Source organism: Heterodontus francisci, chromosome 42 (assembly GCF_036365525.1).
Source record: "Heterodontus francisci isolate sHetFra1 chromosome 42, sHetFra1.hap1, whole genome shotgun sequence".
Lineage (NCBI taxonomy): Eukaryota > Metazoa > Chordata > Chondrichthyes > Heterodontiformes > Heterodontidae > Heterodontus > Heterodontus francisci.
The window spans coordinates 27,111,244-27,343,792 of NC_090412.1; the positions used below are offsets into that span (position 1 = coordinate 27,111,244).

Here is a 232,549-nt window from a genome sequence, read left to right on the forward strand (position 1 = left end):
GGGCTGCCGATCAAACAGACTGCTTTGTTCTGGATTGTGTTGAGCTTTTCGAGTATTGTTGCAGCTGCACTTCATGCAAAACTAAAAGAAGTCATTTTCCCAGAAGTCGGTTCAGAGGCCATTTTGAGGGTGCTACCATTCTTAAAGGAACCTACAGCTGAAATTCCAGGGGTTGAAGTTGGGTCAGGGCAAAACTTCTCCATCTTTCAGTGAGATTCTCCTGCACCCATCCCAGATTGCAGGGCCCCGACCTTGCACCATGGTGGCTACATCAGTTATTTTATTATTTTATTTTATTTAGAAATACAGCACTGAAACAGGCCCTTCGGCCCACCTAGTCTGTGCCGACCAACAACCACCCATTTATACTAACCCTACAGTAATCCCATATTCACTACACTAGGGGAAATTTACAATGGCCAATTTACCTATCACCTGCAAGTCTTTGGCTGTGGGAGGAAACCGGAGCACGGGATAATGTGAGCCTAGTCAAAAAGAAAAAGGAAGCATTTGTCAGGGTTGGAAGGCTAGGAACAGATGAAGCACTTGAGGAATATAAAGACAGTAGGAAGGAACTTAAGCAAGGAGTTAGGAGGGCTAAAATGGTGCAACTGGGACACTGCCTTGAGCATAGTGGGGAGAGGGGAACTGGCTGCAGGGCTGGACATGATGGTCTAGAGCCAGATGTGCCAGCCAAAGACTTTTAAAGCCTGTTTCTAAATTGTCTGGTTTTCTGACTGGAATCGATCTATCTGCAATCAATTGCAGCAAGGATATCCAGGCCTATTAAATTCTAAATCCCTACCACCCTTAGCATCACTGCATATGAGTGACAAACATAGTCCTTGTATCCAGAGATGTTGGAGGGCAAACGCTGTGAATAACGATAGAATCATAGAATGGTTACCACACAGAAGGAGGCTATTCTGCCCGACCTGCAATTTCTTTCTCTTTAGATTACTATCCAATTTCCTTTTGAAAGCCATAATTGAATCTGCCTCCTGCACACTCTCAGGCAGTGCATTCCAGATCCTAACCATTCACTGTGTAAAAAAAGCTTTGTTGCCTCTGGTTCTTTTGCCAAGCGCCTTAAGTCAGTGTCCTCTGGTTCTCGACCCTTCTGCCAATGGGATCAGTTTCTATCTACTCTGTCCAGATCCCTCATGATTTTGAACACCTCTATCAAGTCTCCTTTCAAACTTCTCTTCTCTAAGGAGAGAAACCCTAGCTTCTCCAATCTATCCTCGCAACTGAAGTTGTGGTATAATTTCTGCACTGGTTTGATGTTGTAATCCTGCCACCCACTTGTCACAGCCTCACCTCAAATCACCCAGAAAGTCACTGGCAGCAAAAGCGTAACTAAATCTCACCCCCAATTTCCATCCCAATTTCTCCCCTCCAACCCCCCGCACCCGCCACCACCCCCCGCCCCCCCGCCCCCCCGTCCCATCGTCTACTTAGATTCTGCAGCTTTTATGGCACTAAGGATTGCCGACCCTCTAGGATTGTCCTGGAGGTTCCAGGATTTAAAGCTTAACGATGCTGGGAAGGGCATAGATTTAAGGTAAGGGGCGGAAGTTTTAGAGGGGATTTGAGGAAAATAATTTTCACTCAGGGTGGTTGGAATCTGGAACGCACTGCCTTAAGAGATGGTAGAGGCAGGAACCCTCACAACATTTAAGAAGTATTTAGATGAGCACTTGAAACACCATAGCATACAAAGCTACGGGCCAAGTGCTGGAAAGTGGGATTAGAATAGTTAGCTCCTTGATGGCTGGCACAGACACGATGGGCTGAAGGGTCTGTTTCTCTGCTGTATAACTCTATGACTCTAAACCTGGGAGAAAAATCATGGGGAATTAATATAATTTTTATTTTCTGTGAACATTTTCATTTATCAGTTCTTAAAACATTGGCGATGGGTGGGGCTGTTGGAGGTAGGAGGTCATGTGATAAACTTCCCGGAATGAGTCCGACCAGAGTTAACAACTCTCATGGCAGTGGAGATGTTGAAATTCACCCCCTCCTATTGGTTAAGATGACAAACACTGTAGAGAGGAATCCCACAAACTACAAAGTATTCCATCTTTATCACACCCATTTCTCTCCTGGCTAAAGCCCTTCTTCTCTTCTTTGGCAATATTTGTGGTCTGCATGACCAGCTATAAGAGATTTTATATTATTTTCCATTACAACGTTGGTATGTGCTTGGAAAGAGTCCAATCAACTACAAAGACTCACTCTTTGGGCAAATGGCTGCAGTTCTATCCCGTGGTTTTCTGCTGTATTTCTGCTCTCTGGCAGAACTCCCAAGTGTGTTGGCACTAATCAAACAGAGGCAACTTCGGTGGAAGGGAATTCCAGTGATTATGGCTTATTTGACAGAAGGTATGACCACCAATAGTGGGGCAAAGGGAGTGGGAACATCATTTATTTGTAGGGGTTGTGCTGTATTCAGTGGCTCTTAAATCATTAGTGTGGCGTCTGCCAGATAAATGAGCAGTATACACACAAGTGTGCATTCACATACCCCACTAGCACTGTGCATCTCAATCACCAACCTTGCTAATTCAGATGAAGTAGTCATAGAGTCATTTACGGCACAGAAAGAGGCCATTCAGCCTATCAAGTCCTTGCCAATCAGTCCCACTCCCCGGCTTGATCCCTGTAGGCCTGCAAGTCTATTTCCCTTAAGGGGCCATCTGACTTCCTCTTGAAGTCATTGAGTATTTCTGCTTCCACCACTCTTGTGGGCAGAGAGTTCCAGATCATTACAACTCACTGTGTAAAAAAAGTTCTTCCTCATATTCCCCCTGCATCTCTTGCCCAAAACCTTCAATCTGAGTCCCCCTAGTCCTTGTACCATTAGTTAATGGGAATAGTTTTCCTTGTCTAACTTAGTTAAGCCTGCCATAATCTGGTATACTTCTATTAAATCTCCCCTCAATCTCCTTTGTTCTAAGGAGAACAAACCCAGCTTTTCCAACCAAACCTTTTTATTTAGAGATACAGCACTGAAACAGGCCCTTCGGCCCACCGAGTCTGTGCCGACCAACAACCACCCATTTATACTAACCCTACAGTAATCCCATATTCCCTATCACCTCCCTACACTAGGGGCAATTTACAACGGCCAATTTACCTATCACCTGCAAGTCTTTTGTAACTAAAATGCTCCATCCCTGGAATCATTCTGGTAAATCTCCTCTGAACCCTCTCAAGGACTCTCGCATCCTTCCTAAAGTGTGGTGACCAGAACTGGATGCAATACTCTAATTGGGGCCTAACCTAAGCGTTATTAAGGTTCAGCATAAATTCTCTGCTTTTGTACTCAATGCCTCTATTTATGAAGCCCAAGATCCCATATACTTTACTAAGCACTCTCTCAATATGTCCTGCCACCTTCAAAGATCAATGCATCAGGTCCCTGATGCACACTCTTCAGAACTGTGCCATTTGGTATATATTGCCTCTCCTGTGTCACCTCACACTTGTCAGTATTAAATTCCATCTGCCTCCTGTCCACCCATTTTGCTAGCCTATCTGTGTCCTGTCGCAGGCAGTTCATAGCATCCTCACTGTTTGTCACATCTCCATGTTTGGTGTCATCATCAAATTTTGCTTTACACATTCTTTTGGCAGTTGTGTGTTTGACACGTGCAGAAACGTATCATTGTATTTAAAAGTGCCTGAACCAATCTAAGAAATCTACGCATTTCTGTTTGCCCAATATGCTGTACAGGCTCTCACCCCAAAGAGACACATGCACTCACCCAAGTCCAGAAACTTTAGGTGCAGGTTGGAACAGCCAAGGGTAGGAACCCCAAATATTCACGGGGGGTACAGATAGAGTTTACTCAGCTAAACCCACCAAGCTCACTGCCACAGAGCATAAGTGGCCTTCCAGCTACTCCTTTACCTGGGACCACCTTGCTTGTAAGGTTAGCTCAAGCCAAGTGGAAAAAACTCTATCTCCACATGACCCGGACTAGCTGGTCAAACAGCATCAGTACCTAGTACACTGCAGATCTGCCTGGTTTGAGAATCAGATCCCAAGTCTATCATAGAGGAGTCACTTACTTATAAACCTCCAGCACAAGGCATGCCATCTCAAAGCCACCTCAACCCTAAAGAAACCCCTCTTACTTGTTTTGTTCTTTGTGGAGGAGGGTAATGTTGTAAAGGTGGAAGGAAGTTCTCTGGATGATGGAGAGCATGTTAGATGGAATGGATGATCTTTGTTGCACTACTAGAGAGAATTGACCTGCAGCCACATTGAGTTATGAAGAGGGTCCATTGAGTTAAGCTGTATGATCAATATCTGTGCTATGTCGAACAGTATTATTGAGAAGACTGCCAATGCCTGAAGAAAAACAGATGCTGGAATGTGTTCCCAGCTTGATTAATGTAATCAAGTTGTGCTTGACTAATATTCAAATTGAGAAATTAGCTGCCCCTGTTAACCAATCTTGATGTTAAAACCATGTGGGTCTAAACCAAACACAAAGAGAGCCTTAGAAAGATGAGAAGAACTTGCCTTTACACAATGCTTTTCATGTGCCAGGATGTTCTAATACACTTTACAGCCACTTACATACTTTTGAACCGTATTCACTGTTATGTCGGCAGCAGTGGCCGCCAATTTGCACAAATTCCACAAATAGCAAATTTGATGAATGGCCAGTTAATCTGATCTACTGGGAAGGGGCAGGATTTCCGCGGGCCTGGGGTGGCAGGCTAGTAGGCAGGTGGCCAGGTAAGCAGCAGGAAGCCACGTCAGGATGGCTCCTTGTTGCAGTCCCACCACCTGGGAGATTTCCCAGCTGTGGGACCGGATGCCTAGAGGCTGCCCGACTTGGGGTCAATTCCTCAGGGGCTTCCAGCTGTTTGCTGACGGCAGAGTGGCCCTCCTGTACCATGTGGGGAGGCCGCCAGCTTCATGGAGGCAGCTGCCCTGCTGCAGCCCGGGGGCACAACCAGGCTCCATGGCCCAAAGAGGGGGCTGTAGGCAGGGAAGTCCACCCTGCAAACCCAATGGGCCATCTAGAGGGGCCTCCCCACTTATCCCCTCGGAATTTTAATTTAAAACTGACCTCTCCGACCTCTCGATGTCCGACTCTCAGCTACTGAGGCTCTAGAGCTACTGGCCCTCTGATTGGCAGCATCTACAACCCGCTCGCTGTCCTTAATTGGATGCCGAGCCCGGAGGCGGCCAATTAGGAGGCCTCCTCCGATAACATTGCTGAGCAGGTCCGGCTGCCATCAAATGTGGGCTTGGGACCTCTATTTCATCCTGACATCAGGATCTCGAAACCCATGGTAAAATCCTGCCCAGTAGTTCAGAGAGAGGCACTCACCAGGACACTGGGTAAACTCCCTACTCCTGATTAAAATAGTGCCCTGGGATTTTTTTTTTGTTATATCCACCTCAACAGGCAAATTGTGCCTTGGTTTAACGTCTCATCCAAAAGATGTACCTCTGACAATGCAGCACGCCCCCATTATGGCACTGAAATGTCAGCCTAGATTGTTTATAATTGGATATATGCTCGAAAATGATATATTTGCAAGGCTATAGGGAAAGAGCAGTACAGTTGAGTTAACTAAAAGAGGCCAAATGGCTTAATTTTGTGCTGTGAGATTCTATGACTGTTACTATATGCTTGAGTTTAAGTGGAAAATAGGATTAGAATAGATAGGATCTTAATGGCCGGCACAGACACAATGGGCCGAAGGGCCTGTTTCTGTGCTGTATCACTCTGACTCTATGACTCTAAGAAGGGATTCCTGGTCTATATCAGATACCTAACCTCAGCTAATTTAACATTTTTATTCTTGTTACTGGCAAGTGAATCAGAGAAGGATTGTAACAAGCTTTTTATTATGGGTTCATCTTTATTGCTATTGCTATGCAGAAATATTAGCAGTTTTTCTTGGTTTAAAATATAGTCTCTCAATTTCCTCGATACCTGCAGCATTTATGTCATTAGCACACCGTTCTTGCACTAACAGTTCGAGAAAGGAAACTTGCATGTAGCGCAATACACTGATTATGTACCCTTATTGCGCTATATGTGGGTTTCATCGATTTTTGGGGAACTTTGAAGATATTATTTGCGTCAGAGCAACACTACGCCCAGAATTTATTGCTTCTGCATGCTGGGCAAGTTAGAATAGAATCATAGAAAGTTTAAGGCACAGCAAGAGGCCACTTGGTTCATCGTGTCTGTGCCAGCAAGTTAGACCCATATGGTCCAGGCACAGCTTTTGCACAGTCACATGATTCAGAGTGTTATGAATGCTGAACTTTACAGTATCATTTTTTACACTGTGATTTTTAATGTAACAAGGATTTTTAGTGTAACAAGGATTTGGAGGAGACATGTGACATGGTAGATAGTTCCCCTCTGCCCAGAGAGAAGACAGGGATCTTGGTTACCATGTGAACAAGGAACCCAGATCAAAGACCCTTTTGAAAGCAGAATGCAAAGTTGTAACACCTGAAGGACAATGAGTTTTGCTCTTCCAGACTCTCAGATTGTAAGCAAGGGGCCAAGGGCTCTGAAGATGTAAATAGGGTTGAAATTTGTAACAACTGGAAACAAAGAAAGACCTAGGCGGTTCTGCTGTGGCCAGACTTGTGGACTCTGCACAATGGAAAAGGCAAATGACTATTGACTTTTGATTCTGAATAAATTCCACAGACTTTCCTAAGTCTGAAAGTTGTAAAGAAGAATGGAAGACACACAGGCCAGCTGTGGCAGCCTCAGAGGAGAGAGAGTGAAAAGAACTGCTCTCAGATGACTGATACAGTGAAAGGCTGCAAAAACATGAGCCTGATTTGAAAGTTGAGGTGTGCAGAGGCAAAGAAGGCCAGCAGGGTCACCTTAGATCATCTTATTCATGGAAGTCCAGGTCAAAAGTGCACAGATGAAGTGAGCAAATGAGACATTGGCTTTGCGAAGGACTGGGAGATCCAACCCATTGCAACTGGGAGGAGTTTGGGACTTTTAACTACAAAGATGTCACCTCAGTGAGGACACTGTGTAACGGATAAATGTGGTGTGGGGTTTTCAAGTGTTTTAATAAATTAAGGGGAAATAACTTCTTCTGTAATTTACTGTGTTAGCTGCTTACTGTTAATGCTGATTTTTAGTTTAGTTTTTATAGTAAAAGTCTTAAAATATGAAATCTTGTCATGTAATTCTTTAAATTAGTCTGGGGAGTTCATATCTCTGGTGTTATGAGAGGCTTTTTTTAAAATATACTTTTAAGGACTCATATTTAAATTGTGGAATTGGATTCATTTGGAAGTCTGAAGAAATGCTGAACTTTGTTTTTTTTTTAACTGGGGTCATTGAAAGGACACTTGACTGAATACATTTACTGGAAGAATCATGGAGTGCTAAAACAACCTCTACTGGAGTTAACCTACCTTAAGATAAATAAACAGGAACCTTGGAATAAGGGGAGATGTTTATAGAGAAACCACATGTCAAGGTTTATGGAGGTCAGGAGGTTTACTTTCTGTTTCGAGGTTTGGATTGTTTTCAATTCAGTTGGGGTGCAAACTGTTTTGAAGACAGTAGGGGCTGAATTTTAATGAGCCCCCGATGTCAGAGGTCATGGTGGGGGGGCCTGGAAAATCCTTCGGCGATCTGAGGTATAACACTGGTGGGGAGGGGGGAGAAATGAAATTTCAGGGCTGAGCAGGAGTGGGGAAAACTCCGTCTACTTGCTGAGGGGATGGTGGGAAGGGGTTAAAGGGCAAAGGTAACAAAGTTCGGGGGCAAAGTTGGTGATGGGAAGAAAATGTTTTCTGTGTGGAAAAGACATTAAATGGTCATGGGGTGGGGGGTGGTGGTGGGAGAGGGGCTTTGATCTGTTATTAAAGTCATAACTTTAAATGTTCCCTTCATGTTGGGGAACACAGAAATGGCGGAGACACTAAATCAGTATTTTGCCTCAGTTTTCACAGTGGAGGACACTAGTACCATCCCAATAGTAACATGTAATACAGAGGTTATAGGAAGGGAGGAACTTAGAACAATCATCATCACCAGGGAAATGTACTGAGCAAACTATTGGGATTGAAGGCAGACAAGTCCCCAGGGCCTGATGGCCTACATCCTAGGGTCTTAAAGGAAGTGGCAGTGGAGATAGTGGATCCATTGGTTATAATATTCCAAAATTCCCTGGATGCGGGGAAGGTTCCAGTGGATTGGAAAAATGCTAATATAATGCCCTTATTCAAAAAGGGAGGGAGGCAGGAAGTAGGAAACTACAGACTGGTTAGTTTAACATCTGTCATTGGGAAATTGTTAGAATCCATTATTAAGGAAGTAATAACAGGACATTTAGAAAATCAAAACACAATCCTTCAGAGTCAAGATGGTTTTATGAAGGGTAAATCGTGTTCGACTAATTTTCTAGAGTTCTTCGAAGATGTAACAAGTAAAGTGGATAATGGGGATCCTGTAGATGTAGTATATCTGGACTTCCAGAAGGCATTTGATAAGGTGCCGCACAAAAGCTTAATACACAAGGTAAGATCACATGGGGTTAGGGGCAATTTATTAGCTTGGATAGAGGATTGGCTAACCAACAGAAAACAGAGAGTCGGGATAAATGGGTCCTTTTCTGGTTGGCAAGATGTAACTAGTGGGGTGCAACAGGGTTCGGTCCTCGGGCCCCAACTATTTACAATCCACATTAATGACTTGGATGCAGGGATAGAAGGTACTAAAGCCAAATTTGCAGATGACACTAAAACAGGTGGGATAGTAAGTTGCAATAAAGAAATAAGAAATTTACAAATGGATATGGATAGGTTAGGTGAATGGGACAAAATTTGGCAGATGGAGTTTAACTTGGATAAGTGTGAGGTTATCCATTATGGTCGGAAGAATAGAAAGGCAAATTTATTTATTGATACAGCACTGAAACAGGCCCTTCAGCCCACCAGGTCTGTGCTGACCATCAACCACCCATTTATACTAATCCTACATTAATCTCATATTCCTACCACATCCCCACCTTCCCTCAATTCCCCTACCACTTACCTATACTAGGGGCAATTTATAGTGGCCAATTTACCTATCAACCTGCAAGTCTTTGGCTGTGGGAGGAAACCAGAGCACCCGGTGAAAACCCACACAGTCACAGGGAGAACTTGCAAACTCCGCACAGGTAGTACCGGGTCGCTGGAGCTGTGAGGCTGCTGTGCTAACAACTGCACCACTGTGCCTTTATTATCTAAATGGAGAGAAACTTCAGAATGCTTCAGTGCAGAGGGATCAGGGTGTCCTCGTGCATGAATCACAGAAAACTAGTATGCAGGTGCAGCAGGTAATAAGGAAGGCAAATGGAATTTTGGCATTCATTGCTAAAGGAATAAAGTATAAAAGTAGGGAAGTGTTGCTGTAACTGTACAAGGCATTAGTGAGACCGCACCTGGAGTATTGCGTACAGTTTTGGTCCCCTTACTTGAGGAGGGATGTCGTTGCATTGGAGGCAGTTCAGAGGAGGTTCACTAGATTGATTCCAGAGTTACGGGGTTTGTCTTATGAAGAGAGATTGAGCAGTTTAGGCCTTTACTCTCTAGAATTTAGAAGAATGAGAGGAGAATAAATTGAGGTATATAAGAATATTAAGGGGATTGACAAAGTAGACGTAGAGAGGATGGTTCCTCTGGTGGGGCAATCTAGAACAAGAGGTCATAGTTTTAGGATAAGGGGAGCAGATTTAAAACACAGATGAGGAGAAATTACTTCTCTCAAAGCGTCGTGAGTCTGTGGAATTCACTACCCCAGAGTGCGGTGGATGCCGGGACATTGAGTAAATTTAAGGAGGAGGTAGACAGATTTTTATGAGTAAAGGGTTGAAGGGTTATGGAGGAAGGGCAGGAAAGTGGAGTGGAGGCCGAGATGAGATCAGCCATGATCGTATTGAATGGCGGAGCAGGCTCGAGGGGTTGAATTGCCTACTCCTGCTCCTTGTTCTTATGTTGATTTAAATATTCAAATTTCAGGTAAGGGTTTGAAGGTCTTTAAAAATGATGCCAGTGTCTGCGCAGAGGTGGCGGAGGCCTTTGCCGCAGATGAAGCCGCCACCCCCTCTATGTCATCGGGGGCAGTCATTCCGCCCACTCTATGTAAATGAGCCGCCGCGCAAAATATTGTGGCAGCTCAACAGCATACAGGTCGCAAGTGCACCGCGCCTTTTTTGATGCTCGCCTCTGAGATCAGTGGTGAGTTTTCAAAATCCATCCCATGGTGTTTTGCCTGACAAGGAAAGAGAACCCCAGCTCATTTTGCCTGCATCTCTCTAAACAACCCTGTGAAATCCAGTGTGTCGGCCCCTCTTTCCTCCTGTCTTTGGAAAAACCCTGTGATTCAAGTGTGTGCTAGCTGAAACCCCTGATGCCACATTTCTCCTGGAAAGCATACCAGACAATTCCTCGACATCTCCAGAATGAACTGCTTCTGAAAAGATCCCAGTGACCATATACCCGGGCGCCAGACCAAAAGGGACAACTGACATCTTTCCATATTTTTTTTCTCTTCAAGAATCCCAATGAGCCAACAGCCTTCATGCACGGGACAATCTACCACTCCATGAATGTTCAGCTGTTGAGGGATCACCATCAGCAAATCATATAGGTCTGTGCCCAGTTTCATGAAGGTATAACAGCACATAAATGTTGCACAGGTCCACTATCCTCCCAACTCTTTGATCCAGCTCAGTGCATGAGGGGCGGACGTCTTGGGTATAAGGGCTATTCTCTGTCAAACTGGCTCATGAAACCACTACGGAACGCACGCTCATCCTGTGAACGGAGATAAAACCAGAGCCATCGGATCATGAGATGCATCATAGAGCAAACCGCTGGGCTGTTCAAACAATGCTTTCACTGTCTGGATATGTATAGATGCTCTCTGCAGCACAGGCTATGGCAAGTCTCCCTGATTGTGGATGTCTGCTGCATTCTGTGTAATTTTACTGTGCAATTCAGGTGCTATAGGGAGCCTGAACAGCAGGAAGGCCTTCCACCATCTGATGAGGTCAAACCCCATGATGGTGAGGGTAAGGCAGAAGTGGGATAGTGGCAGTACTAGACTGCAGTCAGAGCCTTTTTGTAGAGCTGGAAGGTGGCCTTTCCCTCCAGCATGCCCCCTCTGCGCTGTCCTTTACACTGCTGCCTGCTCCTGCTCACTTGAGCTGGGTGGTTCTCCCCGATCTATCCCAGCTGGAGTGCTGAATCCCGTGCTGGTGCTTGGGAGCGTTGCAGGATGATGTCGGTGCTTCATCAGGAGAATTGCCCTCCTCCCAGTGATGTTCTACTGGCTCCAGGTTTTCAGATTGGACCTAGAATAGGGGAGAGCAACAGGGGGTGGCATGGAAAGGCTCGGCAGTAGCAGGTGATTGACAATGCTATGCAGCACCAGGATGTCACGCTGTCTCAATGTGTGATGGTTTGAGGAAAGTGATAGGGGCGAGAGATAAGAGGCCATCCTGGTCACCCCGGGTGAGCCATTGAAACACTTTGGGCTCTGAACCCATGTCCTAGGAGTGAGGATTCAGGTGTTGACTTTGTCTCTCCCTGTTCTCCAGGCCAGCTGCATCCTCTGTTCTTGTATTTTCCTGTGGCTCGGTGATGTAATAATCTCATGCTTGAGTCAGACAGTTGTGGGTTCAAATCCCACTCTAGTGACCTGAGCCCAAAATCTAGACCTGAGTGCATTATTGAGGGAGTCTTGCATCGTCAGAGGTGTAGTCTTTCAGATGAGACTTTAAATCTCTCAGGTGGACATAAAGGATCCCATGGCACTCTTTCAAAGAAGAGCAGTGGAGTTATCTTTGTTTCATGGGATGTGGGCATCGCTGGCAAGGTCAGCATTTATTGCCCTTCCCTAATTGCCCTTGAGAAGGTGGTGGTGAGCTTCCTGCTTTGAAGCACTGCCAATGTTTATCAACCAACATCACTAAAGCAGATGAACGGTCATCGACCTGAAACGTTAACTCTGTTTCTCGGTCTACTGATGCTGCCGGACCTGCTGAATATTTCCAGCACTTTCTATCTTTATTATCACTGTAACAGATTATCTGGTCATCATCACATTGCTGTTTGTGGGATCTTGCTGTATGCAAATTGACTGCTGTGTTTCCTACATTAGACAGTGACTGCACTTCAAAAAGTACTTCATTGACTGTAATGCACTTTGGGACAACCTGATGTCGTGAAAGGCGCTATAAAAATGCAAGTCTTTCTCCATGAAATCTGACAGGAATAGATCCTGACTGCAGCTTTCACCTGCTCCAGTAGCACCTCTGCTGCTGTGTCGGAGAAATGAGGTGCTTTAGACTGTCAAATGCTGCTCTCCAGGAGCCTCCCAGTGGCAGCACTGATTGACACTGGGTTGAGTGTCACCTCGCTTTAAGAGGAGCATTCACTCTTTAAATGGGTGTTGGGCCTACCAAAAATCCAATGGATGGACTACTCAGCACCACTGGAAACATGTGGGCAGCCCACCAATGAGATTTAAATGAGGCCCAACACTGTCAAAATGGCACTTGTCTCAGACTGATGACTTCACCCCAACGTATGATGTCATCAATCTGAGACAAGCACCATTTTGAAATCTGGGCCTCATTTACATTTCACTGGCTGGTTAAAACTGTTCGTACTATTTCTTCACACTCCTTTCCCATTATTCCTGCTATGGTGCTGACTTGAACAATGAGCTCGGCTCTTCACTGAGATACGGCTCAATGAAAAACAGGAGCAAAGGAAAAAGTATTAAAGTTTGGACGTTGCATCTCACCAAGGTGGCAATGTGAGGTGGTGATTAGGATGGCTGTCTCCTGGAGTTCTCTCTTTCCAATGTGGGAGATCTCAGTTTATGAACTCAGGGACCATTTCTCACTCTGACCGGAAAGCAGAGCTGCAAGTGTAGCAAATTAATCATTGCCTGCACACCTCCACTCAGCGGGGTAGTCCTTGACTTTATGCGATATTGTAAAATGGGCACCAGCGAGTCCGCACCCCTTTTACATCTCTCCCCATTTTTATTTCCAGTGACTATTGACTCGATATCACTTGTTTTAAAATATTGCACAGCCAAAAATATCCCAGCAAGCTCCTCACCAAACCTGCATCTCTGTCAGTTGTGGGGCTCAGTGTGAACTGGCGGGCAAATAGAGCTGAAAAATCCCAAGCTTTTATCAAGACCTGTACTGGTTGAACAGTGACTTTGACTGAAATCTGAGCGGAATATCATGTTGATAGGCTGGGAGGTCACCAAGTCAGAGCTTAACTGTTGAATTCAGCGTGGTCCTATTCCCCCAGTCTGTGATTGTTTGGAATGTCAGTCAGCTACGAGATTCTGCTGTCCCACCAGCACACAGACCCATGTCTCACAGCCGGTTGTTTGCCTTGCTGTACTGAGCTCAGCATTACTTTCATAAACATCCTCTGTAACTATCAGCTCATCCAATACATCTGCTGCCCGTATCCTAACTCATACCAAGCCCCGTTCGCTCATCACCCCTGTGCTTGCTGACTTACATTGACTCCCGGCCTGGCAACGCCTCGTTTTAAAAATCCTCACCCCTGTTTTCAAATCCCTCCACGCCCTCAACCTCCCTAGCTCTGTGACCTCTTCCAGTCCTACAAACCTCTGAGATCTCTGCACTCCTCCAATTCTGGCCTCTTGTGCATCCCCAATTTTCATCGTTCCACCATTGGCGGCCGTGCCTTCAGCCGACAGGGCCCTAAGCTCTGGAATTGCCTCCCTAAACCTCTGCACATCTCCGTCTCTCCGTCTGTCTCTCCTCCTTTAAGATGCTCCTTAAAACCTACCTCGTTGACCGAGCTTTTGGTCGTCTGGCCTGATGGCCCTTTACATGAATTTTTTTTTGACTCCTGTGATGCACTTGGGACATTTAACAATGTTAAAGGCACTATATAAATGCAAGTTGTTGTTCTTGGACTAATAAACATCTATTTCAAGGATAACAGAACTGATTCTGTCATAATACCCTCATGGCCATTGTATAGATATTCGTGTGTTTTTAAGGTCATTTACTCCATGTGGTTTCGTGCAGTCTTTTGCTGCTTATATTTTTAAACTTCCTCTGAACTCTGCGTGATTTTGCTACACAGTCACATTTAAGCCACTCTAATATTGATCTTCTGAGGCCAGTTCCCATAGCCTGGGTCTCTCGCAGACAGCAGTCAGTCCAAGATTAAACGGTTGGATGTTGTCAGCCTGGTGGCCAGGAAGAGCAGCCTTTCCCCAGGGTCCTAGTGCCTGTCCATCAATCTAACTGAGTTTAGGAAAAGCAATGTGTTAAGTGCCACCACCAGCCGCCACCCACCCCCCGAACTGCTGCTTGGCGGCGGGCCCTGCATTTACATATTTAAATAAATTTAAATATCTGACATGATTGCAAGCCTGCCGTCGCCTCCGGTCCCAGTGTGATCTCCGTACCGCTGACCCGGCACTCCCGCGCCTTCCGATCCCCATCCGGGAAAATGAGGTGCTACACTGATTGGGAGGGGGGGGGCGGGGGATCAGGTAATTTTTCCTGTGTGGGAGGAGGGAGGGGAGAGCAGCAATAAAGGTCTCTCATTAGTGGAGGGGATGGTGGGAAGGGGTAAAGTTGATAGTCTTTGCGCTTTGAGTGGGGGAAAGGTCAGTTGGAAAACAATAGTGTTTTGGGTTGGAGAGGGAACGTATCTAATATTGTGGGTATTGTCGGAGGGAGGGGGGTTATAGGTGGGGGTGGGAATGGGGGGAGGTCCAAAAATACTGGTTTTAATCGTTTATAAAAACGTTCAGTGATTTCTTTAAAAACCCTGGACGTGCGCATCGGCAGCTGACGTCCTTACCAGTGACGGACAGGCCGCCCCCTCCATGTGATCGGTGGGGGGAAGGGTGGGCCACCCCCTCCATTCAACTGCGGCACTGTACTGAAGATTGCGACAGCTGACCGGCATGGGGCTGGCACGGGCTGGGCGCTGCTTCCTTTGCCCACCGCCGAAGTCGGCAGCGGCACGACAGGTTTCCGGGCGTTGCGCGCATCGTGGCGCACGAGTGAATGCTGTCACAGCCAAACGATACCGCGCACATTCCGCACTTGTATCCCTGGAGTTGCCAATGCTCCAGGATCGCCCTGGAGTCTCCAGGAAATGAAGATTAGTTCCTGCTGCGAACAACTCAGGAGAAAAATCACAGAGGCATTAAACAAAAACAGTGTTTTTGCTTTCCATTTTCATTGTTTATTTGTCATTAAAATATTGGCAATGGGGAAAAGAGGCTGTTTGACTGGCACCTCGTCTTTTGACTGGGCACTTTACAGCCTTCTGGACTCAACATTGAGGTCAATAACTTTAGATCAGAATCTCTGCCCCCATATTTTTCTTTTCTCGTCTTTTCTTTCGCTTGTTCATTCCCCCCCTGCACCCCCGCAAACCTCCCCCCCTCCCCCAACCCCGTCTCCACCCAAACTTTGTTTCTTTCTTTACTCTGTGTTTGGACAGCTGCTATTCTACCCTTTACACCTCATCCAGACATACCTTTTGTTTCTTTTCTTGTCCCATCATGACTCTCCTTAATCTGTCCTGCCCATCACGGACATTCCCTTTATGTTCTTCTCCTCCCCTCTCCCCTTTCACTTGCACAAAACCTATTATCTTTCTGACTTCTGCCAATTCTGATGAACGGTCACACAGACCTGGAACGTGACACTCTGTTTCTCTCTCCACAGTTGCTGCCTGACCTGCTGAGTGTTTTCCAGAATTCTTCTGTTTCTGTTTGCCTGGATGCCAAGAATCATCCAATCGGATAATGAAGAGTCAATTCGCCATCCGATTGGCTGTAGGAAGGTGAGGCGTGGCGAAGGTAGATGTGTTGGGTGGCCAATGGCAGGAGCATGGGGGCGGGTTATTGGAGGTCGGAGTTGGCATTCCTATCATTCCTTTCTACTGCCAATACACAGGGACCTCCAGGCGCTTACCCATTGTCTCTCGAGACAAGGAGGCCAAAGAAGAAGAAGAACACAGGGAGAGTAGCAGCATTATTTAAAACGTTGTTTGGGGGAGCAGAACTCTTCAGCCACTTTCCCAAGACTAAATGCAAAAAGGCTTCTAATATTTGTAACAACCTGGCTCCATATGACACCCAAGCCTGGAATTCAGTTCACACAGCCTGAGACGTGGCCACAGGGAACAATCCCTGTATCAGAATGGATAGGCAAGCTGCAAACAGACAATAGGCGCCTCCCCAGGCTTCTCGTCAGAAAAGAGGCCTCAAGGATTAGGCAGCGGCCCTCAGATAAATCCTTGAAGGGGATCAGGAAGGGGGATGAGTGGAGGAGAGTGCAACCGGAAGGGACAATGAGGTCGAGTGAGGACAGGATCAGATGAGGACAAATGCGGTTGAATACTCAGCCAACACTCACTATTGTACTCACACATGAAATCACACTTGCCATTCAGGCAAGTATAGGATGACTGTGGGGCTTCCGCAACCTTAAAGGGGGAAAGAGCTCAATTTGCATGAGAACTCTCAAAGGAGTTTGAACTCAGAATTTTATGAAGTGCAAGTTTGGCGTAAACGAGTTTTGTGCTTCGTAGAGTTGACTAATTGAGCAGCAAATCGTCTGTCAAAAATTAATCCTCATAAATTCCATTACAGCTTTCTGAAAATAATAAAATTCTTCAGGATTATTGCATATGTTGTCATTATAGGGACACTGTTTTCAGAGAGCGGTGAGTGCTTCTGTTTAATATGTTGAGTGAAGATTCATCGCATACTCTTCTCATCTTTTCTCTTAACTACAAAACTGTGGACCACTTTACCTCCCTTTATCTTTCATTCCCTTAAAATGTACAGGCTTTTAAAACCTAAGTTAGCTGTTACCTAATCATCACTTCCTGGTTTTTTTGACTTGTATAATGGGCCTTGATCCATTACTCCAGATATCTGTGTTCCTCTAACTCTGGCCTCTTGTGCCTCCCTGTTTTTAATCACTGCATCATTCATGGCCACGCCTTCAGCTGTTGAGTCTTAAACTCTGGGATTTCCTCCTGAAACCTCTCCCCCTCTCTATCTCACTCCCCTCCTTTAAGATGCTCCTTATAATCAACATCTTTGACCAAACGTTTGGTCACCTTTCCGAATAATTCTTCACGTGGCTCAGTGTCAATTTTGTCTGATAGCGTTCCTGTCAAGGGCCTTGGGACATTTCACGACATTAAAGGCACTATATAAACACAAGTTGTTGTTGTTAGATTAATAAACATCTATTTCAAGGATAAAAGAGCTAATTCTGTTCGAAAACCCTCACGGCCATTGTGTAGATGTTCGTGTGTTTTTAAGGCCAATTATTCCTTGTGGTTTTGTGCAGCCTTTTGCTGCTTATATTTTTAAACTTTCTCTGAACTCTCTGCGTGATTTTGCTATACCAGTCACATTTAAACCACTCTAATATTGATCTTCTGAGGCCAGTTCCCATAGCCTGGGTCTCTCGCAGACAGCAGCCAGTCCAAGATTAAACAGTTGGATTTTGTAAGCCTGGCAGCCAGCAAGACCTGCCTTTCCCCAGGGTCCTAGTGCCTGTCCATCAATCTAACTGCGCTTAGTAAAAGCAACGCTTCAGAGGCAGCAAAATCTATCCTCGATATCACAGTACATCACATCATATCACCATCACACACAAGCCCATATACATTGTGTGCATGATGAGTCCTCGAGGCGGCCAACATCCCCAGCTTGTACACACTACTGAGTCAGCGGCGCTTGAGATGGCTTGGCCATGTGAGCCGCATGGAAGATGGCAGGATCCCCAAAGACACATTGTACAGTGAGCTCGCCACTGGTATCAGACCCACCGGCCGTCCATATCTCCGCTTTAAAGACGTCTGCAAACGCGACATGAAATCCTGTGACATTGATCACAAGTCGTGGGAGTCAGTTGCCAGCGTTCGCCAGAGCTGGCGGGCTGCCATAAAATGTGGCGAGTCAAAGAGACTTAGTAGTTGGCAGGAAAAAAGACAGAGGCGCAAGGGGAGAGCCAACTGTGTAACAGCCCTGACAAACAAATTTTATCTGCAGCACCTGTGGAAGAGCCTGTCACTCTAGAATTGGCCTTTATAGCCACTCCAGGCGCTGCTTCACAAACCACTGACCACCTCCAGGCACGTATCCATTGTTTCTCGAGATAAGGAGGCCCAAAAGAAAGAAGGCGCACTAGTGAATGAAGTCATTGCAAAATAATACTATGCACATTTTGCCCTTGTTTCCCTAGGGTTGCCAATAATAGCAACACCAACAACAACTTGTATTTATATAGCACCTTTAGCATTGTGAAATGTCCCAAGGTGCTTTGCAGGAGTGTTATCAAACAAAATTTGACACCAAGCCACAAAAGGAAGCATTCAGACAGCTAACCAAAAGCTCGGTTAAAGAGGTGGTTTCTAAGGAGCATCTTATAGGAGGAAAGAGAGGCTGAGAGGTTAAGGGAGGAAATTCCAAGAGTTTAGGGTCCAGGCGGCTGAAGGTGCGGCCGCCAATGGTGGAGTGATAAAAATAAGGGATGCTCAAGAGGCCAGAATTAGAGCAGCGCAGATATCTCGGTGAGTTGTAGGGCCGGAGGAGATTACAGAGATAGGAAGGTGTGAGCACATGGAGGGATTTGAAAACAAGGATGAGAATTTTAAAGTTGAGATGTTGCTTAACTGGGGACCAATGTAGGTCAGCGAGCACAGGGATGATGGATGGTTGAAACTTGGTGAGAGTTAGGGCATGTCAGCAGAGTTTTGGATGATCTCAAGTTTACAGAGGGTAGAATGTGGGAGACCAGCCAGGAGTGCGTTGAAACAGTTGAGTCAAGCAATAATGAAGGTATGGAGGAGGGTTTCAGCAGCAGAGGAGCTGAGGTAGGGGCAGAGTTGGGCAATAGGTGGTCTTGGTGATGGAGCGGATGTGTGGTGGAAAGCGCAGCTTGGTGAAATAGGACACCGAGGTTGTGTTTTTTGAACTGTTATTGATGAATGAGCTTGGGAAATAATGGAGTGTTTTGATCGGAGTATCTGCAGGTTTACTGCTGTAACATTGTTCCTGTGACCATCAGCGCAGGCTTGGAGGGCCGAATGGCCTGTTCCTGTGCTGTACTGTTCTTTGTTCTTTGAATTCTCCATAGAACAATCAGAGAATTGACACATATCATTCACCATGTTATTTTAAATCTTCCACATTTCTTTGTTTTGGTTAAATCCCAGAACACAGTTTATCTCTTTTATGTCTTGAACTGCAGCAGCATTAACCAAGCACAGGTGGCACAGACCAAAAGAGAGACAGAAAATCTGGAGCTGGGATTCAATTCAGAGAGAGGTGATCCAGAGCTGGTATAGGGTTGCTGTTACGCCTTGTTTGATGGGCTCACCTTGTCTCTGGGATCTCTGGCAGAATACGTATCACTCTATTATCACACTTCTCTTTGACCCAAAGTATTTTTCGAGAGCACTTACCACCATATCAAACATAGACATATCTTCTGTGAGCTGCTCGAATATACACTGACCTTCTGCTCCGAGACAATGTACAAGTATCGCTTTCTTACAGTTTGCTGCTATATCTGGGCTGTCCATCCCCGGAGTGAGCAAGTAGGTCTTGAACCCCAAATCTCAACGCTCCCAGCAGAGGGGAGGATTTCCTGGCTTTGAAAGAAATGGTTCTGGAGCAGATAAAATTAAATTTTGCTGAACCATCTCATCGCGATTTTTTTGTTATGTTTACACCGGGTTGCTGGATATTTTATATCGATCTGATTTATCTCAGTCTACTTTAGCCAACTCTGTCTTCATACCCTTGTAATTGCCTTTATTTAAGTTTAAGACACTAATTTCAGATCAAAATTTCTCACCTTGAAACTGAATGTAAAATTCTATCATGTTATGATCACCCATTATTCAAGAAGGGTAGCAGGGATAAACCAGGTAATTACGGGCCGGTGAGTCCAACATCAGTGGTTGGGAAACTATTGGAAAAAATTCTGAGGGACAGGATTAATCTTCACTTGGAGAGGCAGGGATTAATCAGGGATAGTCAGCATGGCTTTATCAGGGGGAGATCGTGTCTAACTAACTTGATTGAATTTTTCAAGGTGGTGACTAGATGTGTAGATGAGGGTAAAACAGTTGATGTAGTCTACATGGAATTCAGTAAGGCTTTTGATAAGGTCCCGCATGGGAGATTGGTTAAGAAGGTAAGAACCCATGGGATCTAGGGCAATTTGGCAAATTGGATCCAAAATTGGCTTAGTGGCAAAAGGCAGAGGGTGATGGTCAAGGGTTGTTTTTGCAAGTGGAAACCTGTGACCAATGGTGCACCACAGGGATCAGTGCTGGGACCCTTGCTGTTTGTGGTGTACATTAATGATTTAGACATGAATATAGGAGGTATGATCAGTAAGTTTGCAGATGACACGAAAATTGGTGATGTTGTTAATAGTAAGGAGGAAAGCCTTAGATTACAGGATGATATAGATGGGCTGGTGAGATGAGTGGAGCAGTGGCAAATGGAGATTAATCCTGAGAAGTGTGAGGTGATGAATTTTGGAAGGACTAACAAGGTAAGGGAATATACAATGGATGGTAGGATCATAGGAAGTACAGAGGGTCAGAGGGACCTCGGTGTACTTGTCCATAGATCACTGAAGGCAGCAGCACAGGTAGACAAGGTGATTAGAAAGGCATATGGGATACTTGCCTTTATTAGCTGAGGCATAGAATATAAGAGCAGGGAGGTTATGATGGAGCTGTATAAAACACTAGTTAAGCCACAGCTGGAGGACTGTGTACAGTGCTGGGCACCACACTATAGGAAGGATGTGATTGCACTGGAGAGGGTGCAAAGGAGGTTCACCAGGATGTTGCCTGGGCTGGAGCATTTCAGCTATGAAGAGAGACTGAAAAGGCTCGGATTGTTTTCCTTAGAGCAGAGAAGGCTGAGGGGGAACATGATTGAGGTATACAAAATTATGAGACGCATGGATAGGTTAGATTGGAAGAAACCTTTTCCCTTAGTGGAGGTGTCAATAACCAAGGGGCATAGATTTAAGGTAAGGGGCAGGAGGTTTAGAGGGGATTTGAGGAAAAATGTTTTCACTCAGAGGGTGGTTGGAATCTGGAACGCACTGCCTGAAGGGGTGGTACAGGCAGGAACCCTCACAACACTTAAGAAGTATTTAGATGAGCACTTGAAATGCCATAGCATACAAGGCTACAGTCCAAGTGCTGGAAAATGGGATTAGAATAGTTAGGTGTTTGATGGCCGGCACAGACAGGATGGGCCGAAGGGCCTGTTTCTGTGCTGTATAACTCTAGGACTCTATGACTCTTGCCTAGAGGATCCCTTACTATGAAGTTATTAATTAATCCTGTCACATTACACATTACCAGGTCTAAAGTAGCCTGTTCTCTGGTTGGTTCCACAATGTATTGTTCTAAGAAACTGTCCTGAATACTCTGTATGAACTCATCCTCCAGGTTACCTTTGCCAATTTGATTCGTCCAATCTATATGAAAATTAAAATCACAGTATCTTTCCTACAAGCCCCCATTATTTCTTGATTTATACTCTGTCCTACAGTGTAGCTATTGTTAGGGAGCCTATAAACTTCTCCCATCAGAGACTTCTTTCCCTTGCTATTTCTTATCTCCATCCGAACTGATTTGACATCTTGATCTTCTGAGTCAAGATCATTTTTCACGACTGTATTGATCTCATCCCCACCTCCTTTTCCTTTCTTCCTATCCTTCCAAAATGTCAAATATCTTTGAATATTTAGTTCCCAGCCTTGGTCACCTTGCAACCACACGGCTGGTCCTCTCTTTGTATTTTGTACTCTATTCTCCTGTAAGGGGGCACAACAGACCTGTAAGTGTCCATAAGGCATGTGTGCATTGGAAGGATGCAGTGCATTTGGTGACAGTAACTATCAGGCAGATACATCACAAGTGGCATTGTCAGTATTTGAAGGTGTGTTGACAGTACTATTGAGGAAGTGTGCTGTGAATCAGAGGAGCTGACTGAGGTGGGGTCACATTCCACAAGGATTGGGTCAAGTGGCAATGGGGAAAGGAGAAAGGGAGAAACAAGGAAGTGCATTGAAATGGAATGGTAGGTGCTGCTGAAACTTAATTGGGTGGGAGGAGTGATCTAATGGAGTAGCCTCGACAAGACAAAGTGAGGAGGGTGCACGACAGGATGGAAGCGAATCTGCGACTTTACTCACCTTTCCTGGCCTTTTTAGGTCATTACCTGGATTCCGCAGGGTAAATTACGAGGAGAGATCAAACAAACTAGGGTTGTATCCCCTGGAATTTAGAAGGTTAAAGGGTAATTTGATCAAAGTGTTCAAAATATTAAGGGGAACAGATAGGTAGATTGGGGGAAACTGTTTTCGCTGATTGGAGAATCTATGATTAGGGGACATAGCTTACAAATTAGAGTCAGACGTTTCTGGAATGCAGTTAGGAAATACTTTTACACATTGATATGACCAGGTGAGAAAGGGGTCTAGGGTTCCCTCTCAGCCTTCACCTGGTCTTACGATAAAAGGGTTTTATTTTAAACACATTGTGTTTTTAGCTCCCCCTTAGTGAATCCTTGTTCACTGCTTTCCAATTATAAAGCAAAGAAACCAGCACAAAAAGGTTTTCTTAGGTTTAAAGAAGAAAGGTTGAAATTTATTAAACTTAAACTCTAATTCAGTTAACGCCTACGGATACACGACGCGCCCACACTAGCATGCATACATGATACGTACATGCAGATAGAGACAGAAAAGAGCAGAAGAAAAATAAAGTGGAAAAGTTTGAGGCAATCTCTGAAGAGGGTTTTTGTTACGGTTCTTCGAGCTCACTGTAGAGTCCTTGATTGTAGGTAGATCTTGATTTTTGTTGGGGTCCAATATTCTTTTTAAACCTTGTTCCCTGTTGGAGACTTTTCTCTCTTGGGGTTCATGTGTCTTCAGTGGATTTGGCTTTCTGTGAGAAAGAGATGGAGAGCCAGACAGGAGAGGTCTTTTCAGTCCAGGAGCAAACAGACACTCTCTGTTCAAACTGTTTGTACAATTCAGAAAAATCAGGTTGCCAAGCAGGCTAGTCATGTGACCAGCTGGTCTGACCACGTCTGTTTGTGGATTCTTTGGTCTTAGCCGACCCTGGAATGTCTCTTCTTACACACAATAGCTGGTGCTCAAAATCCATTGTGGGTTAAATTGGATAACGGAAGTAACTCCTTTGTCTCCACAAGCACTGTCTGTTAATATGCATATGTCTTTCCAGCCAAGGAGCTGGCGATTTTTTAAACAAGTCTTTTCTTCATTTCAGCAACAGTTTTCAAATCAATGTTCATATGACAAAATTAATATGCCTCATTCTTGGCAGGTGGAGGTCGAGCATGACAACATAAAGGGTGGTAGAAGTTTCAAACTCTCTTCCACAAATGGCAACAGATGCTACATCAATTGCAAATTTTTAAGCTGAGATTGATAGAATGGAATTAGGTTGCAGATGAGCCTGACCTCATTGAATAACAGAACAGTCTTGAAGGGCTAAATGGCCTTCTCCTGTTCCTATGTCTTACTAAAAGATTTCCTGCACCAGATCCAAATCCTCACTGATCACAACACTTATGCTGCTCACCGCTCAGGCCACTTCCACCTACACCGTCTTTGGTATGGCCGCAGTTTTTATTTCCCTCATTGCTAGGGAACAGGTTGTCCGTCCTCGCTCTTACTGCAATACATCCAGGGACATCTCATTGCATCTTGGCACAGCCTTTACCCTCCTTGATTCCATTTCTCATCTTTTACTTACCTGAATGTAATCCACAGAACTCCAAACCTCCTCCATCATTGCATCTGTGAAATGGGCCGGTATTCCCAGTGAAATTGCCTCCTACGGTTCTGCATCACGCCCACTCACGCTCAGTGGATACGCGAAATCCAGAAGTAAAATGTTCGTGAGACAGTCTGGTCGAAATTGGACATTCTTTGCACATTTTGTTTGATTTATTCATTCTCAGGATGCGAGCATCACTGGCAAGGCTGGCATTTATTGCCCATCCCTAGATGCCCCTGAGATGCAGATGGTGAGCTTCCTGATTCGTTGCAGTCTATGTGGTGAAGGCGCTCCCATAATGCTGGCAGATAGGAAGTTCCAGTTTTTTGACCCAGCAACAATGCAGGACTGCCTAAATTATGATGGTGTGTGATTTGGAGGGGAGCTTGCTGGTGAACTTGTTCCCATGCGCCTGCTGCCCTTGTTTTTCTAGGTGGTAGAGGTGACGGGTTTGAAAGGTGCTGCTGAGAAAGGTTTGTTTAGAGATACAGCACTGAAACAGGCCCTTCGGCCCACCGAGTCTGTGCCGACCATCAACCACCCATTTATACTAATCCTACACTAATCCCATATTCCTACCAAACATCCCCACCTGTCCCTATATTTCCCTACCACCTACCTATACTAGGGGCAATTTATAATGGCCAATTTACCGACCAAACCTGCAAGTCTTTTGGCTTATGGGAGGAAACCGGAGCACCCGGAGGAAACCCACGCAGACACAGGGAGAACTTGCAAACTCCACACAGGCAGTACCCAGAATTGAACCCGGGTCGCTGGAGCTGTGAGGCTGCGGTGCTAACCACTGCGCCACTGTGCCGCACTGTGTTTGGTGATGTGGTGCATCATACAGTCATAGAGTCACAAAATCATAGAGTCACTTATAGCACAGAAGGAGGCCATTCAGCCTATTGAGTCCATGCCAGCTCTCCACGGAGCTATCCTGTCAGTCTCACCCACCACCCTCCCCCCCAACCCCCACTTGATCCCCGTAGCCCTGCTAGTCTATTTCTCTCAAGTGGTCATCCAATTTCCTTTTGAAGTCATTGATTTTCTCCGCTTCCAACACCCTTGTGGGCAGCGAGTTCCAGGTCATTACCACCCGCTGTGTAAAAAGGTTCTTCCTCATATTCCCAGTAGAACAGTTTTTCCTTGTCTAACTTATCTGTCATAATCTTGTACACTTCTATCAAATCTCCTCTCAACCTTCTTTGTTCTAAGGAGAACAAACCTAGTTTTTCCACCCTAACCTTGTAACGGCAATCCCCCATCACTGGAATCATTCTGGTAAATCTCCTTTGCACCCTCTCAAGGACCCTCACAACCTTCCTGATGTGTGGTGACTAGAAATGGGCACAATACTGCAGTTGGGGCCTAACCAGAGCTAACCATCTTCCACCGGGCAGCCAAATGAGCCACTTAAGGTCCCCTTCCTGCCCCTGTGGGCATTTTGCCTGCATTGGGAGGGCTTGCGCCACATGGGAAGATTGCCAGATACAGCTTGGCAGCCTCCATGCAAGTTTCCCAGTATGGAGGTGGGCCTCCTTGATGGGCAGTCCATGGCTAACAGAGGAGTCCCCATGACAATGGCGCCACAGGTGCACCACGATGAACTCCCCCCATCGCACCCCTGCCTGCCAGACACCGGCTTCCCCCCAAAAACCTACCAGTTCTGCCTCGCCATTGAGACATCCTCATCCTGGAGCTGCAGTCTCAGCAGTGGCCACTGCCAGTGGCGGTGCTGCCGAGGCTTCTTGGCTGCTGGCCCTCTTATTGGGCTGGCAGCTCCAGGGGGTGGGCCACCATCCTCAATTGGACAGTGGCCCTGGTGGTGGCCTGTTAATTGGTCAGCACCAGCAACATGCCAGCCCAGGGTCCCATGTGCCTCATGGACCGTGGTCCACCCCTGCTTTCGATCCCAGCGGCTGGACTTGATCAAAAAGATTCAACCCCAAGTGTTGCAGTTCAGCCATACCCCTACCTAACATGTCTCCCATGAATTAATGATAAAGCAATGTTTCCTCTTCAAAATAACAGGGAATAGAAACACACACAATAAAGACACACTGTGCAAAAACATAGGGCAGGCTGCTGATCAAAGAACAAAGAACAGTACAGCACAGGAACAGGCCATTCGGCCCTCCAAGCCTGCGCCGATCTTGATGCCTGTCTAAACTAAAACCTTCTGAACTTCCGGGGTCCGTATCCCTCTATTCCCATCCTATTCATGTATTTGTCAAGATGCCTCTTCGACGTCGCTATCGTATCTGCTTCCACCATCTCCCCTGGCAGCAAGTTCCAGGCACTCACCACCCTCTGTGTAAAGAACTTGCCTCGCACATCCCCTCTAAACTTTGCCCCTCTCACCATAAACCTATGTCCCCTAGTAACTGACTCTTCCACCCTGGGAAAATGCTTCTGACTATCCACTCTGTCCATGCCACTAATAGCTTTGTAAACCTCTATCATGTCACCCCTCCACCTCCGTTGTTCCAGTGAAAACAATCCGAGTTTATCCAACCTCTCCTCATAGCTAATGCCCTCCAGACCAGGCAACATCCTGGTAAACCTCCTCTGTACCCTCTCCAAAGCCTCCACATCCTTCTGGTAGTGTGGCGACCAGAATTGCACGCAATATTCTAAGTGTGGCCTAACTAAGGTTCTGTACAGCTGCAGCATGACCTGCCAATTTTTATACTCTATGCCCCGACCAATGAAGGCAAGCATGCCTTCTTGACTACCTTATCCACCTGCGTTGCCACTTTCAGTGACCTGTGGACCTGTACGCCCAGATCTCTCTGCCTGTCAATACTCCTAAGGGTTCTGCCGTTTACTGTATACTTCCCACCTGTACTTCCCATCAATGGAGTGTTTCTGGATTAAGTGTGGTATTAGCCCTGCAGTGGGTTTGGAGGTGGGGAGAGCATAAAATTGGGTAGTGTTGGGGGGATCCCCCCCACCATCCCACCTCTGTCGAAATTTAGTCTGGAGTGGGAAGGCCTGTGAACAGCCTTCCAGTCCCACTACCAGGTGAGGCCCTTAACGGGGTGATTAACCCCCAATTAAGGGCCTCTTCCCCCCCGCAGCCACAATTACCCGTGTGACAGGAATCCCTGTCGCCACACAGGAAGAACAGCACGAAAACCATGCAGGCTGCTTCCCGGCATCGGGAAGTGGGGGGTGGTGGGGGGGGGGCTCCCATTGAGGACCACCCTCCTGCCGGGGGGGGCTCCCATTGAGGACCACCCTCCTGCCGGTGGGGGGGGGCTCCCATTGAGGACCATCCTCCTGCCCTTGCTGCCATCTCCACTCCCCTGTGACCCCCACCCGACGGGATCCCTCCTGCCCTGGCCTACCTTCAGCCTGGTTCCAGCGCCACTCCTCAATGACAGCACACTGCAGCTACAACAGCAGCCACTGCCTCCTTGATGGCACTGCGGCCTCTGATTGGCCAGCAGCTCTGCAAAGCCAGGAATTCTAGCAAAGGGGACCTAAATCCTTTGGAAGGCCCACCACTACCCAGTTAAGCGCCTGATTGGCATTAAATTCGGCAGGCATTCTGTAGAAGAGGGGGCACGGGGATCACGACATCAGTTTCCCCCAACGTCGAGACCCTCGCCACAAGCACAAAATGCCCTCCCTAAGTGTGTACTCTCCAAGTGGGAGTGTTTTTGTATTATGTGTGCATTTTCCAAGGGGGAGTGTTTCCGGATTAAGTGTGTACTCTCCAGGTCAGAATATTTTGGGATTAAGTGTGTACTCTCCAAGGTGGAGTGCTTTGGGTTTGGGGGGGTGGGGGGACCAGTGAGAGCCCCACATCACCTCTTCTGGGAAAGGCCCGCGTGTCAATTTGGCACTTACGTGGACAGCTGTGGACCTTCCCTGGAATTGAGGACCCCGGTGATGGAAGTTCCACCCGCTGAGAGCTGCCGACCAATCAGAGGCCAGCAGCTGCTTAGCTGGGCAGTGCCTCCATGGAGGCAGTGGCTGCTGCTGGTAGAGCACTCCCGGAGGCGCTGGAACTGGGCCACAGGTAAGTCAGGGCGGGGGGGGGGGCGGGGGGGTGCGGGATTTGCAGGGTGGGGGTCGCGGGGGAGGGGGGTTGGCAATAAGGGCAGCTGGCCTTCCCCTTCCCAATGCCAGGTCTCTTGTTCAGGCACTGTGCCTTTTAACAAGGGACCCACGCTGAAACAACCCGCACGGTTTTGTTTGGTGTATTCCCCGTGCAGCGATAGGCCAGCCCACTGCTTAGCTAATACCAGCAACGGTGCGTTGAGGCCCTTAATTAAGCATTAATTTCCCACCTAAGGGCCTCAATTGGCGGCGGGGCAGAGAGACCATTCACAGGCCTTCCCGCCTTGAACTTAATTAGGGTGGAGATGGGAAGGTGGCATTGCCCCCCAGCCATCAAACCCACCCGACTATATTCTCTCTCCGCCTCCAAAGCGATGTGGGGCGAGCATAAAATTTCCCCCTCAGCTTGTACTCTCCAGGTTACAGTGTTTCAGGATTAAATATTGTCATGCTCAGTAAAGATACATTCCTACTTTTAAGATACAAATATTATTCAATGTGGACCCTTTGAAATTGACCTTTCCTTTTAAAAAGTGGACAATGTGCTGCAAAATGGCCGCCAAAGGTCAGATGACCTGGCCTGTGTATTCAAACTGTATCACTGTCTCGAAAGGACAAAAGGAGACATTCCAGACTAAGAGGTGTTGCCTACACCCATCCTGGAACCATCAAGAGACGTTCTCGAATTGAATGGTTTTCTTCTAAGACATAGAAGGTGTTACTAGTCACATCACAACAGAATAGTACCCATTCAAACATTAATAGGATTCCACATCCTGGTCCATTGTCTGGTTACACCAGGGGAGAAGGCCATGTGTCAACTAACAGGAAAGATAATATGATGAATTGTGGCCTTAAAAGATTACCCTCTATAGAGTGAGGGGGAGATCACAGCAACATCACAGAAAAGGTAGTCTGGCCAGACGCTGTGGAAAGATCCAGCCTAAACAAGAAGAAGAAGCCCTGCTGCAAATTCTACACTTCAACTTGGTGCAACAGAGAACGGAAAGTGACCACCACCTCCAATCTGGATTCCTAACCACTAGAATCTACAAGCACTCAACAAGTTCAAGACTACAAGCAACCCAGGCCTACATCTTTAAAAAGAGACTGTCCTACTTAGAAGATTCAACAGATTTACCATAAACCACAAACACTTACCACGCCTTGAACTCTTACCCTTTACCTTCTATCTACCTTCTCTTGAGAGCGCATGTGAGAGTGGCTGTGTGCATGAGTGGTGTTGCAAACTTTTCGGGGAATGAATACTATTCAAAAAATAGTTAATCTCCTGTTTTAAAGCTACAAGAAAATCTGTCACTGTCTGTTTATTTGGCAAATAAAACACTCAGGGACTAACTCATCATTTTAAACAAAACACAATTGTGGTCATTTGGCAGGTGAGTAGTGGGAACCACCCACACCCCTTATGACCTGTCTGCAACGATATGTACTCTCCAAGGGGGAGTGTTTTGAGAAATTGTGCACTCTCTAGCATTGTAATACCCAGTATACAACATGACTTCTGTTAATGCTTACATTTTCCCTTCCTCATTTTCTTCCTGTCACAAGCTGCTGCCTATCCCACAGCCTTCTCCATTTAGACAGAAAGACAATCTGGTCTGTGAGGAATTGCTGTTAGTGTCTCTACCTTACTGCCAGCTGACAACACTCCAACAGATTGAATCAGAAATGACAATTGCTTTTTCCTTCCCAAAACCAGTTTCCTGTCATTGCCCTGCTGTGAATTAACAAACCCGTCTAACTCGGGTGGGTTTCACTGATTGTTAGCCCTGGTGATTGAACAAATTGCCCTTTAGCCAGCGGCCAAATAGCAGCTATCTAAGTAAACCCGCTATGTGGCTCAGTTGGTAATAGTCTTCAGCAGCTCGTGTGTGTTCGAGTCCCACTCCAGAATTTTCAGGACATAATTTAAACTGGCAGTCTCAGTCAAGCACTGAGGGAGTGCTGCACTGTCGAAGGTGTCGTCTTTTGGATGAGATGTTAAACTGTGCCCTGTCTGTCCTCTCAGATGGACATAAAAGATCCCATGGAAGAAGGGTGTTCTCCCCAGTGGTCAGGTGATTATTTATCCCTCCGTCAACATCACTAAGAAACATTTAACTTGTTGGTGTTTGTTTTAGGATTTTGCTGTGTGAAAACTGTGTTTGCCCACATCACAGCAGTCACTGCCCTTCTAAATTATTTCATTGGCTGTTAATTGCTTTGGAATGTCCTGAGGATCTGAAAGGTGTGAAATAAATTCAAGCTCTTTGCCACTTCTTACCTGCTGTGACACTAAGTCATTTATACCAGAAGATTCCAGATGCATTCCAGTAGAAGTTATACAGTAGGACCTCAAAGGTAGTAATTTCTGGATTACTCCCAGTGCCACGTGCTAGTGAGAGTAGAAATAGGAAGGGTCAATGCGTGGCTTGAATCATGGTACAGGAGGGAGAGCTTCAGATTCTTGGGGCATTGGAACCAGTTCTGGGGAAGGAGACAGCTATTCAAAAGGGATGTGTTGCACCTCAACAGAACTGGGACCAATGTCCTCGTGGGGAGGTTCACTCGTGTGGTTGCGGAGAGTTTAAACTAAATTGGCAGGGGGATGGGCACCGGAATATAGAAGTAGAAAAGACGAATAAGTTACATAAGGTGAGAGTGTTGGACAGTACCACCAAGGTGCACAGAATACTGGGAGAGATAGGTAGCACTACTGGTAAGTTATTAGGTGGGGTCAGAGTAAGGGAGAAAGTAATAAAGTCTAAATCAGGGTTGATGTGCGTGTATGTGAAAGCACAGAGTGTAGTTAATAAGATTGGTGAGCAACAGGCAAAGATTGACATGTGGGAAAATGATGAGGCTATAACAGAGACCTGGCTCAAAGAAGGGCAGGGCTTGGCGTTAAATATCCCTGGACACACGGTGTTCGGGAAAGATAGGAAAAGGAAGAAAAGGGGGAGGAGTGAAGGTATTGATTAAGGAGAGCATTTCTGTGCTGGAGAGAGAGGATGTCTCAGAGGGGTCAAGGAAGGAATTGATTTGGCTAGAGTTAAGAATTACATTGCTCGGTGTCGTCTATAGGTCACCAATTAGTGGAAAAGATGTAGAGGAACAACTTTGCAAGAAAATTACAGAGAGGTGCAAGAATTATAGAGTAATTATAATGGGGGACTTTAATTGTTCGAATATAGACTGGGGTAGTAATTGTGTAAAGGGTAGAGAGGGGCAAGAGTTCCTTGAGTGTGTTTGGGAAAATGTTCTACAGCAGTATGTTTTCAGTCCAACGAGAGGTGAGGCACTGCTGGACCTGGTTCTTCGGAATGAGGTGGACCAAGTGGATCAAATATCAAATATGGAGGAGAATATTTAGGGGACAGTGATTACTGTACCAGAGGGTTTAGGGGTTTAGGCTGACTACGGAAAAGGACAAAGAACAACCTAGAGTAAGAATAATTAACTAGGGGAAAGCTAACTTCAATGGGGTAAGAATGGATCTGGGCTGAATATGGAATCAAAGGTTGGCAAGAGAAACAGTCGCTGAACAATGGGCTACCTACACAGAACAGAGAGTTTGGGCACAGTCAAAGTATATTCCCTCGATGGGGAAAGGCAGGGCAAACAAATCCAGAGCTCCCTGGGTGACAAAAGAGATAGAGATGAAGATGAAGGAGAAAAAGTGTGCCTATGACAGATGTCAGGTGGATAATACATTGGAGAACCAGGCTAAATATAAATGGTTCAGAGGGGAAGTGAAAAAGCAAATAAGAGAAGCAAGGAGAAAGTATGAAAAGAGACTGGCAGCTAGCATAAAAGGGAATCCCAAAGTCTTCTTTAGGCATATAAATAGTAAAAGGGTGGTAAAAGGTGGAGTAGGGCTGATTAGGGACCAAAAGGAGGATTTATGCATGGAGGCAAGGGAATAGCTGAGATATTAAATGATTACTTTGCATCTGTTTTTACCAAGGAAGACGATGCTACCCAGGCCATGGTGAACGAGGAGGTAATTAATACACTAGACAGATTTAAAATTGATAAGGAGGAGATGTTAGATAGGCTGTCTATACGTAAAGTTGATAAAGCACCAGAACCAGATGATATGCATTCAAGGATACTGAGGGAAGTGAGAGTGGAAATTGCAGAAGCACTGGCCATTATTTTCTAGTCTTCCTTAGACTCGGGGGTGGTGCCGAGGACTGGAGAATTAAAAATGTTACACCCTTGTTCAAAAAAGGATGTAAAGATTAACCCAGCAACTACAGGCCAGTCAGTTTAACTTCAGTGGTGGGGAAACCTCTAGAAACAATAATTCAGGCAAAATTGATAGTCACATGGACAAATGCAGGTTAATTAAGCAATGCCAGCATGGATTCGTTAAGGTAAAATCATGTTTAACTAACTTGCTGGAGTTTTTTGAAGGGGTAACAGAGAGGGTTGATGAGGGCAATGCTGTTGATGTGGTGTACATGGACATCCAAAAGGCATTTGATACAGTGCCACACAACAGACTTGTGAGCAAACCTGTAGCTCATGGAATAAAAGGGGCGGTAGTAACATGGATACGAAATTGACAGGAAACAAAGTGTAGTAGTTAATAGATGTTTTTCTGGGTGGAGGAAGATTTATAGTGGAGGGGTAAGTGTTAATTAAAGTATGTATTAATGACTTAGACCTTGGTGTACCAGGCACAATTTCAATATTTGTGGATGATACAAAACTAGGAAGCATTGCAAACTGTAAGGAGGATAGTGTAGAACTTCAAAAGGACATAGACAAGTTGATGGAATGGACAGACAAGTGGTAGATGAAGTTAAATGCAGGGAAATGTGAAGTGATTCATTTTGATAGGAAGAACATGGAGAAACAATCTAAGACAAAGGGTACAATTCTAAAGGGGGTACAGGAGCAGAGGGACCTGGGTGTATATGTGCATAAGTCGTTGAAGGTGATAGGCCAGGTTGAGAGAGCAGTTAATAAAGCATACAGTATCCTGGGCTTTATTAATAGGGGCAAAGAGTACAAGAGCAAGGAGGTTATGTTGAACTTATATAAGACACTAGTTCGACCTCAGGTGGAGCATTGCGTCCAGTTCTGGGTGCTGCATTTAAGGAAAGATGTGAAGGCATTGGATAGAGTGCAGAAAAGATTCAAAAGAATGGTCCCAGGGATGTGGAACTTCAGTTATGAGAAGTTTGGATTGTTTTCCTTGGAGGAGAAGGCAGAGAGGTGATTTGATAGAGGTATTCAAAATCATGAGGGGTCTGGACAGAGTGGATAGAAAGAAACTGTTCCTCTTCCCCCTGCCGCTGGATTTAACCAGCAGTGGGTGTTCCTCTGCCACATGGGAGAGCACCTTGTAATATGAGGTTCCCTCCTTGCGGACTTTGGGGGGTGGTGGGGGAGGGTGAGGGGGAAACTTCATAGTGGCCCAGGGAGGACCCTGGCAGCATAAACCTCCACTTCCGTGGACGCCCTCCTTTGGACTTCACGCTCACCCTCCCACCTCCCTTGCCGGGGCCACCCAGACTGGCTCCGCCGACCCTGTCTCACTTACCTGAGATCCCGGTCGCCTGCGCTGGGCCTGGGTCCAAGGCCTCAGTTCCCGGTGGCACTGCTGATACTGCTGAGCTGCTGGCCCTGTGATTGGCCGACAGCTCTTGGAGGCGAGACCTCCGTCTTCAAAGGGATAGGGATCCCGGCGCTGGGCACCTAAGTGCCTGAACAATGGAAGATCGAGCTGTAAAAGGCCACTGTGGGGTTCACTCTGCCTTTACAGCCCAGCGCCGGAAGCCCTGCCAGAGGCTACAAAATCCAGCCACCAGGCCAGGTCTGATTAGACTCGGCTCTAGCACTCGGATAGTCTATCAGCACTCAGTGTTCACGTTTCCACATGAAGAATGGCCACTAAGGCAAGCTTCCTGAGAGAGCTTGGAACACATTAAAGCAGTCTCAGCACAAGCCAACAACATGAAAGAGAGGGGACAACTGGAGGTGGGGAGATCATGACTGATGAAAGGTCATCAAGCTGAAACGTTAACTCTGTTTCTCTCTCCACAGATGCTGCCAGACCTACTGAGTATTTCCAGCATGTTCTGTTTTTATAACAGCCTGATAAGACACCAGTATGGCACTTGATCAGCAGGGATTCCCTGGGCTCCTCTCAGTCAGTTGCTTTGTTACATCTATTCTCACTAACTTGCATTTAAAAACACCACTCACATTGGGCAAACTTCTCAGAACCTGATAGAAGGTAGATAGCAAGTGGGCAGAAAGGAACAAGTGCATTTAGGACTGAAAGGGTCATCAAAAAAATCAGCCTCTAGTTGGCTTTTGAAGGAGGAATTGAGATATCGGAAAGGAGTGTGACAGAAGGGAGAGTGGTAAGAATGTGGAACTCACTGGCACAGGGGAATCTAGATAGGAGGGTGAAAGGAATAGAAGGATATGTTGATAGGGTGAGATGAAGAGGGTGACAGGAGGCTCATTTGGAGCATAAACAGACCAGTTATTGCAAATAGCAAGTTTCCAGATTATAAATTCTACATAATTTTTGCCGAAGTTTCGGTTTAGTGGCTGTCCCTTTAATCTAATCACAAAACTATTAGCAATTTAAAACTAGCTGCAGTGAGTACTATTGTCCCCTTTCTGATTCAGTACAAATGATGCAAAACTTTGATTAGTTTCCTCCAAGCTGATTTAATGAAGGAATTGAAGTAACAATTATTTAAATCGAGCAATGCCAGGGAACTGTTTAAGGGATATTCAAGTAATTTGAATTGTTAAAATAAATCACAGTTTGGAATCGTCAGAGAGCTAGCTAGGTCCAGATGGAAACTAGAAACATAAATGATTAACTAGGTATTTAAAGGCTGACAACAAAATAATAGCTTAGCAGAGAGATTGCATTTATTTGTTGCTATCTTTTGATGAGCTGGTTCTTCTAATATCTATATTTTGTATAAATAATACAAATATAGAAATACGTACATACATATATGTGTGTATGTATTATATTACTGTTACATGTGGACTTATTCAGCTATTATTCAATACATTTGTTTGATTGTCCGGGCTGGCTGACAGGCAACAGAAGGGGAAGTGGTGGGAGGATGAATGCAGTCATCCTGAGAGAGAAGAGCAGGTTCATGCTCCACGGAGCCACTGGAACTCCCCCAGGGCAGGTCTTCAACAAACCTAGCAATCTGCTGGAGGGAAGATTGTTGGACTGCTGTGGGAGCCTGCAAGCCCTTTGAATACTGGTATTCACAGCCTTAATGGCAGCAGTCTGAGCTTGCCTGCAAAGATTTGGTAAATTCAGAGGAGTGCTACTTTCATCAAGTCTAAGCAATGAGGTAGAACATAAGAACATAAGAACTAGGAGCAGGAGTAGGCAATTCAGCCCCTCGAGCATGCTCCACCATTCAATATGATCATGGCTGATCTCATCTCGGCCTCAACTCCACTTTCCTGCCCATTCTCCATATTCCTTCAATCCATTTCTAATTAAAAATCTGTCTATCTCCTCCTTAAATTTACTCAACGTCCCGGTATCCACCGCACTGTGGGGTAGTGAATTCCACAGACACATGACCTTTTGAGAGAAGTAATTTCTCCTCATCTCAGTTTTAAATCTGCTACCCCTTATCCTAAAACTATGACCTCTCATTCTAGATTGCCCCACAAGAGGAAACATCCTCTCTACGTCTACATTGTCAATCCCCTTAATATTCTTATATACCTCAATTAGATCTCCCATCATTCTTCTAAACTCTAGAGAGTAAAGGCATAAACTGCTCAATCTCTCTTCATAAGATAAACCCCTCATCTCTGGAATCAATCTAGTGAACCTCCTCTGAACTGCCTCCAATACAACTACATCCCTTCTCAAGTAAGGGGACCAAAACTGTACGCAATACTCCAGTAGCGGTCTCACTAATGCCTTGTACAGTTGCAAGAACACTTCCCTACTTTTATACTCTATTCCTTTAGCAATAAATGCCAAAATTCCATTTGCCTTCCTTATTACCTGCTGTACCTGCAGATTAGTTTTCAGCGAATCATGCACGAGGACACCCAGATCCCTTTGCACCAAAGCACTCTGAAGTTTCTCTCCATTTAGATAATAATTTTCCTTTCTATTCTTCTGACCAAAATGGATAACCTCACATTTATCGACGTTAAACTCCATCTGCCAAATTTTGTCCCATCACCTAACCTCGCCATATCTATTTGTAAATTTCTTATTTCTTTGTTGCAACTTACTATCCCACCTATTTTAGTGTCATGTGCAAATTTGGCTATAGTACCTTCTCTCCCTGCATCCAAGTCATTAATATAGATTGTAAATAGTTGGGGTCCGAGGACTGAACCCTGTTGCATCCCACTAGTTACATCTTGCCAACCAGAAAAAGACCAATTTATCCCGACTCTCTGTTTTCTGTTGGTTAGCCAATCCTCTATCCAAGCCAATAAATTGCCCCTAACCCCATGTGATCTTACCTTGTGTATCAACCTATTGTGTGGCACCTTATCAAATGCCTTCTGGAAGTCCAGATATACTACATCTACAGGATCCCCATGATCGACTTTGCTTGATACATCTTTGAAGAACTCAGGCAAATTAGTCAAACACGATTTACCCTTCATAAAACCATGCTGACTCTGATGGATTGCCGTTTGACTTTCTAAATGTCCTGTTATTACTTCCTTAATAATAGATTCCAACAATTTCCCAACAACAGATGTTAAACTAACTGGTCTATAGTTTCCTACTTTCTGCCTCCCTCCTTCCCTTTTTGAATAAGGGCTTGGTTAGCATTTTTCCAATCCACTGGAACTTCCCCGCATCCAGGGAATTTTGGAATATTATAACCAATGGATCCACTATCTCCACTGTCACTTCCTTTAAGATCCTAAGATGTAGGCCATCAGGCCCTGGGGACTTGCCTGCCTTCAATCCCAATAGTTTGCTCAGTACTTTTCCCCGAGTGATGATGATAGTTGAGAGTTAGGGCTCGAATGTGTCGCACCACAGAGTTAAGGGGCTGAAGGCTTGTCTGACTTCTCCGCACAGCTCCAGGTTAACGTCACAATGAGTAGGAGCGGGATACAGCTATCTCCTGGAAGGGGAAGAAAACTCATATCGGGATGCAATTATTCAGCTCCTCCAGTTGAGAAGCTGCCCAAATCAAAGGATGGAGTTTCACAGGCAGATCACTGGCCTCGAGAGGTGTTGACACTGGTTGGATGTAATCTTGGTAATTTCATCACATGACCTGTACTCTCCAGCCACCCCATCTCCTGTCTCCCCTCATTGGTCACCCAATGTGGCCATCAACATTGGGGCTGCAATTATCCTGCAAATAGACTCTTCATTACCTGATTTCATGATTTGTCATTGTCAGTGCAACATCCTTTTCTTATAGAGTCATAGACTCCAACACAGTTATCACTAATTTTTGAAAAAAAAGTGTTGTTAGTTTTTTTTTTAATTACCTCTATGATTTTTCTTTTAAAAATTGCTCCCTGCTGTGTCCTGGAGATGAATCTTCAATTCCTGGTAATTCCAGAACCATCTTGGAGGGTCAGTGACCCTCCTGGCCTGCCCTCTTTGAAGAGAGAGGCGCAGAGCACAGGAGGATGTGCGAATGTTTCAAAGAGGAGGTACATGACCTCACTGCAGGATAAACACTCTCAGCAAAAATACTTTTTTTAAGTGTTGTGATGGAAACCACACCTGACAAAATGAAACATATGAATTTTGTCATTATTTTTGAATTGTTACTGGACAGTGAACAAACTTGTTTAAAAAGCCCACGGAACAGTGGCTGAAAACATGGCTGCACATTTGCATTCTAAAAAACTTTGGCATGGAGAGACAATGGGAGTACTCCCGGATTTAATTAGCTAGATGGGTTTTGTCAATAGTGATGATCAACAGATATTGAGATTCATTGAATGTGTAACAACCAGCATTCCACTCCCCACTGAGAGTGTCTGGTAAGCTTTGAGGAATCCACCAATCTTGCAGGCAAGGCTTTCTCAAGCAAAAAGCTAGTGACATGACTAACCTGTTGGCAAACCTGGAGTTAATTGAATCATGCTCACAGGACAGTTTTGATGTGTAACTGAACTTCAAGAAGAGAGCACTCCCTCTCTCTGTCTCTCTCATGCAAAGATCCAGGGAACCACGGAAGCAAATTAAGCATCAAGACAGAAAACCAGCAAAACAAGTTTGAAAGTGTGCACTGGGCCCCATCGAGAACTGCCTGACTTAACTGCAATCAAAGACTTTACATCCAACCCAAAACCAGTATCTGAACTCAATCTATTACTTCAAATCTTTCCCCTTTAATTCTTTCTCCTCCTCTGTCTCTATATGCGTGCATGTTTATCATGTATGCATGCTAGCATGTATGCATGTATTTTTAAGTCGTTTTAACTGAGAGTTTTAGGATTAATAAACTTACACCGTTCTTGTTTAAATCTGAGAAAACCCAAGGACTCACTGAGGGAAAGTCAAAAACACTGTGTTTTGATAGTTAAACCCTGTTATGGACAAACCAGGAAAAGGCTGAGAGGGGAGCCCTAGACCCCTTTCTCACCTGGTTGTAACAATGTCATTCGTTTGCAGACTGCCGGCAACACTGGGGAAATCCCAGCTCCCAAGTTCTGCAGTTGCATCCTCTCAAACTCTGAACAAACAGTGACATACAAACAAGCACCCACACAAAGGGCCAAATGGCCTCCTTCTGTGCTTTAACCATTCTACAATTTTATGAAAAGGCGTTTGAAATGAGGCAGTGCCGATTCAATTGAGGGAACGTCTCTCCTTGCTCTGTTCTGCCACATTGACCAAGCCATGATGCAAGATTCACACCCTCCATAAATTCAGTCAATGCATTCGGCCAATGCAGCGAGAGGGAGCCTGCCAAATCCCAAAGTAAAGGGAGATGATTGCAACAAAAGGAACTTGCATTTATATTGTGAAGAGAAGCTTCTTATGTAGACTGATGCAACATAAATGAGATGCATGGAGTATAGTTGATTGAAGATCTCAAACAGGTTTATTAACAGCTATTATATACAGCACCGAGCTAACCATTTACAGAAGCTGCCTCTTGGTGTAACAGTTACTGAGTGAGACTGGTTTGTAGTCACATGACTACATCCTGGTACTCAGCTCATTAGCATATTAAGATCTTAAAGGGACCTCACTCTTAAAGGCAATCACACAACATTTCCCTTCTTTCCAAAGGTAAGTCTCATACGTTAAAAGCGAAAACATATAAAATTAGCTAAAATCAAAATTATTTACAGACAGATAGAGATTATTAACTTTACAAATATAGAGGCTCAATAGTCCATATGTCATCTTAATGGTTTGACAACTCATGCTCTGGGAGTTTGCGTCTCAGCTGTTGCTGTTCTTTCTGAAGTTTCTCCCTCTCTGCATTCAGTTTCTGTTGCTCTGCCTTCAGTCCTGCTAACGTACCCTGTTGCTTTTCTCAAGATGACAACTTTTGAGCTTTTGTCATTCTTGGAAAGTTCCAGCACCTCATCTCCAACAGCCAACAGACAATGCTTCAACTCATTCCTCCTCTGCCTCCTCAGGAGATTGCGTCTCCTTCACCTCTCCTCATCCTCTGGTGTCTGAAGGCCTGGGGCTCAATGTTGAGGACTTGTTGGGGGTAGAGTAGTTGGCCTCATGGAGATACCTGTCCATTCTGGCTTGTTGTGGTGATAGTGGTTCTCTCGAGAGCGGCATAGTCGTGCTGTTCCTGGGTTTCCAGACTGCACTGTTCGGTGCTAGAGTCATAGAGTTATACAGCACAGAAACAGGCCCTTCGGCCCCTCGTGTCTGTGCCAGCCATCAAGCACCCAATTATTCTAATCCCACATTCCTGCACTTGGCCCATAGCCTTGTATGCTATGGCGTTTCAAGTGCTCATCTAAATACTTTTTAAATGTTGTGAGGGCTCCTGCCTCCACCACCTCTTCTGGCAGTGTGTTCCAGATTCCAATCACCCTCAGGGCGAACATTTTTTCCTCAAATCCCCCTAAACCTCCTGCCCTTTACCCTAAATCTATGCCCCCTGGATCTTGACCCCTGCATTAAGGGAAAAAGTTTCTTCCTATCTTACCTGTCAATGCCCCTCATAACCTTGTACACCTCAATCATGTCCCCCCTCAGCCTTCTCTGCTCCAAGGAAAACAATCCGAGCCTTTCCAGTCTCTCTTCATAGCTGAAATGCTCCAGCCCAGGCAACATCCTGGTGAATCTCCTCTGCACCCTCTCCAGTGCAATCACATCCTTCCTATAGTGTGGTGACCAGAACTGTACACAGTACTCCAGCTGTGGCCTAACTAGCGTTTTATACAGCTCCATCATAACCTCCCTGCTCTTATATTCTATACCTCAGCTAACAAAGGCAAGTATCCCATATGCCTTCCTCACCACCTTATCTACCTGTGCTGCTGCCCTCAGTGATCTATGGACAAGTACACCAAGGTCCCTCTGACCCTCTGTACTTCCTAGGGTCCTACCATCCATTGTATATTCCCTTGCCTTGTTAGTCCTCCTAAAATGCATTACCTCACACTTCACAGGATTAAATTCCATTTGCCACTGCTCCGCCCATCTTACCAGCCCATCTATATCATCCTGTAATCTAAGGCTTTCCTCCTCACTATTTACGACACCACCAATTTTCATGTCATCTGCGAACCTACTGATCATTCCTCCTATATTCACGTCTAAATCATTAATGTACACTACAAACAGCAAGGGTCCCAGCACCGATCCCTGTGGTACACCACTGGTCACAGGCTTCCAATCGCAAATCAGCCCTTGACCATTACCCCCTGCCTCCTGCCACTAAGCCAATTTTGGATCCAATTTGCCAAATTGCCCTGGATCCCATGGGCTCTTAACTTCTTAACCAATCTCTGCATGCGGGACCTTATCACAAGCCTTACTGAAATCCATGTAGACTACATCTACTGCTTTACCCTCATCGACACATCTAGACACCTCCTCGAAAAATTCAATCAAGTTAGATAGACATGATCTTCCCCTGACAAAGCCATGTGACTATCCCTGATTAATCCCTGCCTCTCCAAATGGAGATTAATCCCTCAGATTTTTTTGCAATATTTTCCCAACCTGGTCAGAGTCGGCGAGTGGGTTCTGGTCTGTGCAGATTTCCTCTTGGCAATGCTTTTGTGGATGGTTATGATGTTGAGGTCCTTATATGCTGGTAGTCCTGCCAATGCTGGTCTGCTCTGGTCTACTAGGTAGAACCTTTGTGGTTTCCATGGTGATTTGCCGTATTTGCATTGCATTGTTAATGTCCCACTGCAAGGGATGGGTGACCCGTTGTATGCAGATAACTTGGCAGTTGTCAGTTGGATCATCGATCGCCAATGACTCTGGTACATATCTTTGAGGATTTGGACTGGTAGGATATTTGCACTAGTGCCGGTATCAATCTTGACCCTGACTGTATATTTGCCAGCTTTCTTTGGGCACATGATATTAGTAGTTTGGAAAGTTTCCAGTTGCTTGACTTCATCAATGTGGTGTGTTAGGTTCACAATGTGGAATGCTTGCTTGTCTTCTGACTGAGCATTACTTCTGTCTGGGTCTTGTCTCAGGTCTGTTTCGCTGCGGACCTCGTGTATCAGCTTGCATTTATCCAGGTCTCTGACACTTACTTTGTTGCTGTTACCCTGTTGTCTGTTTGCTTGTGACCAGCCGTTACTTCTGGCTGCGTCCTTGGAGCCAGAATTCCTGCATGGGCGGGCCCACTGTCCTTTTACAACGCACGTCGTGCACAGGTCTCGCAATGCAAGGCAATTTCACCGTGAGTGGGACAGACTGCACTTACCACACAGCTTGCTTGCTCTTTTTGACCTGGTTATGGTGCTGATACTGTTTGCTGCACCTCGTGCTTGCAAGTGCTGTTGTCCAGTGTAGGGCAAACTGGTGTATGGGGATCATGGGATACTTGGCGGAACTTAGGTCCCTAAAACTTGAGAAAAGCTTGCCTGTTAAACACATGAATCACATGAATAACCGAATCAGAAGGTAATGAGATCAGGAGGGAGACACCTGAATCATATGAATAACCTAATCAGGAGGTTGACAAGGTGAATAATATAATCAAGACAGAATGAGATTAGGAAAGACAGTAGATGGGAGATGATGTAATTAAAGAAACAGCTTGTCAAGTAAACCTCCTGTAAACTGTATAAAATGACTGCTCAAACATTGTACTAGCAGAATCCCTATTATCATTTGTGAGAGTAGGACTGCTCCTAAAGAAAGATCGCTTGTTTGAACAAGAAATCCGACTCTTGAGATGTATTTGGGTACCGGGACAAGGCCTCACTCCTTACATTTGGAGTAGTCGGCAGGATACAACACATCGGGACCGCGACAGTGAGGGGACCGATCTAGGGGGAAGTACCTTTTACTTTACCACCGTAGTTAGGAAAGGTCTACCTCACAGTCGCGGGACTGGTACTTTAAGTGGGTATCAAAGAACCAACGTGTGGAGACTCGAGTGCCGAGCGATCAAAGTGCACACCAGGATAGGATGTCACGAGTTGAGAGAACTGGGCCGAGACCAGCGCTGACAAAGCCGCAACACAGAGCCACATAGTAGGTGAAGCCGCACAGGGGATCTAGAGGTATCACAAAGGCCGTTACCGTGCAGGAGACTGGGCTGAGAGAGAACGCAAAGCAGACCTTCAGAAGAGATCGAGCTGCACAGGGGATTTAAAGGGCATTCTGCAGGTCAATACTGCCCCGGGGATTTAAAGGGCATTCCGCAGGTCAATACTGCCCCGGGGATTTAAAGGGCATTCCGCAGGTCAATACTGCCCCGGGGATTTAAAGGGCATTCCGCAGGTCAATACTGCCCCGGGTATTTAAAGGGCATTCCGCAGGTCAATACTGCCCCGGGGATTTAAAGGGCATTCCGCAGGTCAATACTGCCCCGGGGATTTAAAGGACATTCCGCAGGTCAATACTGCACAGTGGATTTAAAGGGCATTCCGCAGGTCAATACTGCCCCGGGGATTTAAAGGGCATTCCGCAGGTCAATACTGCCCCGGGGATTTAAAGGGCATTCTGCAGGTCAATACTGCACAGTGGATTTAAAGGGCATTCCGCAGGTCAATACTGCCCAGGGGATTTAAAGGGCATTCCGCAGGTCAATACTGCCCCGGGGATTTAAAGGGCATTCCGCAGGTCAATACTGCACAGGGGATTTAAAGGGCATTCCGCAGGTCAATACTGCCCAGGGGATTTAAAGGGCGTTCCGCAGGTCAATACTGCACAGGGGATTTAAAGGACATTCCGCAGGTCAATACTGCACAGTGTATTTAAAGGGCATTCCGCAGGTCAATACTGCACAGGGGATTTAAAGGGCATTCCGCAGGTCAATACTGCCCAGGGGATTTAAAGGGTATTCCGCAGGTCAATACTGCACAGGGGATTTAAAGGGCATTCCGCAGGTCAATACTGCCCAGGGGATTTAAAGGGTATTCCGCAGGTCAAGACTGCACAGGGGATTTAAAGGACATTCCGCAGGTCAATACTGCACAGGGGATTTAAAGGACATTCCGCAGGTCAATACTGCACAGGGGATTTAAAGGACATTCCGCAGGTCAATACTGCCCAGGGGATTTAAAGGACATTCCGCAGGTCAATACTGCCCCGGGGATTTAAAGGACATTCCGCAGGTCAATACTGCCCCGGGGATTTAAAGGGCATTCCGCAGGTCAATACTGCCCCGGGAATTTAAAGGGCATTCCGCAGGTCAATACTGCCCAGGAGATTTAAAGGACATTCCACAGGTCAATACTGCCCCGGGGATTTAAAGGGCATTCTGCAGGTCAATACTGCCCAGGGGATTTAAAGGACATTCCGCAGGTCAATACTGCCCCGGGGATTTAAAGGACATTCTGCAGGTCAATACTGCCCCGGGGATTTAAAGGACATTCCACAGGTCAATACTGCCCCGGGGATTTAAAGGGCATTCTGCAGGTCAATACTGCCCAGGGGATTTAAAGGACATTCCACAGGTCAATACTGCCCCGGGGATTTAAAGGACATTCTGCAGGTCAATACTGCCCCGGGGATTTAAAGGACATTCCACAGGTCAATACTGCCCCGGGGATTTAAAGGGCATTCTGCAGGTCAATACTGCCCAGGGGATTTAAAGGACATTCCACAGGTCAATACTGCCCCGGGGATTTAAAGGACATTCCACAGGTCAATACTGCCCCGGGGATTTAAAGGGCATTCTGCAGGTCAATACTGCACAGTGTATTTAAAGGGCATTCTGCGGGTCAATACTGCCCAAGGGATTTAAAGGACATTCCACAGGTCAATACTGCCCCGGGGATTTAAAGGACATTCCGCAGGTCAATACTGCCCCGGGGATTTAAAGGGCATTCCGCAGGTCAATACTGCCCTGGGGATTTAAAGGGCATTCCGCAGGTCAATACTGCACAGTGTATTTAAAGGACATTCTGCAGGTCAATACTGCCCCAGGGATTTAAAGGGCATTCCGCAGGTCAATACTGCACAGTGTATTTAAAGGACATTCCGCAGGTCAATACTGCACAGTGGATTTAAAGGACATTCCGCAGGTCAATACTGCACAGTGTATTTAAAGGGCATTCCGCAGGTCAATACTGCACAGTGTATTTAAAGGACATTCCGCAGGTCAATACTGCACAGTGTATTTAAAGGACATTCCACAGGTCAATACTGCACAGTGTATTTAAAGGGCATTCCGCAGGTCAATACTGCCCAGGGGATTTAAAGGGCATTCCACAGGTCAATACTGCACAGTGTATTTAAAGGACATTCCGCAGGTCAATACTGCACAGTGTATTTAAAGGACATTCCGCAGGTCAATACTGCACAGTGTATTTAAAGGGCATTCCACAGGTCAATACTGCACAGTGTATTTAAAGGACATTCCGCAGGTCAATACTGCACAGTGTATTTAAAGGACATTCCGCAGGTCAATACTGCACAGTGTATTTAAAGGGCATTCCGCAGGTCAATACTGCCCAGGGGATTTAAAGGGCATTCCACAGGTCAATACTGCACAGTGTATTTAAAGGACATTCCGCAGGTCAATACTGCACAGAGTATTTAAAGGACATTCCGCAGGTCAATACTGCACAGTGTATTTAAAGGGCATTCCGCAGGTCAATACTGCACAGTGTATTTAAAGGGCATTCCGCAGGTCAATACTGCCCAGGGGATTTAAAGGGCATTCCACAGGTCAATACTGCACAGTGTATTTAAAGGACATTCCGCAGGTCAATACTGCACAGTGTATTTAAAGGACATTCCGCAGGTCAATACTGCACAGTGTATTTAAAGGGCATTCCACAGGTCAATACTGCACAGTGTATTTAAAGGACATTCCGCAGGTCAATACTGCACAGTGTATTTAAAGGACATTCCGCAGGTCAATACTGCACAGGGGATTTAAAGGACATTCCGCAGGTCAATACTGCACAAGGGATTTAAAGGACATTCCGCAGGTCAATACTGCCCAGGGGATTTATAGGACATTCCGCAGGTCAATACTGCACAGTGTATTTAAAGGACATTCCGCAGGTCAATACTGCACAGTGTATTTAAAGGACATTCCGCAGGTCAATACTGCACAGTGTATTTAAAGGACATTCCGCAGGTCAATACTGCACAGTGTATTTAAAGGACATTCCGCAGGTCAATACTGCCCAGGAGATTTAAAGGACATTCCGCAGGTCAATACTGCACAGTGTATTTAAAGGACATTCCGCAGGTCAATACTGCCCAGGGGATTTAAAGGACATTCCGCAGGTCAATACTGCCCAGGGGATTTAAAGGGTAACCTGTAGGTCAATACCGTTTGGACAGACCACACTCTGACAGAATGACCAATAGTGCAGAAGGTCTGGATTGGGGACCGGGTGACGGGTCCCTTACCAGGTTTATAGCAGATGAAAAATTTGATCAGTAAAATGAAAAAAGGTGGGTAGAAATCTAATGACCCCGACCCCCCACCAGAAGCACAAAGAGCATGGTGGTAGGTAAATTGGTCATTATAAATTGCCCCTAGTATAGGTCGGTGGCAGGGAAATATAGGGACAGGTGAGGATGTGGTAGGAATATGGGATTAGTGTAGGATTAGTATAAATGGGTGGTTAATGGTGGGCACAGACCCGGTGGGCCGAAGGGCCTGTTTCAGTGCTGTATCTCTAAATCAAAATCAAATCAGGTCCGGTAACCAAAAGATTATTTAAAGTGGCAGAATTTAAGGAGTGACTTATAAGAGGAGAAAAAGGTGGAGAGGATTCGGGAGAGAATTCCAGAGCTTTGAGCCGAGGCAGCTGAAGACACGGCCAGCACTGGACAAGTGACTAAAATTACGGGATGCACAGGAGGATGGAATTGGAGGAATGCAGGGATCTCAGATGGTTGAAAAGCTGGAAGAGGTTACAGACATAGGGAGAGGCAAGACCATGGAAGAATTTGAATACTGGGATGAGAATTTGAAAATCGAGGCTTTGCTGGGCGAGAAGACATCATTGTCACTGAGCACAGGAGTGATTGCTGAACGGGACTAAGATACGGGCGGTAGAGTTTTGCATGGGCTCATGTTTATGTAGGGTGTTTACAAATGTGTGGTCCCAACACTGCACTCTGCCACTGGGAGTACATTGGAAAATGGCACCTGCACCCTCCATGTTTTTATATCCAATCATTTTAATGAATGAAAAACATTGAGTTAGATTTTGTAGTCCCGCCACTGGTTGGCGGAAGATGGCCTTTCCTCCACAGGACTCGTGCCACCGTGCCGCACAGTTACGCAGCGAGTGGCCACTTTATATATTGATGCCGGCCGGCCCCCCCCAATCATGTGGCAGAGGCGACCTCGGCAGCACCATTCTCGGCGTTGGCTGCTGAAGGAGCAGGTGCTGGCACCATTTTTAAAAGGCCGCCAGTCCTACAAACAGTACACAGAGTTCACCCCTTCTCCACCCCCCCCCCCCCGCCCCACCCAATACCCATCAGAGTGCAGAGTTCACCCCTTCCCCATCTCAGTTGCAGAACCTACCCTGGACGGGAAAGTGAAGGCGCGAATGCCACAAGTCGGGCTGAGGATCAGGAACTGAAGATAAGATCGCTGCGGTTTGCATTTTAATTCATGTGATGATGTAATTTACATATGCTAACTCGGGTCCCATCACAGAGAGGTGGAGGGCACCACAGAGCATCCCCGCTGCCAGGAAGATCAGACCCGGCAATCCCGGCGTCAGGTTCTGAGGCGGCCGCAGCTGGTCCGATTTTTCGGCCCATCCCAGCCCCGCTATGGAATCGGATGTCAGGCTGGGGACAAAATCCAGCCCATTGTGTGCGGAAGCAGGGGTGAATTCAATTCAACTGCAAATTAGAGAGCATTCTTTCAGCAAGCAGCATTTTGGGATACCGTATCTAAGTAATCTGAGACATAATGGAGGCGTGTAAGAAGGGCACTTCAATTGTCATTGGTGAGTTTAATCTGCATATTGACCGGACAAATCAGATTGGCAGAGGTAACATGGAAGATGAATTTGTAGAGTGCATCAGGGATTGTTACTTAGAGCAATTCATTGCAGAACCTACTGGGGAACAGGCTATTTTAGATCGAGTAATGTGTAATGAGGTAGGATTAATAAGAGATATCGTAGTTCAGGATCCTCTCGGGGGAAGCAATCACACTATGGTAGAATTTCAAATTCAGTTTGAGGGCGAACAATGCTGGTATCAAATCAGTGTCCTCAACTTAAACAAGGGCAATTACAGAGGTTTGAAGAAAGAGTTGTCTAAAGCAGGCTGGGAAAATAGACGAAGGGGAAGGTCAGTGGATGAGCAGTGGCAGACTTTTAAGCAGATATTTCATAACACTCAGCAAACATTTATTCCAATCAAAAAGAAGGATTCAGTGAGAAGGATGAACCACCCATGGTTAACAAAGGCTGTCAAGGAGAGTATCCAATCAAAAACCAAGGAGTACAAAATGGCAAAAACTAGTGGTAGGCCAGAGGATTGGGAATTTTTTAGGAACCAGCAGCGGATGACTAAAAAGCTAATAAAGAGGGAGAAAATTGATTATGAAAGTAAATTGGCAAGAAATATAGAAACAAACGGGGTGGCACAGAAGCACAGTGGTTAGCACCGCAGCCTCACAGCTCCAGTGACCCGGGTTTGATTCTGGATACTGCCTGTGCGGAGTTTGCAAGTTCTCCCTGTGACGGTGTGCGTTTTCGGCGGGTGCTCCGGTTTCCTCCCACAGCCAAAGACTTGCAGGTTGAGAGGTGAATTGGCCGTTGTAAATTGCCCCTAGGTACACAACTCAAGCAGTCTCTGCCCGTTCTCATTCATCCTTCCAACGCCATAGCGCCCAAGGCAGGAGGGCCATGAGTCACGGTCGGCCCCAACCCTGGCATTAAAGTCGGCATTGAGTTGTGTACCTATCATAACCTCTGCATCACCAACTTGTTCTTTCACACTAAACCCTGTCACCAGGTTTCATGGAGGCACCCAAGATCGCGTCGTTGGCACCAGCTAGACCTCATCGTCACAAGGCGAGCCTCCTTAAACAGTGTTCAAATCACACGCAGCTTCCACAGTGTGGACTGCGACACCGACCACTTGCTGGTGTGCAGCAAGGTTAGTGTCAGACCAAAGAAGTTGCATCATTCCAAGCAGAAGGGCCACCCGCGCATCAACACGAGCAGAATTTCTCATCCACAGCTGTTACAAAAATTTCTAAATTCACTTGTAACAGCCCTTCAAAACACTCCCACAGGGGATGCTGAGATCAAGTGGGCCCACATCAGAGACGCCATCTATGAGTCAGCTTTGACCACCTATGGCAAAAGTGCGAAGAGAAATGCAGACTGATTTCAATCTCATAATGAAGAGCTGGAACCTGTCATAGCCGCTAAGCGCATTGCACTGTTGAACTACAAGAAAGCCCCAGCGAGTTAACATCCGTAGCACTTAAAGCAGCCAGAAGCACTGCACAAAGAACAGCCAGGCGCTGCGCAAACGACGACTGGCAACACCTATGCAGTCATATTCAGCTGGCCTCAGACACCAGAAACATCAGAGGAATGTATGATGGCATTAAGAGAGCTTTTGGGCCAACCATCAAGAAGATCGCCCCCCCTCAAATCTAAATCAGGGGACACCATCACTGACCAACACAAACAGATGGACCGCTGGGTTGAGCACTACCTAGAACTGTACTCCAGGGAGAATGCTGTCACTGAGACTGCCCTCAATGCAGCCCAGCCTCTACCAGTCATGGATGAGCTGGACATACAGCCAACCAAATCGGAACTCAGTGATGCCATTGATTCCCTAGCCAGCGGAAAAGCCCCTGGGAAGGACAGCATTACCCCTGAAATAATCAAGAGTGCCAAGCCTGCTATACTCTCAGCACTACATGAACTGCTATGCCTGTGCTGGGACGAGGGAGCAGTATCCCAGGACATGCGCGATGCCAATATCATCACCGTCTATAAAAACAAAGGTGACCGTGGTGACTGCAACAACTACCGTGGAATCTCCCTGCTCAGCATAGTGGGGAAAGTCTTTGCTCGAGTCGCTCTAAACAGGCTCCAGAAGCTGGCCGAGCGCGTCTACCCTGAGGCACAGTGTGGCTTTTGTGCAGAGAGTTCGACCGTTGACATGCTGTTCTCCCTTCGTCAGATACAGGAGAAATGCCGCGAACAACAGATGCCCCTCTACATTGCTTTCATTGATCTCACCAAAGCCTTTGACCTCGTCAGCAGACGTGGTCTCTTCAGACTACTAGAAAAGATTGGATGCCCACCAAAGCTACTAAGTATCATCACCTCATTCCATGACAATATGAAAGGCACAATTCAACATGGCGGCTCCTCATCAGACCCCTTTCCTATCCTGAGTGGCGTGAAACAGGGCTGTGTTCTCGCACCCACACCTTTTGGGATTTTCTTCTCCCTGCTGCTTTCACATGCGTTCAAGTCTTCTGAAGAACGAATTTTCCTCCACACAAGATCAGGGGGCAGGTTGTTCAACCTTGCCCGTCTAAGAGCGAAGTCCAAAGTACGGAAAGTCCTCATCAGGGAACTCCTCTTTGCTGACGATGCTGCTTTAACATCTCACACTGAAGAGTGCCTGCAGAGTCACATCGACAGGTTTGTGGCTGCCTGCAATGAATTTGGCCTAATCATCAGCCTCAAGAAAATGAACACCATGGGGCAGGATGTCAGAAATGCTCCATCCATCAATATTGGCAACCACGCTCTGGAAGTGGTTCAAGAGTTCACCTACCTAGGCTCAACTATCACCAGTAACCTGTCTCTAGATGCAGAAATCAACAAGCGCATGGGAAAGGCTTCCACTGCTATGTCCAGACTGGCCAAGAGAGTGTGGGAAAGTGGCGCACTGACGGGGAACACAAAAGTCCGAGTGTATCAGGCCTGTGTCCTCAGTACCTTGCTCTATGGCAGCGAGGCCTGGACACACTGCCTGTGTGGAGTTTGCAAGTTCTCCCTGTGTCTGCTTGGGTTTCCTCCGGGTGCTCCAGTTTCCTCCCACAAGCCAAAAGACTTGCAGGTTGGTAGGTAAATTGGTCATTATAAATTGCCCCTAGTATAGGTAGTTGGTAGGGAAATATAGGGGCAGGTGGGGATGTGGTAGGAATATGGGGTTAGTGTAGGATTAGTATAAATGGGTGGTTGTTGGTCGGCACAGACTCGGTGGGCCGAAGGGCCTGTTTCAGTGCTGTATCTCTAAACTAAACTAAACTAAACGTATGTCAGCCAAGAGCGACGTCTCAATTCATTCCATCTTCGCTGCCTTCGGAGAATACTTGGCATCAGGTGGCAGGACCGTATCTCCAACACAGAAGTCCTCGAGGCGGCCAACATCCCCAGCTTATACACACTACTGAGTCAGCGGCGCTTGAGATGGCTTGGCCATGTGAGCCACATGGAAGATGGCAGGATCCCCAAAGACATTGTACAGCGAGCTCACCACTGGTATCAGACCCACCGGCCATCCATGTCTCCGCTTTAAAGGCATCTGCAAACGCAACATGAAGTCCTGTGACATTGATCACAAGTCGTGGGAGTCAGTTGCCAGCGTTCGCCAGAGCTGGCGGGCAAACATAAGGGCGGGGCTAAAGTGTGGCGAGTCGAAGAGACTTAGCAGTTGGCAGGAAAAAAGACAAAAGTGCAAGGGGAGAGCCAACTGTGTAACAGCCCTGACAAACAAATTTTTCTGCAGCACCTGTGGAAGAGCCTGTCACTCTAGAATTGGCCTTTATAGCCACTCCAGGCACTGCTCCACACACCACTGACCATCTCCAGGCGCTTACCCATTGTCTCTCGAGATAAGGAGGCCAAAGAAGAAATTGCCCCTAGTGTAGGTAGGTGGTAGGAGAATTGAGGGAAGGTGGGTATGTGAGAGGATAATGGGATTAATATAGGATTGATGGTCGGCACAGACTTGGTGGACCGAAAGGCCTGTTTCAGTGCTGTATCTCGAAATGAAAAAAAATAAATAAGAACAGCAAGAGCTTCTACGGGTATATAAAAAGAAAGAAAGTAGCTGAAGTGACCCTTGGAGGATGCGACTGGAGAATTGATGATGGGGAACAGCAATATGGCAGATAATTTAAACCATTATTTTGCATCGGTCTTCATGGTGGAGGACACTATAAATATTCGACAGATATCAGATAAGCAAGGAGCTAATGGGAAGAAAGATCTTGTAACAGTCTCTGTTTGACAAACTAATGGGACTAAAGGCAGACAAGTCGCCAGGACCTGATGGCCTACATCCAAGGGTTTTAAAGGCAATGGCTGCAGAGATAGTGGAGGCATTGGTCGAAATATTCCAGAACTCACTGGATTCCGGGAAGGTCCCAGTGGATTGGAAAACCACTAATGTGACGTCACTGTTCAAGAAGGGAGGGAGACAAAAAGCAGGAAACCATTGGCCAGTCAACCTAACATAAGTCTTTGGGGAAATGCTAGAGTCCATCATTAAGGAAGAAATAGCAGGACATTTAGAAAAGCTTAATGCAATCAAACAGAGTCAAGATGGTTTTGTGAAAGGGAAATCATGTTTGACAAATTTGCTATAGAGTCCTTTGAGGATATAACAAGCAGAGTTGATAAAGGGGACCCGGTAGATGTAGTGTATTTAGATTTCCAGAAGGCATTTGATAAGGTGCCACATAAAAGATTATTACACAAGATAGGAGCTCATGGTATTGGGGTAATGTATCAACATGGATTGAGGATTGGTTAACTCACAGAAGACAGAGTCGGGATTAATGGGTCTTTTTCAGGTTGGGAAGAGGTAACTAGTGGAATGCCACAAGGATCAGTCCGAGGGCTTCAATTATTTACTATCTAAATTAATGACTTGGAGGAGGGGGCAGAGTGTAATATATCCAAATTTGCGAATGACACAAAAATAGGTGGGAGGGCATGTTGTGATGAGGACATAAGGAATCTGCAAGGGGATATGGATAGGTTGAGTGAGTGGGCAAAAACTTGGCAGATGGAGTTTAATGTAGGAAAGTGTGAGGTCATGCACTTTGGTAGGAAGAATCAAAAGAGAGACTATTATTTAAATGGAGAGAGACCCCAAAAAAGTGCAGCACAGAGGGATCTGGGAGTTGTTGTGCATGAATCACAAAAAGTTAGCATGCAGGTGCAGCAAATAATTAAGAAAGCAAATGGAATTTTGGCCTTTATCGCTAGGGGGTTGGAGTTTAAAAATAGGGAAGTCTTGTGACAACTGTACAGGGTGTTGGTGAGGCCGCATCTGGAGTACTGTGTACAGTTTTGGTCCCCGTATTTAAGAAAGGATATACTGGCATTGGAGGCAGTTCAAAAGAGATTCACGAGGCTGATTCCTGGGATGAAGGGGTTGACTTATCAAGAACGGCTAAACAGGTTAGGACTTTGTTCATTAGAGTTTAGAAGAATGAGGGTGATTTTATTGAAACGTACAAGATTCTGAGGGGACTTGACAGAGTAGATGTTGAGAAGATGTTTCCACTAATGGGGGAATCTCGAACTAGGGGACATAGTTACAGAATAAGGGGACACTCATTTAAAACTGAGATGCGAAGGAAGTTCTTCTGTCAGAGGGTAGTGAATGTCTGGAATTCTCTACCCCAGAGAGTTGTGGAGGCTAGATCACTGTTAGTATTTAAAGAGGAGGTAGATAGATTTTTGAAATATCGGGGAGTTGAGGGCGATGAGCAGCTGGCGTGAAAGAGGAGTTGAGGTGTGGGATAGATCAGCCATGATCTTATTGAATGGCGGGGCAGTTTTGAGGGGCCGAATGGCCTATTCCTGCTCTTATTTCTTATGTTCTTATGTTTGTTCTTATGACACGTGGTGCATGAAGAATGCTTTGGAATAACAAGTAACTTTGGACCTCTGGTTCACAAAGCTCTCCAGTAATGGGAGATTTTCTGGTGTTATATCTGGGTCTGTTGTAGACTCATTGGGCAGTATTTTATGCATCTCGCGACGTTTCCGACAGTGGAGCCAGAAGTTGGTGTCACTTCCATCCTTTTTGCCATTTCCCACACGGTCCCCACTGTAAAATGCTGTTCTGGCGGCAGGCATGGGAGACACGTGTGATCATGCGGCGGGTACAGATTTTCATTGGTGGAACCCGCCGTCATTTTTCAAAGCACCACATTGCAAGCCTAGATGATCAGTCGCCTGCCCGTTGTTTAATTGGCTGCATAAAATAATGATTAATATTGCTGGGTCTTTTTGCCTATCCTCATCCATTGCAAATCTCTCCCCCAACCCCCACCCCCCAGCACCAACTCCCCCTCAGTTTTGACTTCTGTCACCATTACCACCCACAACAATGGCAGCCAGCAGGCAGCGTCCCGCCCCATGGTTCAGTGATGCCTCTCTGCAGGTTCTCCTCCAGGCCGTCAGGGAAAGGCTGGAGGTCCTCGTCCCAGGCGATGGTCTCAGGAGACCCTCACGCCTGACCAAGGCGGCCTGGATGGAGGTGGAGGAGGAGGTATTGAACTGTCGGGTAATGGGCAGAACCTGGGTACAGTGTCGGAAACAGGTCAATGACTTGCTCAGATCAGTGAGGATGTTGCCGAAGCTGTACAAATGTTTTTTCTCATTGGCTCCGTGAGAGTGTGTTTATGACTATGGACAGTCATGGCATGCATTCGAATGAGTGAATAGCCTTGGTGCCATATATCAATTGATTGCGCAGAATGTGTAAGTCTGGGGTCTGTTTGCGCTTGGACGCAGCGTGTGACTGGCAGGCCAGAATCAGTGATGTCGATGTATGTAGACAATGGGTGTGAGGCATCATTTGACATGTCACTAAATCAGCATTTTCTCCTGGGGGAGAAACAGACGCAGAACCAAAGGGAGCAGACCAGAACAGGTGGAGGAGTGCCTGACATAAGAATCCTGAGCCCAGCAGAGGAGGAGGCAGCAGGGATAGCTGGAGAGAGGAAGGAAGAGCAATTGCAGTTGGCGAGGCAGGATCGTTAAGGCGTGAGGATGAAGTGTCCACTTTCCAGTTGCAGCCGTATGCGAGAACAGGAGGAATGGGCGAAAATGTTTTGACTTCATGACCAAAGTGCCTCCGTTTGTTTTTCCGCTGCAGGTGCCCGCACTCGAGCGACGGAGCCCCGTGAGGCCCAAGACTCCGGTGAAGATACTGCCAACGCTCCAGAGGCTGCACCGTCACCTGCCTCTTCCATTTCCACCAGCACAGGTACATCCACACAGTCCGCAGGGGGTTTGAGATTAGAAGCAGCGTCACAATCTGGTGGTCACGACACATACACGTCCCAGCAGCTGAGGGAGCATGTGCCACCCGGGCCTCCTGACAATTGGAGGACTGCTGGGGACCAGGCCCCTGCTCAGCCCCAATCTGATGATGATCAGATGTCTGTTGAAAGTGCAGCGGAATCATGGGGGAAATATGTCGGCGATGCCCGAGGGCATCGGTGGCTTTGCGCGTGCCATTGGGGAGTCCATGCAAACCATCACATCTGCCAAGACCCAGGCATACGAGCTTCCTCAGTGGAGAGTCTGGTGAGCTCCATGGCGAGTCTGGTTGAGCACTTGACCCATGTGCGTTTTTACCTGCACTCTATCGCTGTAACATGGGCTCTATGCAGCAGTGTCCAAACGAGAAAGGAACAAGGAACCTGAACCTCCCTCCGGGTGCTCCTTCCCCTCATGGAGACAGGCAGGTGCCATCGTGCGCACAGATGGAGGACGAGCATGTGCCAGCTTCCCCAGGGCCTTTCTCTCAGGGCACCCCCAGGGTGAGCAAAGTCTCATCTTCCTCCCGACATTGACCACCTTCCCTCCAGCAGGCATGCCCAAGGGGGGATACTCAAGCACCATTGCTACAGACCCCTGGTAGGATAGAGCCATCAAGGCCCCGTTCCTTCAGAGGACGCCCGCCATGGTCACCCATAGCAACGGGGCAGCGCACTGAGCAGCTCAGCTGCTAATGGCGGGGTAGCACCTAGATGTAGTGGAAGGAAAAGAAAATTAAGGAATTCTAAGCACGAAGGTGGCACAGGTGTTGAAAATCATGTAACTGAGAATGATAATGTTTTTAATACATTTATTTGATTTAATCTTTGATACATTCTTGTAGATCATTTGAAGTTACCAAGCTGAAAAGAATAATGATAACAAAGTGACTCCTGACAATGCAGCTCAGCGCCGATGTCATCAGAGCGCGCCCAGCTTCACACATGCTCAGAACGGACTCTTGCTGTCAGTATGGTGCTGCGCATGTGCAGCCTACGTCAGCACCCGGCTTGCCAGCACCAATTCACGCCTGCGCGCAAAAACGTCATCACGAACTACAACGGTCTGCTCGCCGCTCTCTTCCCCCTCGACGACTTGCTCCCCTCTTCATCCCCCTTTCCCTCCCCCCTCCACCTGTCAGCCACTCGCTCCCTGCCTGGCCTTTTCTTCCCCTGTGCTCTGCCTTTGCTCCCCACTCCCTCCTGCGATCGCCGTTTCTCTTCCCCACAAAGCGGAGCAGAGAGAGAGTGACAAGATAGGCAGGGGAGGGGCGGGAGACTGCGAGCGGGAGGGAGCAGAGAGCAGAGGCAGAGGGGAGGAAGTGGTGAGGCCGGTAGCGAGTGGCCGACAGGTTGGAGGGGTGGGGGTTGAAGCAGGGACCAAGCGGCCAAAGGGAGGAAGCGGCTGACGGGTGGGGGGCTGAAGCAGGGAGCGGGTGACCGAGGGGGGGGCGAAGTGGCAAGGTGGGGAGCAAGTCGTGAGCAGATGGGCGAGGGAGAGCACGGCGAAGAGAAGTGTGATGGCAGGAGGGAGCGGGGTACTGCTGGGGGTGGGATGCAGGCAGTGATCACAGCCACTGTGGGGACTTGGGTTTCATTCATTTTTGTTTTTGTGATAAATTAAGCAGCACCATCTTTACTACTGGCAGCTGCCTGTGACGTCGCAGACAGTGCATTTGAGCATGTGCAAATACTGCACCACCTAGTGGTTGCATTGTCAGCAAACGCAGCCTCATGATAATTGGTGCCTTCCGGCTGGTCCACATTTATGCTTACAGAGGAGTTTCGGAAATGACCATTGTGTTGATATCTTTGACATTTGAACCTTCCGTCTTCAATGACAGCTGCTTGCAGCTTGATGATTTGTCAGAGTATTCCGGAGTGACATGTCTTCCAATGCAAGTTCTGTAGGCCCGCCTTTACATGACTTGTATAGGAGCTGTTGTGTCTCCGTCGCAAGCAGGATCCATTTGGATGTGCTGGTCTAATCAAAGTGCTGTAACGCTGTAGCAGTTTACGTTCGAGGGTTAATACCTGGATGCAAGACACAGGTAGTTGACAAATAAGTTTATAACAGACAGGGCGTTAAGCACATTTCCGCTACAGGTAATTGTTGATGGTAAACGAGGCCTGCTTTTAGAATACAGCAATGATCCGTTCACAGGGGTATGTGAACATTCCACAAAGTTGAATTTTTTTCACACTTGAGCTTTAATTAGTTGGCTGAAACGTCCAAAAATAAGGTTTTCTTTGATGTCTCTTGCATGTGTCTCCATGGCCCTAACATCCATTAAATTCTTATTCACACTATTGGCCTCCTCCTCATGCTCTTCATATTCATCCTCATCTGAGGAGGACTGTTGCTCCTTCCGTTCCTCTGCATGAAAAACATGTCCGTGTAGTATTGCCAGGTTTCGCAGTGAACAGTCTCTGTGACACACCCTCTGTGGCACGTACTGAAGAGCCCCTCCAGACTGGTCAAGGCAGCAGAAGTGCCTTTTAATATGATGCCAGTGGTGTGTTCGATGATGGCTCTGGTGGATGCATGAGCAGCATCGCACTGCTCTTCATCTGCGCTTTGGAGACGATGCACTGGTGTCATTAACCATGTCCGAAGTGGGTAACCCTTGTCGTCCAGGATCCAGCCGTCAACTCGGGCTGGTTCATCAAAAACTCCCAGCACTCGTGAGTTTCGCAAAATGTATGAGTCGTAACAGCTCCATGGGAAAGAAGACCTGCATGAGTTTTCACCTATGGTCAGAAGTTGAACATTCAAGGACTGGAAGCCTTTGTGATTCACAAATGCAGCAGGTTGGTCCCAGGGAACTCCAATGGCCATGTGAGTACAATCAATCACCCCTTGCGCTCTAGGGAAACCAACAATGACTGCCTGGCTGTCTTCTACAGGTGAGTAGATGAAATCATTGGCACGTCAGCAAAGGGCCTCGGTCACCTCTTTGAAGTACCTATGAGTGGCAGCCTGTGAGATGCCACAGATGTCACCCATTGAGCCCTGGAAAGCAGGGCTAGCAAAAAAAAATGGAGTGCAGCAGTAATCTTGAGGGCCACAAGCGTGGGATTCGCACCAAAACCACGTAGTTGCAGGTTATGCTGAATGATCCTGTGACCATGTCACATGACATCCTCAGGTGTCTCTGGCATTCACCGGCTGGCATCTGAAGATACTTTGTCCTTGTCCTGAAGATACACTGACACACCAGCGCCCCTCTTCCATAATGCCTTCCCTGGGTGCCCTCATTCTGAGCAGCCACCCCCTCTTGTGCTGCCTGCTGCTAGCATTACGGCATCAGCCACTGGGGGATGAGAGCCCTGCTCGGTCGCATCCTCTGCTCTTCTTCCTTTGGTAGTAGAGAAATTACATGTATAAGGCCCATGTCTTTGCAGCTTTGCAATATTAAAATAAGACCAGCATTAAAGATCGCCTTTGTTTTGCCACAGAGCTCAAACATTGAATTAATGAGCTTCTATTTGCCTAACATTGCATCCAGCCTGGAATTCGCCCACCCACCTTTGGTCTCCTGCCAATTGATTTGCGCTCTTTGAATGGCTGTGTCGAGCTGAACATGATGTGGTCAGATAGGAGTGGAGTCATCCGTGCACTTGAGCCCTGGGATACTGACGGATATGCACAAGGTGCCCGAGAAATATTTGGACAAGCAGGTAGTGCCTGATTGTGGGGAGCCTGCAGCCAGATAGAGCCAATCTCAGCATCATCCTCCTAACCCTCCTCGGTGCTGGGACTATGTGGAATTTGAAGTGAAAATGTTGTGGGAAGAGTGATGACAGTGCCAATAAAAAAAAACCATCAGCAACCCAAGAATCCTGTTCAATTCACCAACTTTAAAAATGTTTCCAGTCAAAAAGGTATTATGTACAGCTGAAGGAAGAGGGAAGTGTCTTCGGGAGGAATTCCTGATCAGGCTTCTCCTAGTTTTCACCAGGCAGAGTTTGCCTGAACTTGTGAGGTTCAAATGGGACCTGTTTTCACCGATGCTCGGCACTTAAATGAAGCCCTCACTTTCCAACAGTCTGATTTTATTTATCCTCCACCTCCCTCACCCAAAATCGCCAATCGGAAAATCAGGCACATGGAGAATATCTGATCCCAAAAGGGTTAAGTTATGAGACAGGTTGCATAGACTAGAGTTTTATTCCAAGGTGTTTAAGATAATGAAAGAAGTTGATGGGGAATCAGGGGGAAACTATTTTCTCTGGTGGGAGGAGTCCAGAGCAAGGTCACATAAAATTAGCGTTAAGCCCTTCAAGGGTGATGTCAGGAAGCACTTTTTCGCACAAAGGGTAGTGGAAATCGGGAACTCTCTCCCCCAGAAAGCTGTTAAGGCTGAGGCTCAATTGAAAATTTCAAAGCTGAGATTGATAGAACTTTTGTTAAACAAGAGTTACGGAACCAGACGTATAGTTGGTGTTAAGATACAGATCAGCCATGATCTATCTGAATGACGGAACAGGCTCGTGGGGCTGAATGGCCTTCTCCTGTTCCGATGTTGTCGAGGCCCCATGACAGAACTTTGCAAAATGGAGCTATTATTTCAGCGCTTTGTGAATGTTATTAACAAGCTTCAGTTTTATTTATATTTATTTATAAATTCTACCTGTTTCTCAAAGAAAACCTGTAAAAATTGAAGATATCCAGAACATGCTGAGAAACCGACTTCATACATTCTTTCGCGAAAAGATGTTGAGAATATAAAATGATGTGGTTGAGATTTGAATCTTGTTAACAAGCAGGGGAGTGTGGCCCCTCCAGCTCAGGCAGTAGATTCAGTCAGGAGCAGAGTCACACAGAACAGGCAGGGAGGACCCATGTCCGTGCTGAGTTTCTGTCTGTGCGTATGTGTACCTGAGTATATATGTGTGCGTATATATGAGTGTGCGAGTGTGTGTGTATGTACAAGTGTGTATGTGTGTACATGTCTCTGAGTGTGTGTAAGAGTGTATGTGCAAGAGTGTGTGTGTATTGTGTGTATGAGTGTACGTGTGAGTGTGTAAGTTAGTTGACAACTGAATCAAGCCAAATAGCCTATCAAGGATGTGAAGCTGACCAGTGCCTGTCAAAACATAGCTGAGGGAGGGGTGAGCACCTTCTGGAGACGAGGAGGGAGAGATCTGATGAGAGAAGAAGGAAGGAAAATCTGGAGGGGCGGAATATTTGTCATAGAATCACAGACAGGCCATTCGATCCATCAAGTCTGTGTGTTGTTTACTTGCACATGCACCATCTAGTCCAATCTCGCTAGCTTCCCACGTCCTTTAATATCCCACCCAGTCTAATCCCCTCTCCTGCTCAGTCCCTATACCCTTTAATATTCCTCTTTTTCATGTAATGACCTAATTTCTTTTTTAAAAGAATTGATGGACTCTGCATCAAGAACGGTTAGAGGCAGGGATTCCACAATCCAACTGGTGTGTGTGTGCGTGTGCACGTGTGTGTCCCTCATCCCTCGTGCACCTCACCTGTCAGCCACGATTCAGTGACAGCACTCTCCCCTCTGAGTCAGAAGGCTGTGGGTTCAAACTCCAGAGTCTCGAGTACAAAAATCCAGGCAAACATTCCTTGTACGGTACTGAGGGAGTGCTGCACTGCCGGAGATATTAAACTGAGGTCCTGTCTGCCCTCTCAAGTGGATATAAAAGCATGGCCCTATTGAAGAAGAGCAAGCAAGTTCTGCTTGCTCTCCAGGCCAACATTTATCCCTTCGCCAACATCACTGGCAAAGATGACTTGGTCGTCTCACTGTAGGGGATCTTGCTGTGTGGAAATTGGGTGCTGCATTTCCTACAGCTGCGACTACACTTCAAAGAACAAAGAACAAAGATACTTACAGCACAGGAACAGGCCCTTCGGCCCTCCAAGCCTGCGCCGATCCAGATCCTCTCTCTAAACATGTCGCCTATTTTCTAAGCTTCTGTATCTCTTTTCTTCCTGCCCATTCATGTATCTGTCTAGATACATCTTAAAAGACTCCATCGTGCCCGCATCTACCACCTCCGCTGGCAATGCGTTCCAGGTGCCCACCACCCTCTGCGTAAAGAACTTTCCACGCATATCCCCCCTAAACTTTTCCCCTTTCACTTTGAACTCGTGTCCTCTAGTAATTGAAACCCCCACTCTGGGAAAAAGCTTCTTGCTATCCACCCTGTCTATACCTCTCATGATTTTGTACACCTCAATCACGTCCCCCCTCAACCTCCGTCTTTCTAATGAAAATAATCCTAATCTACTCAACCTCTCTTCATAGCTAGCGCCCTCCATACCAGGCAACATCCTGGTGAACCTCCTCTGCACCCTCTCCAAAGCATCCACATCCTTTTGATAATGTGGCGACCAGAACTGTACGCAGTATTCCAAATGTGGCCGAACCAAAGTCCTATACAACTGTAACATGACCTGCCAACTCTTGTACTCAATGCCCCGTCCGATGAAGGAAAGCATGCCGTATGCCTTCTTGACCACTCTATTTACCTGCGTTGCCACCTTCAGGGAACAGTGGACCTGAACACCCAAATCTCTCTGGACATCAATTTTCCCCAGGACTTTTCCATTTACTGTATAGTTCACTCTTGAATTGGATCTTCCAAAATGCATCACCTCGCATTTGCCCTGATTGAACTCCATCTGCCATTTCTCTGCCCAACTCTCCAATCTATCTATATTCTGCTGTATTCTCTGACAGTCCCCTTCACTATCTGCTACGCCACCAATCTTAGTGTCGTCTGCAAACTTGCTAATCAGTCCACCTATACTTTCGTCCAAATCATTAATGTATATCACAAACAACAGTGGTCCCAGCACGGATCCCTGTGGAACACCACTGGTCACACGTCTCCATTTTGAGAAACTCCCATCTACTGCTACTCTCTGTCTCCTGTTGCCCAGCCAGTTCTTTATCCATCTAGCTAGTACACCTTGGACCCCAAGCGCCTTCACTTTCTCCATCAGCCTGCCATGGGGAACCTTATCAAACGCCTTACTGAAGTCCATGTATATGACATCGACAGCCCTTCCCTCATCAATCAACTTTGTCACTTCCTCAAAGAATTCTATTAAGTTGGTAAGACATGACCTTCCCTGCACAAAACCATGTTGCCTATCACTGATGAGCCCATTTTCTTCCAAATGGGAATAGATCCTATCCCTCAGTATCTTCTCCAGCAGCTTCCCTACCACTGACGTCAGGCTCACCGGTCTATAATTACCTGGATTATCCCTGCTACCCTTCTTAAACAAGGGGACAACATTAGCAATTCTCCAGTCCTCCGGGACCTCACTCGTGTTTAAGGATGCTGCAAAGATATCTGTTAAGGCCCCAGCTATTTCCTCTCTCGCTTCCCTCAGTAACCTGGGATAGATCCCATCCGGACCTGGGGACTTGTCCACCTTAATGCCCTTTAGAATACCCAACACTTCCTCCCTCCTTATGCCGACTTGACCTAGAGTAATCAAACATCTGTTCCTAACCTCAACATCTGTCATGTCCCTCTCCTCGGTGAATACCGATGCAAAGTACTCGTTTAGAATATCACCCATTTTCTCTGAGTCCAAGCATAACATTCCTCCTTTGTCCTTTAGTGGGCCAATCCTTTCTCTAGTTACCCTCTTTCTCCTTATATATGAATAAAAGTACTTCATTGGCTGTAAAATACTTTGGGACCTTCTGAGGGTGTAAAGGCCCCATATAAACGCAAATCTTTATTCCTTTGACGCAAGACTTTCATACATATTATTGGGCAAACATTGGGAAAATACTTTGACCAAAAAGTGCCCCTTTTAAACTTTTCTTCCCTTTTAAGTTCTCCCTGTTTTGGTCAATAACTGGTTGTGTGCTGATTTCTGTACTTTTACCAAAAAAGGTTGCAAATTTCTCAGCAAAAACAGATCCAACAAGCTAATGATAGTTGGCAATGGTGCATGTGCGATTTGCATTATATTTTGGAGTTGCCGCTTTTCCTCATCTGCTTGTAAGATGATTTTACCCATCTTATGTCAACAGTAATAACTTACTGAAATCATACACATATTCGCATAACAAGTCAGGGGGAAAAAAGTCATGTACAAACACATTAGCTTGCCAAATGTCAGCTCAGAAATGTTAAAAGTTCTTCAGAACTTATAAACAAAATTTTACAAATGAATTTAGCCTCCTCAAAATATCTCTGCTAACCGACCTCTGGGAACACTGGAATTTAAAGACTTTGAAATGAGAAAAATATCCTTCAGGCTGAGAAGGTGAATTTGGAAGCAGCGTGTTAGTACAGCTGGTGTGAGGGTTCCAAAAGGAACTACTGGGAATGAATGGGACAGACATGGAATGCAAATAGTTTGTTAAAGATAAGAGTAATTGGAGAAGAAAAGCTTTAAGATCTGAATAAAAATTAAAGGATGAAGAATTTTTTTTAAAATCTGGAAATGAATTTGGGAATCAGACACTAATCTCTGAGGAGATTAATGAGGGGGTAGGGAGAAAAGGAAGGATTGTGCAAAAAGGGGAGCGAGAGAGGGAAATGGATAGTGATTTGGGGAAGAGATAAAGAGAAATGGAGGGAAAGGCAACTGCGAGAGAGAAGGGAGAAGAGAAGAGTGAAAAGAAGAATGTAAAAGAGGAAGAGAGAGTGGAAGGAGAGACAGGGAAGAGAGGGAGGGAGAGGGAGCATGGCAGAGGAGAAGGTGAAAGAGAGAAAGAGCAGCTGAGAGAGTGATGTGCTTAAGTAACAGAACAAAAGAGAATGGGAGTCAGTGAGTGGCAGTGGGTAAGTAGTAGCAAGACTTCTTTACTCTTATATTCCAATCCCTTTGTAAAATGTTAGCCTTTAATACAAAGGGACTGGAATATAAGAGTAAAGAAATCTTACTGCAATTGTACAGAGCATTGGTGAGACCATACCTGGAGTAATGTGAACAGTTTTTGTCTCCCTACCTAAGGATTGCAACAAAGGTGCACTAGATTGATTCCTGGGATAAGAGGATTGTCCAATGATTGTCCTATTGAGTGGACCAAGCCTATATTTCCTAGAGTTTAAAAGAATGAGAGGTGATCTAATTGAAATATCTAAAATTCATAAGGAGCTTGATAGGATAGGATATTTCTCCTGGCTCAGGAGTCTAGAACACAGGGTCACAGTTTCAGAATAAGGGGTCGACTGGCAGTGGGTGACGGACAGGGGGTGACGGGCAGGGTGTGACGGGCAGGGGGTGACGGACAGGGGGTGACGGGCAGGGGGTGACTGGCAGGGGTGACTGGCAGGGGGTGACGGGCAGGGGGTGACTGGCAGGGGTGACTGGCAGGGGGTGACAGGCAGGGGGTGACTGGCAGGGGTGACTGGCAGGGGGTGACGGACAGGGGGTGACGGGCAGGGGGTGACGGGCAGGGGGGTGACTGGCAGGGGGTGACGGACAGGGGGTGACTGGCAGGGGGTGACTGGCAGGGGGTGACGGACAGGGGGTGACGGGCAGGGGGTGACAGGCAGGGGGTGACTGGCAGGGGTTGACTGGCAGGGGGTGACGGACAGGGGGTGACGGGCAGGGGGTGACTGGCAGGGGGTGACGGACAGGGGGTGACGGGCAGGGGGTGACGGGCAGGGGGTGACTGGCAGGGGTGACTGGCAGGGGGTGACGGCCAGGGGGTGACGGGCAGGGGGTGACGGGCAGGGGGTGACTGGCAGGGGTTGACTGGCAGGGGTTGACTGGCAGGTGGTGCCATGTTTGCCTACAGAACAACAGTGACAACACTTCAAAAGGGCTGTGATACACTTTGAGAGGAATGATAGGCCCTAAATAAATACAAGTTACTTCATTAACATGGAATATTTTATGACAAGGAACAATTGAGGCAAAAATTATAATATGAGGTAAAACGGAATTGGATACGTATTTGATTAGCAAGATATAGATAAGCAAAGATACAATAAACGGGATTGGAGTGGACAGCTCCAGCTGTAAAAGCTGGAAAAAAAAAGTTTTCAAATCTTTCCTGTTATTCAAGTACTGTCAGGTATTGTTCATGACAGGTCTGAACAGAGTAGATGGGGAGAAACTGTTCCAATTGGCAGAAGGGTCAAGAACGAGAGGACACTGAGTTAAGGTCATGGGTAAAAGGACCAGAGACGACATGAGGAGAAAATGTTTTAAGCAGCGAGTGGTTAGGATCTGGAACGCTCTGCCTGAGAGTGTGGTGGAGGCAGATTCAATCGTGACTTTCAAAAAGGAATTGGATAATTATCTAAAGAGAAAAAATTTGCAGGGCTATGGGGAAAAGACGGGGAGTGGGACTAGCTGAGTTGGTCTAGCAGAGAGCCAGTACAGACACAACAGGCTGAATGGCCGCCTTCGGTGATTCTACTGTAGAAATTTAATAATTTATTTTGTAGCCACTACCTGTATGAATTTAATTTTTATTACTGCTGATATTTTCTGAATTATTTGGCTGTTTTCCTCTTCTCTCCTCTCCTCTCAGAAGGAGTTAAATGGAGGTACAGCCCCTTTAGCTAGACTCAGCATGGATTGAGGATTGGTTAGCTCGCTGGAGACAGAGTCAGGATTAATGGGTCTTTTTCAGGTTGGAAAGATGTAACTATGTAACTAGTGGAGTGCCACAAGGATCAGTCCTAGAGTTAAATTATTTACTATCTATATTAATGACTCGGAGGAGGGGCAGAGTGTAATATACCCAAATTTGCTGACGATATAAAAATAGGTGGGAGGGCATATTGTGACGAGGACATAATGAATCTGCAAGGGGATATAGATAGATTGAGTGAGTGGGCAAAAACAGTCATTCCCCCAGGTGGCAATTGGAGTAACTATAACTAGCCTTGGGGAAGGAGGGAAGGAAGAAATGAGCCAGGGTTTCTATTGCTCAATGCTAGTGTCAGTCATGGCTCAATTGGTAACACGCTTGCCTCTGAGTTACAAGGTTCCTGATTCAAGTTCTACTCCAGGGCCTGAAGCACAAAAATCAAGGTTGTATTCCAGTACAGGACTGAGGGAGCACTGCACTGTCAGAGCAGCTGTTTTTTGGATGAGACGTTAAACTGAGACCCCCTCTGCCTGCTCAGGTTAATGTAAAGGTCCCATGGCAACATTTTGAGGAAGGGCAGTGGAGTAATCCCCAATGTCCTAGCCAATATTTACCCCGCAATCAACCCAATAAAAGCAGTTTATACGGTCATTATCACATTGTTCTGATGAAAGGTCACCAACCTGAAACGTTAACTCTGCTTCTGTCTCCACTGATGCTGCCAGACCTGCTGTGCATTTCCAGCACTTTCTGTTTTTATTTTGGCCAGGTCATCTGTTTGTTTCGGTAGTAATAATCGATGGAGGAATGTTGGCCAGGGAACCAGGGGAGAGACCCCCTTTCATCCTGAATAGTATCAAAGGATCTTTGCCATCCCACTGAACCATTGAAACAGGCAAGTGTAACTTTGGTTTAATGTCCCTCCTAAAGACAACATGGAGAATAGGTGGCAATCCTTACATACTGTCCTGCAAAAATAATGACTATTATTATTTTTAAATTATGTGATCAACCTGCTAGGAGATCTCCACCAGTTATTTTCTTTAATGATTCTTGATGTCAGGAATTCTAGCAGGAAATAATTATTTTGAAAAGTCCATTTTATGTTCGGGACTGAAATGCGTCATTAAAAGACAGCTTTTATAAAATATCTGGAGAATGTCAACAAGGCAACTCAAATCTCCAAGGCCCCTTTGCAAGGCTGCACGACTGTTGTCATAGAAATAGCCTTGTGTAGTTCTAATCTTCTAATAGATACAGCTTTCTTTTTAGAAACTCTATGGTTACGTTTACCCTACATATAGGACAGTTCTCCTTATGAGACCGACATTATGGTATGTTCGGTTAATGTAAGTTGGCATAAACCAGGAGTGAAGGTCATGAAAGTGGTGATTAGAGGATGAAAGAGGATAAAAAGCAACACCATTGGAAGGAAGTTAAGGAAGACCCAATGGTTAGTCACCCTGCGACTGAGCTCAGAAACTGTAACATGACGTCTCCCGCAGTCCACGTATTGTTGTGTGTTGTTTGTCAGTATCATCATAAAATCTGCAAACAAACTGTATTTAGAACTTTCATTCCTGGCACAGAGACAAAGCTTGTCTCACTAGCAGTATTGATCTGCACTTGGAATGAAAAAGTGTTTACTAGTTGCCCTGCCCCAGGCACATGTAGTAATATATACTGGCCACTGAGTATGACGGAAATAATCTTTTTGTAACAATATAACAGAAACGCAAGGAGGAAACCAGGATAATATCTAGTGATTGCAATTACCTAATAGCTCGAGAATGACTAAGTGTGAGTGTAGCTGGCATATTAGTCTATATCCTGCCTCGTTCCATTTGAATTGTGTGTTGTCCCTCCCTTGACAGGACACTGCAACAGTTAAGGGTTATGAAAATGTTGCCAGGGCAGGAGAGAGATGAATAATGATCAGTGAAGATACCAAAATCAGATCTAAACCTCAGGGTGGTCTCAATAGGCTCCAAGAGCATTGCTAATCTGTATGTTTTTTGTGATAATTCGTATATTGCTGGTAATTTCAGATTAGTGGCTTTGAGGTGCTTCACTCACAATCACGATATTGGCCTTCATTTAAGCTCCATCTATTCTCCATTTCGGATGCTTTCCTGTAATTTCACAATCCTTATTTCTCAGGGCCGCATCTCACAATCTCTGTTCTCACTCTTACCCCTAACCTCTTCTTCATGATAACTTGTGAGCTAATTGAAGAGTGAGGAGCACCTATTCTTGCCTGACCATGCCAACATGTTGCCATGGCAGTGAGCCATTGGCGAATGTGCAACACATTTTATTTTCTCGTCCAGAGCTGCCTTCCATTGAAGAATCATAGGCCGAGGTCTGACCGACACGCCGTGGGTTCCGACATCAGCCCCCCCCAATCCAGGTGGGCGGACGGTGGCACCTGGTGGCAATGTTACCGGCGGCAACAAATCAAGAGCCCACAGCCGCAACTGCCATCCATATAAGGACAGCGGACCGCCTCCCCAAGCTGGCAGCCCAATCAGAGGGCCGGCGGCTCTGCAGCCTCGGCAGCGCCAGAGATGGCCAGTGCTGAGGCAGCAGGAAGAAGGACAGAACGCTTCCACGTCGAAGGGCCGCTAAGAGAGATAAGAATGTGCTGGGGCCAGGCAGGCAGGCCCCGTGATTGGAAGTGAAACCTCCAGTGATGGCGTCAGAGCCTCGGGGGTAGCCATTGCCACGGTGGGGGAGGTGGGGGGCTTTTTTGGGCCATGGGGGCTCTGGAAAGGAAGATTTCCCCCCCCCCCCGCCACCCCGGGAAGACGCTGGGAGACTACCTTGATGCAGCTGGTGGACTCACAACGTGGTAGAGGCTCATAAAATCCCAGCAGCCTGGTAAAATGGCCATCAATAGGCAGATTAATTACTGCCCACTTCCAGTCAGAATGCAGCCGAGCTGCTACCATTCCCAGCTTTCAGTAATATCCCGTGGCAGTGGGTAAACATTGGGCTTCCCTACTGCCGCCTTCTGCTGCCATTTTACCACCCCTCCCACTTCCCAGCCCATCTCCAGAGGGCTGGTAAAATTCCTGCCATAAAATCATGGAATCCTACTCCGCACAGCCTGTCACGCCTGTACCAGCTCTTTTAAAGAGCTATATAATTAATCTTACTCCCCAGTTTTTTCCCCATCTGTCTCTTAAAGGAAATGTCCAATTAGCCATTTGAAATTCTGATGGAATCTGATTCCACCACACTTTCAGGGAGTGAATTCCAGATCTTAAGAACCCTTGTGAAGAAATTCCTTCTCATTTCCCCCTTTGTTATTTTGCCCAATTATTTGAAATCAATGCTGTCTGGTTACCGACCCACTTGCCAGAGGAAACAATTTCTTCCTACTTACTCTATCAAAGCCCCTCAGAATTTTGATTACCTCTATTAGGTCTCCCTTTAACCTTCACTGCACTAAGGAAAACAACCCCAACTTCTCCAATCTTGCCAATAACTGAATTCCCTCATCTCCAGTATCCTCCTGTTAAACCTCCTCTGACTCCTCTCCAGGATCTTGGCCTCCTTTGTACGCTGCCCAGAATTGTACACAACATGGGATCTGAGGTCTAACCAGTGAAAGTTTAGCATGACTTCCTAGTAATTGTATTCAATGCTCTTATTTACAAAGCCACATATCCCATAAACTTTCTTAATTACTTATCAATTTATTCTGCCATCCTGTAAGATTAACTAATTAAGATTACAGAGACATGGCTGCAGAGTGAACAAGGATGGGAACTGAACATCCAGGGGTATTCAATATTTAGGAAGGACAGGCAAAAAAGGAAAGGAGATGGAGTAGCATTGTTAGTAAAAGAGGAAATCAATACAATAGTGAGGAAGGATATTAGCTCAGAGAATCCTGATGTGGAATCTGTATGGGTGGAGCTAAGAAACACCAAAAGGCAGAAAACATTGATGGGGGTTGTATATAGACCCCCAAACAGCAGTGGTGATGTAGAGGATAGCATTAAACAAGAAATCAGAGACACATGCAATTAGGGTGCAACTGTAATTATGGGTTACTTTAATCTACATATAGATTGGGCAAACCAAATTAGCAGTAAAGGGTTGACAGTGGATAGGCAATGGCTAGCATTTAAAGAGAGCATGGTTGAGCTACCATTCCTGTCTGGCGCAAAAATAAGACAGGAAAGGTGGCTCAACTGTGGCTTACAAAAGAAATTAGGGATAGTATCAGATCCAAGGAGGAGAAATATAAAATGGCCAGAACAAGCAGCAAACCTGAGGATTGGGAGCAGTTTAGAATTCAGCAAAGGAGGACAAAGGGATTGATTAAGAAGGGGAAAATAGAGTATGAGAGTAAGCTGGCAGAGAACATAAAAACTGACTGTAAAAGCTTCGATAGATATGTGAAGAGAAAAAGATTAGTGAAGATAAATGTGGGTCCCTTACAGTCAGAAATGGGGGAATTGATGATGGGCAACAAAGAAATGGCAGACCAATTAAATACATACTTTGGTTCTGTCTTCACAAAGGAGGACACAAATTACCTCCCAGAAATGTTGGGCAACATAGTGTCTAGTGAGAAGGAGGAACTGTATGAAATCAGTATTAGTAGGGAAATGGTGTTAGGGAAATTGATGGGATTGAAGGCCGATAAATCCCCAGGGCCTGATAATCTACATCTCAGAGTACTTAAGGAAGTGTCCCTAGAAATAGTAGATGCATTGCTGATCATTTTTCAAAATTCTATAGACTCTGGAACAGTTCCAACAGATTGGAGGGTAACTAATGTAACCCCACTATTTAAAAAAGGAGGCAGAGAGAAATCAGGGAAGTATAGACCGGTTCGCCTGACATCAGTATTGGGGAAAATACTAGAGTCCATTATAAAAGAGGTAATAGCAGAGAACTTGGAAAACAACGACATGATCGGACAAAATCAACCTGGATTTACGAAAGGGAAATCATGCTAGACAAATCTACTGGAATTTTTTAAGGATGTAACTAGTAGAATAGATAAGGGAGAAGCAGTGGATGTGGTGTATTTGGACTTTCAGAAGGCTTTCGATAAGGTCCCACATAAGAGATTAGCATGCAAAATTAAAGCACATGGGATTGGGGATAAGGTACTGACATGGATAGAGAACTGGTTGGCAGACAGGAAACAAAAAGTAGGAATAAACGGGTGTTTTTCCGAGTGGCAGGCAGTGAATAGTGGGGTACTGCAGGGATCAGTGCTAGGACCCCAGCTATTCACAATATATATTAATGATATAGATGAGGGAATTAAATGTAATATATCGAAGTTTGCAGATGACACAAAGTTGGGTGGGAGTGTGAGCTGTAAGGAGGATGCAGAGAAGCTCCAGTGTGATTTGGACAGGTTGAGTGAGTGGGCAAATACATGGCAGATGCAGTATAATGTGGATAAATGTGAGGTTATCCACTTTGGTGGCAAAAACAGAAAGGCAGATTATCTGCATGGCGATAGATTGGGAAAGGGGGAGGTGCAGCAAGACCTGGGTGTCCTTGTGCACCAGTCGCTGAAAGTAAGCATGCAGGTGCAGCAGGCAGTTAAGAAGGCAAATGGTATGTTGGCCTCCATAGCGAGAAGCTTCGAGTACAGGAGCAAGAATGTCTTGCTGCAATTATACAAGGCCTTGGTGAGACCACATCTGGAGTATTGTGTGCAGTTTTGGTCTCCTTATCTGAGGGAAGGATGTTCTTGCTACGGAGGGAGTGCAGCGAAGGTTCACCAGACTGATTCCTGGGATGGCAGGACTGACGTATGAAGAGAGATTGGGTCGATTAGGCTTGTATTCGCTGGAGTTAGAAGAATGAGAGGGGATCTCATAGAAACCTATAAAATTCTAACAGGACTGGACAGACTAGATGCAGGAAGGATGTTCCCGATGGCGGGGGAGTCCAGAACCAGGGGTCAAAGTCTAAGGGTAAGGGGTAAGCCATTTAGGACTGAGATGAGGAGGGATTTCTTCACCCAGAGAGTGGTGAACCTGTGGAATTCTCTACCACGGAAAGCAGTTGAGGCCAAATCATTAAATATATTCAAGAAAGAGTTAGATATAGGTCTTAGGGCTAATGGGATCAAGGGACTTGGGGAGAAAGCGGGAACAGAGTACTGAGTTTGGATGATCAGCCATGATCGTATTGAATGGTGGGGCATGTTCGAAGGGCCGAATGGCCTACTCCTGCTCCTATTTTCTATGTTCTTCTATTCTTTCTTGATCTATATTAAGGACCTAGACTTGGGTGTGCAAGGCTTTTCTCAAAATTTCCAGATCGCGCAAAACTTGGAAGTATTGTGAACCTAGAGGAGGTCAGTGACAGACTTCAAGAGGACATAGACAGGCTGGTGAAATCGGGGGTAGGTGGAAATGTGGAGTAATCAGTTCAGCCATGAACTTATGGAATAGTAAAGCAGGCTGGAGGGGCCGAATCATGCCATCTGAACAATGCTGCCCATCCCTCTCAGCCTGCCGCCAGCTGTCTACGGGAAAAGTGATCAAATTGTTTGCCTTGATGAACATCAGTCAGCTGTTTAATATATATCAATGAGTACCAGCTTGGCTGATATTCCCAGTAGTGCCACACTGTCTTTGGGATGCTGGTCTACTGGAGGTCAGTTTTCAGGAGATGGCACAACTCTGTCACAGCCTCTTGAGTGAAGCACAGCTTGTGAGGACAAGTCCCTTTGATGCACCGATGTGTATGCCTCTGTACCTGTGAGATATGGGGATATAGCTGTTCGCTATGGCTCAGTGGGTAGCACCCTTGCCTCTGAGTTAGGAAGTTGAGAATTTGGGTCGCACTTCAGAGACTTGAGCACATGGACTAGGCCGACACTCCAGTGCAGTGCTGAGAGGGATTAGGAGAGTTCCCTCCAGTGTCCTGCCCAATGTTTAGCCCTTAACCAGCATCGCTGAAAATCAGATTATCTCGTCAATTAATTTCATTTCTCTGAGACTTTATTGCGCACAAATTGACTACCACATTTCCTACATTACAACACTTCAAAAATACTTAATTGGCTGTGAAACGCTTTGGGGTGTTTCAAATGAGACTTTTAAATGCTGACTTCCCATCATGATTTAGAAGGGAGAATCGAGCACACAGGTAATTCATGGAAAGAGTTAAATACAGCCTACTGCACACAAACAGGCCATTCAGCCCAACTGGACTATGCTAGCATTTATGCTACAAACAAGACTCCCTTCTCCGGTTTTCATTCTAACCACTCTCTGGGTGAGGAAGTTTCTCCCGAATTCCCCACTGGATTTATAAGTGATTATCGTACATTTATACTTTGGACTCCCCCCACAAGTGGAACATTTTCTTTACGTCTACCCTATCAAATCCCTATGTAATCTTAAAGAATCACAGGAGTCTGCACCTGTGCTAAAATATGACAATAAAGTTCCTGTTTGTTTTCAGTCCCACACCAAAGAACGTGCCAGAGACAAATTATCTGCACAGGATCCTCATTGCTTCAACACCCGGTCTCCATCACTGGTCTAATTGCAGAAACCAGAAAGTGTGCCTGTTAAACAAGGCTGACCTCTAGTGTCCCAACTGCAAATTGCAGTCAATCACTGAAGTGATTGACAGTTGATGGCTGGTACTGAACTCCCAGTATCTTAAGAATAAAAAGTGGGGAAGAATTGACGGTGGTAAAGTTTTAGATTGCTTGTTTTCATTTTGTATAAATTGCTCCTATTAGATGTCAGCTGGAGCTCAATGCATGTCAGTGACCAGTTCTGATGAAAGGTCACTGACCTGAAACATTAACTCTGTTTCTCTCTGCACAGATGCTGCCAGACCTGCTGAGTATTTCCAGCACGGTTTGTTTTTATTTCAGATTTCCAGCATCTGCAGTACTTTGCTTTTACTATATAAATGCAAGTTTGGCATTCTTTAACAGAGTGGTGGTTAATTATCAGGAATAAAAGAGATACTTCAGCATTTTTCAGGGGAATTTGAAGGAATGGTCTGCAGGAATATTCCAGGTGCTGACTGACCTGCGGCTTGTAGTTAATGTAACCCCACTATTTAAAATAGGAGGTAGAGAGAAAACAGGGAATTTTCTTGTCTTACACAATACCCCGGTGATTTGGGTATGCAGGGTGCTCTCCTCAATGAGCTGCAGCCAGGGGGAGAAGCAGCTGGGTGCAGTGCCTTCAGTGAAGAGGTCACCACCTGATGAGGAGGACACGAAAGATGTTTGCCAGCTGAAAGCCTGTCAGATGTATCTCTGTACAGTCTGCTGCAATAGCCAGTCTGCAACACACACACTGGCCCTGATTTTGAACCTAACTCCAGCTGATGGGAAGTGATTACCATAGCAGGACAGGAAGAAGCATTTAAATGGAAACCCAAGATTTCAAATTACCTATTGCACATGTCTAATGCATATAATATAGAATCATAGAAATTTATGGCTCAGGAGGCCATTCAGCCCATTGTGCCTGTGCCAGCTGAAAAAGAGCTGATTTTACAAAGATAGATGGGCAAGAAAGTGGTGAAGAGGACAAAAAAAGGAATGCCAGATAGGTCAAATGAGTGGGCAAAAATTTGCCAGATGGACTATAATGTGGGGAAATGTGAGGATATCCACTGTCAAGAAAACATGCTGTGTCAAATGAGGATTTTTAATTCATTGGTTGGAACCCTATGTTGAACTTTCAAAGTTGGGATCTTACAGTGGATAGGCAATGGCTAGCATTTGAAGAGCACATGGATGAATTACAACAATTGTTCATTCCTGTCTGGCGCAAAAATAAGACAGGAAAGGTGGCTCAACCGTGGCTTACAAAAGAAATTGGGGATAGTATTAGATCCAAGGAGGAGAAATATAAAATGGCCAGAACCAGCAGCAAACATGAGGATTGGGAGCAGTTTAGAATTCAGCAAAGGAGGACAAAGGGATTGATTAAGAAGGGGAAAATAGAGTATGAGAGTAAGCTTGCAGAGAACATAAAAACTGACTGTAAAAGCTTCTAGAGATATGTGAAGAGAAAAAGATTAGTGAAGACAAATGTGGGTCCCTTACAGTCAGAAATGGGGGAATTTATAATGGGGAACAAAGAAATGGCTGACCAATTAAATACATACTTTGGTTCTGTCTTCACAAAGGAGGACACAAATTACCTCCCAGAAATGTTGGGGAACGTAGGGTCTAGTGAGAAGGAGGAACTGTATGAAATCAGTATGAGTAGTTCCAGTGGATTGGAGGGTAGCTAATGTAACCCAAAATATATTCAAGAAAGAGTTAGATATAGTTCTTAGGGCTAAAGAAATCATGGGATCCGGGGAGAAAGGGGAAACAGGTTACTGAGTTTGGATGATCAGCCATGATTGTATTGAATGGCGGAGCAGGCTCGAAGGGTCGAATGGCCTACTCCTGCTCCTATTTTTCTACGTTTCTTTTCTTTCCCCTTTCTATCATCATTGCTAATATCTCATCTGTCACCCACTCCTTGGGCTATGAGTCGGGGGGGGACTGGTAAAATTCTGTGGAGAGAGGCCCGCCTCTACCCGCAACATCAAGGAGGGCCCGCTGCAAATTACCAGCAGCGGGGGGACCTCGGTGCAGCCCCCCACCTCCGCTCCGCAGCGGCACCCCAATTAGAATATGTAAGACAGTACTTACCTCTGCAGATTATGCATCCCGCTGCCTCTCCTGCACACTTCCTCATTTTACATAGAACGGGCGGCCATCATGTGCCATCCCGTTCACCATTCGAAAAGCCGCCGGGTCATCAGAAGCAGAAGGTTTTGCTCCGGAAGGTAAGTTCTGATATTCAGGGGTCTCGCTCTGCATACTGGAAGGGAGGAGGGAGGGGGTCTGGGATTACTGGAGGGAAAGCTCTGCAGACATGAAGGGATGTACTGTGTACCCTCCCTCTGTAAACAGTGTACGCTCTGTGTTTGTTTGTGTTTGTGAAGGAGCAACGGCACTCTGGTCACCCTCTGTGCGGGCAGGGTGCCAGAAAGGGTTGGAGCATTAAGGTTATATGGATGGTGGGGGCAATCGATTCAGTTGGGAGGATCTTGATGTGCTCATGCTGTGCCACTCTGAGTGTTGGCCAAGATGGGCAAGGCCATGCCACGCCACATAGTTGATCCATGAAAACATCTAATGTACCCGTCAACACCAATCCCTGTGTCCTGATAGAAACCTTCAAATAAATGAAGGGTTGAACTTTATTTATCACATGGAACTGGGTCTGGCTCATCCTACATTGTGTGATCCTCTGCTCCTGAGGATCCGTATGTGCCGGAGCCAAAATCAACAGGCAGGTGTGATCCACCTGGAGGCCCCCGGTCGTGAGCAGCAGCCCCCAAGGGGAGCTCCACCATTACGGTCGCTGTGCATCTACAGGCCCCACATGACATGCCATCAGATGTCAGAGCACCAGTGTCAGAGGTGATTGCACATGTACTGAGGGTGGTGACACGTCTCTGTACCCTGCTCAAAGTTAACCTGCAGCTTCAGTGGACATCCTATGCCTGTGGTCCTCATAGTGGTTCTCAAGCTTGACGCCTACACAGTCAGCAGTGCACCACTGCATAAGGGAGGTCTCTCACAGCCAGACCCAGAGGGCTGTTGGTTTTGGCACCATTGCCGGAGAACCGTGGGTTTTAATGTCCATAGACTGCACCCACGTGGCCATCAGGCCTCCCACCAGGCGACCACCTGCAGACATCACCATTAAAGGAATCCTCTCAATTTAGGTGAAGCTGGTATGTGATCACCGGAGATGCTTCATGCAAATCTGTGCCTGCTTCTCAGGCAGTTGCCATGGTACCTGGGTCCTGCGCCAGTCCCAGCTGCCTCTGCTGTTCACTGAACTGGCTCAGATGGAGGGGTGGCTTCTTGGAAATAAGGGCTATCCCTTGCAGACATGGCTCCCAAGACAAGTGAGAGACCCCACCACTGCTGCAGAGGAGAGATACAAGGCCAGCCACTAAGCTACATGAGCCACCATTGAGCAGGGGGGCATGCTGAAAGAGCTCCTCCAGTGCCTGTATGGATAGGGTGATGCCCTGTACTACAGGCCAAAAAGGCCAACTCCTTTCTTTGCTGCTCTGCACAACTACACACCCAATAGGGGCCAGGCCTGGCATGATGAGGAGAGAAGGCAACAGGATTCCTGCTCGGACTATGAGGACGCCAAGGACCTACAACGCATGGGAGGGCAGATGGCACCCAGGCTCTGCACGTAGGGCTATCAGTGAGCTAGGGATGTACGGAAGTGGCGTATCAGACAAAGGCTGTCTGCTCCATAGGAACCGACATGAGCTCTGCAAGTGACACATCACCCTCTCTCACCTGCTGTGCACCAGTCTACATCTACAACATCCCTGTGCAAACCATTAGAGGCAGCAGCTGACTGAGCCAATGTCCATGTCACTGCAACCGTGGAGATGCTCATGAGTAATGGTGGCATGGCAATGTTATTGCATACGTTGGCTCTTCTGATGGGCCGGAATGTGACATTGCGCTACTTGCTGGCACACATCATTCGCACAGAGAAAAGGACACACATGTTGGTGAGGAACATTTAGTGAAAGACGTATTTACATTGCTGTGACACCCGTGCATTCCCATTTGTGTCAGTATATTCTCTGTAAACGTTCATGAGTGCCCCTTCTCGGTGCATCCTCTGCACTGGCAACCTGACTGGCGGAAGGCTGCTGATTTGATTGCCCTTTGGCTGTGGATGACTTTGGTGCTCGTACCCTGTGTGCATGAGGCCTAGAGGGCCCTGGCTGGCTGGGGGAGTGCTCATTCATCCCCTTCCGGCATTGGACCCTTTGACGCCGGATGGCCTCATGGCTACTCACCTCCTCTGCCATCTCCAGCCAAACTGCCTTGTTCAGGCAGGAGGGCCTCTTCTTACTGTCACTGGTGAAAAGGACCTCCCGCCTTGCTCACACAGCCTGGAGGAGAGTGAGCAGGGAGGCCTCGCTGCACTGTGTGGTCACCCTAGATCACCCCTCTGCCATTCTCGGCTTTTGGTGTAATCCTTTAAATGCAAAGGTGACTCCACCGTGTAACTGCTCTAACTTCTGGCTGCAGGATTTGTCTCGCACATGTTTGAAAAGCAATGCAGGGCGAGTGGGGAAATTTGTGCTGTTGTCATGGTTTTTTAACTATTACACATCGACGCATGTTCACAAACACTTTGCTTCTGCAGCAACTGATCATAGTTATTGTTGTAATATTTCTAGTTGGCAATGCAGCTCTCTCTTCTCTCTCTCTCTCTTCTTCTTTGGCCGCCTTGTCTCGAGAGACAATGGGCAAGCTCCTGGAGGTGGTCAGTGGTGTGTGAAGCAGCGCCTGGAGTGGCTATAAAGGCCAATTCTAGAGTGACAGACTCTTCCACAGATGCTGCAGATAAAATTGGTTGTCAGGGCAGTTACACAGTTGGCTCTCTCCTTGCGCTTCTGTCTTTATTCCTGCCAACTGCTAAGTCTCTTCGACTCGCCACACTTTAGCCCCACCTTTACGGCTGTCCGCCAGCTCTGGCGAACGCTGGCAACTGACTCCCACGACTTGTGATCAATGTCACAGGACTTCATGTCGCGTTTGCAGACGTCTTTAAAGCAGAGACATGGATGGCCGGTGGGTCTGACACCACCACGAGCTCGCTGTACAATGTGTCCTTGGGGATCCTTGGGGATCCTGCCATCTTCCATGCGGCTCACATGGCCAAGCCATCCCAAGCGCCGCTGGCTCAATAGGGTGTGTTTATGCTGGGGATGTTGGCCGCCTCGAGGACTTCTGTATTGGAGATATGGTCCTGCCACCTGATGCCAAGGATTCTCCGGAGGCAGTGAAGATGGAATGAATTGAGACGTCGCTCTTGGCTGAATTATGTTGTCCAGGCCTCGCTGCCGTCGAGCAAGGGACTGAGGACACAGGCTTGATACACTCGGATTTTTGTGTTCCGTGTCAGTGCGCCATTTTCCCACACTCTCTTGGCCAGTCTGGACATAGCAGTGGACGCAGCTGGAATACGAACACATTTTCTAGGTTTTTAAAAAGATCGTTTAATTACAGTCACAGGTATTTTCACATAACAGTTGGCAGAGAAATAAATACAGTTTCCAAATGCATATTAGTCTGCGGCTTTTCAGTCAGATGAGTAGAAGCCCATAGTATGTAAATACTCTTTAATTATGGTTTTATTTCTGTTGTGTATTTGCCTTTTATGGTACATTTAAGTCTCACGTCTTGCTCTCTTAGAGACAAAGACTACATCTTCTACTGGCAGGATAGGGATCCTGAAGAACCAAGACAGCATGGAGTGGGCTTCACCATCAGAAACTCTTTGCTCAGCATGATAGAACGACCTTCAAATGGCTCGGAACGCATACTGTCCATCCGACTGTTCACCGCCTCTGGTCCAGTACACCCACTCAGAATCTATGCTCCAACACTCTGCTCCCCACCTGAAGTTAAAGACCAGTTCTACGAGGGACTCCATAATATTATTAGTAGCATCCCCAACACCTGTTCCTGCTGGGGGACTTTAACGCCGGGTTGGGGCCGACCATGACACATGGCCCTCCTGCCTTGGGCGCTTTGGCATTGGTAGGATGAATGAGAATGTACAGAGACTGCTTGAGTTATGTACCTATCACAACCTCTGCATCACCAACTCGTTCTTTCACACTAAACCCTGTCACCAGGTTTCATGGAGACAACCAAGATCACGTCGTTGGCACCAGCTGGACCTCATCGTCACTAGGTGAGCCTTTATAAACAGTGCCCACATCACACGCAGCTTCCACAGTGTGGACTGTGACACCGACCACTCCCTGGTGTGCAGCAAAGTTAGACTCAAACCAAGAAGCTACATCACTCCAAGCAGAAGGGCCGCCCACGCATCAACACTAACAGAATTTCTTATCCACAGCTGTTACATAAGTTTCTAAATTCACTTGAAAAAGCCCTTCAAAACACTCCCACAGGGGATGCAGAGACCAAGTGGGCCCACATCAGAGACGCCATCTGTGGCTCAGCAATGACCACCTATGGAAAACGTGTGAAGCGGAATGCAGACTGGTTTCAATCTCACTTTGAAGAGCTGGAACCTGTCATAGCCGCTAAGTGCATTGCACTGTTGAACTACAAGAAAGCCCCCAGAGAGTTAACATTCGTAGCACTTAAAGTAGCCAGAAGCACTGCACAAAGAACAGCCATGCGCTGTGCAAATGATTACTGGCAACACCATACAGTCATATTCAGCTGGCCTCCGACACCGGAAATATCAGAGGAATGTATGATGGCATTAAGAGAGCTTTTGGGCCAACCATCAAGAAGATCGCCCCCCCTCAAGTCTAAATCAAGGGACACGATCACTGACCTACGCAAGCAAATGGACCGCTGGGTGGAACACTACCTAGAACTGTACTCCAGGGAGAATGTTGTCACTGAGACTGCCCTCAATGCAGCCCAGTCTCTATCAGTCATGGATGAGCTGGACGAACAGCCAACAAAATCGGAACTCAGTGATGCCATTGATTCTCTAGCCAGTGGAAAAGCCCTGAAAAGGACAGTATTACCCCTGAAATAATCAAGAGTTCCAAGCCTGCTATACTCTCAGCACTCCATGAACTGCTTTGCCTGTGCTGGGATGAGGGAGCAGTACCCCAGGACATGCGCAATGCCAATATCATCACCCTCTATAAGAACAAGGGTGACCGCGGTGACCGCAACAACTACCATGGAATCTCCCTGCTCAGCATAGTGGGGAAAGTCTTCACTCGAGTCGCTTTAAACAGACTCCAGAAGCTGGCTGAGCGTGTCTACCCTGAGGCACAGTGTGGCTTTCAAGCAGAGAGATCCACCATTGACATGCTGTTCTCCCTTCGCCAGCTACAGGAGAAATGCCGCGAACAACAGATGCCCCTCTATGTTGCTTTCATTGATCTCACCAAAGCCTTTGACCTCGTCAGCAGACGTGGTCTCTTCAAAAATCGGATGTCCATCAAAGCTACGAAGTATCATCACCTCATTCCATGACAATATGAAAGGCACAATTCAGCATAGCAGCACCTCATCAGACCCCTTTCCTATCCTGAGTGGCGTGAAACAGGGCTGCTTTCTCGCACCTACACTGTTTGGTATCTTCTTCTCCCTGCTGCTCTCACATGCATTCAAGTCTTCAGAGGAAGGAATTTACCTCCACACACGATCAGGTGGCAGGTTGTTCAACCTCGCCTGTCTAAGAGCGAAGACCAAAGTACAGAAGGTCCTCATCAGGGAACTCCTCTTTGCTGACGATGCTGCATTAACATCCCACACAGAAGAGTGTCTGCAGAGACTCATCGACAGGATTGCGGCTGCCTGCGACGAATTTGGCCTAACCATCAACCTCAAGAAAACGAACATCATGGGGCACGACATCAGAAATGCTCCATCCATCAATATCGGCGACCACGCTCTGGAAGTGGTTCAAGAGTTCACCTACCTAGGCTCAACTATCACCAGTAACCTGTCTCGAGATGCAGAAATCAATAAGCGCATGGGAAAGGCTTCCACTGCTATGTCCAGACTGGCCAAGAGAGTGTGGGAAAATGGCGCACTGACACAGAACACAAAAGTCCGAGTGTATCAAGCCTGTGTCCTCAGTACCTTGCTCTAAGGCAGTGAGGCCTGGACAACATACGTCAGCCAAGAGCGACGATTTAACTTATTCCATCTTCGCTGCCTCCGGAGAATCCTTGGCATCAGGCAGTAGGACCATATCTCCAACGCAGAAGTCCTCGAGGCGGTCTCACATCCTGGAATGTGCAAAATCAGGATTATTCACCCAGGTGCGGCACGCCTACAAGAAGGAATGTTACACTGGAGTGGAAGAAGAGGATCACAACTTCACAGGACACTGGGACACAGCAGGGTAAGTTTGTGTTTTTTTATTCATTCATGGGATGTGGGCATTGCTGGCTAGACCAGCATTTTTATTGCCCATCCCTAATTGCCCTTGAGAAGGTGGTGGTGAACTTACTTCTTGAACCGCTGCAGTCCATGTGAGGTAGGTACACCCACAGTGCTGTTAGGAAGGGAGTTCCGGGATTTTGACCCAGCGACAGTGAAGGAACAGCGATATAGTTCTAAGTCAGGATGGTGTGTGGCTTGGAGGGGAACTTGCAGGTGGTGGTGTTCCCATGTATTTGCTGCCCATGTCCTTCTAGTTGGTCGAGGTCGCGAGTTTGGAAGGTGCTGCCTAAGGAGCCTTGGTGCATTGCTGCAGTGCATCTTGTAGATGGTACAGACTGCTGCCACTGTGCATCGGTGGTGGGGGGAGTGAATGTTTGTGGAGGGGGTGCCTTTGTCCTGGATGGTGTCGAGCTTCTTGAGTGTTGTTGGAGCTGCACCAATCTAGGCAAGTGGAGAGTATTCCATCACACTCCTGAGTTGTGCCTTGTAGATGGTGGACAAGCTTTGGGGAGTCAGGAGGTGAGTTACTCGCCGCAGGATTCCCAGCCTCTGACCTGCTCCTGTAGCCAAGGTATTTATATGGCTACTCCAGTTCAGTTTCTGGTCAATGGGAGCCGCGAGGATGTTGATAGTGGGGGATTTAGTGATGGTAATGATATTGAATGTCAAGGGGGGATGGTTAGATTCTCTCTTGTTGGAGATGGTTATTGCCTGGCACTTGTGTGGTGCGAATGTTACTTGCCACTTATCAGCCCAAGCCTGGATATTGTCCAAGTCTTGCTGCATTTCTACACGGACTGCTTCAGTATCTGAGAAGTCGCAAATGGTGCTGAATATTGTGCAATCATCAGCAAACATCCCCACTTAGAGTCATAGAGTCATACAGCATAGAAACAGGCCCTTCGGCCCACCCTGTCCATGCCGACCATAATGCCTATCTATACTAATCCCACCTGCCTGCATTAATTCCATATCCCTCTATGCCTTGCTCATTCAAGTACCTGTCCAGATGCCTCTTAAATGTCGCTACTGTTCCTGCCTCCACCACCTCCTCTGGTAGCTCATTCCAGATACCCACTATTCTTTGTGTAAAAAATGTACCCCTTTGATCCCCTTTAAACCTCCTCCCTCTCACTTTAAATCTATGCCCTCTAGATTTAGTCACCCCTACCATGGGAAACAGACTCTGGCTATCCGCCCTATCTATGCCTCTCATAATTTTATATACCTCTATCATGTCCCCTCTCAGCCTCCTTCGCTCCAGGGAAAACAGACCCAGCCTATCCAATCTCTCTTTATAACTCAAGCCCTCCAAACCAGGCAACTTCCTTGTGAATCTTTTCTGCACCCTCTCTCGCTTACTCACATCTTTCCTGTCGCGCGGCGACCGGAACTGCACACAGTACTCCAAATGCGGCCTAAACAACGTTATGTACAACTGTAACATGATGTCCCAACTCTTGTACTCAATGCCGCAGCCGATGAAGGCAAGCATGCCATATGCCTTCTTCACCACCCTGGCTTTGTGGATTGTAATGTGTTGAGATTCAAACCAAGTGATCTAGAATTGAAAGATAGTCTCAGTAATGGTGCCATGAAACTACAATCGATTGTCATAAAAACCCATCTGGCTTACTAATATCCTTTAGGGAAGGAAATCTGCCATCTTTACCTGGTCTGGCCTACATGTGACTCCAGACCCACTGCAATGTGGTTGACTCTTAACTGCCCTCTGAAATGGCCTCGCAAGTCATTCACTTGTCAAGGGCAATTAGGGATGGGCAACAAATGCTGGCTCTGCCTGCAATTCCCACATCCCATGAAAGAAGTAAAAAAAGTGATTAAATCCATCAGTCGTGTAGCATTCTTGGCAACAAACTGAACCTCCTCATTAAGCGGAGCAACGTTTAGAATGGTTACAAGGTCTGTTAAAACCTGTTTTCGGTGTTAGCGTGAGCTCTTCTGAGACAAAGTCTGGGTAGTATTTCAGGCAAACTGCATGATGCTGTGCTGCCCAAAACCAAAAATTCCAAATTGTAATTACTCACTCTGGGGGAAGGTGATGTTTTGTTCCCCAATTTGAGCCATTTTCAGCTGCATTTGCAATGTGTTGCCTATATTGAAGCTTGCGGCTAGGGCAATGTTTGAAGATCTTTTTAATGTAGCTGATCAGTTTGTCAACTTTACCAAACTCGCTTTTCCACAGCTCACGACAAGAGAAATTATACATGCATTACATGTAATAGGGACGGCATTAGGCATTACACCTTGTAGCAGAGATTTGAAAGATTTTGTCATGTAAGTTGCATTGTCACTAGTGAAAGCAGACACTCTGTTGAAATCTGTACCGTATTTTGAAATGGTTTTGATTATTGCTTAAGAAACTGTGGCGTAATTAACAGCTTCTAAGTAGATGCAGTCTGCGAGCACTGTTATTAGCTTTCCTGACTACATCTTTGGCCTTACCTGGCATAAAATCAAACAGAACATACAACACATAGATGTCTTACTCATCAGGGGAATCATCACAAATAATTGCAAAAGACTCACATGTGTTCATCTGACACTTCGGGCTGAATTTTATGATCCCGCTGCCACGCGCAGAAAGGCGGCAGTGCCGCTTGTGAATTGAGCGGCCGCGGAGCCGCTATTATGCAGCAGGCGACCATTTTGTATAACGCCACAGCCGTCCTCCCTTTCACAACATCACATAAGAACATACGAATTAGGAGCAAGAGTCGGCCACTCGGCCCCTCGTGCCTGTTCCACCATTCAACAAGATCATGGCTAATGTGATTATAACTTGAACTTCAGATTCCCGCCTGCCCCCAATAACCTTTCACCCCCTTGCTTATCAAGAATCTATCAACCTCTTCCTGAAAAATATTCAAAGACTCTGCTTCCTCCACCTTTTGAGGAAGAGAAGACTCAAGACCCTCTGAGAGAATAAATTTCTCCTCATCACTGTCTTAAATGGGCAAGCCCTTATTTTGAAATAGTGATCCCTCGTTCTAGATTCTCCCACAAGAGGAAACATCCTTTCAACATCCACCCTGTCAAGACCCCTCAGGATTTTATATGTTTCAATGCCCTCTATAACTGCAGCATAACCTCGCTACTTTTGTTTTCAATTCCCCTCACAATAAATTCTATTAGCTTTCCTAATTACGTTCTGTACCTGCATACTAACCTTTTGCGATTCATGCACTAGGACACCCAGATCCATCTGCATCTCAGAGCTCTGCAATCTCTCACCATTTGGATAATATGCGTCTTTTTTATTCTTCCTGCCAAAATGGAAAATTTCACATTTTCCCACATTATACTCTATTTGCCAGATCTTTGCCCACTCACTTAACCTAGCTATATGTTCCTATGTCCTCTTCACAACTTCCTTTCCTACCTATCTTTGTGTCATCAGCAAATTTAGCAACCATTCCTTCGGTCCCTTCATCTCAGTCATTTATATAAATGGTATAAAATTGAGGCCCCAGCACTGATCCCTGTGGCACACCACTCATTACATCAAGCCAACCAGAAATTGGCCCACTTATACCTACTCTCTGCTTCCTGTGAGCTAGCCAATCTTCTATCCATGCCAATACGTTACCCACTACACCATAAGCTTTTATTTTCTGAAATAACCTTGATGTGGCACCTTGTCAAATGCCTTCTGGAAATCTAAGTACAGTATATCAACTGGTTCCCCTTTATCAACCACACATGTTACTTCCTCAAATGACTCCAATAAATTGGTTAAACATGATTTCCCTTTCACAAAACCATGTTGATTCTGCCTGATTACTTTGAATTTTTCTAAGTGCCCTGCCATAATGCCTTTGACAATAGCTTCTAATATTTTCCCTATGACAGATGTTAAACTAACTGGCCTGTAGTTTCCTGCTTTCTGTCTCCTTCCCTATTTGAATAAATGAATTACATTGGCTATTTTCCAATCGAATGGAACCTGCCACGAATCTCGGGAATTTTGGAAAATTAAAACCAACGCATCAACTATCTCACTAGTGTAATGTAACCCCCACCTGCCAAGAAAGAAACATATTAATTTCGCCACATGGACATTAAATTTCAAATTGTTGCTGGGAAGGAGAGAAGGCCTGTTGCAAGGACTGCCAGACCCTGGCTGGAAAAAAGACATTTGCATATTAACAGACAGTGTTTGGAAGGACAAAGCAGCCATTCCCTCATATTCAACCCACAACGGACTTTTGATCAACAGACATTGATGGTGGGGGAGCTCACATTCCAGATTGACTGCTAAGATGGCCGAATACACAAATGGTCATGGTCAAACCAGCTAGTCACATGACTAACCTGTTGGGCAACCTGAGTTTTTTGAATTTGTACCAGCAGTTTGGGGAGAAAGCTGTTTGCTCCTGGATTGGGATGATCTCTCTCCTGTCTGCTCCCATCTTGTTCTCACAAGCCTCTGAATCCGTTGAAGATACATGAACCCCAAGAGAGAACAGTCTCCTACAGCGAACAAGATTTATGAAGAATACTGGGCCCCAACGAAAAGCAAGATCTCCCTACAATCAAGGACTCTACAGTGAGCTCGAAGAACCGTAACAACAACTCTTCAGATATTGCCTCAAACTTTTCCACTTTATTTTTCTTCTGCTCTTTTCTGCCTCTATTTGCATTTGTGTTTCGCGTATGCATGCTAGCGTGGGCACGTCATGTATCCGTATGCCTCAACTGAATTAGAGTTTAAGTTTAATACATTTTCACTTTTATTCTTTAAATCTTAATAAGCCTGTTTGTGCTGTTTTCTTTGCCTTATAATTGGAAAATGGTCAACAAGGATTCACCAAGGGGGAGCTAAAAGGTGTCTTTAAAATTAAACCCTGTTATAGTAAGACCAGGTAAAGGCTGAAAGGGAACCTTAGACCTCTTTCTCACCTGGCCACTTCTTTAACACCCTAGGATGAAGTCCATCAGGACCCGGGGACTTGTCAGCCCACAGCTCCAACAATTTGCTCAGTACCACTTCCCTGGTGATTATAATTTTCTTGATTCCTTCCCTCCCGGTATATTACTTGTAGTGAAGACTGATGCAAAATACCTGTTCAGTTCATCTGCCATCTCCTTATTTTCCATTATTAATTCCCCAGACTCACTTTGTTAACTCTGTTCTTTTTAAATATCTATAGAAACTCTTACTATCTGTTTTTATATTTCTAGCTAGCTTTCTCTCATACTCTAGTTTTTCCCTCCTTATTAGTCTTGTAGTCATTCTTTGCTGCTTTTTATATTCTGTCCAATCGTCTGACCTGTCACCCATCTTTGCATCATTATATGCTTTTTCTTTAAGTTTGACACTATCTTTAACTTTTTTGGATAACCATGGATGGTGGGTCCTCCCCTTGGAATTTTTTTTTCTCGTTGGAATGTATCTATTCTCCTGTATTCTGAAATATCCCCTTAAATGTCTGCCACTGCATCTCTATTGACATATCCCTTAACCTACTTTGCCAGTTCACTTTAGCTAGCTCTGCTTTCATGCCCTCATAATTGCCCTTATTTAAGTTTAAAATACTAGTCTTAGACCCACTCCTCTCCCTCAAACTGAATGTAAAATTCAATCATATTATGATCGCTGCTGCCTAGGGGTGCCTTCACTATGAGGTCATTAATTAATCCTATCTCATTGCACAGTACCAGGTCTAGTGTATTCTGCTCTCTGGTTGGCTCCAGAATGAACTTTTCTAAGAAACTATCCCAAAATCATTCTATTAACTCCTCATCTAGACTACCTTTGCTCATCTGATTATGTAAATTAAAATGCCCCATGATTATCGCCATACCTTTCCGACAGGCACCCATTATTTCTTGCTTTATACCCTGTTCTACATCGTGGTTACTGTTAGGGGGCTTATATATCACTCCCACAAGCAACTTCTTGCCTTTATCATTTCTCATCTCGACCCATACCATTTCTACATTACCTGACGTTTTCCCTGCTCACACACAAGCAGAGTTCACCGCCATTCACATACAAGCTCCTTGGACACTCAGCATAGGGCAATGGCCACCGTAAACCCCACTTCCCTCATGCTACTCAAATTAAGTTACCTTCCCTGTCACGGCACTGAGGACTCTGGCCTCGGTGGCGCCAGCTTTTCAAAGTCGTGAAACTGAAGGCAAGTGAGTGCCTCACGCCAAACAGAAAATTGAGAAACCTTCGTTGAATTGCAGTGAATTAGATTCAAATTTATTTAAAGCAGCATTTCCAACATTTAAATAACGTCATGTCGAGGCATGAGTACCGTTGCGTCAGGGTGTCAGTCCGCCACGGTACTTCCCCACCTCCGATAAAATCGACACACTGCGGTACGGTGCTGGGTTTCATGGCAGACGGCACCACGGAGATTCTCCAACATTCCCTCCCACGCCACCAAACCCGCCTCCAACAAGAGAACAAAATTCAGCCCTTCACCTCACAATGTGTCGCAAAAACCTTCGGTAGGTTGTCATTTTGCAGTTTATTTGCACTAGGCAAGCAATGACCATTTTCCACATTACGTTGAATGAATACCTACAGCTTTGTTTTGTTTGTACCTGGGATGTGGGCCTCGCTGGCCAGACTGGCATTTATTGCCCATCCCTAATTGCCCTTGAGAAGGTGGTGGTGCTGAGCTGCCTTCTTGAACCACTGCAGTCCATGTAGGTTAGGTACACCCACAGTACTATTAGGAAGGGAGTTCCAGGATTTTAACCCATCGACAGTGAAGGAACGGCAATATAGTTCCAAGTCAGGATGGTGTGTGGCTTGGAAGGGAACTTGCAGGTGGTGGTGTTGCCATGCATTTGCTGCCCTTGTCCTTCTAGTTGGTAGAGGTCACAGGTTTGGAAGGTGCTCTCTAAGGAGCCTTGGTGAGTTGCTGCGGTGCATCTTGTCAGTGGTGGGGGGAGTGAATGTTTAAGGTGGTGGACGGGGTGCCAATCAAGTGGGTTGCTTTGTCCTGGATGGTGTTGAGCTTCATGAGTGTCGTTGGAGTTGCATCCATCCAGGCAAGTGGAGATTCTTCCATCGCACTCTAGACTTGTGCCTTGTAGATGGTGGACTGGCTTTGGGGAGCCAGGAGGTGAGTTACTCGCCACAGGATTCCTAACCTCTGACCTGCTCTGTAGCCACGGTATTTATGTGGCCTCTCCATGCATGTCAGGTGAATTCTTCAAGCAGGAACCAGGTCAAATATAATAAATTGAGAGGGGAAGTGAAGAGGAAAATAAGTTTGGCAAAGAGAATATGAGAATGGCAGTTAACATAAAAGTTAGATTGTGTTTGACTAATCTAATTGAATTTTTTGATGATGTAACAGAGGCAGTTAATGAAGAGAATGCACTGGATGTTATTAATACGGATTTAAAGAAAGCGTTTGATGAACTACCACATAAAAGGTTGGTTAACAAAATTGAGGCTCATGGAGTAGGAGGGTCAGTGTCAACTTTGATTAAAAAATAACAAAGTGACTCCTGACAACGCCGATGTCATCAGAGCACTCCCAGCTTTGCACATGCGTAGAACAGACTCTTGCTGTCAGTATGGTGCTGCGCATGAGCAGCCTACATCAGCACTCGGCTTGCCAGGACTAATTCATGCATGCGCTCAAAAACGTCATCGCGTACTGCTCACCGCTCACTCCCCCCTCAGCCACTTGCTCCCCGCTTCATCCCCCCCCCCCCCACCTGTCAGCCACTTGCTCCCTGCCTGGCCTCATCTTCCCCACTGCTCTGCTTTGCTTCCCGCTCCCTCCCATGATCGCCGCCTCTCTTCTCCACACGGGGAAAGCGGGGCAGAGAGAGAATGACAAGATAGGCACGGGAGGGAGACTGCGAGCGGGAGGGAGCGGGAGCGGGGAGCAGTAGCAGGAGGGAGCGAGGAGCAAAGCAGAGGGGAGGAAGCGGCAAGACGATGAGCGAGCGACGAGCAGATGGGCGTGGAAGGCAACGGCGAAGAGAAGCACGGGAGCGGGGTACTGTTCAGGGTGGGATGGAGGCGACATTCACAGCCACTGGGGATTTGAGTTTCATTTGTTTTTGTGATAAATTGAGCAGCGCCATCTTTACTACTGGCAGCTGCCAAAAACGTCGCAGTGATGTTTCAGTGCAAGACGCTGCATTTGCACATGTGCAAGTACTGTGCCACCTAGTGGTTGTCTTGTCAGTAAATGCAGCCTAAACAAAATAGGTTTGACAGAAAACAGTGAGTTGTGGTAAATGGTTGTTTTTCAGACTGCAGGATGGAAGATGGATGTTTCCCATTTCTTTTTGATATAAATCTTGGATTTTGGAATACAGAGCAAAATTTCAAATTTACCAATGATACCAAACTGGGAGGTGTGGAAAACAGTGAGGACGATAACAATCGACTACAATAGATAGGCTAGCAGAATGGGCAGACAAGTGGCAGATGGAGTTTAATACAGAGATGTGTGAGCTGATGCATTTTGGCAGAAGGGATAGGGTGAGACAATATAGACTTAATGGCACAGTTCTAAAGAATGTGCAGGGACAGAGGGACCTGGAGGTTCAAGTGCATAGGTCTTTGAAGGTGGCAGGACATTTTGAGAATAGTTCGCAAAGCATATGGGATCTTGGGTTTCATGAATAGAGGTATTAAGTACAAAAACAGGGAAGTTATGCTGAACCATTATAAAGCTACCCCAACTGGAGTATTGCATTCACTTCTGGTAACCACACTTTAGGAAGGATGTGAGGGCCCTTGAAAGGTTGCAGAGGAGATTTACCAGAATGGGTCCAGGAATGGGGGAATTTTAATTACAAGATTAGGTTGGAGAAGCTGGGGTTGTTCTCCTGAGAGGAAGTGAGATTAAGGGGAGATTTGACAGAGGTGTAGAAGATTATGACAGATTTAGATAAGGTAGACAAAGAAAAGCTGTTCCCATTAACTGATGGTACAAGGACTAGGGGGACACAGATTTAAGGTTTTGGGCACGAGATGCAGGGGGGGGGGGACATGAGGAAGAACTTTATAACACAGCGAGTGGTAATGAGCTGGAACTCGCTGCTTATGAGGGTGGTGGAATTGGAGGTGACTGATGATTTCAAAAGGAAATTAGATGTGTACTTGAGGGAAATAAACTTGCAGGGCTACGGGGATTGAGCAAGGGAATGAGACTAATTGGATTGTTCTACAGATAGCCAGCATGGATCGATGGGCCAAATAGCCTCCTTCTGTGCCATTATAACCCAATGACTCTATGAGAAGGCTGTACACAACTCACAGAGTCTATTGGCCAAGAGTCGTTTATTGTATGTTTCTAAGGAACAGTGTAGGAGGAGGCCGACATTCACCAGGCAAGCTGTCACTGAACTATACAGTCTCTTACAGCAGGACCTGCTGCCAGGAGCGTTAAAGTCTTCACCATCCTTTAGCTTTTTACCGTAGCCTTTCTCAAGACTGCTAAGGAGGGCATTAGTCTGCAGTGCAGAGCAGCATCAAGCATGTCATTTATGCCCTACTTACCAGAGGAAACCTGTGCGTTACTGTCATGATAGATCCCGACAGCCAGAATAAGTGAGCTCTGGGATCTGCAGCAGTGGCCAACTTCTCTCATGTCCAGGGCATAGTAGACTGCACTGATGGAAGGCTGTCAGGGAAGATGAGCCTGCTGATGTCAGCAGGAAGGGCTTCCAGTCCATCAATGTTCAACTGGCTTGTGATCACCAGAGAAGGTTAAGACAAACGTCCATCTGTTTCACTGGTTGCTGACATCCTGCAACACTTATCCATTCCCCCCGACTTTTTCACCCACTCAGAAACGTCCAACACTTGGCAGCCATTTCATAGTCAAAGATTCATTACGGCCCACAACGAGGCCATTCGTCCCATTAGGTCCATGCTGGCTGTCTGTAGAGCTATCCAATCAGTTCCATTCCCCTGCTCTATTCCCATAGCCCTGCAAGTTTATTTCCCATCCAATTTCCTTTTGCAATCATTGATCATCTCTGCTGCATCCACACAAGCTGCATTGAGTCCTGCTGCAAGTGCCAGCTGCAGCATCCCGGAAGGTGATTGTATTCTCCATGATAGATTCAGAGTGCCAATTCCACCCTGGAAGTGGACTCCTCTGTGCTTTCAGCCATGGTGGTAAAACTCCCTGGCAGGCCTTCCAATAACTGCTTGTGAGGGACCGACAGTTTTCTTCACATAACTGAATCCCTGAAGTCCTCATCTCTGTAACTCTGTAGCTCCTCAGACGAGCTGAAAGGGGTTTCCGGTTTCTGGTGATCTGTCCCTGGGGTTGTCCCTGCCACCAGTAGCAACTGCTGCCCACCGGTGCTAGGTGCCTTGTCATGTGCAGACCCCTCCTCCTCTGGGGGTGTATTCTTCTGTGGCCTGTGGCTGCTGAGAAGGACCTTGAAGAAAGAGGAAAAGGACAAGAGTTGGCATGGCCCCGAGGGGCTGAATGGTAGCAGGTGGCAGGGATCACGGTGCAGCTTGGTGTAGCCAAGGTGCGTGATTGTGCATTTTTCTGAGATTTATGAAGGGGTGCATGTCCACAGAGGGCCTGGGCCTCGAAATCTTGAATCTGAAAGCTCTAGTTGGCCACTGATATCCAACACTTGCTGCTCCAGCACCCAGAGTTTGGCTGATCTACACCCCCCGACCCGTACCCACCAGCACCTCACCCCCCTGCCGCAACCCGGGTCTTTCTCCTTTCCTTTGTGTTGTGCTCTGCCTTGTCCTACAGAAAGAGAAAGAGAGGGCAAGAGTTAGCGTGTGCCACCTATAAAGAAGGGTGTAGATGTGTGAGGTTTCTGCTTATTCACATGCTGAGAGGTAGAGAAGCAAGATGGAATTAGGATGGGGAGGTGTCGGATGAAAAGATCAGGCCTGATCTAGTGTGGCCGTCAAGGGCAGGACTGCTGGTGGTGGAGGCCAAAGAATCTCAGTGTAGCTGCCCACTCCGAAATCGGCAGTGTGATATCACTTCCCGATTTTTTTCAGTGATGGGAAAGCAGAATGGTGGCACTCTTGCCACAACATTGACAGGAACCTAATTTAAATTGCTGAGATGCTGATTTAAATGCATTTTAAATATCATTAAAGGCGATTTTATTTCCAAAGGCCGATTCTGTGAACAGCGGGCGACAGTGACATGCCTCCAGTTTCACAACCAGTGAAACCTGGCCGCACAAAGGCGAGAGGGCACATTGAAGCGAAGACTCGACAGTCTTGAGCACTGCAGCCTAGAGGAAGAGAGGGGTTGGGCGGCCATTGTGGGAGTGCATTGCTAGAGGGCTCTGCAGAGGAGTCCAGGGTAGAGGGGGCTCTGCGAAGGGGTCCAGAGTAGCAGGGACTTGGCAAAGGGGTGAAATCTGTATTGTGGGGGGGTGGTTGTGGGGCATTACTATGGGGTAGGCAAACAGCTGTGTGGTGGGTCTGTGTAGTCATACTGCTGGAACAGAGGTTGGCTAAGATCTGAATTCCATGAACGACCACACTAACATAATTTGCACATCCTCATGTACCATGGCAGGAGGGGAAATGTGTTGAAGAATGTACGAAGGAGGCAACAGAGAACCTCACAATGACTTGTTTGCAGCCACGCTGGTGCCCATTCACAGAGAGTGAACTAAGCTTTCTCCTTAATGCTTGAGCTCTGCTGTGTCCTTTCCATTTGTGGTCCCTGTCTTGCATGCGGATGGGCAATGTGTACCAGCACCCTTGGGAGAACATTTGTTAATGGAGGGTCTTATCACATTGGCATGGTAATGAGGGCTGTGTTCACATTCCCCTAAGGGGGAAGGGCTTGCAAACAATGAAGCCTAAAGATTTCAACAAAGCAGCTTTTAATTATTTAACAAAAAAGGTTTAATCTACACCTATGGAACCCGAAGTGTTGCTATGTGCTCTTTATAATCCATTTGTGGGTGCTCCTACACATTGTGTTCCCAGCAGCAGCAACTGGGCTGCAGGCAGGCTGCTGTGATGGCTTTGGCCAGCGCCCTCTGGCTGCCTGTGGCCTGGAAGGCCCTGACTGCCTGAGGGTTTCCTGCACTGGTGTAGGACTCTCCTCAGGCATCATGGCTGCTAGAGCAGGGCTCACTGGCGGAGGGGCTGAGGAGCCACTGTCCACACTCGGAGCGTCCTGAGGGGAGCCCCCAGATGTGACTGTCAGCCTCTCCACCTCCCTTTGAAGGCTCTCTTGAGCCTCCTTGCTCACCAGAGATGGACCAGGTGCTGCAGAATAACCTGGATTCCTGTTCCTCCTCTCACCTTTCTGCTGCTGCGTCGACCTCATGACCAAGGCGATAATGTGCAGGTCTGTGTGCATCTGTGGGATCTGGCTCTCCATGAGGGTTGTCAACCTCAAGCCATGCACTCACACACCTGAGGTATGGCAGCTGTCATGGCATGGATGGACTCCTCCATTGTCCAGTCCAGGCTGCGCATGGCCTCTGGCATCTCCGCCAGATTTCGTTCTATCCCTCTTTGCAACTCCAGCATGCCCTGTGCTGTCAACTCCACAGGCTCGTCATCATCCTGAGGCTCAGCACGGGCCTGGACAGCCACAGTCCTCCAACTGTCAGAGGCCTCAGTTGTCACAGCCTCCGCCAGCTGCTAGCACACGTGTGTGGAGCTCTCACCAGCTTGTGACCCTGATTCTAATGCTGAGTGTGTACCCACGGAGGTCAACATCTCTACACTGGTAATAGGTGGAAGAGAGTCATGTGACGGTGCATCCTTTGAGTCTTCTTCATTCTCATAGCTGGGCATGTGCCCCTCAGTGGTTGCATGCCCCTGTGAATGGCTACCTGCATGAGAGAACACAAATATGTGGGTTAGGTTGTGCTGTTTTATGTGGATCTACTAAGTTTTATGTGGGTCTCCAACATTGGTGCACAAGTCAACGGGCGGCAATCCTCACTCTCTTGCGCAGGGACTCTAATCTCCCCTGCCCTGGGTGTCCGCCAGCTCCAACACCTCTTCCTCATCGGAGGTGACTGGACATAGATTCGTCCAACTGTCCGGGCCATCTCCCTGCTATTATGGGCCCTCTTGTACTGCAAGAGGAAGGATCGAGACGATAAGAATGGTTCACAGATCAACATTATAGTTCAGGTCTTTTCAGCCCTTCAACCCTTCTGGGGAATCTGATGTCTCTCATGCCAACACTCGCTGTCAGGGGAGTTCAGGGGAGTTCAGGGGAGTGAGCTGTGAAGGAAGATGGCCTGTGGGCAAGACTCATCCATACATCCGTCAGAAAGTGACAGATCCCTAGGCACTCAGGCACTGCCACATCACTGCTACCATCCCCATGACGCACAACACCAATTTGCTCATGGCTCAGGTAATAATCCAGAGATCATTACCTTTGAGGTTCTGCTTTTTAATTTAGCCCCTAGCTGCTCATACTGTCTTTGCAGAACCCCTTTCCTAGTCCTATCTATGTCATTGCTACTCACGTGGACCATGACAACTGGATCCTCCCCCTCCCACTGCAAGTTCCTCTACAGCGCTGAGCAGATGTCCCGAACCCTGATACCAGGCAGGCAACACAAAGAACAAAGAACAGTACAGCACAGGAACAGCCTTCTGGGCTCTCACTCTTGGCCGCAGGGAACTGTGTCTATCCCCCTGACTATACTGTCCCCAACTCCCACTACATTCCAATTAACTCCCCAGGCTTGAATGGTTTCCTGTACTCGGTGCCATGATCAGTTTGTTCATTCACCCTGCAGCCCTCACTCCCATCCATATAAGCTCACAGAACCTCAAACCTGTTGAACAATTGCAAGGGCTGAGGCTCCTCCACTTCTGCCTTCTCAATCCCTTACCTGCCTCACTCACAGTCACACACTCCTGTCCCTGACCACTGACCAAATCAGACGACCGTATCCTAATGGTTATGACTGCCTTCTGGAACAAAGTGTCCAGGTAACTTTCCCCCTCCCTGATGCATCACAGTGTGTGTAGCTCAGCCTCCCTTATCTGCTCTGAACTGAAGCTCCTTGAACTACAGACATTTACTGCAGATGTGTTTGCCGTGGATCACACTGGTGTCCACTAGCTCCCATGTACTGCAACTGCAACACATCACCTGCCCTGCCATCCTTAATGTGTTTTAATTAACTATTAGATTAATATTTTTTAATTAATACCCCACCTTACTGTACTCATTTAAACCTTGGTAACACAATGAACCTTACCACTTAAATTAAAACACAACAGCAGACTCACCAGTTTTTACGTTTTTCTATATTCCAGCGATTTACACTCCTTTCCTAAAAGTAGTGAATTAATCTAGCTATTCGCACACAGACCCTTACAGTAGATACTCACCGACCAATCAACTTACGACTTTGCTGGGATGTCGCTGTTTGCTTTTTTCACTCTTCCTTCAAACCCAGCGCACGCCAATTCCTAGCAGCTGATTGAAATGTCTCACCAACATCCAGGTAAGTGTAGGCCTTGAGCCTTGGCCTCTATTTATATCCTCCCGCTCCGATCTGCTTACACACAGGTCCACCGCCTCTCTGATTTTCAACTAATACAACCTAGTGTTAGCCTAGTGAACTTTCTCTGAACAGCTTCCAGTGCAAGCTGTGACGAAAACCACACCTGCAAAAATGAGACATATTATTTTTGTCGTATGGAACATTATTTTTGAACTGTTAATGGCAGAAGACTGTAGGGTTAAACAGTGAAGGAGAAGGGACCCTGATGGAAAGCACAGCTGAACAAGCAGTGGCTTTAAACTGCAGCAGTAGTAAGGCCCAGAAAACATCCTGCTGTAGGTGCAGGAAAATTTAATAGGATTCCTGAAGGCTATCAGGATTTTGTGTCTGAAGGGAAAGTAACCCCATACCCCTTGAGTGGGCCAAGCAAGCCCATAGTAATCCTCAGGGACAAGGGGCGAAGAGATTCATTTTACTGGGAAAAGGCCTGACCTTTCCCCCAGAGAGTGCAGGAAATACCAGAATGGTGGTGAATGGTTTTGGAGGGCAGTGTATGCCTTTACCTGTACACAGGGTGCACTTGGAGTGAGACCTGGTTTTGGAACTGGTGACCGTAGGAATTGTCCCTAGTTTGCCTGTGGATGGAGTTGACCTGCTCCTAGGTGATGATCTGGCAGGGATGAAGATGATAGCTTTCACTGTAGTGATAGAGAGATTGCAGGAGGTCAGAGAGACTGGGCAGTGGCAGGAGACGAACCCCTGCAGTTTCCCTGCATGTGTAGTGAATCAGGCCATGATCAAACCAGCTCCCCCAGAGGAGACTGATTGGCGCTGCAGGCAGATGACCATGAGGTCTGTCTGTCTGAGACTTTCTTTGGACAGGTAGAGGAAAAAAAACAGAGGTTTTGAAGCGCATTAAGGTGGATAAATCCCCAGGGCCTGACCAGGTGTATCCTAGGATGCTATGGGAAGCAAGGGAGGAGATTGCTGGGGCCCTGGCAGAGATTTTTATATCATTGTTAACCATGGGTGAGGTACCGGAAGATTGGAGGATAGCTAATGTTGTGCCTTTATTTAAGAAGGGCAGCAGAGATAAGCCAGGGAACTCCAGGCCGGTGAGCCTTACATCAGTGGTGGGAAAGTTATTGGAAGGGATTCTGAGAGACAGGATTTATATGCATTTGGAAAGGCATGGTCTGATTAGGGATAGTCAGCATGGCTTTGTGCGTGGGAAATCATGTCTCACGAATTTGATTGAGTTTTTCGAGGAGGTGACCAAGAGGATTGATGAGGGCAGGGCGATGGACGTGGTCTACATGGACTTTAGCAAGGCCTTTGACAAGGTCCCGCATGGAAGGCTGGTCCGGAAGGTTCGAACACATGGGATCTAGGGTGAGCTAGCCAATTGGATACAAAATTGGCTTGGTGATAGGAGGCAGAGGGTGGCAGTGGAGGGTTGTTTTTCAGATTGGAGGCCGGTGACCAGTGGTGTGCCGCAGGGATCAGTGCTGGGCCCTCTGTTGTTTGTCATATATATTAATGATTTGGATGTGAATGTAGGGGGCATGATTAGTAAGTTTGCAGATGACACCAAAATTGGTGGTATAGTGGACAGTGAAGAAGGTTGTCTAAGGTTACAACAGGATATAGATAAACTGGGAAAGTTGGCAAGGGATTGGCAAATGGAATTTAATGCAGACAAGTGCGAAGTGATGCATTTTGGGAAGTTAAACCAGGGCAGGACATATACAGTGAATAGCAGGGCCCTGGGGAGTGTTGTTGAGCAGAGAGACCTTGGGGTGCAAGTACATAGTTCCCTGAAAGTGGCAACACAGGTAGACAGGGTGGTGAAGAAGGCGTATGGCATGCTTGCCTTCATCGGCCGAGGCACTGAGTACAAGAGTTGGGACATCATGTTACAGTTGTACATAATGTTGGTTAGGCTGCATTTGGAGTACTGTGTGCAGTTCTGGTTGCCGCACTACAGGAAAGATGTGATTAAGCTAGAGAGGGTGCAGAAAAGATTCACAAGGATGTTGCCTGGTTTGGAGGACTTGAGTTATAAAGAGAGATTGGATAGGCTGGGTCTGTTTTCCCTGGAGCGAAGGAGGCTGAGAGGGGACATGATAGAGGTATATAACATTATGAGAGGCATAGATAGGGTAGATAGCCAGAGTCTATTTCCCATGGTAGGGGTGACTAAAACTAGAGGGCATAGATTTAAGGTGAGAAGGAGGAGGTTTAAAGGGGATCAAAGGGGTAAATTTTTCACACAAAAAATAGTGAGCTGCCTGAGGAAGTGGTGGAGGTAGGAACAGTAGCAACATTTAAGAGGCATCTGGACAGGTACATGAATGAGAAAGGCATAGAGGGATATGGAATTAATGCAGGCAGGTGGGATTAGTATAGATAGGCATTATGGTCGGCATGGACGTGGTGGGTGGAAGGGCCTGTTTCTATGCTGTACAACTCTATGACTCAAGGAATGAATTAAATGAACCTTCCCTAGCTGAGGCTCAGCCAGCTGACCCAGTATTGAAAGAGTTAGCACAGGCTGCCCAGTCTGAAACTGAAGCAGAGGAAGTCCCTGATTGCTACTATTTAAAGAATGAGGTATTGGCCGTTATAGCCACTCCAGGCACTGCTTCACAAACCACTGACCACCTCCAGGCACTTACTCATTGTCTCTCGAGACAAGGAGGCCAAAGAAGAAGAAAAGAGTTAGGTACTGATGAGGAAATGGAGCTCTCCTCACAGACCTGAGGACAAAGAGTGGACAGTGGTTCACCAGTTAGTGGTACCGCAGAGGTACCGGAGAGAAATATTAAGAATGGCCTATGAGATTACAGTGACTGTCAGTATATGAAAAACCAAAACCCGCATAAGACAGCAGTTTGACTGACCAAAACTGCACAAAGATGTGGTGGAGTACTGTAGGAATTGCCACATTTGCCAGGGTGAGGGGAAACCCCAACCTACAGTGAAATCTGCACCCCTAAGTTCTGTACCGGCATTTGGAAGACCCTCCAGCTGGTGAGTTGTAAGGGACCGCTGCCGAGAACAAAAGGGGACAGGCAGGCACAGGGCTGGCAAAAAGTTAGAGAGGCAAAGGGAAAAAGGGACAAAGAGGACAGGTTAAAGGAGATCCGAGAGGATTCCCAAATCGAAACCTCTACTGTCTGGTCAGCCAACCCCGAAATGTTTGAAAAAGTAGACACCACATCCTCCTAAGTAAATACAGACACTAGAAGCACCCCACCAGAGTTGCTAACAGCGTTTACAGAAAACTGCGGAGACAAAGCGAGTCCTCAAGAGGGCAGTGAAACTGTGAGGGTGATGCCTCACCTCGTCAAAGTACCACATGGGAATGCAGTAGAATCTGGACAAATACCTGCAAGCAGGAGTGTCCCAGATGTCAAAAGGAAGATTAGCAAAGAATTCGGCCCCACAGTCAGGAGAAAAGGGACCCAACCATACCATAAAGTGAAAAGCCCTTGTATGACTCATTAAAGAACTGAAAGAGAGATCAGAATGGATCCACCCACTGCTGACTCTCATGAGCAGAACTCCAAACCAGGGCTAATTAAATCTAACCCTCCCCCTGCAAACCTCAACAGGAGCAAAGACACCCTAGGCAGTCATGGAAATGTGCAAACTGCAAACTTCCCCAAAGATCACATGTTTATTGGGATGCCCATTCCCAATGTATTGCAGGCTGATAGTGAAGAAACTTTCAACAGTGTTGGACAACACAAAACTATATCAGATCCACCTCAAGGGAAAAGAGGCAGTTTAAAGCAGCACTGCTACAAAGGAAAGCAGGCTGTAGGAATTTTTAGGATTGCTGAATGAATGAGAGAAATGCATGTGCTTTTTCCTGTATTTTCTCTTCTTTCTATTTTTATAATGAAATGCTCTCCTAATATCGCATTTCATTCCACTGGATGTGATACATAATAATTTTGTCATATGGAACATTATTTTTGAACTGTTAATGGACTTGAAATAACTTGTTTAAAAAGACCACAACAGTGGCTGAAAACATGGCTGCACATTTGCATTTTAAAAGACAGTTGCTTGAAGAAGACAGTGGGTGTGCCTCCCCGATTCAATTAGCCAGATGGATTTTGATCAAGAGACATTGAATGTGTAAAAGCCAGCATTCCAACCCCCCACCCCACCCCACCCCACCCCACCCCGACTGCCCCCCCCCCCCACTGAGAGTGTCCAGTAAGCTTGGGAGAAATCCACAAATCCCGCCGGAGAGGTTGTTCCAAATAAGGAGCTGGTCACATGACTAACCTGCTGGCAAACTGGGGGGTTTTCTGAATTGTGCCACACAGAAAGGAACAGTTTGGGAAGAGACTGCAATTTGAAGACAAGAGAGAAGGAAGGTCTCTCCCTCTCTCAAGCAAAGTTCCAGGGACCCATGGAAGTAACTTAAGCCTGAAGACAGAAGACATGCAAAACAAGTCTGAAAGTGTGCACTGGGCCCCAAAGAGAACTGTAAGACTTAACTTCAATCAAAGCCAGTAACTGAACTCCAGCTATTGCTTCAAACCTTTCCCCTCTAATTCTTTCACTCCCTCTGTCTCTATTTGCATGTATGTTTATCACGTATGCATCCTAGTGTAGTTGCGTCACGTATTTTTAGTAGTTTTAACTGAATTTGAGTTTTAAGGTTAATAAACTTACACTTTTCTTGTTTAAATGTGAGAAAACGTGCCTGGTTGATTTCTTTGCCATTACAATTAGAGAGCAGTGAGCAAGGATCCAGTGAGGGGGAAGCTAAAACACAGTGTTTTAAAAGTTAAACCCTGTTACAGCTAAACCAGGAAGAGGCTGAGAGGGGGAGCCCTAGACCACTTTCTCACCTGGTCGTAACAAAGTATATCTCTCCATAAATAAGGAGACCAAAACTGTACACAGTATCTAGGTGTGGTCTCACCAATGCTCTGTTCAGTTGTAGCGAGATTTCCCTACTTTTATATTCCACCCCCCTCCCCGTGCAATAAATGTCAACATTCCATTTGCCTTCTTAAATACTTGCTGAACCTGCATGCTGACTTTTTGTGATTCATGTACAAGAACACCCTGATCTCTCAGGTTTGTAGCATTCTGTGGTGATTCTCCATTTAAATAATATTTTTTTTTTCTATTCTTCCTACCAAAGTGGATAACCTCGCATTTTCCCACATTATGTTCCATCTGCTGAATGTTTGACCACTCACTTAACCTATCTATATCCCTTTGCAGAGATTCGGTATCCTGCTCACAAATTGCTTTCCCATCTATCTTTGTATCATGGGCAAATTTGGCTACAATACACTCTGTCCCTTCATCCAAGTCATTGATATAGATCGTAAATAGCTAAGGCCCCAGCACTGATCCCTGTGCTACCTCAATATTTACAGTTTGCCAACCTGAAAATTTGCCATTTATCCCGACTATCTGTTTCATCTTAGTAGCCAATCCTCTATCCATGCTAATATATTACCCCCAACACCATGAGCTCTTATCTTGTGTAGTAACCTTTCATGTAGCACCTTATAAAATGCCTTTTGGAATTCCAATTTCCAAATCAGGGTGAATTGGGGGAAAACTCTTTCCTGGTTGGAGTCATACCTAATACAAACAAACATCTAAACCCAGGACATCGCTGCAAGAGTTCCTCAGGGTAGTGTCTTAAGCCCAACCATCTTCGGCTGCTTCATCAATGGCCTTTCCTCCATCATAAGGGCAGAAGTGGGGATGTTGGCTAGTGATTGCACAGTGTTCAGTAACATTCGCAAAATCTCAGATACTGAAGCAGTCCATGTCCACATGCAGCATGACCTGGTCAACATTCAGGTTTGGGCTAATAAGTGGCAAGTAACATTCATGCCACACAAGTGCCAGGCAATGACCATCTGAAAGCTGTTATTGGTTGGTAAGTAACAGCTGTTATTGCCTTTAAAAAATTAGAGAAAAAAAGTTCTTTTTTTGAAACCCTCAAATAGCTACCTTGTAAGTGATAAGGTGAGTACTACTAAGTTTTTTTTAAATTAGTGTAATCTATTAATATTTACTAATTAGAATTGTACTATTTGGACAGAGTGAGGCTGTGAGTTGTGTGTGAGGGATTTCACTGACTAGGGGAAAGAGGTGCTCGTCGGTCTCTTTCTTTTCTTTTCTGCCTTTTCAGCCTCCACGGTACAGGTGGAAAAGCTGATTGGCAAGTAATTGGTAAATTATTACACTTATTACACCAGCAATAATTAGTTTGTAAAGATAAGTAATGGCAGGACAGCTCGGCCAAGCAGAATGTGCCTCCTGTGGTATGTGGGAAGTCGTGGACGCACCATGTGTCCTTGACAAACAGATCTGTCGGAAGTGTCACCAGCTGCAGAAGCTAGAGCTCCAGGTTTCGGAACTCAAGCGGCGGCTGGAGTCACTGTGGCACAGCCACGAGGCAGAGAACTACATGGATAGCATGTTTCAGGAGGTAGTCACCCGCAGCTTGAGAGAGCCCACGCAGAGAGGGACTGGGTGGCTGCCAGACAGACAAGAAGGTCAAGGCAGGTAGTGCAGGAGTCCCCAGAGGGCTTCCCACTTTCTAACCAGTTTTCAGTTCTGAGTACCGATGGGAGAGAGGGTTCCTCCGGAGAGTGCAGCGAGAGTCATGACCAGTGCATCATGGGTGGCTCAGCTGTGCAGGGAGGGAGGAGAAAGGACAAGAGAGCAATAGTGGTAGGGGATTCTATAATTAGGGGAACAGATAGGCGTTTCTGTGGTCGCAGATGTGATTCCAGGATGGTATGTTGCCTCCCTGGTGCAAGGGTCATGGATATCACCGAGCAGCTACAGGGCATTCTGGAGGGCGAGTGTGCACAGCCAGAGGTCGTGGTTCACAATGGTACCAATGATATAGGAAGAAAGAGGGATGAGGTCCTGTAGGCTGAGTTTAGGGAGTTAGGAACGAGATTAGCAAGCAGGACCTCAAAGGTAGTGATCTCCAGATTACTTCCAAGGCCACGTGCTAGTGATTACAGAAATAGGAGAATACACCAGATGAATGCATGGCTGGAGAGATGGTGCAGGAGGGAGGGCTTCAGATTTCTGGGGCATTGGGACCGGTTTTGGGGAAGGTGGGACCTATACAAGCCGGATGGTCTACACCTGAACAGGACTGGGATGAATATCCTTGCAGGAAGGTTTGCTGGTGCTGTTGGGGATGGTTTAAATTAGATTGGCAGGGGGATGAGAACCTGAGGGCAGTTTCCAATAGGACAAATTCAGAACAGAGAATGGGAAGCAGAAAATTAGTGAGTGACTGAAAGACAGAAAAAACAAAGGTTAAAAAGTGTGCAACACAGGAATTTTGCACTGTTAAAGGGTATTTATTTAAATGCAAGGAGTATAGTAAATAAAGCCAATGAGCTGAGGGCACAGATAGATACATGGTGACACGATATAATTGCTGTAACAGAAACTTGGCTTAAAGAGAGGCAAGAATGGCAGAATCCCTGGGTAGAGAGTTTTCAGGCGGGATAGAGAGGGGGATAAAAAATGAGGGGGTGTAGCATTATTGGTTAAGGAATCAATAACAGCTTTGAGGAGGGATGATATGCTAAATGAACCATCAAATGAGGCCATAAGGGTGGAGCTCAGAAATAAAAAAGGGGCAGCCACACCACTAGGAATGTACCATAGACCGCCAAATAGTGAGAGGGACATAAAAGAACACATATGTCGGTAAATCTTTGAGTGTAAAAACTATAGGGCAATAATAGTTGGGGATTTCAACTGCCCCAATATCAACTGGGATACAAACAGCGTGGAGGGCACAGAGGGGACAAAATTCTTGAACTGCATTCAAGAGAACTTTTTTTTAGCCAGCACGTAACAAGCCCAATGAGATGGGGCACAATTCTAGATTTAATCTTAGGAAATGAAGCTGGGCAAGTGGTTGAAGTAGCAGTGGGTGACCATTTTGGAGATATTGACCATAATACAGCTAGATTTAGCATAATCATGAAAAAGGACAAAGATAAAACAGGAGTAAAAGTTCTAACTTGGAGGCAGGCAAATTTTACGAAACTGAGAGGTGACCTAGCGAAAGTGGACTGGATGTAGCTACTTGATGGAAAATCAGTGGCAAACCAGTGGGAGGCATTCAAAAGTGAGATACTACAGACACAGTGTAGGCATATCCCCACAAAGATAAATGATGGTACTGCCAAATCTAGGACCCCCTGGTTATCCAGAAGCTTACAGGGTAAGTTAAAGCAGAAAAGAAAGCTTATGACGATCACAAAAATCTTAATACTTTAGAAAGCCTAGAGGAGTATAGAAAGTGCAGGGATGAAGTAAAAAAGGAAATTAGAAAAGCAAAGAGAGGACATGAAAGATTATTGGCAGGTAAAATCAAGGAAAACCCAAAGATATTTTATCAGTACATTAACAGCAAGATAACTAAGAAAAGGGTAGGGCCTATCAGAGATGTACAAGGGAACATATGCATGGATGCAGAAGATGTGGGCAGAATTCTTAATGAGTTTTTTGACTCTGTCTTCACAAAAGAGAGGGTTGATGCAGACATTGTAGTTAAAGAGGAGGAGTGTTAAATATTAGATATGATAAGCATAATGAGAGAGGAAGTACTAGAGGGTCTGACACCCTTGAAAGTGGATAAATCGCCAGGGCCAGATAGATTGCATCCCTGGTTGTAAAAAGAAGCCAGGGAGGAAATAGTGGATGCGCTAAGGATCATCTTCAAATCCTCACTAGATACAAGTGATGTACCAGACGATTGGAGGTCTGCAAACGTTGTACCATTGTTTAAAAAGGGCGTGAGGGATAGACCAATTAATTATAGGCCTGTCAGTCTGACCTCGGTGGTGGGTAAATTGTTAGAATCAATTCTGAGGGACAGGATTAACTGCGTGAGGGAATACACAATAAACGGGAGGATATTGAGAGGGGTAGAAGAAGTGAGAGACCTTGGAGTGCATGTCCACAGGTCCCTGAAGGTGGCAAGACAGGTAGATAGAGTGGTGAAGAAAGCACATGGAATGCTTTCCTTTATTGGCCAAGGTACAGAATACAAAAGTAGAGATGTAATGCTGGAACTGTATAAAATGCTGGTTAGGCCACAGTTGGAGTATTGCGTACAGTTCTGGTCACCACATTACAGAAAGGACATAATTGCTGTGGAGAGAGTACAGGGGAGATTTACAAGAATGATGCCAGGGCTTGAAAGTTGCAACTATGAGGAAAGATTGGATAGGCTAGGGTTGTTTTCCTTTGAACAGAGGGAGCTGAGGGGTGACTGAATTGAGCTGTACAAAATTATGAGCGGCCTAGATAGAGTAGACAGGAAGGACCTATTTCCCCTCGCAGAGAGGTTAATTACCAGGGAGCACAGATTTATGGTGATTGGTAGAAGGATGAGAGGAGACATGAGGAAAAACTTTTTCACCCAGAAGGTGGTGGGTGTCTGGAATTCACTGCCAGGAATGGTGGTGGTGGCAGAAACCCTCAATTCTTTTAAAAGGTACCTGGACATGCACCTAAAGTGCTGTAACCGGCAAGACTACAGACCAGGTGCCGGAAGGTGGGGTTAGATTGGGCGGCTAGTTTTTTCGGCTGGCATGGACACGACGGGCTGAATGGCCTCCTTCTGAGCCGTCATTTCTCAATGGTTCTATGGTTTTATCTCCCCTTGACATTCAATGGCATTACCCCAGTGTCAACATCCTGGGGGTTACCATTGACCAGGAACTGAACTGGACCAGCCACATAAATGTTGTGCCTACAAGTGCAGGTTAGAGGCTGGGCATTCTGCGGCATTTAACTCCTGACTCCCCAAAGCCTGTCCACCATATACAGGGTACAAGTCAGGAGTATGATGGAATACTGTCCACTTGCCTGGACAAGTGCAGCTCAAACAACACTCAAGAACCTCGACACCATCCAGAGCAAAGGAGCCCGCTTGATCGGCACCCATCCACACCTTAAGCATTTACCCCCTGCACCACCAGCGGTGCACAGTGGCAGCAGTGTGTACCATCTACAAGATGCACTGTTGCAATGCACCAAGGCTCCTTCAACAGCACCTTCCAAACCCACGACCTCTACCAACTGGAAGGACTAGGGCAGCAGATGCATGGGAACACCACCACCTGCAAGTTCCCCTCCAAGTCACACACCATCCTGACTTGGAACTATATCACCGTGTCTTCACTGTCTCAGGGTCAAAAACCTGGAACTCCCTTCCTAACAGCACTGTGGGTGTACCTACACCTGATGGACTGCAGTGGTTCAAGAAGGCAGCTCACCACTACCTTTTCAAGGACAATTAGGGATGGGCAACAAATGCTAGCTTTTCCAAGCAATGCTGACATCCATGAAAAAAAATAGACTACATATACTGGTTCCCCTTTATCTATCCTGCACGTTACTTCCTCAAAGAACTCCAATAAATTTGTCAAACACAATTTCCCTTTCATAAAACCATGATGACTCTGTGTGATTGTATTTTGGCTTTCTAAACGCTCTGCTACTACTTCCTTAATAATGGATATGACAGATGTTAGGATAACTGGCCTATAGTTTCCTACTTTCTGTCTCCATCCATTCCTGATTAGGGGCATTACATTTGCAGTTTTCTAATCTGCCAGGACCTTTCCTGAAACTCGGGAATTTTGGAAGATTAGAACCAATGCATCTACTATCTCTGCAGCCACTTCTTTTAGGACCCGAGGATGCAGGTCATTAGGTCCCGGGGACTTGTCAGTTTAGTCCCTTTAATTTTCCTAATACTTTTTCTCTGGTGATAGTAGTTATTTTAAGTCCGTCTCTCCCTTTTGCCCCCTGATTTTCTACTATTATTGGGATGTTTTTAGTGTCTTCTACTGTGAAGACAGATACAAAATATTTGCTCAAAGTCTTTGCCATTTCCTTGTTTCACATTATTAATTCCCCAGTCTCATCCTCTAAGGGACCAACGTACACTTTAGCTACTCTCTTCCTTTTTATATATTTGTAGAAGCTATTACTTGCTATTCTTGCTAGTTTACTCTCATTTTCTAATTTCTCCCTTTTTTTTCGTCATCCTTTGATGTTTTCTAAAATTTTCCCAATCTTCTGGCCTATCACTAATCTTCACAGATTTGTGGCATTTTCTTTCAATTTGTTACATCCTTAACTTCCTTAGTTAGCCACGGATGGTTCATGCATCTCTTAGAGTCTTTCTTTCTCAATGGAATATAGCTTTGTTGAGAGTTACGAAATGTCTCCTTAAATGTCTGCCATTGCTTTTCTACCCTGTTACTTTTTTCCCAGTTCACCTTAGCCAACTCAGTCTTCAGACCTTTGTACTTACCTTTATTTAAGTTTAAGGCACTAGTTTTAGAACTAAGTTTCTCACCGTCAAACCGAATGTGAAATTCCATCATGTTATGATCACTGTTCCCGAGAAGATCCTTTACTATGAGATCATTAATTAATCCTGTCTCATTACACATTACCGAGCCTAAAATAGCCTGTTCCTTGGTTGGTTCCACAACTTATTGTTCTAAGAAACTGTGCCGAATACACATTATAAACTCATTCTCCAGGCTACCTTTGCCAATTTGATTTGCCCAATCTATATGAAGATTAAAATCACCCACAATTATTGCAGTACCTTTCTTACAAAGCCTCATTCTTTCTTGATTTATACTCTGTCCTGCAGTGCGGCTATGTTTAGGAGGTTTCTAAACTACTCCCACCAGTGACTTCTTTGCTATTTCTTATCTCCACCCAAACTGATTTTACATCTTGATCTTCCAAGCCAAGGTCATTCTCACTACTGCACTGACCTCATCCTTGATTAACAGATATGCTCTACCTCTTTTTTCTTTCCTTCTATCCTTTTGAAATGTCAAATACCCTTGAATATTCAGTGCCTAGCCTTGGTCACCTTGCAACCAAGTCTCTGTAATGGCTATCATATGATACCCATTCATTTCTATTTGTGCCATCAATTCACCTATCTTGTTACGAATGTTGTGTACATTCAGATAAAGAGACTTTAATTCTGTCCTTTTACCATTTTTCCCTAGTCTGACCCTATTTTCTGGTGCACTCTTATGTTTGTATAGTCTGTCCCTTTCTGTCACACGCTGGGTTAAGATTACCCATATTGCTATCCTGCCCTATATTGCCTTGTCCTTTCCCCTTAACTTTCTAAATTTCCCCTCACCTAAAACTCTCCCCCCACCCCAACTATTTACTTTAAAGCTCTCTCTACAGCCCTAGGTATGGGCAATAAATGCTGGCCTTGCCAGCGACGCCCACATCCCATGAACGGATAAAAAAAAATTGCCAGGACACTGGTCCCAGCTCAGTTCAAATGAAAACTGTCCCAATGGAACACTCTCTCTTTCCCCAGTAATAGTGCCAGTGCCCCATGAATTGAAACCCATTTCTCCCACACCAATCTTTGAGCCACACCTTCAACTCTCTGATCTTACCTCCCCTATGCCAATTTGCTCATGGCTCAGGCAGTAATCCAGAGATCATTATCTTTGAGGTTCTGCTTTTTAATTGAGCCCCTAGCTGCTCATACTCCCTTAGCAGAACCTATTTTTTAGTCCTACCTATGTTGTTGGTACCTACATGGACCATGACAACTGGATTCTTCCCCTCCCACCCCAAGTTCCTCTCCAGCCCCGAGGAGATGTCCTTAACCCTGACACCAGGAAGGCAACACAAGCTTCAGGACTCACACTCTTGGCTGCAGAGAACAGTATCTATCCCTAACTATTCTGTCCCCTACTACTATTACTACATTCATTTTTACTCCCCCAACTTGAATGGCCCCCTGCACCACGATGCTCTGCTCAGTTTGCTCATCCTCACTGTAATCCCTGCTTTCGTCCACACAGGCTGCAAGAACATCGAACCTGTTGGACAAGTGCAAGGGCTGAGGCTCCTCCTGTGCTACCTTCTGGTTGCCCATACCTGTCTCACTCATAGTCACACCCTCCTGTCCCTGACCACAGACCAAATCTGAAGTACTTAACCTAAGGGGTGTGAACTGCCTCCTGAAACAAAGTGTCCGGGTAGCTTTCTCTCTCCTTGATGCACCACAGTGTCTGAAGCTTGGACTCCAGCTCATCAACTCTGAGCCGAAGCTCCTCAAGCGGCAGACATTGTATATGTGATCGCAGTGTCCATCAGCTCCCTCCTGCTACAGCTTCATCACATCACCTGCTCTGCCATCTCTATTGTATTTTATTTAACTAATTAGGGTTTCAAGTTTAGACATATCACTCCTTAATAATTTGTAGCAATATTAAGTAGTTTAACTAGGGGAATTGCTGAAAGTGTGGGAGGAAGAGAGGAAAATGCTGTGGCCATGTATTACTGACAGTCTGACACGGAGAAATGAAGAGCTGTTCTTCTGAAAGTCCCTGAAGAGCTGCCTGTACTAGATTCTGGGGATAATGCTCCTGGAATGGATAGTCTCAGCAATCTCTCGCCATGCTTGCTGTTTATTTCCAGCATATTCAGCCTTTATTTTAATTATGCACCTTTTTTTAATTGATGGAGTTAGAGATGTTTCTTACTGTTAAGCACTAATTCTACAGTTTTTGAAGAATTCCAGTTTTCACAAAAGTGGGATGGGAAGGAATGACAAGTGACGTCACAAAGCAGGGAGCTAACGAGTGCAACAGAGTAGCCCCTTTATACCCTGGAAACAGGTCAGAGCCAATTTAAGCAAGAAGGCAATGTTTCTGCTGGTGATGACAGTCTGTGACTGACCTTTTGCGAAGCAGAGGATTCCGCTGTGACTCGAGATCTGCGATATTAGTGGATCTCATCTGAGCAGCAGATCAGGTACAAAATCGACCCCACCACACCTAGGCCAGGGAAGGATAAATTTTCCGGAATTCCCATGCCACATCTGTTAGTTGGTCCCTGCTGCAAAATGTCCTTGTGAACGCCGGGTGAGGAGAGGGTTAGTCTCCTCATGATTGGTCCCCTGGCTAATTAGCCTGCTAGTGCAATTTGCCACGTCAAATCTGTACAAAATACTGCAGGCTATGTGATTCCCCTGTGGAAATAAAACAAACAACACCCATAATGGAGGGAGGAACAGCAGAGGAATTAATCTAGGATTGTTCTAGCACACTAGTTCCAATCAGGCAGCAATAGCCTTGCCTATTGTCACTATGTATGATATGCTATAACATGTACATGTCCCTCTCCGCAATGTGCATTCTGTTTATTTTAATTGTCTGTAACAGTGCAGTGTATTGTCACGATCTGTAACAGTGCTACACCTACAGTCTGCCAGGGTACCATCTCCACAAGGACTGCATCGGTTCAATGGGAAGGTTCTAGGGATGGACAATAAGTAAGGGTGGCCTTGACAGTGCAGCCCACAAGTTTAAGATAGCATCTCTGAGTAAGGCTGCAGTCAGAATACAATAGGTCTCAGTGCCCCTGGGCTAGGGAGGGACTCCAACTGGAGAATGTGCCTGTTCAAGTTGCAGGAACTTGTGCCGAGTATCCGAGCTCAGTCACAGTAAATGGCCACCTAGGTGAGGTGCCGGAAGGAGCTGGGACCTGCAGAAACATGTGGCAGCGCTCTCGGAGCAGGGAGGGAGAGGAATGGAAACAAAAGGTTGCAATTCAACATTCTTCAAATACCCAACAAATAAGCAGTGGGGAAGACGCAGATGTGCCAGGGGCTGGAGGCAGAAAGGCAGGTTAACAACGCAGGTAAGAACAGTACCTGCCAATAGGACTGCTCAAAACAGAAGAGGGTGGAGTGGCAAAACCAGTAAAAATCAAGTAGGGATTTGCTAACAACTTTTACCAAGATACGGCTTGGTTTCATAATCTATCTATTTTAAAATGTTGGGAATTGGTGTAAAGCGTCAAGACAATTGTGATGAATGCTGGATTTTGTAGTATGGTTATGTTTTAAAAACTGTGATATTAAATGCAGTGTAAAATGGTCATTCGAAGGAGACATGTGACCTCACACCAAGTCTGCCCAGAGACAAGCCAGAGATCCTGGTTACCATGAGAACAAGGAAATCATATCAAAGACCCTTTTGAAAGCAGGGTGCAAAGTTGTGTCATACAGGCCCCCACCTGCCAAACATGAGGCATATTCATTTCACCACATGGACATTAAATTTCAAACTGTTGTTGAAGTGAAGAAAGGACTTGCTTTAAAAAATTGCATGATCTTGGCTGGAAAGATATTTGCATATTAACAGACAGTGTTTGGAAGCACAAAGCAGCCATTCCCTGACACATTCAACCCACAATGGACTTTTGAGTACCTGATGTTGAAGGTGGGGGAGCTTGCATTTCAGGTTGACTGCTAAGATGGCCGAATACACAAATGGACATAGTCAAACAAGCTAGTCACATGACTAACCTGCTGGGCAACCTGAGTTTTTTGAATTTGTACAAACAGTTTGGGGAGAAAGTCTGTTTGCTCCTGAACTGAGAAGATCTCTCTCCTGTCCGCTCCCATCTCTTTCTCACAAGCCTCTGAATCCACTGAAGACACATGAACCCAAAGAGAGAAAAGTCTCCTACAATGAAAAAGGTTTAAGAAGAATACTGGGCCCCGACCAAAAGCAAGATCTACCTACAATCAAGGACTCTCCAGTGAGCTCGAAGACCTGTAACAATAACCCTCTTCAGATATTGCCTCAAACCTTTTCACTTTATTTTCCTTCTGCTCTTTTCTGTCTCTATTTGCATGTGTGTATCACGTATGCATGCTAGCATGGGTGCGTCGTGTATCTGCAGGCGTTAACCAAATTAGAGTTTAAGTTCAATAAATTTCAACTTTCCTTCTTTAAACCTAAGAAAGCCTGTTTGTGCTGGTTTCTTTGCCTTATAATTGGAAAGCAGTGAACAAGGATTCACCAAGGGGAGCTAAAAACACGATGTGTTTAAAATTCAACCCTGTTACGATAAGACCAGGAGAAGGCTGAAAGGGAACCCTAGACCTCTTTCTCACCTGGTTGTAATAATTGTAACACCTAAAGGACAATGGGTTTCGCTCTCCCAGACTCTCAGATTGTAAACAGGGAGCCAGGGGCTCTAAGATGCAATTTTGAGTTTCAATTGTTAACAGTTGGAAACAAAGGAAGGCACAGGTGGTTTTGCTGTGATCAGACATGGATTCTGAGAATTGTAAAAGATAAACGACTATTTGATTTGAGTAAATTTGACAGGCTTTCCCAGGTCTGGAGACTGAAAGGAAGAAACAAGGACCAGCAGTCAGCTGGCAGCCTGAAGAGAGAGTGAGAGGGACCAGAAAACAGCTTCTCTCAGATCACCGATGCAGTAAAAGGCTGCGGAGATTTGTGCTCGGTTTGAAGTGCCCAGTTGCTGAGGAGAAAAGACCAACAAGGTCACCAGAGATTGCCTTATTAACAGAAATACAGTTGAATGTGTTCAGAAAAAGTGAGGGAAGGGTACACCTTATCTCTGATAAGGACTAGGAGATCCAATCCATTGCAACTGGGAGGGTTTTGGGAATTTTAACTGCAAGAGTTGTAGGTTTTGGCAAATTTGTAGGAGTTTAGGAGTTTAATAAAGGCTGAGAAGTGAAGCATGATTGTTAACCCTGCTTAAAAGATGTTAATACTTGCACGAGTGATTGTGCTGGACCCTGACCTTTGAATGTCTGAAGGCTGGAAAACATGCTACCTTGTACGGGCCTTGGGTGTAGAACAATTAGATAATTGGAAACCAATTAAATTGGAGCCGCAGGTCCTGAGGGATGTGCATGTTTGGGGTATGCTTATGGATGGACAATGGGCTAAAGGCCTGCTACCCGAGCCGAACCCGATGGGACCGGACGACATGATTAGATTAGATTAGAGATACAGCACTGAAACAGGCCCTTCGGCCCACCGAGTCTGTGCCGAACATCAACCACCCATTTATACTAATCCTACACTAATCCCATATTCCTACCAAACATCCCCACCTGTCCCTATATTTCCCTACCACCTACCTATACTAGTGACAATTTATAATGGCCAATTTACCTATCAACCTGCAAGTCTTTTGGCTTGTGGGAGGAAACCGGAGCACCCGGAGAAAACCCACGCAGACACAGGGAGAACTTGCAAACTCCACACAGGCAGTACCCGGAATCGAACCCGGGTCCCTGGAGCTGTGAGGCTGCGGTGCTAACCACTGCGCCACTGTGCCGCCCGACATGTTTCGGGTTCGGGTCAGGTCGGGTCGCTCTTCCAGGTCCGGCTTTCGGGCTCGGGTCGGGTCGGGCCGGGTCCTGGTCGGACACACACAGCAAGAATAGTTGAAAGTAAAAAACCTACCTGAGCTGGGAGACCGGGACGTCAAAGAGGGAAACTCTGAGTCTGCGCAGTGAGCGAGCGAGCGTCTCTATGACGTCATCACGCTCATGCTGCAGCTTCCTGTAGATTGGGAGTTGGAAGGTAGGTAAAGGGAACATTCTGGTGGCCGGGTCGAGCTCGGGTTGGCTCGGGTCGGGTCGGGCTCAGGTTGGGTTGGGCACGGGAAAAAAATGGAGGGACTCAGGCTGGGTCGGATTCGGGTCGGGTTTTTTCTTGTCACCAGAGCAGGCCTTTAAAATGGGATAACAGTAAGTTAATTAAGTCGGTTCAAACGAAGCTTACCCAATATGGCAAGAGGCCAGAGATAGAGGGGTTTTAAAAAAGAACCCCTTAAACTCCGAAGCAAGCATACCAAGAAGGCGACAAGACGACGGTCAACAGAACACGGCATAGACAGCGCTATAGTCGATCAGAACACTGCAGACCGATATTCAGCTGAACAGACTGCATACCACTGCCTTTGTTAAGTATCACGTTTTGTACTCACGTTGATTTACTTAATGAATCTGTTTAACCTGATTCAACTCACCTATACCTAGAGTGGTCTTTGGATGGTCAAGAATGGGTCACGATTCCAGAACCAGCAGGAAACTTACAAGATACTGTTTCAATGAGGACATTGTGTAATGTATAAATGTGGTGTGGGGTTTTTGAGTGTACGACTAAGTTAATGGAAAATACCTTTCTCTGTAATTTAGTGTATTACCTCTCTGCTACGTACTGTTTAATAAATGTGTTTGGTAAAATTCTTAAAACATGAAATCTTGTTGTGCAATTCTTTAATCGGTTTGGGGAGCTTATATCCCTTAATTTAAAGTTAACAGTCTCCAGTAAGGTTGTAACACAATAAAGTTTTGCTACATTAAATTCAACCCAGAACTTTTATAACAAGTGGTCACATAAAAAGAATGTGGGGTCAGAGGAGGGGCAGTGTACTCAGATGAAGGGCAGTAGGTTTCAGTGAGGTCAGCGGGGGAGGGCAGTGGCATTAAGGGAGGAGCAGAGTGTGGGGGTGGTCAGGTCTGATGGGCCGGGTAGCTTGGTGAATGTCTGGGAGGGTGTTTTGGGGGAGACACTGTCTTGGGCGTCAGAATCTTTGAGGGTGGGGGGGGTGGGGGGCAGTGTCTGAAGGTGGGAGGTGATGGGGACAGTGTCTGAGGAGCAATGTCTGGGAAGTAGCATGTGGGGCATGTGTCTGCAAGGACAATGTGGTTAGTGTCTGGGGTACAGTTTCTGTGTGTCAGTATTGGGGTACAGTATCAGGGGAGCAGAGCAGAGAGGGGAAGCAGTGTTTGGCAGGTGGGTACTGTTTGGCAATGGGGGGGGGGGTGCGGGGGGCAGTGTTTGCAGGGGAGACAGTATTTTTTAAAGAGAGATACAGCACTAAAAACAGGCTCACCGAGTCTGTGCCGACCATCAACCACCCACTTATACTAATCCTACACTAATCCCATATTCCTACCACATCCCCACCTGTCTCTATATTTCCCTACCACTTACCTATACTAGGGGCAATTTATAATGGCCAATTTACCCATCAACCTGCAAGTCTTTGGCATGTGGGAGGAAACCGGAGCACCCGGAGGAAACCCACGCAGACACAGGGTGAACTTGCAAACTCCACACAGGCAGTACCCAGAATTGAACCCGGGTCGCTGGAGCTGTGAGGCTGCGGTGCTAACCACTGCGCCACTGTGCCGCCAGTGTTTGGGGGCACTGTTTGGCGGGGGGCAGTATTTTGGGGGAATGGCTGGTAGGGCAGTTGTACGATGTCTAGAAGGGGCAGAGTGTCGGTGGGGGGCGGGGCAGAGTGTCGGGGGGGGAGGGGCAGAGTGTCGGGGGGGGAGGGGCAGAGTGTCGGGGGGGGAGGGGCAGAGTGTCGGGGGGAGGGGCAGAGTGTCGGGGGGGAGGGGCAGAGTGTCGGGGGGAGGGGCAGAGTGTCGGGGGGGGGGAGGGGGAGGGCCGCGTGCTGTGATTGGCTGTGATTTTGAAGCCGGAAGTGCTATTACCCACTGGGTTCAGTGCAGATCCGGAGCAGCGCTCGCCGGAGAGCAGGTAAACCCGGCGCCGGGGATCGCGGCCTTTTGGCTGAGGATGTGGTGGCGGTCGCTGGCTGTGTCCCCCGGGGGGCTTGCACCTTGTTGAGGGATCGGTGGCCCAGTTCTTCTGGGCGGAATCGCGGGCGGCTGCGGGGCCCGGAGCCCCGGGTGTCGCCTGACTGAGCCCCGGCTCGGAGCCCCGGGTGTCGCCTGACTGAGCCCCGGCCCGGAGCCCCGGGTGTCGCCTGACTGAGCCCCGGCCCGGAGCCCCGGGTGTCGCCTGACTGAGCCCCGGGTGTCGCCTGACTGAGCCCCGGGTGTCGCCTGACTGAGCCCGCACCGTTGAACTCTATCCCAGCCGGAAGCATCTCCAGAGCGACAGGACATTTGGTGACAATGATCCTTTAAATGAGTTGCAGTGAGGGAGAGGGAACTCCCTGACTCCCTGCCTCAGCTCGCAGCACCAGGGGAGATCTCTCCATATTCCAGCCCCTCCCTATGATCCAGCGCTGACTTCAGGTTCAGCTGTAAACTCTTCTGAGCTGTGGCTGAAAATGCATTTAATGTTGGTCTTACAGACAAGAGTTTCAGACACATTCAGCCCATCAATTTGGGTTGAATTGAGACCCAGGTTCCACAGGGGAGAGACTGTGTGGTTCACTGCCAAACCCAGTGCCCTCGGTTAGTCTTAACTTCTGCTGATAATTGATTTAATATTTTCACCGTGCAGCTTTTGATGTGAACGAGGAGGGTGTTGCGTGGTATTGGAATATTAAGTACAATGGTGGTGAATTTTGCCTTTGAGTCAGAAGATATTGGGTTCAAATCGTACTGCAGAAACCTGAGCACATATCCAGGCTGGCACTCCTGGGGTGTGGGTGCTGCATTGTCAACACTACTGTCTTTGGGAAGAGTCACATGTAGGCCAGACCAGGTGAGGATGGCAGATTTCCTTCCCTGAAGGACATTCGTGAACCAGATGGGTTTTTACAACAATCCACAATGGTTTCATAGCCACCATTAGACTTGGCTTTTTAATTCCAGATTGTTTTATTAATTCATATCTGATTTCACCACCTGCTGTGGTAGGGTTTGAGCCCATGTCCCCTGAGCTTTAGCCTGGGCCTCTGATTACTAGTCCAGTGACATTACCACTATGCCACTGCCTCCCCATGGCACTATTTCAAAGAAGAGTAGGGGTGTCCTGGCCAATATTTATCCATCAGCCAACACTTAAAACAGAATGGCTGGTCATTATCTCATCGCTTTTTGTGAGATCTTGCGCAAATTACCTGCTACATTTCCTACATGACAGCAGTGACTACACTTCAAAAAGTACATCATTGGCTGTAAAGCACTTTGGGATGCCCTGAGCTTGTGAAAGGTGCATATAATTTGAAGTCTTTTATCCTTGGTTAGGGATAGAGGAGTGTAAGTGTACTTGAGGCTTGAAGCACAAGGTTTAGTATTTGTGCTCAGAGTATTGATTTCCGGTAGTGTGCGGAAAGAGTGGGATGACAGCTGAAATATTTATATTTATTTGTCAACCCCAGTTATAATTTCTGACGGTGTTTAATTAGATTCATGCTTCATACCTCTGGTTTAAAGTATATTGTAACTGGGATAAATGTAATTTACGCAACTTTTAAGTCTGACTTAAAGTTGTTTGCTCTGAATTGTAACATTTGCTGTTGTTTTCTCCCCTGGGGCTGGCTCTTACTGACTTCATGATGTCAACCACCAAAGTGTACTTTGCCCAAGTTGCTCTTCTGCTGTGACCATTGGTAGGCTGTCTGAAGGCTCATTAGCTGAACCGAACAGCCTGTCCTGCCAAAAAAAACCACACTGTGGTGACCGGGTAGGGAGCAGGATGAACCTTGGCTGATGGGGGTACCCCTGTCCCTCGAGCACAGGTACTGAGGCTGACAGCATCTCAACTAGCGAAGACCAGCCAACTTGGCACAGAGCAGGAGTTAGACCTGGGACCTACTGGATTTTGTGAAAGCTTTTTACTTGCTTTTTTAAGTCCAATGTTTACATCTTGGCTAATTTATTTGAGATTTTTCTGGCTTGTGTGTTTTCCTTAAGTTGCCAGCAGCTGGTATTTATATAGCAGCTTTAACCTGGAAAATGTTCCCTTCACGAGACACTAAGTAGCATTAATCCTTTTACCAAGGTCACTTAATGTATTAGTTCCAGTATGCGATTGGAAATGGAAGTCACACTGAAGCTAATGAGCTTCAGTACTTTTTTTGTGGAACACAGTTAATCCTCTCCCCATTAAATTGCTTTCACCACAAGTACCACCAGTGGCAGATCTTTAATCTTCAGTACTTTTTCCAATCATTACACAGCTCAAAATACTAGGGTAGGTTTTATTGACCGTTTCTAATCAACGTTAGGCAGTGTGGTGTTAAATATCACCCGACTGTTAGTGTCCCTGCCCTGCCTGAGTCCACAGGCGCAACTTCATTCACAAGAAGTCAAAGGTAAAATTTAAAGAGCTATGCTTGCTTTGAGAACAAGGATGTTGAGGCCTTGGCGAGGGAGCAGAGTGGATCTACAAGAATGGTATCGGAGTTGAGGGACTTCAGTTATGTGGAGAGACTGGATAAGCTGGGATTGCTCTCAGAGCAAAGAAGGTGAAAGGGATAGTCAGTAGAGGTATTCAGAATTATGAGGGGGGTTTTTATAAAGTACATATGGAGAAAATTTGTCCTGGCAGGAGGGTTGATAACCAGAGGACACAGGTTTAAAATCATTGGCGAAAGAACAGGGAAGGGTAGTGGAAGCAGATTCAATAAGTTTCAGAAGGGAATTGGCTGTACACTTGAAAAGGAAAAAAATTGCAGGGCTGTGCAGGGGGATGTGGGGGTGGTGTTGTGCTGAGACTAATTGATTAGTTCTCTAAGAGCCAGCACAGGCATGATTGCCGAATGGCCACCTTGTGTGTAATGGGGTGGCAAAAGATTTACAAAACCCACAGACCAAATAGGCTGTGAATAAAACGATAGCAAGAAGACAAAGAAAGAGTTTATTTGAGAGAAGGAGAAATGATTATATTAAAGCTGCTCAACTGGCCCTGCGACCCATGTAATGGAAGTAACTTTTAACCAGTTGTTTGCCAGTTTCAGCTTGGCTCTGTCAGCAGCAATCTTACCCCGAGTCCCAAGGTCCACACCCATTGCAGGACTTGAGCACAGTTTTGATGAGTACCACTTGATATCAAGAAAAGGCTGAAGGCATTGGATATAGCAAAGGCTATGGGCCCCAATAACATCCAGTTGTAGTACTGAACACTTGTGCTCCAGAACTAGCTGCCCCCCTAGCCAAGATGTCCAGTACCGCTACAACACTGGCATCTACTCGGCAATGTGGCAAATGGAGTTTGACAAATTTTTGATCTACAAGGGAGTCAAACATTATGGGGGACAGGTAGGAAAGTGAAGTTGAGGCCACAGTCAGATCAGCCATCATCTTATTGAATGGCAGAGCAGGTTCGAGGGCCTGAAAAGCCTACTCCTCCTCTTATGTAAAGTGGCCAGGCATGTCCTGTTCCCCCAAAAAGCAGGACAATTATAATCCTGCCAACTACCACCTCATTAGTCAACCCTTGACCATCAGGAAAGTGATGGAAGGTGTCATTGACAGTGCTGTCAAGCAGCACTTACTCAGCAATAACCTGCTCACTGATGCTCAAATTGGGATCCACCTGGGGCACTTAGCTGCAGACCTCGTTACAAGCCTCGGTCTAAAAATGGACAAAAGAGCTGAATTCCAGAGGTGAGGTGAGAATGACTGCTTGACATCAAGGCGTATTTGACCAAGTGTGGCATCAGAACCCCAGTGAAATTGAAGTCAGTGGGAATCTGGGAAAACTCTCCACTGGAGTCATCCATATGCACAAAGGAAGATGGTTGTGGTTTTAGGAAGCCAATTAACGCTGTCCCAGGAAAGTGCTGCAGGAGTTCCTCAGGGTAGTGTCCAAGCCATCTTCAGCTAATTCACCAATGACCTTTCCTCCATCATAAGGTAAGAAGTGGGGATGTTGGCTGATGATTGCAGAGTATTCAGTACCATTTGAGACTCCTCACATAATGAAGCGGTCCATGTAGAAATGCAGCAAGACTTGGACAATGTCCGGGTTTGGGCTGATAAGTGGCAAGTAACATTCGCACCACACAAGTGCCAGGCAATGACCATCTCAAACAAGAGAGAATCTATCCAATTTCCTCTTGATGTTCAACAGCATTGCTATCGCTGAATCCCCCCGCTATCAACATCCTGGGGGTTACCATTGACCAGAGACTTAACTGGACCAGCTGTTTAAGTACTGTGGCTACAAGAGCAGGTCAGAGGCTGGGAATTCTGCGGTGAGTAATTCACCTGTCTCCCCAATGCCAGCCCGCAAGGCACAAGTCAGCAGTGCAATGGAATGCCTGGATGAGTGCAACTCCAACAACACAAGCTTGACACCATCCAGGACAAAGCAGCCCACTTGTTCAGTACCCCATCCACTAACTTAAGCATTCACAGCCTTCACCAGTGCACAGTGGCAGCAGCGTGTACCATCTACAAGATGCACTCAACAGCACCTTCCAAACCCGCGACCTCTGCCACCTAGAAGGACAAAGGAGAAGACGCATAGGAACACCACCAGCTGCAAGCTTCCCTCCATGCCACACACCATCCTGACTTGGATCTATATCACTGTTCCTTCACTGTCGCTGGGTCATAATCCTGGAACTCCCTTCTTAACAGTACTGTTGTTGTACCTACCCCACGTGGACTGCAGCGGTTCAAGAAGGCAGCTCACCATCACCTTCTTGAGGGCAATTAGGAATGGGCAACAAATGCTGGCATTGCCAGTGATGCCCACATCCCATGAACAAATTTTTTTAAATGATCTAGTGTCGACTGCCATTTGTGGAAGAGAGTTCCAAACTTCTATCACCCTTTTGCATGTTGATGTGTGGAAACTTCTCTTTTGAAAGGCCTGACTCTAATTTTTTAGCCTCGGTCCTCTAGTCTGAGATTCCCCAACCAGTGGAAATAGTTTTTCTCTCTCTGCAGTTGCTTGTAAAAACACCCTCTCACCCTTTGCCATGCAGAGGTGCTGCCTTTTGGGTTCACAGCAATTTATACAGCACCTTTAACATAGTAAAACATCCCAAGGCACTTCACAGGAGCATTATCAAACAACATTTGACATCGTCACCTGGAGATATTGAGGGCAGGTGACCAAAAGCTTGGTCAAAGAGCTAGGTTTTAAGGAGTGTCGGAAAGGAAGAAAGAGGGGGAAAGAGGCGGATAGATTTAGGGAGGGAATTTCAGAGCTTAGGGCCTTGGCAACTGAAGGCACGGTCACCGAAGATGGAGCGATTAAAATCAGGGATGCTCGAGGCCTGGTGTCTTTTGAGAAACTGGAAAGGCAGCTAAAATGGCCAGCTGAGACCTGGCCTTTTTTACTGCAAAGCAAGCTAACTGGAAAACCCGTGAGGATTATTCCCTGTTGCCAGATGAGAGTTCATCAAATTATTTTTATTTTATTTAGAGATACAGCACTGAAACAGGCCCTTTGGCCCACCGAGTCTGTGCCCACCAACAACCACCCATTTGTACTAATCCGACATGAATCCTATATTCCCTACCACATCCCCACCTTCCCTCAATTCTCCTACCACCTACCTACACTAGGGGCAATTTACAATGGCCAATTTACCTATCAACATGCAAGTCTTTGGCTGTGGGAGGAAACCGGAGCACCTGGCAGAAACCCACGCGGTCACAGGGAGAACTTGCAAACTCCGCACAGGCAGTACCCGGAATTGAACCTGGGTCGCTGGAGCTGTGAGGCTGCGATGCTAACCACTGCGCCAGTGTGCTGCCCACATGAGAAAGTGGAATTCTCAGACCTGAGAACAAGGAGTGGACAGTAGTTCACAAGTTAGTGGTGCTGCAGAGGTACAGGAGAGAAATATTAAGAAGGGCCCATGAGACTGCATGGCTGTACATGCCGGTATATGAAAGACCAAAGCCCGCATAAGACAGCAGGCCAAAACTCCACAAAGATGTGGTGGAATACTGCAGGAGTTGCCATATGTACCAGGTTGAGGGGAAAACCCAGCCTACAGTGAAACCTCCACCCCTAAGTCCTGTATCGGTGTTAGGACCCTCTAGCAGAGGTCTGGTGAACTCTAAGGGTTCCCTGCTGAGAACAAAGGGGGACAGGCAGGCAAACAGCTGGTAAAAGTTTAGAAAGAGAAGGGGAAAAAGTGACCAAGGGGCAAGTTAAAGGAAGTTCAAGAGGAATCCCGGATGAAAATCCCTACTGTCGGGTCAGCCAACCCCGAAAAATGTGAAAAGTTAGACCCCACATCTTCCTATGTAAATGCAGACATTAGAAGCACCCCACCAGAGTTGCTAACAGCATTTCAGGAACCTGCAGAGACAAAGACCTCTAGGGGGCACAAACAATGAGGGTGATGCCTCACCTAGTCGATGTGCCACAGGAGACAGTCAAGTCTGCACAAATACCTGCAGGCAGGGGTGTCCCAGAGAACAAAGGGGCGATTAACAAAGAATCCTTCCTCCACAGTCAGAGAAAAAGGGAGCCACCAACCCCTGAAGGCAAAAGCCTTTGCATGACTCAGCAAAGCACTGAGAGAGAGTTCGGGGTAGACCCGCCCACTACTATCTCTCCTGGGAAAAAAATTATCTCAGTAGGAACAAAGACTCTAGGCAGCCATGGAAGTGGGTAAACTGAAGAAAAACTTCCCCAAAGAACCACATGGTTACTGGGATGCCAAAAAGGGGAAATTAAAGCACCACTGGCACCAAGAAAAGACAGTTTTAATAAGCTTTAAGATTTATGAATGAATGGAAATGATTGAGAGAAATGCATGGTTTTCTGTGTCTTATCTATATATTTCTGTCAGCCCTTTTAATGAAATGCGCCTTTTTTCAAATCGCATTTCATTCCCTGGGTGCGGAGGTGTCATGCAGGCCCTCATCTGCCAAGAATGAGGCACGTTGGTTTTGGCACATGGACATTAAACTTCAAATTGTTTCTGGGGGAAAAAAAATAAGGCTTGTTATAAGGAATTGCCAGGCCCCTCACCAGAAAGACATTTTTGCATGCTAACAGATGGTGTTGGATCAAAGGAACCACTCCCTGCTCCCAATACACAGAACGGATGTGGTCAGGCTTGTTTAGTCACAGGAGTAACTGGCTGTTGCAGAGTTTTGAACTGAGTTTTAAATTGGAGAAACAGTGTTTGAAGACAGAAAGCTCTTTGCTCCTGGACTGGAGAAGACCTCCTGTCTGCTCCCATCTCTTTCTCACGGAACTGAAACCCACTGAAGAGACATGAACCCCAAGAGAGAAACGTCTCCTACAGCGAACAAGGTTTAAGAAGAATACTGGGCCCCAACGAAAAGCCAGATCAACCTACTAAAGGGATCTACAGTGAGCTCGAAGAACCGTAACAACTCTTCAGATATTGCCTCAAACCTTTCCACTTTACCTTCTCTTTTCTGTCTCTATTTGCCTGTGTATGTTGTGTATGCATGCTAGCGTGGGCACGTCGTGTATCTGTAGGCGTCAACCTAATTAGAGTTTAAGTTTAATAAATTTCACCTTTCTTCTTTAAACCTAAGACTGTTTGTGCTAGTTTCCTTACCTTATAAGTGGAAAGCGGTGAACAAGGATTCACCAAGGAGGTGCTAAAAACAGTTTAAAAATAAAACCCTATTGCAGTAAAACCAGGTGAAGGCCGAAAGGGACCCCAGACCTCTTTCTCACCTTGTAGCACTGGCCCTCGGTGAGATTTATGCGTGCATATCAGCTCTGTGGTAGAGACATTTAGTTGCTGTGAGCTGGTTGTTTCCTATGCCAGTTCATGTCCATGCAGCATGTTTTATATTGCACACCCCATTGTGTGTTTAGTTGGAGGTGGGGTGGGTGCGGGGTGTTAAATTTTCCTCCTTCCCTCTGCTTGCTCCCCCCATGTATTCTCCGCAAGGTGTTAGTTCATACTGGGGATCTGGTTGTCGCACCTTTCACCCCTGGCGTGTATTCTTCCTGGTGTGTATTCTTTGTGTGAGACTCCTGCGGGTATGGTACTTCAGTGGGTTTTTTCGCTTGTGGCCTGTGGGAGTCACTGGCTCGACCAGCATTTATTGCCCATCCCTAATCGCCCTCAACATTTCAGATGGCAGTTAAGAGTCAGCCACTTTGCTTTGGGTCTGGAGTCACATGTAGGCCAGACCAAGTAAGGGCAGCAGATTTCCTTCCCTAAAGAGCATTAGTGAACCAGATGGGTTTTTACAGCAATCGACAATGGTTTTATGGTCATCTTCTAATCCCAGATTTATTAATTGAATTCAAATTTCACCATCTGTCCTGATGGGATTCGAACCCATGTCCCCAGAGCATTAGCCTGGGCTGTGGCTTACTAGTCCACTGACATTACCAATATGCCACAACGGTTATGTTACTGTTCTAATTATCCAGGTAGTGTTAGCTCCAGTTCCAACATGGCAGATTGAGAATTTGAATTCAGTTTTTAAAAAAAAAAGACTTTTCAGTAAACGTTACGTTGAAAATGTTGGATTGTTGCAAAATCCCAACCAGTTCACTGAGGGAACGAATCCACCCGTCCTTACCTGGTCTGGCAGATGTGCAATTCCAGTCCCACGCCAAAGTGATCAACATTTGCTAAGCCACTTCAGGGGCAGTTACGTCCCACAGTTCTATCAAATGGATTTGCTGCAGTGGTTCAAGAAGGCGGCTCACCACTTCATGGGGTAACTGGGAATGGGCAACTAATGCCAGCTTTGCCAGCGATGCTCACATCCTGAGAAGGATTTTTTTTTTAAAACAACCTCGTCCTCTCATCACCTGATGTATGTTTTCCAGCCAGATCCTCTGAGAGATCATTTTTATTTCCCTCTCCTTATAGTCCAGGGTCTGAGGTTAGATGTGCCAAAAATTGTTGCCCAGATCTCCTCATTATATTTTCCTCCTTTAATCTCCCAGACGCTTATCGACAGTGGGGAGTGCAACCTCTGTTATTGGCCTGAACCAATGCTTGGGAGCATGTACTCTCAACCCCTACTGAAGCTACCGATCCTTCCCTTTGTACTGCTGTGGCTCGGTGATAAATTCTCACCTCTGAGTCAGAAGATCACGGGTTCATGTCCCACCCCAGAGACTTGAGCACATAACATAAACTGACACTTCAGTGTGTACCGAGGGAGTCAGGTGCCAAGACAGCGAGAAAGCGGGACTGATGACACAATTGAGTTTATTCATTGGGCCCAAGTTTGTGCTGCTTGTACTAAGTCCCTTTTAACCAGCGCCCCCTACTCGCTAGCCTGCAGTGGCTCTAGCAACATCTCTCATTTAAAATTTGCAACCTTGTGCTCAAATTTCAACATGGCTTAACCCTCACTATCTCGAACACCCTCCTGTCGAACAACCCTCAGAACTCTGCGTTCCTTCAAATCTGGCCTCTTGTCCATCCCAGAATTCCTTCACTCCACCATTGGCAGTCATGCCTTCAGTTGTCCTAAACTCTGGAATTCCCTCCCTGAACCCCCCTCTCCTTTAAAATCTACCTCTTTGACCAAGTTTTTGGTCACCTGTCATAATATGTGAAATTCTTTTTGCTAACGCTCCTGAAAAGTGCCTTGGAAGCATTGCCTATGTTAAAGGCACTATATAAATGCAGATTGGCAGCACTTTAACTGATCTCATTGGGGGTGCCACACTAGGGGTCGGTGCCTGTGGTTTGGAAAAGCGAAAATTGATTACTGTTTCTGATCAGTGTCCAAGCACCTCTGCTGGAGGTCCACATTTGACCTTTTTTGGCATCTGGTGGGTCAAATAAGATCAGGATCAGATGATAATCTGCACTGAACATTGAGTCTGAAATAAATGATGGAAACTTGGGTGGGGTGCTGACATTTGTATAACTGAACCCCAACAAGGAGTGATTTCATTGGACACGGGAGGAGGACAGCAGACAAATTGGTGAAAGACAGAGAATGAGGAGAAATACATGCAGTTTGTAACCATGTTTTAGGAAATTTGAAGGAACTGCCCAGCTCTGCCAGCCTGGGTTTAGTTCATGTTCCTGGTACATCAAGAGCTGGCAGGGCACAGCTTGAAAATGGAAGTGACAAAGTGGGATTCACACTCCCTTCCCACCCACCGATGTAAAATAGACCCTAAGCAGAAGCAGTTCCTGATCCATTTTCAAGGAGTTGGGTTTCGGATGTGATAATTGTAGGAATGGGGTTCAGACTGAGATGTTTAAATATTTAACAGGACATGGTGGCTTACGTGCCGCTGAGCCAGAGTAGAATGGTTTCTGTGGATGACAACAGATGAAGAATGAATAGTGGGGATGCAGAGATCAGGTGATTTAAATCTGGGGTGGGGTCCAAGATAAGGGAAAGGGAGGTGATCGCGTTAAAGGAGACATCATCCGAAAACACAAGGTTAGATGCAGCATGTACACTGATGACCAGCTGTCCCTCACCACCACATCTCTCTCCCCACCCCTCGCCTCTGATTTGACATGCTGCTTGTCCAACTTACAGTACTGGATGAGCAGAGATTTCTTCCAATGAAATATTGGAAGGGCCAAAGATATTATGTCAGTTCCCATCAGATTCCATTCCTGAGCCACTGACACTCCATGCCTCTCCCTAGCAACTGTGTGAGCCTGAACCAGAGCGTTTGCAACCTTGGTATCCTACTGGACCTGGAGCTGAGTTTCTGTTCCCATACCCTCTCCGACACTGAGACTGCGTGCTACTACCTGCCCCAGCTCGAGTCCAACTGAAACCCTCCAGACCTTTGGAATAGTTCTTCCGGTCGGCCTCTCGCATTCTACTGTCAGTAAACTTCAGCTCATCCAAACCTCTGCTGCCTGCATCCTAACTCTCAAGTCCTGTTCGCCCATCACTTCTATGCTCACTGATCTACATTGGCACCCAGTCTGGTAACATTTTGGTTTTAATAGTCTCATCCTTATGTTCAAATCCCTCCATGGCCCTTCCCTATCTCTGTAACCTCCTGCAGCTCCGCAACCCTCCTAGATCTCTGCGGTCCTCTAGTTCTGGCTTCTTGCACATCCCGGAATTCCGTTCCTCCACCATTGTCAACTGTGCCTTCAGTTACTTGGGGCCTAAGCTCCAGAATTCCCTTGCAAACCTCTTCTCCCGTCTGCCTCTGTCTTTTATGACTTGCCTTAAAACCTACAGGATTTTGGCACCAATCCTAATATATCACTGTGGCTCAGTGTCAAATTTTTGATGATCACATTCCTGTGAAGCACCTTGAAACACTTCACTACATTCATAGTAGATGTTCATCTGTCTTGGAAGACGATGGACTGCACCCAGGGTATATGTCACTTCTGATTTGCACATTGCCTGTTGTGGCTGCAGAGGCCGACTGGTGAGTGGTAACCCCTTTCACAGCCGGCACAGATAAATATCGTTGGTCCGAGGTCGACTGATGTTTTTCTTCCTTCCGCCAGGCCCCCTCTTCCACCATTGGGTCATTTCTTTTGTCCTCTGCTTTTTTTCCATGCCCTTCCTGACTGCCATTCTCCAGGATCTCCAGTCAACAACAAGGACTTCCCATGTATAGACACTGATCCTGTTCAACTTGAGGTCATGCTTGCAGACATCCTTGTATCGCAGATGTGGGCGACATGTTGGTCTCGTGCCAATAACAAGCTCTCCATAGAACATGTCTTTGGGGATGTGGCCATAATCCATTTGGTGCAGATGACCCAACCAACTGAGTCATTGCTCACTCGAGGGTGAACATGCTGGGGATCCCTGCACACTGGTGTACTTCTTATTTGGCACTCTGTCCTGCCAGCAGATGCCCAATATCTGTCTGAGGCAGTGGAGGTGGAAGCTGTTCAGCTGCTTTTCTTGGCTTACATAAGTTGTCCATGTCTACTGTAGAGGAGGGTGCTGAGAACAGAAGCCTGGTACACGCAGAGCTTTGTATATTTCATTAGTTTGCTGTTGATCCACACTTGTCTTTGCAACTTTGACATGACAGCTACATTAACGGCGCTTTATAAATTCGAGTTGTTGAGTCTAATTGGCCATTTCTTGTTTGTGCTTTCAGAAGCTGTGGTGTATTCACTAATCATCTTGGCCTTTCTATCTTGCTTTTCAGAATGTCGTACCCTGGTTACCCCTCGCCCGGCTACCCTGCCTACCCTGTAAGTCACATTGTTTTAAACGGTTTGCTGCAGTTGCTTCACAAGTACATTTTTGTTGTTACTACAGGTCTTCAGAAAATAAGCCATATCATTTGGGGCTAATTGGCATCATTGAACTACTTTTTAAACCATTTGTGGGTTATGTGCCCTTCTAATCAATCGGAAGGAGTTTGATTCCATAATCTGCTGTTGCCATAAAATGTATTTTTCAGTTCTTTTCTAATTTTGGTTCATAGTCATTTACGGCACAGAAGGAGGCCATTCAGCCCATCGAGTCCATGTACACTCTCTGTACAGCAATCCAGTCAGTCCCATTCCCCTGCTCCAACGCTGTAGCTCTAAGTTGGTTTTCCTCAAGTACCTATTCATTTTCCGTTGGAAATCATATTCTCTGCTTCCACCACCCTCGTAGGCAATGAGTTGCAGGTCATTACCACTCACTGCGTTAAAAAAATAATTATTCCTTACGTTCCCCCTTGTATTTCTTAACGAAAACCTTAAATCTATCTCCTAGTCCTTATACCATCAGCTAATGGGAACAGTTTTTCAATGTCTACCTTGTTTAAACCTGTCCTAATCTTGTACACCTCCCCTTTGCTCCAAGGAGAACAAGCCCAGCCTCTCCAACTTAACCTTGTAGCTGAAATCCTTCATCCCTGGAACCATTCTAGTAAATTTCCTCTGCACCCTCTCAAGAACCTTCACATCCTTCCTAAAGTGTGGTGACCAGAACTGGACACAACACTCTAGTTGTAACCTAACTAGAGCTTTATAAAGGTTCAGCATAACTTCCCTGCTTTTTGTACTCAGTGCCTCTATTTATGAAGCCCAAGATCCCATATGCTTTCTCAATATACCCTGCCACCTTCAAAGATCAATGCACATGAACCCTGAGGTCACTCTGTCCCTGTACCCACTGTAGAACTGTGCTATTAAGTCTATTTTGCCTCTTCCTATCCCTCCTGCCAAAATGCATCTGCCACTTGTCTGCCCATTCTGCTAGCCTATCTATGACCTGTTGCAGTCGACTGGTGTCATCCTCAATGTTGCCACTGCTCCAAATTTAGTATCATCCGTAAATTTTGAAATTGTTCTCTGTATTCCAAAATCCAAGATTTATATGCATCAATAAAAGCAGTGGTCCTAGCACTGACACCACTGTCTAGCATTCTCCAGTCTGAAAAAGAACCATTTATCATGGCTCACTGTTTTCTGTCCTTAAACCAATTTTTTTATCCAGGTTGATACTGGCCCTTCTATTCCGTGAGCCTCAATTTTATTAGCCAGCCTTTTTTATGGTTCTGTCAATTGCTTTCTTAAAATCCATATAAACAGCATCCACTGAATGCCCTTCTGTTGTCTCTACCCCCACTTCCTTTAGCAACCTAAGGTGCAAACCATCCAGACAAGATGATTTATCCACTCAAAGCACAGTCAGTCTTTCCAATGCGCCCTTTGTATCAATTTTCACCCCATCCATTAGCTCTACCATCTTGGCTTCTACTGATGTTTTGGCAGTATCCTGTTCCTTAGTAAACACAGATGCAAAGTACTTAAGTATTCTAACCTTGCACTGTGCCTCTAAGCATATATTGCATTCTTTGTCCCTAATAGGTCCCACCCAACTTGTTAACTACCCGCCAGTAGAAGATTTTTGGCTTCCCTTTTATATTGACTGCCATTCTATTCTCATATTCTCTTTGCTTATTTTCTTCACCTCCCCTCTCAAATTAATGTATTTGGCCTGCTTCTCACTTGAAGAATTCACCTGATATGCATTATTCACCCTTTTATGTTTCACCATATTCTCTATCTCCCTTGTCCTCCAAGGTGCTCTGGCTTTGGTTTCCCTACCCTTTCTCCCTTGTTGGAATATACCTAGCCTGTACCTGAAGCATCTCTTCCTTCAAGATCACCCATTGTTCCGTTAGTGTCTCCTGTCAAACTCTGGTTCCTTTGCTAATCCTCCCCTGAAGACACCTCCCAGAAGAATATGCATCTTTGGGTAGTATTAGAAGGCTTATTGCATCCATGGAGCTGCAGCCCAGTGACTGTTGGCACCCTCAGAAGAGTAGTGGGGAGCCAGAGGAGAGACAAATGCGGTTCCAGATGTGCTTTTCTCCATTTTATTTTTTTATTTAGAGATACAGCACTGAAACAGGCCCTTCGGCCCACCGAGTCTGTGCTGACCATAAACCACCCATTTATACTAATCCTATATTAATCCCATTATCCTCTCACATCCCCACCTTCCCTCAATTCCCCCACCACCTACCTACACTAGGGGCAATTTACAATGGCCAATTTACCTATCAACCTGCAAGTCTTTGGCTGTGGGAGGAAACCGGAGCACCCGGTGGAAACCCCACGTGGTCACAGGGAGAACTTGCAAACTCCGCACAGGCAGTACCCAGAATTGAACCTGAGTCGCTGGAGCTGTGGGGCTGCGATGCTAACCACTGCGCCACTGTGCCGCCCATTACCCTGAGTTTTCCCGGATGATGAAATTAGCCTCAAGCTGTGACCCCAAGCTCAGTCTCATCTGTACTTTGTATGTTCTTCACGGTGGTTTGCTTTGGTTACTCTTTTTTTTTCTCCACATACCAATAAACAGGTCATCAATGATCTGGTTGTGGTCTGGAATATATAAATGAAATTCCAAGAGGACGACCAGGGTCACAGGTTCAAACTAGGGAAAGGCAAATTTAGGGCTGATATCCAGGAGGGTTTTCTTGACCTCGAATGATGGACTCCCAGATAGAGTAATGGAGGCAACTGACTGGATGCTGCAATGAGAGGAACTGTATGGTCACTCTGTTTAGATGGATGAATCAAGCTGGACGGAATGGCCACTGCATCCAAAATGTGATCAAATTGATGAAATTGGGCTTTCCTGGTTCAATCTGTGATGTTAGCTGAGTTTTAGCCACGGGGGCGATGATGTTGGATCCGTTGGATGTGCAAGCTGTGAATGTAGCCCCATTGATTAGATACAATGCTGTCACCTTTAAAATTCATGCACAGGTTTTCCTGTTATTGGAATGTGTGACCTGTTGCTGTATAACTGAGTATGCCTCTCCTTTCCTTTATTGCAGCAAACGGATGGACAGTCTGGGTATCCACAAGCTGGTGGGGCCTACCCCTACCCTGCAGGTGCTGGTGGGGCCTACCCCCAGCCTCCAGGTGCTGGTGGGGCCTACCCCCAGCCTCCAGGTGCTGGTGGGGCCTACCCCCAGCCTCCAGGTGCTGGTGGGGCCTACCCCCAGCCTCCAGGTGCTGGTGGGGCCTACCCCCAGCCTCCAGGTTGCCCTTATCAGGCTGATTGGGGTACTTACCCACCATCATCTACAGGGGGTTACCCTGCACCCCAAGGTAACCAGTCAGGATGGGGAGCTGGCGGATCTGGATATCCATCATATCCCGCAGGTAAACTCTTCAACTAATTTGTTAACTAGCTCTTTTTTATTAAAATTATAACTTGTAACACACTGCATAGATGAATTAGTCTCACTTTGAAATACTTTGCATCTCGCTGTCTTAAGTATCTGTGTTGAGGGTTTGTGTGTGTGTATGTATTGAGGATTTGTGCAGACATGTCTGTTGAAGGTTGCTGTATTGAGGATGTGTGGAGCTGTTCATTGTGTGTGCCTGTTGACTGGGAACGCCTTGTCTAATCGTTGCTTGTGGGTGTGTCTGTCAGTTGCGTGCCTGTGCACTCAGGAGTAGAAGGGTCAGCTAAGTCTCCAGCCCTTGCACACTGGACAGTATCGCCTGCTGAAAGTACATATGCAGGGGCATCACCTGAGGACATTAATCGAGCTGCACTGTGATGGTATTGAAAGCTGCACAGCTTGCTCGTGCTGCCAGTTGCAGCTTGTGCATGAGGCTCGCTCACAGGAGAGGTTACAAATGGCGTCCAGCACATCTGGATCCAGATCCGATGAGGGGAAGCAAGAAAAACTAGGAGGAATAATAATGGTAGCACACCTGCAATGAGAGTGGCTGTCTAGGATGTGGAACTTTTACTATGAAGTGTGCAATATGTGTCTTACATTGGAGTGTTATTTCTTTGGCACTGTTCGTGAAAACTCTTTTTCTCTTGTAGGTCAGGGTGGCCCTGGAACTGCTCCTGGTTATGGAGCTCCTGGTTATGGACCTCCTGGTTATGGCGGAGGCCCTCCGCCTGCAGGACAAAACTACTCGGGTGGTGGAGCTCCTCCTCCAGGTATTGTAATAGGAGTAGAGAAATGCATTTAATTAACAGTCTGGAGACAGAGGCAACTACTTGTTTCCAAAGTTTTTATACAACTAACGTTATTAAAGGTGATGTATTTTCCACTGAGTCTATATTCTGACGTGATGAGAGTTTCCTGGATTGTTAGTGGTTGTTCCTTAGTTTTAGTTTTCAGGGAAACGTGGGAACAGACATTTTGTACCAAGCTCTTAGTTACGATAGAAGCAAACTAATAATTTCATTTGTTTTTTGTGTTGTGGGCATCACTGGCAAGGCCAGCATTTATTGACCATCCCTAATTACCTATGAGACGATGATGGTGAGTTGCCTTCTTGAACCACTGCAGGCTGTGTTGCGTAGGTATATCCACAGTGCTGTTAGATAGGAAGTTCTTGTATTTTGAGTCCGCAATGAAGAAGGAATAGTGACACGGTTCCAAGTCAGAATGGTGTGAGACTGGGAGGGAAACTTGCAGGTGGTGGTGTTTCTATGCATCTGTTGCCTTTGTTCTTTGAGGTGGTGGGGTTTACGTATTTGGAAGATGCTGTCGAAGGAGCCTTGGCGAGCTGCTGCAGTGCATCTTGTAGATGATGCACGCTGCAGTCATGGTGTGTCGGTGGTGGAGGGAGTGAATGTTTAAGTTAGTTGGGTTGTTGATCAAGTGGGATGCTTTGTCCTGGATGGTGTTGAGCTGCTTGAGTGTTAGGCGAGTGGAGTGTATTCCATTATGCTCCTAGCTTGTGCCTTGAAGATGATGGAAAGGTTTTGGGAGAGTCAGGAGGTCAGTCAGTCAGTCACTCACTCACTGCAGAATACCCAGTCTCTGACTGCCTCTTGTAGCCACAGGATTTATGTGGCCGGTTCAGTTGATAGTGACCCCAGGATATTGATAATGGTGGTATTGGTTGATGGTAATGGCGTTAAAGGTTAAGGAGAGGTGGTTAGAGACTCTCTTGTTGGAGATGCACATTATCTGGCTTTGTGTGGCATGAATGTTTTTTTGCCAGTTACCAGCCCAAACCAGCATGTTGTCTCGGTCTTGCTGCATGCTGGCACGTCCTGCTTCATTTTGTAAGAAATTGCAAATGCAACACTATCAGTGAACGTCCCCATTTCTGACCTGATGATGGAAGGCCGATCATTGATGAAGCAGCTCAAGATGTTTGGGCTGAAGACACTACCCTGAAGAACTCCTGCAGTGGTGTTCTGGGGCCGAGATGATTTGCCTCCAGCAAATACAATTATCTTGCTTTGTGCTCACTCTGTATACCCTTTATTTCACGGAACTGTCTAATTTACTTTTAAAAGACTTTGTGGACCTTACTTAAATTGTTTTTTGGTAAAGGATTCCATATAGCCATTCTCTCCGAAGAGCCACCTCTAAAATTCTTGATTATATTAAATGTGTCCCCAAATGGCGTCCAGCACCTCTGGATCCAGATCCAATGAGAGTCGGCACCTTCAGGAGGGGAAGCAAGAAAAACTAGGAGGAATAATAATGGTAGCACACCTGCAATGAGAGTGGCCGTCTAGGATGTGGAACTTTTACAATGAAGTGTGTAATATGTGTCTTACATTGGAGTGTTATTTCTTTGGCACTGTTAGTGAAAACTCTTTCTCTTGTAGGTCAGGGTGGCCCTGGAACTGCTCCTGGTTATGGAGCTCCTGGTTATGGACCTCCTGGTTATGGTGGAGGCCCTCCGCCTGCGGGACAAAACTACTCGGGTGGTGGAGCTCCTCCTCCAGGTATTGTAATAGGAGTAGAGAAATACATTTAATTAACAGTCTGGAGACAGAGGCAACTACTTGTTTCCAAAGTTTTTATACAACTAACGTTATTAAAGGTGATGTATTTTCCACTGAGTCTATATTCTGACGTGATGAGAGTTTCCTGGATTGTTAGTGGTTGTTCCTTAGTTTTAGTTTTCAGGGAAACGTGGGAACAGACATTTTGTACCAAGCTCTTAGTTACGATAGAAGCAAACTAATAATTTCATTTGTTTTTTGTGTTGTGGGCATCACTGGCAAGGCCAGCATTTATTGACCATCCCTAATTACCTATGAGACGATGATGGTGAGTTGCCTTCTTGAACCACTGCAGGCTGTGTTGCGTAGGTATATCCACAGTGCTGTTAGATAGGAAGTTCTTGTATTTTGAGTCTGCAATGAAGAAGGAATAGTGACACGGTTCCAAGTCAGAATGGTGTGAGACTGGGAGGGAAACTTGCAGGTGGTGGTGTTTCTATGCATCTGTTGCCTTTGTTCTTTGAGGTGGTGGGGTTTACGTATTTGGAAGATGCTGTCGAAGGAGCCTTGGCGAGCTGCTGCAGTGCATCTTGTAGATGATGCACGCTGCAGTCATGGTGTGTCGGTGGTGGAGGGAGCGCATGTTTAAGTTAGTTGATGGGTTGTTGATCAAGTGGGATGCTTTGTCATAGTCATACAGCATAAAAACAGGCCCTTTGGCCTACCGCGTCCATGCCGACCATAATGCCTAGCTACACTAATCCCACCTGCCTGCATTAATTCCATATTCCTATATGCCTTGTTCATTCAAGTACCTGTCCAGATGCCTCTTAAATGTCGCTACTGTTCCTGCCTCCACCACCTCATCTGGCAGCTCATTCCAGATACTCACTATTCTTTGTGTGAAAGATTTACCCCTTTGATCCCCTTTAAACCTCCTCCCTCTCACCTTAAATCTATGCCCTCTAGTTTTAGTCACCCCTACCATGGGAAACAGACTCTGGCCATCTACCCTATCTATGCCCCTCATAATTTTATATACATCTATCATGTCCCCTCTCAGCCTCCTTCGCTCCAGGAAAAACAGACCCAGCCTATCCAATCTCTCTTTATAACTCAAGTCCTCCAAACCAGGCAATATCCTTGTGAATCTTTTCTGCACCCTCTCTAGCTTAATCACATCTTTCTTGTAGTGCGGCGACCAGAACTGCACACAGTACTCCAAGTGCAGCCTAACCAACATTATGTACAACTGTAGCATGACGTCCCAACTCTTGTACTCAATGCCTCAGCCGATGAAGGCAAGCATGCCATACGCCTTCTTCACCACCCTGTCTACCTGTGTTGCCACTTGCAGGGAACTATGTACTTGCACCCCAAGGTCTCTGCTCGGCAACACTCCCCAGGGCCCTGCCATTCACTGTATATGTCCTGCCCTGGTTTAACTTCCCAAAATGCCTCACTTCGCACTTGTCTGCGTTAAATTCCATTTGCCAATCCCTTGCCCACTTTCCTATTTGATCCATATCCTGTTGTAACCTTAGACAACCTTCTTCACTGTCCACTATACTACCAATTTTGGTGTCATCTGCCAACTTACTAATCATGCCCCCTACATTCACATCCAAGTCATTAATATATATGACAAACAACAGAGGGCCCAGCACTGATCCCTGTGGCACACCACTGGCCACCGGCCTCCAATCTGATAAACAACCCTCCACTACCACCCTCAGCCTCCGATCACCAAGCCAATTTTGTATCCAATTGACTAGCTCAATCTGGATCCCATGTGTTCGAACCTTCCAGACCAGCCTACCATGCAGGACCTTGTCAAAGGCCTTGCTAAAGTCCATGTAGACATTGTCCATCGCCCTGCCCTCGTCAATCCTCTTGGTCACCTCCTCGAAAAACTCAATCAAATTGATCTAATCAGACCGTGCCTTTCCAAATGCATATAAATCCTGTCTCTCAGGATCCCTTCCAATAACTTTCCCACCACTGATGTAAGGCTCACTGGCCTGTAATTCCCTGGCTTATCCCTGCTGCCCTTCTTAAATAAAAGCACAACTTTAGCTATCCTGCAGTCTTCCGGTACCTCACCCGTGGCTAACGATGATACAAAAATCTTTGCCAGGGCCCCAGCAATCTCCTCCTTTGCTTCCCATAGTATCCTAGGATACACCTGGTCAGGCCCTGGGGATTTATCCACCTTACTGTGCTTCAAAACCTCCAACACCACCTCCTTTGTAATGTTGATATGCTCCAGGATATCGCTGTTCCCTCCCTTGAACTCACTAGCTTCCATGACCACCTCCACGGTAAATACAGACGAGAAGTATTCATTTAAGACCTCTCCCATTTCCTGTGGCTCAACAAATAGATTACCACACTGATCCTTAAGGGGACCTACTCTCTCCCTAGCTACCCTTTTAGTCTAAATATACTTACAGAATCTTTTAGGATTCTCCTTTATCTTATCTGCCAGGGAAATCTCATGGCCCCTTTTCGCCCTCCTAATTTCCTCCTTAAGTGTAGTCCTTCATCTCCTATACTCCTCGAGGGACCTGCTTGATCCCATCTGCCTATACCTGACATATGCCTCCTTCTTTGTCCTGACCAGACCCTCAATATCCCTCGTCAACCAAGGCTCCCTAAACTTGCCAGCCTTGCCCTTCCATCTAACAGGAACATGCTGGCCCTGAACTCTTCCTATCTCACTTTTAAAAGCCTCCCACTTGCCAGAGGTCTCTTTACCTGTAAACAGCCTCGCCCATTCAACTTTTGAGAGTTCCTGTCTGATGCCATCGAAATTAGCCTTCCACCAATTTAGGACTTCAAGTTGACGACCAGTCCTATCCTTTTCTGTAACTATCTTGAAACTGATTGAGTTATGGTCACTGGTCCCAAAGTGCTCCCCCGCTGACACATCAACCACCTGCCCAGCCTCATTTCCTAAGAGGAGGTCGAGTGTAGCCCCTTCTCTGGTAGGGCCATCCACATACTGCTTCAGAAAACTATCCTGGACACACTTAACAAATTCTTCCCCATCTGATCCATTAGCACAAAGGCAGTCCCAGTCAATATTAGGGAAGTTAAAATCACCTACTATTACAACCCTATAATTCCTACACCTATATGTGACTTCATTACATATATGCTCCTCCAATTCCCTCTGACTATTTCCTGGATTCCATTGTCCTGGATGGTGTTGAGCTGCTTGAGTGTTAGGCGAGTGGAGTGTATTCCATTATGCTCCTAGCTTGTGCCTTGTAGATGATGGAAAGGTTTTGGGAGAGTCAGGAGGTCAGTCGCTCACTGCAGAATACCCAGCCTCTGACTGCCTCTTGTAGCCACAGGATTTATGTGGCTGGTTCAGTTGATAGTGACCCCAGGATGTTGATGGTGGAATTGGTTGATGGTAATGGCATTAAAGGTTGAGAGGTGGTTAGAGACTCTCTTGTTGGAGATACACATTATCTGGCTTTGTGTGGCATGAATGTTTTTTGCCACTTACCAGCCCAAACCAGCATGTTGTCTTGGACTTGCTGCATGCTGGCACGTCCTGCTTCATTTTGTAAGAAATTGTAAATGCAACACTATCAGTGAACGTCCCCATTTCTGACCTTATGATGGAAGGCCGATCATTGATGAAGCAGCTCAAGATGTTTGGGCTGAAGACACTACCCTGAAGAACTCCTGCAGCGATATTCTGGGGCTGAGATGATTTGTCTGCAGCAAATACAATCATCTTGCTTTGTGCTCACTCTGTATACCCTTTATTTCATGCAACTATCTAGTTTACTTTTAAAAGACTTTGTGGACCTTACTTTGTTTTTTGGTGAAGAATTCCATATAGCCATTCTCTCCAAAGAGCCTCCTAAAATTCTTGATTATAGGGCAGCGCAGTGATTAGCACCGCAGTCTCACAGCTCCAGCGACCCGGGTTCAGTTCTGGGTCCTGCCTGTGCGGAGTTTGCAGTTCTCCCTGTGACCTTGTGGGTTTCCGCTGGGTGCTCCGGTTTCCTCCCACAGCCAAAGACTTGCAGGTTGATAAGTAAATTGGCCATTGTAAATTGCCCCTCGTGTAGGTAGGTGGTAGGAGAATTGTGGGGATGTGGTAGGGAATATGGGATTACTGGAGGGTTAGTATAAATGGGTGGTTGATGGTCAGCACAGACTCGGTGGGCCGAAGGGCCTGTTTCAGTGCTGTATCTCTCTATGACTCTGTATTAAATGTATCCCCTTGTTACTGTATCTTTGACCAGTGGATTCAATCTAACACTACTTGCCCTATTCCAACCCTCCATAATGTTGAAGGTCTTTATCTCATCCTTTATTCTTTGGAGCACTTGTGAAAAATTCTTTACTTCTCAATTCTCTCTTCATAATTTTGGTCCCTCATTCTTGGTAATATCCCGGTGAGTCTATACTGCACCTTCTCCATTGCTTTTATGTCCTAATGGAATGCATAAAACTGTACACGATACTTCAAGTGCATGGTCCTGCATAGTTTGACATTATCTCCTTGGTTTTGCATTCTCTTTTTCTTTATAAAACCAAGGTTTCCTTTTGTCCTTTATGGCCTTATCTACTTGCATTGCTCCCTTTAATGAAACAAAACATATGCGCATCACATTTCCCCCTCATTTAAAATCTTACCAATTAAGGTGTGTTTCCTTGCCTCATTTTTACTTCCAAAATATTGTACTACGCACTTTTCCATTAAACTGCATCTGGCTTATCTGTATCCTGCAGCTTTTTCCAAGCCTAGTCAGAATTCACCAAGCGCCTCAATTTGTTATCAGTAAATATTGATCCTGTTCTCCTAATTCCTAAACCCAGATCGTTTATGATGCACAATGGATTTATGATGAATAAAAGTGGTCTAACACAAACTCTTGTGGAACACCACTCACCCCATCTTTATTCACTGTGAAGCTTCTCTTTAACCCTCCCCTTCAACCACCCCTCTGTTCATGTGGCCGCACTCCCTTAATTGTAGCCATTATTTTGCCTTTAACCTAATTTGAGAGACATCAGCAAGTGTTTTTTGAATATCTGTATACAACATATGCATTGTGTTTTGTTAATACTTCAAAGAATTCTATAAGATTGGTCAAGCGCAATCTGTGTGATTTAAAAACCTGACTGGCCCTAATAAACTCATGAATTGTCTACTTTAAGTTTGAGTAGCTTCTTTAGAACCATTAGGTGTTGACTATGGCTCAGTGGGTAGCACTGTCTCCTCTGAGTCAGAAGATTGTGGGTTCAAGTCCCACTCCAGAGACTTGAGCAAATGATTTAGGCTGACACTTCAGTGCAGACCTAGGGATTGCTATACTGTCGGAAGTAGTGTCTTTTGGATTAAACGTTAAAGCGAGGCCCATTCTGTCTGCTCAGGTGTGTGTAAAAGATCCCATAGCACTATTAAAGAAGAATAGGGGAGTTCTCCCGGTGTTCTGGCCAATATTTTGCGCCAAGTAATGTCACTGAGTTGGATTGTCTGGTCGTTTTTGTAATAGCTGTTTGTGGGACCTCACTGTGCGCAAATTAGCTGCCATGTTTTCCTGCACTACAGCAGCGCCCACACTTCATTGACTGTGCTTTGGGACGTCCTAAATTCGCGAAAGGCGCTATACACATGCAAGTCTTTGTTTCTTTTAATATTAACCATCATGCATGATTTCACTAACATTCTGCTTTTCGATACTTAAAATCTCCTAGAATTCTCACTCTGTTGTCTAATGTCCCTGTCTAATTTGTCTTCAAATTCCATCTCTTTCCTTTACGCTTTTCAGCGGTCAGTAATATACTCCGACTCCCAGTATATAACCAATCCTGTACTGGTGCTCAGTTAATACCATTGGGATTCTGTTTGGACCACTTCTATATTTAAATCCTCACGTTCCAGTACTTTATTGTGCGTGCCTGTTGACTGGGTGCGCCATGTCTGCTCGTTGATTGCGGGTGTGCGTGCCTGTGTCGATTGTGTGCCTGTGCGCGCAGGAGTAGAAGGGTCAGCCAGGTCTCCAGCCCTTACACACCGGACAATATCGCCTGCTGTAAGTACATCTGCAGGGGCATCACCTGAGGATATTAATTGAGCTGCACTGTGATGCTGCTCAAGGCTGCACAGCTTGCTCCTGCCAGTTGCAGCTTGTGCATGAGGCTCGTTCACAGGAGAGGTTACAAATGGCGTCCAGCACATCTGGATGCAGATCCAAGGAGGGGAAGCAAGATAAACTGGGAGGAATGAAAATGGCAGCACACCTGAAATGAGAGTGGCCGTCTAGAATGTGGAACTTTTATAATGAAGTGTGCAATATGTGTCTTACATAGGAGTGTTATTTCTTTGGCACTGTTAGTGAAAACTCTTTTTTTTTCTCTTGTAGGTCAGGGTGGCCCTGGAACTGCTCCTGGTTATGGAGCTCCTGGTTATGGAGCTCCTGGTTATGGTGGAGGCCCTCAGCCTGCGGGACAAAGTTACTCGGGTGGTGGAGCTCCTCCTCCAGGTATTGTAGTAGGAGTAGAGAAATACATTTAATTAACAGTCTGGAGACAGAGGCAACTACTTGTTTCCAAAGTTTTTATACAACTAACGTTATTAAAGGTGATGTATTTTCCACTGAGTCTATATTCTGACATGTAATGAGAGTTTCCTGGATTGTTACTGGTTGGTCCTTAGTTTTAGTTTTTAAGGAAGCGTTTTATTCCTTATTCTCTACCAACATTTTACTTTGGATTCCTTTAGTTTTGCAGCTCCTTTCTTTCCATTTCCTCATTCTATATTTTTTTGCTGTTCTGTTTAATCTCCTTCAACTTTTTAATTATTTCCTGTACACTATATTCTTTCTTCCCTTCCATCTTGCTACTCAACCTTCTTCCTTTTTCCTTTGCTGTGCAGCTCTTACAGCGCAAAGTACCTTTTGCAAGTATCCAGCTTGAAGTCTAATATCGCCTAGTCTTTTCCCAGCATTATTTACTCCGACTAGCAAAAGCCACATGCAGTTTCACCCTGCTGTGTTTTGGGGGCTTGTGGGGGTCGGGGGGTCATAATCGAGGCATAAAGCTGTCAGAAGTGAGTAATTGCAAGAGAGTGCGTTGAGCTGACAGAGGAGGCTCCCCAGGAATGGGGTTTGAAGATGTAGCAGTTATGGTCCCTGTGGCTTCACAGATCTCCTTCCTGAAGGACTGGAGAATGGGGCTGGGTGAAGATATGTTAAACCCTGTACCCTTGTCGTGCACTCTGCTGTTCCTCCACTGCCAGGGACAGCTGGAACATTTCTATGGCTTTGCGGTGGAGGGTTCTGTTTAATTCTGGTAGAGGTTGTCGGTGTCCAGGGTTTTGCTGCGCTGTCATTATCTGAGGAGCTTAAGTTACAACAAGCCTGTGCCCCATTGAGTTGCCAGTTTGGGCTGTGAACATTTGTTTGTTTCCCTGGTAGAGGTACAGCAGGTTGGTGTGCATGCAGGAATATCTTGGCACTCAGCAAGTGAAAGAGCTTTTGCAACACCATAGATCCCTTTGTTTTGATACAAGGCCATCACTACTGCTCTGCCTGCTGGGGCAGCCCTACCTTCATGCCTGACTAAACAAGAGAAAACACTTTCCAATCTCGCAGGCAGGAATTGGAAGAAAGAAATGGGGGCAACGTGAACGTGTATGAAACAGGAAGGTGGGGGAAAGTGAATGAAAAAGAGGTGAGAAGAGAAATTAATTCCGACTCGACTATTCCAATACTGTCCTGACCGTCCTCCCACCTTACAGGAAACAGGCTCATCCAAAACTCTACCCGTTCACCATCACATGATGCTCGCTGACCTCCATTGGCTCCTGGTCCAGCAATGCCTCAAATTTAAAATTCTTGTCCTTGTGTTCAGGTGGAAGTCCTCTCCCCTCCCTACCTCTGTAACCCCCTCCAGCCTAGCAGCAGACCAGAAAATACTCAGCTCAGTCCCCCACTCCTCCAATTCTGACCTCTTGTGCATCCCCACTTCCTTTGTGCCACCCTTGGTGGCTGTGCCTTCAGCTGCCAGGCCCTAAGATGTGGAAATCTCTCCCGAAACCGCTCTGCCTCGCCACCCTTCTCTCCTTTAAGGCAATCCTTAAAATGTACCTCTTTGGCCAAGGTTGTGATCACCTGTCCTAATATCTCCTCCTTTGGCTCAGAGTAAAACATTCCTGTGAAGTGCCTTGTAATGTTTTGTTACATTTAAGGTACTAAATAAATACAAGTCCTTGTTAATACCGTTTGGCAGCTTCTGACTTCAGGTAATGGATGCAACTTGTCACTGTTGCCGTGTCAGGAGTGAGTGCCTCTGATGTACAGTTTGCCATTGAGACCCTCGCAGCTGGGGTGGTCCTGGTGTTGGTACACATGGCATCGTGACTGGGGAATGTAGAACAGTGGGTGGGGCTACCCATTCATGGTCACACAGAAATGAGGTTGAATGTAAAATAGCTGCTCCTGGCCACCTCTAACTCTGGTTTCAATACGGCAAAAGGGCCTAACTGAGACATCAGGTATCGTTCTCCATAACATTGGGGGCAGTAAGGGGCAATTGTGTAAAATTTCCTCTTTAAAAGCATTAAGCTTGTAAAAGTTATCTTTTTCAGAATCAAGTAATGTTTTCAAAGCTAAAGTCAATAGATTTCCTCTGAATTTTGATATTCTCCTAATGACCAACGAAAATGAGGGCTGTTGATTTACAGCGGCGGACCCGCATCCCATTTCCATTGCATGGAATTCTGGAATTTTTCCTGGTTTTCTGGGATTGCATCCACAGAATCTCACAATTGTTACAGTGCAGAAGGAGGCCATTTGGCCCATGTCCACACTGGCTCTCCAAAAGAGCAATTCCCTCAGTTCCATTCCCCTGCCTTCTTCCCATAACCCTGCACATTCTTCCTTTTCATATAACTGTCTAATTCCCTTTTGAATGCTTCAATTGAACCTGCCTCCACCACACCCACAGGCAGCACATTCCAGATCTTAAGCACTCGCTATGTGAAAAAGTTTTTCCTCATGTCACTTTTTTGCTTTTCTTACCAAATATTTAAATCTGTGCCCTCTCGTTCTTGATCCTTTCACGAGTGGGAACAGTTTCTCTATCTACTCTGTCCACACCCCTCATGATTTTGAATACCTCTATCAGCCTTCTGTTCAAGGAAAACAGTCCTAACTTCTCCAATCTATCTTCATAACTGCAATTCCTCATCCCTGGAACCATTCTCATGAATCTTTTCTGTACTCTCTCCAATGCCGTCAGGCCGAACTAGTGTCTTATACAGATTCCACATCACTTCCCTGCTCTTGTACTCTATACCCCTATTAATAAAGCCCAGGACACTGTATGCTTTATTAACTGCTCTCTCAACCTGTCCTGCCACCTTCAGTGACTTATGCACCGATACACCTCGGTCCCTCTGCTCCTGCACCCCCTTTAGAATTGTACCCTTTATTCTATATTGTCTCTCCGTGTTTTTCCTACCAAAATGAATCATTTCACATTTCTCTGCACTGGACTTCATCTGCCACCTTGTCTGCCCATTCTACCAACTTGTCTATGTCCTTTTGAAGTTCTACACTATCCTCCTCACAGTTCACAATGCTTCCATGTTTGCTATCATCTGTAAACTTTGAAATTGTGCCCTGTACACCAAGGTCTAGTTCATTAATATGTATCAGAAAAGGCAAAAGTCCCAAATCTGATCACAGAATCACAGAATAATATAGCGCAGAAGAGGCCCTTCGGCCCATCGAGTCTGCACCGATGCATTAAAGACACCTGACCTGTCGACCTAATCCCATTTGCCAGCACTTGGCCCATAGCCTTGAATGTTATGACGTGCCAAGTGCTCATCCAGGTACTTTTTAAAGGATGTGAGGCAACCTGCCTCTACCACCCTCCCAGGCAGTGCATTCCAGACCGTCACCACCCTCTGGGTAAAAAAGTTCTTCCTCAAATCCCCCTTAAACCTCCTGCCCCTCACCTTAAACTTGTGTCCCTTCGTAACTGACCCTTCAACTAAGGGGAACAGCTGCTCCCTATCCACCCTGTCCATTCCCCTCATAATCTTGTACACCTCGATCAGGTCACCCCTCCGTCTTCTCTGCTCCAGCGAAAACAACCCAAGCCGATCCAACCTCTCTTCATAGCTTAAATGTTCCATCCCAGGCAACATCCTGGTGAATCGCCTCTGCACCCCCTCCAGTGCAATCACATCCTTCCTATAATGTGACCAGAATTGCACACACTACTCCAGCTGTGGCCTTACCAAAGTTCTATACAACTCCAACATGACCTCCCTGCTTTTGTAATCTATGCCTTGATTCATAAAGGCAAGTGTCCCATATGCTTTTTTCACCACCCTATTAACCTGCCCTTCTGCCTTCAGGGATCTATGGACAAACACGCCAAGGTCCCTTTGTTCCTCGGAACTTCCCAGTGTCAGGCCATTCATTGAATACTTCCATGTCACATTACTCCTTCCAAAGAGTATCACCTCACACCTTTCAGGGTTAAAAATTACGTCTGCCACTTTTCTGCCCATTTGACCATCCCGTCCATATCTCCCAGTAACCCAAGACACTCAACCTCACTGTTAACCACTCGGCCAATCTTTGTCATCCGCGAACTTACTGATCCTACCCCTCACATAGTCATCTATGTCGTTTATATAAATGACAAACAATAGGGGACCCAGCACAGATCCCTGTGGTACGCCACTGGACACTGGCTTCCAGTCACTAAAACAGCCGTCTGTCATCACTCTCTGTCTCCTACAACAAAGCCAATTTTGAATCCACGTTATCAAGTTACCCTGTATCCCATGTGCATTTGCTTTTTTGATAAGTTTCCCATGTGGGACCTTGTCAAAGGCTTTGCTGAAATCCATGTAAACTACATCAACTGCACTACCCTCATCTACATACCTGTTCACATGCTCAAAAAATTCAATCAAATTTGTTAGGCATGACCTCCCTCTGACAAAGCCATGCTGACTATTCCTAATCAAATTTTGCCTCCAAGTGGTGATAGAATTTTCTCCAATAGTTTCCCTACCACTGACGTGAGACTCACTGGTCTATAGTTCCCTGGCTTATCTCTACAACCTTTCTTAAATCGTGGGACCACATTAGCTGTTCTCTAGTCCTCTGGCACCTCCCTGGTGGCCAGAGAGGAATTAAAAAATTTGGGTCAGAGCCCCTGCAATCTCCACCCCCTCCCCTCAACATCCTGGGACACAAATCGTCCAGACCTGGAGATTTGTCCACTTTTAAGCCTGCCAAAACCTCCAATACCTTGTCACTCCCTATGACAATTTGCTCAAGAACCTCACAGCCTCTCTCAGTCTGAGTTCCATAGCTACATCCTCATTCTCTTGGGTGAAGACAGATGTGAAGTATTCATTCAACACCCTACCAATGTCCTCTGGCTCCGCCCACGGATTTCTCCCTTGGCCCCTAATGGGTCCTACTCTTTCCCTGGTTATCCTCTTCCCATTGATATACTTATAGAATATCTTGGGATTTTCCCTGCTTTTACCAGCCAGAGCTTTCTCATGTCCCCTCTTTGCTCTCCTAATTGCTTTCTTAAGCTCCATCCTACACTTTCTGTACTCCACTAATGCTTCCATTGATTTTCTCTCCTTGTATTTGCTAAAAGCCTCTCTTTTCCTTCTCCTCATACCCTGAATGTTTCTGGTCATCCATGGTTCTCTGGGCTTGTTGCTCCTACCTATTACCCTAGAGGGAACATGTTGGGCCTGTACCCTCCCCATTTTCTTTTTGAATGCCCTCCACTGCTCTTCTGTAGATTTCCTGACAAGTAACTCTTTCCAGTCTACCTTGGCCAGATCCTGCCTTATTTTACTAAAATTTGCTCTCCCCTAATCCAAACCCTTTTTTTGCACTTGGCTGTTTCTTTCTCCATAACGAGCTTAAATTGTACCATGTTGTGGTTGCTATCACCAAAATGTTCCCCCACCAACACATCATCCACCTGTCCGGCTTCATTCCCCAGAATTAGGTCCAGCACTGCACCCTCCCTTGTTGGATCCTCTACATATTGAGCTAAAACGTTCTCTTGTATACATTTTAAGAACTCCACTCCATCTAAGCCCTTAACACGATGACTATCCCAATTAATGTTGGGAAAGTTGAAATCACCTAATATAATTACCCTATTATTTTTACACACCTCTGCGAATTGCACACATACTTGCTCCTCAATTTCCTGCTGACTATCTCGGGGTCTATAATAAACACCTAGCAATGTGGCTGTCCCTTTTTTATTCCTAAACTCTACCCATAAAGCTTCATTTGATGCCCACTCCAAGGTATCATCTCTCACTGCAGTAACTGATTCCTTAACTAATATTGCAATGCCCCCTCCTTTTACCCCCTCCTCTGTCTCGCCTGAAGATTCTATATCCCGGGATATTGAGCTGCCCCTCCCTCAACCATGTCTCGTGATGGCTACTATATCACAATTCCACGTGTCAATCCTTTCCCTTAACTCATCTGTTTTACCTATAATACACCTGGCATTAAAGTAGAGGCTTTCCATTCTGGTCTTACTCCCTTGAAACTTACTTCCGCTGTATTCCCTCTGACTTGTTTTCTTTCCTGTGTTTAGCTGTGTCCCTATTCTGCTAGGAGTCTGCATCCCCTCCCCCTGCCAAATTAGTTTAAACTCCTCCCAACAGCACTAGCAAACCCGCCAGCAAGGATGTTAGTCTCCCTCTGGTTCAGATGTAGACCGTCCCGCTTGTATAGGTCCCACCTTCCCCAGAAATGGTCCCAGTGGTCCAGGAATCTAAAACCCTCCCTCCTGCACCAACTCTTAAGCCGCGCATTCATCTGTGCTATTCTCCTATTTCAATACTCGCTAGCACGTGGCACTGGGAGTAATCCAGAGATTTCAGCCCGAGAGGTCCTGCTTTTTAGTCTGCTGCCTAACTCCCTGAATTTTTGATGCAAGACCTCATCCCTCTTTCTACCTATGTCATTGGTACCAACATGTACCGTGACCTCTGCCTTAATCACTCTCCCCCTTCAAGATGCCCTGCAGCCCTTCAGTGACACCCCGGACCCTGGCACCAGGGAGGCAACACACCATCCTGGAGTCATGTTGACGGCCACAGTAGTGCCTATCTGTTCCCCTGACTATAGAATCCCCTATTGTTATTGCTCTTCCTCTCCATTATAAACCTTCCTCCAACCCAAAAAACATCCATTAACCACTACTCTGTTTTCTATCACTCAGCCAATTTCGTATCCATGTTGCTACCGTCCCTTTTATTCCATGAGCTACAGGTTTGCTCAAGTCTGCTGTGTGGCACTGTATCAAATGCCTTTTGAAAATCCATGTACACCACATGAACTGCATTGCCCTCATCAACCCTCTCAGTTCCCTCCTCAAAAAACTCCGAGTTAGTTAAACCATGATTTTCCCTTAAGAAATCTATGCTGGTTTTCCTTAATTAACTCGTATTTGTCCATATGACTTAAAAAAAAAAACAAGAAATGCTAGAAATACTCGGGTCTGGCAGCATCTGTGGAGAGCGAAGCAATGTTAACGTTTCAGGTCAGTGACCCTTCATCAGAACTGGCAAATATTAGAAATGTAAGTTTTAAGCAAATAAAGTGGGGGAGGGGCAAAAGATAACAAAAGAGAAGGTGTTGATTGGACAAGGTCACAGAATAATTGACCAGAAGGTCATGGAGCAAAGACAAACTGTATATTAATGGTCTGGTGAAAGACAAAGCGTTAGTGCAGAGAGGGTGTTAATTGACAGAAAAATGAACTGCCCTAGCCCAAAGCACAAACGAAAAAAAAAAAGTGGGTAGGCACAGTAGCAACAAACTAAAATAAAATAAACTAATAAAAGGAACAAAAAATAAAAATGGAGGCCCATCATGCTCTGAAATTATTGAACTCAATGTTCAGTCCGGCAGGCTGTAGCATGCCTAATTGGTAAAAGATGCTGTTCCTCGAGCTTGCTTTGATGTTCACTGGAACTCTGCAGCGATCCCAGGACAGAGGTGTGGGCATGGGGGCGGGGGGGGGGGGTGGTGTTGAAATGGCCAGCAACCGGAAGCTCGGGGTCATGCTTTCGGACTAAGTGGAGGTGTTCTGCAAAATGGTCACCCAATCTGTGTTTGGTCTCCCCAATGTAGAGGAGACCACATTGTGAGCAGCGAAAACAGTATGCTACATTGAAAGAAGTACAATTAAATCACTGCTTCACCTGAAAGGAGTGTTTGGGGCCTGGGATAGTGAGGAGATAAATGGGCAGGTATTACACCACCTGCGATTGAACGGGAAGGTGCTGTGGGAAGGGGATGAGGTGGTGCGGGTAATGGAGGAGTGGACCAGGGTGTCGTGGAACAATCCCTTCGGAATGCTGGCTGGAGAGGAAGATGCGTTTGGTAGTGGCATCACGCTGGATGTGGCGGAAATGGCAGAGGATGATCCTTTGGATGTGGAGGCTGGTGGGGTGGAACGTGAGGACGAGGAGAACCTTGTCACGGTTCTGGGAGAGAGGGGAATTGGTGAGGGTAGAGGTGCGGGAACCGGGCCGGACACGGTTGAGGGCCCTGTCAATCACAGTGGGGGAGAATCCTCGGTTGAGGAAAAAAGACATGTCAGAAGCGCTGTCGTGGAAGGGCGCATCATCAGAGCAGATGTGTCGGAGACGGAGAAACTATTGATTATCCATATCTCTACTGATTTTGTCCCGAATTATTTTTTCTGGAAGTTTTCCTACCACCGAAGTTAAACTGACTGACCTGTAGTTGCTGAGCTTATTTTTACACCTTTTTGTGTTTGCAATTCTCCAGTCCTCTGGCATCACCCCTGAGTCTAAGGAAGACTGAAAAATTATGGCCAGTGCCTCTGTGATTTCCACCCTCACTTCCCTCTATCCTTGGATGCATCTCATCTGGTCCTGGTGTTTTATCCACTTTAAATACAGACAGCCCATCTAATACTTCCTCTTGATCAATTTTAGACCCCTCTAGTTTCTGACTTACCACCTCTTTCAACATTGCCTGGGTTGCATCATCTTCCTCGGTAAAGGTAGATGCTAAGTTTTCATTTAATACCTCAGCAATGCCCTCTGCCCCCATGTGTAAATCCCCTTTCTGGTCTCTGGCCCCACTCCTTCTTTTAGCACCTTTTTACTATTTATATGCAGACAGAAAACTTTGGGATTTCCATTAATGCTAACTGCCAGTCTCTCTTCATGCCCTCTCTTTGCTTTTCTTATTTGCTTTTTCACTTCCACTCTGATCTTTTATATTCTGCCTGGTTCTCAATAGCATTTTCTACCTGGCATCTGCCATAAGTACACTACTTTTTCTTTATCTTAATCTCTACCTCTTTTGTAATCCAGGAGCTCTGGGTTTGTTTGCCCGACTTTTCTCCTTTTGAGGGAACATACCTTGACTGTGCTCAAGTGATTTTTTTTTTTTTTTGAAGGTAGCCCATTCTACATGTACCAGCTTTTGACTCTAATTTATTTGTCCATTCTTACCCCATTGAAGTTGGCCTTGCCCCAGTTTGTTATTACCCTGGATGCTCCTATTCATTAATGTATGGTAACTTAAAGTCATGTTAAGTTTGTATTATGTGTGATAACAGGATTTTTCGGACTCTTAATGGTATTTTAGGGATCGTATCACATGGTTCCATCCGTTTTCCCACAAAACCAACAAATTGGGGGCTTTGCTGCTATTTGTAGCTCTTATTTGAAGGTTCATGAGTGGTGTGCTCTCATCGCAAGTTCGGGTTCAATTCTAATAGTGAGTTACTTGGAGTTTCAGTTGGGCCACTACAATTGGCCTTGTCATCCTTGGGCGAAAGAAGGGGTAAGGAGCAGAATAAAATCAGCATGGACCCACACTCCTATTCACTATTCAGTGACCTCTGCTTAAAAGTGGAATTTGGGCAGGGAGAGAATCTGTCTCAGCTGTGACCCTGCTCTGCCATTAAATAACCTGCTGACTCAGGAGGCACAGGTGGGCTGCTGGATTCCACTGAACTGCGCCACCCAAGAATCAATAGACTAGGAAAACAATTCACAAAAAAAATTGGCTCTCTTAAATTGCTAAAATCTCTTTGCACCAGTGCCAAGGTCTTAATGTGCAAGTTAAACCTTTCTCTTTTATTTTCTATCTAGGTGGATATCCGTCCGGACCAGCGCCTGGCCTGCAGCCAACCCCTTCGCAGGTATGTGTCCGAGTTACCCAGTTAATTTAATATCACCAGGGAGGGGACAGTGCACTTGAACCAACACACTTCACTGCTGTTGTGTGTTCTTAATTCAATCTATCAAATTGCTCCAACTGCCAACACCACCAATACTGTACCCCAGTGTTAGAGTGACAGACCTGTGCCCACCAGTACTGTACGCTAGGGTTACACAGTGACAGATCTGCACCTCATTATTATGCAGTGACAGTACTGTACTCCATTGTTAGTGATAGACCCGAACCTGCCAGTACTGTACCCCATTGTTATACAGTGACAGTGCTGTACTTTGGTGTTAGTGACAGACCTGTACCAACCAGTACTACACCTCACTGTTGTACAGTGACAGTAATAATACATCCCCGGTTTTCAAGGACGGCTACAATGATACAACTGGGTGTTTTTCGCAGTCAAGTAGATGTGTTGTGGAAATATCCACACAGTGGCCATTATGCTTTTCTCAATTCTAGACACAACAATTGGGAAAAGTGACTGCTGTTTTTTTTATGTACCTGTTAGAATTCTGTGCTTCAATAAAATATTTTCCAGTGTCCTTTTTCCCCACCAGCATTCGAAATTTGTAGGTTCTGGTCATCACTGATGCTTTACTGTGCAGAGCACTGGGCTTGATAATTATACACGTATGCAGTTTGCACAGCTGATAGTTAGAGCACTCTGTCATTACAAAGATTAGAAGGCAGGCTGACCACCAAGAGGGAGAGGAACAAATTCCAGAAACCCATCTGCTGCTGAAACTCTCATCCATTCCTATGTTACCTCTAGATTTGACTATTGCAGCACGTTCCTGACTCCCATCCTTCGTGAACTTGAGTTCATCCGGAACTCAGCTGCTCGTGTCTAACTCGCACCAATTCCTGTTCACCCATCACCCCTGTTCTTTCTGACCTACGCTGGCTCCCGGTCCACCAGTGCCCAAAATTAAAAATGTTCTTCGTTGTGGCAACCTCCAGACAATCTTTGACTTAGCATCCCTCTTAAGAGGAGCAGGAGACTACTGCTGCCCAGCCCCCTTGCACCCTCCGATAGAGCGGGGCTGTGTGTTGCTGCTGACTGCCCCTTCAGTTGGAAGTTTTTCTGACCAAAGGAACAGGGAAATGAGATGGGTGGTATGGGACTAACCCCTCCCATTTGAATAGCCTGTGTTTTATGCGGTATGCTGCCTCCCAGCTATGGAGATTAAACCCAGGGTCTCGGAGCAATGTCATGGGGTCAGAGACCTAGCATTCGTCTGAGCCCCTATTTCCTGTGCTTTGTGTCTAGAGAGTAGGTATTTCCAGACACAAATCGTAGAATGATCCAGCAAAGGAGGCACCATCATGCCTGTGTTGGGCCTTTACAAAAGCTGTATGATTAGTTCCACTCCCCTGCTCCTTTCCCCATAGCCCTGCAATTTTCCTCTTCAAATATTTGTCCAATTCCTTTCTGAAAGTTATTGAGTCTGTTTCCGCTGCCCTTTCGGGTAGTGCATTCCAAATCAAAACAGCTCGCGTACAAATTAGGAGCAGAAGTAGGCTATTTGGCCCCTGGAGCCTGCTCTGCCATTCAATAAGTTCATGGCCGATCTGTTTGTGTTTCGAATTCCACACTCTCATCTACCCCTAATAATCGTTGATTCCTTTGCCTAACAAGAATTTATCTACCTCCACCTTAAAAATATTCAGTGACCCCCGCCTTCACCACCTTCTGAGGCAGAGACTTCCAAAGTGTCTCAACCCTCTTGAGAAAATTTCTCCTCATTTCTGTCCTAAAAGGGTGTCCCCTAATTTTCAAACAGTGCCCCATAGTTCTGGACTCGCCCACAAGAGGAAATATTCTTTCCATATCAACCTTGTCAAGACTGTTCAGGATCCTTTCTTCATATTGTCTCTGGTTTTTTTGCCAGTCAACTTAAATTCATGTTGTCTAGTTACCAACTCTCCTCCCAATGACAACAGTTTCTCTTTATTCGCTCTATCAAAACCTTCAGAATTTTGAACACCACTATTAAATCTCTGCTTAGCATTTTCTCCCCTTAAATTTCAGTAGTCTGTCTATATCCTCCTTACTATCTTACTCACTGTTCACTCGATTTGAGTTTTCTGTCATCTGCGGACATTGAAATTATGGTAAATACACCCAAGTCCTGGTCACTAACATATATCAAAGAGAGCAGCGGTCCCGACAATAACCCAAAGGGGACGCCAATGAATACTTCTCACCAGCCTGAAAAGCAGCCATTCACCAGTACACTCTGCTTTCTGTCCCTTAGCCAATTTTGTAATCACAGAAGAATTGTCCTATCCATTGTCTCATTTAATTGAGTGGACCACCTGAAACTATTGGACAGCGAGGGGTAGATAGGTGAGAGTGACTGACTGGTCAGCAACAAACTGCCACATCAGGTCCTGAGAGACCTTGAACCAGGTCCAGTACACATCAAGGGTTTTGTGCAGCAGATAGGTTTGTTTACTTTCTATCTTCCAAGGAAGGTTAGTTTAGCCTGTAGTTTATTTAAATCTACAGCATGTTGCTGGTTAATGTTTAATATAGCTGTTCATAATCCTATGTTTATTTTTTATTTTGGTTAGAGGTACAGCACCAAAACAGGCCCTTCGGCCCACCAAGTCTGTGCCGACCATCAACCATCCATTTATACTAATCCTACACTAATCCCATATTCCTACAACATCCCCACCTGTCCCTTTATTCCCCTACCACCTACCTCTACTCGGGGCAATTTACAATGGCCAATTTGCCTATCAACTGCAAGTCTTTGGTGGTGGGAGGAAACCGGAGCACCCGGCGAAAACCCACGCAGACACTGGGAGAACTTGCAAATTCCACACAGGCAGTACCCAGAATTGAACCCGGGTCGCTGGAGCTGTGAGGCTGCGGTGCTAACCACTGCGCCGCCCATTGTTCAATATTTTGAAGTTAATGGAAAATAGTGATCCAACCAGGAGCAAAAATGTAGTAAGGAAGGTTTTGTGTTTGATCTTAAGGCCAATTACAAATTGCCCAGATATTGGGCAGGTAAAGATGTACTCCAGTCATAAGGCACAAGGGATCACATATGGGAATGGTTGGAGATGCTGAACCCAGAAAAGTATCTAGAGCAAAAACATCAAGCATAATACCAAAACATCTGTGCAGTTTGTGGTTGTTGGTTTGGTTATGATTATGCTGGATGGTTTAAACAGGTAATTGATTAGATGACACTTTGAGTAATGTGTTACTTCTGTCTCTCCACTCCTTGGCTGCAGCCTTCAATGCCGAACATCGGAGGCCTGTCAATCGGAGGTGCGACACAGGGCACCATCAGACCTGTTGCCAACTTCAATGCGCAGAATGATGCTGAAATTCTACGGCAAGCCATGAAAGGAGCTGGTAAGTTCCACAGCGTTGGGAGACAAATGGTTAAACCATGGGGTGCAAGGAGAAATATTCCTCCCACAGCGATATTTGTTGCCTCGGCACCACATGTTCACCCCTCCCTCTGTACAGATGCTGTAAGAATCTTGTGCACAGTGAATTTTATTTATCAGTTCCTGGAAATCATTGTTTATGCTCAGAGTCACTGAATCTACAGCGCAGAAACAGGCCATTCAACCCAACTGGTCTTGGCCAGTGTTTATACTTTACATGAGGCTCCCACTGCCCTAAACACCCCTTCCCATCCTATCCCTATATTCCTTTTATTCCTTTCTCGCTCGTATGCAGCAAGCCTGCTCTTCTGTGCATCAAAGCTATCTGCTTCAACCAATCCATGTGGCAGTGTTCTACATTCTCACCACTGTGTAAAGAGCTTCCTCCTATCTGCTTTATTTGATCTGTTATTGGCGATCTTAAATTTATGTTCCCTTATTCTATATTCACCCATGAGTAGAAACAGGTCCTTCGCATCCAAACATAATCCCAGTATTCAAGAAAGAAGGGGGAGAGAGAGAAAACCGGGAACTAAACATCAGTTAACCTGACATCAGTCGTTGGGAAAATGCCAGAATCTGTTTTTAGGGACGTGGTAACAGGGCGATGAATATTGGGCAGAGTCGACACAGATTTGAGAATAGTCAAGATAGCGGCAGATTCGTAGAGGTAAGTCAGAGGCGGTCAGATTTAAAGACTTCACCGTAGTCTTCACAGCAGAGGTGTAGAATTACCTGTAGGTTTAGAGCAGCTTGTGATAGCTGGTACTTAGTGAGAACTAGTTCTGAAGAACTGCTCAAACTTAAAGTAGACAAGTCACCAGGACTTGATGGGTTATATCCAAGGATCTTGGGGGAAGCCAGGGAGGACAATGCAGAGTTTTAACTATAACGGGCCAAAATTCTATAGAACAGAAAATGGTGCCGGGGATGTAGGCTGGGCAGTGTGACTGACTGACTTCCACAAAAATAGGGAGATGAGGGTGAAACAGGAAAATAATTATAGGGCAGTTATTCTTAATTTAGCTGTTGTTAAACAGCTCGAGTCTGTCGTACAAGTATGAATTACCCAGCAGTCAGGGAGGCAGGAGTTCATTAGGTTCAGTCAGGCCAGTCATGGTTGGTCGACCTTACAGATTTATTTTAAGAAATAGCAAGGAGAATGGTTAAAGGCGATGCAATGAGTGTGCTTACTGTACATTTTCAAAAAATAATTTGGTACCATACCACATGAGAGGCTTATGGTAAGGATAACCAGTGATATGGATATAGGAATCGAGGAAGGATTATCAGGATTTCCTGATACCAAATTGGAGGGTATGATCAATTCTGAGGATTGTCAGAGACTCCAACGCAAAGCAGGATGGGTTGCAGATGGCAGATATCAGTGCCAAAATATGAAGCAAAACCTTTTTTGGAAGTAAAAATAGGGAAATGAAATGCACCTTAAATGGTAAGATTTTGAATGAAATGAGAGGAGCAATGAGCCCTTGGAATTTAGATATAGTATTGCTAGTTTTCTACTTAGAAGTAATATTGAACTTTTTATTTGTTTGTGGAATGTGGGCGTCACTGGTAAGGTCAGCATATATTGTCCATCCCTAATTGTCCTTGAGAAGGTGATGGTGAGACGCCTTGAACTACTGTGATCCATGTGATTGATGTAGGCACACCCACAGTGCTGTTAGGGAGGGAGTTCCAGGATTTAGACCCAGGGGCAGTAAAGGAACGGCGATATAGTTTCAAGTCAAGATGGTGTGTGTCTTGGAGGTGAACTTGCAGGTAATGGTTTCCATAAGTCTGCTGCCCTTGTCCTTCTAGGTGGTAGAGGTCACAGGTTTGCAAGGTCTTGTCATAAAAGGCTTGGCGAGTTGCTGCAGTGCATCTTGTAGTTGGTACACCTGCTGCCACTGTGCATTGGTGGTGGAGGGAGTGAATGTTTAAGGTGGTGGGTGGGGTGACGATCAAGCAGGCTGTCCTGGATGGTGTCAACCTTCTTGTGCCATTGGAGCTGCACTCATCCAGGCAAGTGGAGAGTATTCCATCACACTCCTGATGTTTCTTTCGATGATGCAACAATTTTGGGAAGGTGAGTTGCTGGCTGCAGGACTCCTAGCCTCTGACCTGCTCTTGTAGCCATGGTATTTATATGGCTACTCCAGTTCAGTTTCTGGCCCAGGATGTTGATGGTGGGGGAATCAAGAACAAGGAACAGTACAGGAACAGGCCATTCGGCCCTCCAAGCCTGCGCCGATCTTGATGCCTGTCTAAACTAAAACCTTCTGCACTTCCGGGGCCCATATCCCTCTATTCCCTTCCTATTCATGTATTTGTCAAGATGCCTCTTAAACGTCGCTATTGTACCTGCTTCCACCACCTCCCCCGGCAACAAGTTCCATGCACTCACCCCCCTCTGTGTAAAGAACTTGCCTCGCACATCCCTTCTAAACTTTGCCCCTCTTACCTTAAACCTATGTCCCCTAGTAACTGACTCTTCCACCCTGGGAAAAAGCTTCTGACTATCCACTCTGTCCATGCCACTCATAACTTTGTAAACCTCTATCATGTCGCCCCTTCACCTCCGTCGTTCCAGTGAAAACAATCCGAGTTTATCCAACCTCTCCTCATAGCTATTGCCCACCAGACCAGGCAACATCCTGGTAAACCTCTTCTGTAGCCTCTCCAAAGCCTCCACATCCTTCTGGTAGTGTGGCGACCAGAATTGCACGCAATATTCTAATTGTGGCCTAACTAAAGTTCTGTACACCTGCAGCATGACTTGCCAATTTTTATACTCTGTGACCGATGAAGGCAAGCATGCCGTATGCCTTCTTGACTACCTTATCCACCTGCGTTGCTACTTTCAGTGACCTGTGGACCTGTACGCCCAGATCTCTCTACCTGTCAATACTCCTAAGGGTTCTGCCATTTACTGTATACCTCCCACCTGCATTAGACCTTCCAAAATGCATTACCTCACATTTGTCCGGATTAGACTCCATCTGCCATTTCTCCGCCCAAGTCTCCAACCGATCTATATCCTGCTGTATCCTCTGACAATCCTCATCATTATCCACATCTCCACCAACCTTTGTGTCTTCCGCAAACTTACTAATCAGACCAGCTACATTTTCCTCCAATTCATTTATATATACTACAAACAGCAAAGGTCCCAGCACTGATCCTTGCGGAACACCACTAGTCACATCCCTCCATTCAGAAAAGCACCCTTCCACTGCTACCCTCTGTCTTCTGTGACTGAGCCAGTTCTGTATCCATCTTGCCAGCTCCCCTCTGATCCCATGTGACTTCACCTTTTGTCCCAGTCTGCCATGAGGGACCTTGTCAAAGGCTTTACTGAAGTCCATATAGATAACATCCACTGCCCTACCCTTCATCAATCATATTTGTCACTCCCTCAAAAAACTCAATCAAATTCATGAGACACAACCACCCCTTCACAAAACCATGCTGCCTCTCGCTAATTTCGTTTGTTTCCAAATGGGAGTAAATCCTGTCCCGAAGAATCCTCTCTCATAATTTCCCTACCACTGACGTAAGGCTCGCCGGCCTATAATTTCCTGGATTATCCTTGCTACCTTTCTTAAACAAAGGAACAACATTGGCTATTCTCCAGTCCTCTGGGACGTCACCTGTAGCCAATGAGGATGCAAAGATTTCTGTCACGGCCCCAGCAATTTCTTCCCTTGCCTTCCTCAGTATTCTGGGGTAGATTTCATCAGGCCCTGGGGACTTATCTACCTTAATGTTTTGCAAGACACCCAACACCACCTCCTTTTTGATAATGAGATGATTGAGACTATCAACACTCCCTTCCCTAGGCTCATCATCCACCAAGTCCTTCTCTTTGGTGAATACTGATGCAAAGTACTCATTTAGTACCTCGCCCATTTCCTCTGGCTCCACACTTAGATTTCCTTCTCTGTCCTTGAGTGGGCTAACCCTTTCCCTAGTCAATCATAATGCCATTGACTGTCAAGGGGATATGGTTAGAATCTCTCTTGTTGGAGATGATCATTGCCTGGCACTTGTGGGGCATGAATGTTACTCGACACTATCAGCCCAAGCCTGATTGTTGTCCAGGTCTTTCTACATGCTGGCATGGACTGCCTCATTATTTGAGGAGTTGCAAATGTTCCATTTGCAACTCAAGTGCTAACTAGATGCAGTTTTTGTGGAGCAGTTTATGTTGGCTCCACTCTCTCGCTTTCCACTGAAGGTGTGGAGTGCACTGGCTGACACACGGTGGCATGTTTCAGGATGCCTTGGGGACCAAGTGAGAGGGGGCACAGGTTCTCTGAGACGGCCCTGGAAATCTTGGTGGAGGAGGGATGTCCTATACCCGTCGTGGGGAGGGTGTCTACCACACCCTCCTGTCCCCCTGCAGCAGTTGGTTCTGCTCAGCCTGGCCCCGTGCTCCCCTCATCCCTTGTCCAGACCAAAGGGGGATTGATCTCCAGCAAGGTGCCGATGACCAAACATTCCCTTTCTCCTGGTGACTCCTATGAGGTAGAATAGCACAGCATTTATCATTTTTGGGTGAAGCCCTCAGAGTTGCCAGAATAAATGGTAGAGTGTTGAAGTCTGAACAAAGTGTCCCATAAAGCATCCTGATATGTTTCTCAAGTCCTCTCCAAACCTCCAGCAGCAAGTGAACAACGAAAGGTGATATACCTTTAAGTATAAAATCATCAGCAATGACTAGTTTGCTCCCTATTAGTTGGTGCTTGTAGGGAGAGAACGTTAAGTCAAGTGCTAGCTAACGAAATGCCCTGCAGCCTCCTCAATGAGCACCAGCAGGCAATTTAATTGGCAATCAGCTGTTTAACAATCCTCCAAGCAGCCATTCCTTGTACAAGTTTCGGCTCCTTTACAATAACTCCTTGCACTAAACATGGGCTGAACCAGCATTTCAGCTTAAGACTCAATCTTGGCCACCTAGATATCTCTTAGCGCCTAAAGCATCTGGGGGAAAAATCACCCCCATTAGCCCAGATTTATAGAATTGAATTTCGCAGCTTGCTGTGGTGTTGGATTTGAATTCATGATTGATAGGCCAGAGGCTAGGATGCTATCATAGTTGGAGTACTGTGTACATTTTTGGGCAGCTCTATTTCAGGAAGGATGTCAAAACAATGGGTAAGGTGCAGCATAGATTGAGGAGGATGCTACCAGGAAGGAGGGAGATAGACTGATGAAGAGAGACGTGAGAAGTGTTTTTTTTTTAACTGGAGTTGAGGAGTAATCTGATGGTGTTCAAGACTTTACAGGGTTATGAACAGGTAAATACTAATGGATTATTGGCATGATTGACAACAATATTCAAAGACAAATTTGACAATCGCAAGAAATGTTAAAGGGAGGTCAAGAAAAATATTTTTTACACAGGGTGCTTAGAATTTGGAGTTCACTACCTCAAATCATTGATATAGCAGAATCTTTAAATGCTTCTAAAAGGGAAATAGTTGCTTGAAAAAGAGGGATATTAAAGGATATAAGGAGAGTGAGATTAGACTGGGTGGGATATTAAAGGGTGTGAGGAGAGTGAGATTAGACTGGAAAACATAAATGGTATGCGGAATGACTGGGATTCGGCTGGGTGGAACATGGAAGCAAGCACTTGACAGGCCAAATGATCTGTTTCTGTGCTGGAACATTCCGTGATTCTAAGTTGCATGAGGTTCTGGGCAATCTGTTGCTTGTTGATAGCTAAAAACAGTTACTTTGTCAGTGAACGTACATAACAAAATGCACTAACTTCTCTGTACAGGGACGAATGAACAAGCAATAATTGATGTGGTCTCCAACCGCTCCAATGAGCAAAGACAGAAGATTAAATTGGCTTTCAAGACCCTCTATGGCAAGGTGAGTTCACAGTGTACGAGCTTGCAAATTTTCTTTTTTTTTGTCAGCTGTGGCTTAGTTGGTAGCAGTCATGTTCCTGAGTCACAAGGTTCCGGGTTCAATTCTTATTGCATGGCTTGAGCACAAAAATTCAAAGCTGACAAAACAGTACAGTACTGAGGGAATGCTGCACTGTCAGAGATTCTGTCTTTCAGACAAGACATTAAACTGAGGCCCCATTTCCCTGCTCCGGTGGATGTAAAGGTTCCCATGGCAGTATTTTGAAGAAAAGCAGGGAAGATGTTCCCCGTGTCCTGACCAATATGTATCCACAACAATTAACAATAGATTATCTGGTCATTTTAACATTACTGTTTGTGGGAGCTTACTGTGCACAAGTTGACTGTTGCATTTCCTACATTAGAACAGTGACTACACTTCAGAAATAATTTGTTGGCTGCAAAGAGCTTTAAGACATCCAGTGGTAGTGAGCAAGCATACTATATAAATACAAGTCTTTTACCAAAAACACTCTCTGGGGGTCAGTTCCACAGACGCTGACTCTCGCCGGCGGGCAGTTCCTCAGCCACTGATGCTCGCCGGGGGACACTTCCTAAGGCGCTGGCACTCGCCGGGGGTGGGGGGCTTCCCCAGGCGCTGGCGCTCGCCGGCGGGCAGACGAACATACGAATTAGGAGCAGGAGTAGGCCACTCGGCCCCTTGAGCCTGCTCTGACATTCGGTAAGAATATGGCTGATCTGATTGTAACCTCAACACCACATTCCTGCCTACCCCAATAACCTTTCACCTCCTTGCTTATCAAGATTCTATCTCTACCTCTGCCATAAAAATATTCAAAGACTCTGCTTCCACCACCTTTTAAGGAAGAGAGTTCCAAAGGCTCATGATCCTCAGAGTAATAATTTCTCATATGTTCTAAATGGTGACCCCTAGTTCTAGATTCTCCCACAAGAGGAAACATCTTTTCCACATCCATGCAGTCCTGACCCCTCAGAATCTTACATGTTTCAATCAAGTCGCCTCCTACACTTCTAAACTCCACAAGATACAAGTCTAGCCTATCCAACCTTTCCTGATGAGACAACCCGCCAATTCCGGATATTCGTCTGGTAAACCTTCTCTGAACTGCTTCCGATGCATATACGTCCTTCCTTAAATAAAACCTATGTTGTACACACTACTCCAGATGTGGCCACATGCAATAACCTCCCTACTTTTGTATTCAATTCCCCTCTCAATAAACAGTAACTTTCTGTTAGCTTTCCTAATTATTTGCTGCACCTGCATACTGACTTTTGGTAATTCATGCAGTAGGACATCCAGATCCCTCTGCAGTCTCTCACCTTGTAGATAATTTTTTATTCTTCCTGCCAAAGTGGACAACTTCACATTTTCCTACATTATACTCCATTTCCCAGATCTTTGACCATTCACTTAACCTACCTATATCACTTTGTAGCCTCCTTATGTCCTCTTCATAACTAACTTTCCTACCTATCTTTGTGTCATCAGCAAATTTATCAACCATACCGTCGGTCCCTTCATCCAAGTCATTTATGTAAATTGTAAAAAAGTTGAGGCCTCAGCACAGATCCCTGTAGCACACCGCTCATTACATCTTGCCAACCAGAAAATGACCCATTTATGCCTACTCTGTTTTCTGTTAGCTAGCCAATCTTATATCCATGCCAGTATGTTCCCCCCCTACACCATGAGCTTTCGTTTTGCACAATAACCTTTGATGTGGCACCTTATCAAATGTCTTCTGGAAATCTAAGTACAGTACATCCACCGGTACCCCTTTATCCACAGCACATATTACGACTTCAAAGAACTCTAATAAATTGGTTAAACATGATTTCCCTTTCACAAAACCCATGTTGACTTGGATTACCTTGTATTTTTCTAAGTGCACTGCTATAATGTCTTTAATAATGGCTTCTAACATTTTCCCTGACAAAGGTTAAGCTAACTGGTCTGTAGTTTCCTGCTTTCTGTCTCCCTCCCTTTTTGAACAAAGGAGTTACATTTGCTATTTTCCAATCTAATGGAACCTTCCCCGAATCTAGGGAATGTGGAAAATTAAAACTAATGCATCAACTATCTCGTGAGCCACTTTTAAGACCCTAGGGTGAAGTCCATCAGGACCTGCGGACTTGTCAGCCCGCAGCTCCAACAGTTTGTTCAGTACCACTTCCCTGGTGATTGTAATTTTCTTGAGTTCCTCCCTTCCTTCCGTTTCCTGATTTACAGCTATTTCTGCAATTTTACTTGTATCATCTGTGGTGAAGAGCGACGCCGACTGTCGCTGGTGGGCAGTTCCCCCGACGCCGACTGTCGCTGGTGGGCAGTTCCCCCGACGCCGACTGTCGCTGGTGGGCAGCTCCCCCGACGCCAATCCGCAACAGGCACCCTGGTTATTTTTTGTCCTGGAGAATTGAGAGCTGATATAGGTTTTATCTGGGTGATCTAACTATACACAGACTGGGTATGAAACCTTGAACCTTGACATCTTGACACCTTGAGGAAAGTATAGGTGGTCTGATTAGCAAGTTTGCAGACGACACTAAGATTGGTGGAGTAGCAGATAGTTGAAGGACTGTCAGAGAATACAGCAGAATATAGATAGATTGGAGAGTTGGGCAGAGAAATGGCAGATGGAGTTCAATCAGGGTAAATGCGAGGTGATGCATTTTGGAAGATCCAATTCAAGAGTGAACTATACAGTAAATGGAAAAGTCCTGGGGAAAATTGATGTACAGAGAGATTTGGGTGTTCAGGTCCATTGTTCCCTGAAGGTGGCAACACAGGTCAATAGAGTGGTCAAGAAGGCATACGGCATGCTTTCCTTCATCGGACGGGGTATTGAGTACAAGAGTTGACAGGTCATGTTACAGTTGTATAGGACTTTGGTTCGGCCACATTTGGAATACTGCGTGCAGTTCTGGTCGCCACATTACCAAAAGGATGTGGATGCTTTGGAGAGGGTGCAGAGGAGGTTCACCAGGATGTGGCCTGGTATGGAGGGCGCTAGCTATGAAGAGAGGTTGAGTAGATTAGGATTATTTTCATTAGAAAGGCGGAGGTTGAGGGGGGACCTGATTGAGGTGTACAAAATCATGAGAGGGAGACAGGGTGGATAGCAAGAAGCTTTTTCCCAGAGTGGGGGATTCAAATACTAGGGGTCACGAGTTCAAAGTGAGAGGGGAAAAGTTTTGGGGGGATATGCGTGGAAAGTTCTTTACGCAGAGGGTGGTGGGTGCCTGGAACGCGTTGCCAGCGGAGGTGGTAGATGCGAACACGATAGCGTCTTTTAAGATGTATCTAGACAGATACATGAATGGGCAGGAAGCAAAGAGATACAGACCCTTAGAAAATAGGCGACATGTTTAGATAGAGGATCTGGATCGGCGCAGGCTTGGAGGGCCGAAGAGCCTGTTCCTGTGCTGTAATTTTCTTTGTTCTTTGTTCTATCTGTCTGATCTTGTTCTGTATTGGACAATGCCTTTATGCATAGAGCCTTTGGGGGAGTTGGCCTGCAGTTCCAAAGAGGAAATTTTACTGTTAAGGTTGCAAAGTGCTTCACAAGCAATGGTTTACTTGAAATTCAGATGACTTTTTTTCTAAAGACACAGATAAAAGATCAGCTGATCTGTTTTTGATGGTGTTTGTGAAGGGAATAATGTTGCCCGGGATATTGGGAGAACTCTGCTGCTCTTCCAATCAGGCCATCAGATCTTTTCTGTCGGCAAACGGTATTAACTTGAAAAGTTAACTCAAAAAGTTAACCGGATTAACGGTTGATAAATTCCCTGGACCAAATGAGCTACATCCCAGAGTATTGAAAGAGGTGGCTATTGAGATAGTGGATGCATTGGTTATCTTCCAAAATTCTATGGATTCTGATCAGGTTCCTGCAGACTGGAAAATAGCAAATGTAACCACACTATTTAAGAAAGGAGGGAGAGAGAAAATGGGTAGTGACAGACCTGTTAATTTGACAACAGCAGTAGGGAAAATATTATAATTTATTATAAAGGATGTGATAACTAAACCCTTTATATAAAAAAAAATGATTAGGTAGAGTCGACATGGATCTATGAAAGGGAAATCATGTTTGACAAACCTGAGACTGTTACTTGTAGCATAGATAAAGGAGAACCAGTAGATGTGGTGTATTTAGATTTTTAGCAGGCTTTTGGCAAGGTCCCACACAGGAGGTTAGTAAACAAAATTAGAGTACATGGGATTGGGGGTAATATACTGGTATGGATTGAGAACTGGTTAAAAGACAGAAAATAGAGTAGGAATAAATGGGTCATTGTCAGGATGGCCGGCTGTTACTAGTGGGGTACCACAAGGATCCGTGCTGGGGACACAGCTGTTCAGAATCTATATAAATGATTTGGATGTAGGGACCAAAAGTAGTAATTCCAAATTGGCTGATGACACAACTAGGAGGAAATATAACTTGTGAGGAGGATGCAAGGAGACTTCAAGGGGACTTGGACAGGCTAAGTGAATGGGCAAGAACATGGAAGATGGATTATAATGTGAATAAGTGTGAAGTTATCCACTTTGGTAGAAAAAACAGAAAGATCGAGTATTTCTTAAATGGTGAGAGGTTGGGAAGTGTTGATGTCCAAAGGGACCTGAGTGCCCTTGTTCATCACTTAAAGCTAACTTGCAGCAAGCAATTAGTAAGGCAAATGGTATGTTGGCCTTCATCGCAAGGGAATTTGAGTACAGGAGTAAAGAGATCTTGCTGCAGTTGTATGGCGCCTTGGTGAGACCACACCTGGAGTATTGTGTACAGTTTTAGTCTCCTCATCTAAGGAAGGATATACTTGCCATAGAGGGTGTGCAACGGAGGTTCACAGAATCACACAATAATACAGTGCAGAAGAGGCCCTTCGGCCCATCGAGTCTGCACCGATGCATTAAAGACACCTGACCTGTCTACCTAATCCCATTTGCCAGCACTTGGCCCATAGCCTTGATGTGCCAAGTGCTCATCCAGGTACTTTTTAAAGGATGTGAGGCAACCTGCCTCTACCACCCTCCCAGGCAGGGCATTCCAGACCGTCACCACCCTCTGGGTAAATAAGTTCTTCCTCAAATCCCCCTTAAACCTCCTGCCCCTCACCTTAAACTTGTGACCCCTTGTAACTGACCCTTCAACTAAGGGGAACAGCTGCTCCCTATCCACCCTGTCCATGCCCCTCATAATCTTGTACACCTCGATCAGGTCAGCCCTCAGTCTTCTCTGCTCCAGCGAAAACAACCCAAGCCTATCTAACCTCTCTTCATAGCTTAAATGTTCCATCCCAGGCAACATCCTGGTGAATGGCCTCTGCACCCCCTCCAGTGCAATCATATCCTTCCTATAATGTGGCGACCAGAATTGCACACAGCACTCCAGCTGTGGCCTTATCAAAGTTCTATACAACTCCAACATGACCTCCCTGTTTTTGTAATCTATGCCTTGATTGATAAAGGCAAGTGTCCCATATGCCTTTTTCACCGCCCTATTAACCTGCCCTCCTTCCTTCAGAGATCTATGGACAAACACGCCAAGGTTCTTTGTTCCTCGGAACTTCCCAGTGTCAGGCCATTCGTTGAATACTTCCGTGTTGCATTACTCCTTCCAAAGAGTATCACCTCACACTTTTCAGGGTTAGAGTCATAGAGCTATACAGCACAGAAACAGGCCCTTCGGCCCATCATGTTCATGCTGGCCACCAAGCACCTATCTACTCTAATCCCATTTTCCAGCACTTGGCCCGTAGCCTTGTATGCCATGGCGTTTCAAGTGCTCATCTAAATGCTAAAACTTTGAGGGATCCTGCCTCTACCACCTCTTCAGGTAGTGTGTTCCAGATTCCAACCACCCTATGGGTGAATTAAATTTCCTCAAATCCCCTCTAAACCTCCTGCCCCTTACCTTAAATCTATGCCCCCAGGTTATTGACACCTCCGATAAGGGGAAAAAAAAGTTTCCTCCTATCAATGCCCCTCATAATTTTCTATACCTCAATCAGGTCCCCCCCTCAGCCTTCTCTGCTCCAAGGAAAACTACCCTAGCCTATCCAGTCTCTCTTTATAGCTGAAATGCTCCAGCCCAGGCAACATCCTGGTAAATCTCTTCTGCACCGTCTCCAGTGTAATCACATGCTTCTTATAGTGTAGTGACCAGAACTGTACACATTACTCCAGCTGTGGCTTAACTAGTGTTTTATACAATTCCATCATAACCTTCCTGCTCTTATATTCTACAAAGTGATTAAATTCCATCTGCCACTTTTCTGCCCATTTGACCGTCCCATCTACATCTTCCTGTAACCCAAGACACTCAACCTCACTGTTAACAACTCGGTTCACCAGACTAATTCCTTGGATAGCAGTGAGATGAGGAGAGATTGAGGAAACTGGGCCTGTATTCTCTTGAGCTTCGAAGAGTGAGAGGTGATCTCATTGAAACTTGTAGATGGGATGTTTCCCTAGCTGGTGAGTCTAGAACCAGGGGACATAGAATATGGGATAGGCCATTTAAAACTGAGATGAGGAGGAATTTCTTCACTCAGGGTGGTGAATCTTTGGAATTCTCTATTCTAGAGGGCTGTGGAAGCTCAATCATTGCGTATGTTCAAGACAGAAATTGATAGATTTCTGGACAGTATGGGAATAGCGTGGGAAAGTGGCTTTGAGATAGATGATCAGCCATGATCTAATTGAATGGTAGAGCAGGCTCAATGGGCTGAATGGCCTACTCCTGCTCCTATGTTCCTAGTAGTTTAACTGTCCCATATGAAAGACAGTGCAGCACCCCCTCAATGGAGTTTCAAGCCCAGAAGATGTTTTCCAAGTGGGGATTAAACCCACAACCTTCTGACTCTGAGGTGACAGTGCTACCACACAGCCAAGATACTGCTATTCACTGTACCTTTAAGTAAAATTAAAATGATGACATTCGTAACAACATCTCAAACTATTGGCCATGGGGAGGTACTTGTATTTTTTTTTTAAACTGAGTCTACGTCTGGGATCCGTGCTCAGAGCCAAAGTCCATTCGGGCATTTTCTTAGTACTGACTGACAGCTCTTTTGTGAATTTGTTCCTTAAAGGATTTGATTAAAGACCTGAAATCGGAACTCAGCGGAAATATGGAGGAAATAATTCTCGCCCTCTTCAAGCCAACCACTTACTATGATGCTTGGAGTCTGAGGAAAGCAATGGAGGTACTATTGACTATAATCATTGTTCAGTGATGTGTATCAGTGCATCTGAGGAAAAGCCAAAATGTCAGTCCCAAAATAAAATTCTGATTATTCTGTTTACTTGCACATCATTCACAATGTCTGAGTTAGTTATAAATGAATTGGCAAATCAATTCCCCTTTCACACATTTGTGTCTATATTCTCTTATCACATCCCTCAATCTCGCTGTCTCTAACTTGCCTTTTGAAACTATTTTTTATTATCTGCTTCACTCACCTCCCTGGCATTACCATTGTCCTTTGGGTAAAAAAAAAAGTCATAGCAAATTCTCTTCTGGTGCAGGGGAGGTACAGTGAGCAAAAGATAGTATTTATGGTATTGGTGAGCACTGGGCAAAGAGGTATTTGTGAGTTCACGATCCAGTAGTTTCATGGTCACCGTTACTGTGAATAGCTTTTATTCCATATTTATTTAATTTAACTGAATTTAAAATCTCCAACTACTGTGGTGAGATTTGAGCTCCTGTCTCTGGATTGTTGGACCAGTAGCATAACCACTGTTACTATTCTTGTAATTGAGAACATATAGCATGGGTCAACATAAGGATTTTCACCAGAAGCCCATCCCTCTCACTGCCCATGTGCAGTTTGCCTTATTGTAGATTCTACCCAACTCCTTGGCTCCCCTATAAGTAACAGAGGCTTCTGGGGGGGATCAACATCCAAGTGGATGACAGAAAGCCCTATGTGTTGTACCTGGATTTCTAAATGGCAATTAATTAATCTCCAAGCTGTGGAAATTATAGGTAAATCTTGGGAATGGATAAGAAATTCACTATGGGGTAGAGCATGGGCACTCATTTGAGGAATGAAATGGGGGTGGGGCAGTACTGAGTGAGGTGTCCTACGGATTAGTGTTGAGACCAAATTTATGTCAATGACACAGACTCCGTACAAATTGATCAGATTGCAGATGCAAACTAGAGTGCTGTTGAATTGGAGGAAGCAGCTCAGAAATCACAGGAGGAGTTGAGTGGGCAGAATAATGGGAGATGGAGTTTAATCCAAACAAGTGTGAAGTACAGTGTACATGAAAGCAACCCACAAACTTCACTAATAGTGGTGTAACATTCCTAAGAGTCAACACTCAGCATGTCAAACCAATGTAGAGCAGCAATCGAAGCCAATCGAATGTTGAACTGGTTGTTCAGAGCAGCAGGAAGTCAGGAACGAATTATACAGAGGTTTGATCAAACCCCACCTTGAGTACTGGGTCCAGGTTGAAACTAGTTTAAGGAAAATTTCAGATAGATCAGGCGGTTCTCAGACAAATAATCAGTGCATGAAATGAACTCCCGATGGACCCAAAACCCTGGAATTGTTTAAAGAATGTTGTATTGGAGGGTTGTCCACAATTCTAGCTTGGTGAACAAAGATGGACTGAATGGCTATCCTCTAATCTTGTGACAGGAGCAGCACCGATGGCCCTGGGGTCATCGCAGATCTGGGGTGTCACTCTGAATCACTATCCAATGACCCCAGCTGGAAAATGCATGTATGTGGGCATTATTAGGACAACGTCAAGTTTATCTGTGATGCATTCTGCAGTTAAATAGGCTGCCTGCATTTTTGGTCCAGGCTCGCGAGGTCGGGGAACTCCCATTTCTCCAAAATGACTAAATGAATCCCTTAACCACATGAGTAGTTTATATAAAATGTTAGTTGAAGACTCAGAGCAGCATTGGGCTCCTCCCTTACTGCCTGGCCACATATTCCCTGTGGTTAACTCTGCTGTAACAGGAAACGGAAGAGAAATTTCATTTTCCTTTTTAAAAAAAAAAGCTCCCTGGCTCAATGTTGAAAATGATACTGGGGGGGTGGGGTGGGGGGGGGAGAGGGCGGTGGTTTTGTCTGCAATTCAGACTTCAAACTGAAGTCTGGTAAAGAAACCAACTGCATTGTTTAAAGGTCCAGATACGAGACAGTACACATTTTGAGAGGGAGAGTATGAGAAACCTCAGTGTTGAAACCCTATCTGTGTCCACACCCAGGCTGAGCTCATTTGGGTTGCTATAGCTGCACTGGGTGGTGGCTTGAAAATGTTAGTGTGTGGAAAATGAGATAACACAAATGCTGGTTTTAATTTAAACTTTTTATTTAACGCTTTTCTTTCCTTTTAAAAGAACACACCCAGGGAGTGCTTGATCAGACAGTGTAGAAGGAGCTTTACTCTATATCTGGCCTGTGCTATTCCTGCCCTCGGATAGTGTAGAGGGAGCTTTACTTACTATCTACCAACCTGTGCTGTATGTGACCTGGGAGTGTTTGATGGGACAGTGGCATATTGCACAGATTAGCGTTCTGAATTGGGACTGCACATGGAAGAATGGATCAAACAGTCAAGTTAAAATTAGTAATCGGAAAATTAGGAGGGGCAGCAGTCAGCCCTGATTGTCTGATCTCTCCCGCTGTGTGCTTACTCAAACTTAGTCCAGAATCACATGAATATGAAGGTATTCAGTAATAACATCTAGGCCTTGGAGAGGATGCGGAGAAGAGTTACCAGAATGGTATCGGGGATGAGGGATGTGGAGAAGGTGGACTTGTTCTCCTTGGAGCTTCGGAGGTTATGAGAAGATTTGATAGAGATGTTCAAAATTTCTGACTGGTTTTGATAAGAGCAAAATAAGGGGAAACTGTTTTCACTGGCAGGAAGATCAGTAACCAGAGAACACAGATTTAAGATGATTGGCAAAAGAACCAGAGAGATGAGGAGAAATGTTTTTGCACAACTTGTTGTGATCTCGCATGCGCTGCCTGCAAGGGTGGTGGAAGCAGATTCAATAGTAAGTTTCAGAAGGGAAGTGGATATATAGAAAAACTTGCCGGGAAGTGGGACTAATTGGATAGCTCTTTCAAAGAGCTGGCAGAGGCACAATGGGCTGAATGGCGGCCTCCTGTGCTATATGATTCTAGTTAAAAGAAAAAGAGAGGCTGCTATCAGATTAAATTGGGTGGAGCCTGTGTGATGTTGAATCTGACTTGCCACTGCTGAGGGCAGCAAACCAGTAACTTTGAAGGAAGAGTGCAGTTTTTGATGGTGTGTGAGTGAAGAGATCAGTTGGATACATTTGCGTGTTGTTGAAAGTGCAGATCTGCTCCATTGCTGACTTTGTCCATTCATGGATTGAGCAAATGTCAGTCACCCCAGAACAGATTCTGTCTGTAATATATACAAAATCTTGCCGCCTCAGCAACTTTTTTCAGTTATAAATTACCATGTCCGCCAGTGGGAGGGTGTAATTGCAGCGTGACATGTTGACATAGGCAGTTTCCATTATAAATATGGACATGGGAATTCATAACCGATGTAGAAAAATGTCAGTTTGTGATTTTTAAATGGACGGTGGATTACATCTGTGAGCCTGTGTCCGGTTGTTGTGGTTCTCTATAAACATTGCTCCATCTGAAAACATGAGACAATAACTTCACATTTACGGCACCGCAGGGGACTGGGAATTATATATTAAAAATCCAGTATCTATGCACTCTTCCACTATGAAATCCTATCTCTCAGTTTGTAATGGAAACTCTATGTAATCATGTCAAGCTCTCTAATAGCACCTTCCTGCCAATGGTGGCACTGCTTTGCAAATTGTCCTAAGCATTTTCTATATAACCTTGATAATTTAAAGTACTATGCAAAGAAAAAGAGAGATTGCGCAACTTTAAAATAGGGACTGAAATATCTGTAGATCCTGGTCCATTTATTCCTGGCCTCGAACCCATCCCCTCCTGACAACTAAACATAATCATGACTCCCCATGTACAACACCATTAGAGATGGTTCTGATGAAGGGTCACTGACCTGAAACGTTAACTCTGCTTCTCTCTCCACAGATGCTGCCAGACCTGCCGAGTATTTCCAGCGTTTCTTCTTTTTATACCACTGGAGTAGGGCTCATTACATATTCACAAAATCACAGAATCATACAGTGCCGAAGAGGCCCTTTGTCCCATCGAGTCTGTACTGATGCATTAAAGACACCTGACCTGTCTACCTAATCCCTTTTGCCAGCACTTGGCCCATAGCCTTTAATGTTATGACGTGCCAAGTGCTTAAGCTTATTAAGCTTACTAATTAGGCCATGCATTCATTTTTTAAAAAATTCATTCATGGGATATGGTGTCACTGGCAAGGGAGCATATATTGCCCATCCCTAATTCCCCTTTAAAAGGTGATGCTGAGATGCTGTTTTGGCCTCCTGCTATCTGTGTGGTAAAGGGAGTTCCTGGAACTATTTGAACGTTGCCATCTGTCACCACAACAGGTCCACACTTGTATCACCAGAAGCTGTAAATTCCCAGACCTGTACCTACAGCATGGCTAACTAGGGTGGTTCACTTTGTCGTGACTCCCTAGTGACGTCTGAATGGTGAGTGAGCTTGCACAGCGGTGCCCTCGTTTAGACAATGGTCAGCAGCAGGCATCAGAACCCAATCTGACTGTCAGACTCTGCATTCCCTGAGACCAGGAGTCCATAAGCTCTGCAGCAGAGATAAAATTCCCTCCCGTCTGCTGGTGACATTTCCCAAGCCTTAGCCACACCAATCGCGGGGAATGCAGTGTGATCACTAACATTTTTTGAGGGGTGCGTGTCACCATTGATTATGCACTCAAGCTGTGGTGTGGGTCATAGAGTTGTTATTGCACTGAAGGAGGCCATTCGTCCCATCGTGGTCATGCCAGTTCTCTGTAGAGCAATCCAGTCAGTGCAATACCCCCGCTCTATCCCCATAGCCCTGCAAGTTTAATTCCCTCAAGTGCCCATCCAATTTCCTTTTGAAATCATTAATCATCTCCGCTTCTGCCACCCTCGTAGGCAGCGAGTTCCAGGTCATTACACACGCTGCGTTTAAAAAATGGTTCCTACTCTCATCCCCCTCTTGCCCAAAACCTTAAATTTGTGTCCCCTAGTCCTTATACCATCAGCTAATGAGAACAGCTTTCCTTTGCCTAGCTTAACTAAACCTGTCATAATCGTGCACACCTTTATCAAATCTCCCCTCATTCTCCTTTGCTCCAAGGAGAACAACACCAACTTCTCCAACCTAACATAGCTAAAATTCCTCATCCCTGGAACCATTCTGGTAAATCTCTGCACTCTCGAGGACCCCCATATTCTTCCTACTCTAGTTGTGGCCTAACCAGAACTTTATAAAAGTTCTGCAAAATTTCCCTGCTTTTGTACTCTATTCCTCTATTTAGGAAGCCCAAGATCTCATATGCTTTGCCAACTACTCTCTCAATATGTCCTCCCACCTTCAAAGATCGATGCACATGAACCACCCCGCCACCCCCGTTCCTGCTCACTCTTTAAAACTGCCATTATATTGCCTCTTCCTATCCCTTCTGCCAAAATGCATCATCTCACATTTCTCTGTATTAAATTGCATCTGCCACTTATCTGCCCATTCTGTTATCCTATGTCCTATTGCAGTCGATTTGTATCATCACTGTTAGCCACATCTCCAAGTTTGGTATCATTGACAAATTTTGAAATTTTGTTCTGTATTCCAATATCCAAGTCATTTATATAAATGAAGCCGTGGTCCTGGCATTGTCCCTTGCAGGACAGTATAGTCAGGGGAATAGACACAGTTCTCTGTAGCCGAGAGGGAGAGTCCAGAAGGCTGCGTTGCCTGCCTGGTGCCAGGGTTTGGGACATCTGCTTGGGGCTAGAGAGAAACTTGCTGTGGGAGGAGGAGGATCCAGTTGTTGTGGTCCACATGGGTACCAATGAAATAGATAGGACTAGGAAAAAGGTTCACCTTGGGGATTATGAGCAGCTAGGGGCTAAATTAAAAAGCAGAATCTCAAAGGTAGTAATCTCTGGATTATTACCTGAGCCACGAGCAAATTGGCACAGGGTAAATGAGATTGGAAAGATGAAGGTGGTGTGGGTGAAATGGGTTTCAATTCATGGGGCGCTGGCACCAGTGCTGGGTAAAGTGGGAGCTGTACCATTGGGACGGTCTTCACCTGAAACGTACTGGGACCAGTGTTCTGGCAAGTCGTATAACTAGGGCTGTAGAGAGGGCTTTAAACTAAATAGTGGGGGCGGGGGAAGCTGAGGGATCATGTGAAGGGAGATGTGGTAAATTATAGGGAAACGACAAGACAATAGACCAGGGTAGCGAATTGGGTAATGTTGACCAGAGTGTGGCAGGAAGGGGCAGAGCATGCAAACTTGAGTGCATGAGCAGATAAGACCAGAGATTGGTAAATGGTAAAAAGGCAGAGTTCAAGGCTCTATCAGAATGCACGCAGCATTCGTAACAAAATGGATGAATTGTTAGCACAGATAGAAATAAATATGTATGGTCTGATAGCCATTACGGAGACATGGTTGCAAGGTGACCAAGGCTGGGACCTGACTATTGAAGGGTATTTGACATTTCAGAAAGACAGGATAAAGTTGGTGGGGTAGCTCTGTTAATTAAAGATGACAGTGAGAAATGACCTGAGCTTGAAAGAGCAAGATGTAGATTCAATTTGAAGGTGAGAAGTGTGGGTCTAAGACTAGTGTTTTAAAAGTAATTAAAGGTAACTATTAAGGGTATGTAGGCAGAGTTGCCTAAAATGAATTGGGAAACCAGGTTAAAAAGTCAGACAGAGATGCAGTGGCAGACCTTTAAGCAGATCTTTAATAACTCTGCAAAGATTTATCCCAGTGAGAAAGACCCTTTGAGAAGTTTGCACCATCCGTGGCTAAATAAGGAAGTTAAGGATAGTATCAAATTGAAAGAAACAATGTACGATTCTGTGAAGATTAGTGGCAAGTCAGAAGATTGGACAGATTTTAAGAACCAGCAAAGGATGACTGAACAAAAGCAGGGAGAAGTCAGAGAATGAGAGAAAGCTAACTAGAAATATAAAAACAGATGAGACTTTCTACAAGTATTTAAAAAGGAAAAGAGTAAAACAAGCTGTGGTCCTCTAGAGAGTGAGTCTGGGGAATTAGTAATGGGAAACGAGGAAATAGCCGAAACGTTGAACAGATAATTGTCTGTCTTCGCTGTAGAAGACTTGGAAAACTTCCCCAAGATACTTGAGAATCAAGAGCGAAAGGGAGTGAGGAACTTAAAAAAAAAAAAAATCACTACCACTAGGGAAAAGGTACTGGGAAAACTATTAGACCTAAAGGCTGACAAGTCTCCAGGACCTGATGGCCTGCATCTTAGCATCTTAAAAGAAGTGACTGCAGAGATGGTAGAGGCATTCGTTATAATCTTTCAAAATTTATTAGGTTCTGGAAGGGTCCCAGCGGATTGGAAATCCCAAATGAAACACGTTTATTCAGAGGAGGCAGACGGAAAGCAGGAAGCTGTAGGCCAGTTAGCCTAACATCTATCATAGGATAATTGCTAGAATCCATTATTAAAGCAGTTATAGCAGAATACTTAGAAAATCATAATGGGATCAGGCAGAGTCAAGGTGGTTTTGTGAAAGGGAAATTGTGTTTAATTTGTTAGAGTTCTTTGAGGACGTAACAAACAAGGTGGATAAAGGGGTACTTGGATTTCCAAAAGGCATTTGATAAGGTGCCACATCAAAGGTTACAATACAAAATAATAGCTTATGGTGTAGGGGGTAACTTATTGGCATGGATAAAGGGCTAGTTAGCCAACAGGAAGCAGAGAATAGGGATAAATTGGTCTTTTTCAGGTTGGCAAGCTATAACTAGTGGAATGCCACAGGGAACAGAGCTGGGGCCTCAATTATTTACAATCTATTTCAATTACATGGATGAAGGGACCAAATGTATGGTAGCTAAATTTGCCCAATGACACCAAAATAGGTAGGAAAATTGTCAAGAGGAGGTAGAGAGTCTACAGAGGTATATAGATGGGTTAAGTGAGTGGGCAAAAATTTGGCAGATGGGGTATAATGTGGGAAAATGTGAACGTGTCCACTTTGGCAGGAAGAATAGAAAAGCAGCACACTATTTAAATGGAGAGAGATTGCAGTTATATCCTTTTTCAAATAAGGAGACAAAACTGTATACAGTACTCCAGATGTGGTCTCACCAAGGTCCTGTACAGCTACTTTTACATCCATTCCCCTTGCAATAATTGTCAACATTCCATTTGCCTTCTTAAGAATAAGAGGTCTCCCTTTTAAGACAGAGGTGAGGAGAAATCTTTTTTTTTTTTTTTGAAGGGTTGTTACTCTCTGGAATTCTATTCCCCAGAAAGCAGTAGAGGCTGAATCATTGAATTTATTAAGGCTGAGTTAGATTTTTGATAGACAAGGGAGTCCAGGGTTGTGGGGGGCAGACAGCAAAGTGGAGTTGAGACCACAAGCAGATCAGTCATGATCTTGTCGAATGGTGGAGCAGGCTCAAAGGGCCGAATGGCCTTACTACTATTTTCCTAAGGGAACACCCCTGCCTGTCATTCTCCAGTCTGAAAAACAACCATTTATCACGATTCACTGTTTTCTGTCCTTAAACCAATTTTTTGCTTTTTAAAAATCTATATAGACATTATCTACTGCATTCCTTTCAACAACCTTCTCTGGTAATTCTTCAAAAAATGAAGTTATGTTAATGAAGCATGATCTGCCTTTTACAAATCCTTGCTGCTATCCTTAATTAACTCAAACCTCTCCCAGTGCCTGTTTTCTTCCCCGATTATTGTTTCTAAAACCTTACCCACCACTGATAAACTAACTGGCCTTTAGTCACTTAGACTGTCCTTGCACCCTTTCTTAAATAAGGATGTCACATTTGCCACTCTCTAATCCTCTGGCACCTCCCCTGGATCTAGGGAAGATTATCGTAAGCCCTTCCACTATCTCTATCCCCACTTCCTTTAGCAATCTGGGATGCGTGCCATCCTGACCAGGCGACTTATCCACTCTGAGCACAGCCAGCCTTTCCAGTACATCCTTCAATTCTCACTCCATTCATTACCTCGACCATCTCCACATCTATTGATTTTTTTTTTTTAGCATCATCTTCCTTCGTAAACATCAATACCAAGTACTCAGTAAGTATTTTAGCCTTGCCCTGCACCTCTACATATATATTACCCTCGTTGTCCCTGATAGGTCCCACCCAACCTCTTACTACCTGCTAACTATTTACATGCCAGATGATGATTTTTGGGTTCCCTTTTATGCCATTCCATTCTCATATTCTCTCTTTGCCAGTCACATTTTCCTCTTCACTTCCCCTCTCAACGTATTGTATTTGGTCTGGTTCTCACTTGAAAAATTCACCTGACATACAGCATATGTTTTTTTTTGTTTCATAATCTCCATCTCCCTCATCATCCAAGGAGCCCTGGTTTTCCCTCTTGTTGGAATATACCTAGCCTGTACCTGAAGCATCTCCTTAAAAATTACTCTTTGTTCCATTAGTTTTTCCTGCCAGTCTTTGCTTCCATTTTACCCTGGCTAGACCCCCCCCTCATCCCATTGAAATTAGCCCTCTTTCAATTTAGAAGTTCTACTTGAGAATGTTCCTTGCTCTTCTCCGTTACTGATCTAAACCTTACGGTACAAGGCCGTCCATGTCTCCGCTATAAAGACGTCTGCAAACGCGACATGAAATCGTGTGACATTGATCACAAGTCGTGGGAGTCAGTTGCCAGCATTCGCCAGAGCTGGCGGGCAGCCATAAAGACAGGGCTAAATTGTGGCGAGTCGAAGAGACTTAGTAGTTGGCAGGAAAAAAGACAGAGGCGCAACTGTGCAACAGCCCCGACAAACAAATTTCTCTGCAGCACCTGTGGAAGAGCCTGTCACTCCAGAATTGGCCTTTATAGCCACTCCAGGCGCTGCTTCACAAACCACTGACCACCTCCAGGCGCGTATCCATTGTCTCTCGAGATAAGGAGGCCCAAAAGAAACTTGAGAATGTTCCTTGCTCTTCTCCGTTACTGATCTAAACCTTACGGTACAAGGATCAGTCTTGCCCAAGTGTTCCCCCACAGACACTTGGCCCATTTGGCCCACCGCATTCCTCAACGCAAGATCCAGCAATGCCTCCTTCCAAGTTGGACCAAGAACATACTGTTCCTCAATATCACCACCGCTTTAAAATAAGTGCCTCCTGCCCCAGAACTGGTCCTAATGTCTCAAGAATTTGAAGCCCTCCCTCCTGCACCATGCTTTAAGCCATGCATTGATCCTCTCTATCTTCCTATTTCTACTCTTGCTAGCGTGCGGCCTGGGAGTAATCTAGAAATTACTACCTTTGAGGTCCTACTTTTTGACTGTTAGGAAGAGTGTTCCAGGATTTTGACCCAGCGACAGTGAAGGAACGGCGATATAGTTCCAAGTCAGGATGGTGTATGGCTTGGATGGGAACTTGCAGTTGGTGGTGTTCCCATTTATATGGCTACTCCAGTTCAGATTCTGGTCAATGATGGTCCCTAGGATGTTGATAGTGGGGGATTCAGCGATGGTAATGCCATTGAATGTCAAGGGGAGATGGTTAGATTCTGCCTTGTTGGAGATGGTCATTGTCCAGCACTTGTGTGGCGCGAATGTTACTTGCCACTTATCAGTCCAAGCCAGGATATTGTCTAGGTCTTGCTGCATTTCTACATGGACTGCTTCAGTCCCTGAGGAGTCGCGAATGGTGCTGAACATTGTGCAATCTTCAGCAAACATCCTCCCTTCTGACCTTATGATTGAAGGAAGGTCATTGAAGCAGCTGAAGATGGTTGGGCCTAGGACACTACCCTGAGGAACTCCCGCAGTGATGTCCTGGAGCTCAGATGATTGGCCTCCAACAACCACAACCATCTTCCTTTGCGCTAGGTATGATTCCAACCAGCGGAGAGTTTTCCCCCTGATTCCCATTGACTCCAGTTTTGCTAGGGCTCCTTGATGCCATACTCGGTCAAATGCTTCCTTGATGTCAAGGGCAGTCGCTCTCACCTCACCTCTTGATATCAGCTCTTTTGTCCATGTTTGAACCAAGGCTGTAATGAGGTCAGGAGCTGAGTGGCCCTGGTGGAACCCAAACTGAGCGTCATTAAGCAGGTTATTACTAAGCAAGTGCCGCTTGATGGCACTGTTGATGACACCTTCCATCACTTTACTGATGATTGAGTGTAGGCTGATGGGGCAGTAATTGGCCTCGACTTGTCCTGCTTTTTGTGTACAGGACATACCTGGGCAATTTTCCAGATTGCCGTGTAAATGCCAGTGTTGTAGTTGTACTGGAACAGCTTGGCTAGGGGCACGGCAAGTTCTGGAGCACAGGTATTCAGTACTATTGCCAGAATGCTGTCAGGGCCGATAGCCTTTGTAGCATCCAGTGCCTTCATTCGTTTCTTGATATCACTTGGAGTGAATCGAATTGGCTGAAATCTAGCATCTGTGATGCTGGGGACTTCAGGAGGAGGCTGAGATGCATAATCAACTCAGCACATCTGGCAGAAGATTGTTGCAAATGCATCCTTTCCGTGATGTTCTTTACCCTAGTACCAGGGGGGCAACACAGCATATGGGACTCACAATGACGGTTACACAAATGCCTGCCCCCCTAACTGTGGAATCTCCTATCACGACTGCATTGCCGCTCCTTGCTGTTTCTTACTCCATTGCTGCTGTGGTCTGGATTGCACTACTTCAAAGTGCTGTCACTCCCAGCAGTCTCCAATGCTGAGTCTTTTCTTTTCTTAGGCAGTCCCTCGGGAACGAGGATGATTTGCTTCCATTCCAGGGTTGTGGGTCCTTGGGTGACTGAATAGTCCAATTCTGGATCCGCACACTCTGCCACAGATAGGGTAGGTGGTGTTTAGTGAGGCGAGTGAATGGGATTCCCGAAATTCCGAACGCTCCTTCCGCTGTTTGCACTTGCTCGCTGCCTGGGCATGTTGACATTCGAATTGGCTGGCACCTTCGCGATGCTTCTCCATTTTGGGATCTCGGGCAAGAGATTCCCACGAATCAGTGGAGATGTCACATGTTTTCAGGGAGGCTTTAAGTCTCCTCTGCCCTCCTGGTAGTCTCTTGCCGTGGCGGAGCTCGGAGTAGAAAGCTTGTTTTGGGAGTCTTGTGTCAGGCATGCTGACTATGTGGCCTGCCCAACATAACTGACTAGCCGTGACCAGTGTCTCGATACTGGGGATGTTGGCCTGAGAGAGGACACTGATATTGGAGTGCCTGTCCTGCCACTGAATTTGCAGGATCTTGCGTACCGGTTTGAGTGTGGCAGACACCCCAAAGACTCCTGTACCTCCTGCCTCTTCCTACTCTTCTGGATCAACACCCATCTCCTATCCTGAGCGCTCTCTGTCTGTGAGTTGACCAACTCCTGGAATGTATGAACCAGGAAACGCTCAACCTCCCTGATGCTCCGCAGTGACTCCAGCTTCCCCTCAAGTTCAGAAATCCTGAGCTCCAGCTAAAGCAGCTAGTGACACTTTCTGCACATATGAGCCCCCGAGACACCCTTAAGTTCCCACACAGTGCTGGAATTGCAAGCGACAGGTCTCAGCTGTTCATCCATGATCAAAAAAAAAAATCTGTACCCTCTTTTAGAATCTGGTTAGTAACTTGTTTAAACTATTGATTTTAGTTAATTTTGCTAGACTTGCTTTGATACTTAGCCTGACTGAACTTTTTAATTTCCTAGCTCCTAGTTTAAACAAATACCCTGGTTCAGAGAGAAAAATAGAAATACTCATAGAAACCTATATACGAAAATACGATCTAGGAGTGGGAGTAGGCCATTCGGCCCCTCGAGCCTGCTCCAACATTCTATAAGATCATGGCTGATCTGTTTGTGGACTGAACTCCACTTTCCTGCCTACCCCCAATACCCGCTTGTTTGTCAAGAATCTGTCTACCTCTACCTTAAAAACATTCAATGACCCTGCCTCCATCGCTCTCCAGGGAAGAGAATTACAGACTCACGACCCTCAAGAAAAAATTCTCATTATCTCTGTCTTAAATGGGGGACCCCTTATTTTATAAACTGTTGCCCTAGTCTTTCCCACAGGGGAAACATCCTTTCAACATTCACCCTGTCAAGTCCCTTCAGGATCTTAAATGTTCCAATAAGATCACCCCTCATCCTTCTAAACTCCGATGAATACCGACCCATACTGTCCAACCTTTCCTCAGCAGATAACCCTCTCATCCAGGCGTCAGTCGAGTGAACCTTCCCTGAACTGCTTCCAATGCAATTATAGCCATTCTTAAACACAGTACTCTAGATGTGGTCTCACCAATGCCCTGTACAACTGCAGCAAAACATCTCTACTTTGATATTCCATTCCCTTTGCAGTAAATGACGATATTGCATTTGTCGCCTTAATCATTTGCTGTGCCTGCATACTAATTCGCCATCCAATCATTACCTGCTTTCCTGTGATGTCACACTTTGATTATTTTTTAGTCCATTCTGAACCTCCGCCCACCTGTTTCACTCGGCTCTCACACTCGTTGCTATTGAAAGACCTTCTGACTCCCGAGCAAGAGTATTCTCACTAAACCAACCTAATGCTTTAGTACTAATGAGTGATATACTATGTTGTACTGATGGGCCCTGAAGTTACCATCTGTGTTTGAAACTGTATGTTTCCAATCCCAGTCACACCATCTCATGTCAAAGCAACAAATAGTCCTGATTTCCTTCATCTTCCCTTCTATCCCACAGGGAGCTGGAACACAAGATCGGGTGCTGATTGAGATCCTTTGCACCAGGAGCAACCAGGAGATCCAGGAGATCGTCCGCTGTTATAAGGAGGAGCTGAACCAAAATTTGGAGAGGGATTTGCAGAAGGACACGAGTGGCCATTTCAAGAGATTGCTTATCTCTATGGCTCAGGTCAGTGACCGGAAGTTAGTGCTAAGGTCCACTCCACTCTAAGCCCTGTCAGGAGGCTGTACTGGTGGAACACGGGGTGCAGGGCACACCGATGCAGGTTTGAGCCCCTCTTCCAAAGTGCTTCAGCATTCAGGTTCTGGTAATGAAATTCAAAACTGACCTACCTTAAATATTCTCTTCCTGCTGCTCTGTGAACGATGGTCTGTGAAGAGAGTCTTTCCCCTGCCCTATGTGGCTGTACTCCCGGTGTGAGACTGGCTGTTCAGCCATTCAGAGCATTATCACTGAGGCCAATATACACGTTTTCTTTCTCTTTCACTGTCCAAATTGGTCCCTGCCCCCTCTCTCTTTCAGTCCCCCTCGCTTCCCCCCACTCTCCCTGATTTTAGATTGATTTTTGCACGAGTTTCTTTTAATACTGAGTGTCAGCCTCAACTGTGTCAAAATCCAAACAAAACAATACTTCTCATTCGCTTCTGCCTATTTCCCAGTGTTACACAGAATCTATTACTACTTTACAACGTAAGTCACATTTTCCACATTAAGAAACCATAAGTAGGTAGATTTTTCACTCCTCTATGGCTATGGTGGCTGCCTGGTGTAACCAATAGGGTTCCAAATGGTCCCCAGTCTATGCTGAACAGGCTGCTTCCAGTTGGGGCAACATTGCAAATGCCTAAAGTGTTCCTTCAGGTAAAGGAACACAAGGTAAAGCAGCCAGGATTCCCAATCCTGATTGAAAGGGTACACTAGCCTGGTGGTTCTGTAGTGGTCCAGCAACCCAGCACTTTTTGTGTTTCAAATTCTACCTTGTGAGACTGAATTCAATAAACCGGCTGTTCTGAGGAAACTGGTAATGTGTGGGCTGACACCGGAACTGATAACCCATTAATTCATGAAAGTTCTTTGGAGACGCGAGCCTGCCGCTGCTACTGTTATGGCCTACGTACCAGGCTGACACTGCATGGTTGACTATTAATGCCCTCGGGGTAACGGCGTGGGCAGTTAACTCTTGTCGGTGTTGCCCAGATCCCAGTGTCAATTTTTTATGAAAGAAAAGCAGTGACTCTTAGTAGAGTGTGTGTGTCTGTGGGAATTAGCATTGACTGGGATGCCCTTCAAGGAGGAATAGCCCAGTGGCGCACATTATCCAGGCTTAGAAATGAAGAGGCACCTGGGTGAGGTAATGGGAGCTACTGTTTCCAAGGGAACTGTATCCAGCATATAACAAGGAGGGTGAGTTTTCAGTGTAATAACATCTTTGTCCAGCCGCACGTCAACCCAGAACTGAAAACTAAAGTGTGAAACTGACTTGAAATCTACCTGAAAGTTTCTTTTGATTTCCGTTCACAGGGCAACCGCGACGAGAATCAGTCTGTAGACATGCAGAAAGCAACTGCAGATGCAGAGAGGCTATTCCGGGCCGGGGAGGGGAAGCTTGGCACAGACGAGTCTACCTTCAACATGATTCTAGCAACCCGCAGCTTCCCCCAGCTCAAGGCCACCATTCACGAGTATGGCAGGGTAAGCACTGTGCTAAAGGCACACAATCCTGGAGATACCCTCTGCTCTATCAGCAATTGGAAAGAGAAGGGACAAATGGAACTGACAAAGGTGGGGGGGGGTGGTGTGAGGGGGGCAGAGATTTAATAGAGGGTTTTAAGATTATGAAGGGTTTTTACAGTTTTTCTCCATTCTATCTCCTGTGGTTGTGGAGTCAGTGTATAAGATCTCATCAATTTAAAAATGAGAATGGGGTTGGAGATTACATTTAGTCCTACACACACAAACGGGCCATTCGGCCCACCTAGTCTAGGCTGGTATTTATGCTCCACATGAGCCTCCTCCCAGTCCCCTTCATCTCACCCTATCAGCATACCCTTCTATTCCTTTTCCCCTATGTGCTTATCTGATTTCCCTTTAAATGCATTTGCAGAGACTTTCTGGAGAATTGAATGCTTTGCCACAGAGAATGGTTGAGGCACAGACCATTGCATCTTTTGATGCAAAGTGGGATAAATATTAAAGCACAGAGTGTGTTACGTGGCTATGGGAGAGCACCAGGGCAGTGGGATTGGTTTTGGATCACTCTGGCAAAGAGCTAGAACAGATGCAATGGACCAAATGGCCGCCACCTGTGCTGTGAAATGTGGTTCGAGGAGATCAAGTAGAAGCAGATCAAAGGAGCCAAACTCCTTGTGTCTTTTCCATTCTGACGAAGGCTTATATCCCTGAATCATGAACCTGTCTTTTCTCTCCCGAGATACACCTACTGTATATGTCTAGCACTGTGTATTTTAATTCTGGTTTCTAGCATTTAATCTAAGAACAGGAGGACACCATTCAGCCCCTCAAGCTTGTTTCACCATACAGTTGGATTATGGTTGATTTACCTCCAATTGGGCGATATCCCTTGATACTCTTAACTAATAATGTATCGATCTCGGTCTTAAAAGCTCCAGTTGACCCTCAGCATCCACGGACTGCTGGGGGAGAGGTTTCTACATTTCCACTACCTTTTGTGGAAAGAAGTGCTTCCTGATTTCACTCCTGAATAGCTTAGTACACATTTTAAGCTTATGGCCCCTTGTTCTGGACTTATCCGCCAGAAGAAATAGTTTCTATGTTTCTACCCTATAGAATCCTTCAGTCACTTCAAAAACCTCGACTACATCGTGCTTCAATCTTCTATTCTTGAGGGTAGAGAAGCTAAGTCTATACAACCTTGCCCCATCAGTTAACCCTGGTATTATTCTGGTGAATCTGCGGCATAGCCCAAGGCCAGTATAGAAACATAGAAAATAGGAGCAGGAGTAGGCCATTCGGCCCTTCGAGTCTGCTGCGCCATTCATTATGATCATGGCTGATCATCCAACTCAGTAGCCTGTTCTGCTTTCGCCCCATACCCTTTGATCCCTTTAGACCCAAGAGCAAGATCTAACTTCTTCTTGAAAACATACAATGTTTTGGCCTCAACTGCTTTCTGTGGTAGTGAATTCCACAGGCTCATCACTCTCTGGGTGAAGAAATTTCTCCTAATCTCAGTCCTGAAAGGTTTACCCCATATCCTTAGACTTTGACCCCTGGGTCTGGACTCCCCCACCATCGGGAACATCCTTCCTGCATCTACCCTGTCAAGTCCTGTTAGAATTTTATATGTTCCTGAGATTCCCCCCTCCCTCTTCTGAACTCCAGTGAATATAATCCTAACCGACTCAATCTCTCCTCATACGTCAGTCCCACCATCCCAGAAATCAGTCTGGTAAACCTTCGCTGCACTCCCTCTATAGCAAGAACATCCATCCTCAGATAAGGAGACCAAAACTGCACACAATATTCCAGGTGTGGCCTCACCCAGGCCCTGTATAATTGCAGCAAGGCATCCCTGCTCCTGTACTGGAATCCTCTCGCTATGAAGGCCAACATACCATTTGCCTTTTTTACCGCCTGTTGCACCTACATGCTTATCTTCAGCGACTGGTATACACGAACACCCAGGTCTCGTTGCATATTCCCCTCTCTGTTTATAGCCGTTCAGATATCTGCCTTCCTGTTTTTGCTACCAAAGTGGATAACCTCACATTTATCCACATTATACTGCATCTGCCATGCATTAGCCCACTCACTCAACTTGTCCAAATCACCCGGAAGCCTCTCTGCATCCTCCTCACAACTCACCTTCCCACCCAGTTTTGTCATCTGCACATTTGGAGATATTATATTAAGTTCCCTCATCTAAATCATTAATGTATATTGTGAATAACTGGGGTCCTAGCACCAATCCCTGTGGTACCCCACTAGTCACTGCCTGCCATTCGGAAAAAGTCCCATTTATCCCTACTGTTTGTTTCCTGACAGCCAACCAATTTTCTATCCATCGCAGTACGCAACCCTCAATCCCATGCGCTTTAATTTTACATGCTAATCTCTTATGTGGGACTTTGTCGAAAGCCTTCTGAAAGTCCAAATAAACCATATCCACTGGCTCCCCCTCATCAACTCTACTAGTTACATCCTCTAAGAATTCTAGTAGATTTGTCAAGTATGGTTTCCCTTTCGTAAATCCATGCTGACTCTGCCCGATTCTACCACTGTTCTCTAAGTGCTCTACTATAAAATCTTTGATAATGGACTCTAGAATTTTCCCCACTACCGACTTCAGGCTGACTGGTCTATAATTCCCTACTTTCTCTCTACCTGCCTTTTTAAATAGTGGGGTTACATTAGCTACCCTCATCTGTAGGAACTGTACCAGAGTCTATAGAATCCTGGAAGATGACCACCAATGCATCCACTATTTCTAGGGCCACTTCCTTAAGTACTCAGGGATGCAGCCCATCAGGCCCTGGGGATTTATCTGCCTTCAATCCCATCAATTTCCCCAACACCATTTCTCTACCAGTACTGATTACCTTCAGTTCCTTTCTCTCACTAAGCCCTGTGTTCCCCAACTTTTCTGGTATGATATTTGTATCCTTTGTGAAGACAGAACCAAAGTATGCTTTTGTTGGACAGCCATTTCTTCATTCCCCATAATAAATTCCCCTGTTTCGGGACTGTAAGGGACCTACATTTGTCTTCACCAATCTTTTTCTCTTCACATATCTATAGAAACTTTTACAGTCAGTTTTTATGTTCCCCGCAAGTTTGCTCTCCTACTCTATTTTCCCCTCCTTAATCAATCCCTTGGTCCCCCTTTGCTGAGTTCTAAACTGCTCCCAATCATCAGGTCTTTTGTTTTTCCTGGCAAATTTATATGCCTCTTCCTTGGATCTAATGCTATCTCTAATTTCCCTTGTAAGCCATGGTTTCGCTACCTTTCCCATTTTACTTTTGCGCCAGACAGGGATAAACAATTGTTGCAGTTCATCCATGTATTCTTTAAATGTTTGCCATTGCCTATCCACCGTCGTCCCTTTAAGTAACGTTTCCCAATCAGTCATGGCCAACTCTCACCTCATACCTTCGTAGTTTCCTTTACTAAGATTCAGGACCTTTGTCTCAGAATCAACTACGTCACTCTCCATCTTGATGAAGAATTCTATCATATGGTCGCTCATCCCCAAGGGGTCTCACACCACTAGATTTGTCAATTATTCCTCTCTCATTACACAATACCCAGTCTAGAAAGGCCTGTTTCCTGGTTGGGTCCAGAAAACCATCTTGTATACATTCCAAGAATTCCTTCTCTACGGTATTGTGACTAATTTGATTTGCCCAATCTATATACAGATGTTCCTTTATCGCATGCATCTCTAATTTCCTGTTTAATGCCATTCCCAACATCACCACTGCAGTTTGTGGGTCTATATACAACCCCCAATAATGTTTTTTGCCCCTTCGTGTTACTCAGCTCTACCCATACAGATTCCACATCGTCAGAGCTAATATCTTTCCTCGCTATTGCGTTAAATTCCTCTTTAACCAGCAGTGCGACTCCACCGCCTTTTGCTTTTTGTCTGTCCTTCCTAAATACTGAATATCCCTGGATGTTCATTTCCCATCCCTGGTCACCTTGCAGCCATGTCTCCATAATCCCAACGATATCATACCCGTTTACATCTATTTTCGCGATTAATTCATCCACTTTATTGCATATACCCTTCCTGGGGTGCGGTGCCCAGAACTGAATACTGTACTTCAGATGGGGTCTGACCAAGACTCTGGACAACTGAAGCATCATAGAAACATAGACAATAGCAGCAGGAGTAGGCCATTCGGCCCTTCAGGCCTACTCTGCCATTGAAAAAGGATCGTGGCTGATCGTCTAATTCCCAGTTCTCACTTTCTCCCCGTTTCCCTTGATTCCTTTGGCATTAAGAAATATATCTATCTCCTCCTTGAATATACTTAATGACTTGGCCTCCACTGCCTTCTGCAGTAGAGAATTCCGCCATCTGAGTGAAGAAATTTCTCCTCCTCTCGGTTCTAAATGGCAAACCCTGTATCCTGAGACTGTGACTCCTGGTTCTGGACACTCCAGCCATCGGGAACATCCTCCCTGCATCTAACCTGTCTAGTCTTGTTAGAATTTTATAGATTACTATATAGCCCTAGTTAACCCAATCTCTCATGTCAATCCTGCCATCCCAGGAATCAGCCTCGTAAATCTTCTTTGCACTCCCTCCAAGGCAAGAATATCCTTCCTCAGATAAGGAGACCAAAACTGCACACAATACTCCAGATGTGTTTAAAGGTCTGCTCAAGTCACAAAAAAAGCCCGACCCGAACCTGACAGAACCACATCGGACCGGCCCGAATCCCTCCATTTTACCCCTGAGCCTGACCTGATCCTTGCCCGATCCGACCACCGCAATGTCCCCTTTACTTACCTTCCGACTCCCAATCTTCAGGAAGCTGCAGCATAAGCGTGATGACGTCATAGAGATGCTCACTACGCAGACTCGGAGTTTCCCTGCTTGACGCCCCGGACTCGCAGCTCAGATAAGTTTTTAACACTTATCTGCAATTCTTGCTATGCGTCCGAGCCGGACACGGAAGAGCGGCCCGACCCGAACCAGAAAAGTTTTGTCGGGTCTCATCTGGTTCGGGTCGGGTAGCAGGCCTTTAGATGTGGTCTCACCAAGGCCCTGTATAACTGCAGTAAGACATCCTTGCTCCTGAACTCAAATCCTCTTGCAATGAAGGCCAACGTACCATTCGCCTTCCTGAGGGCTTGTTGCACCTGAATGCTTGCTTTCAGCGACTGGTGTCCAAGGACACACAGGTCTCATTGCACCTCCCCTTTTCCCAATCTATCACCATTCAGATAATCTGCCTTTGTTTTTACAACCAAAGTGGATAACCTCACATTTATCCATGTTTATACTGCATCTGCCACTTCCAGCTTCCTTGAGATCGAGGCCAACCCTCATGCATATCCATATTCCCCCATCTCCAGATGAATACACACTACGCAGTGCTCTAAGCTTCTGCCTTTGGATATGATCAAACAATTTAAAAGTCCTTTCTACCTCCCTCAATGGTTTAGTGAGATTTTTCTGTGAGTAGCAGCACACAGAGCTGATTGTCACTGTAGGTAGCTGTTCGAGCTGGGGCAGTGTCCGAGCACTGCAATTGCTCTCTGTATCCTTGGCTTATGGAGGGAGATCTTGACCATGGTTCTCACTCCTGATGGTGGTACAGCCTACTGTAAGTGCCCACATGGGCAATGAATGAGGAGGACAGGGTTTTAGGCCCAGTTGCTTAGCAACAGTTAATGTCCAAGCTTATTCATTGAAAAATGGCCAACTGAGGGTGATATCTTGGAAAAATGTTGACAGCGGAATGTTACTGCAGCATAGAAGCGCAACATTTAGCTGAGGAGTAATGGAGAGAAAAATAGTGGAGCAGGTTTGCAAAGAGGAAGAAATTCCATTCAAGAAAAATCACTTCTTTAACTGGAGTGGTAATGGTTTAACTTCCAGCCTGAAATACAATTAAACGATTACGTGACGGGAACTTGTTGGATATATGCCTGAAATGGAAAATGTTTCAGGACTATGGGAAAGAGTGGAGGAGTGGGATTAATTGGATCGCTCTTTCATATATTCTCTGACTATATCCAAACAGTCCACTAGTGTTGTGATTTGTGTATGTGAACGCCCAGGTCATTTTGATTCTCCACAGTTCCTAATTTCTCACCGTTAAGGAAGTATTCTGATTTTATCTTTATTGGATCCTCTTTATTGTCCACTGTTGTGACCTCAGTGAGACTGTTGATGTTAAAATTTAAGATATGAACCCCCAGACCAATTTAAAGAATTACACGTCAAGATTTCACGTGTTAAGACTTTTATTCTAACAATTAAACTGAGAAATCCCCATTAATGAAATAGTACTATAGCTGATGCCCCAAATTACAAAGATATTTTCTTTACTTATTAAAATACTTGAAAACTTCACAGCGCACTTATACGTGACATAGTCCTCTTTGGTGAAATCTCTGCCATTAAAATTCCCAAACACCCCTCAGTTGCAATGGGTTGGATTTCCCAGACCTTTCTCCAAGTAAATATCCTCTTCGCTCACTTCTGAGCACTTTCGACCTGGACATCTGTGGAAAAAGTGGGGTTACTGTTGGTTTTTACCTTCTCCACAAACTTCAACTTCCAAAACAAGTTGACGTCTTCACAGCCTTTCACTATATCTGTTTTTTTTTCACTAAGAGCAGGTGTTCCCCCTCCTCACTCACCTCACCTCACCTCACCTCACTCACTCACACACTCTCTGTCGCTCCCCCCCCTTCTCTCTGTCGCTCCCCCCCCTTCTCTCTGTCGCTCCCCCCCCTTCTCTCTGTCGCTCCCCCCCCTTCTCTCTGTCGCTCCCCCCCCTTCTCTCTGTCGCTCCCCCCCCTTCTCTCTGTCGCTCCCCCCCCTTCTCTCTGTCGCTCCCCCCCCTTCTCTCTGTCGCTCCCCCCCCTTCTCTCTGTCGCTCCCCCCCCTTCTCTCTGTCGCTCCCCCCCCTTCTCTCTGTCGCTCCCCCCCCTTCTCTCTGTCGCTCCCCCCCCTTCTCTCTGTCGCTCCCCCCCCTTCTCTCTGTCGCTCCCCCCCCTTCTCTCTGTCGCTCCCCCCCCTTCTCTCTGTCGCTCCCCCCCCTTCTCTCTGTCGCTCCCCCCCCTTCTCTCTGTCGCTCCCCCCCCTTCTCGCTGTCGCTCCCCCCCCTTCTCTCTGTCGCTCCCCCCCCTTCTCGCTGTCGCTCCCCCCCCTTCTCTCTGTCGCTCCCTTATCGTGGTTGGCACTGCTGGTTTTCTTTATTGCAGCCTATCTGCCTTCAGAAAATCTGTTAAATTTATATGGAATGAAAAGTCCATTGTCATTGTCCATTTCCAATATGCAAAGTCCAGAAGTCTGGCTTTAGCAGAGCCACCCAGGCTTTCCATTGTCTCCAGGTGGTAACAGCTGCCATGCACATTTGTCTGCTCAGAATCACTGACTCCTTCATAACCACTGGGAGGGTGAAACCCATTGTTCTTAACCCCTGCCGTTTCTACTTTTCAAAGTAAATCTTGTATCTGTATTCTTTGGCCTGATGACCAAAATTTCTGTCTTGTCTTTAGGTAGAGTGGATGAGGTCACCTGACTTCTGACTCCATCTTAAGCTTTTAAAATTCAGTTTTTAAAACATAATCATGCTACAAAGTCATACCACTCTTTTAATCTATGTCCTTTTGTAACCTCCTGCTTCCATCTACAGATTCCCCAATAAGGTTGCATGGGAAACACGACTAATCACATCCCACCAGAGTGCGTTCCTTTATCCCCACACTGTCTTCTAACTCCCAACCAATTTCCAACCCATGTTGCAAGGTTAGCTCCAAATCCATGCCCACAATCTCTTATGCGGAAGCCTGTCCGCCATCTACAAGGCACAAGTCAGGAGTGTGATGGAATACTCTCCACTTGCCTGGCTGGGTACAGCTCCAACAACACTCGAGAAGCTCGACACCGTCCAGGACAAAATAGCCTGCTTGATCAGGATTCCATCCACCGCCTTAAACATTCACTCCCTCCACCGACGCACAGTGGCAGCAGTGTGTACCATATACAAAATGCACTGCAGCATGCCACCAAACCCTCGACCTCAACCACCTAGAAGGACAAGGGCAGCAGACATATGGGAAAAACAGTGTGCTGCAAGTCACACACCATCCTGACTTGGAACTTTCTCACTGTTCCTTCGCTGTCTCTAGGTCAAAATCCTGGAACTCCCTTCCTAACAGCGCTGTCAATGTACCTACACCAGATGTACAGCAGCGGTTCAAGAAGGCAGCTCATCACCACCACCACCACCTTCTCTAGGGCAATTAGGGATGGGCAACAAATGCTGGCTTGGCCAGCGACACCACATCCCATAAAAGAAAGAAAAAAGGATGCAAACTCTTAATTCTGCCATTTCCTTACTTTCGATGACCATATCGCCTGCGTCTGTCTTTAAAGGGCCCATGTTTCCATGAGCCACTCACTTTATTTGAGTTTATTTACAAAAGTTTTTACTGTTAGTTTTCATATTCCTTTTTGAAACCTCATTACTTTTAGAATCTTAGAATGGTTACAGCACAAAATGAGGCCGTTCTGACGTTTGTGTCCGTGTCAGCACTCTGTAAAATGTACTCAGCTAGTCCCACTCCCCTGCCTTTTCCCCTTAGCCCTGCAATTTCTTTCTCTTCCGATAATTAATCAAGCTCACTTTTGAAACAGCAGCACCTTGTATTATGTATCTTCGTTAATGTAAGAAAGCATTCCAAGGCACTTTACGGGAGCATTATAAAACAAAATATGACACTGAGCTACATGCAATGTTAGACCAGATGACCAAAAGCTTGGTCAAAGAGGTAGGTTTTAAGGAGTGTCCTAGAGGTGGAGAGATTTAGGGAGGGAATTCTAGAGCTTGGGGCCTAGGCAACTGAAGGTGTGGCCACCAGTGGCGAACTGATTAAAATCAGGGATGCTCAACAAGCCAGAATTAGATGAGTACGTATATCTGAGGGTTGTCGGGCTGAAGGAGATTACAGAGCTAGGGAGGGACGAGGCCATGGAGGGATTTGAAAATGAGGATGGGAATTTTAAAATCAAGATGTTGCTTGACTGGGTAGGTCTGCGAGCACAGGGGTGATGGGGGAACAGGACTTGGTGTGAGTTATAACAGAGGCAGCAGAATTTTGGACGACCAATTATACGGAGAGTATAATGTGGGAGACCAGCTAGGAGTGGATTAGAATGGTCAAGTCTAGAGGTAGCAAAGGCATGAAAGAGGGTTTCAGCAGCTGGTGAGACAAGTGTGAAGTCGGGCGATGTTATGGATGTAGAAATATGCCGTCATGGTGATGGCACGGTTATGTGGCCAGAGATTCATCCTGGGGTCAAATGTGACACCAAGGTTGTGAACAGACTGGTTTAACCTTAGACTGTTGCCAGAAAGAGGAATGGAGTCAGTAGCTAAGGAGCAGAGTTTTGAGTGGAGACTGAAAATATTGGGAAGACAGAAGCCATTGTTTAACAGGAGGAAATTTCTGCTCGTCCAGTACTGGATGTCGATTAAGCAGTCTGCTAATTTTAGCAACATTGGAGGAGTCGAGAGAAGTGATGAGCTGGGTGTCATCAGCGTATATGTGAAAACTAACACAGTCACCGAGGGGCAGCATGTAGATGAGAAATTGGAGGGGGGGTGCCAAGGTTAGACCCGTGGGGGACACCAGAGGTAACAGCGTGGAAGCAGGAAGAGAAGCCATTACCAGTGATTCTCACTGCGACTGGATAGATAAGAATGGAACCAGGTGAGAGCAGTCCCACCCAGCTGGACGATAGTGAAGAGGTATTGGAGGAGGATGGTGTAGTCATCCATATCAAAGGCTGCAGAGTTTGAGAAGGAAGAGGGAAAGTTTATTTTTGTCAGTCAGAAAGGATGTCATTTATAACTTTGATACGAACTGTTTTGGTACTGTGGCGGGGATGGAAACCTGAATGGAGGGATTCAAACGTGGAGTTCTGGGAAAGATGAGCACGTATTTGGAAGCAGCAACACGTTCAAGGTCTTTGGAGAGGAAAGGGAGGTTGGAGATGGGAGTTTGCAAGGACAGTGGGATCTCGAGGGGTTTTTTTTTGAGGATGGGGTGATGATGGCAGATTTAAAGCAGAGAGGGACAATGCCTGGTGAGAGAGAAGTTAACAATATCAGATAACATGAGTACCAGGAGGGGAAGGTGTGTGGTCAGTTTCGTAGGAAAAGGGTTGAGGGAGCAGGAGGTGGGTCATGGGGATGAGTATAGCTCAGAGGACATGGGAGAAACTAGCCAGGATGAGTTCAGGGCAGCAGGGAGCATCATAGGAAGTTTGATCAGTGGGCTAGTGGAAGGGAGGGCAGCTGATCAGATCTTCTCTATATTATTGACAAAGAAGTCCATGAGCTCTTTGCACTTATTGTTGGAGGTGAGGGTGGAGGGGTGTGGGGTTTAAGATGACTGTTTGCAGTAGAGAAAAGAAGCCAGGCGTTCCGAAGAAGGGTCACTGACCCGAAATGTTAACTCTGCTTCTCTTTCCACAGATGCTGCCAGACCTGCTGAGTGATTCCAGCATTTCTTGTTTTTATTTCAGGCGTTATCTTTGTATTTCAGGATGATAATGGAATAGCGATCACTGTTTGAAAGCCATGATTGAAGCTGCCTCCACCACACTCAGGAAGTGCATTCCAGATCCTAACCACTCAATGTGTTTAAAAAAAAAAGTTTCTCATGTCACCATTGGTTCTTTTCTTTTGCCAATCATGTTAAATCAGTGCTCTCTGGTTCCGGATCCTTCCGCCAATGGGAACAGTTGCCCCCTATCTGCCCTGTCCAGACCCCTCATGATTTTGAACACCTCTATCAATTTTCCTCTAAACCTCCTCTTCTCCAAGGAGAACAGCCCCAGCTTCTCCAATCTATCCACGTAACTGAAGTTCCTCATCCCTGGGACCAATCTCGTGCATCTTTTCTGCACCCTCTCTAAATCCTTCCGAAAGTATGACGCCCAGAATTGAGGCCAAACTAGTATGTTATAAAGCTTCTCCGCAACCTCCCTGCTTTTGTACTCTCTGCCTCTGTTTATAAAGCCCAGGATCCCGTATGCCTTACTAACCACTTACTCAAGCTGCCCTGCCACCTTCAGTAATTCGTGTCCTTTTGATGCTTTTTGCAGCACTCTGTCTGCTGGATTTTGAGCTTTCCTTTTATTCCGTTTGTTTTAGCTCGATGCTATTTGTTACTTTGTTGATCATGTTAGCTTAAACTGTACAATTGGAACGTTTGCCGTTTTAGGGGTCAGTACTGGTATTCTGGCAAATACCTCCTTTGAATACCTTCCACATTAGCGGATTTTCCTTTTTTATCTCCAATTTAAGCCAGCTTCTTCAGGTCTCATTGTTAACATTTTGTTGGATTGAACTTTGTTTTTCAAGTGTTTTATTTCCTCCGCAGTTAGCTAACCGTGAGCTGCTGAAAAGCATCGACAGGGAGTTTTCAGGATATGTGCGTGACGGAATGCACGCCATCGGTAGGTTTAACACGTCACTGTTACAATCATCGGTAGCTTGCACAATTTGCATTTGGCTCCTTCAGTGGTGAATGATACAATACCACCAGCTCCCAGCCCCCTATCCATCTATTGTTTCCCCCCTCCCCCCCCCCCCCCTTCTCTTGCCTCCTCTCCTCCCACCTCATCACTGCCCTTCTTTCGATCACAGACCCCTTCCACCATGTTCACACTCTTCCTGCTATATCCTATGCTGTTAAAATCATGATTCCTTGCAGTCTTCTGCTCTGGATTGTTTTACCCTGGGCCAGGAGCCTGTACTACTACTACCCATGCTTCATGCGGAGGGCGGTGGCGTAGTGGTGCGATCACTGGACTAGTAATCCAGAGGCCCAGGCTAGTGTTCTGGAGACGTGGGTTCGAATCCCACCATGGCAGATGGTGAAATTTGAATTCAGTTAATAAATCTGGAATTAAAAAGACTAATGGTGACTGTGAAACCATTGTCGATTGTTGTAAAAACCCATCTGGTTCACTGCTCTCCTACAGGGAAGGAAATCTGCTGTCCCTACCTGGTCTGGCCTACATGTGACTCCAGACCCACAGCAATGTGTCTGACTCTTAACTGGCCTCTGAAATGGCCTAGCAAGCCACTCAGTTCAAGGGGTGAGCAATAAATGCTGACCTAGCCAGTGACACCCACATCCCACGAACAAAAAAAAAAATCCCTTCATTTGAAAACAACGCCCTCTTAACCCATCTTGGCGTCACCTATCCACTTGATCAGACTCACCCGTTCTTTGTCCAATCTGGTGTCTCCTCCAATCTCTCCATTTCAATCTCACTTGGCATTTTTTATTATTGCACCTCTATGAAGCTCCTCAGGAAGTTTTATGTTGGTTAAATGACCCTGGATATAGACCAATTAACCTGGAAAATTTACCAAAACCTCTTGCTTTAAGAGAAGGCATTTCAGTTGGAGGGGGAGAAAAATAGAAAATAGGAGCAGGAGTAGGCCATTTGGCCCTTCGAGCCTGCTTCGCCATTCATTATGATCATACCTGATCATCCAACTCTGTAACCTGTTCATGCTTTCACCCCATATCCTTTGATCCCTTTCACCCCAAGAGCTATATCTAACTCCTTCTTGAAAAGAGTGTTTTGGCCTCAACTGCTTTCTGTGGTAGCGAATTCCACAGACTCACCACTTTCTGAGTGAAGACATTTCTCCTCATCTCAGTCCTGAAAGGTTTACCCCGTATCCTTATGACCCCTGGTTTTGGACTCCCCCTTCATCGGGAACATCCTTCCTGCATCTACCCTGTCAAGTCCTGTTAGAATTTGATAGGTTTTATGGGAGGGAGGAGTGGAAACTGCTCAATTTTCACGGGTGGCCATTAAACAGAGGTGGTGTTGAAATTTCCTAGTGTTTTGATATCTTTTGCGCTGCCAAAGGTTCTAAAGGTTTATCGTCTCTCCTTTCTCTTGCAGTACAATGTGTGGTCAACCGTCCAGCATTCTTTGCTGAAAAGCTCTATAAGTCCATGAAAGGAGCTGGCACCAATGACTCTACTCTCATCCGAGTCATCGTCACTCGCAGTGAGGTACAAACACAGAACCGAGTTGGAGAGTTTCTTTGCAATAGTTTTAATTGGTGTCAGTTATTATATTCTGCAGTCTGTACATGTGCAGCTTACAGGGTCAGTGTCAGTTCCTTACTGGTTAGTTCATCCCATACAGATCTGCAAAGTCCCAGGTTTGATCCCGATCTGTGCCGCGTATATTGAGCAAGTTGCAACCTGGAATGTTCTAATTGAAAGGATGGTGAAGCAGGATTCAATAGTAACTTTCGAATAGGGATGTGGATAAATAATTGAAAAGGAAAACACAGGAACATAGATGCAGGAGTAGGCCATTCAGCACATCAAGCCTGCCCCATCATTCAATACGATCACGGCTGATCACCTACTTCAATGCCTTTTTCCTCACACTGTCCCCATATGTCATTTCTATTTAGAAATCTGTCAATCTCTGCTTTAAACATAAACATGCTCAATGATTGACCTTCCACAGCTCTCTGGGGTAGAGAATTCCAAAGATTCACAGCCTTCTGAGTAAAGAAAAAACTTTGGAGCCATGTGAACAAAGAGCAAACAGAGGAGTGGGACTAATTGGATAGCTCTTTCAAAGAGCTAGCACAAACACAGTGGGTCGAATGGCCTCCTTTTGTGCTGTAAGATTCTGTGATCTCAGCTGAGACATTGACGGTAGCGTGACAGCAAGTCTGCGCACCCCTGAATAGAGAGTGGACAAGTTATGAGCTAGGGTTTTTTCTTTATTCTTAGGATGTGGGCGTCTCTGGCCTGGCCAGCATTTATTGCCCATCCTTACTTACCCTTAAGGTGGTGCTAAGTTGCCGCCTTGAACCGCTGCAGTCCATGTGGGGTAGGTACACTCAAAGTGCTGTTAGGAAGGGAGTTCCAGGATTTTGACCCAGCGACAGTGAAGGAACAGCGATATAGTTCCAAGTCAGAATGGTATGTGACTTGGAACTTGCAGGTGGTGGTGTTCCCATGCATCTGCTGCCCTTGTCCTTTTAGGTGGTAGAGGTCACGGGTTTGGAAGGTGCTGTTGAAGGATGCTTGGTGAGTTGCTGCAGTGCATCTTGTAGATGGTACACATTACTGCCACTGAGCATCGGTGATGGAGGGAGTGAATGTTTGTGGATGGTGTGCCAGTCAAGTGGCCTGCTTTGTCCTGGGTGGTGTCGAGCTTCTTGAGTGTTGTTGGAGCTGCACCCATCCAGGCGAGTGGAGAGTATTCCATCACACTCCTGACTTGTGCCTTGTTGATGGTGGACAGGCTTTGGGGAGTCAGGCGGTGAGTTACTCAAAGAACAGTACTCCAAGCCTGCGCCGATCATGATGCCTGTCTAAACTAAAACCTTTTGCACTTCCGTGGTCCGTATCCCTCTATTCCCATCCTATTCATGTATTTGTCAAGATGCCTCTTAAACGTCGCTATCGTACCTGCTTCCACCACCTCCCCTGGCAGCAAGTTCCAGGCACTCACCACCCTCTGTGTATGAAAAAAAAACTTGCTTCGCACATCCCCTCTAAACCTTGCCCCTCGCACCTTAAACCTATGTCCCCTAGTAACTGACTCTTCCACCCTGGGAAAAAGCGTCTGACTATCCACTCTGTCCATGCCGCTCATAACTTTGTAAACCTCTATCATGTCACCCCTCCACCTCCGTCGTTCCAGTGAAAACAATCCGAGTTTATCCAACCTCTCTTCATAGCTAATGCCCTCCAGACCAGTCAACATCCTGGTAAACCTCTTCTGTACCCTCTCCAAAGCCTCCACATCCTTCTGGTAGTGTGGCGACCAGAATTGTACGCAATATTCTAAGTGTAGCCTAACTAAGGTTCTGTACAGCTGCAGCATGACTTGCCAATTTTTATACTCTATGCCCCGAATGATGAAAGCAAGCATGCCGTATGCCTTCTTGACTACCTTATCCACCTGCGTTGCCACTTTCAGTGATCTGTGGACCTGTACGCCCTGATCTCTCTGCCTGTCAATACTCCTAAGGGTTCTGCCATTTACTGTATACTTCCCACCTTTATTAGACCTTCCAAAATGCATTATCTCACATTTGTCCGTATTAAACTCCATTTGCCATTTCTCTGCCCAAGTCTCCAACCGATCTATATCCTGCTGTATCTTCTGACAATCCTCATCACTATTCGCAATTCCACCAACCTTTGTGTCGTCCGCAAACTTACTAATCAAACCAGCTACATTTTCCTCCAAATCATTTATATATAATACAAACAGCAAAGGTCCCAGCACTGATCCTTGCGGAATACCACTAGTCACAGCCCTCCATTCAGAAAAGCACCCTTCCATTGCTACCCTCTGTCTTCTATGACTGAGCCAGTTCTGTATCCATCTTGCCAGCTCCCCTCTGATCCCGTGTGACTTCGCCTTTTGTACCAGTCTGCCATGAGGGATCTTGTCAAAGGCTTTACTGAAGTCCATATAGACAACATCCACTGCCCTTCCTTCATCAAACGTCTTCGTCACTTCCTCAAAAAACTCGATCAAATTAGTGAGACACGACCTCCCCTTCACAAAACCATGCTGCCTCTCGCTAATTTCGTTTGTTTCCAAATGGGAGTAAATCCTGTCCCTAAGAATCCTCTCCAATAATTTCCCTACCACTGACGTAAGGCTCACCGGCCTGTAATTTCCTGGATTATCCTTGCTACCCTTCTTAAAGGAACAACTCGTCACAGAATTCCCAGCCTCTGACCTGATGTTGTCGCCACAATGTTTGTGGCTGGTCCAGTTCAGTTTCTGGTCAATAGTAACCCCAGGATGTTGATAGTGGGGGATTCGGTGATGGTAATGCCATTGAATGTCAAAGGGAGATAGTGAGATTCTCTCTTGTTGGAGATGGTCATTGCCTGGCACTTGTGAGGCACAAAAGTTACTTGCCACTTATCAGCCCAAGCCTGGATGTTGTCCAGGTCTTGCTGTATTTCTACACTGACTGCTTCAGTATCTGAGGAGTTGCGAATGGTGCTGAACATTGTGCAATCACCAGCGAACATCCCCACTTCTGACCTTATGATGGAGGGAAGGTCATTGATGAAGCAGTTCCTGCTCCTGTTCACTGTCCAGTGACTCTAGTGTGGAATTTCCCAGAGATCAACCAGCACAGATCAGGAATTGGACTTGAGACCATTGGATATGTTCGTCTCAGTCCCCACCCTGTAGTGTTTCAAGAATTATACTGTTCGGCTCACACCTTGTATAATGTGAAGAAGCCCTCCGCTGTATAAACTGCCCCCCCCCGCCACCTTTTCCCTCAATGAGGGACAAATTGTAGGTGAGGGACAAATTGTAGGTGAGTGAGCAACCCTGGTGCATGTTTCTCATGTATATTGTATCAGCTGGAATCTTCATTTTATGCAGTTCTGCCATTTTGATTTCTTAAAGTTGCTTTTCATTTCACCAGTCTTATTCTGCATCAGCGCTGAGGTTTTACGTTTGTGTTTTGTACCTGTCCATTACCCTCCTGGGTACCTGTCCTTGGCTCATGGATGAGTACAGCCTAACACCTGCAGTCTTTTCTCTGCTACTCTCCTCACTACTGCAGTGCTGCTCATTCTGTCCTGGCGTCTTCAGTTTCTGTCCCTTTCCACAATGTACACAGTAGCTATCTCATTATTAGTAGTTATCTCATTCTTTTACATTTAGAAGCACACAAGAAATGTTACCTGTGTTTTTTTCCCCTGAAGTGTTGTTTATTTCCTGCTCTGCATTATCCACAGATTGACCTTGTTCAGGTCAAGCAGGCGTTTTGGGAGAAGTACCAGAAGAGTTTGCGTACGATGGTGGAGAGTGACACCAGTGGAGACTACAAGCGCTTGTTGCTGTCGATTATTGGGAACTAAGTGTAAAGCAATGGCTTCTGGGTGACTTAATTAGTCTCTTAACAACTTCATTGATCTTGAATTCATTAGTGGGCAGAGAAAGAGACAATATTAATTCTCTGATCATCATACACTTTATAAATTTATATTGTAGTTAAAAATAATCTCCACACAAAGTAGCAGTTGCTTTGCTGGTTAGACTTTACTCTCCAGCCGTGCCTGTATGATCTGGGAAACCCTTACTGCAAATGCTGCTCTCTGAAACCATCGGCTTTCTGCCCTGTCAGTGCACCCACCTAGCATTGAGGGGGACAATCTGCACAGTCGCTTTCCTTAATGGAAAGAACAAATCCAAGCTTTTGGAATAAATTTCCAAGACTTACATATTGTACTATTTTACATTGAGTGGTGTGTGTGTGTGTGGGGGGGGGGGGGGGTTCCCTCTCACTATTGGCCCAATGTAGGTGTTCAGATAACAAATGCTGAGTAATGATTTGTGCCACAACCATAAGATTTTTCTCCATGAATCAAAAGTTTGCCGATTCTGCTTTCTATTTCATATTCTCTGAGGGCCCGCCTTCGGTTCGCCCTACAAACTGCCCATGACCCATCAATGCAATTAGATTACCTGCTTTTAACATTGCTGAATTCCTTTTCCTCCCTTTTAACTTGTTCTGAGCATGTCTGGATGTCCCAGCTACATCAAGTAGCTTAGAGATTTCAGTACTACCTCAATTGGTGCCCGCTGCCAGTAGACAATCTCTGCATTTTCTCAATCTGATCAGTGCATTATGTTGAGCGGTTTGGACCTGTCTAATGTGAAGCAATATTGTCTCTGAATTCTGTCGGGTAAGGGTTTGTTACAAATTGGGAATACTTCTGAATGAAGCTTGTACAACATTGTCCCCAGTTGCTGCGGTGTTATTCTGTCTCTATAAGCTTATGTGGCCCTGCAGTTTTAACTTTTAAAAGATTGCACTCCCTGATGTAGTTAATGCATGAAAACATGTTTGAACTCCAAATATGAAGCTGATCACGGCGCAGTGCTGCTGGTTTGGATACTAATGGTGGATGAACTTCTTGTGCCTAGGCGGGGGGGTCCGCTCACCAGGCCCCCACCTGCCTCCATCTCAACAGGATCCCATCTTTCAGTTCAGTTTGGCTGAATTCTGCAAAGTGCTCTGATTTCCACAAACTGTACGTGAATGACTGTCTCTTGGAAATCATTGCCTTCCTCCCCATGTAACCACCCACTGCTTTGTGCTCCACTTGCTTCCTGCTGCGTTTGGACTAAAATGAAATAAAGAATTCTATATTAAAGCCATATATTCCTCTGCAGCAATATAGCCCCAGTTTATGCAATGTGTGCCTTGTATTCCAAATGCAAATTTAGATTCTTTATATTTCTAGTATAGAAAACAAAGAATATAATCCCTGTACTTGCAGTTTGAGTGTGATTGTAAATGTGTTCCTTTTACAGCAAGGGTCCATGTGGAGTGTGGTGTCCCCGTCCCCACTGGACCTGATGCCAAATTTGCCATAAATTGATATTTTTGTGAAAGTCTGATGGATATTTATAGATTGCCAAAACTAGCGCTATTGTTTCCAACCCTCATTGCACTTAGTTTAAATTTCTTCTGCTTATTTGGACAGGTTTTGACCAACTCCGCCCCCACGCACACAGCCTGAGCAATCACTTCAGGGAAGAGTTGATCAGATATGTTTCTATCCCACTTCCCAGCTCCACCTGGGCGCCCAGTCAGTGGCTCTCGGCTCAGCTGACTATGCAAGGCACAGTGTTAAACAAGCCCTGATAGAACATGGGAATGTGCTTTGCTGGGGTGCTGCTCTGGGACTCTGTGCCAGGCTCCAGGTGATGAAGCTCACAAATAAACCTGAGCTGAAGAAATTTTTGTGCTTTAATAAACAGACACTGCTCGGGGAAAATGAGAATGGAAAGAGTTGGCAGGTCTCCGTGGCCTAGCAATTTCTCTGTTCAGGGTTGCTCTCCAGTGACCCCTGCTGGAAAGCATGGCAAGGGCAGGATTCTGCTTGACACTGATTTACTCTATGGTGGAATAGCCTGTCAATGTGCACTATCAAGGCTGAGCCCCAACAACAGGGGTGCTGGAAATTGGCTTTCCCCACAGACCTGTGAGATGCTGCAGCTCTAACCTGCCCAGAACCGAGAGCCACATTGAATTAAGTTTAAATGTGTGTAAACTTTGAATTCCAATTTATCATTGTTCAACTTCATGTTGGATTATCATTCTCTACAATCATGTTGCCAGTGGTCTCAGTGACATGTTTAAAAATGTCAGTATTGGTAAAATGGAATCGTTGTAAAAACTCCAGCAATGGAAGCACTCTGAGAATTTGTGTTTTCTGTTCCGATGCCAGCTCAAATTCCTGTTTCATGTTTTGCCAATAGTAATGTAATAAAAAAAAAAATGACTCCTTGTTTTGTTTTCTTTCGCCTTTCATGTCTTTATCTGTGCACGTAAGGGAAAATATTGGATGACGCAGAGTTACATCGAGTCTACAGCACAGAAAAAGCCCATTCGGCCCGACTGGTCTCTGCTGGTGTTTATGCTCCACACGAGCCTCCTCCCACCCTCTTCATCTCGGCCTATCAATATATCTTTCTGTTCCTTTCTCCCTCGTGCTTATCTAGCTTCACCTTAAACGTATCTACACTTTTGACCGCAACCACTCCCTGTGGTAGCGAGTCCCACATTCTCACCACCATGGATAAAGGAGTTTCTCCTGAATTCACTATTGGATTTATTAGCGACTATCTTGTATTTATGATCTCTAATTCTGGTCTTTGCCCACATAAGTGAAAATATTTTCTCTCAATCCGATTAAACCCTTTCATAATAGAGGCCTTTATCGCTACCCCTCATCCTGCTTTTTTATAAAGATCCCTAGCCCGTTTAATCTTTCCTGATGGTTACTACACCTCGGTTCTGGTGTCATCCTCGTGAATCTTTTTTGCACCACCTTCAGTGCCTCTATATTTTTCTAATATGGAAACCGGAAACACTCCACAGTATTCTAAGGTTCTGTACGAGTTTAACGTAACTTCGCTGCTTTTCAATTCTATCCCTCTGGAAATGAACCTTGGTGCTTGGTTTATTTTTTACATGTCTTTATTAACTTGTATTGCTACTGTTAGTGATTTGTGTATCTGTACCCCCCCAGATCCTCTACCCCATTTAGATTCTTGCTTTCCAAGCAGTATGTGGCAGTCTTATTCCTCCTACCAAAATACAGCACCTCTCCCTTATCTATGTTGAAATTCATTTGCCAATTACATACCCATTCTGAACTGTTTCTCTCTTCCCTCCACGGAAACATAATTCCAGGGATGGCGTGCAGACACCTTGTGCTGCTCGCATCTTCCATGTACCACAGAGTCCAATCCTGTCTCAGTGCTGACTGTATTTGTGGAAGAGCTGAATGCAGCCCCCTAGTTTACCAGTAATCCTTTGTACCTGTTAGTTTATTCAGTATCTGAGACATGATGGGAGGTGGTGGTGGGGGGGGGGCGGGGGGAGGTGGTAAGGTTTGGTGTCTGGTCTGTGCAGAGTTAGCTGAACCCAGTCATGGTTATGGGGTATTACAAATGGGCTCCCCTCAAGAAGCTACGTGACTGGCAATCCTGCTTCTGGGTGTCACATGTCTCCTGAGAACAGGGCCAGATTGTGCTGTGATGCCCCATACAGTCGAATGGCCTACCAGCAGACTCTGTCCATGTTCAAACTTGAATGAGGTACTGCAGAGTGGCCGGTGCCTGAGGAAACACCACCTTCCGGAAGGAAGTCTGCATATAAAAATGGTGATTAAAAGAACAAAAGTTGGGCAATTTGGCCTGGATTTTGAGAAGTCCTGCAGTCAAGAGTAACAACATTCCTCCCCATCTCCTTTTATGTCACAGCAAAGCAAACTGCTTCTGAGCAGTTAGTAATCTAGCTAAAATCTCAAGGCTCCTATTTTTCTTGCGGGCACGCCCTCCTCTTTGCTGCAGTAATGGACTGTGCTGCTGTTCTGCCCAAGGGCAGGTCCTCTGTTCTTTCCCTCCACGCAGGAGAGATGAGCATGTCTAGGGGTGAGGGTATATGAGGTGGTTTCCTGTTGCTTTCCTCAGACCAGAACAGACATTGAATTGGCACTGTTGACTTTGTTCTGAACCACGCACTCTCTATCTCGCCAACTGAGCTACCCAGTCACAGTGAGGGACATCCCTTCTTAATATAATCTTGGGCATTCTGTTGCTGCTGACCTTCGGATACTGAACAGACTGGCACAGAGCCCAGGCCTGTGCTTTGCCCAAGATACTGTCACATTTCAACATCTCAAATGTATGTGCATATAGCAACTACCCCGAATATCATTGTCCCTCAGGGAATCCTGGTATGGGAGTCTGATATTTCACAAACTCTCTCAACTTGTCCTTCAGCTTTGTAAGCTAAGAAATTATTCCTGATCTTGGATTCCTGCCACTTTTTGTTGTTGAAGTCAGCAGGAAATGAGAGTGAACTGTGATCATCCCAGCTCCATCTGCTGCCAGATCGAGAGCACATTTTAACAGAGGGTCCGAGGGCTGTGTGAATTAAATGACGGAACACGCTCTCTCTCTCTCTCTCTATCCCACTGAGACAGAGTATAAATAGGAAGCAGACCTTGAAGCTACTGAGCAAAGCTCTCCTTGGAGACAAAAAAAAACTAATAACTTTATTTTCCCGTCATCCCTGAAAGCAGCAACTCGTCCAAGGCTGAGATAGAATGAGAATTCTTAGGATTCTAGGCACTGAGAATATGCAGCAGCTCCCGCGGCCTGCCCCCCCCCCCCCCCCCCACCCCTCCCAGACAAGCCCCTTCCCCACACCCATGCAAATGCCCCCACCCTCAAACGCTGCCTCCTCGTGCACAAAATCCCCCAGACACATCCACACGCTTCCGGATTTGCATGAAGTCATTTTGGGCAAGGGTCCATGGGCTCAACAGACCCAGTGCATTATTCCGCCCCCGTGTCCAGATCCAGGTGTTGCAGCATCTGGTGCCAAGCCTAAGTGGATCATGTCTGTACCTGATGCCAGATAGTTATCAGAAGATTTATTGATCAGTTGCTGGCCATCTACAGGAGGGTGGGGGGTAGTCACTGGGTGGGGGCCTGAAGCAGGAACTCCTGCTGTTAATTACCCCATCCCACCCCCTCACTGAGGAGCAGCTCCAGTCTGTCCCACACAGCCACTGAGACCAGCACAGGTCAGGAAGGTGCTAGGATTCCCTAGTCTGGGCAACTCATTACCCCACTGGGCAGTAACTTAGTACCCCACTGGGGAGCAACTTCACACACCTTCTGGGTGAAATTGTTCTTGGGCGATAGTTATACCCTGCCTAACTGACATCATTGGAACAGAAAATCAAATGCGGTATGAAACGTGCAGTCAATTCATTATCAGTGTCGAAGACCAATTTCATCCCAATCGTTCTTGAGAGGCTGTTGTTTTTTATTTTAAATTGAGTCGTACAGCATAGAAAGAGGCCCTTCGGCCCACCGCGTTCATGCTGACCATAATGCCTATCTATACTAATCCCACCTGCCTGCATTAATTCCATATACCTCTGCCTTGCTCATTCAAGTACTCAGCAAGTGCCTGGAACTTGCTGCCGGGGGAGGTGGTGGAAGCAGGTACAATAGCGACATTTAAGAGGCATCTTGACAAAGACATGAATAGGATGGGAAGAGAGGGATACGGACCCCGGCAGTGCAGAAGGTTTTAGTTTAGACAGGCATCAAGATCGGCTTGATCCTACACCTATCTGTGATTTCCCTACATATATGCTCCTCCAATTCCCTCTGACTATTGGGGGGGCCTATAGTATAATCCCATCAAAGTGATCACCCCTTTCTTATTTCTAAGTTCTACCCATATGGCCTCGCTAGATATTCCCCCCGGGATATCCTCTCTAAGTACTGCCGTGATCTCCTCCCCAGTAGTGCAACTCCCCCTCCTCTCTTACCTCCACCTCTGATACACTGGAAGCATCGGTACCCCAGAACATTGAGCTGCCAGTCCTGCCCATCCCTCAACCACGTTTCCGTAATAACTATAATAAGATGTAAATGTTACTAATTTTTTTGGTGATTTTCTCCCTCGAGGGATGTTCAATTCCGGGGAAGGAACCACTTTGCCATTTTTCTGGTCCAGGTTCCTCAAAGCCTGCAGACATTAAACTGGAAATACCCACAGTCACGTCAGCTCACACTCTTAAACAAGCTGTTGGAACAGACGGTCACCCCAGCAATCTGAGTTTTCAGAAGGGCATTAATTGGGTAGATAGGAAGAAATGTTTTGCTTAGCGGACGGGTCAATAACCAGGGGGCATAGACTCAAGGTAAGGGGCAGGAGGTTTAGAGGGGATTTGAGGAAACATTTTTTCACCCAGAGGATGGTTGGAATCTGGAACGCACTGCCTGAAGGGGTGGTAGAGGCAGGAACCCTCACAACATTTAAGAAGTATTTAGATGAGCTCTTGAAACGCCATAGCATACAAGGCTACGGGCCAAGTGCTGGAAAATGGGATTAGAATAGTTAGGTGCTTGATGGCTAGCACAGACACAATGGGCTGAAGGGTCTGTTTTTGTGCTGTATAACTCTATGACTCTATGGCTGGGGGAGGTGATGGGGGGGTAAGGGCAGTGGGCTGAAAATCTGTGAGTATGGAGAAAAACAGCAAGTTCACTTGGTCAATGGAGCATCCTGTCGTGTGAATGTCTTACGAAGAAAGGTTGAGGGAGCTCGGGCTTTTCTCATTGGAGTGAAGAAGGATGAGAGGTGACTTGATAGAGGGGTACAAGATGATGAGAGGCATAGATAAAGTGGATAGCCAGAGACTTTTTCCCAGGGCGGAAAGGGCTATCACCAGGGGGCATAATTTTAAGGTGATTGGAGGAAGGTTTCGGGGAGATGTCAGAGGTAGGTTCTTTACACAGAGAGTGGTGGGTGCGTGGAATGCACTGCCAGCGGTGGTAGTAGAAGCAGATACATTAGGGACATTTAAAGCGACTCTTGGATAGGTACATGGATGATAGTAGAATGAAGGGTATGTAGGTAGTTTGATCCTAGAGTAGGTTAAAGGTTCGGCACAACATCATGGGCCGAGGGGCCTGTACTGTGCTGTACTGTTCTATGTTCTCTATGTTCTAATGTCGCCTGTCCCTATGGTGACATCTTGGTTGGTGAAGAAGCCAAGAGGTCCAGGTTTCTCCATTGTCCCTCCCCACTCTCCCCAGAAAGAAGTTAAAAGTTCCTCCAGCCTACTTTGCAAGGAGGAAGAATTAAATAATTGTCAAAAAGGAAAGGAACAGTTTTGCCTGGTAACTCGAGGACACAGATTTAAGATAATTGACAAAAGAACCGGTGGCAAGATGAAGAGAATCTTTTCCCAGAGTGAGTTGTGATCTAACATGCGCTGCCTGAAAGGGCGGTGGAAGCAGATTCAATCGTAACTTTCAAAAGGGAATTGGATACATGCCTGAAGGGAGAAATTTGCAGGGCTAATGGGGAAAGAGAGGGATTAATTGCATAATTTTCAAAGAGGCAGCACAAGCATGATGGGCTGAATGGCCTCCTTCTGTGCTGTATGATCCAATGCTGGGGGAAGGTTGCCAAGGCTGCTGAGTGCCTGGGTATAGGAACTGTTCCTGCCCCAGTATCAAACTCAATGTGGGAGTTTCTCAGGGACCTGCCCAGTGACTAAGGAACTCAAAGTGGTGAAAATCTATAATGAGGCAAACTGACACAAGGACTGAGTGATGTGGCATCAAAAGCAGGATGAGCACAACATCAAAACTGCAGTGTTCCTTCTCCAAGCCCAACCCCCACCCCCCCCCCCCCCCCTCCCCCCCATCTTCTAATGGAAGCGGTATACTGGAGCAATAGTGCAGGATTTAAATCATGCTCGGAGATTGAGAGGTTGCATTTGATGACGAGGAAGCAGATTGTTGACAACCCGTCAGTTCAGTGTCAGGCTGCTCAGCAAGTTGGGTGAGCTGTAAACTTGGGGCCCTCCTAGTAACAAACTCGAGAGCGGCAAACAGATTAGCTGACTCAGGAGGGGAAACTGTGGAAGAATTCAGTTCAGAAATTCAAGCCCGCTGCTGTTAGAGCCATCAACAGGTAGCCTGGTCCTAAAGTCATTACAGATAAATCCTTCACTGGGAGAGGGAGTTGGAAGACGATTGAAAGTGTTAGCTGTTACACCTAAACAATAATGCTGTGACCCAAACACTTTATATGTTCAATAGACTTTAGCATTGCCAACTCTTGTTTAGACGTCTTCTTGGAGATTTTATTACATGACTTCCCTTCTCTAACCACCCGTCCAGTTAAACAGCCTTTTTATTCCACCCGCCCCCCCCCCTCCCCTCCAATATTATCATAACTAATAAATTATAAAGTTCAAAGGAGCTGCAGATAATTTTTAAAGCCTCTATGATTTCTCTCCTGGGTGGTTTGCTCACAGGAGATTAATCTTCAATTCACAGAGATTCCAGGACAATCCTGGGGGGGGTGGGTGGGGAGGGGGGGGGGAGTTGGCAACCCCAGCCGGCTTGCAACCTGGAAGTAGATGGGAGGGATCCATCCCGTTTTGTTGATGTCGAGGAGTCTTATGTTGTCGGTCATACGCACACCGACTGTTCTGTACTATAATCTGGAAGTATCCCGTGCTTATTTCCAAACAATGAATGCACCAATCGATAATTCACTTGCCCCTGAATCCAGACACCGCATTCCATCGGTTGCTCCAATTACCCTGGGGGCGGCTGTCACTTGGGATCGCCTTCTGGCACTTTGTCCTCCTGTGACTATTACGTAGGTCCAGATTTTGCACATGGAGTGACGGCAAAACAAGGAGCAATACAATTGATCAGAGATGTTCTTATCTGTGATTCACACAGTGGGAATAGTGGGGCAATGTGAGATGGCAAGGGCAAGGGGTGGCCGTGAGTATGGATAGGGGCGTTTATACGAATGGAGAGATAGCGAGGAAGAGATAAGGCAGGATAGGAAGGCAGTGAGCTCAGAGGAGAGACAGCATGATGAGCTGAGATGGAGGTTGAAATCACTGAGGAAGTGCAGAGGCTGAGGGGAAAGCGGGGAAGATTACAATCACACACAGGGACTCTGATTGGCAACTGATGTCAAAGGCGTTCACAGGTTTGGGTGTTCCGGTGTCAGTGAGTTAATTGCTGGATGTTGAGCAAATGGTGATCCAGTATTAAATTGTGCTTTAATATGGTTCACTATTACAAGGGAAGATTTCACTGCCACGCTGATGTTCCACATACACAATCTTGATGGCGGTTGGAACCCCCCAGTGAGAAAGGTGCAGACAGGGTGGCTTAGTCCCAGTGGCAGAGGCTTGAGATTCTCTATGGAAACCCTTCTCGAGTTAAGCTTTGGGAACCGCCCACTGTTCCACAGTCAATATTTATACTTTGTTTCAAATTCCCATGAGAGGCTATAATCCAAATGTTTCTGCAGCAATGTTGAAAGCTCTGAGCGAAGAGGCACTTGTCTGAAGGGATTCTGTGTCACTAATTTTCAGAAGGCCAGAGTGTGATCAACATTTAATTTACATATTGATGGATCCTGATAATGTCTTAGTGCGGGTAATCTTTCTGTTCCACTGCTCCCACTGGCTGCTGGTGAGCTCTCGGCAGAGTCTCCAGACAAATGAAGTTGTTGTCTTATGCCAATGACTGCCTCTGCATGTTGGCAACAACAACTGGGCAAAGATAGAGTTATTCTGTTCTGGGTATAGCAGGAAATGTGCTGAAACATTTCGTGAACCTGAGCTAAATTAGGCAAATCACTTGAGACTTGTGCTTCGACTGTGACAGTGATCACAAATCGATTATTGCATTTTGCTCAGTGTTTAAAGCTTTGGACAGACACGGGTGGGGCCAGCCTAACCCAAGCACCAGTTTACTAGAGCAGTGCAGCAAGTTACAGCAACATGTCTCTTCCCATTACACGATGTACTGCATTCGACTGACAATAAGCCATAGTACAGGCTGACTGCAGCAGAAAGCCTTTTATTTCAATACTTTGGGCTGTATTTGCAGCCAGGTCACAGAAACATACATGCCACCCGTCAGTTTGATGACAGCGTCAGGCACACTCTCGAGTCTAGTTGGTGATACCCTGCACACTGAATATATAATTCACATAATCTGGGCTGACACTTCAATGTAGCACAGAGTGCTGTATTGTCAGAGGGTTGGTTTTCTATATGAGACATTATACTGAGCCTCTGCCTACTTACAAAAGCAAAATACTGCAGATGCTGGAAATCTGAAATAAAAAACGGAAATGTACTCAGCAGGTCAGGCAGCACCTGCGTTGAGAGAAATTAAGTTAGTGTTTAGGACTGTGACCCTTCCTCAGAGCCCTGCCTGCTTAGGTGGACATTAAAGTACCTTTGACACAATTCAAATAGCAAAGAATTCTCCCAATGTTCTGCACAATATTCATCCCTCAAGCACCATTTAATGGGATCTTGCCATGCAAAAATTGAGCACTGCGGTTGCCTACATATCAACGACGACACTTTGAAAGTGTTTCATTGGCAGAATGGAAAAAAATCATTAATGGGAAATGCTAAGTCTCAAAGGAATGGTTCATAATGTATCCTAGTAACCAGATTTTAATACAGAGTTTGGGGGAACAGTGAAGCTAGATCAGATATAGACGCCCCTGTCATAAACAAGGCCAAAAGGAAATAATGGTCCACAATTTTCTGGGGACTTGAAGCATTGTAACAGCAGAACGACATCAGAGGGACTTCTGAATGGCACCAAAGAAGAAATTATAGAGTAAGTGACATAAGACATTAATTACGCCACTCCACATTTTCCTGGATTTTTAGACCACTCCACCCTTTGTTTTCACTGAAAACAGCGAGATGGTAATCATAGCTCCGCCTTCATTAACATCAATGGTAATTGCAAGTCACTATTACTAAAAATAACAGTCTAAGTAGCACAGCAGCACAATTGGTTGTTCCAACATCACTATGTAAAACAGAGAGCTGAAGTCAGATACACAAGAGCAACAATTTACATTTATATAGCACCTTTAATGTGAAAAAGCATCCCAAGGTGTTTCACAGGAGCATCATAAAACAAAGTATGATACCAAGTCACATAAGGAGATATTAGGTTAGATGACCAAAATTTAGGCAAACAGGTAGGTTTTAAGGTGCGCCTTAAAGGAGAAAAGTGAGATGGAGAGGCAGAGAGATGTACTGCACAAAGTGAGCACAGGGGTGATAGGGGAATGGGACTGGGTGCGAGTTAAGACACAGACAGCAGAGTTTTGGACGACCTCAAGTTTACGGAGGGTAGAATGTGGGAGACCATCCAGGAGTGGATTGGACTAGTCAAGTCTAGAGGTAACAAAGGCATGAATGAGGATTTCAGCAGCAGATGAGCTGAGACAGGGACGAAGTCAGGCGATGTTACGGAGTTGGAAACAGGCGCTCTTAGCGATGCATGAATATGAGGTCGGAAGCTCATCTCGGGGTCAAATGTGACACCAATGTTGTGAACAGACAGGTTTAATCTCAGACTGTTGCCAGGGAGAGGAATGGAGTCAGTAACTAGGGAGCGGAGTTTGGAGTGGGAACCGAAAACAACGGCTTCAGTCTTCCCAATCTTTAATTGGAAAAAATTTCTGCTTATCCAGTACTGGATGTTGGATAAGCAGTCTGATAGTTTAGCAACAGTGGAGGAGTTATGAGAAGTGATGAGGTAAAGTTGGGTGTCGTCAGCGTACATGTGAAAACTAACGCTGTGCTTTCAGATGATGTCACTGAGGGCAACCTGTAGATGAGAAATAGAAGGGGTCAAGGATAGACCTTCGGAGGACACTAGATGTAACGGTGCAGGAGCAGGAAGAGAAACCATTGCAAGTCATTCTCTGGCTACGACTGGATAGACAAGAATGGAACCAGATGAGAGCAGTCCCACCCTGCTGGACGACATTGGAGAAGTATGGTGTGGTCAACCGTGTCCAAGGCTGCAGAAAGGTCGAGGAGGTCGAGGAGGGAAAGTTTACCTTTGTCACAGTCACGTAGGATGTCATTAGTGACTTTGATAAGAGCTGTTTCAATACTGTGGCGTAAACCTGATGAAAGGGATTCAAGCACGACATTCTGAGAAAGATGGGAATGGATTTGGAAGGCAAACAATATGTTCAAGGACTTTGGAGAAGAAAGGGAAGTTGGAGATGGGATGGTAATTTGCAAGGTTGGTGGGGTCGAGGGTTGTTTTATTTTGAGAAGTGGGTGATGACGGCAGATTTGAAGGCAAGAGGGACAACACCTGGTGGCAGAGAACCATCTATAATATCACCTAACATGGGGACCAGGAGGGGAAATTGGGTGGTCAGGAGTTTAGTGGGAATAGGATCGAGGAGGTGGGTCACGTGGACAGGATGAGCTTGGAGAGGGCATGAGGGGAGATAGGAGAGAAACTAGAGAATGATGTGAGTTCAGAGCTAGGGTAGGGGAGACATTATAGAAAGTTTGGCCCATTGGCCAAGTGGAATGGAGGATAGTGGCAGAGGCAGATGGTCTCAATCTTAGTGAGAAAGAAATCCATGAGCTCCTCACACTTATTGTTGGAGGTGAGGGTGAAGGAGGCAGGGGAGATGGATTTAAGAAGATGGTTTGAAGTAGAGAAAAGAAGCCAGGGGTTATCTTTGCATTCCAAGATGATCCTGGAATAGTGAATAGTTTTGGCAGGTGAGAGCAGGACCCAATAGGTGGTCCAGCCAGATCTGGCGGGGATGGCTAAAACAGTTGTCCGCCATATCCTTTCAAGTCTGTGTCCCTTGGACTTAATGGAGGGGAGATGAGGGCCATACCGGAGGAATGGCCAGGGTGAGAGAGACTGATCTTTTTATTGGGGATTAGGGCATCAAAGGTGCAGGTGAGGGTGCAGTTGAGCAAATCAGCAGCTGTAGAAATGTTGTGGCAAACGGAGGGCCAAAGGCTAGATAGTTGAGAATTTGAAAGTGCTCTTGTAAGTGAATTGCGGCATAGTTTTTTCCAGGGAGGGAAACGGAATGAGGTAGGGTTGGGGCGTAAAAAGGGGATGTGGGTGGACACTGATATAAGGAAGTGATCAGAGATGGCCTTATCTGTGATTGATACGATGGGGCTAGCAAGACCATGTGAGATGGCAAGGTTGAGGGGAGGCTGCGAATATGGGCCAGAGAGTTAACATGGAGGGAGAGATTTAGGGAGGATAAGAGGGCAGTGAACTCAGGAGAGAGAACACGATGAGTTGAGATGGAGGTTGAAATCACTGAGGATGAGAAGTCGCTCAGTGCAAAGGCTAAAGGAGGAAAGCAGGGAAGATATCTTGGTGATGACATTTTTATTGTACTTGAGATGGAGGTAGAGAATGAGGATTTTGAAAGGGAGGTGAGAGGGGTGGAACGAGGTGAGGAGCTCAAAGGAGGATAAAATGCCAGAGGAGTAGAGGGTCAGACCAAGGTGTGATCTGGTGATAAACACCACACCAGCACTGCGACAGTCTTGGTGGGGCAAATGGTGAAAGATGTAGTCTGGCAGGAGAGGCTTCATTAAATGGCAAGATGTCATCATCCTTCAGCCAGGTTTCCATTAAGGCCATGACATCAATGAAATCATCCACAATAAGTTCATGGATGGCAAGGGCCTTGTTCACAAGTGAACGGGCATTCTGGAGGGAGATGTGTGGAGGGACAGTGAGAGCTGATCCACTGGCAGAGTCCACAGGGTCAACACTGTGAGGGGTGAGTTCAACAGGAAGAAGATTGGCAAGATTAGTCCCCAGCGGGTGCATTGGGCGGCAACGTTGACGAGAGGGTGGGATGGGGCAATTGGGGTTGTTGCTCATAATGAAACAGCGCCGAGTGCCTCGATGAGCCTGTTGGACGATGCCAAGAGAGAAACAGAAAACTGCAGGCTTATTTAAATAGTAATTCAAGCTTGGCACAGCAGCAAGAAAGCATGAAGGGTGAGGAAAGGGATTCGAATGAAGAGTCTCACCTGAATTGCAGCTGCAACGACTATCATCGACAGCACAATCCTGCCCCAACAGTTCTTAGCAAACAAATTACGCCTTTATCAGAATCCAACTGGTATATAAGGCAAAGCACATTCCAGTTATCAATGCATAAGCAGCAACTACATCCATCCATGGTCATACTCAGGCTCCACACATGTATTCTGAAAATATGAATGGTGCCCAACCCAGCTTGGAACACTAATTTTGTTAATTATCCTTAGAACAAAAGGTTGATTAATTTGTTGATAACTATGTTTGAAATCCATAGTTAAAACTAATGGTTGATTCATTTCATAGATTCAGAGAATGATTACAGCACAGAAGGAGGCCATTCAGTCCATTGTGTCTGTGCCAGCTCTCTGCAAGAGCAACTCAGCTAGTCCCGTTTCTGCCCTTTCCCATAGCCCTGCAAATCTTCTCTCTTCAGATAATTATCCAATTCCCTTTTGAAAGCCATGATTGAATCTGCCTCCACCACACTCTCAGACAGTGCATTCCAGATCCTAAACACTCACAGAACCTACCTCCACCACACTCTCAGACAGTGCATTCCAAATCCTAAACACACACTGAACCTGCCTCCACCACACTCTCAGACAGTGCATTCCAGATCCTAAACACTCACAGAACCTGCCTCCACCACACTCTCAGACAGTGCATTCCAAATCCTAAACACACACTGAACCTGCCTCCACCACACTCTCAGGCAGTGCATTCCAGATCCTAAACACTCGCTGAACCTGCCTCCACCACACTCTCAGACAGTGCATTCCAAATCCTAAACACACACTGAACCTGCCTCCACCACACTCTCAGACATTGCATTCCAGATCCTAAACACTCGCTGAACCTGCCTCCACCACACTCTCAGACAGTGCATTCCAGATCCTAAACACTCGCTGAACCTGCCTCCACCACACTCTCAGACAGTGCATTCCAGATCCTAAACACACACTGAACCTGCCTCCACCACACTCTCAGACAGTGCATTCCAAATCCTAAACACACACTGAACCTGCCTCCACCACACTCTCAGACATTGCATTCCAGATGCTAAACACTCGCTGAACCTGCCTCCACCACACTCAGACATTGCATTCCAGATCCTAAACACTCGCTGAACCTGCCTCCACCACACTCTCAGACAGTGCATTCCAGATCCTAAACACTCGCTGAACCTGCCTCCACCACACTCTCAGACAGTGCATTCCAGATCCTAAACACTCACTGAACCTGCCTCCACCACACTCTCAGACAGTGCATTCCAAATCCTAAACACACACTGAACCTGCCTCCACCACACTCTCAGACATTGCATTCCAGATGCTAAACACTCGCTGAACCTGCCTCCACCACACTCAGACATTGCATTCCAGATCCTAAACACTCGCTGAACCTGCCTCCACCACACTCTCAGGCAGTGCATTCCAAATCCTAAACACACACTGAACCTGCCTCCACCACACTCTCAGACAGTGCATTCCAGATGCTAAACACTCGCTGAACCTGCCTCCACCACACTCTCAGACAGTGCATTCCAGATGCTAAACACTCGCTGAACCTGCCTCCACCACACTCAGACATTGCATTCCAGATCCTAAACACACACTGAACCTGCCTCCACCACACTCTCAGACAGTGCATTCCAGATGCTAAACACTCGCTGAACCTGCCTCCACCACACTCTCAGACAGTGCATTCCAGATGCTAAACACTCGCTGAACCTGCCTCCACCACACTCAGACATTGCATTCCAGATCCTAAACACTCACTGAACCTGCCTCCACCACACTCTCAGACAGTGCATTCCAAATCCTAAACACACACTGAACCTGCCTCCACCACACTCTCAGACATTGCATTCCAGATGCTAAACACTCGCTGAACCTGCCTCCACCACACTCAGACATTGCATTCCAGATCCTAAACACTCGCTGAACCTGCCTCCACCACACTCTCAGGCAGTGCATTCCAAATCCTAAACACACACTGAACCTGCCTCCACCACACTCTCAGACAGTGCATTCCAGATGCTAAACACTCGCTGAACCTGCCTCCACCACACTCTCAGACAGTGCATTCCAGATGCTAAACACTCGCTGAACCTGCCTCCACCACACTCAGACATTGCATTCCAGATCCTAAACACACACTGAACCTGCCTCCACCACACTCTCAGACAGTGCATTCCAAATCCTAAACACACACTGAACCTGCCTCCACCGCACTCTCAGGCAGTGCATTCCAGATCCTAAACACTCACTGAAACTGCCTCCACCACACTCTCAAACAGTGCATTCCAGATCCTAAACACACACTGAACATGCCTCCACCACACTCTCAGACAGTGCATTCCAGATCCTAAACACACACTGAACCTGCCTCCACCACACTCTCAGACAGTGCATTCCAAATCCTAAACACACACTGAACCTGCCTCCACCACACTCTCAGACATTGCATTCCAGATGCTAAACACTCGCTGAACCTGCCTCCACCACACTCAGACATTGCATTCCAGATCCTAAACACTCGCTGAACCTGCCTCCACCACACTCTCAGACAGTGCATTCCAAATCCTAAACACACACTGAACCTGCCTCCACCACACTCTCAGGCAGTGCATTCCAAATCCTAAACACACACTGAACCTGCCTCCACCACACTCTCAGACAGTGCATTCCAGATCCTAAACACTCGCTGAACCTGCCTCCACCACACTCTCAGACAGTGCATTCCAGATCCTAAACACACACTGAACCTGCCTCCACCACACTCTCAGACAGTGCATTCCAAATCCTAAACACACACTGAACCTGCCTCCACCACACTCTCAGACATTGCATTCCAGATGCTAAACACTCGCTGAACCTGCCTCCACCACACTCTCAGACAGTGCATTCCAGATCCTAAACACTCGCTGAACCTGCCTCCACTACACTCTCAGACAGTGCATTCCAGATGCTAAACACTCGCTGAACCTGCCTCCACCACACTCTCAGACAGTGCATTCCAGATCCTAAACACTCACTGAACCTGCCTCCACCACACTCTCAGACAGTGCATTCCAGATGCTAAACACTCGCTGAACCTGCCTCCACCACACTCTCAGACAGTGTATTCCAGATGCTAAACACTCACTGAACTTGCCTCCACCACATTCTCAGACAGTGCATTCCAGATCCTAAACACTCACTGAACCTGCCTCCACCACACTCTCAGACAGTGCAGTCCAGATCCTAAACACTCGCTGAACCTGCCTCCACCACACTCTCAGACAGTGCATTCCAGATCCTAAACACACACTGAACCTGCCTCCACCACACTCTCAGGCAGTGCATTCCAAATCCTAAACAATCACTGAACCTGCCTCCACCGCACTCTCAGGCAGTGCATTCCAGATCCTAAACACTCGCTGAACCTGCCTCCACCACACTCTCAGGCAGTGCATTCCAAATCCTAAACACTCGCTGAACCTGCCTCCACCACACTCAGACAGTGCAGTCCAGATCCTAAACACTCGCTGAACCTGCCTCCACCACACTCTCAGACAGTGCATTCCAGATCCTAAACACTCGCTGAACCTGCCTCCACCACACTCTCAGACAGTGCATTCCAAATCCTAAACACACACTGAACCTGCCTCCACCACACTCTCAGGAAGTGCATTCCAAATCCTAAACACACACTGAACCTGCCTCCACCACACTCTCAGACAGTGCATTCCAGATCCTAAACACTCGCTGAACCTGCCTCCACCACACTCTCAGACAGTGCATTCCAGATCCTAAACACACACTGAACCTGCCTCCACCACACTCTCAGACAGTGCATTCCAAATCCTAAACACACACTGAACCTGCCTCCACCACACTCTCAGACATTGCATTCCAGATGCTAAACACTCGCTGAACCTGCCTCCACCACACTCAGACATTGCATTCCAGATCCTAAACACTCGCTGAACCTGCCTCCACCACACTCTCAGACAGTGCATTCCAAATCCTAAACACACACTGAACCTGCCACCACCACACTCTCAGGCAGTGCATTCCAAATCCTAAACACACACTGAACCTGCCTCCACCACACTCTCAGACAGTGCATTCCAGATCCTAAACACTCGCTGAACCTGCCTCCACCACACTCTCAGACAGTGCATTCCAGATCCTAAACACACACTGAACCTGCCTCCACCACACTCTCAGACAGTGCATTCCAAATCCTAAACACACACTGAACCTGCCTCCACCACACTCTCAGACATTGCATTCCAGATGCTAAACACTCGCTGAACCTGCCTCCACCACACTCTCAGACAGTGCATTCCAGATCCTAAACACTCGCTGAACCTGCCTCCACTACACTCTCAGACAGTGCATTCCAGATGCTAAACACTCGCTGAACCTGCCTCCACCACACTCTCAGACAGTGCATTCCAGATCCTAAACACTCACTGAACCTGCCTCCACCACACTCTCAGACAGTGCATTCCAGATGCTAAACACTCGCTGAACCTGCCTCCACCACACTCTCAGACAGTGTATTCCAGATGCTAAACACTCACTGAACTTGCCTCCACCACATTCTCAGACAGTGCATTCCAGATCCTAAACACTCACTGAACCTGCCTCCACCACACTCTCAGACAGTGCAGTCCAGATCCTAAACACTCGCTGAACCTGCCTCCACCACACTCTCAGACAGTGCATTCCAGATCCTAAACACACACTGAACCTGCCTCCACCACACTCTCAGGCAGTGCATTCCAAATCCTAAACAATCACTGAACCTGCCTCCACCGCACTCTCAGGCAGTGCATTCCAGATCCTAAACACTCGCTGAACCTGCCTCCACCACACTCTCAGGCAGTGCATTCCAAATCCTAAACACTCGCTGAACCTGCCTCCACCACACTCAGACAGTGCAGTCCAGATCCTAAACACTCGCTGAACCTGCCTCCACCACACTCTCAGACAGTGCATTCCAGATCCTAAACACTCGCTGAACCTGCCTCCACCGCACTCTCAGGCAGTGCATTCCAGATCCTAAACACTCACTGAAACTGCCTCCACCACACTCTCAAACAGTGCATTCCAGATCCTAAACACACACTGAACATGCCTCCACCACACTCTCAGGCAGTGCATTCCAGATCCTAAACACTCACTGAACCTGCCTCCACCACATTCTCAGAAAGTGTATTCCAGATCCTAAACACTCGCTGAACCTGCCTCCACCACACTCAGACATTGCATTCCAGATCCTAAACACTCGCTGAACCTGCCTCCACCACACTCTCAGACAGTGCATTCCAAATCCTAAACACACACTGAACCTGCCTCCACCACACTCTCAGGCAGTGCATTCCAGATCCTAAACACTCGCTGAACCTGCCTCCACCACACTCTCAGACAGTGCATTCCAAATCCTAAACACACACTGAACCTGCCTCCACCACACTCTCAGACATTGCTTTCCAGATCCTAAACACTCGCTGAATCTGCCTCCACCACACTCTCAGACAGTACATTCCAAATCCTAAACACTCACTGAACCTGCCTCCACCACACTCTCAGACAGTGCATTCCAGATCCTAAACACTCGCTGAACCTGCCTCCACCACACTCTCAGACAGTGCATTCCAGATCCTAAACACTCACTGAACCTGCCTCCACCACACTCTCAGACAGTGCATTCCCGATCCTAAACACTCACTGAACCTGCCTCCACCACACTCTCAGACAGTGCATTCCAGATCCTAACCACTCGCTGAACCTGCCTCCACCACATTCTCAGACAGTGCATTCCAGATCCTAACCACTCGCTGTGTAAAATAGTTTTCCTCATGTCACATCTGGTTCTTCTTCCAATCACCTTAAGTTGGTGCCTTCTGGTTCTCGGCCCTTCCACCAATGGCAACAGTTTCTTCCTATCTGCTTTGTTCCAGACCTCTCATGATTTTGGACACCTCTGTCAAATCTCCTCTCAACCTTCTCTTCACTAAGGAAAACAGCCCCAGCTTCTCCAATCTATCCTCTTAACTGAAGTCTCTCTTCCCCAGAACCATTTTCATAATCTTTCTTGCACACTCTCTTAAGACATTCTTCCTAAAGTGCAGTGCCCAGAATTGGACACAATACTCCAGTTGAAGCCGAACTAGTGTTTCATAAAGGTTCACCATAACTTGCTTTTGCACTCTGTACTTCTATTTAGAAAACCCAGGATCCCGTATGTCTTTTTAACTGCTTTCTCAACCTGCACTGCCACCTTCAACGATTTGTGCACATATACCCCCAGGTCCCTCTGTTTCTGCGTCCGCTTTAGAATTGTATCCTTCATTTTATATTGCTTCTCCTTGTTCTTCCTTCCAAAATGTATCACTTTACACTTCTTTGCATTAAACCTCATTTACAAACATATGAACATACGAATTAGAAGAAGTAGGCCATTGAGCCCCTCAAGCCTGCTCTGCCATTCAATAAGATCATGGCTGATCTGTTTATGTCTCGAATTCCACACTCCCATGTGCCCTGATAATCTTTGATTCCTTTGCCTAACAAGAATCTATCTACCTCTGCCTTAAAAATATTCAATGACCCCACCTCCAGCACCTTCTGAGGCAGAGAGTTCCAAAGTCGCACAACCCTCAGAGAAAAAAGATTTCTCCTCATCTCTGTCCTAAAAGGGCGTCCCCTAATTTTAAAACAGTGCCCCCTAGTTCTGGACTCCCCCACAAGAGGAAACATCCTTTCTACATCCACCTTGTCAAGACTGTTCAGGATCTTATAAACTTCAATCAAGTCTCCCCTCACTCTCCTAAACTCTAGTGAAAATAAGCCCAGTCTGTCCAACCTTTCCTCATAAGACAACCCACTCATTCCAGGTATCAATCTAGTAAACCTCCTCTGAACCGCCTCCAACACATTCACATTCTTCCTTAAATAAGGAGACCAAAACTGCAGACAGTATTCGAGATGTGGTCTCATCAATGCCCTGTATAACTGAAGCATAACATCCTTACTTTTATTTTCAATTCCTCTCGTAATGAAGGATAGCATTCCAATTAGCCTTCTTTATTACTGGCTGTACCTGCATACTAATGTTTTGTGACTCCTGCACTAGAACACCTAGATCCCTCTGCACCTCTGAATTCTGCAGTCATTCTCCGTTTAAGTAATACTCTGCTTTATTTTTCCTGCCAAAGTGAACGACTTCACATTTTCCCACGTGATACTACTTATACTACATTACTACGTTATTTGCTACTTGTCTGCCCATTCCATCGGCATGTCTATGTTCCCTTGAAGTCTATCACTACCCTCCTCATAGTTCACAAGTTTTGTGTCATCTGAAAATTTTGAAATTGTGCACCCAAATTCTAGGTCATTAATACAGAACAAGAAACGCAGTGGTCTTAGTACTGTGTTTGTGCACATCAACTGCATTAGCCTCATCAGCCCTTCCTGTTACCTCATCAAAAAACTCAATCAGATTAGTTAACACAATTTGCCCTTAACAAATCCATGCTGGCTTTCCTTAATTAAGCTACATTTGTCCAATTGACTGTTTTTCCCTGGATATTGTTACTAAAAGTTTTCTCATCACCGAGGTTAAACTGACTGGCCTGTAGTTGCTGGGTTTTATCCTTACACTCGTCTTTTTAACAAGGCTGTAACGTTTGCAGTTCTCCTGTCCTCTGGCACCACCCCTGTATTGAAGGAGGATTGGAGGATTACGGCCAGTGCTTCTGCAATTTCTTACTTCCTTCAGTATCCTCTGATGCATCTCATCTAGTCTTGGCGACTTCTCAACTTTAAATGCAGCCAGTCTTTCTAATACCTCAAATTTTAGCCCTTCCAGTGTTTCAACTACCTCCTCTTTCACTATGACTTTGGCAGCATCTTCTTCCTTGGTAAAGACAGGTGCAAATAACAAAGAACAGTACAGCACAGGAACAGGCCATTCGGCCCTTCAAGCCTGCGCTGATCTTGATGCCTGTCTAAACTAAAACCTTCTGCACTTCCGGGTACCATATCCGTCCATTCCCATCCTATTCATGTATTTGTCAAGATGCCTCTTAAACGTCGCTATCGTATCTGCTTCCACCACCTCCCCTGGCAGCAAGTTCCAGGCACTCACCACCCTCTGTGTAAAAAACTTGCCTCGCACATCCCCTCTAAACTTTGCCCCTCGCACCTTAAACCTATGTCCCCTAGTAGCTGACTCTTCCACCCTGGGAACAAGCTTCTGACTATCCACTCTGTCCATGCCGCTCATACTTTGTAAACCTCTATCATGTCGTCCCTCCACCTCCGTCGTTCCAGTGAAAACAATCCGTGTTTATCCAACCTCTCCTCATAGCTAATGCCTTCCAGACCAGGCAACATCCTGGAAAGCCTCTTCTGTACCCTCTCCAAAGCCTCCACAGCCTTCTGGTAGTGTGGTGAACAGAATTGTACACAATATTCTAAGTGTGGCCTAACTAAGGTTAGCTGCAGCATGACTTGCCAATTGTTACGCCCCGAACGATGAAGGCAAGCATGCCGTATGCCTTCTTGACTACCTTATCCACCTGCGTTGCCACTTTCAGTGACCTGTGGACCTCTACGCCTGTCAATACTCCTAAGGGTTCTGCCATTTACTGTATACTTCCCACCTGTATTAGATCTTCCAAAATGCATTACCTCACATTTGTCCGGATTAAACGCCATCTACCATTTCTCCGCCCAAGTCTCCAACCGATCTATATCCTGCTGTATCCTCTGACAATCCTCATCACTATCCTATATTATTGTATAATATAATATAATAATATATTCTATATTATTGCATGCAATTCTGGTCGCCACACTACCAGAAGGACATGGAGGCTTTGGAGAGGGTACAGAGGAGGTTTACCAGGATGTTGCCTGGTCTGGAGGGCATTAGCTATGAGGAGAGGTTGGAAAAACTCGGATTGTTTTCACTGGAACGACGGAGGTGGAGGGGCGACATGATAGAGGTTTACAAAGTTATGAGCGGCATGGACAGAGTGGATAGTCAGAAGCTTTTTCCCAGGGTGGAAGAGTCAGTTACTAGGGGACATAGGTTTAAGGTGCGAGGGGCAAAGTTTAGAGGGGATGTGCGAGGCAAGTTTTTTACACAGAGGGTGGTGAGTGCCTGGAACTTGCTGCCAGGGGAGGTGGTGGAAGCAGATACGATAGCGACATTTAAGAGACATCTTGACAAATATATGAATAGGAAGGAAATAGAGGGATATGGGCCCTGGAAGTGCAGAAGGTGTTAGTTTAGGCAGGCATCAAAATCGGCGCAGGCTTGGAGGGCTGAATGGCCTGTTCCTGTGCTGTACTGTTCTTTGTTCTTTATCCGCAACTTCACCAACTTTTGTGTCGTCCGCAAACTTACTAATCAGACCAGCTACATTTTCCTCCAAATCATTTATATATAATACAAACAGCAAAGGTCCCAGCACTGATCCCTGTGGAACACCACTAGTCACATCCCTCCATTCAGAAAAGCACCCTTCCACTGCTACCCTCTGTATTCTATGACCGAGCCAGTTCTGTATCCATCTTGCCAGCTCACCTCTGATCCCGTGTGACTTCACCTTTTGCACCAGTCTGCCATGAGGGACCTTGTCAAAGGCTTTACTGAAGTCCATATAGACAACATCCACTGCCCTTCCTTCATCAATCATCTTCGTCACTTCCTCAAAAAACTCAATCAAGTTAGTGAGACACGACCTCTCCTTCACAAAACCATGTAGCCTCTCGCTAATAAGTTATTTGTTTCCAAATGGCAGTAAATCCTGTCCCGAAGAATCCTCTCTAATAATTTCCCTACCACTGACGTAAGGCTCACCGGCCTATAATTTCCTGAATTATCCTTGCTACCCTTCTTAAACAAAGGAACAACATTGGCTATTCTCCAGTCCTCTGGGACCTCACCTGTGGCCAATGAGGATACAAAGATTTCTATCAAGGCCCCAGCAATCTCTTCCCTTGCCTTCCTCAGTATTCTGGGGTAGATCCCATCAGGCCCTGGAGACTTATCTACCTTAACGCTTTGCAAGACGCCCAACACCTCCTCCTTTTTGATAACGACATGACACAGACTGTCTACACTCCCTTCCCTAGACTCATCATCCACCAAGTCCCTCTCTTTGGTGAATACTGATGCAGCTCCACCCATATTGCCTCGCTGCATGACCCCTCGAGGTGTCCTCCTGCAGTACAGCTGTGATATTCTCCTTAACCAGTAATGCAATTAAGTACCTCAGCCAGGCTCTCTGCCTCCATGTGTAAATTCCTTTTTTGTCCCTAACTGATGTGAATTCTCCCCTTACCACCCTTTTTACTATCTTTATGCATATAGACAACTTTTGGATTCCCTTTTTTGTTGGCTGCCAGTCTCTTCTCATACTCTCCCTTTGTCTCTCTCATTTCTTTTTTCTCTTCCTCTCTGAACTTTCTGTATTCAGCCTGCTTCTCACTTGTATTATCAACCTGACATCTGCCATATACACCCTTTCTCTGCTTCCTCTTACTCTACCTCTTATGTTATCCAGGAAACTCTGGCTTTGGTTGTTCTACCTTCCCCCCTTGTTGGAATGTACCTTGATTGCACGCAAACTAACTCCTCTTTAAAGGCATCCCATTGTTCAATTACAGTTTAGCCTGCCAATCTTTGATTCCAATTTACCTGGGCCAGATACGTTCTCACCTCACTGAAATTGGCCCTCCCCCAATTAATTATTTTTACTCTGAATTGCCCTTTGTTCTTCTCCATAGCTAACCTCAACGTTATGATACTATGATCACTGTCCCCTAAATGTTCCCCGACTGACACTTGATCCACTTGTCCCACCCCATTCTCCAGAACCAGATCCAGCAATGCCTCCTTCCTTGTTGAACTGGAAACATACTGATCTAGAAAATCCTCCTGAACACACTTAGGAAACGCTTGCCCCACTCTGCCCTTTTACTATCCCAGTCTATATGGAGATAATTATAACTACTTTAGTTTTTGCATCCTACCATCATTTCCTTGCAATTCCCACAAGTTGGTGACCGATAGTGGTGTAGTGGTACCTCGAATGTTCCTTCGCTCTAACCAAATAGATTTTGTCCTTCATCCATCTAGGACATTCTCTCTCTCCAGCACTGTAATATTCTCCTTCATCAATACTATCAGCCACCCACCCCCCTTTCTTTCCTTCCTTGTCTTGTTGAACACCTGGAGTATCCAGAAATATTTAGTACCCTGTCCTATCTTTTTTATGGTCTTTTTATGGTCCTTATTACCATGACTTCATATTCTCACATGGCTATCTATGTCTACAGCTCACCATACATGTCCAGTAAACCTAATTTAGACCTTATTATAGTCCCTCCTACTCTGTCTCACCTAATACCTTACTATTTATTACTCTAGTGCTATCTGTCTCTCCCAATTCTTTGTGCACCTTGTTTTTCTTTCTAATGTTACCTACTGGTGGACTTGCCTCTGGCTGCACTCCCCAGAGGAACAATCACTCTCACCAGTATTCAGAACTGAATACTGTTCGGAGAGCGAGATGCACTCAAGTTACTCCTGCACTACCTGTCTGGTCCTCCACTGTCTGGCAGTCACCCATTCCCTCTCTGCCTGCATGCCCTTAAGCTGTGGGATGCTCCCATCCAGAAACGAGCTACCCATGAGTTATTACCTGAAAAATACGAGATATGAACCCCCAGACCAATTTAAAGAATTACACAAGATTTCATGTTTTAAGACTTTTATTATAACTAAACAAAAGAAATCCCCATTAACTAAATAGTACTTTGCAAGTAGCTGATACCCCAAATTACAAAGAAAGGTATTTTCTTTACTTATTAAAATACTTGAAACCTTACACCTTATTTGTTATACCGTCTTTTTTGATGGCAAAATCCTATATGGTTAAAAGTCCCAAACTCCTCCCAGTAGCAATGGATTGGATCTCCAAGACCTTTGCAAAAATCAATGTCCTTTCTGCTCACTTCTGCGAGCACTTCCAACCTGGACATCCAGGAATCCTGGTGATTCTGCTGGTCTTCTGCTTCTGCGCAAGCATCAGCTCTCAAAACAGGTTCAGTCCTTGCAACCTTTTATTGTACCAGGTTTGCGGGATCAGGTATCCCACCTCCCACCAACCCCCCCCCGGCCCCATTTCTCTCAAGTCTGCAACTGCTGCTTTCTTCTCTTACTGCCTGCCTTGAGCCGCAACCACTGATTTCTTCTCTTACAGCCTGTCTGCCTTCAGAAAATCTGTTAAATTTATCTGGACACAAAAGTCAATAGCATATGGTCCTGTTCCAATATGCAAAGTCCAGAAGTCTGGTTTCACAGAGGTACCTGGGCCTTCCATTGTTCCCAGGCATTAACAGCTGATTGGTATATTTGCATCTTCAGAACCACTCACTCCTTGCATTACAACCCAAAAGTCTGGGAGGACAAAACCCATTGTTCTTTAGTTGTTACTCCTGCAGTCTCTGATTTTTCAAAAAAAGTCTTTGATCTGTGTTCTCTGTTGGTCCTGGTAATCAAGACTTCTATCTTGTCCTTTCAGAGTAGATGGGAAATCATCTGTCCATTCATCTTCATCTTAAACTTTTAAAACTCACAATTGTTGAAAACATAATCATGTTACAAAGTCCAGCATTCATAACACCATGAAACGCAACCTCGCAGATGCACCACAGCGATGCCAGCTGCAGCTCAAATTCTGAAACCCAGAACTCAAGTTGCTCCAGCTAATGCCACTTGCTACACGTGATTGTCCAGGACACAAGGAGCAGCTTGGAGTTCCCCCATGGAGCAGGGTGAGCACTCCACGGGTCAAAGATGCCCTGCTATGCCTCTATTTTAACTGACTGAACAGGAATAAGCTTAAGTCTTAAATAAATAAATAAAGATTCACCCGCTGCTTCCCTTGTGCTGATGTCACTTTATTTCCTAGGGAGTTAACTTAAATATTTTACTTTGCTCTTATCTACATATCTCAGATTTTAATTCAATGAAAAATTCAGAACCCATAGCATTGCAATCCCTTGCTTTTATTATTTGTTCCCACGATGTGAGCATCACTGGCTAGTCCAGCATTTATTGCCCATTCCTAATTGCTCTTGAGAAGGTGGTGGTGAGCTGCCTTCTTGAACCGCTGCAGTACATGTGCTGTAGGTACACTCGCAATGTTGTTAGGGAGGGAGTTCCAGCATTTTGACCAAGTGACAGTGAAGGAACGGCGATATATTTCCGAGTCAGAATCGTGTGAGAAGTGGAGGGGAACTTGAAGGTGGTGGTGTTCCCATGAGTCTGCTGCCCTTGTCCTCCTAGGTCAGGGGTCGGTAACCTGGGGCTCTGGAGCTGCACATGGCTCTTCAACATCACAGTTGTGGCTCCCAACCTTTTTCGGTTGGATCATGCTATCATGAAAAATGGCCTAAAAAAATTTAAGTCAAGGAGTAGACAAATTAAGGAACGAAATGGCAATACAATTATTGAGTTATTCATCTGCTTCATCAAAAGTGCAGTTTCTACACTTTCAGGCCTCAAAATAGCATTTATAAAGATTTTTTTGGAAAATATATGGGAATTGTGTTCTTAAAAAGATAAATTAAAAGGCCAAACCACCCTGAACACTGCTATCTCCTAGTTGTTGACAGTTTGCATGATTCAATTCATAGATGTTGAAGAATTTAGCGCTCACAATTATTTAATGCTAGAATTTACTAAATTCTATAAATGATATTAGGAGAAATATCACACAGGGGATTTGTCTCACTTGCTGCAGAAGTAAGAGCCATGTTTTTATTGTTGGATTAAGAGGCAAATCAAGCATATGACTGATGTTAGGTTGATAATACGAGTGGGAACCAGGCTGAATATAGAAGGATCAGAGAGGAAATGAGAAAATAAATAAGAGAAGCAAAGTGAGAGCATGAGAAGTGACTAGCAGCTAACATAAAAGGGAATCCAAAACCTTTGATAGGCATATAAATAGTAAAAAAGGTGGTAAAAGGAGGAGTGGGGCCAATAAAGGACCTAAAAGGAATTTACACATGGAGGCAGGGACATGGTTGAGGTACTAAATGAGTATTTGACATCTGTCTTTACCAAAGAAGATGATGCTGCCAAAGTCATAGTGAAAGGACAGGTAGCTGAGACGCTGAATGGGCTAAAATTTTATAAAGAGGAGCTATTAGGTAGGCTGGTTGTACTTAAAGTTGATAAGTCACCAAGACTGGATGAGATGCATCCGAGGATACTGAGGGAAGTCAGGGTGGGAATTGCAGAGGCACTGGCCATAATCTTCCAAACCTCTTTAGTTACACAGGTGATGCCAGAGGACTGGAGAATTGCAAATGTTACAGCCTTGTTTAAAAAAAAGGGTGTAAGGATAAGCCCAGCAACTACAGGCCTGTCAGTTTAACCTCAGTGGTGGGAAAGCTTTTAGAAATGATAATTTGGTACAAAATTAAGTAATTTGGACAAATGTGGATTAATTAAGGAAAGCCCGCATGGATTTGCTAAGGGCAAATCATATTTAATTAATTTGATTGAGTTTTTGATGAGGTAACAGGATTGATGAGGGTAATGCAGTTGATGCGGTGTACATGGACTTCCAAAAATAAAATCATAAAATGCCACATAATAGACTGGTCAGTTCGAGCCCATGGAATAAAAAGGACAGCAACAGCAGAGTTACAAAATTGGCTGAATAACAGGAAACAGAGAGTAGTGGTGAATGGTTGTTTTCGGAGTAGTGGAAGGTAGATAGTGAGGTTTCCCAGGGGTTGGTGTTGGGACCCTTGCTTTTCCTGATACATATTAATGACCTAGACTTGGGTGTGAGGGCACAATTTCAAAATTTGCAGATGACACAAAACTTGGAAGCATGTGAACTGTGAGGAGAATAGTGATAACTTCAAACAGACATAGACTGGCTGGTGGAATGGGTGGAGAAGTGGCATATGAAGCTTAATGCACAGAAGCGTGAAGTGATTCATTTTGATAGGAAGGACTAGGAGGTGCAACATAAAATGAAGGATACAATTCCTGGGGGTATGTGTGCACAAGGCATTGAAGGTGGTAGGACAGGTTTGGAAAGCGGTTGATAAAACGTACAGAATCCTGGGCTTTATAAATAGGGGCATAGAGTATACAAAAGCAAGGAAGTTATAATAAACCTATATAAAACACTGCCTCGCCTCAACTGGAGGTTTGTGTCCAGTTCTGGGCACCACACTTTAGGAAGAATGCGAAGGCATTAGAGAGAGTGCAGAAAAGTTTCATGAGAATGGTTCCAGCGATGAGGAACTTCAGATACATGGATAGATTGGAGAAGCTGGTGCTGTTCTCCTTAGAGAAGTGACAGTCAATGACACCTTCCGTCACTTTGCTGATGATTGAGACTAGACTGATGGGTGGTAATTGGCCTGATTGGATTTGTCCTGCTTTTTGTGGACCTGGGCAATTTTCCACATTGTCAGGTAGATGACAGTGTTATAGCTGCACTGGAACAGCTTGGTTAAGGATGGGGCTAGTTCTGGAGCAAATATCTCTTCAAGTAATACAGGCAGGATGTTTCAGGGCCTATAGTCTTTGCTGTATCCAGTGCCTTCAGCTGTTTCTTGATATCGCATGGAGTGAATCAAATTGGCTGAAGACTGGCATCTGAGACAGTGGGGACCCAGGAGGAGGCCGAGATAGATCATGCGCTCAGCAGTTCCGGCTGAAGATGGTTGCAAATGCTCCAGCCTTGTCTTTTGCACTGATGTGCTGAGCTCTACCATCATTGAGGATATGAATGTTTGTGGAGCCTCCTCCCCATTAGTTAATTGTCCACCAGCATTCATGATTAGATGTGGTAGGACTGCAGAGCTTTGAACTGATCCGTTGGTTGTGGGATTGCTTAACGCTATCACATGCTGCTTCTGATCGTCAGCATGCATGTAGTCCTGTGTTGCAGCTTCACCCAGGTTGGCAGCTCATTTTTAGGTATGGCTGGTGCTACTCCTGGCATGCTCTCCTACACTCCTCATTGAACCAGTGTTGATCCCCTGGCTTTATGGTAGTGGTAGAGTTGGGGATATGCCAGGCCTTGAGCTTACATATTGTGGAATTTAATTGTTATTTAATATTAACTTTATCCCCTAGATCTGATTAAATAATTGAACACCGATTTTAATTCTATGATAAAATCTAAAGCCATTTTGATAATTTAATACTAATTAAATGATCCAGTCTTGCTTGATAGTTGATTAATTTAAATTAGAATAAAAACTTACCAGTATATTCACCCCAAGTGACTTTTTATCCTGTGATGTCACTTTGCTATTTGTTTCTTATCCGGTTCAGACTCTCAGTCCCATTGCTGTGCTGCCCCTCTCCCAGGCTTCTGCTTTCTGTGCTGCTCCTCTGATATTTGTTGATAAAGCCATAGTTTGTGCAGTTTAAATCAACTGAAAAATTATTTTCCATGCAGCGATGATTTAAGTCTGGTTCTTTTCCCTACTAGAAATTGACATCAGTATCACAACAGTCAGAAATCTCTCTCAGTCTTGGGAGTTCTAATTGTCCAAGCATCCAGCACCTTTTGGGTGAGTGTTCCAGATTTCCACTACCCTTTGCATTAAAAAAAACGTTTCGAGACATCACCAGTGACTGGCCTGGCTCTAATTTAAAGACCATGTCCCCTTGCTCTGGACTCCCTGGCCAAATGAAATGCTGTATTTACCCTACTGAATCCTTTTAACAACCCCCCAATCTTCTAAATTCAAGGGAACACAAGCCAAGTTTCTGCAACCTATTCTCATCATTTTAACATTCTAAGCCCTGGTAGATTCTGGTGAACCTGCGTTGCACCCCACCAAGGTCAGTATATCCTTCCTGAGGTGTGATAGAGTCATAGACAGTCCCATCGTGTCTGTGCCGGCCATCAAGCACCTAACTATTCTAATCCCATTTTCCAGCACTTGGCCCGTAGCCTTGTACGTTATGACATTTCAAGTGCTCATCTAAATACTTCTTAAATGTTGTGAGGGTTCCTGCCTCTACCACCCCTGCAGGCAGTGCGTTCCAGATTCCAACCACCCTCTGGATGAATTTTTTTTTCCTCAAATCCCCTCTAAAACTTTCCTTTACCGTAAATCTATGCCCCCTGGTTATTGACCCCACCGCTAAGGGAAAAAGTTTCTTCCTATCTAACCTATCAATGCCCCTCATAATTTTGTGTACCTCAATCATGTCCCCCCTCAGCCTTCTCTGCTCTAAGGAAAACAACCCTAGTCTTTCCAGTCTCCCTTCATAGCTGAAATGCTCCAGCCCAGGCAACATCCTGGTGAATCTCCTCTGCACCCTCTCCAGTACAATCACATCCTTCCTATAGTGTGGTGCCCAGAACTGTACACAGTACTCCAGTTGTGGCCTAACTAGCATTTTATACAGCTCCATCATAACCTCCATGCTCTTATATTCTATGCCTCGGCACACAGATGCAAAGTAGTCATTTAAAACCTCACCTATGTCCTCCGGCTCCACACACAGATTGCCACTTTGGTCCCTAATGGACCCTACTCTTTCGCTGGTTATCCTCTTGCCCTTAATATACTTATAAAATGCCTTAGGATTTTCCTTTATCTTTCCCGCCAATGTTTTTTCATGTCCCCTCTTCGCTCTCCTAATTACTTTTTTTTTTAAGTACCCCCCTATACTTTCTACACTAGCTAGTTTACAGTTGTCTCAAATCAGTTAGCAGTGAAGTCAATACTTTGTCCATTGCCTTTGGTGCTTAAGATTCACTGTGATTGCAGATCTGGTCAGCAGCAGGTACTGTGGGCAGAAAAGTCCATCCTATATCAGTATCAAAAATAGATGCATAGTTGAAAAAAAGTTATAGGATTATGTTGCATTGTCAACTGAATGAAGCAAAACCTGTTTATCTGCATAGGGAAGATCAAGAGGCAGCACACATCCAATGAAATTGGAGCCAGACCTTTTCCAATGTCTCATCACCTCAGCCATCCTTTACGACAGCAAGACAGGGATAATAAAAGTAGATCAACAAAAGAGTCTCCATTTCAACATAATCTACTTGTAGGAAATATTGGCTATAAACAGACGGTGAATAGAATGAGAACAGACAATTCAATATAGGAACAACTGGCTGATAATTGACAAAAGGCAGCTACAATACTTTTGTTGTATTCATAAATTGTAATTAGAATCAGAATTATATAGAACAGAAGGCGGACACGCGGCCCATCATTCTGTGTTGACTCTGAACTATCAGTCCCACTCCCCCTGCTCTTCATACAGCCCTGCAAATTCTTCCCCAAGAATTTGTCCAATTTCCTTTTGAAAGTTTCAATTGCATCTGCTTCCACCGCCCTTTTTGGCAGTGCATTCCAAACCATAACGTGCTGAATAATAAACCCCTCCAACATCTGGTCACCATTAGTGCCAAAATTGGGTGAGCACCACCTCCTCGTGGAACGAAGAGTAACTCGCCAGGACTGGTAGCTGCCTTTTCTCCTAGGAACCAGCCGTTGTCATTGTGCATTGCTGTAAACAGAGACATTTTGTCAAAGCTTTTCGAAGCTGGTTCATTCCTCAGAGTAATGCCTTGATTAATCAGAGTCAAGCTGCCTAATTTAAATTTCAAACAAAGCTTGGCAGGTCAGTCACCATAAACTGTGCATTCTCCATGGCAACACCTCTACCAGAGTCCACTTGCCAACCAATCAGCACTCTCTTCTCATACAGTATAAAGTTGTTACTTCCCTTACATTGGTACTCTTGCGAATTGTCCTGATGAGTGCAAGATGAAAAGCTTTGACAAACTGCCTCTGTTTTCTGCAATAGTCAAGTTCTGTACTACCAAACAACTTCTGTCATTGTGTTTGTTCAAGTGTCATAACATGGGGATCAGCAGGTAATTCAACGCCCTCCAGCAAGGGAAACTCAGGAAAGGAGGGAGAAAATTGAGGCAAAAACACAAGTTTCCTGACATTGCAGGTAATATTATCCTGACATTGCAGCAAATACAAGGTGGACTTGATAGGAATTGCTGTCAGTATTCTCAACAGATACCAGTGGCAGTCATTATAAACAGCCTCAAGTATAGTGGTACAATGCTGAGTCAGGCTTGGAAACTTGCCAGCATTTTCTAAAACATAAAACAGATGGGCGTTTTGGGGGGTGGGGGGCGGAGGGGTGAAACCTAAACGGTTTGAGGCAGTCCTCGGAATTTTCTCTGCTCATTTTCCGCACTCTCCACCTCCCTACATCCTCACCGTGTTCAAATTGAGATTCACTGCACTTCCTATTTCCCTAGTCCTCAAAACTCAAACTTCCGCTTCCTAGGTTTTCCTCCTTCAGTTTTTTTTTTAAATCCAAGAATGAAATCACCTCAACCATCTCTACTGACTTTGCCTTTTAGTTTACTCCTTTCAGTTTTAGAATTATCCTGCACTGTGGGATGTTGGAATGACTCCTGTTTCCCCAAAACAAAACTCCCAACAATGGGGAAAACCAAGGAACCAGCCCAGGGGAGGTATCTTTAAACAATTAAAAACGTGCATTTATATAGCATCTTGCATGACTGCAGGATGCCGCAAAACACTTTACAGCCAATGAACTCTATCTGAGGTGTAGTGACTGGTATAATGTAAGAAATGTGGCAGTCAATTTGTGCACTGCAAGATCCCACAAATGTGATAATGACCAGATAATCTTGTTTAGGTGTTTGTTGAGG

The 232,549-nt window shown here is 45.8% G+C and overlaps 1 protein-coding gene across 2 annotated transcripts; it reads left to right on the forward strand.

The window, feature by feature from the left end:
* Positions 1-115,254: 115,254 nt before the first annotated feature.
* On the forward strand, positions 115,255-201,090 carry LOC137355286 (annexin A7-like). Of its 2 annotated transcripts, none has more exons than XM_068020242.1 (15): positions 115,255-115,316; positions 127,512-127,557; positions 130,653-130,983; positions 131,663-131,782; positions 133,418-133,537; positions 139,933-140,052; positions 149,730-149,779; positions 153,064-153,187; positions 159,017-159,111; positions 166,236-166,349; positions 180,014-180,184; positions 181,538-181,708; positions 193,137-193,212; positions 194,683-194,795; positions 198,534-201,090. In XM_068020242.1, the coding sequence occupies exons 2-15, from the start codon at positions 127,513-127,515 to the stop codon at positions 198,654-198,656; spliced, it is 1,773 nt and encodes a 590-aa protein (XP_067876343.1). In that variant the 5' UTR covers positions 115,255-115,316; position 127,512; the 3' UTR covers positions 198,657-201,090. The 2 variants fall into 2 exon arrangements, with proteins under 2 accessions (XP_067876343.1, XP_067876344.1); XM_068020243.1 differs by having other exon boundaries at positions 133,418-133,452; positions 139,953-140,052.
* Positions 201,091-232,549: the final 31,459 nt, after the last annotated feature.

What these genes read in the sequence shown, in the direction of transcription:
- LOC137355286 (XM_068020242.1), top strand. Translation starts at nt 127,513, where the DNA reads ATGTCGTACCCTGGTTACCCCTCGCCCGGCTACCCTGCCTACCCT. An exon ending in ATATCCATCATATCCCGCAG is followed by an intron (nt 130,984 to 131,662) that starts GTAAACTCTTCA and finishes TTTCTCTTGTAG; the next exon opens with GTCAGGGTGGCCCTGGAACT. An exon ending in TGCAGCCAACCCCTTCGCAG is followed by an intron (nt 149,780 to 153,063) that starts GTATGTGTCCGA and finishes CCTTGGCTGCAG; the next exon opens with CCTTCAATGCCGAACATCGG.